The sequence below is a fragment of the Epithele typhae genome, assembly GCF_022376455.1.
Source record: "Epithele typhae strain CBS 203.58 chromosome Unknown BXZ73scaffold_17, whole genome shotgun sequence".
NCBI classification, from domain to species: Eukaryota; Fungi; Basidiomycota; class Agaricomycetes; order Polyporales; family Epitheliaceae; genus Epithele; species Epithele typhae.
This window is the reverse complement of record NW_025954208.1, coordinates 125,346-382,934: the sequence shown is the minus strand read 5'-3', so window position 1 is coordinate 382,934 and position 257,589 is coordinate 125,346. Positions and strand designations below refer to the sequence as shown.

Genomic DNA, 257,589 nt, shown 5'->3' with positions numbered 1-257,589 from the left:
AACCTCCTTCTGTCGTACACGACGAGCCTCGAGCTCGAAATCCAACAGCGTGCAGTCGAGTTTGCGAGCCTGTTCAACCTCAGCCAAGTCCGCGAGGGCGTGCTCGAGCGCATGCCGCCACCGGAGGTCAAGCAGACCGTCTACGGCTACGGTGCGCCCTATTTCTCTGTTTCTTTCTCTCCTCCCTCTGACACTCGGAATATCTCAACAGGCAGCGAGAAGAAGCCAGTTGGCTCCGTACAGTCCGGCCAGGACGCAACGATGATCGACCTCCTCGGCGAGGACACCACACCAGCAGCGAACGGCGCGCCCGCAGTCGCGAACAGCACCCAGGACCTGCTTGCCTCGCTCTTCGGCGGGGCGGACGCATCCCCTGCACCCGCCGCCGCCGGCTCGCCCGCGCCCCCAGCGCCGCCCACGCAGCGCGACATCGCGAAGGACATCCTCGGCCTCTTCGACTCCCCCAACCCGTCCGGGTCCCCTGCGCCCGCCGCCGCAGCCTCTCCTCCCCCGCCCGCCGGGATGTCAGCAATGGCAGGAATGGGCGGGATGGGCTCCGTGTTCGCGGCAGCGGCGGCGACGCCCGCCGCGCCCTCGCCCGTGCCGGTGGCCCCAGCGGGATACATCGCGTACGACCAGAACGAGCTGAAGGTGACGCTCGTGCCGCAGACGTCGCCGACGCGGCCGGGCCTCGTTCGCGTCGTCGCGAGCTTCCTAGCGACGGGGATGGCGCCGATATCGGGCCTGAACTTCCAGGCGGCGGTGACGAAGACGCAGCAGCTGCAGATGGCGCCGATCTCGAGCGCGGAGGTCGTGCCGGGCAAGATGGAGACGCAGGAGATGCGCGTGCTCGCGCCCGTTGGGGTGCGTCCCTCGTTTATTTTATTTTAGTTTCTTTCGTTTTTTGCGTGCAGGGCTGACGATGTGTATAGGCGGCGATCCGGCTCCGGCTCCGGATCGCGTTCACCGTTGGCGGGCGCACAGTGCAGGACACGGTCGATTTCAACAGCTTCCCGCCCGGACTCACCGGGGGCACGTGAGTGGGTGCGGGGGTCGAGATTTCTGGGTGTGGGAAGCGGAGGTGCATACGGGGTCCGTCGCGTTGGGATGTTATCCTCCCCACTGTCGTCGGGCGCGATGTAGCAACTCACATTCGCTTGTGTGCGCTCTCTAAGTACGTACGTGTAACCTGGCGCTGTAAAGCTTTTCGGAATGTCATGATACGGTCTTTCGCTCTTAGATCGATGACACAAGGGGGACGACCCTGTACCGATAAGAGGCAAGCCCGGAGAAGAGGGGATGCGATGCGGGAGGTATCCCCAGTGCGCGTGCGCTCGCTCTGTTCATTTCTGGAGAACCAATAAGTGACTCATGTGCAATTAGTCGCCTTCGGCCAGGCCCTGCGGCTTATTGTGTTCTCCGTGTTCACGTTCAATTATAGCAACCCTCCGCCCATCATGTTTTTCCGATCTCCGACAAGTCTGTATTAGGTAAATTCCAAATTTACATCATAAGAATTGTGTGTGCTCTCGGATTGGAGCGAGAACACGATAAACGAGGATGGGTAGGAGCCTGAGAACACCCAGGCAAATCTCCCGGCCCACGCCGGGTTCCACCCCTCCTGTACCACCGTCGCGCACCACAAATGCAGTCTCCGAGTCAGCTCCTCGCCAAGCTGCTTCTAGTCTTCGGGCTCGGGTGTGACACTTCATTCAGTCACCTATGAGGCTCCTGACAGAGGTGCTCGCTTGTTGGTTTCAGGCGTCGTGGTTCTCGTCTACAACTGCACCTTCAAATTCTTCCACCTATGATGCGTGGGTCGCACGATACACTCAGACCTCGACGCTCAGATGGAGCAGCAAGTACTGTCGTCCAAGCCGACTCAGAGGCCCGCACTCACTCGCACCTTCATTTCAATCATAGTGCATGAGAGGAAGAGACGAGCAGTCAAACGGAACCCGCCAAGCATAGAGCACGTCGACCAAATCAAGCCGAGTTGAGTAGTAAATGCCAGTACATTGTGCCAGTCCAACCCTGTTCGAACACTGACTGAATGCAAGCAGATATGCGACTCATACTCAGCTGTTATATGATACATCGGGATACATGTACATCGGAGCTTATATTTATCTAAAACACAGAACTCATCCCCAGAGGTTCAAGACCTGCGCGGGCAAATGATCCACGTAACGCCCGCCCTGAACGGGCGTGCTCGCCAGGATCTGGCCAATCTCCGTGAGCTCGGCGGCGGTCAGCGTGATATCCGCCGCGGCCAGGTTCTCGAGGTTGCGCGTCTTGACCCTGCGGGGCGAGGAGCACACCATCAGTCGCGATGCTACGTCGCAGGAGGAAGAGCGGGAAGGTACTTACGACGAGCCGGGGATGGGGACGACGTGGTCGCCGAGGGACGAGACCCAGGCGAGCGCGAGCTGCGCAGGGGTGACACCCTTGCGCGCTGCGAGCGCCTTGGCGGCGTCAACGAGCGCGGTGTTGTGCGCGAGCTCGGCCTCCTGGAAGCGGGTCAACATGCGGCGCATGTCTTTCTCTGTGCAGCATTTCGGAGCATCAGCGCACGGACGGCGGTGCAGACGGCATGTTGCGACATACCGGACAGGTCGGCTGGGCTCGTGATGGTCCCGGTGAGGAAGCCACGCCCGAGGGGACTGATGGTTGGGTGAGCGGCGACATAGAGAATGGATGTCAGTGGATACATACGAGTACGCGGCGACGACGATCCCGAGCTCCTTGGCCGTGGCGATAACCTTCTTAGTCTCTTCCTCGTAAGACCACAAGCTGACCTCGATCTCCACAATGCTGATCGGCGTGATCTGAAAAGGCGCAGTCAGCTTTCGGCCGTCTCCGGAGCATCAATCAAATATGCTCACCGCATGCGCCTTGCGCAGAGTCGCAGCACTGCACTCAGACATGCCAATGTGCTGGAAGTGACCCTCGTTCTTCAACGCGATGAGGGTGGCAAGCGCGTCCTCGAGCGGGACGTCGGGGGGAACCCGCGCACACTCGAACAGGTCCATCTTCTTCGTCCCGCCGAGCTGCACGTTGATATCCAGCACCCCAGCCCGGAGGTTCTCAGCGCTACAGAGCACGTCCATTTTAGACTAAGATAGACGAAGGATGGTGGAAGAGAGGCGCACGAGGAGTCGGGCACCATGTGCCCGGGTTTCAGGCCGCCCTTGACGGAAATGAAGGTCCTGTCCGCGTACTCGGGGTACTTGGCGTAGAAACGCGCGAGGAGTTGCAGGTTCGCAGGGCCCAGGTTCGGGCCATAGAAGTGCCCTGCGCGGACGCAGTGGCTAGGTGAGCACACGAGAGTCGCAGGAAGGGACAGAGACGAAACTGACCGCTGTTGAGGAGCATCTTCACGCCGGCGGGCATGGCGTCGACGCCGGCCTTGATCGCCTCGAACGCGTCTTCGTCAGCGAGTGGGCGGTCTTCGGCGCGCCACCTGAGTACGAAACGGCACACTGTCAGTCGTGGACGTATTACGAGTGGATGAGAACATTGGAGGCTCACGTCATCATCATGAGACCGTGCTGAACGACGAGGAATGGTTGTCAGCGTCGATGGACATAACACTCCGTGAAAAGTTGAGCACTTACCCCGATCTTGCCGATGGTAGTGGCCGAGGCGCCAGAGCCAATAGTAGCTGTCTTGGGAGACATGGTAGCGTGTTGTAAAATGCCGGAAGTGTTTCTGTGGAGAGGAGGGTTGGAGTCGAGGGTTCTGGTGGACGTTGGGCGAGCTCGAGCTCTTATGTACCACTTACCGTCGATACATCCCGGTCGGGAGATACGACTCAGCATGTGCGCATGTGCGTGCCTTGCGCTGACAGCCGGGACGTCCTGCCGAAGCGTGATGAACGAAGCTACCCAGCGCACGCTCAGATAGAATTGTGGGTAGGCCAGCCAAAACCCCAAGACTTGAAACGGTTGAATCCCGAATCCCGATCGGCATACTTCAGCATGCGTGGCACCATCGATACCATCAAATCGACAGCCGGGGAAACGTGTACACCTCCTTCAACCGGCACTGTCTTCTGCAGGAGGAGTCGTACCGTGTACGTAGCTCGGAGGAGAAGTGGGTCACTCGCCGTAACCAAGCCTATGCTGGAAGTGGACCGGAGCTTCAGTCGAGTTGTTTGTAGTGCAGAAAATGATAGCGACATACACCAATCTTGCATGTAGTGAGGGCGGGATCGCCACATCCGACTTTGACGGCACCGGAAGGCATTGCAGTATGGGAAATTCTGTTCAGCTGCGGGGATGCCGGACTCGTGGTGAAAGCTGGACCCCTGTGCACGAGTAGTGTATGTATGCCCTTACGACGCACCTACATTGGTCCTGTCGTGCATTGGTTGGATCGTCCGCATGACTTCAATTTTATATGCACGTAAATGATCCGACGAGGGCGAAGTACAGCGGCACACTGGGTTTAACTTGAACTTGTCACCGTGAAGTTGCCAGACCAGCGGGCGCCTGAAAGTGATTACGTATAAACAACGACACCGTGGCTGAAGCGCTGAACGTCGAAGGTCTCGTCCCTGGGAACGAGACCATCAAGTCGAAGCCGAACGTCGAGACCCGACCTGTAACAAAACTATGATCAAGCAACTCGATATAATTTAATCTTGACTCTGGAGATTGCTAATGGTTTGAGTTTGTTGCGAGCGTAGCGATCAATTCAGTGCTTAGGGCGTGAGTACTAGTAAACATAAGTCAACTACATCGTGGCAGTGTAGTGCGTTGCTTCTAGTACCGGTCCACCTAGATTCCGATGCCGCCGTGTTCTCTGCGCATGTGAGCGTACACGCCCCCACGCCCCCACCGCTGTCGACGTCCCCGGACGTCTTCATGCAGACCCAGCACATGTCCCTCGCGTACGTCATGTGGTTGTACCCCCAGGTCCGCCCCGCACCCGGGGCACGCCTTGATCCCGTTCTGCTCCCTTCACTCGCGGAACGCTGCGTGGCTCCCAGAGGCGTCGTCCCGGTGCTCCGCGCACGACAAGCCTGTGTGATGCTCGACGTGGCGCGCCGCGCAGACGCGTGCGGCGCACTATTGGCAGCGCACGCGCGTCGGGACCGTACGCGCGCACGGACACGCGCGGGACCGGCGCGCCCTGTGCGTCGCGTGCTGCGCGCCCGGCGCGTCGAGCTCGGCGCGGAGCGCGACGTATTGCGCGGGCGGCAGCGCGTACTTGACCGCGTGCACGGGCTCAAGGAAGACCTGGCTGTTGCGGAGGAAGGGCTGCTGCGTGCCGTGGAGGTTTGCGACGGCGCGCGCAGCCGCGGCGGGGTCCGCGAACTGCGCGAAGGCGACGAGCTTCGCCGACGGCTTCTTGTGCGCCTGCGGGGAGGGCTCGATGGGCTCGAAGGACTCGAGGGGCCCCGCGCGGGCGAGGAGGTCGTGGAGCCGCCGCTCTGCGCCCGCGCGCTCGAATCTGGGGTTGCAGGGCACGGCTGAACCGCTGGATGTGAGGTGCGTCGGCGTCGAGGTTGATCTCCACGGGGAAGTTCCTCGTCTGGTTCCGTGTCGGGGTTTGGAATGAGGCGCGAACGGGGTGCCCGTCGAACGGCTCCCCGTTGATGCGCGCGGCCTCCGTCTTGGCCCGTGCGATCGAGGAGTAGTGCGTCCAGGCGATGCGCGTGGGCGCGTACCGGCTGAGCTTGACCTTGGTGCTCTGCAGGACTGCCTTTCCGCTCTCCCGCGCGCGCAGGTCGAGCCGTGCGGTGGGGTGGCAAGGCTCAGCGATGTCGACGATCTCGGCGGCGGCGCGCGAGGCATCGAAGGCGTTGAGGTACTCGATGCGGGCCGACCCTCGAGAGTGGGTGTCACGCGCGGGAGTGAGGATGCAGGTCTTGAGGTCACCGCAGCGTTCCACCAGGGCGATGAGCCGGGAGTGTGAAGTGGAAGCGGGTAGGTTGTGGACGAGAACGACACAAGACTCAAAGCTGGTTACGATGCTCTCGATTGTTGGGCGTAGAGATGAAGGGTGCCAGAAGGGACGTGTTTCCCCTTTGTTGCATCGACCTTGCGCGTAAAACCTGCAAGACTCAAAGCCAGGAAATTGAGGCGCCGGGTTTATATCTTCAGACTTCGACACAGGGTTCTCGAGTCATCGTCAACTTCGGCTTTGTATCGACCCAGCGACTCTGGAACACTCACCTCGAATGGATCCCCCCCGTCCTACAACATTGCGAAACTCGGGGAACGGGGGAGCGAGTCGAGCTGACTTGGTCACCTGAGGGTGTGTTTGTGTATGACCATAAGGTCAGGCGTCCCCTGCCGAGCATAATCCTCGAGCAAGCAAGCAAAGACGGTGGGGCGGGCCAAGCCCGTGGCATGTGATGCTCCTCCGCCGCCCTAGTACTTACTTTCCTACGATGCCCGTGTTAACCCCCCCCCTCCTACGCCACGACCCCCCTGTATACACCGCGTTCTATTGCACGTCCTTCTCTGCTCTCCAGAAGAGACAACAACAACCAAAAAAAGATGGATCGCGGACATGGGCGAAGCGCCTAGCGCTCAGAGTACCGTCCGCGCGGCGAAACACTGACGACTTTAGGGAGGCTGGCTCAGAAAGGTCATGGACGAATCGATAAAGCTTGTCAGTGTGCATGCTAGCTGGTGGGGATACATCTCGTCGAGCGGACTGTCCAGGGTATAGCCTACACGTGCAGCGACCCCGGGTATCATGATCAGGTGCCTCCAATGTCCATAAATACGGCCCTGGACGCGCATCGTACACACCGGCCACCTGTGCGGCGCGGGCTCCAGGTACACTGAATGAGGGAGCATGCGGATCCCCAATCTCCGCATTCCCTCCACCGCCCTGCGCCCTGCGCCCGGGGCTCTGACACTCCGAGGGGCCCGGAGGCTGGGCGGAGGGCGCATAGCCCCGAGGCTAGCTAGATCGGCACCGTGCGGCGTGAGGGATGAACGCGGCTGGAAACGGAGGGTGGGGCACGGGACCCCGAGGCCCGCGCTCGGCGGACGGGCGGCCTACACCTCTGAGCCGCGCCGGCTGTCGGGCCCGTACGGCGGCGCGCCCTTGACCTCCTCCGAGGGGCGGTAGGCGTACGCTTCGGCGGCGCCGGTGGCGGACTCGAATGTCTGCAGGTGGATCGCGCGGTCGTTCGGGGTGATCTTGGGGCTGCCCGCGGAGCGGATCGTGCTCGACTGGCCGGTCTGTGCGAGGGGCGCAAGAGGAGGTGAGGGGCCGTGGGCAGGGAGCGGGTGGGGTAGGGGAGGACGCACGGAGTGGGAGCGGCCCGTCGCGGCCTGCATGGAGGAGAGCACGGTGGACAGGTTGCTCTTAAGCGCCGTGCGCGCGTTGAGGCTCGCGAGGAGCGAGTTCGCGTAGACTGCGCGGGCGGGCGTCAGCGTGGACGCGGGGCGCACGGTCGGGCGCACGCACGGTTTCCGATGACGGCGTACACGCCGATGTACGCGAACCCGACCCGGTCGATGTAGTGGTTCTGCAGGCAGGGGGTCAGCTTCGCTCGCGACATCCCGCACCGCACCGCCCCATCACAGCACAGCCCCCAGACGCAAATCCGCGCGCGAAGGCAGGGAACCGGGGGGCGGTCCGCGGAAGAAGGAAGGAAGCGGGAAGTGGGCAGTGAATCAACGCACCAAGATGATCACCGCGACATCAGCCAGGCTGCCATCAGCGCACGGGCATCAGCGGACGGGCCCCACACAAAGCAAGTAACGTCGCGAAGCGTGATGGCGTGCTCAGCACTCACACAGTGATCGCCCCCACTTGAATGGCGTAGAACATGAGCAGGTTGATTATCCGGTTTGTTCTGGCCGGCACGTGAGCGGGGGTCGAGGGTGCACGCTGAACTGAGGGCTCACCGCGAGAACCCGGTGCGGGTCCGGCTGAGGAGGAAGACGAGGCATGCGGCAATTGCGACGTCGGTTGCAATCGCGGTGGCGAGCGCGAACGGAGCGAGGACCTGTTAACAGGGAGACCACACAGATGGGTGAGTGGGCAAGAACGGCGAAGTTGTAGACCCACAGTCTGAGCCCCACCGGTGTAGTCATTGATGTTCGTCGCCTGAGCACTACAAATGCGGTGTGAGTGCTGTTCTAGGCATGGCCTGGACGCCGTGTATGAAAGGTACTGACAGATTGACGAAGGTCGCTGCGGGCGCGTTTAATACTGGAAAGATGTAGAGGAGTCATAGGGCGTACCGGTACCCATGCCGAAGTTCCAGAAGGTGAGGACGACCTGTGGCGATGAATGGAGCCAATGGTGATGGGAGCAAGTCAGAGTACTTACCACAAGGCCGGTTAGGACTGGGCGCATCCATCCCACACTGACTAAGACACGGTCAGATCGTTCGGCAGGTCTAGGACTGGATGCATACACATATAGATACGCCACGCGAAGTAGAGATGGCCAAATAGCTCGCCAATGTTCTATGCGTAACGTGCGTTCAGGATGTGGAGAGGGCACTGGGTTTGAAACCACTTACGGTGGTGATGACAATTGACTGATGTGATTGTGGGAATAAATATTAGTACCCCAGCGAAGATGGAGCGGAGGATGGGCTGACTGACACTCAAACTCCTACACAAGTGAAGAAGAGTTTTATCGATAAATGGAAGGGTGGAATTTGACAGAAGAGGCGCACCATACGATTCCTTGCAGGCCAAGGACGTTGCCCCAGTTCAGGACGAGGTAGTAATAGACGGCGTGGGCGGTAAATGTCGACCGAATAAACTCGATAGCTCTGCAGGACGCGATGAGCGGACGGCACAAGGAGGCACGGATAGATATCACGTACACAACACAGAAGACCTGAAAAATGAACGGATGGTGAGGGGAGAGGTAGCAATGGGGGCTGAGAGGAACAGACCATGAGCTTGATCCATTTGGGATCCTCCGGGAAGCTGTTGTAGTAGAACCATGCCTGAAGGACGGTAGCGCCGAGGAGGCTGAAAGAAGACGTAAAGGTGAGACAGTAAGCGGATGGAAGAGGGCGGGGACTAACCCCATGGATGCCAAGCTGCCGATGTACGCGGCACCAAACGTGTTGTGGATGTCGACGAGGGGAGTGCCGGGTGGCAAGATCGGGAAGGCATCCATGATGGAGGCGTGGTTGACGAGGTCAGGGTCGCGGGGGAGGAGACTAGCGGGCTTAGCAAGGGGGACGGGGGAAGGCCGGCGGATGACGCGGGCTTTGAGTATTACTTATAGCTGGGAGGCGTCTCAGGGATTGGCGCATCGCGATTGCCGTTAAACTTATTACGACCAGGAGCGCGTGGTGGCCGCTCTTTCTCGGCGCCCCGGACGGATGGCGGAGTCGAGGCCGGACACCTGCCAGCTGGTGGTTGCCAAGATGGGCTAGACGGACAGAATATCAGTCGGGAACGTCGCCGGTAGTGATACCTCGCTCGGCCTCGATATCGCTCATCAGAGTGTTGTGCAAGCGGCGGGCGCTGATCCGCCCCGCACTGGACGACCGCTGCCTCTTGCGGCGCCCGTTCCTTGTTCTCGAGCTCGTCCTGGCCGGGTCTTCGCGAGATCTTCCTCGTCGGACATTGATCCTCGCCACGCTGCCATCCCCGCGGAACTTTGGTCTCATATATACCTCCGTCCTCAGTCACACGAATGTCCCATGTAAGCTTCTTTCAAACATGTTCCATGTCCACCTTCAGGCACGATGACCTTTTCGCCGCCCATGGCCCACGCTGAGCTTTCCGCGCCCCGTCGCTGCCTGCTTCGGCGTGCGGACCCCCGACTTGGTCCTCTTTCCAATCTCTCCGCCGGCGGGACGCGCCTTTGAGGGTGGCAAGATCGCTCGCATCATCTTTTGCAATCACCGAAGCCCTCCAAGCGCCCACCGCTTCCCCGCCCTCCACGCTCACCACGGCATGCTCCCCAACCCTCCTCTCCTCCCGCGCGAACCCACCCCTCCGCCCCTCAAACTTAGCCGTCTCTCCCCACCGCCTTCCCCCAGCCCCTGCCCTCCCCGACCATGTCCTCCGAGCCCTACACCGAGTCCTGGCGCGACGGCCCGCTCGCCACCAAATTCTACACCCGGCTCTACCTCCCGCCCGCCGGCGTCGCCCCCGTCGCCGTCCTCACCTTCGTCCACGGCTACATCGAGCACGTCGGCCGCTACACCGCCGCGCACGCCGCGTGGGCCGCCGCCGGCGTCGCCGTGTTCGCCTACGACATGCGTGGCTTCGGCCGCACCGCGCTCGGCGACGCCCGCAGCCCGGCCAGCCAGTACGGCAAGACGGGCGGCGTGCGCGAGCGCACGATGGAGTCGACTGGGCGGTGCGCGCCGCGCGCGCCGCGGTCCCGGGCGTCCCTGCCTTCCTCATGGGCCACTCCATGGTGCGTTTCTCCCGTTGTGTGCGCGTCGCGCGGCGCAAGGGCCGGCGAACGCGTTGCTGACCGCACGCGTAGGGCGGCGGGCTCGCGCTCAGCTTCGTCACGCGCGGCGCGGACACGCCCCCGGAGCAGAAGGAGACGATTGCCGGCCTCGCGGCGTGATCGCGTCCAGCCCGCTCGTGGGGGTCGCCCGCCGCCACCAGCCGTACATCGTCCGCAAGCTCGCCGTCCTCCTTGGGAAGCTCGCTCCGAACGCGGTCATCAAGACGCCTGTGCAGGACAAGGTGCGTCGCGTCCGCGTTGCCTGTGCCATCTCTGGACTGAGCGGGAATCGTCTCCCCGCAGGACCTCTCGCATGACGAGAATGTCGGCCCCGATAGCTTGAAGGACCCGTACATCAAAGGTTACGGCAGGCTTGAGGGCCTCATTGACATGATTCACCGGGTGGGTCGTGCTGACGCTTGATTGCGTCTTCCTGATTGACATCGCTTGTGCAGGGCGAGGTTCTCATCTGGGAGGGTTACAAGTTGTGGCCTTCAGACGATTTACCGGTGAGCCATACACCCATTACAAGATACAAAACACCCGAAGCTCACTTTCCTTGCTTAGGTCCTCATCCTCCACGGTACAGCCGACCAAGTGAACGCGTTCCCGCCGACGAAGAAGTTCTTCGAGATGCTCCAGGCGCCCAACAAAGAGTTCATCGTTTACGAGGTACGGGTCGCTTCTCTCCCCGCGCGCCCGCGACCACTCTTGCTGATCCGACGTGGTACGTGTCGCAGAACATGATGCACGACCTCATGACAGAGCCCGAGATCAAGGAAAAGTACTTCCAGGACTGCCTCTCCTGGGTCCAGAAGCACCTGTCCCCTCCCGCAGCTCCCGCGGGACCCGCCTCGGATTCAACCGCGCCGGCCGTCTGAGCTGGGGCTGCAGCAGCGGCTCGTCTAGTTTCTATGATACCCTGTTGGACGGGAGGTTCGTGTGGCCTGTATTGTCAATGGTATACCAGGATTGTTTGTACTGCTGCATTTTTTCTTGTCGTTGACTTGCAGAACGCGTTCGGCCCCAGGCTGGTGATGCCGTGTGATCTGCATGCAGTTATGCTATGCTCTGCGCGGCGCCTTCGAAATTCGTGAAGATGCGTCGGGTGGTATTGGACCTGGATGAGCAAGCCCGACGAATCCTATTTTCGTATGGGACCCAGCATCAGATAGCAAACCCTGGCCGCCTTCGCGCCGCTGGCGAAACGGGGCTCGATCCCTGGTTTCACCCGTGCGACCTTGGGGCTCGTTCTGCGCCGAGAACAGAAAAGGCTTCATGTGCCTCCCACCAGAAGTTCCATCGGAACGCAGTCGTGGTCGACCAAAAGGTGGTGCCCGTGCCCTCGACATCCCCGAGACCAGACCACCTCGACCCGCTTGCCGAGTACTTCGATCACCTTCTGGGCTCGATCGTGGCGAAAAAAGCAGTGCCGCCGTCATTGGACCCAATCCAGGGGGCGGGCCGGGGCTTTCCGGCCGGCCCCCGCCTCGTCCGATCGAGTTCTCCGACAGAGATTCCAGGTTCTATCTGTCAGGCCTTCAGGACCGGCCCCCGAGGGACTGAGGAGGTTCGGAGGCCGACGGCGAGTTGCGCGACGGCGCGGGATAGCGTCGCGCGGACAGCAGATGGAGCGGCTGCGCCGCTGGTCATGAATGGGCGGATCGCAGCACTCAGGCCTCGCTGGGCCTCATGCATACTGCCAACTGGTGTCCGCGCGACAAGACAAAGACAGAGAAATCCCGTGGGGTCCGGCGTGGGAGGCCCGGGCGTAATAAGGATGCCGCGGGGCGCGTCGGAACCCGGGACCCCGTACCCTGCACCCGGCACACCGTCCTTGTGCGCAGGCTCAGGGTAGCAGTCGACGCCACCGCCGAGGCGGCTGGGCTGGTCACCCGTGAGCTGTCCCTGTTCGAGGCGTTGGTACTTCCGTGCTTCCCGCGCCGCACACCTTCCGCGCTGCATTGCGCGGAGAGGGCCACTCCGGAGTGGGAGACCGAGAAGCACGGACTGTGATTCCGGAGATGCTCCGTTCGGCGAACATGGTTCGGGCGTTCCTGGTGTCGGACGCGCGTGACGCTTTCTCGTCGGACGAAGACACCGACAACAGTAAGTGATTGGGTTCGAGGCGGTTCTGTGATATATTGGAACTGAGGAGACCCTTGGCGGCTGCGCAACTGCTGCGTACAGACAGATGTCGCAGAACGCGCGGGGATTCCAAGAACCACTCATCCTCAGAAAAAGCATCAAGGGATCCAGAGCTGTAGAAAGGCATCATGAACATTCGGTTCTCACTGAGTTGGGGACTTATTTTACTACCTCTGACCTGACGCTGACGGACGCTGTGAGCGTTGTGGCGGCCGCCCTTCGCCGCCGGGACCTGCGCGATATCGGCGTAGGCACGACGTCCGCCGCGGCGAGGCTCTCGAGCTTGCCCTTCTTGTACCTGCACATACTTCAGCTGGGTCTGGGGACGGGAACGATGTGGCTCCCAACGAGACGAACCATACGAGCGCGAGATGAGACTCTTGCGCTCGGCGATGAACTCGGCTGCGCCGACGAGCGCGAGGAAGCTGTGCTTGAAGAGGTCCCACGGCGAGAGGCGAGAGACGCCCGGGCGAGTCATCGAGGTTCTCGATGGTACCCGCGAGGAAGCCGCGCCCGAGCGGCCTAGAAGATTGGCTGCAGAGAGGTTAGAGTCTGGGGTCTACGAGTAGAGCGCACTGCAGTGGTTAAGGCTTCTCGTGACTGCAGATCCATGCAGCGACGGCTTTGGAAGCGAGTCCGTTAGCTTCGGCCTGCCACAAGCGATTTCATCAGTGAGCACCTCGCATTCAGCAGCATACGACGAAAGATACGCACTTTAAATAGAGTTTTAAAAATAGAATAACCGCGAGTAATGAGCCAGGGAGTGGTCTCTCCTCAAGTTTTCGCTCAAGTATGCCAGCTCACAGGCGCTCGTGGGCTATCGCCGTGGGCGCCTCGCTCGCGGCAACCGCTTACCAGTCTGAGTGAGTACCTGGCCAGCAATGCTCGCCTTCGCACCCTCCGATGACTCCGTGCCCCCATACGGCTACTTTGTCACATTGTGAGACGCATTTAATCCGACGGACGTGGGTGCTGACGCGGCATGAGGGTGAGAGGAAGCCCTTTCCAGTGAGCAGCTGCCGCAAGTTCGCAACCTGCTGGTTGGCAATGACAGATATGTTGTTGAGGCGCATCTTTGCAAGCATTCGCGAAGGCGACTGCGCGTTCTCGTAACTCCAAATGCGTTTGGATGAAGGCATCTACCAATGCGGCTCTGGTTAGCAAACGACATTCGCCAAGGGACAGCGGCCCATGGCCATTCAGATGCCAAGCAGGGACGTGGGGGAGATCTACAACATACAGGGTTTGAAGAGCCTTGACTGTTGTGCCATTGGTTCTGAGGGGTCAAATCGTTGACATCCTTCCAACGTGCCGTTCTGTCGCGGACATCCCAGAGTTCATGGGTACCGCGGCGTTGTAGCGGCGCGATTTCGACGGCTAAGTATGGCGACCAGATTCTCAAGCAGCCGCTTCTTTCCCCTGCAAACTCAAGTCCTTATTGAGGCCGCGGACACGGCGTCCGAAGTCGGTGACTCACGAAGTACCAGGGATGGGGATGTATTCTTCGAGAGACAGCCTGCGAGAGTAGGCTGAGAGATAGTGACACCTTTATTTTCTGCGACGCCCCGAGAAGCGTTGGGCGCGAACGCTTGGACTGGCGGCGGCTGTTGGCGGCTGGGTCAACTGAGCCCAATTGTGAACCACTCGCCGTGAGGAGGCCGAGCTGGAACTTAGTTCATAGTCTCCTCTTCGCAATGTCACCGTATAGTCACATCATTTTGTTGTGGAAGCTAGGAAGAGATACGGAAGCAGGATAAGAGTCGTGATCAAGGAGAAGGAGTACTTAAAGAAGACGCGAAGAGCGCCTCGGGTGTCAGAGGTCCTCCAGACTCGGAGTTTCCCGAGCCACGTCGGAAGAGCGCCCATAATGAGCCTCCCCTTGTCCTTGTCCAGCACAAAGACGTTCTCAGTTCTCAGCCCTTCTCTCTCGTGGCGCACACTAAACACACTTGCGGGGTTCTGGGATAAGGGGACGATTCTTGATGTATGCCACCCATCTGGCAGATAGACCGCTCGTTGGCGGATGACTGAACGTTCTTCCCTAAGCCGGCAAATCATGGCAGAGATGTGAGATCGTCAAGCTCCCGAGGGACAGCGGGCGCGTCATAATCATCCGTTCATCACGATGTGCCGCAGCATAAGAACGTCTCTCCCCCGACAGGACTTCCGACTAGCATTCAACTCCAGAGTCTCGTCGTTCACTCGATCTTCCCTGCAGTTCAGTATGTTTGGGTGGTCGACCGCGATGGACACTCTCAAGGCGTTCCTACTCTCAATCCCGGCCATCTGCTTCCTCCTCGTACTCGTCCCCCCAAAGCGCGCCAACGAGAAGACTAGCATCTACAAAGGCCAATTTTTTGAGTATGTCGTTCGCTTCTTGTCATCCGCAGGGAGCGTGAGTATTCAATGGTCCCACATCCGCCTCCTTCCTGTGCTCATCCTTCCGTAGGCCGTCGCTGTCGCTATCACTTTAGGCCACGCGATCACCATCCTGGCTCTCCACCAAGACTTCGCCCTCACACGGCCTCTCGTTCCCTACACATGCCCGGCCCCCCCTCCATCGCTCGACGTCCTCGCCGCCTACACCCCAAGTTTCGTCCTCGGCATCGTCCTATCCGCCGCGGGGACCCTCGTCCGCCTCTCCGCCATGCACCGCCTCGGCAGCCTCTTCACCTACGAGGTCGTCATCAAGCCCGACCACGCGCTCGTCGCGAGCGGGCCCTACGCACACGTCCGCCACCCGGGCTACACCGGCGTCGCGCTCCTCCTCCTCGGCACCCACCTCGTCTTCTGGGACCCGGTCGCGGGCTACGTGCCCCGGTGCGGGCTCGCGGGCGCGCCGCTGCTCGTCGTCCCGCCGCTGGCGTCCGCGTTCGCCGTGTTCTCGCTGTACCGCCGGTGCGCGGTCGAAGACGCGCAGCTGCGGGCGCGCTTCGGCGAGGGGTGGGAGCGGTACAGGGACAGGGTGCCGTATTGCATGATCCCACATGTGTACTGATCGGTCGAGGTCGCCCGGTGGCGTAGATAAGAGTGACTTAGCACGGAACGGTAGAGTGGGAAGAGGAGGAGGAGGCGGGTTATCATGTTATGTTTTGAGACATCAGTGTGGGCGTCCGCCGTCGACGTGATCCCAGTCGTGGGCTGATGAGTACGTGTGGCAAGTATTAGTCGGCGGCGGAACAGTCTGCGCCCGCAGCGCGGTATTTGTTTTTCAAATTCCTGCTCCCGAAACATACTCCTTGTCTATTTACAGTGCAACGGAACGATGAAGTTCTCGAAGCGTCTTGGCCAAGGATGCTCGGGGTGAAGCTCACGGCCACCATGAAGCTGTCTCCGCAGGACGTATGTCATCTGGAAAGTAAAATATGGTACGGGAGGGTCATCGGCGTGACCTTCTTCCGCTGTGGACGGAAATCCCTCGGGGCCATTCAAATCGGACTTGGTTTGAGGTCTGGAAGTGAACGTCGGACGTTCCATAGCCATCTGCCGTTAGTTTTAAACTCTCGCATTCCTTGGTTTACCAGATAATTACATGCTCTATGATCTCGAACTGACGACATGATTACACGATGGACAACCACATGCATACAATACAAATGACGACGGCCCCCGGCGTCGACGAGTCCAAACTCAGACAATACAATACATACGAGGAACATTGCAGTCGCGCAAGCATCGCGATCCTTGGGTCATGGGACATCTGAGCATATGACTCTCTCATGGCACAAAGTCTAACGTCCCAGACGAGACTGGTGAGCAGGCGAACTCAACAGCGGTGAGACTGTGACCTACCATCCTCGTCCAGCAGCGTATCTTCTTCGAGGCACGCCTCGATAAACTCGGCAATGACGACGTGGCGCCGCTTCGGCTTCGATGTGCGCTTGATGAGCTCCTGCCGCCGACTGTCGTCGCGCTTGTCGACCACGATGTGCGTGAGCTTGGAGTCATCGAGGCCGGAGACGCGGCCCCCGTGATCGGTGATGGACTTTGAGATCTCAGCGAGGCTGCAAAGACGAGGGGGACATGCGTGTCAGGAGAACGCCAGATGAGGAGTGGAAGGTGGAAGGGAGCCGAACGCACTGCTTCTCGATAGTCGCCTCGTGCTTGCCCTTCGTGGTCATGCCGTTCGCGCGGGCGTTCGTCGGTGAGTCGACGTAAAAGCACCTTAAGGACCCAGCAGTCAGTGTCTCGACATGCGAAGACCCCCTTCGCCAATGACTTACAGATGCTTGAAGATGAGGCCTTCGTCGTAGTGCATCGCGCCGTCGTCCACGCCCATCTTGACGTCCTCGTCCGCCTCCTCTGCCTTCACGCTCGCCTGCGATGCGCGGTCGACCTGCTCCCAGTCGTCGTCGAACGCGTCCGCGTCCCCGCGCGAGTCCTCGTTCTCCGAATCCGCATCGAGCTCGTCCACCTCCGTCTCGCTGCCGGAGTCGGACCCGTTCTCCGCCTTGTTCTTCCCCTTCCCTTTGTCCGAGGACGCAGCCGAAGAAGCGTCATCCTGCGCGCCGACGTCGAACCAGCCGCGGATGGGCGTGCTCAGCGTTCGCGGAGGCGGCGCCGACTCCGTCTCGTCCTCGTCCTCTTCGGGCTCGGTGTCGGAGTCGTCCGCCGCGGTGCCGAGGGTGACGGAGCGGTCGTCCTCGGGGTCACCGTGTGCCTCCGGTTCTTCCATGCTTTCGTCGAGCGCGGCCTGGAACTCGTCGGTCTCTTGGCGCGCAGTGGTGGCGTGGAAGAAGTAGCCGGGGTGAGGGGGAGGATCTCCTTCTTCGCGACACAGTCGATGATCCAGCTGGGGCGGATGATGTCGCAGATGTCCTTGTTCATGACGAGCTTGAGGTCATATGCTGCGTTTCGCAAGGTTGTTAGCGTGGCGGCGGACAAAGCGCGAGCGGGACTGCTTACGGGTCGTCTTGCCGCCATAGACGATGAGCAAATCCGGATCGTCGCGGGCCATCAGCTGGAACTTCCCGCCGTGGGCGTGGATCCTTCGCTGCGCGTCAATAGGGTACAAGCAGGAAAGTCGACGTTGGCCTTACATCTGCAGAAGGGCATTCTTGTCGCTCGCACCACTGCGTGACTTCGGATCCGAAGAGACCACTGTGGAGTACGGCATCAGTGCGAAGTTAATGTCATTGTGGTGACGGCACGCACTGAACTTGAAGCTCTTGAAGAGCTGCGACTCGACTTTGACATCCTTGACATTGATGCCTCGGTACTCTGGAAGAATCATGGGCTGTACCAGTGCCATCAGCGCCCTTCGGGAAATATAAAACTCCTACATAAACAATACTGACCTTTTTCGCAGCACCCTTGGTCTTCTTCTTTGGCTTTCTGTGTCGCCAAATAGAACAAGTGAATACAAACCACCCGCACAGCCGAGAGGAATACAACGCACGCCTCCCCCTCCGCGTCATCCATCTTGCGCTTCTTCTCAGACCGCATTGTCTCGATGACCGCTGAAAAGAAGGTCATCGCCGTCCCCATGGTCAACGTCCGCGATAAGAGGGAAAGGGAACGGGGCATCCAGCGTGGCACAACGTGGTGAACAAGGGCAGGAGCAGAGGAGAAAGACGCTTGCTTACCAGTAGCGGACATACAATCGGCTATGGTGAGGTCTTCGCGTACGTGCAGCGCGCGTGGGAAGCGCATGGTGAATCCGAGATGGTACTGGTCTGTGGTCGTAATTTCGGCTGCTTTGACCTTGACGATGAAGGAGCTTTGATTGAGGGTGGCGCGGGGAGGGGAGGTTAGTGATGGCCGCCAGGGAAGCGTGGAAAGTGAGGAGTGCGTACTCTTCGGGCTCGAGGTAGAGGTCGCCTTTGTCGTCGGTGCCTTTCTTGGACACTTGCAGCCACGCAGGCGGCTGGGCACCCCATTGCTTCCATGGTTTTTGGCGGATCCAAACGTAATCAGCATAGGAGAACCCAGAGCCGATGCGCACGAAAGTGCTATACCTAGTGCCACTGTGAGTGTTGGATGTAGGGATAAAGTAGGAGTACTACATACTTCAGTTCTTCGTCGGCACCAAGCCTTCGTCGATCGTCGATGACGGCACAGATGAGAGTGGAGACTCCGCCGGATCGTCGTCCGGATCCGTAGTTTCCGGCTGCAAAGGCGTCATCGACTGATACTGAAAGATGGATACAGTCTGGACATACCGACGACCAGGACGTCGACTGTCTCGCCCATATTATCCTGTCAGGGCCACAAATGAGCACTTCCAGGTCGAGCCAATGTAACCGTACCATATACTCTGGCTTGACCTTAATCCAATCTTTGTTTCTGCCGTTAAGGATGTACTGGGAGTCGGGATGTTTGAGGATCAGTCCTTCTCCCCGATTCGCCATGATCTCCTCCATACGCTTTCTGACGTCGTTCCCGGTCTGCCCTCAAACTGAGAAACAAACTCGATGCGCCCGTGGATCTCCTGCAGGCACGACTTGAGGTTCCTCTTGCGGAACTTCGTGGACCTATTGAGTAGAGACATCCCGTTGAGGTACAGAAGGTCAAAAACCTTGACTGCGAGCAGAAACATCGTGTGAATCAGCGGCTAAGCGATCTAAAATATGCGATTCGCGCGCACAGCAAGGACGGGGATTATGCTCCTTCTTTGATTTGTCTGTGAAGAGGCACATCAGTAGTGGAACACACCGTCTGTGGAATGTGCTCACCCAACGCGGCCGTCTTCAAGGTACCGAACGGGAGATTCCGTTCTGAAACAGGGTCCCAGACGAGCATCTCGCCGTCCAATATGATTTCGTCAACGCGTTCGTCGAAGGCGGCATCAATGTAAGGCGTGAGACTGCCGGTCCCGACATGTTTGCCGTATAGATATGTGTAGTCTTTGCCTTTCCTACAGTAGAAGTCCCGCACGCGATCAGAACACTTCGCCTGAGTCCTACACATTCATACCTTGAACAATAGAAGTACTCGTTGCCGCGCTTGTGCAGCTGCATGCGTTCCCCGTCGAGCTTCTCTTCGATGATGAAAGTGCCGCCTCCCATCTCTTTGACGGAGTCCTCTATCCTTTTTGTCGGACGCTTGCAGAGCATTGGGGCGAAAGACCGGAACAGCTGAACGGCTTTTTCCTACCAACAAAGAGTTAGTGGGAAGCATACATCGTAGAGCGCGGCTGGTACCTCTTCGCCTAGCCTCAGTTCTGGGTCCCACAGCCCATATGCAACCTTCTTCAGGTCTGAGCATGTGTTGAAGAGATCATGGGCGTCAGGGTGGAATATGCTGAAGACGGTGTTCTCCTTTACGGAGATGTTCATATCTGAGATGGGTCAACACAAGTACCTCTGACGCAGGAAGGCGCTACCTGCCTTTCAGAATAATTCGAGCTATCCATTTCTGCTCTTCAGGAGTGGTCGAACTGTATATATCTTGAAGAATTCGCCACTGCGCCTCGCTAGGGGTCCTATGTGTAAGCTTCTCAGAGCGATTTGAAGACAGAGGAGCTCACGATTTGCCCATGCTCTGGGATATTCTGTCAAGGTAATCGTTGATCTCTTCGATGGAGCACGAGCCTTCAATGATCGATGAACGCTTGTTGATTACCTCGTACAGAACCATGGGGAAATCTCCCGACGTTCTCTACGGTGACCATCTCGTCAGCGTGCCGGTTGGGAGAGATTATGTCAGACGTACGAACCCCGCGGTCGCTGGGCTTCTTCCAATGCGTCAATCGGATGGCATCAGGGTCATACGGGCCGAGAGGGATGAGCTTAATGTATAGCTTCGCAAGGGCCTTCTCTTTCAGCCCGTAAACGGCGCGCTCGCGATCTTTCTGTTCCAAGATGATAACATGAGCGCCGAAGTCGCAGACCGACATCTTCGCTTACTTGTGGAAGAATCAGTCTTAGCACAGGATATAGATCCATGCCCACTTCCTTGCGCCAGTGCTGTCAATGGTGAGAGGGTGGTCAGACCAGGGGACGTCACTGTGGGCGAACTCTTACGTTGAACCAAGACGCAACAAGCTTCCGCCGTTTGTCCGGTTTGCGCTCGCTCTGGAGTCTGTCAAAAAGTGCTGCGAGGACGTAAAAGGGTGCGCTGCCTTTGTTCTTGGGCGGCGCAGGGTAACTGTCTGCTTGGGCCGGTGGCGAGCCGGGTGGAGATGACGGAGCAGGGGTGGGCATCATTCTCGCGCAAATAGACAAGCACAAGATGCCCAGAGTGTATGTTCACGGAAAACGGGGTGCGATGGGCTTCTATGGCTGGAGGGAGTGAGAGCTGGAGGACAACGTCGCGGTTCGATTCCAAGGCGCGCCACGGCTCCATCTAGCGCTCAGGCTCCCAATTTCATGCATATACCGCACGGCCACAAATACTAGGACGTGGTCGTGATGCTCACCCAACTCTGGGACCGGAGAGTGGAGGCTGCATATGGGGACATTTAGAACCCAGCGGTAAGAGCCCTATTCTCCTGGCGGCTGAGTCGCAGTGGCACCAATAAACACCTCCATTTCATCGCGATCAGTGACACCACACCACCTGAGATAGGATCTCGGACATCTCTGCAACCCGTTCTTCAAACGTTCAGCGTCGATCGCACGTTCAGCCCCAAGGACAAGGTCTGATCTTACCGGTGTCGCTCGCATGCTTCCGAGGGACCCGTGAGAATTTTCTCCAACATCAGGAGGCGGATGCATTGAGCGCCGCGTGGCCGTCTCACATTTCTGCCCCCACCTCTGAATGTTCGAGTTTGAGCCGGAGTCGGGCTTTGAAGACCCCGGAAAGGAGCTTACGAAGCATAGGCCGGTCCGGCGGAAAAACTCTCAAGTATATATGATGCCATTTGGGAGTTCAACTGCGTATCCTTGCCAAATCTTTCCATTGGTTTCATCGGGCGTGAGTCTCCTGACTCCTGGGCATAAAAGAAGGTGCACGTCGATCTTCCCGGGTTACTTCGCTGTCTCCTCCCCTCATCCTCCGCCAGTCTTCTTGACCACGACTAAAAACATGGCTCCCATCAAGAACGGCCGCGTCCTCTTCAATGAGGTCCCTGAAGGTCAGTTGCCGCAATTTATGTTTGCCCGCTGTACAGGCTTATCTGACCTCCATCCCCATCAGGCCTTCCTGTGGCTGGAAAGACCACCATCTATGACGAGTCGCACACCATTGACATCGACATCATCCCGCTGAATGGCGGCTTTGTAGCGAAGCTCCTCTCCATTTCCGTTGACCCCTACCTTCGGGGTCGTATGCGTAAACCTGAGAAGAAGAGTTACAGCGTGAGCGATGCTTATCTCGGCGATAGTTGCTCCAGTCTGACAGGTCTGTCTAGAACCCTTTCACGCTGGGCGAGCCGTGAGTGTTTACCACGCCATCTCATTGGACGAGATCATGAGTTTGGGCGACAGTATCTCGAATTACGCGGTCAGCGTAGTCCTCCGCTCTGAGGATGACTCCGTGAAGCCCGGAGACCACGTTTACGGCCTCTTCCGTGAGTAATATCCAAGGGAAAGTTGCTGTGCTCACTAACATGGATCGCACGAACTTCCACAGCTTATCAAGAGTATTCCGTGCTTACCAAGGCACAAATCATGCGCACGCTTGACAACAAAGAGAACCTCCCGTGGTCGCTATTTGTTGGGATTCTAGGCATGACCGGTCAGTGACCACGTGGTTTATCCCTGTTTCCGAGGGGCTGAAAGTATACGTCAGGACAAACTGCTTACTATGCTTGGAAGGAGTATGCTCAGGCGAAGGCGGTACGCAGGGCTCCGATTCCATTTTAATTTCCTCTCAGCGTCGGGGCGCTCATAGTGCTGGATAGGGAGAGACCGCGTTTATCAGCGCCGCGGCGGGAGCGGTCGGCGCGTACGTTCTCTCACAAGTGTGCCACGCACGCGACGACTTGCTGACAGAGGGCCTCTTGATCCAGCACGGTAGTACAGTTTGCGAAAGCCGATGGCATGAAGGTTATCGCTTCCTCGGGATCGGAGGAGAAGGTCGAACTCGCGAAGTCCATGGGTGCTGATGTCTCATTCAACTACAAGACATCTGAGACCGCGGAAGTCCTGCAGAAAGAAGGCCCCATCAGCGTGTGAGTAATGCACGCGCTTTGCCAGCGATGTAACATCTTATTGTTGCTACTCTTACAGGTATTGGGACAACGTCGGTGGACCAACGCTCGAGGCCGCAATCGAGAACGCCAGCACGGGAGCTCGCTTCATTGTGAGTCCAAGTTTTTGTTCTTCCTACCACTCCCGCTTAGCGACGTCTGGCGTCCTTCAGGAATGCGGCATGATCTCCGGCTACAACGGCGAGTCGTACTTTGTCAAGAATTTGATGCAGATTGTCGGGAAGCAACTGCACATCCACGGCTTCATTGTCGGCTACCTTGGGCCCAAGTACGATGAGGAGTTCTACTCGACTGTGCCTGCACGCGTTGCCTCGGGCGAGATCAAGTACAAGGAGCACGTTTACAAAGGACTCGAGGGTGCGAGCCAGGCGATCGTCGACGTACAGAGTGGCGCCAACTTCGGGAAGGCTGTGATCGTCGTTGCCGAGCAGTAAGCGTAAGCATCGGACAAGGATCAATATATATGTAGTCCATTGACCCATTGTAACATCACTACGCGCTTTCTCCCTATGATTCGAAAGTCATGATCGTCATGAATTCTAAGAGCATATACTGCAAAAAATGATCAGGTAAAATCGCAGCACCCATTTCCACAGCGATTCGAACTTCCTCGGAAAAAAAACGCCCGCCACCAGCTTGTTCTTCTTGCACCACGGAATGTCGTAGCCTGTCCCGATGCCGAGTCTTAATCAAGCATCGATAGGCCAGAAATATCCCGACGATTAGAAATTAGAATGCCGGCCATGTAATTGCACTGTGCTCCTGTGTTGCGCGGTTTCGAGAATGTTTAATGAACGTGAACACCAAATAACATGGGAAAGCAAGGGTTTTACGAAAGTGTTAGCGGGACGGGATAGCACGGGCGAACGACGTACCAGTATAGGCGGTCGGTCCTCATAGAGCATCACAGTCTGCTTAGCTCCTTGCCAAGGCCCAAGACAGGACCCAGCCATGACGGAGGTGGAGGGCCGGGGGCGGCAGGATATAACCATGCTCCTCGAGGCAATGCCAGCAGTGATCCCTCCACCGAATCTCAAGCGTGTAGAGACCACTTGCGTCAGAAGGCCCATCATCGTTCATTCTCAAGGTATCTCTTACACCGTTTCCAGAGTTGCTCGTCTTCCATGGGTACTAACAGTGAGCTCGGTGAGAGGAGGAAGAGGCGTGAGATTTTACGTGTTTGCTTACTGGGGCTAATTGCCAGAGGCGCCGATTAGTAGTGCCGACTATACATACTGAAGAATTAACTCTAACCGCAGCCTAATTCACTGCATCCTTCTCCTCACCGTTCCGCTTCTGCTCCCTCGCCCATCCCAGCCTCTATCACCGCTGTAGATGAGGCTTGTCGGATGTCCTTCTTCGGCTTTGACAATCACCACGACCTCGAGCACGAAAGACGCAAGTTTCTTGAAGGAGGTGCCCATGACGATATAGCCGTTGTCACTTGGGGCGAAGAGAGCTACGACGGGCTCGGAGATGCGTTGCAGGAGGGCGGCGATGATTTCAACGACGAGACTTTCGGTGGTGGTGGCAGAATAGGTGCGTTCTAGCTGTCGCTGCATCCCATCGGTCTCTTCATGGCGAACCCGTAGGCAAGGATTTTGACTTCTCCGGCACGGCGCTGCCCGAAAAGCGGCATCAGCAGGAGCACGTTCCCCAACCTGGCCCGTCATTCCAACAGCAATCGCGAGCACCGCAAAAACCCCATACCCCGTCTCATCCCGAATCCCGTACGGCCATCTTTCCTCATGTCGATGCCGCGATCCTCACATCTGGTCTTCAGCTCACCCTTCGCAGTTGGATGCGATATGGGGGAACAAGTCCTCTCCCTTCTCCGTGCTCCCTCGCAGCAACGGCTCTGGTCGAGGCTTCGACCATGCGTCCAGCCCAAGGCATTCGCCCATGCCGGGCCAGCAAGGCGCGGGCTCGCACAAGCCTACCAGCCTCAACCTCGGCCCCGACATGCACAAGGGCGTGCGCACGCTGGAGGAGATCGAGAAGGAGATGAGGGCTGCCGCGCAGGCCCAGCACCGACAGCAGCAACAGCAGGCCCAGCAGCTCGAACAGCAGTTCGAGCAGCAGCTCCATCTGCAGCACCAGCATCAGCACCAGCACCAGTTGCTGCAGCAGTCGCAGCCGTCGCCCTCCCAGAGCCTCATGCAGTCCCCTCCCGCGCCCATGCCCAACGTCCACCGCCTTCTGCTGGGGTGGGGATGCCCATCCAGCAAAGCCCTGGCGTCGGCGTCGGCGTCGTTGCGGCCGCGGCCGCGACTCCCCCGCCTCGGATGCACCCCCACTCGCAGTCGCCGCGCTTCCACCAGCAGCAGCAACAGCACCAGATCCACCTCCTCCAGATGCAACAGCAACAGCAGCAACGCCAGTTGCTCGAGCTCCAGGAGCAGCGCGAGCGGTTCCAGCGGCAGCAGCTACTTGAGCTCCAGGAGCAGCTGAAGATCGAGGAGCTTGAGAGGCAGCAGCAGATCCGCCTGATTCAGATGCAAGCCGACGCGGCCAGCGAGGCGCTCCTGCACAACCAGCTCCTTCAGCAGCGTGGGATGAGCCCGGCCGTCGACGGTCGAGGACGGCAACGCGTCGGACGGCAGTCTCCTGCGATGATGGCTCCTCAGATGGACGGTCCGATGGGTCAGAACGTTGGCTACCTGCCGCAGAACATCCAGATGCAGCAGCGCCTCCTCGCAGAGATGGCTCAAGCGGAGTTTTTGAGCACGATGCAGGGGCCCGGGCTGGAGCGCGAGCTGAGGGAAGCGAGGGAGATTCAAGATATCCTGAGGGTGGAGCGATGCGCAAGATTATGGAGGCCGAACGTATGGACGAGAAACGGAAGCGTAAGCTGGACAAGATTGCTTACATGGTGAGTCAATTCCTTGAGTCTATGCGATTCGTTCCCTTGCTTATAGTTGAGGAACAGTCTCGCTATAACGATCTCATGACGCAATCCGACAAGGACTTCATCACCCGCATACAAGTTTCGCAACTCGTCACTCAGGACCCTTACGCCGATGACTTCTACGCTCAAGTATACACTGCTCTCATCCGCTCGCGTATGGGTATCCCTACATCCGAAGATCGTGTACTCCGCTTTGGATCCGGCGGAGGTGTTGGTCTAGGTGTCGGTCAAAAGATTCCCAGCGGCCGTAGGCAAAATGCGATGCAACGCATGGAGGCCCAGGTCGAGCGGATCGTGAACAACGCGCGACTGAGGGAGAAGGAGAAGACTTGTGCGTCCCCCCAGGGTTGTGCTTGTAATTTGCCCCTGATTTGTTTGCAGCGTTGAGCAACCTGCAAGGTGCACTCGGCAGAACGTCTGGTCGTAGTTATAAGGCGGCTCCCCGTCAATTGCTCCAGGTCGACGCGACGAACGCTTCAACAAGCCCAACCGCTGCGCACTCCTCCGGCGCTCACATCTCCAAGGCTGATATGACTGAAGGCGAGAATGCGGCACGAGAAGCAGCGAAGATGGGCCGCGAAGCCCTCGGGAACGCGTTCGATGGCGTTCACAGGGACCCTTTGACCCACCGAGAGTCGTTGGTCATCCTCGAGCAAATGTACGATCTTATCCTCGAAATCGACCAGAAACGGCGCGATCAACCCCCACCCGAAGAGGAGGTAGAGTTTGAAATTTGGTGAGTCCAGTCGCTGTTTACCAACGTCATCTAACCACCTTATAGGACCGAGCACTGTGCGGCCATTGCGGACAAGCTGTTTGAGAAGCTGATGCTTTCTGTACCCCTCGAAACCAGGTATGCTCGTTGTGGGAATTTTAATCCACCGACCTAAATTCGCGCTCCTCCAGCATTCCTCATCCATTTGTCTCGATCATCACTCCCATCAAGGGCAAGAGGCTACTTATGCGCCTGGCGCGATGCTTCGATACCCAGCGCATGCAGATCATGCTGACGCTCATTGTGCGTGTTTCTTGCAACTGGACGTAGTACGCCAAGCTCCCCTCCTGGACACGCTAGATGAGACGCGCGAAGTAAAGGATCTAGAGCACCAGACGCAGGCGTTCATGACCAGTGTTGTCGGCAGCATCATGAATGTCGTAGGCACGGCGCAGATGAGGCTTGTCAATGGTCTGTTCGCCATCATGATCGAAGGAGACCCCCTTGCGGTCGCTTTCACAAGAGTACGTTTTCGAAGCTCTCTGTTCTTCCTTTGCTTACAAACTGCGCACAGCCTGGTGTTTCGCTCCTCACCATGTTCTGCAGTCGTGCCGACATGCTCATCAATAGCCCTCTCAACGAGGAAGAGGCTCCCCAGCCGGAGGAGATGCACAAGTGGTAAGCCTGCCCGCCTCCACGTATTTCCACATCCACTGACGCGGCGCGGCGCACCCCCAGGAGCACGCTGTACAACCACCTCTTCGACCTCCTCCGCCCGCGCCTCCAGCTCCTCTTCCCCTCGGTGCGCATCAGCCTCAAGACGGGCGTGAACTTCACGCAGGTGCCGAACGCGGACGTGCTCGACCAGCCGGTGTGGGAGTTCCTCGCGACGTTCGCGCTCTTCGCGAGCGAGGAGCAGCAACAGGTGCTCATCGCCAGCCTCCGCGACGTCGTGCTCGAGAACGTCGCGACGGCGACCAAGGGCTGGACCGGTGCCGACTCAGACGAGACGCGCAGGCTCCGGCTCGCGAACGTGAACCTCTTCCTGCGCTCGTTCGGGCTTGACGCGTCGCAGATCCAGCTGTGAGCGGCGGATCGTGGACGCGGGACGGGGAGACGGTGGTTCGCTTTGGGACACGGTTAGGGCTCAGCCTCAGGCGGAACGCTTGCAACGTTGACGCTTCTGTAAAAATATGTGGCTGTACGCTGCGCTGTACACTGTACGAATACGCTATCGACCAAGAGGCAGTGAGTTGATGTCTCATTACGAGGGAGGAGAGAGGGGATCGGTGTCGCCAGTCGTGGTAGTTTGGGAGATAAAGGGGGCATCGCTATCGTCGTCGTTATCTAATGAGGCAGACTGGCATAGATCCACAATGTTATCGACGTCGCATACATCGCACGTACTGGTGTCCGCCTAGCGCACACAGAGGAGGTCGCGGACGCTGAACGGGTCCGTCGTTGGATCGGCGCAGCCGGTGAGCTCCGTGCGCCGTTCGCTCCCTCTCCGGACGATGGTCTCGGCGTCGACGCTCTCCCCAAGAAGGTCGAGGATCGGCAGGTCCGTCCACTCTGGCAGCGTCGCCCCAGGCATCTCGAGCAGCCCGGTGCTCGGCGTCCCGCCGCCGCCCTTCGGGAAGCCGGGAAGTGGCAGGAGCGGCACGTTGAACAGCTTCTTCTTGCGCTCGAGGGCCCTCGGCGGGACCGCGAGTGAGACGTGCGCGCCCGCCTCGAGGTGGTTCGTCGAGAGTGAGCGGGCGCCCGCATAGTTGGGGTAGAGCATGGCGTAGCCGCGGAGGTAGGCGAGCTCGATGAAGTAGCGCTTCCAGGAGCGCTTCCAGCCGTTCGAGCGCACGTCAGGCACGACGGGGACGGAGGGCGGGAAGGGGGCCGCCGGGAGGGACGAGGGAGGGGGTGGTGGGGAATCCGGGAGGTGGCCGGCGAGGCGCGCGGCGAGGTAGGTGTGGAACTCGCGCCAGTGCTCCGGGAAGTAGAGCGCGCCCCAGCTGCAAGGGATTTGGGAGAGGTAGGGGGCGTCTGGGTGGCTGAAGCCGGCGTGTTCGAGCGTGTGCCGAGCGCTGAAGGCTTTGCGGCCATCTGGGTGGAGTTCGATTGCCTTCTGTTGGTATAGGCTTATGCCGAAGAGACGTGGAGAGCGATCGGAAGCTTTGCCATATCTGTGAGAGTTGGCTTTAGGCTGTATGCGCAGTAGCAAATAGCGGAGAAGCTCACCGATAACGAAGTAGTGTCATCTTGACCCATGCATAGAAGAGGGGCGAGAGTTCAACATCGTCTTCTAGCATCAGTCCGTACGTATCGTTGTCCCTTGGGTACCAAGACTCCACGACCGCGGCCATGAGTCCTCCATGCTGGACGCGATGGTGAACGAAAACGTTCCCGTATGGCCATTGATAGTTGTTCACAATTTCTTGAGTATCGAAGTCGGCGGACTGCTCCATGTTGATACGCAGAGTAACAGAGTCGCCGAAGAATCGCCCTGTCTCTAGAGACAAAAGAAGACGACGCAGAGATTCCGGTCGACTGTCCGTGATGATGGAAAGTTCTACACGGGGAACAGACCAATCTGTTGCGAATGTCAGTGGACACGATAAGTGAAACATTCGACAAAGAGGGCGTACTCATCCACTCGTTCAAATCCAAAGTCGCCATCCAGTCACAGTACGGTAAGTCTTCATGAGGAATGTGGACATAGGTGGCATTGGAAAGATCGATATCGGAGGATATGGAGTACCAAGAAAAGTATGAAACATCAGGATCTTCGACGGCTGAAACGATAACGTTCACAGCTCCGAGGAGGCCAAGTTGGGCACTGGATGCGGAGGAGGGATTTTCTGAGCTGATGTCGATGACGGTGATGGCCGATTGACAATGACGAGGGTAGGTGTAAAACACAGAAAGAGCAGACACCTCGCTTGTCACGACAAGGACTACGTCGTGACCTCTGGAGGCCAAACTGCAAGCAATGGATTGGAGGTACTTCGCGGCTCGATTGTCGACGACAAAGACGAAGCTGCCCGTATTCTCGCTAAGTGGTTCCGATGGATCCCGAGCGTGGCCAAGCGTGGAGGTGTCCTGTGTGGTATTCTTCATAGAGGTGTAACGTTCACACCAATGAGATGAGCTGTGAGTGGATCCGACGACTAGCCCGCCTGTCGACGATTCCCCGGAGCGAGATATGTGCGTCCCAAGTGCATGCCAACTCTCCACTTTGTGTTTGTGAGAAGACTTCGTCAGCAATTCAGTGGGGATGACGAGAGGTGGCACTAGATACGAAGCGTTTTGCGGGGTTGAACTAGGCTGTATGCAGAGCTTTTCGGTATGCAAGTCCATGCCATGGGGACCATATGGGATATGCGTGAAGGGCACGTCTTGAAGAAGGAGATGTTCGCGCGTAGAGGGAGAGACTTCTGAGAGCGCGAGGTCGTCCATAAGGAGTACCCAATCTGTCGTTGCCCGCCGCCCAGCTGCGAGAACTGCTGCGTCCAGTGAGAGACCGTCCGGCCAGTGATCGATAGATAGCTCGCTTTCCAGGTGTTCGTTGTCGGACAGAACGCGATGCAAAGCGCGTCGTAAGGGGGCATTGAGACTGCGAGGTGCGAGCAAAACGACTTCGACCAGAGAATCGGATACGCCGAGGAGATCCGCCAAGGTGGAGTTGAGAGCTGAGAGAGACGAATTTGTGACCGGGACGATTGCCGATAGAGAACGATCCGGAGGGATGGGCGGGTTGACATTCGTACTGAGGAGGTGTCGCAACGAGGACGAGTTGAGCGAGTCTGGCGGAACCCGCTGTGAATCCCAGAAGCCCGAGGTCATGTTCGTAGGGACGGTAGGTGGCAGAATGTTGGGAACTATTGAAAGCCGGCAGAGCCATATAAAGACCAGCACAAAGGCGAAGAAGAAGAGCATGCGCGAGTAAAGCTCTTGCGACCGTTGGCGGGCTTTTGCTACTGGATTTAAACTTGGGACGCGTACTGAGGATTGCATTGCGGCATGTTGTGGAGCGCTGACAGTACGAAGACGGATACGAGAGCTTGGTCGACGTTCGTATGCTGGAGCAGACATGCTAGGAGGTGGAAGAGGACTTTCGAAAGCAGAACTGGTAACGGAGAGGTTCATAGGCAATACTTCTAGGCGTGCTGCAGGCCCATATATCCCGCGCTTGCCCGGCCCGGTCGGCACACCACTGCAGCGCTGGAGTTTTGTATCACTCACTTAGCATTTGCTTAGCATAAGTAGGCGGCCCCAAGCTGCCAATTGCCATCCTTTCTACCTCTGTCTACAAGTTGATCACCACAGCTCCCCTCGTCTGCTCGTCTCTGAAACCTCCCAAGCACGCGGCATTTACAAGAACCGTTTGTCTTATCGACGCCGCGTTCCAGCCGATTGCCCCCCAAAGAACAACGAGCAAGTCCATCCAACCTCCCACCTTTGCGCAAATCCGTTCGTACGCCGTCTGTGCACGATCCCACCGAAGCACTTCAATGCCTCTCCCAGCATGGATATGTCCACAGATGTGGAGCAGCGGTCGCACTCGCCACAGAGCAGCGAGCAGCGCGTTACATCCCGACCCGCGGTCGGTATGGTGTGCGGGAGGGCCGTGGGTTATGAGGATGTCGGTGTCGGGAGGAATGGCATCCCACCGTGCGTCGTGTTGTGCGCCGCGCCGATATTGGAAGGGCCAAGATCCATGGGCGGGCGTGAAAGGGCTGCCGTACACGTGTAGGGTGCGTCCGCGAACGGATAATGCGGTAGAGGACTCTTGCAGGTATGTGAGCGTCGGATATGTGGCGAGGAGGGCTGCGCGTTCAGTGTCGTCGATGCTGAGCGCGTGGTCGTGGTTCCCTGCGATGAAAAGCTTGTGGGGATGGGGATGTGAGGCGAGCCAGTCGAGGGTGTCGTGGAGTTCTTCCAGTGTGCCCGACTGGGAGAGGTCGCCCGCATGAATGAGGATGTCGCCGTCGGGGAGCAGTCCAATGTGGTGGTGATGGTTGTGTGTGTCCGCAATGCAGACGATGCGTACGGGGGGTTCGGATATGACGGGGTGTCTGCAAGTTGACCAGGAGTTCACTCGCTGAGAGAGGAACAGCAGAGGGTTGCTTCTGAGCAGCTCGAACGCAGTGGGTTCGCGACGATGGAGCAGTGCATCCAGACTCATGGTTAATGGTGCAAGGTCTAACCGAAGTGCACTTGCAGATGATGGAGAGTACACGTATGTGTATTCCACGATCTCCACGTTGTCGCTCAGGCGCCGGCAAGGTGCCCGGTCAGGCAAGGGGCGGCCAGAACTAAAGCGCCAGACACCCTCAGACATCGTCTCCTCCCACATAACCGCCCGCCGGTCGGGCCTAGTCTCCCCTAGGCAGCCCTTCTATCAAAGGTCGGGCTCGGCTACTTAGAACCATGACTCGGTGAGCGAATTCGTCTCTGAATACCCGACAACTGAATGGCCATGTTCACATCGAGGTGAGGGATCCCCGAGGAAGGCTTGTTAATCCGGCCTCAACTTGTAGCCGGTTCCGAGCGACAAGCACCAGAAACACACCGCGTCCGGGCATCTGTCGGACATGCGCTATGGTCGACGAAGCTCCGACCTTGTACGGGCGAAGCTCTGGCTTTGATACCGCGCTTTGTATATGCTGACGAAGAATTTCGGGAGCGTTGTAGTGAGTCCGTCCGGCCGGATGCATTGTGCTGGATGAACCTACTCTCTGAGGCACATCCTCCGGTCTCCGTGGCCCTCTTGCTAAGCAAACACCATCCTGCACTTCGAACCTCTAGGCCTCCAGACTCAGCGACGTCATGGCAGGCGTCGGGTTATTAGCGTTCGCCGTCTTGCAGCCAGCGCCCACGCACTACGCATATATAGGATCGATTACATCTGGTCTCGTTCAGCATCTCACCTATCCCCCGCAACCTAGCCGTCTCCTTTTCGCTGCGATCAACCATCCAGATTACCGCAAGTCATAATGAACTTCAACACCGAGCCGACCGTCGACAACAAGGAGCTTTGGACACCGGTCCCCGCTCACATCGCCCTATCGTTTCCTGAGCTCTTTGCTTTCCATACTGAGAAGAATCCCACGCACCCAATCTTCAGCTACGCCGACAAACAAGGCAATGTGCAGGAACTGCTCTATCGAGACATGCACCCCGCTATCCGCAAAGCCGCCAAGCTGATCGTTCAAGAAATAGCAGGCTTAGGCTGCACCGTTGGAGTGGAAAGGCCGATCATCGGAGTCCTTGTCGTTGCCGGTACTTGCATATTTCTCAGAATCTCAGTCGTGCGGCGCTGACAGACGACACAGATTCGATCACTTATACGACGTTTGCAGTGGGTGCTATGTATGCCGGCATTGCTCCGTTCCTGCTTTCGGTCCGCAATTCCGCCGAGGCTCTCGTCAATCTCATCCTTTCGAGCAAGATACATGTCATGTTCGTGAGTTCAGACGAGGGAATGCAGCGCCTTGCTTCCGAGGCCCGCGCCATACTCGCCAAGGACAGTTACGACGTCAACCTCTTGTCCTTCCCGAAATTCCCTCAGTTTTTCAACCTCGAACCCGTTCCCGAGGATGTCAAGTTGGCTTCGACAGACCTGGATCAGACTGCTTTGATCATCCACTCGTCTGGTATGTTAATGTGGTTGCCCTTCCTCTGACCAACAGCCTTACACTTCTCTAGGATCTACATCATTCCCGAAACCCATCTATATACCGCACAAAGCGTGCGCATCATATCCGCACATGTCCGGTGAGTTCGAAGGCTCTCGCAAGTAACATTCGAGCTCATTTCTATATGCAGCGTACTCCAAGCCGGACACCATTAACGATCGCATGAGCATGCACGTTCTGCCAGCATTCCGTCAGTTTTGCCGCTAATTAGCTCTCCCGACGATGTGAACTAAACGTAAAATCGCTGTAGACGTCATGTCATGGCTCGGTCTCGGGATGGCGGTATGTCGAAAACCTCGTTCGGATTGATATTCATATATTCATCACCGAATATGCAGCTAGGGTGTGGTGTCGTCGTGACGGTATTTCCACCTAGTTCGGTCCCAGTTGTGCCAACGCCCGAGAACGTCATGGAGGCGATGGTTGCTTCTAAGAGCACCAGGATAATGATTGTTCCATCGTTCGTTGAGGCGAGTCTGCTTCATAGCATGCTTGGTTGCTATGTTGCTAATCACTTGTTACCTCAGGCTTGGTCGAGGAATCCAGACTACTTCCTGCACTGCAGTCTCTTACTCGTGTCGTAAGTTCCCATTTCTGCTGGCCATCATACTGTTCAACAAAGCCTTCATAGATGTTTGCTGGCGCGCCTCTCAACAAGATGGTTGGTGACCAGCTGGTAAAGCAAGGCGTGAAGATTGTCGCCGGTTATGGAACGTAAGTGATTTTGCCGGTTATTGCAGATTTGTGACTGATGTCTTGAGCCAATAGTACAGAGGTCGGAGTTGTTGCGATGGGTACTCCTACGTCACAAGCCGACGGTGCGTCTTCCAACGAGGCCAATCTTGATTGGGAGTATATGCGCTTCCTCGAACCAGTCAAGGTGCACCGTGCGTACGTAGATGGAGCCTCTGGTGTGTTCGAGCTGGTTCTTGTAGTATGTACCGTGGCAGTCTGATCCTTCTTGATGATCGAGTCTAATGGTCTTTTTTTCTAGGATTCACCTGCTTCGCCCTTGGCTAAAGTCAACACTGAAGTGGACGGGGAGCCCGCATATGCCACCAGCGATCTGTGGGAGGAGCATCCTTCAGACCCTCGTCTTGCAAAGATTCTCGGTAGAGTAGACGACCAAATCATCCTTTCGACTGGAGAGAAGGTGAGTTCCTTTCTTCTGGTTGAGACCACGTGCTCACCTGAAATCCTCGGATATAGACAAACCCAGTGCCGATGGAGACCATTATGAACCAGGATCCTGCGATCCAGCTCTCAGTGATTTTTGGGCGCGGTCGAGTCCAGAACGGCGTCATCGTACAACCTACAAAACCGTTCGATCCTGCCGATGACGCGACACTCGAGACTTTCAGGAACACGATTTGGCGAGTAGTCGTCGTTCATCGGCATGCATGCGCTTCTGTCTGACATTCCTATTGCATCGCAGGCCTTCTGTCGAGCGTGCCAACACGTTCGCGCCATCTCATTCACGGTTATTCAAAGAGGTGGGTAATGCAGCTTGAACCACGCATGCTGCCAGCACTCATTCTGTGTTTACCTAGATGATCATTATGGCACGTCCCGATAAGCCTTTCCAACTGACCGCCAAGGGCACGCCACGCCGACAAGTTTGCATCGATGAATACGCAGAAGAGATCGAACAAGCTTACAAGCGGGTTGAGGAGTCATCTCAAGTAGATGTTGTACCGCCAGCGGTTTGGGCCCAAGACACGACTCTCGAGTATGTGCGGACGCTTGTCCACCGGGTCATGGACAACTCGGGCCTCAAGGACACCGATGACTTCTTCCAGAGTGGCGCAGACAGGTACGCAATCGCTCTCATGAGAGGAATCCACATCTTTGATCGCCTTTTACGTGCAGTCTTCAGGCCACTTGGATTCGTAACAGTGTTTTGCAAGCGTTGCGCACTACCACCAAGGCGAACGTCCACAGCATTCCCGCCAACTTCGTCTACCTTTACCCCACCATTATCTCTCTCTGCACGTACCTCTTGCGAGTCGTCTCGGGCGGTGTCCTCGATGCCACCGCTGAACGTACGGCTCGTCTTGACCAAATGCGCTCCATGCTGGACAAGTACTCTGCCGACTTTCCCCGTCCGCAGTGGAATGCTACTTCTACGCTCACGAAAGATCGTCGCTCACCGCTGGATACGGTGATTGTCACAGGTACTACCGGCCGCCTCGGCTCCCATATCCTCTCACTGCTCCTCGCAAGGCCCGACGTTCGCCGTGTATATGCGCTCAACCGCGGACCGGCAGAAGATCGTCAACGTCAGGCCTGGAAGGAATGGGGACTCGACGCCTCGCTGCTTGAGCGCGGAAAGGGAAGGCTGGTAATGTGTGCTTCGGATACATCCAAGGTCGACCTGGGATTGAGCGAAGAGGTCTTCCGGGAACTCCGAGAGACCGTCACAGCCATCATACACAACGGTTCGTCGCAGTCATGCTTCTCAAAAGTCCCTTCCGATCTCATGCACCCTTTGCCTGCAGCGTGGCGCGTCGATTTCAACGTGTCCCTTCCATCTTTCGAACCGCTCATCGTTGGGACGCGCAATCTGATCGATCTCGCCATCGCCTCGGAGGTTCCAGGCGGCCCCCAGCTACTCTTTGTCAGCTCCATCAGTGCTCTCTTCAGTACGTTTCTTAAATATTAGATTTTAACACCATCCTGACCAGAATCTAGACCATCCGATCTCAAACGCTGTCAAGGAAAGCCTGGAGTACGGCCCGAGCTCGCCGTCGGTCTCGGATACGGCGAGAGTAAGTGGGTCACCGAGCAACTGCTGGGCGTGCCACGAAGCGCACCGGACTACGCACGACTGTCGTGCGCGCCGGGCAGCTGGCTGGAGATCGGTCCGTCGGAGGCTGGGGCGTCAAGGAGTGGGTGCCGGCGATCGCGCGTCTGAGCCAGCTCGTGGGCAGCGCGCCGGCCAAGGAAGACGTACGTCGTCAATATTTTTCACATCTCATCACATACAGAAAGCTCATCGGACGCGGGCGGATTGCAGACGGTCGCGTGGCTCCCCATCGACACCGCGGCGGCGGCAGTCATCAATTTCCTCGACCGAGAACGCCCCAGAACGGATATGACGCGCAGGTCTTCCATCTCACCGCTCCTCACCCTGTCCCATGGAAACCGTCGCTGCGCCAATGGCCGCGCGCCTGGCGTGCCTCTGGTCCCCGGAGATGTGTGGGTGGAGAAGGTGCGGGAGTCGGCGCGCACGGCCGACGCCAGCGGCAGGCGCGAGTCGGCCCACGAGCTCGTTGACTTCTTCGCGGTCACGATGGGCTCCAAAGAAGTCTCTTCGACACAGCCCATGCGGAGCAAGCGTCGCTCATGTTGTCTACCATGGAACCTCTGGGTGAGGCAGACGTCGAGAAGTGGTGGGGTACTGGGCGGGAGTCGGCTTCCTGAAGATGTAGAACATTGGTGGCCCGATGTAACCATCACGTAGTTTTATCCGACTTTTGCATTTCCATGAAGTGTAATATCACTGTGTTCGTGTTAGGACGAGGCGTTTGGTAGGAATCGACGTCATCCTCTTCAAGTTGGGCCACGTGGTGCCGATCACGAAATTTCCCCATCGTATCAGACGCCCACGACATTTTGAGACTTCATCTGCACCCATCATCGGGCTCGGATTTGCTCGCCTGCTGTCCTGTCTCACCATGGCCCTTCTTCGAAACCACCAAAGCAGGCGGGAAGAACCCAGCAGGAAAGAAGGAAAAAGTCTTCCACCCCCAATCACGAAAAGCCGGGCAGCTCGTCCGCACACAGATCCGCAAAAGCAAGCTCGTAGAGCAGCAAAGGAGCGCTATAAGAAGCAGGGTTCTGAAGGTGTGTTCGAGCACCCCTCTTTTGGCATGCATTCGTCTGATCAGACGGCCAATGCAGTTAATATCTATGGCTTCTTCTACCATTCACTACCACCCGAGGGCGTGCTGTCGCTGGAGGAACTGCACTACGTCGTCAAGGACATTTGGCTTGCGCGGTTTGACCAGGAGCTTGAGGCGGAGAAGGTGGCGCGGAGGAAGGGGCGGCCCAAGAGCGTGAAGGAGCAGAAGTTGGAGGAGCAGAAGCTGCGGGAGGCTGAGTTGTATCGGACTGGGATGGGTGAGTACATGCGTTCCACATTTTCGGTGGCCACACAGTTCTGAAACCCTCGCAGAGGTCATCGACCTCACGGACCGTACAAATGTCGACCTCTTCCGAATGTGGGACCAGAAGGAGGTTGCGTACGTTCAGCAGCTTCGCTTCATTCGTATCTCTGGTGCGGCACCCGAGACTATCGTAGTCTCGCGCGTAGGGGAGCAACCTCTCTTGAAGCCCAAGGAAGAAGAGAAGGCCGCCGTTTCGGAAGAAAATACGGATGCCATGGATGAAGATGAAGCTCCGTTGCTATTAGACGTGCCGTCGAGGTTCGCTTCTACAATGCAGACGATGGATGGCCCATGAAAGCAGTTGTTACCCTGCTTGTAGCTCTATACCTGGTGAGCATATTCTCCTGCGATCTCAGTACTCCTTAGTGATAGACGGAACCACTCCCCAGATGTATACTATCCACATTTTCGTTCACAATGTATTAGTGGGCAAGTCTAGCAAGTCAGCCGCAGTCTATGAAGCAATCCCTATATCAATCCTCCACCACAACCTCCACGTATCGCTCTTCATCCATGCTCCTCATGCGCAACCTCCCATCGCCCACGACCGGAAGCTCATCAAGGTCCCACTCCTTCTTCATCCGCACATATAGCAACTTCAATCCGCTCGCCGCGCCTTTCTCCAGAACCAGCCGCACAAGCAGCCCGTACCCCGCCTCCGCGTGCGCCGCGCTTGGCTTCCCAATTTCCACCCGGAAGCGCACTTCCCGCGTATGTTGCTGCAGCACCTGGATGTGCTTGTGACCATACCGATGTGCCTCCTCCATCGCCTCCGCTTCCGCCTGCAAGTCCGTCTGCGCTTTCACTCCCAACACCCCTGCGGAGCTCAGCGCGCCCGACGCTGAGTCGTTCCCCGGAGGTCCCACCACGGCTCCAAGACACGTCAGAAGCTCCCGAGTGACAGCATGGGTTTCTGACGGAGAACGCGTCGAGAGGAGGCGGAAGGTGGTGGGCTGCACCCGGAACAGCGCGTTGAACCAGCGCTGCTTAGGCGTCGAAGACCGGTGGAAGACCCTGTGGAGGAGGCGAACGACGCGGGCGATGCAGGAGTGGAGATCGGCGACGCGAGCAGGCTGAATCGCTTCTTGACGCGCCCACGCTCGACAACCGTAGGGGGCGGCGCCAGCAAGAAGGGATCGTCGGTGGACACGGGGGAAGGGGAGAGCCCAGGCGTCGAGGACGCGGCATGCGCGCTGGGCGCGTTCTCCTTGTCTGCGGCCGACTTCACTCGTCGATGTACCGTCAGAGGACGGGTCTCCTTGCGTTCTGTGAAGGGGTCGTCTTCAAGCCCTTTGCTTCTTCCCTTGCCCTTGTTCACCGGAATCCCTGTAACGGGCGAGAAGAGGTCCTCGAGCGGTCCGGGCTCAGGCGCGGGTGCTCGTCCGCCGTGCGTGGCGACGACGTGCTGCGCTATCTCTTGCATGATGGTACGCGGGCTCGCTATTTCGACTTGCGGCAATTGGATTTGTGGCACCTGGACTGGACGATCAAGGGGACGCGCTTCAGGAGTGTCGTCGGCGGAGGCAAGCAGGAGCAAGTCAGAAGCGGCCTGGAGTTGAGGTTTTCGAGCCCGGCTCGGTCCTGGCGTTGGTGATGGCGACGGCGACCTGGTTGGGACGACATTCCTGGTGATCGCACGGGATGGCGTTGGAGGTCCAGCACGCGGGGGGAGTTCCGCCAGCGCTTGTTCCCTCTCCTCCCTCGCAGCCGCCTTCTTCGCTTTCCGCCTCTTAGCGCGCCGGTCGGCCTCGTGGCGCTCCTCTTCCTCGTCGTAGTCCTCGAGACGGGTCGCGCGGTACTGCAGCAGTAAATGATACACCCCCTTCTCCCACGACGGCTTCGAGTCCAGCAGGTTCCTCAGCAGCTCTTCGTCCTCCGCCCCCGGCCAGAGCGTGCGCAAGTTCGCGAAGATGTCGGGGTCGACCTCGGTCGCGCTCGCGAGCGGGCGGGCGATCGCATCGAGCCTCGGCACGTCGCACTGCGTCAGCTTGGGCTTGTGGCTGACGAAGAACGGGTGGCGGACGATCTCGGGGATGGTGATGCGCTTCTTGACGTCGCGCTCGAGCATGCGGCGGATGAGGTCGCGGGCGCGGGGGTCGACGTCGGTCGGGGTGTGGAACCGGCCGAGGCGGACCTTCTCGAGGAGGACGCCGAGGTCGTCGTCGTCGAAGGGGAGGCGGCCGGCGAGGAGCGCGAAGAGGATGACGCCGCAGGACCAGATGTCGGACGCGGTGCCGTCGTAGGCGTCGCCGACGACGACCTCGGGCGCGGCGTAGTGCGGGGAGCCGCAGGCGGTGCTGAGCATGTCGCTCGGGCCCTGCCAGACGGCCATGCCGAAGTCGGCGACCTTGATGTTGCGCTGGCCGTCGAGGAGGAGGTTCTCGGGCTTGAGGTCGCGGTGGGCGATGTGGAAGCGGTGGCAGTAGTCGACGGCGGCGATGATCTGCTGGAAGTAGGCGAGGGCCTCGGGGGCGGGGAGGCGGCCGCGGGCGCAGAGGTGGTCGAAGAGCTCGCCGCCCTCGACGTACTCGAGGATGAGGTAGAGCTCGGAGGAGGTCTCCCAGACGTCGTAGAGGCGGAGGATGTGCGGGTGGTTGATGAGCTTCATGAGCACGATCTCGCGCTCGATGCTGTGCAGGATGCGGTCCGCCTCGTCGGCGAGGCTCCCGAGCGTCATGCGCGACGAGAGCAGCGCCGTCTTCGAGACGATCTTCACCGCCGCGTACTGGCCCGTCTTCGAGTGGCGCGCGAGGCGGACGCGACCTGGCGCGGAGGTCGGCGCGCGGCGGGGGAGGAGAGGCGGGAAACGCACCTGAGCTGCCTTTGCCAATCGTCCTGCCCACCTTCCACAGCCCAATCATCTTGGGGTCTCCGTCGGCCTTGAGGCGCGGGAAGGGCTGCTTGGCCTGGGGCATGGTGTGCTGCGGGTGATGGCAAGAGGAAGAGAAGTGAGTGTCTCTCGACGCTCGAACAGGCGGGTTTTCTCCTTCCGCTGTTCGGTTCAGGTGGGGCTGACTGTCAGCTCCCTGCAGAACCACGTTTATGCTTTCGGCTTTAGCACATTTTATCGTCATTTGCCCATAGTCGCGCACCGAGAGCTAGACGACGCCGGGAAAGCCCTCGGTCAGCTTGCCCTCAACTCCATTTCGAACGTGCGTCTCTGAGTACCGTCAATGTACAGTGTTCTACCGTCTGCCATACCGTTCCGGCCTGCCGCGCCGCCCGGTGTTCACCTCTGAACCCCCACGTACCGCCGAATGGCCACGAGGGTTCGTCGAATAAGCACAAAAATCCTCCTCTCCCATATTCCGATTCCGGCTCTCAACGCGCGTACTATCCTCCTTCTCCCACGGCCGGCCGCAATGCTGCCCGTTGACCTCCGTCTGAACGCCGAGGTCCGAGTGCACATCGTGCGGCTCGCGCATCCCAGGTGGAAGAACTTGAAGGTGCAGTTGTAGACGAGGATCACGATGTCTGAAACCACCAGGCCGGCGCCAGCGCGAACCTCATAGTCTCAAGGGTCACACCCGAGCCTGAAGACTAGGGGCGGCTTGGCAAGGAGCCGACTCGGAGGCAGCATTTGGGGTGCGCGACGGCGGTACGGGAGGACTAGTGGGACCCGGTGTGGGCTGGTACTCTCTCCTACGCTCTCGGCTTCTTGTCAGCATCAACAAATCACTCACTAGTTCGCACGGGCCGGGCCCGACACTCCGGCGCTACGTGAGATAACCTCGCTCGAGTGTGGGAGGCGTTTGCGAATTTGCATTTGGTTGCTGTTGACTGCGGCAGCACCTCCGAATTGGGGGCGAGTTGGAAAATGGCTGTACATGCGACCGGAAGTCCCCCTCACTACGCCGGTAAGCATATCCTACTGTCCCCGGGAAAATGTTTGGATTATCGCAACTGTCGATAACATCATCAAGGGCCTCAACTTCCTAAGTCCGGGCGACACCGTATCCGAACACTTCAGACGAAACTCCAACACAATCCTGCTGAGACTGGGTGCTTGTCACGGAAGCAGTACATGTCCATACCTCAAACCTCACTGGTGGTGCCGAGCGGCAGTACGAGCAGCACGTACGATAGGTACACGCTGTCGCTCCTCTCCGGCATCGACTCGTTCCCAATGTGCTCGGCACCCTCGTGCGCTTCATTTCTGTAGGTCTCCAAGGACCTGGCGAGGCTGAACGCGAAGAAAGGGACGTCTTCGACCCCTTCCAGCCAGGGTGCTCCGCACTCGGTATGGCTCACCTCGCTGGTAGACGGAGCGACGCCCAGTGACATGCCCCGCATATAGGGCCGTTCTTTGTCCCAGCGGTTTCGCCCCAGCGTGGCGGAGAGGTCTGCGAGGTATTCGATGTGCCCCGACGTGAACGGGTACACGGCGGTGCTGTACTCCGCCTCGAACCACGATCCCTCCACGTACGGCGTCCAGGACGAGGCCGAATGCAGCACGACCGGGAGCTGATGCACCGTGACGCCGGGGAGGGCTTTGGCAGCCTGGGCGACGACCGAGTCGAAGGAGGAGAAGGTCGTCGTGTTGAGGCAGTACCTGCGCTCGAGCAGCAACCCGACCGGAGCGCGCAGCTGCGCCACCACCTCGGCGACCTTGCGCCGCACATCCCGCGTGCGCGCCACCTGCGCGGGGTCGACAGCGTCGGTGCGGAAGATTTTGAACGCGAGGACGGCGCGGTAGCCCTTTGAGATCTTCGCGACTTTGTGCGGGACGTCGGGGTAGAAGGCGACCCAGTGTCCGGGCAGGGCGTTCGTCGAGGTGCCGTTCACGATGAGGCCTTCGTAGTCGTAGCTCGTCGTGTCCCCTAAGCCGACGAGGAACGTGCCCACGAGGCCATTCGCCGGGGTGTCGCGATGGTTTTTGAAGTGCCCGCCTGGGCCGTAGAGATGGATTTTGTAGGGCTCGGCGCGAACGCCGTTAGACTTGCCGGTGTAGAAGTTGGCGCCCCAGAGCTCCGCGACACGCTGAACGAGCCACTCGTCTACGGTGAAGTCAGAGGACGGGATGTCGCGGGCGCGGCGGACGTCTTCGTCGACCTTCGTAACTTGCTCACGCACGTCGCCGAAGCCAGAGACGTTTCCGTGGTCGTACCACTTCTTCAATCGCTCCTCCAGGCGTTTGGGCTCCTCCAGGCGTTTGGGATCCTCAAGGCGTTTGGGATCCTCAAGGCCTTTTTCTTTGCCAATGTTGATGTCCTCTTCCTCTTCCACTGTCGACTCTCTCGAATTTGTCGACTCCCTCGAATTCGTTGACTCCCTCGAATTTGTCGAGTTGGTCGAGTGTGTCGAGTGTGTCAATTTTGTCGCCTGGGGTGCGATGGACTCCTTGAACTCACAACCTGCGCGGGTGATGTCGAGGGTGAAGCTGCGTTCAAGAACACCGAGCACGCAGTCGCGAGCGTACTCGCCATGGAGGCGTTGTAGGCTCGACATAAGATCCTATAACACAATGGTTGAGCGAGAATGGAGGTGAATCACTGGTCATCATGTCTCACTCGGTTGTGTTCGTCGTCAGGGGCCATGTCATGCTTGACTTTCTTCTGTTTTTTCTTCGAGAGCTTCATATTCTTAAGGAGCGCGTCGTCCTTGGAGGGAGAGTACCCGATCGAGGGCAGCTGCTTGAAATAATCCATGGCCCTCACCAGCTTCCAGGCTCCCGGGTCTGGAGTAGCGGTGACAGGCTACGTGGAAGAATTAGGATGCCGACAGGCTGCCCACAAATCGAGAAGCCTCGTACCTCGGGAATAACGCTGCCCTCGCGGGATCCAGGAGGATGCGTGGTCGCCATGATGGGTAGAGGATGAGCGGCGGATGATGGATGTGACAGGGAGGACATGGCGGGGGCTGCAGGGCCATATGCCCCGTGAAAGGAGGTGGCTCATGAGGTATGATGTCGTCGGTGTCGTTGGGGGGAAGGATAGGAAGGAACTTGAAGCCGTGGCGATCATTAGGATGGAGGCTTACTAATCAAATGGGTCCAGGCAGAGGCGCCAATTTGCAGCGTTGATCGTGCATTCGCCGCAACGGCCACCAGCATCGTAATCCCGGCTGCGCTTCATCTGACCCTACATCGACTGCTGCGGTAGTTCAGAGACGCCGTTGTCGAAACCTTCCTTTCATCGCGGATCTCGTATGCCTACTTGGGAAAAGGCGTGTAAACCTAATACACGCAGCAGTTCTATCGAGCACAGCGACCACGGGCGGAAGATGCAAGCCACCCAAGCTCCACGTGTTCGAACGTACCGTCCATCCAGCTATCCTAGCCAACTTCATGGTTTCCAATCCCCCAACGCCTCCCGTCCCACGTCCTCAGCCATGCATTTACCATCTTGGTGGCTACTGCTCTCGCGGACCCTCCTGTCGCTTCTCACACGACACGCCCTCCCAGGCGGCGCAACCCCCTCTCAACTCTCAAGCCCCCGCCGTGTGCGAGTTCTACAGACTTGGCGTTTGTAAGTTCGGAGCCTCTTGTCAGCTTTACCATGCTCCTCTTGCGGACCTCGCAATATCCCCAAAAGTCGGCTCCGAATCAGGGGTCAAGGCGTCAAAACCACCCAACGACATCCCAGCCACCTCCAGGGGGATGCCCTCATCTGCTTTTGGGTCGTGCAAGTTCTTTGCTCGAGGATTATGCTCGAAAGGGGACACCTGTCCTTATGGCCATCCACAATTGGCACGCCCTCAGGCCAGCTCGACTCGTTCCCCCGTTCCCAAGTTTCGAAATGGTGTAGCACGTTGGATATCCATTCGAGGTGAGTGATCCAGAGTCGCCGGGTCGACGCAAAGCCATTGACGATGACTCGAGACCCCTCTGTCGATGATATAAACCCAGCGCCGGCGCAAATCCCTGCCTTTGGGTCTTGCAAGTTTTACGCGCGAGGCCGATGCAGCAAAGGGGACACATGTCCCTTCTGGCACCCTTCATCTGTGCACCCAACAATTGATAACGCCCAGGTTACGTCAGAGCCTGTCCGGATGGAGTCGCAATCGCCAGCAGCCAAGGATCGATTTGATCAACAACCAGACAATCCGGTGCGATCGGTATCGTCTCCTCACGCTCCTGTCATCACGGTCGGCGTCCCTTCAGGATCCAGCTTGAGTGCTATTCCCAATCACATCGAACAGGACCTGGACACTCAAGTTGAAGCTGAAGATAACCGAGTGCAAACCATCACTCGAACGAAGCTCGGATGCACGGTCACGTATGGATCAGGAGTCGCAATCGAGAGCATCGTAACCAGCTTTGAGTCTTATATCGTTCTCGTCCACAACATACCTGCTTCTACTTCACACTCCCGACTCATCGCCCTGGCGGAACGCTTCGGTGACCTCAAGACCTGCCTCCTCACTCCCGCGCGTGACACCCACTCTCGAGCGTCGGCCCGCATCGAGTACCTCACCACCTCCGACGCCTCGCGCGCCGCCGACGAGATCGTTGACATCGTTGAGCTCTGCCGCCCAACCGCACGGCTCGACCTGCGCGCGGGGGAGAGCGGCAAGGCAGTCCTGCAGAGCACCAAGGTCAAGCTCAGCTGGTACGCACCCACGCGCATCGCCTGGGCACACTACTCCTCGATCGCAAAGGCCAAGACGGAGGCCGCGCGCATCAACGGGGAGCCGTTCGACGGGCACCCTGTTCGCGCCTCATTCCAACCCCCGACACGGAACCAGACGGGGAACTTCTCCGTGGAGATCAAGGGCCTCCCCCTCGACGCCGACACACCTCACATCCAGCGGTTCAGCCATGCCCAGTCCGTCACCCGCGGCAGCCCCAGCTTTGAGCGCGAGGGCGCAGAGCGGCAGCTCCACGACCTCCTCGCACGCGCGGGGCCCCTCGAGTCCTTCGAGCCCATCGAGCCCTCCCCGCAGGCGCACAAGAAGCCGTCGGCGAAGCTGGTCGCATTTGCGCAGTTCGCGGACCCCGCGGTGGCCGCGCGCGCCGTCGCAGACCTCCACGGCACGCAGCAGCCCTTCCTCCGCAACAGCCAGGTCTTCCTCGAGCCTGTGCACGCGGTCAAATACGCTCTGCCGCCCGCGCAATACGCCGCGCTCCGCGCCGAGCTCGACGCGCTGAGCGCGCAGCACGCGACGTGCCGCCTGCGCGTCCACGACCGCGACGCACAGGGCGCCCCGGCCACGCGCGTGTCCGTGCGCGCGTACGGGCCCGACGCGCGTGCGCTGGGGAGGCTCAAGGCCGCGCTCGAGCGCGCTCTCGAGGGCGATGCTGTGCTCGACCCCAAGGGGTCCCTCGCCTCTGCGGGTGCGTCGGGCACCTTGGAGCGTATCACCGCACAAACGCACGCGTTCGTCGCCCCCGATACGCGCACCCGCACGGTGAAGGTGTGTGGGAGCGAGAGCGCACGCACTGCCGCTCGGACGCTGCTTGCGGATGCGCTCACGAGGCTGGAGAGCGAGGAGCGCTGCATCCCGCTCGACCCGCGTGCGTTTCGCGCCGTGCTCCACGGCGGCCTCGCTGTCGTCCAGGCCACCGTGGCCCCGAGCAACCTGCAGCTGGACGTCGTGCGCCGGCGCATCATGGTGCAGGCCGGCGACGTGCGCGCCGTCCAGGACGCCGTTGCGCGCTTGTGCGCTGGGGAGTCTCGCAATGCGACAGTGGACGCCGAGTGCCCGGTGTGCATGTGCGAGGTGTCCGTGCCGCTCGCGCTGCCCTGCGGACACACCTACTGCCGCGCGTGTCTGCAGCACTACCTCGTCTCCCTCGCCCAGTCCGCCCCAGGCGGCGCGACGCTCGCGACGTGCCTCGCAGACGTCCCCGCTCCGGCCGCCGGCCGCGCCAAATCCAAGCCCTGCGGCCACGCCATCGCGCTCGACACGGTCCGCGCGCTGCTCTCGCCCGCCGAGGAGGAGGTGCTGCTCGCCGCCGCGTTCCTCGCGCACATCCACGCGCGCCCGCACGACTTCCGCTACTGCCCCACCGCGGACTGCCCGACGGTCTACCGCCCGGGGGCGGACGACACGGTGCTGCGCTGCCCGTCGTGCGCCGCGCGCGTCTGCGCGGCGTGCCACGTCGAGCACCACGCAGGCTTGTCGTGCGCGGAGCACCGGGACAACACGGCCGGGGGCCACGCCGCGTTCCGCGAGTGGAGGGAGCGGAACGGGATCAAGGCGTGCCCCGGGTGCGGGGCGGACCTGGAGAAGAGCGGGGGGTGCAACCACATGACGTGCGCGCGGTGCGGGACGCACATGTGCTGGGTCTGCATGAAGACGTTCGGGGCGGTGGGGGCGTGTACGCTCACATGGGCAGAGAACACGGTGGCATCGGAATTTAGGTGAACCAGTACTTTACCAGTCTTCGTGGTACACCGAGCACTCGCGCTTCAAGCACTGAATTGCTCGAGCGTTCGTTCGCAACGAAATCAATGCATTAGTAATTTCCAGAGTCAAGATTAAAGTATATCGAGTGTTCCAGGTTGCTTGATCATCGTTTTGTTACAGGCCGCGTCTCGACGTGAGGCTTGTAAAGTTGGAATTCGTTCGACTTCAGTCGACTGTGACAATCAAAGTGACGGTCACTGCCCCGTTATAATGTGACGGTGACCCGAATCCAATCTTTTGCTTACGTACATCAGCCGATGCCAGCGCTCATGCGGTCTCTTCGACTCCCTCTCGAACTGTTAGACATTGATTATTCCAAAGAGGATCGCACCCTTCGATGGCTATATCAGTGCGATTTCCACGCAATCTTCACGGCTACTTTCTCCCAATGGCAGTGTCGTACGTCTTCCTCGAAAGTGCAACACGTAGAGTCTCGAGCTGTTTCGCACTGATGCCTCCAGGACCGCTCTTGCGGCTCTGGTTCACTCTGCCACGTTCGTCTCGGTTCCACGCAGATCGGTGTCGTGAACACAAAGGGAAGCATGTTTCCAGCTGGTCGGGTCGGGTCAGGTGCCGCGCCGAGGGTATCGTCTTCAGGAATCAGCGCTCTCGAGCACTCTTCCACCTCTCCCAACCCTTTCCCGCACGCCATCAAAATCATGTATTCACACTCGGACTGCGACGTAAGTGCTCGTTCGCTCCGCTCGCTATCCTTGAACGCTTTGCTAAACCCTCGCATCCACAGGCGACCACCGAAGCTAAGCTTCAGTCCCTCATGGCCGGCCACCCGAATGTCGCCGATGTCCACGCCGTCTTCGAGGACGCCGAGCACACCTACATCGTCACCGACCTGTTTGACGCGGGCGACCTGCACACATACGTCTGGAACAAGGCTGCGCCCCTGGCGGGCCGTCAAGCGCATCTTCCTCGGTATCCTCGACGGAGTCGCCGCGTGCCACAACGCCGGCGTATTCCACCGCGACCTCAAGTTAGCCAACATCCTCGTCGACGAGGAGCGCGGCCGTGTCTGCGTCGTGGACTTTGGGTTCGCGACAACGGAGGACTGGAGCTGCGACTATAGTGCCGGGACGTCGTGCTACATGTATCCAGATCGGTGCCCATCGCTCAGACCCTGGGGAGGACGTGCGCTGACTCGACACACCCGCACAGAAGCACAAGGAGCGCGGACGGAGAAGACGAAGAGATGCGACTCCCGTACGACACTCGCGGAACACGTCTGGGCGCTCGGGACCACCCTCATCGAACTCACCTGCGGCTCCCCCCTGGGAGAGGCCTCTGCGTGCACGAGCGACCGCTTCCGCGCGTACGTCGCGGACCCCACCGCGCTGCGCACGCTCCTCCCGATTTCAACGGAGCTCGACGCGCTCCTCCCCGCATCCTCCTCGTCCGCCCGTACACCAAGCGGGCTCCGCAACAAGCGACGGTCGACGATATCAGAGAGGCCATCAAGCGCGCGGAGACGTTCTGGATCGACGAAGAACAGCTCGCGGGCGCCGGTTCCGCCGCACAGTTCACGTGGGACACGGCGGGCGCGCTGCACCGGGCGTTACCCTAGAGGAGTGCTGGGCGATGGGGTGCACCTATTTATCTCATGTGCAGAGGTCTTTTCAATTCATGGATGTTCGGTGGGTTCGGCCAAGGCTCGGTCTGGGGTAATGCGCGAGGAGCTGCAGTGGTCGAGTGAATGAGCTGACTCACTTTCACTGTGGATGTCCCGATGACAGCGTATCGGGACATGTCAGCATCCATAATCCATGAGCGGCTCGTCATCGGGACTTCCAAGTAGTGACACCACGGTGGGTATTTATAAGGCCAACGCTGTGTGGGGTCAGAAACATCTCAACATACTCGACTCCCCAATTTCACCCTTCGCATTAAATCTCCACGCCTTGAGTCAATGTCTTCTTACGTCGTTCTCGGAGCGTCCCGTGGCATAGGGGTAAGTACTCCAACTGTCCCAAGAGCCTTGCTAACGAACCACACAGCTCGAGTTCGTCAACACATTGGTATGTGTGCTTCCGCCAGCTAGGTCCTACATCGTATGAGCCCAAGATGCTCACTTCCGCTTACCTATAGAGCAAGAACGCGACAATAAGGTATTCGCTGTCGTTCGCACCCCAGAGTCTGCGGCCCAACTGCATTCGCTCGCGTCGACGCGATCGAATGTGTTCACAGTCAAGGGCGACCTCGACAGTGCGGATTCTCTCAAGGCGAGCATGACAGCCGTGGCCAACGCATCAGTCGTGTTCGCCAACTCACAAAAATGACAGGCTGCCGCAACGGAAGTTGCAGGCCATACCAGCGGAAAGCTTGACGTCCTCATACTCAACGGTGCCCGCATAACGTCCCAATACTCCGGTATGACCCTGGACAAGTTGTGAGTCGCATGTCGAGTAACGGTGCGTGGTGCCAGCACGCTCACCAGGTCCGCCAACAGCCCTGACCCCCAAAGCCTCGAAGAGGACCTCATGGCCGGCGTACGTCCGCTTTCCGCTCCCCAGTCGTCGACCGTCCGTCGAGTCCCCAGTTCCGCTGCAACACTGTCGGCGTCGCGCACGCCATCAACGCCTTCCTGCCTCTGCTCCGCGCGGGCGCGAAGAAGCACATCCTCGCGATATCCACCGCCGCCGGCGACATCGACTTCGTGCGCGAGATCGGGATGGGCGCGAACGTCGCGTACGCCGCGTCCAAGGCGGCGCTGAACATGGTCGCCACCCAGTTCTCCATCGCGCTCAAACCCGAAGGCTTCACCGTGCTCTCGATCAGCCCGGGGTACGTGAACACCTTCACCGAGGACCCCAGTACGTGCCGCTTCGCTCTTTTCGGCGGGAGATGGGGGCTGATTTAGTGCGGGTGATGCCAGACGACTTCGCGAGCATCCCTGAGCCCCTCAAGCATTCACGGCCACACTCAAAAGGTTGCCCGGACTTCGACGGGAACCCGCGGACGCCAGCGGTTGCCGTGTCGATGATGCTGGACGTGCTGAACAGAAGCGGGCCGGGCCAGAGCGGTTCTTTCGTGTCCCAGTATGGCAACAAGGAATGGGTCTGATGTAGCCGAATCGCCACGAATAATACGTGCATGTGATTCAACATTGTGTACCGTTGGAATTGGCTACAAGCGAAAGCGACGTAACTCACCGCACACGTTTGGATAGCATCTAGTCCAGTGGATGTAATAGGAGTGTCGGAGATGGCGCGACGTACGGCGCCATTCTGTGTATTAACCATTCTCAAGCACCTGTTGATCTGGCAATCGTTGTGACTTGCTTGCGGAACGGACCTGCGTGGAGATTTTGTGCAGCGAGACGCATGGAGTGCGGACTGGGGGAGCGTTAAAGCGGAGCTGGTGTTGGTGTGCAATTTGAGACATCCTCCGGCGAAGGGGGGGCTACCACAGTGCTCGACGCCGAAAGCGGAAGTGACAGCGCGGAAGGGAAAGGCCACGCCATGGTCATTGTGGTGCCACCCGTAGCCTGACTCGTCCGGGCACGCTTGTCTGTGGTAAAGACACCCGGTGCGACTGTGTCGTACGACGCGACACGTTTCCCGTGCACGTTGAAGACATCGTTGAAGACGTTGTCGGAGCCAGCTGCTGAGCAGGCCCGGGTATCTCGGGGACCGAGCTGAAGGACCACGTTTATACGCTGTCTCGCTGAAGAACAAGGGTGAAACATCACCCGAAGGAATGGTCCGCCGCAGAAGCCGCGGAGCGAGTCTGTAAATCGGATGCGACTGCAAGACGGGGGCCGGAATAGGACGGGTGAGGTTATAAAGCAGTGGCTGAGTTTTTGAGAAGGGGCCGATGCGCATGGAAGGCGGCAAGAGGAGCCGGGCAGAGGGGGAGATGCGGGGCGAAGTTCTGTCTGCTGGCGTCCTGCTCGCAGCCCCAGATGACGCCTTCACCCACTATACCGCAGCGCGCGCACATTGGAGTAAGCTGAGATGACATAGGGGTGTTTTTTCACTCACTCTTCGCCGGTCCGAGGTCTTTTATGCACTCGCACAATGCAGGGCATCGGGGAGGATGCGGAGTATGCCATGAAGCTTAGACAACCTGACTATGCCACCATGGCAATGTTCGAGCCCTTTCCACGCAGCATCCGAACAATAAAACTTATCGCAGCCCCTCACACTCCATGAAGCTATCCCTCTGCGTCCAGGAAGAGGGCGAGGATGTGTTGGATGTGTCCTGAGATGGGATAGACATGTTGGGTGCAGGGGATATGGAAAGTAGGGATGATAGACGCTGATTTGAGTGTTCCGGGGCTTCGCAGATGTCAAAGTGGCGGCGACAAAGCAGTAACAGAGGCGGAGGAGGAGAACGAGCATGCCATAGTCTGTGCGATGAGACGCGCCCGCGCGCGACGCGCCGCGCACGTGAGCGTATGCATATGGCACCGCTGGCACTGCCAGGATACGCGAGCTCGAGCCGCCAACTCCGCGGCGTAGTCTAAGCGACTCCGTTCGACTCCATTCCGGTGGCAACACTTCTTGAACCCACTGTGCCGTCGGACTACTTCGCTCTCATCTGATCATTTACGTGCATATCGATTTGAAGTCATGCGGACGATCCTACCAAAGTAGACAGGACCAATGTGGGTACGTCGTGACTCGTGAGGGCATACATATACCCGTGTACAGCCTGAGAGGTCCACTCCGACCTCGGGCCCACAGCTGAACGGAACTTCCCTTCCTCCAATGTCTCCCGGTGCCGTCAAAGTCGGATGTGGCGATTCCGCCCTCACTACTTACATGCAAGGTTGGTGTATGTCGCTACCTTTTTTCGCACTACAAACAACTCGACTGAAGCTCCCCTTCCAGCATAGGCTGATGCGGAGAGACGCGTGCTTCGCGTTTGAATAGCTGAGGATGAGGTCACAAAGAGGGTTGAAACATCTGCATTCCAAGTTCACTTCCACCTCTCCAACTTGGCAACCAGTGCCACAGCCGCGGCTAGATGGTTATGGCGAGTGACCCGCTTCTCCTCCGAGCTACGTACGACTCCACGGACCTCCTAAAAGCAGTGTCGGCAGGATTGAAGCGGGTGTGCGCGTCCCCCCGGCGGTCGATTTGATGGTATCAGTGGGGTCACGTATGCTGCAAGTATGCCGATCGGGATTCGGGATTCAAACGCTCCAAGTCTTGGGGCTTTGGCAGGGCTCGGCCGCCTACCCTCACTCCTATCTGAGCGTGCGTTGCGTGCTCCGTTCATCACGCTTCGGCAACGTAGTAACGGGTCTTATCCAGACCCCCAGCTGTCAGATGCTGAGTCGTATCTCCCGACCGGGATGTATCGACGGTAAGTGGTACATAAGAGCTCGAGCTCACCCAACATCCACCAGAACCCTCGACTCCAACCCTCCTCTCCACAGAAACACTTCCGGATTTTACAACACGCTACCATGTCTCCCAAGACAGCTACTATTGGCTCTGGCAGCTCGACCACCACCATCGGCAAGATCGGGGTAAGTGCAACTTTTCACGGAGTGTTATGTCCATCGACGCTGACAACTATCCTCGTCGTTCAGCACGGTCTCATGATGATGACGTGAGCTCCACTGTCCTCATCCTCTGTAGTACGTCCACGACTGACAGTCTGCCGTTTCGTACTCAGGTGGCGCGCCGAAGACCGCCCGCTCGCTGACGAAGATGCGTTCGAGGCGATCAAGGCGGCGTCGACGCCATGCCTGCCGGGTGAAGATGCTCCTCAACAGCGGTCAGTCTCGTCTCTGTCCCTCCTGCGACTCCCGTGTGCTCACCTAGCCACTACGTCCGCTCAGGGCACTTCTATGGCCCAAACCTGGGCCCTGCGAACCTGCAACTCCTCGCGCGCTTCTACGCCAAGTACCCCGAGTATGCGGACAAGACCTTCATCTCCGTCAAAGGCGGCCTGAAACCCGGACACATGGTGCCCGACTCCTCGTGCGCCTCTCTTCCACCATCCTTCGTCTATCTAGTCTAAAATGGACGTGTTCTATAGCGCCGAGAACCTTCGGGCTGGGGTGCTGGATATCAACGTGCAGCTCGGCGGGACGAAGAAGATGGACCTGTTCGAGTGTGCGCGCGTTCCCCCCGACGTCCCGCTCGAGGACGCGCTTGCCACCCTCGTCGCGTTGAAGAACGAGGGCACTTCCAGCACATTGGCATGTCCGAGTGCAGTGCTGCGACTCTGCGCAAGGCACATGCGGTGAGCATATTTGATTGATGCTCCGGAGACGGCCGAAAGCTGACTGCGCCTTTTCAGATCACGCCGATCAGCATTGTGGAGATCGAGGTCAGCTTGTGGTCTTACGAGGAAGAGACCAAGAAGGTTATCGCCACGGCCAAGGAGCTCGGGATCGTCGTCGCCGCGTACTCGTATGTATCCACTGACATCCACTCTCTATGTCGCCGCTCACCCAACCATCAGTCCCCTCGGACGTGGCTTCCTCACCGGGACCATCACGAGCCCGGCCGACCTGTCCGGTATGTCGCAACATGCCGTCTGCGCCGCCGTCCGTGCGCTGATGCTCCGAAATGCTGCACAGAGAAAGACATGCGCCGCATGTTGACCCGCTTCCAGGAGGCCGAGCTCGCGCACAACACCGCGCTCGTTGACGCCGCCAAGGCGCTCGCAGCGCGCAAGGGTGTCACCCCCGCGCAGCTCGCGCTCGCCTGGGTCTCGTCCCTCGGCGACCACGTCGTCCCCATCCCCGGCTCGTCGTAAGTACCTTCCTCCTGCGATGTAGCATCGCGACTGATGGCGTGCTCCTCGTTCCGCAGGGTCAAGACGCGCAACCTCGAGAACCTGGCTGCGGCGGACATCACGCTGACCGCCGCCGAGCTCGCGGAGATCGGCCAGATCCTGACGAGCACGCCCGTCCAGGGCGGGCGTTACGTGGATCACTTGCCCGCGCAGGTCTTGAACCTCTGGGGATGAGTTCTGTGTTTTAGATAAATATAAGCTCCGATGTACATGTATCCTGACATATCACAGACCCACTGAGTATCATCTATCTGCTTGCATTCACAGTCAGTGTTCGGACAGGGCTGGACTGACCTAATGCACTGGCGTCTACTATTCGACTCGGCTTGGTCCGGTCGACGCGCTCCATGTTCGACGGGTTCCGTTTTACTGCGCGTCTCTTCCTTTCATGCGCTATGATTGCTTGCTTGCGCGGGCGAGACTCATTCATCGTGGTTGGCGCCCTGTACGTGCACGCAGTACGGAGGACCGGCGTGTAAGGTGCGAGTGAGTGTGGGCAGTTTCTGAGTTGGCTCGAACGACAGTGCGCGGCGACAACATGACGATGCTCCACGGCTGTGGACCTGCGCGAGCATGGGGGAGATGCTGGGTTTATAGATGCTCTCACTGTCTCATAACAGATGTGTAATACAGAGTCTACAACAACTCAGTCTTCCTCCGTGTCTTTCGTGATATGATGCATAAACCTCCCACAGCATTTTCTACAATGACAGCGTGTCCGAGATGATGATGGTATCGAAAACTCGCAACGTGTGTGGTTCCGAGAGTGCATGCGAAGTGGCGACGAACGTGGTCCCAACCGAAGCCGCATCAGTTGCTGAGCTTGTGCACCTCCTCAAGGAAGTCCAGCAAGCAGCTGTTGCTCCACGCCTGAGTGCGGCAGGAGTCGTTGCAGTAGGCGCCATCCTTGTTGGTAAGCTCAGGCAAGCCGGCCCAAGAGTCCTTCTGGACGTGCTCGCGGGCGGGTAAGATGAGACGATGCAAGTGGTGAAGAGTCTCCTTGATGTCCTGCACGGATAGTGAGCACTGTTCTGTTGCACGTTAGGCACTCGAAAAACCCACCTCCTTGCCCTTGCCCGCCTTCAAGTCGAAGTAGAGGTACGCCCTGAGGAAATAACCGAGTGGCCAACCCCATTCCGGACCCTGTGATAATGGTCAGCCATCTCAGCAAGCGCGCTAAACAGCAAGTCTCCTTACCTGGTGGTAGTTCCACCCCTTGGCGACGGCCTTGTCAATTCCGTCGTTGGCGTTGTCGTAGTACGGTCGGTACTGCATGTCGGCAGGGTCGAGCGTCTTCATTCCCAAAGGAGCGCGCAGGACCTCGTCGGCGAGCTTCAGGGCACCCAAGGCGTGGTTGGGATCGAATAGCTCGGGCGCGACCGTCATGGCGATGGCGAAGTTGGGACGAAATTGGTAGTCAGACCACTCCCTGTCAGCCGGAGTTCCGTAGACGTCCTTGTAGATCCCGCGACGGTTGATCATCTGGGTGTTGACGTTGTACTTCGCATCCTCGCTGGGGTCTTTGCTGATGTCAGAGGCGAATGGAACGAGGATAGAGATAGCACCCACCGAGGGGAACGTAGAAGCATTTCTCAAAAGAGTCTTGAATAAGGTCATTCCACTCTTTGTACGTGATGAGACGCTTTTGGCCACCGACTGCAAATATATGTTCAGGAACGTGTGCAAGCAACGTGTCTCTGACACTCACTTTCGGCTTCCACCCCTTTGAAAGGGAACTTGCCCGCGCTAGAGAGCTCGTCCAACCACCGCAGTGTGCTCTTGAGCAACCCAATGATCTCGACCGGGGCTCCGTCACGCGGGGTGCCAGGGAGACCCTTGTTACCCGCCTTCTCGGACTCGCCCATCTTGTCCATCCACGTCCCACAGTTGAAGCGGTTGCCGCCGAAGATGAGACCGGTCTTCCAGTCGACGTGAACCTCGATGTTGAATCCTTCATCCTGCATCTGCATGTCCAAGTTCGGACCGGCGTTGTACTCGCGGAACGAGATACCGTCGGCATGGCGCTGCAGGATCTCCTGGATGATTTCGGCGATCGTGCTGGTACACTCGTATGCGCGAGCGTCGTTCCAGGCAACCCACGTGTCGTCCTTGGGAAAGCGACGCTTCACGGACTCAGACAGGATGGACAGCCCGTCGGGGGCAGAGACCGAGTAGTCTTGAATGTTCTGGAGCATCCACCATGGAGAGTCGCGAGAGTTATAGCTGAAGGAGCATGAGCGAGCATGAGCGACGAGTCGGTCATAAAACATACCGTGGGGTGCGTAGCGAATCGAGGAGGTTCGGGATGAGACCATGCTTGAGAACCGAAGCAAAGGCCAGGATGTGCGCCTTGGCGGCCTCGAAGTTTCCGGTGGTGAGGAACAGGCCACGGAGGGAGATGAAGACATCCCTGCCCCAGCAGCGCGCCCAGCCGGACGAGAAATGAGGAAGGCCAGCCGCCAACGACGGGGTCGGCTTGCCGGGGTCGAGCGAAGCCGACTTCACTTGACCATACATTTGTACCGAGGTCAAAGCGAGGTTATGTGTGAAGTCATGTCCGGTGGAGACAAAGTTCGAACACTGTTCAATTGCCGAACGACGTGCTGCCTTGTATGCCTCGGAAATAATGACCGCAAAGTACTTGGGTCGAAGGAATGGTGGAGCAGAGACTTTGACACGGTCGAGGCGATCCTTGAGCCACTTTGCGGGATGGGAAAGGTTGGGGAACGTCTCAGTTTGCCTGCATACGAATCAGCATGGCGCGTTCGACGGGAGGAAGAACAAAACGTACTTCAACAGGCGGTCAGAGATGTAGTTGAACGCCCACGTCCCCTCGCGCAGATGGCCACAGAGGGGATGTCCAAGGTCGTTGTACCGCATGATGTGTCGCAAGGGATGCATCCAGCCCTCGAGGCCGCAGTATGTCAGACCGCCCATGTTGGGTACACTGTACGTTCCAATAACGCCGTCTGTGGCGTCACGTTCTTCACCCTCGGCACGATGGAGAACAATGTTGAGATCGACCAGGTCGAGGTTGCCAAAGGCGGCGTCAGCGCCCTGAGAGCAGAAGGCGTCCAGATCGTTGTCGATGCCTTGTAGTTGCGTCTGGAAAACCATGAAGCTTCCCGGAGGGAAGTAGTCTGGAACGACGATCTCGGCGTAAGGCCCTTCTTCGTCCGAGCCTTGAGGAACGACCACTTCTGGTATGTCTACCATCTTCCCTGGAAGACCCCGCAGTGTCTCGAGATCCTCTGGCACATCGTACCCAGAGAATTCGACGTGCGCCCCGAAGACGAACTGGGCCTTCGTGCTGCGTAGTTTAATAGGGGTGACTGGCCCAAGGTAAGCACACCGAAGAGGTACTTCAGGAAGAAGCACTTACTGAAGCCGCGGTCTTTCGAGCCCTTCTGGAACGCGTTGTGGGCGACGAGGATATACCCCTTCTGTGTATGAGGCTGTACGCGGTGCATGACAATGTACTACGAGATGTCAGAATAACAGGAGGGTGGAAAATCACCACACTTACATCGTTCTCTTGGTGGACGTGTCCTTCCTCGTATCCACCCAACGCCATTTCCGTGTGCAATGAGTTGAGGAGTCGCTTCGCCCTTCCGAGACCACTGTATTCTCCAAGGCCCGTCACCTCATACTTCCGCCTCTCGCCCACGAGATTGAGCAACTTGGGATATAGATCGTCGAAGCCCTTAACAGATCCGATGGCAGACCAGGAGAAGGTCATCAAAGCACCAGTGGATAAAGCATCCTCGGCAGAGCGCTTGTGGAGGTAGGATTCATTATCATGAGTGAGGTCGTAGAAGAGCGCATGCGGGACGGAGCCATTGTGGGGGATGACGATGCAGTCCAGGGTAGCACCTTTGCCGGTTGGAGGAGGTAATTCGCCCTTGCTCGTCATGCAAGCACCATCCATGGAACCTGAAAAACACTTGTCAGCAGATGAACGGCTGGGGGAACGAGCAGATATGTACCTATGGGCTTCCCCAGACCGTGGCGGTAGAGCAACCTCGACAACTCCTTGGGATCCCATGCGTTCCCCGCTTCACGGATCAGACTGTTGATCCCAAGACGACTAACGAAGACGGTGTCCATCTCTTCGCTCCCTGTGAACAGCTCGGCGCAAACGTAGAGGTTGGGGTTTACAACTCGAGCTGCATCGAGGAGTGTAACACCGACGTGAAGAGGCGTAGAGTGACAGTTGTCGATGCGGAAGCCTTCGAACGACGTCGCTAGTGAGGTGACATAACTCTTCATGTAATCCCAGAGCCACGGGTTCGACGAGGGACCGTCCCCATAGCGGAGCTTGACGCAGTCGCCCCACACGATGACCTCTCGACGCAAATACGCCTTGGAGGGCCATAGCGCGAAGTTGGAGAGTGGGTCGGCGGCCCAAATCCACCCATTGTTGGCGACAGAGTAAATTTCAGGCTGCTCCTTTTTCAGGCGAGTGAAGTAGACCTCCACAAGAGGGTTCCTAAGGAGATGTCAGTACAGTGAAGATTATGAGTCGAATACCAACGCACTTCTCTGAGATGGCACCCAGCTTTGGCCCGTTGTCGTCTAGTCGCGTGTACTTAATACGATTTCGGATGCTGTCCAGCGCGGCCTTCGTATCTTCGGTCCACTCCTCGTACAGAGGGACGTTCAGGACGTCCACCACCCGGACCCATGCTTCCGCCAGAGCATCGCTCTCCGTCACGTTGACGAAAGCGGCCTTGACAAAGCCTGCAGCGACCGGCCCGGGAACATATGCGCAGAACTTCTTCTCTAGCCTCTTGTGTCCATTGATCTTGCCGGCATTCCGTACTATCTCAGCTAGCTCAACGACCGACTTGAGGGCCACATCGACGCCGTCCCAAGGAGCGACGTCTTGCTTGTCCAAGGCTTCCTTGACGGCGCTGCGTTCCGCTTTGACGTCTAGGACATAGTACTGCCACATGTCGCGCGCTTTCAAGAAGTTCTCGAAACCTTCCACCAGGAGAGTGATGTCCCCCTCCGAAGACACGGTAGTGGGAAGACCGAGAGACTCCAAGGCCGCCGAGAACTCAAGCATGGCGGTGTCGATCTCCAGCGCGGGGGTGAGGTGAGGAGTGTTGGCTGGGCTGAAACCTACGATGACGCAGGATGAGATCAGGCTCATGCGATGGTATGTAGTGCTTACCGGCTTCCGGATGCTCCAACAGCCATGGGCTGTCGTTGGCAGTGTGGTTGAGGACGACATCAGTCAAACTCAGCAGTCCGTATTCGTCCCTGGCGACCTTGAGAATCTCTTCAAGCTTCGCCTTGCCGCCGTCGGAGCCGATGTCCTTGGGGTCGGAGAACATGGCGGGTTCGTAGACGAGCTGGTTCCTGATCGAGTATGGGCTGTCGCTCACCCCCCGCTCTTGAAGAGGAGTCCAATGTATCATATTGTAGCCTCTGCTGCTAGCCTCCGCAAAGTGGTCTCGCCAACCAGAGGTGGAACCCATCCACTTGGACACGAGGGTCAGGATCGAGAGACCATCGAGGGGCAAATTGACGTCTTCGGACAGGACCGACGCGCCCTCAGACGCGATGGTGTTGCCGGAGAGAATGGGCTTCCGAGCCTTGACGCGTAGGATGGGGTCGATGTTGAAGTATCCGTCGCGGCCCTTGACGCGAGATCCCGACTGGGTGCCGTCATATTCGACCCAGTACACAAAAGCGCCTGCATGCGAAATGGGGAGGTCGATTTGAATGGGAGACGAGAAGTCTGTGGGTAACCTGAAGAGGATTGGTTCCTTCTCTGTGTGGGATAAAAACAATGTACTGACTTGCGCTCCACGAACGTATCCCGATCAAACGTGCCACCCTCGAGGGGAAAGTTGGTCTTGAACACTCCGTTCTTCGAGGCCGGCGTTCCAGCGTCCAGGGACACGCGTACGACGTAGGGCGTATAAGCGGGGGGAAGGCGCATATACTACGCGAGTGTCAGTACGGACTGCCGAGCACCCGTCGACGCGTCGATCCGACGTTTTCACGCCGTTCTCAACGCGTCAAACTTATCGCAGCAAGAAGAAAGGTACTCAACGGCTTGATCCTTGTTAGGCCCACCATCTGGATCCAACCTCAACTCATACACACGGATCGGTTCTCCTTTGGCGGCAACAGATTCGAAGAACTCGATACCCTCGTCCGCGGGGTCTTCGGAGTTTTGGGCTCGGTGTCTCGATCGGGTTTGGAGAAGTCCGGCTTTGGGATCTTGACAGAGGTGATGGCCTCTTTGGCCCTCTGCGCTGCCTTGGACATCGCGGAGAGGATGGGGGATGGGGAAGAAGGGAGGAAGCGAAGGAGAGGTCGACGTGGCGGACTCTTTTTAAGGACGATCAGCCCCCGTCGAGACTGGATGTGCTCATCCGTTTTCAAGAAGCCGGACAAGTACGGCGAGGCGAAGATCCAGCATGACGTCAGGGAGTCTCTCTCCCCATTTGGGTGGCGCGCTCAAGGGCGTCTGGTAGGCGTGAGAAAGCTGGCCGGGCGCTCTTTCGTTTGCTCTCGTCTCGCGCGCACTCTCCTCAGCCACACCATCATGACCCTCAAGCTCAAGCCCAGTCCCTCCCCACCCGCGTCGCCCTTCTCATGGGATCTCGCGCCCGGCACGCCTCCACCACCACACACTGAACGGCCGCCGTCGCCACCCACGTCGTGGCTGTCCGCGCGCGATATGAAGACGTTCGGCGCGGAACCACTGGTCCTCGAAATAGGCATCGTCAAGTGCAAGGACTGTCTCAAGCCTGTCTTGCGGAGCGCCATCGCAGACCATGCAGGTATGTCCTTTGAGCATTAGGCGCGGATGTATGCTTCATCGTCACCAGATAACTGCGTGAAGATCCGGAGCGGTGGAAAGAAGAATGGGACGAAGGGCAAGGCAGCCGAGGTCGAGGGTATGTCATGGTCGCCCCGCGCGTCCTCGCCTGCCTGTTTTCGCGTCGCTGACTCCGTCGTAGAGAAGAAGGGGAAGAAGCGCAAAGCAGAGGACGAGGTTCCCAACGCCGATGACCCTGCCACTGCTCCGAAGACGAAGAAGCAGGCTCGCACGCGCGTGAAGGGCCCCGTCGACTTCGACAAGCAGTGCGGTGTCATCAACGACAAGGGTCTCCCATGTTCTCGCTCTCTCACCTGCAAGTCGCATTCGATGGGCGCGAAGCGCTCCGTACAGGGTCGCTCCAAAAACTACGACGAGCTCCTCCTCGACTGGAATCGCGCGAACAACCCGAACTGGGTCGAACCCGTCAAGAAGGAGACCAAGGCAGAGAGGAAGGAGCGCAAGGAGAAGGAGAAGGCCGAGAAGAAGAGGCTCGCGATGGAGGCTGCTGCGGCCGCTGGGGTCGACAAGAAGAGTGCTGCTACTGCCGCAGGAGGGACGGTGAAGAAGGGAAAGAAGCCATCCACGACCGCCGCCGCCGCCGCTGCCGCAGTGTCCATTGCAGCTCACGTCGGTCCCACAGACGACGTGTACGAGAACCCTGACGATGTCGACTCCGAGGCGGAACTCGACTCGCTTATTCGAGCGGTTCGAGTCTCGCATGACAGGGCCATCATCGGTACCCCTTTGGCCGTACCCTGTGATACGAGTTCATGGTTCGTGGGTCGGCGGGAAAGACTACGGACTTGTAACCAGCTTCTTGCGAATGCCCTCATGCCTACTCGAAATGCGTCAGTATCTGTCGGAGGGAGGCTGGCCTGATTCGTTGCTCTAGCATTTGTCGCATGTGAGGTTGAATGTATCCTGTACATTATTAGCCATTGTACATTATTTCACCGCCTGCGCTACACCAAGGGGATCTTCGGTTCTTACCACGTATCCACGTGGACGCATACTATTGAACACTAAATCCGCTGCGCTTGTCATCCGGGTACATATTTGACTCTACGACTCATACCGCCTGACCACTCCGTCGTCTGCCGCAGTCCACACATCCCCACCGATGACCCTCACAAACCGCACCTGGTCGCAGTCTGTCCCCACCAGCTCGGCGCGGACAAGTGGTCCGTTCGGTCGCACGTCCGCGACATATGGCAGCCCGTCTTCCGTGGCCACGGCGACACCGACCCCCGTGAAGGAGGGCGCTCCTAGCGAGAAGGACGTCTCGGACAACGACGCGAAGTTGATGTCCTCAATAGGCGCACTGTTCCTACGGAACGTCGTGATCGGTCCTTCCCCCAGGGTCCGGGTGTCGTGTACGGAGACAAAGCCCGAGGCGGATCCCGTTACAAGAAGGTGGTCTTCCGGGCCATATGCGATTGACTGGAGGGCAGACCGCAAACCCGCCGCACCTGGGGGAGAACGGAACTCGGCGCGCTTCGTGCGCAGGTCGAAGAGCTCGAAGGAACCGTCCTGGAGGGCGCAGAACACCACCTTGTCGTTCGTCTCCACTTCTCGCCCGTCTGGAGCTTCTGCAGGGGTGCCGTCCGCGTCGGTGGCGTGTGCGTCTGGTTTCCACCGTTCTCCGGTGCTGAGGGCAAGGATAGGAATAAAGCGATTTGTGCCTGCGGCAAGTGTTCGGATCTGAGCACTTGTTGGGACATCCCAGAGCCGTAGGGAGCCGTCTTTGGACCCTGAAAGGACGTTTCGCCCGCGAGCGACGATGCCAGTGGAGGTTATAGCGCGAGTGTGGCCACGAAGAGTGCGAACAGGGGTCGCTCTGGTGGTTTCATATCCAGCAGGAGTGTCAGATGGCTCTGCAGAGAGAATGGAGAGTGAGAAGTCCACTCCTCCTGTCAAGAGCACTCTGGAAGAGGGGAAGAAGCGGATGGAAGTGACGGTGCTCAGGTGGGCTTTGCTGATCACCGAGGGCGTTGAGGTGGAGGACGACGAAGGCCGGACGACGACAGATCCATCTTGGTAACCGGTCGCAAACTGAGTTCCATTCGGTGCGACGTCAAAAGCGGTGATTTGTTTTCCTTGCTGAGGTTAGGTAAGTATTCGGTTACGTGCGCAAGGATCTACGACAATATCTCACCTTGCGAATGTCTTCTGGACTGGAGTAGGATGCGCTTGGGACCGCCACCCGAGTCTCCCCTAGAGCGAGGGAGGGGCATGATACACTATATGCACCCTATGTACATTTCTTGTTCTGTGCTCAATGATAGAGAACCAAGGACAGAAGTGGTACTCACCTGGCGGCATTCCTTGAATTCTACTCCATCTTGCCCTCGGAAGATGAGAAGGTCACGATTGTTTTCATCTAAAGCCACGACCGCTTTGCCATGTACTGAAGGTTCCTCTGTCTTGTAGCACGACACCCAGAACTTGTCTTCAGGAACGAGCCCGTCTAACACATCCTGAACGACTGCTTGGAAGTCGTGCTGAACTGTAGAGATGGGAAGTATGATGGGTTGCGCCATCCCTAATGCTTATTAGCGGGAAACACCATGGAGGCGAATATTATGGTCGGCGACTTACGAAGCCAAACAGCTGTTTCGTGGTAGGGTGATGTGGTAGTAGTGGCGAAGAGCCAGAGGTGGCTCAGGCTGACGCAATTCGATGTAGATAAGATTAGATTCAAAACCGGGATGGCATGACAAACTCCGAGCCCACTTCATCCCAGACTCCTACTTCGACACTTTCGACTTCGTTTGGTTGTCCTCATTGTGCACACTGTCCGTCTACGAACAGTTCTCCAGCGCGATGATTGCTCTCCAGCAGGCGACGGCGGCACCGAATCCACTCGCCGTCCCTGTAGACGCCCCAGAGCATTGTCCAGTCCGTAGAGTTCCTCTTCCTTCCCGCGCAAAGTGCTCACAATGATATAAATCCATTGCAGGGTACAGATTCTGCCCTTGCCGGTAAAGCAGATGCGTGCAGCGGGTGTGCCAACCAGGAGATCTGCGCTTCAGGCGAGACCAAAGGCCCGGACCCCGCCCTCCCCCTCGTCCGCGCGCGGATGGCGAGCGTGAAGCGGAAAATCCTCGTCCTGTCTGGCAAGGGAGGTGTCGGAAAATCTACGTTCGCCGCGCAGCTGGGGTGGGCCTTTGCTGCAGACGAGCAAGTCCAGGTACGTCGCCCGTCCCTCGTCCCGCAATGGAAAGCCCTCGGCAAAAGCGTATGGACGTTCTGGGACCGAGGGCACACGGGAGCCGTGTTTTGTGCATTACACCGGGACTCATGCACTATATCCGCAGACCGGCATCATGGATGTCGACATCTGCGGGCCGTCCATCCCCACCATCCTCGGGATCGCCTCGGAGCAGGTGCACTCGTCCTCCTCCGGCTGGTCGCCCGTGTACGTGCAGGACAACCTCGGGGTCATGTCCGTCGGCTTCATGCTGCCCTCCGCCAAGGACGCGGTGATGTGGCGCGGGCCGAAGAAGAACGGGCTCATCTCCCAGTTCCTCAAGGACGTCGACTGGGGCGAGCTCGACTACCTCATCATCGACACCCCGCCCGGCACGTCCGACGAGCACCTCTCCGTCGTCCAGTACCTCAAGGAGAGCGGCATCGACGGCGCGGTCGTCATCACCACGCCGCAGGAGGTCGCGCTGCAGGACGTCCGGCGGGAGATCGACTTCTGCCGCAAGGTCGGCATCCGTGTCCTTGGGCTCGTCGAGAACATGTCCGGCTTCGTCTGCCCGGCTGCGGGACCGAGTCGCAATCTTCAAGCCGAGCACCGGCGGTGGGCGGCGATTGGCCCAAGATATGAACGTGGAGTTCCTCGGCGCAGTGCCCCTGGACCCGCGGATAGGGAAGAGCGCCGATTATGGCGTGAGCTTCCTGGACGAATACCCCGACAGCCCCGCGAGCACGGCGTACCTAGATATTATCGAGAGTGAGTCATACCGCGTCTTCGTGAGAATGCGCCGCTGACGAACGTGCACAGAGATCAAAGGCATATTGGGAGATTCATAGCATTGCGACAGCTTGTGTATTATCATCGTAGACGTGTAGCACTTGGGACATGTACTCTCTAGATATAATGGCCATTCTATACTGGCCGGTTGGCATCGCGGTATGTATGCGTAGGTGTATATATGGGCAGAGGACAGCAAGCAGCAAGTGTATATGAACAAATACAAGACATCAGTAGCTACATGAAGATCATGGAGTCGTAGCACCGTCGTAGCGACAGCTTCCCTCGAATCGAGGAATGCCGTTAGGCGTGTATGTGGAACCGTGCCTTGTCCTTCTCGTCTCTGACCTCTTTCCGGCCTTGGCGCTCTTCGGCCTTCCCGCTCGGTGACGAACCTACGTTGGAGTTGGAGTTGGAGTTGGAGTGCGTGTGAGAGTCAAATTCGTGAGGCATCTCCGAGGGCAGCCCCTCGTCACGCTCGACGATGAACTTCCCAATGGGCGCAATGTCCGCAAGGCCGCCCGCAAGACCCTCGCCGCTCTCGTAGATCGAGACCGTCGAGAGCGTGCGGAGCATCCGTCGCGTCATCGTGTCCCCGAAAGAGGACGCTGTGCGCGAGCGTGCCGGAACCACGTATTCGCCTTGTGGCTGCGACGGAAACGCGACGCTGCTCTCGTCACCAGCGGAGGTCGGTAGCCGTTCGAAGACGGAGCGCGCATCGGGTGGGTGCGCGATTGACGAGTGGCGGCTCCGCCCGGCGTACGTGGAATACACAGAGTTCGTCCTGGAGGGCTGCATGAAACTCGACCGCCGAGTGTACACGAGACAGGATCTCCTTGCGGCCGTTCCGATGAGCGTTCGAGTTTCGATATTGACGCCGCTGGCGAATGAGGCTGAAATGGTGTTGGATCCGGAAGAGGTAGACCTGACATGGATTCTGGAGAGGCGACGTCTCGAGGCTTCATCACTTCCGGTGACTCCGTGGGCGCGGGCGCGGGCTCTTCGGGAGGTTGAATCTCGAATGGTGGAGCCAATGCTTCTGATACCTCAGCTGCTGCGTCAGTTGGCACTTCAGTGTCCGACTCTTCTTCAGGTAGAGGAGAGGGGATATCTGGGGGATGCCACCGGCTTTCCTGGCTGCGTTCGGGCGATTCCTGTGCATCGTAATAAACGGATCGGACTTCTTTGCGGTAGTCTTGGATCTCGTTCCAGATCGCTTCTCGGAAGTCGTCAAGGGTTTCAAGCTTCTCAACATCCTGCCAACGCTCGAAAGGTTCTGGACATGAAGGTTCGTCGGCCACGTCGTGATATGCTGATAGCCATGGATGTTCTAATGCTTGGTCCACTGTCAGGCGAGCTGACGGATCGAAGACCATGAGTTTTGACAGAAGATCGATCGCTATAGACAAGGTGTTAGTAGTACATACAGAGTGGGTACTATGACTGCTGTACCTTGCCGGTCCGCCATGGGTATCAGTTTCTCGAACGGAACCTTCTTCTTCCATGGTAATGAACGGAGGTATGCTTGCGCCTATTACGGAATGAGCAAATGGATCTGATGTGGAAGCAAAACTGTTTACCTTCGGGCTGGCTATTCGAGTGATCACTTCGTCGTCAGGTGTGCCTGTATCTACATTAGTATACAATCGAACAGAGCCATGGAGAGGAAAGTCTATACCAAGGACGTCAAGGATCTTGTTGAGTTGGTCAACTGAAGAGTGTGAGCACGCTGCTGACAGAGATTCATACCCACAAAAGCTAACCATAACTAAGACCAGATGAATAAGCCATGGAGTTGTAGACGAGAGAATGACTCACTCTTTCCCCTTGAACAGAGGCTTCCCTGTCATCAACTCTGCCATAATGCACCCTATAGACCAAACATCGACTGCAACAGGTTAGCAGCGACGGGCGAGAAATATCGTGGTTCGACGCACTGGCAGTGTTATACGCCCTGCACCAAACGTCAGTCTAGCGGTGGTGAGGTATTACGAATGCGACGCACTTGTAAACAAGCATGATCTCCGGAGCACGGTACCACCGAGTGGCGACATACTCCGTCATCATGGTCGGATTCTCGTCAGGCTTGGAATTGAAACCTCTGCTCAGGCCGAAGTCACAAATCTTCAGCTCGCAGTCCGCGTTGACGAGTAGGTTGCCTGGCTTGAGATCTCGGTGCACCACTGAGGCGGAGTGTATGTACTTCATCCCTAGACCGAGAGTCAGAGCCAATGAATCGAGGCTCGTGGACGGACCGCACCTCGCAGGACCTGGTACACAAAGTATTGAACATGCTCGTTCGTGAGGGCTTGTCCCGACTTGATGATCTGGTGCAAATCCGCTACAAACGTTCAGGCACAGGGGCAGCATTGAGAAATGAATCTTGCACACCTTCCATGGGCTTGACATCGTTCGTGAGACGTGAGCGCACGCGAGATGATCAGAGGAGCAACGAACCTCCATGAAGATGTATCTGAAGCAGACGTCAGCTTCCTCCTATCGACCACAACGCGAATGCAGGAAGACGTGCATTTCGCTCAGGTCGGATGAACAGTCGACGTCGATGAGGCCGGTAATGTTCTCATGCGCAAAGTGGCGGAGGATGGTGATCTCCCGGAGGACGCGTTTGGCGAGCGCAACTTTGTCCAGCGCACGGGTGACCATCTTGATTGCCACGGGCTCTCCAGAGATCTCGTCCGCCGCGGAGCTAGCATAGGAGGGAAGGGGAAGGGAAAAGGGAAGGAAGAGGAAGCTCAGAATGCGGGACAGAAATACCATAGGAAGCTCGCACACACACTACGAAGCCATACGCCCCCGACCCGAGCTCGCGGATGAGCTTCCAGCGTTTCTCGACGTGGAACACCTTGCCGAAAGATGAGACGAGCCCGTGATAGCCCCTGCGTGCGCCAGGGACGGCGTCAGTGAACTCGTAGGGCACGCAGAGGGACGCAGATCAGGACTCACTGTCGCTTCGTCTTGGACTCGACGCACGGGGCACCCTGCGCGCGCGTACGCGACCGTCCTCTCGCCCGGCCGTCGTCCGATCCAGGAGAAGGTACAGGGGAGGATGACTTGGCTGGGTCCTCCGACTGCTCGTCGCCCGAGTGCCGCCTCGCTCCGCCGTTGGCACCGGGGTCAGGGTGCGCGTCGCCGTGGCCGTTGCGCGCAGCCTGAGGCTGAGCCATCGTCGGGGGTGGAGGAAAGAGGAAAGACCAAGGGGACCGGCGGAGGGGGGCGGGAAGATAGCACGAAGGAGGGCCGGAGAGCGGAAGACGGGGGCGGAGCAGGAGGCGTGGCCGGGCGAGGGACGGTGTTTATATCGAGCAAGGCGCCTTGGGCGGGGTACGAGACGTTTACATACAAGAGGGGCAAAGGAGGGTGCTTCGCGATAGAAGATCAAGCTACTTAGCCGCAGCCTTCAGGCTCGCCGCAGGAGGGCAGCGTTGTAGGCAGGCGTGTACCCGCGAGACAAGACGCGGTGGCGGCGCTCTCCACGGCCGGGCCCGCAGGCGTGCTCGACAACGCCTGCCGGTCGCACAACCCGGCCACAGCCCCCACACGCGGCCGCGCGAGAGGTCCATAAAATGGGCAGCAGGCCTGCTTGCGGTTCTGGATAAGATGCAGCGCGGCAGCGGCAACCCAGCTGCCGACCTGAGTGCGCGTGCGTCACTGGTGCGTCACCCCCCTCAGCCAGTCTCAGCCTCGCGCATCCTCTTGGGCGCTTTAACGCGCCTCGATTCAATCGGGGCGCAAGGGGAAAGCTAGTGATACATACAGCTAACGACGAGCATTTAATACATGTGAAAACGGGTGATCGTGACGGTGGAAGCCTGCGAGGGGATGAATGATGATGGCACTGAATGTCCTCCGTAGAAATAACATGAATCCAGTGCGTGGGTGTCATTGGTTGCTCGTGGCCCGGCTGTTGGACGCAAACACAACTCTCCCGCGCCCGTCGGTGACGAACTCGGCCGCACGCGGGCAGTCGGAGCTTGATCCAACGAGGGGAAGAGATCTCTGCCGTGTGAGACGGCGGGGCGTGCTAGAAGAAGACCTATGGCTGTGACGGTCGCTCTGCATTCCCTCATCGGCGCTTTCTTCGGCTGTAGCCAGCTCCTGCGAAAGCTTCATGTGAGGAGGCAGTGTCGCTGACGAAGACGTAGCACGAGCACGACGGGTTCTGTTGGACGGCGCCGTGCTGCTCCATACAACCCGTCCGCGACCGTCTGTCATGAAAGGGGGGTCCGAGTCTTGCACAGCGTTGACCGCTTGGTCTGCCGGACGACTCGGGGTAGAAGTTGTGGGGATTGGGTGTGGCGACATGGGTGTAGGACCTGGGGGTGTCGAGCTTGATGCAACGCCCGTGTCTTGGGTATCCTCACCACCTAAACCATGTTCTGCCTCAGGCGAGAGAGATGGACCAGCAGGGATGGGACGCAACCTGTCTAGGAAAGAAGGGACAAACTCCGCTGAATACGGATTCAATGCCGGGGTGTCAGGAACCAATGGCGACGCACCAACGGAGCGTAAACATCTGGAGCGCCGTTGTCGTCCGCTGCAGGGATGTTCGCCCACGAGACACTTTCGGGGAGCTCCGCTTCCGAACGATGGATTGAGGGAGAATCGGGTATGACCACATCATCGTCCTCTTCTTCGAATGAGTCTTCGTCCGTAGAGAAAGCTGGATCTCCAAAGGAATTGACGAAAGTTGCAAGTACAGCACGCTGTTGTGATACGTTAGCGAGCTGCGGCGCGGTAATGCAGACATTACGCTACCATCTCCCTTGAGTCGTAACCAGATGGCAGTAGACTGCGTGTCAGAATCCTAAGCATTGGTTCAAATTCGTCTATGCTGGGACCCCATGCGTTGAAGGCGTGGTCTTCCCTTCGAATACGTAGCCGCTGTTCATTAGGTTAAGAGCGAAAACAACAGATACGCTCATTATAGATACCTCTTGCATGTCTTCCACGCGGTAATTGAACTTATGGGCCTTGCCGTCCAAGCCTTCGTGCAAATAGAAGCAATCGTCTCCGAATGGGCAGAACCGCTTGATGACAGGCGACTTCTCGAAATACCTGCACAACTTCAATTTAGATTTAGTCCACCGTAGATGAATGAGCAATACGTACTTGCACTTCACGCGTGACATGCTGGCCTTATACCCCTCAATGATCTCGGACTTCCTGCAGTCGCCTTCTGGAACAAAGATCGTCGAGGGCGTCACAAACCGGGAAGGCGTACGGCACATCGGACATGTCTTTGTGGTTCCAGCTTCTACGATGTCGGAGGACTTCTCTCCGGCACCGCGCCAACTCTTGATGCACTGGAACAGCATTCAGCATGGTTCCGAGCGATATGGTCTTAAGACACTTACTGAGATGCAGAATACATGGCTACATCCGACTATGAGAAGGAGTAAGCGTGCATCCTCGAGAGAAGGACAAGGGCTTTCGGGACGGTCGTCTCTTCACACAAAACATGCATACCACCAACGCTCAAAGTGAATGAACTCACGAAGTAGCCCGTATGTTACCGGCTTGTCGTAACAGATCGCACACAAGTCGTTATCCGAGGGTTCTTCTGTGCCCAAGTCTGTCTTGCTCGGATCGGCATGCTTGAACCAGCACTTCTCCCCATGCTTGCAATATCCGTTCAGGTGATACCTGCAGACCTTGTTCTTATCGTAAGGAGTTAGGCGTTCTGTGGCGCCGTGGAGGAATCTGCAGCGATCGCCGGCATAACATCCCCGAGGTGTATTACTGCCACAAGACAATCAGGTTTCGTAAAGAGCATTGGTAGCACCGTTAATCCGCCATACGCACTAGTATCTGCAGATTCCGCGGGCTTTGGACGTCACAGGCCGGAGTTGGTCTTCGGCGCCATCCGCCATGCCGTGACAAGTGTGGTTGGACAGAGGACGTAGAAAGGATCGGCGTGTGTCGCTGCGTTACCGCAGAGGCGAGTGGCCTGTTAAGTAGGCGTGCAAGGGGGGGGACCTGCGGTAATGAGTGCAGCTGCAGCCACAAGACGGTGTTAGAGTCAAGACTCGGCGACCGGCTGGGGCGCGCAGGGCCGTATCGCCGAGTATGGAACATTACGTAAGTGGCCACCATCCTCCGCCGCACTGCACGTTGTCGAACGCGTGTCCGTCTCGCCTCCATGTCGCTGTCTTCAACAGCCACCGTCAAGAATCAGATAACGACCGCACTAGGCCCTAAAGCGTCCCTTTACTTCGGCGTTCTCAAGGAGTACCTCTCGGGCCGAATCTCGAGGAACGAGTACGACGAACAGGTCAAGACTCATCTCGATAGCACCCACCTTCGTGAGTATAGTGAATATTGTATTATACGCCAATTGCCCAATAATGTCACAGTACAGCTGCACAATGCGCTGCTAGTGTCCCTCTTTGACACTTCCGCACACCTCACACCACCCACACCTCCACCAGATGTACCTAAGCCACCATCAAGGAAGCGCAAGAGGACACTGCCGTACCAAGGACCAGACCCTCACTACGATCCAGCGACACTGAGGTCCGAGCGTCTGAAGAAATGGTCTGTAGGATTAGGAAGGCGCGAGCGTGACCGCATCCGTGCATTGGAAGCCATGGCTCTGAATGAACCGCCACAAGCGAAGTCATACGTGGATGAGATCGCAGCCGAGCGCGGGGTGGAGCTTCTCAAAGAAAGAGGAGGTACGTCACACAACTCGAACCTGTGTGTATGTACTAGAAACCTGGACAGAATCCCCTGGAAGTCGACTTCCTCTCAATCTTGCGTCCATGACCCGTGGCCCAACGCTGCAGCACATCTCGGAACGCCTCAATCTGATATCCGCGCAACATAATCTTGGGACGCCATCGAAAGAAGTTGCGTCATTGCTAATGCTGGCTTTCGAGGTACGCGCGCTCGAGCTCCTGTGAAGTCCATTCTCACTCATCTCTCAACTACCGCAGGCAAAGCTGAAGCAGCTGATCACCCAAGCACTCTCTTTGACATCGACCTCCCATGCCATCACATCCATTCGTGCTGCGGAACCACACTCGCATAGCTATGTGCTTCCCACATCGTCCTTCGACAGCCTCTTCACCGTGTCTCCCGCCGTCTTGCCCAACAAGTCTGCGGCAGCCATGCGTCTTGCGCTGGGAGACAACGAGCCTTCGGAAGATGACTTTATCCTCAAAGATAGAGAGACGAAGGACCCAAGGTGGCAGCTCTTTGCGTTGCTCGGCGAACGAAGTACGGTGAAGGAGGCTCTGCGGACACTGCATTGATACCTGCTCTCCACACCGATGCCCGAACCTCGTCTTTTGTATTGATTCTTGCTTTGTGTAGCTATGTACCGACTGTTTCATACCATACCGCCCCGGGCTGTGGCGTGGCGGATGGCCGGGCCGCGCTGTCGTCATCGATAGGTGGCATCAAGACCAGCCTGACCGGTCAGCGTAACTGCCCTTCGGCAGCATTCGCGCTATATAAGACTCTCACATGCTCCCAAAGCCTATCTTTGCTTCGCACCCCCACCACTGCGTCGAGCTCCCAAGCAATGGCTGACCAAGTCTACACGTTACGTTGGGGTATCATCTCCACCGGATGGATTTCCATGAAGTTCGTCTTGGTGCGCGTTTTTGCCATTCGCATACGATGCAATGTGTTGAGAATGCCATGGGTAGGACCTGTTGGCGGACCCTAAAACGTACGCTTTCGCTCTCATTGTGTTCTCGTTCTAAATTATGACATTCCTAAATTATGACATTCTGGTGGTGAAGCCGCGGAACTACAGATGTGGCCCACAAGGTCGTCGCTGTTGGCTCGCGCAGTCTCGAGTCAGCGCAGAAATTCATCGACACGCACATGGCAGGCAACAAGAGCGTGAAACCCTACGCGACCTATACCGAGCTCTTGGCGGACCAGGTAAAATGGTTTCCTTACATTCAGACGTTCTGTTGAGTCTCATGTCAGACACCCAGGACGTCCAAGCGGTGTACATTGGTACGCATCTACCTATCATGGCACCTGAATTGTTCCGATAGGCGTTCAATCCAGGCACGCCTCATACCATCCACTATGAGAACGCATTGGAAGCCTTGAATGCGGGCAAACACGTTCTGTGTGAGAAGGCGACCACCGCGAACGCTACTGAGCTCAAAGCCCTGCTCGCTCTGGCAAAGGAAAAGAATCTTTTCTTCATGGAGGCTATGTGGACGCGCTTCCAGCCCCTCTCGCTCGAGCTGAAAAAGATCGCAGAGGAGGGTGCGCTTGGCGACCCGGTCGTTTTGCACGCAGACTTGTCTGCTGACTTCAAGACCGAGAGTGCGTGACCTGCAGACAACCTTCGGGATGGGTATTAAGACTCGCCTTCTAGCCCTTCCTCTTACACATCGTATGCTCGACCCCAAGCTGGGCGGCGGTGCTCTTCTTGACCTGTATGTCTACCTCTTCTTTCACGATATTGCTCCACACTAACCGAGCCTTCCCGTTCAGCGGCCCGTACCCTATGTTCTGGGTGCGTACGACCACCCACGCCTCCACACCACGCCTACTGACGAATGTCAATAGTGCATGCTCGGCCTGTACGAGCACCCCTCGAACAAGGGCGCACGCCCGACGAGCGTCACCGGGTCGATCCTCAAGTCCTCCATCACCGACGTCGACGCGTGCTCGAGCTGGACCGTCAACTTTACGTCCACGCTCCAGGCGCAGGCGGTGCTCACCGCGAGCATGACCGTCGACTCCGCGCCGTTCGGCGCGACGATCCGCTACAAGCGCGGCGTGATCCTCGTGAAGCCGCCGATCTACCGCCCGCCGGCGTTCACGGTCCAGTACTTCGGCGAGGGGAACAAGGTCGTGAGGGAGGAGACGCGCGCGTTCAGCTTCGACGACGGGCAGGGGTGGTGCTATGAGGCGGACGAGGTGGCGCGGTGCGTCCGGGACGGGAAGCTGGAGAGCGGGCTGTGGGGGCATGAAAAGAGCATTATCATGATGGAGACGTTCGACGAGGTACGTGTATGGCGACCGCGCGCGCGTGTGTGGGTCGGGGAACTGATTGCGTTTCGTCTCCGCTAGGTTCGCAAGCAGGGTGGGTATGTGCTGCCAGAGGGCGTTGAGAAGCTTGGTCGTGTGCAGTGAACGACGTGTTGCAGCGTGTCGGTGAAAGAGGCGGTCATGATAAGTAAATGAAGCTTCCGTCGTATAACGGTATAGCACGTGTCATCATTGTGCTTCATATTCTTGGAAATAGATGGCTACTATGGCGGCAATCCGAAGAAGCGATGGGCGGAGGGATTGTATGCACAAGTACATACGATTGCGAACCATAAATCGTCGCCTGCTCTCTGGTGTACTGTAAGATGACCACCTTGGTCAAACAGTCAGTCAACGGCCTTTCCGGCGCGACGGTCAGCCTTTCGTTGTTCCATCTGCAATTACACGTGAGCGACGCAACATACACGGGCGAGTTACACAGAATACTCACCCAGGCCTTCTTGCAGTCCCGGTAGGCCTGGAAGTAATCCAGGCACTGTTCACGGTCGTAGTCGTGAAGGTTCATACAGTTCATCGACGCCTTTGAGGCTTCCGCGCACGGGCTGCACACGCAGAGGGAAGACGGTTGAGTGAGCGGGTCTGCGCTCCCTGGAGTCCTGACCTCGACGCACTCAACGAACTTCGACGCACCCTTCCCCTGCAATACGCATGGTCAACACGCCAAATCAACTCCCTGCACACGCGCGCGGCGGGCACCAACGAGAGGTGGGCTTGGCAGGCAGCGTACCTTGAAGTGCTTTTGGTACGGCTCTGGAGCCGCGTTCGACGCGGGGACAGGCAGCGCGGGCGCGGAAGTCTTGTCCGTTCCGTCGTCTGTGATGCGCGACGTCATCGGTAACTGGCTTTTGCGCCAACTAGGTCTGGCAGAGGGTGCGCCGGCGCGACTGTGCGGCGTGAGGCGGGGGAAGGGGCGGAGGAAATAGCGGCCGGCACGGGGGCGTCGCGACTCGCGACGTCAGAGCGCCCGGCGCCTGCGTTCCGCCCCGATCCCGCGACGAGCGCCGACCGCTGCTCTGCTCCCGTGCTCCCGACTCCCGAGCCAAAGCAGCTGCTTCTTGCCGCGACGCCGCGTCTGCCCCCGATCTCTCAACTCTTGAACTTGAGCTTCCCTCCCGACCCGACTGCACTCTCCTCCCCGACCTCTACCTCCACGACGCACACGACCGAGACGATGGCCACGGACCTCCCATACGCTGCTGACGCCGAGGAGGCGCTGTCCTATGACGAGCTCGATGTGCGTGCTCGCTCTAGGGTGCACCTTCGGCCAACGGTGGCGGACTGATATGGACGTGGCCCGCAGGTTCTCAAACTCCAGTACCAGAAGGAGCTCGCGCAGGCACATGTCACCATCCAGACGAAGTTCAACTATGCGTGGGGGCTCGTGAAGAGCCCGCTGAGGGAGCACCAGGTTGAGGGTGTGAAGTTGCTGCAAGGTGAGTTGATCGCGTACTCTTCTGTCCACTTGGCTCACGACAATGCTGTAGAGATCTACCGTGCCGAGGCATCAAGGCGGAGAGAATGCCTGTACTACATCGCGCTTGGGTACTACAAGATGGGCAACTACGAGGATGCGCAGCGGTTCAACGGTATGTCATGAGTTCTCATCCCTACACGTCTCTCCCTCACAAACGTGTCTTTAACTCTATACTTGCCTCTTCACCGTCTGCAGCCCTATACTCGACAAAGAGCCCACAAACTTGCAGGCCCAGAGCTTGGCAGGACTCATCGAGAAGCGTGTTACACGAGGTACGTCTCGTGGTTGCCTAGACCGAAGCACACTTCTCCCCCCTCGCCATCCTCTGACGCACCATGCAGACGGCTACATTGGCATGGCCCTCGTCGGCGGTCTGGCTGCGGTTGGCACCATCGCCATCGCGTCCCTCATACGGCGAGCATCCCGCAAGTGAGCTGTGCTGGTACTTTGTCTGACCTCCTCTCTCACCCGTGTATCTATGGGACACTCCCCGCTCTGGAATCTATGAACACTGGCTAAACATCATTTACGAACGCCAAAACATTCCTGTCCTCTATCAACGAAACATTACGCCTTTTATGACCGACTCCGGCGCGCTACATGTCTTACTTCTATATTTTGTTATTCTTTTAGTGGCAGTCAACGTTCGTAGGGGCGATGCGGTTCATTAGTTTGTCATAGAGAATCTATCACATCTACTGAGTACTGTGGACCAGGGCCGCAAATGTACAACATATTCGATGATTCGTTAGACGACGATCACGGCACGCATGCGATCCGTTGGAGTGTATGTGTTATTCGTATGAGTACATGTGCACTCAACGAGGAAAACGTGTACACGAGCAGTCCGCGAGAATCCATTCGCCAAGTGCAGGTTGCGATGCCCATTCAATGTAGCTGGAGTACTCGTCGTCGACGCCCGTCTACAGCAAAATAACCGCGCACAGAACCCAGTAAAATGCAGAACGGGGGAGTCAGAGTCGGAGTCGGAGGTTTCGAGCAGGGAAGGATGGGGTGAATGTTGGGGGGAGGTATCGCGAGTCATGATGGCGTCGAGCAAGATGGGACTTCAACTTCTACTCATCTAAGGCGTAATACCGTGGTTGACACGACATGGGGAGGGGAGGGGTTCCGGGGACGGTCACGAGCAGCGTAAAGACGTACGTAGATCGGGCGATACACAAAAATGAAGAAGCATGCGCACGCGCAAGCAAATAACCTAGAACAAAGAGCAAGAATATGACACAGCAGGATGGATACAACGGTACATGCGATACAAACGTATTGACACAGCGATTTCGATTGAGGATACTGCTTGAGGGTTCGTGAGCTTTGTTTTGTTATGTGGGGAGAACTGCGCGGCCTCGGCGTACATCTCGTCGGGTGTGCGCTTGAACGCAACGATACCGACAAGAACGAAGCCGGTGATGACAGCGACCTCGAAGATGATCCACAGAGTGGCCCAAAGATGAGCGGCGACCCGAGGGTACATGATCGACCATTGAGTGGCATCGGAATCGTTTGCCTTGCGGAAGTACTTGTCGTCGGCGATGTCCCCTGCAATGGCAAATGAGCGAAAGGTCGCATAGCCCCAAGCGAGCGGCCACGCACAGACGACGTAAAGAGCACTAGCAGTCTGGTTAATATGGTTCGACGAAGTGCTTGAGACCGTACTCACTTCATCACGCCAATGAACAAGCAGTACCACCTCAGCGCTTGTCTGTAAGAACAATGAGCGGTGAGATGCAAAGCTCGCACTGGTGGGCAAAGTTCACGCACGCGTGGTCAATGAACCAAAATCCGATGAGAAGGGCCTCGTACACAATGGCGAATAGGATTGTGCTTCACGGAGCGAAACGGAGCGCCAGAACCGCGTGGTTTGTCGCATGAATGCGCAGGGCAAGCAAGCGCGCGAAGGATCGAGAAACGAGGACGGGGATCGATGGCGAGTCAGACAGTGTTTAGATATGATAGAAGAAGGACGTACAGCTTGTTGCGCACCAAAGCCAGAGGGGCTGCAATGCCTACGCCAATGACAAAGCTCATGATCTTCGAGACCAGAGTGTCAAACCCGGCCATGATGAAAAGACCTCCGAAGATGGTGGACCCGACGTATCCTGCGGCGAGGATGGTGGGGGGATGACCCCCGCTGACAATGGTTGCGCCGCCCATGTCAGGGTCTATGGATACTTTCATGACTGTCCCTCCCGTGAGGACGGCCTACAGGGAGAGTGGGAAGGAGAAAACAACTGCAGCCAACGGATAGCGCACCATGATAATGTGACAGAGCTCATGCCATCCTATTGTGAAAAGCTTCAGAGGGTTGATGACGACTCTTGCCCCCGGGATATTCCAAAAGGCAAAGATGACCACGGCGTAGACAACGATCTGCAGGGGAGGTAAGAGCGTGGAGGAGGGGCGGAAGACGCGATGCACGTACCACGTAGAGCACAGGGACCTAGCCAGATGGCAGGCGTGAGCACGCACAGGCAAAAGCGTGAGGACCAGGACTCGTGCGCACCTGGTCGTGTGTGGGGCTACGGGGCTCATGTGGATGTGCGGAGCCGGAGGAGCGACGGGAGGACGGGGCACGTAGGGAGGAAGGGACATGGGGTAAGTTCGTGTGCGCCGTATTAGTAGGCGGCGGCGAGGAAGAGCATGCAGGACGAAGGAAGGGCGTGTGCGTGGAGCAGAGCCCGGTGGGGGCGAGGACGCCGTCGTCTGCTCCCTCGCCCGCCGTGCCCGTCCTCCAACCAACTTCCGCCCCAGCCACTCGCCTCGAGGCTCAGGCGCTCAACGTCAACGTACGTCCGATCAGATCACAGCCCTCCGGCGTCTGCGCGCTCCTCGCCCGAGACGCGTCAGTCACGTGCTGCTACACCCATTTTGTTGACGCGACGGCGGAGTTCCAATCTCCAGACGCGCTATATAAGCCGGGGCCACCGTCGCGTCCTGTACCCCACCGTTCATCCTCTCCTCCACCACTATCCCCACCTTCACCGCTCTCAACTCACCTCCAACACGCACAAATGGTACGTATAGACTCTACCTTCTGTCGTGCACCGCACACTCATTCGAAATTGCAGTCTGGCAAGGGAAAGGCGTACGCACTTATCCACATAAGGACCTAACGTGCTCCTCACATACTCTTCCTGAACAGTGGCAAGTCCTCTTCCGGCAAGGCCGGTGGTGAATCCTCCAAGTCTCAGTCGCGTTCGGCGAAGGCCGGTCTTCAGTTCCCCGTCGGTCGTGTCCACCGTCTGTTGAAGAAGGGGAACTACGCCCAGCGTGTGGGTGCTGGTGCTCCTGGTGCGTTGGTTGTCTTAGAGGGATTGAACCTCTCTTATGCGCGCCTTCCTCTCCATCAGTCTATCTCGCTGCTGTCTTGGAGTACCTCGCCGCCGAGATTCTCGAGCTGGCGGGTAACGCGGCACGTGACAACAAGAAGCAGCGTATCGTTCCCCGTCACTTGCAGCTCGCCATCCGGAACGATGAGGAGTGAGTTCGCTTTCTGGGTCCGTAGTACGTGGTACTGATGGTTGGTCAGGTTGAACAAGCTTCTCGGCGATGTTGTCATCTCTCAGGGTGGCGTTGTGCCCTTCATCAACCCCGAGCTGCTCCCCTCAAAATCCAACAAGGGCAAGAAGGAGGGTGCCTCGCAGGAGGTGTGAGGGTCCTTCGTTTGTCGTTTTGTCGCTTGCTTTGTCTCGTTCTTGTCGGGATATGTACATGTATCATTCTGTCCTATGTGTCTCTTAATGACTACTATCGCATGCCATGTATTATGATCCCCAGTGTGTGGTCCCAGGCTTCCAGTTGCACCTCTCGTTCAATGCTTTGGACGTACTGTGTGCTGAATGGTATCGCAACCTTGCAGCGTCAGGTCCAGTGTGGGATCCCCAGGGCTTAACCGTCTAATCGTTTCTCTCACTTCACCCTATGCTCTTCGCCGTCCTCATTCTTTGTCCTTGGGCGAGTACCAGCAATCCTCACGAACTCAAGCCCGAGCTGTGCGTGCCAACAGTAGCGCTCGACGGACAAGACCAGCCTGTTCCCTGAGCGCGCTGCTTTATCATCGCGTGCTGCAGCGTCCAATACATCTCTCCCCTCTCTCTTCGGTGCGCCTGCGTGCATAGAGCGATAAAAAGTCGGCACCAGAATGTTGCTCCCGGGATGCACGAAGCGGAGAGTCAGAAGAGCGAGCGATCTAGGGTGTCCGGGCAGGGGCGGATGGATGCCCCATGTGGGTGCGTCGAAGACAGATGTGAAGACATTTTGATCCCAATACGAGGAAGATCGATGTGCGGAGGAACGGCGGTACTTATATGGTGCGTGTGAGTCAGGGGAAGGAAGCAGGGGCAGAGAAAGCATTTCACGGATGGTTGAAACCCGGGCGTGGAGAGACATACGGAAGGCGGTTTGGTGAACGTAGGCCGAGCGGACGCAGTCGATAAGGTGAGTAGCAGGGGGCGGGGTCAACGGCACGGCGTTCTTGACAAGGGTATGCAGGTGCAGGAGAATAACGGCGGTAGCAGCAAGAGAGCAAAGAAAACAGCAGCGAGGACTGAAGTACTGAAGAAAGCAATGACAGTGGTGGCGATGTCCTGAGTCGCGCCCGGACAGAATCCATGCCAGCGCCGGTTGGCAAGTTGGCGCTTAAGTTCCGGCTTGGAGACTCTTGCCACCAGACCGTCACTGTCCTCGCTGTGCTATATAGCACAAGCCATCCCGCTTGTCCTCGCCGTCGCCGAAAGCCGCCTTCATCGCCACCGCTGCTCTGATAGCCTTGTTGTGACCGCCCTCACTCGTCCTTGCCGCTTCACCGGTTCACCTCTCCCTCGTACTTCTGCACACTGGAGCGTTACTGAGGTAGGCATTTCTGCGACCTATTCAAATCATCACGATGCGAGTGGATTAACGTCCGGAATCCCACCATCACCACCACCACACGGTGCACATACTGTGTATTTAGTTGGCTGCATATATAGTGGTGTAAGTCTTGGAATTGGCTCTTCCGTGGATCATGTTCAATAGGATTTTTCACTGCCTAGTCTCAAGTCGGGCATTGCCTCTGTCTATGGCCATCGTCACGAAGAAGCTGACCGCTCAAGGGAGTATAGGCGACTCTTTTGAGCTCAGCAGCGATGACGATACCGATGTGCTTAGCGACCACGATGTCGGAATTCTCAACATGCACGATATTGAGGCCCTGGACGACGAGATCAAGGTTCACAGAAAAATCCTTTCAGCACTCGTGGCCCGCCGGCGGAGTTTGAGGGCGAAGAGTCTCGACGTCATCGAGCTCACTGATTCCGACCCCGACGACGTGCCCATTCTTTCTGGTCCTCGTAAGCGCAAACGTGGCAAGACAGGTAAGTGCATAGACAGTCTTCTACGAAAGCGCATGTATGCCTCTAATACATTTTACCTTTCATGAATCCGTTGCACGTCTCGGAAGTCGAACCAGATGAGCCGGGACGTAATCACGTCAAGAAGTCATCGACACTTGACGCAATGAACCACAAGGAATCCATGGTAATTGAAGCTGCTAACGTGACACCAGTTGCGCAGCACAAGGCCACGGACGAGCACAAGGACGCCGACGACATTCAACGGCCTCCGAAGCACGAGGAAATTGAAGACGTTGAGCCCACGCAAGGGGAAACTGATCGCGTTAGGTATAAGCACGAGGAAACTGGAATTGTCAGGCCTTTGAAGCATGAGGACACCGACGACAACAATTATCCGGATTCCAAAGTCGACAGCGACGTCGACGTCAACAGCGACATCAAACCTCCGAAGCCCGACATCGGCACCGATGTCAAGGCTAAGCCTGACCCTGATCTTCTGGCGCCATGTGAAGCAGAAGTCATTCATGTTTGTGCACATCTCTCGCTCCCGATGGGTTGCAATTAACCCCGGCACGTACAGCATAAAGTCAAATTCGAACCCCTCCTCCAAGAGGGGACATCCTTGAGGTTCTTGCTCCCAACGCACCCGCGCCGTACCCCGTCGACATTCCGGACGGGTTACGCGACGTCACCGTCACCCGCAACCAGCTGTCGGGCCGCTTTGGAGGCAGTCCTATGGAAATGTTCCCCAAACCCAAGGCCGAAGACCTGGCCCGACACGGTCGCGACAACTTTTTGTGCATCAACCCCGTGTGGAACCCGCACGCACCTCTACGACCTGGACATACCGGCCTTCTCTTCGTGATGAGAGAAATACATCCCATCAAGCAGGCGCTGTTCGTTCGGCTACAGTTGAACAAATGGCAGTACATGGGTGACTACGAGCTCCCGTCCTTCACCCCGCTTTCAGCGGAGCGCTGGCTGGCTCTACCCCAGGATGTGCGTCTCTCTCACTCTCTCACTGGAGGAACTTTGCATTGGCGGGAGCTCACACATCACTAGTCGAAAAAAACGTGGGTCAAATCGGTCATGAAGAAGGAATGGGCCAAGCCCATTCGCGCCCGCATCAGCCTACGCATCTCTCTTGGGCGGGAGCCGATGCAAGATGAGGTTGACGGAGCAATGGAACGCTCTGTCAAGATCACCGACAAGGACGTCGCTGCCGCCTTGAATGACGGCTCTGAGGTGAAAACTGTTCATGTTCACGTGGACGGGCCTTCTCTGACACAATCTCCACAGCGCATCCGAGTTTGGACGCTGAAATGTGTCGGTTACGACGAAGAGCTGGGGCGAATCTGTGCCGAAATCTCCGGCACCCGGCCTCAGAGTACGTCGCGTCCGCAGCGTCGTAGATCTCGTCAAGGATAAAACGCATGACTACTTGTGCTTGGATTGTGGAAAACAATACTTAGATAACGGATTAATCGACAACGAGCGGATCGAGCACAAGCCACTTTCGGCATCGCGCAGATATCAACATAATAAGACCTCAAGGGTAATGGCATTAGAACATAGTGATCGTCATCAGTATATGCAATCATAGATCATAACGAGACTACAGCCTCGGACACTACAATATCCCGAGACCCAGCGAGAATGTAGAACCCTCGGTCAAAGGACAGTAGACCAGACTCAATAGAATATCAGCAAACCGCATTCCGACACATCCCCATTTTCCCACTGTGCGTTTCCCCCAGGTAACATGCAAGCAACATCCCAGATGTCGACCCGTACCGGTGCCCGCCGACTCGTGGTTCCTTCACTGAACGATCTCGTCCTCGGCGTCGCTCGCCATCGTGCGGCGCGACAGCTCCGACACGCGGCTGATGCTGCTCCGCTTCGTCATCGTGCGCGACCCTTGCCGCTTGAGCCCGCTCGCGCCGTTGCCCATGCCCTCGGGCAGCGCCCCAGGGCTCGCCGGGCGTCCGACGAGCGACTGGCGGTTGAGCGAGCTCGCGGGGCGTGGGCCGCGCGAGATGCGGGGCCCGCGCAGGGGCGGCGTGCTCGTCGACGTCGGCGTCACGCTCTTCGAGGGCGACGGGCTGCGCGAGTCCGACGGCGTGGTGACGACGCTCGGCGACGCGGAGCGCCGGAAGCCCGCGGGCACAGGCTTCGGCGCGGCCGGGTAGGGGCGCTCGACGTCGTCGAACGAGGGCTCGGCGAAGTGCGCGGGGCGCGTGGGGGTCGCGGGCTCGGGCGGGGGCTCCTTGAACTGCGGGCGGGGCGGAAGGCCGTCCGTTTCGGGCGGAGGTTCCTTAAAAACCGGGTGCGCAGGGGGAGGGGGCGTAATGGCCGGGGGCGGAGGGATGTTGGCTGGGAGAGGGGGAGGGGGAGGGATGGTGCTGAAGTCGACCGTGCGGCTGTCGTTCAAAGCGATGTCGCCAGGGAGGGGAGGAGGAGGGTGGATGATGGTAGGCAGTTCTTCGGGCTCCTCTGAGAACGATGCAGGCTCGTCGTGGACCATGCCTTGCGGCTCGTCAGTGAACTGACGGGGGCTTTCAGGAACCTGAGGAAGTACGGCGCCGCGACTGCCGTTGACGGCCGTAGTCGCGGCAGCGAAACCGCCGGGAATGGCGGGAACCGGGGGAGGCGACTTGCTGCCAACCTTGATACCTCGCTGCGCCAATTGCTGGGCCTGGAGCTCCTTCAGATCCATGCCGGCGGAAATGCGGGAACGTGACATGCGCATGTCCACGGGACGAGTGCGACGCCGCACGGGAACTTTCCGCTCCGACTCCCGCTTCTTTTTGATGATAGCAGGAGGAAGAATCTCGTCATACTTGCCGAGAAGGTCAATGAACAGCACTGAATACGAGGTAAGCTTTGAATGAGAGAAAAGCACGGAGTTGACGTACGAGTGGGATGACGGTCCTGAAGAGACAAATGGTTCTCGGTCTTCGGCCTGAGAATGGCTATACACGAATCGTGAGATGTTGTCGGGCAAAAGTTATCAAAAAGACGCACAACGTCCAAGGCTGAGCGCCAGCTTCGCAATGTAGACCTCATTATTCTCGGTCTCAGACTCCTTCGTGGACTTGATGAGACTGCCCGACCGTCAGCCACCGACAAGCAAAATCACAAGCAAAACCTACTCCTTAAGGTGCTTGACGATAACATCGAGGACCATAAGTGCACCTTCGGCAGCTTCTGTAGAGCCGCCTGTACGTCCAGGATATGTTGCTCAGTAGTGGGCTTGAGTACAGGATTCGCACTGCTTCCGACGGTGGGATACAGCTTCCGGAACTCGTCCCAGCCCTCATACATGCACAGGGGCGGGTCCAGCTCGAGCGCCCAGAGCCTGACGCCACTGGCAAGCACCGGCGCATCGTACTTCTCCAGCATGTCATGCGGGATGTCCTCCTCGGGCGGTACGGCGCTGAGCGTCTCGCGGAGATGATGCACAGCCGGAAGAGGGACCTCGTAAACCCAAGTCTTGCGCTTCTCCGCGTCAGAGGGGAGCTTCGGGTATGCTTCGACGAGCGCGGCGAGGAGCGCGGAGAGCATCGGGGGCACCTCCTCCTTCTTCTCCCCGGGAGCAGTGACGTTCCAGTACGCACTGTCGGCCCACTTGCGCAGGTCGATGCCAAACACGACGTCGGACTCATCGTGGGCGATCGACTCGTAAACCTGGGCAACAGGGCGGAACGGACCGGTGCGGGAGCGCTCGATGAGCACCTTGATGTCGCTCTCAGGCTGGAACGATGTCATCAACGTCTCGACGTGCACAGTCGAACTGCTGTAACTCGTCGACAGCTTGCCCAATTCCGTGTGATACTGCGCGAGCACTGCACAACGGACCGAGGGGTCAGTGGAGGCAGCTCTATCCAAGGAGAATGGACGCACCCGTCTTGATCGCACGAAGCCGCTCGAGCTCCCACTTCTGAAGTAGCTTCAGGGTCTCCTCGATGCGTTCCTCGAGCCCCAGTCGTCGCTTGTCGAGCTTGCGTACAGCCGTCCGGTAATCTTGATCAGCAGTCTCTGCCTCGCGGCGGGCACGGACATGTGCGGGCTCCCCGTTCGCGTTAAATGCTTTGGAAACGAGACTGGCCAAGCCTCCGGTCCGACCTGCGACATTCTGAGCCAGAGGGGAGAGTCGCTGCTCGATAGGAGTGAGGACGGCTGCCGCAGTCGTCAGGCCCTTGCCAGGAGTCGGTGCGGGTACATCGAGGTTGAAGGCACGGGCGCGGAACTGGTAGAACGCGTCGTCCGCGTTCTCAAAGTCATTGCCAAGGTCGCCAATGCGGCGGAGTAAGTTGAACTTCTCAGTGAGAATACGACCGGCGACCTCCGCATGATCGAGGTTCCCGTTGAATTCCTTCACGTTCTCCTTGAGCCAAGTGGCGAACTCCTCTCCGGAGAAAGCGTCCTGATACTCGCCCAGTAGAGGGAAGCGAATAGGGCGAAGATCAAGGCTCTCCTTCGCCTTCTTGAGCATGGTTGTAACCTCGGTAGGACTCATCATGACGCCTGCAACATCCATGGGAGGCGGCGGAGGCGGCGGCACTGGATCTGTCGTGAGCCTAGGTGGGTTGATCCTGGCCGGAGGCATCGGTGGATCCAACGGCGGGGGCGACATCATGCGCTTGGGCGTGCTGCCGCCAGAACCGACGTCGGACGCGCGACCCTTGCCTTTGTCTGCCTTAGGAGTTACTTTCTCTTCCTCATCAGCGTCGAAGTGCACCTCCGGCTTTGTGGGGAGGGGGGGCGGTGCAGCACCTGCATTCAGCCTGAACTCCTTGAGGCGCGCCGTGATGCGCTCAGACATAGTTGCCTGGCGTTGTGGGGGACGCCTCGCTTCCGTGCTCGCATTCAGGGGTTTTATCTTTGGCGATGTGTACTGATCCCCGACAGGGTGCGTGATGGGCGCAAAGCGAGCACTGCCAAGCCGTGTCAGGCTGCAGAAGTACTCGAGTCAAGTGAGACTCACTCGTCGTCTGCCTCGTCTGCCTTGCGGGTCTTGGTCAGGTAGTCATTCTTGAGCCTGGTAACCTGGATACGTCCGTTTAGGATGACTGTGCGACAAAGACAAAGGTCACACCATACCTCGGCCGAATCATGCTCGTATGAGTACACCCAACCCTCGAGAGTGTTGGCCTTGCTGTCTAAGAGACGATTCTACGCGCAAGGTCCGAGTTTGCACACAAAGTATGAAGCGTGAACCGCGGAGACAGACCTTGTGATTCTCCGCCCACTTCTCAAAGGGTTCCGCGACGTCGACGATCAGCTCTTTCGCCACGGTTTCGTGTAGGAGGCCCTGAGCGATCGTGGCCTCGCGCAGGCCTTTCATGGCCATGTGCAGTGATGCCCCATCATCTTTTTCGAAAGTCGAGTCTGCGAGCATGTCTGTCAATGCGTGGGGCAGGGGATAAACGCATAGACGCACTAGCGGGAGACTCCGCCTTGAGCGTCGCACCGATCGCGAGCTCGGCTGCGGCACGCGCCTACGCAGATGCATTGGATCAGTGCGCGTTTCCTCGAGTTGGCCTGTGACACTCACCCGGACGAACTGCGCGGCCTCAGCGTTCTCTGCATTCCCTGGGTGAAAGAGGTCACGACCACTGTCCTAATTGCCACGGAGACGCGTCGCGCGTACCTGTTCCAGTTGGCCATACAAGACTTCCAGCCCTTTCCGGTAGTCCTCAGTCCAGAACGAGTTGGAGAAAGTGAGCGGGAGCGACAGGACGGCCATGGCGGGGTATTGAACGCCCGTAGTTGCGAAGGGGTATGGGCGCGCGGTAATATTTAGATGGAAGATCCGGGGTGCGGTGACTGAGGGGAGTTGGCGAGGAGCGTCCAAGCGCGAGACGACGTCAGTGCCTAAGCGAAAGGGCTATAAGGGAGAAGGGGGCCTGCAATCGCACGTCGCAGCGCAAGGCTAGCAGGCAAAGGGCGGGTACCGGAAAGAGCGAGCGGCAGGGTGGTGGTCAGGTGAAAAGCGTGCGGGAGGTGCGGTGCAAGTGCACTGGCCTCGCCGACGCGGGTCCACAAAGGCGCCCACTCGAGTGGGGATTGGCAGCGCCCGTACTGCCTCGGAGCCGGCCAGCGCAGGCCTTCCCCGCCAAGCATCTGCGCTCAAACAGGGCGGGTCGGCCTCACTCCAACTCGTGGTCCGCGTCCGCGTCGTGCGCCTTCAGGAAACGCCATCCTTGTCTAGCACCATGCTTAACTCGCACCGCAGTGTCCGATCTGTCACTTCTCGCATTGGCCGTTCCGCACATTGGAGCGGGTCCAGAAAGATTAAGCATAGCTGCATTACTACATGTACTCTACGTTGTCCGCCCCCACCGCGAACGAGCGCGCACCCGGTACGCGCGTCCCCGCCCGCCCCGCACTGCCATACAACACCTCCGAATCCCCGAGTGCAACAGGGGCGTAGGCACCCTCAGCGCCCACCGCATCAAAAACGTTCCCTGGTGAGTCCGGGAATGTTGATGTCGGCAGCTGTAATAGATGGGGTGGCTGCCGCGTGAGGTAAAGTCGTAGAAGCGAGTCCTCTGCCGCCTGGATAGGAGCCATCAACCAAAACGGAGATTCCTTCGAAGTGAATTGACTTACACGGTACTCCGCCATTTTCAACGAGCTGCCAAACCCTTCTCCAAGCTTATCCGCGCCGGTAAAGATACCCACGACGAATACAGGCGAACCTGAGAATCGACCCGTCTCCTTGAGCAGCCTGTCGAGAATGTGTAAGTACCTCATATAAGAGCACGAGTACAGGGCAGGAAGGGCACAACAAGACGTCGTGTGATGTGCACCACAGATCACCAGAGGAATCTGGTCGGCCGTCTGTGCCATACATATAATTACGCTGACTGCAAGATAGGATGAAGTGCAATCGCGTGGGGAGGGGAGACATGCCGACGTGGCCGGATAGCATCAGCTCTCCTGACGCGAAATGCACTGTCCATCACTTCAATAGGTATGCATGGCATGCTCCGCAATCGACCAGATTCGAGTTGACCCAACACGCTCTCACAGACCGCGCAGACCGGTGGAAAATCGCAGCAAAAGTACAGTAACGCACCTGGAGATAGGTCGTTCCCTCCCAAACTTCGCAACTGTGTTCAGCAATGACTGCTTCGGATCCTTGAACTTGATCATAGCCTTCATATCAACCTCCCGACTGAAGAAGAACTTCTCCGCAAACCGTCTTGCAGCGTGAAGCGACCGGTACTGGTACACCAGCGCTGTAAGCGCTCTCGGCACGGATGCCAGCGCGTCGTCGTGCAGGACAGGGTCACTCGCCGACGTAGCAGACTATGCACAAGGGATCAGCACTGAATAAGGCAATGATCGCGAAGGATTATACACGTACGGTGCGATGCCAGCGCAGAATAGGGCTTACGCCCATTTCACGCGCGAGACTCGCGCATGTCGTCGGACCGACGTGCGCGGTAATGGCGGCTTTCACGACGCGGGTGGGGAGGTGCGGGTAGGAAGAGTTCACGAATTCTGTCGCGAAGAGACCAAGGAGGAGTTGCCAAGGGTCGCCATGGATGCATTCGTGGCAGGGAGCGGCTGGTCCGGGTGGTCCTGCGTATACTGGGGGACGAAGGAAGGGTGCGTGCATGCCTGCTGAATGACCTCCATGGAAGGCACGACATTCCCGAAGCCTATTCGATGCGTGAACGCGGCGAGTGTCGAGCGTGGCGGAGGCTGAGCAGAGGCCCATTTGGGGGCGTCGAAGTCGACGGATGCGCCAGGCAGAGCAGCAGGAAGGAGGATTTAGGAGGGAGAGATTTTATGTGTTGTGCAGAGACATGGGCGAGCTTGTGAGCCGTGATCGCGACCTTGCGTTGCGCATAGCCCATTGGTGAGTGTCTCCGCCAGCACGCGTTCGGTGCAGGACGCGGTCCAAATTTCGGCCCAAGGGCGACCCCACGGACCCCTGGCACTCTTGCGCGTGACCGTCGCGTCTTTCATGGCGCCTATTTCCAATATTCGCTTCAACGCTGCTAGTGCTTCGCGAATCGCGAGCTCGTGTCCCACCCCCAGCGCCGACTCCAGCGCCGTGTTTTGGCCCAAGAAAGCACCTCCCATCCTCTGAACACCTGTCCGCGTATTCCTCGCTCGTCATCAGGCTATTTGGTTGATATCGCGGGAAAAGAGAGGTGGAGGCAGTCAGATAGGCCCTATGTATTCCCCGTGTACCTGATAGCGCTCTAAATATTGCGCTGCGTTGCGTACGTCGCTTCTTGCCCTTGTACCTCCACCATGTCCTCGAAGACCGACTTTACGAAGGAGTCTCTGCTCCCCTCGACGGCCGTCGAGCCCGCTCCGGTGCAGAAGAGGTGCAGCGTTGGCCTCCGTGTTGTCAAGGCTCTTCTCCTCGGTGCCGCTGTCTGGATTTCTCTCAGGGCTCTGGGTGTTGCACCTTCCTGCCACTCGCTGTCGGACGCGCTTCTTGACAGGACGTACGATGCGCAGGAGCAGTGCCCTCAGGTAATCCCCGTCACACCGGACACCAACGCGAAGGTCTGGGCCGAGCTCGGTGAAACGTATGGCTCCAATGCGTTTAAGCTGCGCGCGGTGGAATGGCTTGGAGGTGCAGTTCGTGTCCCGTGAGTGCCACTGCTATCTTTGAAGATTATGCTCGGCGTAACAAATAACGTGTTCGTGCACAGCACCCAGTCTTACGATAAGATGCTGCCGTCGGCGAAGATCCTCGCTGGGACGCATTTGGTCCATTCCACGACTACCTAGCGAAGGCATTCCCGCTCACCCATTCGACTCTTTCTCTCGCCAAAGTGAACACTTACGGTTTGGTGTATGAGTGGAAGGGCTCCGACGCTTCCCTGAAACCTCTTCTTCTTGCCGCTCACCAAGGTGATCATCTAGCTTTCATCTATCTCGGGCCCACGCCCGTGGTGCTTATTCGTCTGGTCCTCAGCGCAATTACTGATTACAATTATTTTCTCTAGATGTCGTTCCCGTCAACCCGGACACTGTGAATGAATGGATCCATCCTCCGTTCTCCGGTTACTTCGATGGTATGCACAGTCATCATTCTTTCACGGGCCATTGGCTCAAAGCGGGCAGGTGAACGCATCTGGGGTCGCGGCAGCTCTGACGACAAGAGCGGGCTAATCGGTATCATGTTTGTATTCACGACTTGACTTTCCCTGGATGGCACTCATATTATTCTACAGGTCTACTATCGAATCCCTTCTTGAGAAACAGTTCCAGCCCACTCGTGGCGTTGTACTCACTTTCGGATTCGACGAAGAGGCGAGTGGCATCTACGGCGCCTCATCATTGGCGAAGTATCTTCTCTCCACCTACGGCGAGAATGCCTTCTTCATGCTCGTCGACGAGGGCGGTGCGTTGTCCCTGACATCTCACCCACATATTTCAACATACCCATATCACGTCCAGGTGGCTTCGCTCAAGAGTACGGCGGTGTTGTGGCTACCCCCGCTGTCGCTGAAAAAGGATACATTGACGTTCGTGTTGAAGTCACCTCGCCTGGCGGGCATTCAAGCGTGCCTCCTTCGCACACTGTAGGTTCTTCATGACCCGATTTCGCTAGTATTTTCATGACCTTTCTCATTCACCTATCAGACTATTGGCATCCTCTCCCAACTTCTCGTTCATTACGAGGAAAACCCCTACGAACCCCGTCTTCACCGTGGCACTCCCATGTACTGGAAGTCTCAGTGCCTTGCGGCTCATATCCCTGACATGCCTCACAAGCTGCGCAAGGCTCTGAAGAAGGCCGTCAAGTCGGACAAGGCGCTCAAGGAGGCCGGGGATATACTTATCCAGACCAAGCAGCTTCGTGCGCTCATTGGCACCACCCAAGCGATCGACCTGATCAACGGCGGAGTGAAGACGAACGCCCTCCCTGAACAAGCCTGGGCAGTGGTCAATCACCGCATTGCTACGGACAGGTGTGTTGCGTGTCCATACATGTTCCGCGACCGAGTATGCGCTTAACCTGTCTGGGTAGCTCCGTTGACGAAGTGAAGGCGCATGACACAAAACTCTTGAAGTCTTTGGCGCACAAGTTCAACCTGACCTACACCGCGTTCGGGTCTCAGGTCACCGAAGAAGGAAGCCCGGCGTATGGAACGCTTACCATCACCGATGCTTGGGGCGTGGCGCTCGAACCTGCCCCCATCAGCCCTATCGACGCTCCGGAGTACGCTTTACTGTCAGGTACTATCAAGGCCGCGTACAACGCCCACCGTAACCTCCAAGGCGACAATGAAATTGTCGTCGCTCCAGGAATCATGTCCGGCAACACGGGTATGTGCCGACTAATGTGCAGCTAGTGGCGCGCAAATCTTGCACAAACATTCACTGACGACGGCGATCTGGGACATGCGCAGACACTCGGTACTACTGGGCGCTGACGCCGCACATCTACCGCTACAACCATCATAACTCCGGAAACACTACGTCGCTCAGTAACGGCGTCCACACCGTCAATGAATGTACGTTTGTGTCGTGTTATCCTGATACCCAAAATACTGACTGAGGCTCGCCCAGTCCTGGAGGCGGATGCCTTCCTGGAGCAGATCAGGTTCTTTACGACCTTGATTCTCAATGCGGACGAGTACTCGGCGTGAGAGTGGGCGAACCTACCTGTGACAGGAGTATATCGCAGTGTACACGTATCCGGATCGTATGCGTATGAATGTAGTGCTCGGCGTGATGCTGGTTGACTGCCTGCTGGCGTGGATGAGGGGCGGGCTGATCTGGATTGAATCATGAGGCAGTGAAGTGGAGAGTGTGACACAGACCACGTGGGAGGTGTCACGCAGGAGCTGTACGCGAAATTGGTGTCCCGAATGCATGAGCGAGATTGAGCTGGTCCCCGCTATACCTGTTGGCTACCCCGTCCCCCTCATCCTCCTCTCCTACTGCCCGCCCATCGTTAGCCGTGCGCCGCGGCTCTGACGCTGCCATGAGCGGGCCCGATTACCCCAACAAGCAGTCTCTCGACTCCGAGTCCTCCAACTCGGACTCCGCAACCCTCGCCTACATGGCCATGGATTCGGACCATGATCTCCAGCCTCCCCGTTCGGCCCTCGCAAACGGCTCTCACACCCCTCGAACCGGTCTGACTTCCCGCCGACGGATCGCAACGGTCCCCCCACCAGAGCGGTGACCCTCGACTCCCCCCACGACCGCGATCAGCGACCGCCCCGACCAGGGGACGACCGCCCCCATGCCCGGAGCGAGGACCTCAACCACTCGTCGTCTTGGAACGGGCACGATCCCCAGTCCATGAACCGCGCCATGTCGCAGTCGCCCGCCCCTCCTTTCCGCGGCGGGAGCCGTCCAGGGACCCCGGGCAACTCCCAACCGCACCCGCCCTCCTCCTCTGATCATGGCGAGCCCAGCCGCCCTCGCAGCCGGAGCGCAAACTCGGACTCTTCGGTGGCCTCGGATCCACCCACGCCCGGAGGGAGCCAGAGGGGAGCGTCGACGACAACGCACACAAGCTCGAGCGTTGCCTCAACGTGAGTCGTTTCTTTCATTTGATGCATATCCCCTACACCCCTCCATCATCACTTGGGGGTGCCACGGGGGTAGGGCTGGTTGTGAACATCGTCATTGACCACGCATATGTAGGCCATGCGCGGCGTGCGGCAAGGCAATGCAGGGAGCTTTCGTGCGGGCATTGGGTGCTGTATACCATCTCCAGTGTTTCAAGTGTATGGTGAGTGGTTACGCGCGCTCTGAGTGCGATTGGCCGCGGTTGTAACTGTCCTGCAGGATTGTGGTACCGTCGTTGCGTCCAAGTTTTTCCCTATCGACGGCCAAGACGGAAAGCAGCACCCCCTTTGCGAGCGGGACTACTTCCGGCGCTTGAATCTGATCTGCGCGAAATGTGGAATGGCGTTGCGCGGGAGTTATATCACGGCATGCAGTGAGTGCTTCGGACCCTTGAAAGCTGTATATGAGCGATTCAAGCCCGATTTTCAGACAAGAAGTTCCACGTTGAGCACTTCACTTGCTCCATCTGCCCCACACTGTTTGGTCCGCAAGACTCCTATTACGAGCATGAGGGCGACGTGTACTGCCATTTCCATTACTCAACGCGATACGCGACGAAGTGTGCCGGTTGCAACAGCGCTATCCTGAAGCAGTTCGTGGAGATCAATCGTAATATGCGGGATGAATGTTGGCATCCGGAATGCTACATGATCAACAAGGTGTGTATTGGGGATGGCGAGGTATGGTAGGACGCGTGCTGACTTTTGTTCTAGTTCTGGAATGTCAAAGTCTCCTCACGTCGACCGAACAGCTTGCCACCACCAGGAGAGGATGGAGAGCCAGTCGAACAACTGGAGCCTACCTATGTAGAGGAGGAACGCCAGGAGAACGCTCAATCCTTGAGGGAGAAGCAGATTCGGATGGAGCAGCAGGTATATCGGATATGGACGTGAGTATCAGAGCCCATCCCACCCGACCGTTCACTGACGCTGCGCAGTGTCCTTTCTGCCTTCGAAGAATCCAGTGCAGCGTGCATATCCGATATGCTACGACAAGTCAGCAACGGGCAGTATCTTGAGGCCATTCGGATGGCCGAAAAGTTCATCCTGCATGTCGAGGTCCTATTTGCGACTATCGACGACTTGGAGTTCCATTTCGCTAGGATGAGGCTTAAAGGTAATTTCCAGACTTGCTTTGTGGGCTCCGATGGCTCACGTATGACATGCATGAAGGAATGTCCCACGTGCGGGAAGCGAGGATGCTTTGCCGAAAGACAGTCGATCTTTTTACTCTCTTGTCCCATACGCAGGAGACCGGTGCACGGCGCATGGGCATGACACAAGAGCTTCTCGCTCTCGTCACGGGTTTGGCGCATTACCTCAAGATCCTCATTCGTATCGCATTGACCGGTGCGCTGAAGCTCGAGCGGGAGCAGGAGGTCCACGATGCCATCACAAACTTCCTAGACAAGCTTCACATGCTCGCCATCCAGGGCAGTAACGCTTCTGCTCGTCGAATCATGAAGCGCGCAAATGGCGATCTCATCACGCCCAACGAGAATGGCAACGTCGGCACCCAAGGCGTCATGTACGGTTTCAAGAGTCTCGCCCCCGAGAATGCTGGCGAGAGCCCCTTCAGTGCGTCACCAAAGGATCCTGCTCTTTCGAAGGTCCCCGTCGTCAACCCCCCATCCGACCTTTGCGTTAAGTGCAACCAGACGGTAGAAGAGGACTGTGTGCGGTTGGGTACCTACCAGAGATGGCATTCGCACTGTCTTGCTTGTCAGACGTGTGGCAAGCCCGCGGCGATGCCGGCCATTAAGGAGCCCAAGCAGGAGGAACCCAGAGATCCGCAGGACAAGGATTCGAAGCCAAAACTCTCGACCGCTCGACGGCCTCCGGCGAATGTCAACGCGTTTGTATACGAGGCTGACACGATGAAGGAGACTTCATCGTTCGGCACCGTACCAACCGTTGTCTTCTGCACGGATCACGCACACCAGGGATGCCGCGGTGGCTTCCAGGCTGTCTCGCGCTTGGAGCAGTATGCCTTCCTCCTGAACGTAGCTCTCCGACGGTTGTATGTGCTGCTTAAGAAGCGCGGTGTGGTGCCCCTCTCACCTGGTACGTTGGTCGCTTTTCGTTCCATTTGCTGTATGTCTCAATCTAGGGTCAGCTGCAATACCGTCGTCTGGCCAAGATCTCGACCGGGATCCGTACAGGAACTCCGGCGATATCAATCGTCTTCGTTCTGTCCACTTGGACCGCCAGCTGTCGTCGGCCGCTAGAGTACCAAAGCGATCCACAATCGTCGAGAGTCCGACAGGCAAGATTGCACATTCATCAGATGCTGCACCCTCGCACCGTACCCCACACGAGGTCGTTCCGAGCACTCGTCAGCCTGTCCCTCAAGCCGCACAACAAGGTATGGCCAAGCCGGCGAAGGGGCCGGGCCAGATTCAAACCCAGCAGCCTGTGCAGCAACGATCCTTGCCTTCTCCAGGGGCTATCGACACGAATGTCCAGTCACAGGTTATCCGGCCGGCGTTTGCTCGAGGAAATACGGCCGTCAAGATCGTCGAGGAGTACGGCCCGAACTCGCCTGCAGGGATGGGACCGGAAGACGATATGGTTGGCGGTATCGAGGACGGAATCACTCTCGCGGACATCCCCCAGCTCGTTGAGGCCGCTCAAGCACGTGAGCAGCGACGGTCGCTGCCGAGTCAGAACTCGATCCCATACATCGCAGAGCTCAACCCGGTTCAGCTTGCTGTGCTCAAGCACTGTGCGGTTTTGGTGCTGCAGCGGTCCCCGTTGCGAGACCAGTTTGACCTGGACGAGATTCTGGAGCTCATCGAGGTCAAGAAGAGCTCTTTCTGGAAACAGCTCTTCAAACCTGGTAACGACAAGAAGAACGTGAAGAAGAAGGGTGCGTACCATCGTGGTTCGTGCTGACAAGGCTCTGGGTTGACCAGGTGTTTTATAGGTGTTTTTGGCGTCCCCCTGGAACTTCTGGTAGAACGCGAGGGCTCTGACTCGCTTCTCGGCGCTTCTCGCGCAACTCTTCGCATTCCAAGTTTCGTCGATGATGTCATTTCGGCTATGCGACAGATGGGTATGTCCCCAACTCTCTGAGGACCATGGTGTTTACTGATGAATGTTTAGATATGTCTGTTGAGGGTATCTTCCGGAAGAACGGAAACATCGGTCGATTAAGGAAGCTCACTGACGCGATTGACCGCGATGCTTCTTCCGTCGACCTTACACAAGACAATCCCTTGCAGCTGGCCGCGCTGCTGAAGAAGTTCTTCCGAGAACTTCCTGACCCGCTGATGACCTATAAGCTTCACCGGCTGTTTATTGCCAGTCAATGTATGCGCTCTACTTCATTGAGATGCCTACCATGACTCATCCTTCTTGACAGCACTTTCCAACGACACGGATCGACTACGGATGTTGCACATGGTGTCGATCATCCTGCCGAAGTCTCACCGGGATACGATTGAAGTACTCTTCGTCTTCCTCAAATGGGTTGCGTCGTTTGCGCATCTAGACGAGGAGACTGGTAGCAAGATGGACCTCCCGAACCTTGCTACTGTCATTTGCCCGAGCATTCTGTACTCGCGTGGCCAGAACGCGATGAGGGACGAGAGTTTCGGCGCAATCAGGGTGGTCACAATGTTCTTGGAGCATCAAGACGAGCTCTACTGCGTTCCCGAGGAGTTCCTTCCCGCCATTCAGGACGAAGAGTACTTTTCGACCTGTATGGAGCTCCCTAGTCGGGAGTTCCTGAAGCGCGTCGACAACTACATGCGCGTTAAGACGGGGGGCAGAACCCCAGGCCTCACTTCGCCGGTCGTAGGCAACACGCCGTTCAACTTCAACCCCGGAACGCCTGTTGGTAATGAGGCTCGCATTATGCCTCCGAGGTAATTCAAATTCTCCCGTCATTGCCGCGTAATTCTAAAGATATCTGTAGGTCGACGCAGTCGAATCCGCAGTTCCTTGACCGGCCACCGTTGGCAGCCCTGTCACCGTCAGACGGACTTCTCAGGAACGGCCTCCCACAAGCCGGACGCCCTCAGGGTAGTCAACTGCAGCATCAGCCGTTCTCGTACCCGGGAACACCTCAGTCGTCGTCTCAGCCTGCACTTGGGGCAATCCTGTCCCCACAGCCGAGGATGCCTGCAACATGCAGAACATGGCCAGCCCGAACGGCGAGTGGGGTCTGGATCGTCCTCCGGTGCTACAGGATCCTTCCTCCCGCTCGCGGTCGAACTCGGCGTCGCGTACGAGTAGTGAGAGCCCTCGGCCGTTCGCCAACGGCCAGCAGCACCTTCCCCCGTAGCAACAATAGCACGACGATCCTGACCTCTTCCGTCCTTCCCTCACGCTCCCGCTTACCCCGCTGTACTCTGACCGTGCCTGCTCCTCCTCACTCTCGCCACCCCTACCTGACCATCCAATCAAACCGTCTGTATCAATTCGCGCCCCACTCATGTCTGCCACGATCCACGCCCACATCGCACAGCAATGAGCTCGCGAATCATCCACGTATGGCCCTTCCCTCCTTCTCGTCCGTCACGTTGGACTTTTTGCACGCCGCCCAATGCCCTCCGCCCATCGTCACGGTAGTCGTACCTGCACTCATCCGCATATAGCCAGCACCGCACTCTGCACCACCCTCTCGTCCGATGATCGTCCTGTTTTTCCCGCTCCCCCCTTACTCTTTAAATTTGCCGCGTATCTGTACTTCACCTTACGTCATTTAACCTATAGCATGGACGAACATCTATACCCTCTTGAGCTCGGCCGCTGTGGCAATGACTTCTCGACATCGGATGTTGTGGACGAGGTCGTTGGCTGTTGCAGAATCGGCCCTGTTTATTCAGACGGACCCTTGATTGTCAGTGGTACTGAGTAATTCATGATGAGCTTGGATGGCTGCACTAATCTGATCCTTCTCGAGCGACATGGGCGATTGGCAGCCCGAGAATGTCGGGTTCGATCATGTGACTCACGTCATGCCGCAGTCGCGTCGCGTTGGGCGTCGACTGAAGTCTTCGTCCTTTACCACCATCTCTCCCGAACATACCCACCGGTTCTCCCTGTTTGCCCCACTACCCGCCGGTCATGAATGGTGCTCCAGCCTCGGCAACGCATCCACCGCCGCCCCTTCCTCCCCCACAGGACCCCTCCCCTCTCGGCGAGCAGATTCATCAACAGCCTTCTCCTCCCATGCCCTCGAGAGCTCTCCACGAAGGAGCGCAGGAGATAATGGCGTTCTTCGCCGACAAGATCGCGGGCATGGTGGCTGCATATAACGCGAGGATCCACGATCTCACGTTGGAGCGCGACGCTGCCTTGGCCCAGCACGCTGCTACCCAGAGTAGACTCGAGGTGGCGCGGGCCCAGATGGAGAACACTCTGCGGGATGCGAGCGAGCTCATGTCGCTGCGGGAACTGCAACTACAGTGGTCCAGGGATTACAATCAGCTCATGCTCGAGAGGGCACAACTGGAACAAGATAAGGGTGCTCTCCAGGAGCAGCTCAACCAGCAAAAGGCAAGGCTGCAGGAAATGCAGGGTCAGATCGATACCCTACAGGCCACCCAACAACATCCGCCACCCATGTATCCATTTCAGGGAGTCGACGTGAGTCCTCCTTGATATCTTCTGCCACTTTCATACCTATATTCCTGGTAGATTGACAGCCAAGCTGACGTTCTACAAGCCGGCTTTGGCGATGGGTCACTCGACGAGACCGCAATGACCATCTCGCCCGCATTTCTCTCGACGGAGCTCTTCTCGGAAGGTTCTGTCTCGCCAACCTCTCATTTTGATATCTCAACGCGGTTTTCCTCACCTGGCACCAGTAGTGTCGCATTCCCCTTTGATCAACTTGAACCCATCAACACTTTCTCACCCCAGCGGCCACTCGACTTCTTCCGTCCCTCCCCCCTACCTCCAGGCTTAAACATTCACGAAGGGACACATCCGAACGACGATGACACCCCTTCCCCTTCCCCGCACTCGTCCTCTCCAGACACCCCAGACACCCCCCTCTTATCCCCCGGCTCTCTCGGATCATCGTCGAAGACGACGGACAAGGGAGACGTCTGGGCCGTCTTCGACGAGCTTTCAGACCTCTCTCGCTTCGACTCCAGGCCGTCCGACAGCAGCCCCTTGACGTCCGCGTCGAGCGACTCCGAATGCCAAGATGACGTGCGCAAGGCCCTGGAGCTGAAGATCACGGTGCCCGAGTCGATGCGCGTTCGGTCCCTCAAGATGCTCGCGCCCCTGCCGGGGTACTCGCACCCTGGAACGAGCTACAAGCAGGAGCTGATCATACTTTCGGACGCGTCCGCCGGCTCCACGGACGAGCGGAGGCGGGGCGTGATGGCTCGCCGAGCGCGGCCTCGGGCTCGAGCTCCGCGCCGCGAGGTGAGTCGTGCGAGCCCTCGACATCGTCTGCGTCGCGTTCGTCGCCGATGTCGTGTTCGTCGGCCATTTTCTCAGCATGAGGGCAGGTCCCAGGGGATGACGAGGGGCGATGGAGAGAAAACGAAGGGAGTTCGTAGTAGAGATGGACCACGGACTTTGGCCAGAGACTTGATACCCTTCTATGTCGATACCGTTTTGCAAGTGTAGCGTGGAGCAGCAGACTTTTCCGTACCTTGTACATCATAATCCCACTCATGTCCATTACAAACAGCGTAGGCCGACGTTGACGCCGTGTACAGCGTCGACTTCCCTTAGTTTGTGCTCAAATGCGTCAACCTACGAGGCACAACTGAAAGGCGGGGATCTGGTGGGATTAAGGTGCCACGGACCAATGGAGCGATCCCAGGGATGATGTAACTAGACACAGATGGCTGCACAAAATGCATCCAGACGTGGTGCTTAGCTCCCTCTCAACATTGAAGTGATGCATAGCGTGCCGATCTGTGACAACATGGACTTATCACACGCACGATCTACACACAGCGTTGAAATAGTACAATGCAAACAGATATGCGTTTCCGGTGCGCATAGAATGCATGGATTACTTTTTGAGACTACTGCACATGGAGAAGAGCACATAAAGATCGTAAATCCCGGACCTCTACTTGAGAGGAATGCTGCGGAGGAATCAGGATGTTGTCGACGGCAATAGAAGTTGGATGGACGCACAAACGCGACGAATGGGTAGCACCAATACCGGGGCGACCGTGCTTGACAGGCTTGTACGAGCACGAGAATTCGGCAAGGTAGTGGCCGACCATTTCAGGCTTGATCTCAACCGAGTTGAAGACCTGCGAGCGCACGCCATGAACATCCCTCTTGGGCCAACCCACCCGATATGATGTACGCACCTTGCCGTTGTAGATACCGACGACAGAGCCGATCATCTCTGGAACGACAATCATGTCACGGAGGTGGGTCTTGACGACCGCGGGCTTTTCGTTGGGGGGCGCCTCCTTCTTAGCCTTGCGGAGCTTCTTGATGAGACCCATAGGCTTGCGCTTGAGACCGCGCTGGAACCGCCTGCGAGCACGGGCATGGACGACCTATACGCACAAAGCGAATAGGCGTGTGAGGGAAGAGTCCTGCTAGGGGTGTCTTGATCATGAGCGTACCTCAACGAACTACATTCGCCCAACCGTCAGCGAAAGGTCAGATCCATAGTCATATGGAAGGCGTACCTCTTCGTTGCTCAGATCCAGGAGCTTATCGAGCTCAATGCCACGGTAGGAGAAGGTGCGGAACGTCCGCTTCTTCTTGAGGTCAGCGGCGACTTGGGGGTCAGTGACGGAGGAATCAGCCTGTAAGTTCGTAGAAAACGGCACCGTCAGCACTTCCGCTCTCATCGCCAGACGCAATAATGGCAGCACTCACCATCTTGAGGGTCGGAGGCGGTCTTGCGGTGGGGGCTGAAGGCGTTGGTCGGTCGGTCGGCGTCTTTGGAACGGAGTCTGAAACGAGCGGGGTGGCTGGGCGCTTCGTTTTGATCGTGGGAGTGTAGCTATACAGCTCTCAGCCACCGTCGCGCTCCCGAAGGACTCTGAGTCGATCGCGCGTCGGAGTTAAAGTACTCAACTCTCGGATAGAATCCACAGGTCTTCCCTCGCGGATTAAAAGGTACGTTCCCCGCCATCGTTCTGTGCGTCGAGGGCCGGGTGTCGCTGACGCGCGAGGTTTTCACAGCGATTTGTGGCTACCGATTCCCTCATTACACATCAAAATCTACCGCCGTGCGTGTCCTCGCGCTCTTGTCGCCTGGCGAGGCATGTGTTGACCGACCTTTGGGCTAGATGCGTCACATTGCTGCGTACCTCCTCCTCCAGATTGGCGGCAAGGCCTCCCCCTCCGCCGCGGACATCAAGAAGGTCCTCAGCGCTGTCGGCATTGAGGCGGACGAGGACCGCCTCTCGAGCCTGATCGCTGAGCTTAACGGCAAGGACGTCAACACTCTCATTGCCGAGGGCTCTTCCAAGCTCGCCTCCGTGAGCGACCATCCCCCTTGTTTTATGCGTGACTTGTGACTTACGAATCGCGTAGGTTCCCTCTGGCGGTGCGGTCGCTGCCTCCGGCGGAGCCCCCACCTCTGGCGGTGCTGCGGCCCCCGAGGCCAAGGAGGAGGAGAAGAAGGAGGAAGAGAAGGTACGTCCACCCGGTCCATCGTACCTCACAGTGCCTTATTCCTATCCCCCATCTACAGGAGGAGTCCGACGACGACATGGGTTTCGGTCTGTTCGACTAAGACATGTATCGTTAGCAAAACAAGTACCGTTACCGTTCTACTTCGCGCCTTGCGGGCACCCCCATCGCCTTAATGATGACATACTTGTACGATCCTCATACGTCCGATGTTTCTGCGCCATGGTTTGAAGGGCTCCCCCGCGATCAATATTGCATTCGCGCAATCAGCGGCATTATATGAAGTGAGTTATTCATGGCGTGTCTATCCGCCAGCACCACGCCAAGACATTACTCGGCCGCTCTTGTCGAACTAGAAACGGGCGAGGAGGTAGCATGGCAGGTCAGTATTGCTATGAGCTGCACGCGGGGGTGTGATGGAGCGACGGCCCCAAGACTTGATACCGGTAGGAGGAGGAGGAGGAGGCGGGTGATTATGTCACTCACTGGCCGGATGGTGCTCGCGGAGGAAAAGGGGGTTCCCTGAGGCCAGTGAGCAGACTGTGGTTAACGTGCGTGCAACAGGGGCTGGGGTGTCGTGAATAGGCGTGAAAAGCCAGCAATTTCGTATGGAGACGATCGACGTCGCTGCCACGTCCGCGAGGTGGTATACGATCTAACAGGCTTGTACTCGATCTTGTGAATATGCCACCGAGGTGGTTCGGGGGTAGATACGGCGAAGCGACGACGGAGCCTTGTTCAGGCATAGGCAGCCCAGAGGAGAAGAGCTGCGAGTCCCGCGGCCTCCCGCCGGCGGGAACGAGGCGCAAAACGAGGCACCCGAGTACCGCCACCCTCGACGCAGTCTGGGGAGACCGCCGGGAAGGACGCCGAGCCGGCGGCGGGTTGCGGGCGTGGTCAGATCACAACCCTCTCCCCCTCCCAACATCTCCTGTCCCACACGCTGGCCCCTGCAGCACCCAGCCGTCCGCGATGGCCCCGTTCTCTTGTGCCCCCGACCGCGGCGGGTCGGCCGGCGTGCTGGAGGTTGTCCAAGGGGCACCGCCGGAGAGGCCCGAGAGCGTCCACGGGGGAGGGGCGGAGCCGCATAAACCTTGCCCGACAGATGCCGCGGCAGATTCGGGTCCGGGACGCTGGCTCACTCGTCGTCGAGCAGCCGCCCAAAGCCGCCCAACCGCGTTCGTCTCCCGAGCCTGCAATTATATAGCCCATGATATAGTCGGTGCCTTGTGCAACATACGCACTCTTTCCACGCTCCCCTCCCTCTCCCCATCTCTCCCCCCTCCTTCCTCTCCCCCCATCCCTGCTGCTTCCCGCCCTCTCCTCGCCATCAGTCGCTTTGGGCTTCCTCGACCCCCACACCTCCGATGCCTTCTCCCACGGAGCCTCAGACCTCGTTCGATGGATCCCGACAGGCCACCCACCCCGTGGTATTTGCGCCTCAGTCGGACTTGGGCGTGATGCACGATGGCGACCAAATGCCCGTCCCCTTCGTCAAAGGTGGCAAACGCAAGCGTCTGACTAAGGTGTGCATCTTATTCCCTTGCCCGCGAGCCCACCGCCCATTGCGACATTCCAGGCCTGCGATGCGTGTCACAAGAGCAAGCGGCGCTGTGATGGCACAGGTGAGCCCAGTCCTATACGCAACTGCGCGCGGTAGTTAACCCTTTGCAGCCCCCTGCAGCAACTGGTACGCCCTGCCCACGAGACCCTCTCCTTATCTCATCGCATTCCCTCCGCCCGCCCTCCGGCGCCCACAGCTACTATGCTTCGAAGAGTTGCACCTATACCGACGCTGCGGGCCGACCTGTACCCGCCCCAAGGAACACCCAGCCAGAGCGCTCTGTGGTCGCCGCTGCGCCGACGGTAGCTATCTCTGGCCCTCTTACGCCCCGTGCCCTCATCATGCGTTTTGGTAGACCTGTCCGATCAGCAACGAGCCACCTCCCTGGGCCGCTCAGGCCACATTGGCAAGTCCACCCGTTGGCAGGGGACAGGGGGCAGTAGAACGCGATCCCACTTCGAAGCGCTCCCGCCAGGGCCCAAGTTCCCCAGAAACCAGCCCACCGTTGAGGCACAGGGGTGATGTCGCTGCTGCGGAGTCCCTGGCAAGCCCTCTCGATCCAGTTGTGACCCATGAGCTTGTAAACAGTGCGTATCGCCGCCGGCCTCATAAGATTCGTGCTGACACCCATCGATCGTTCCAGTCTTCTTCGCCCACTGCAACCCGCAGCGGATGATTATCCACAAACCCACCTTCTCGGCCGACCTCGGCATGAACAAATTGCCGGCATACCTGCTGCTCGCTGTATGCGCCGTCGCAGCGCCGCTGTCCAAGAGCAAATGCGTGCTCAGCAAGGCGTCGCACGCCCGCCTCGCAGGCGTGCCTTTCTTCAAGGAGGCGCTCGCCCTCATGTTTGATAACTCAGGGCGGCTTCTCTGTGAGCCCTCCGTGAGCACCGCACAGGCGCTCTGCCTCCTGGAGATGCACGAGATTGCGGCGAGCCACTCGTGGACGAACCATCTTAGGTACTTCGGTGAGTCGCGCACCCTGGCCACTAAGATGTTCCACGCGCTCATTTGATCTGTGTTTCCCAGAGTTGGCCTTCCAGGTGCTGGAAGGCAGTCTCCAGGTTGACAAGGCGGACAATTCAGTCCCCCCTGCGCCAAACGACCAGGAGGGCATCCTGCGTTTCATCGACCGCGAGTGCACTCGGCGATGCTTCTGGCTCATCTTGACTATAACCTGGATCAGCAATATCTATACCCGTCGGGGGGTGCGGCCGAGGATGAGCGAACTCGCGGATGTAGTGCGGTTACCTATCGATGAGGCCATCTTTGAGCTAACTTCCCTCACGAGCGCCGCTAGTGAGTGCTTCCATCTGTTGCTGATTCGTATAAGCTGACACATCATTAGCGGTTGAATACCTTCGGCGACCGGCCCCCAGGACGAGGTACGCGTCTCAGTTCGGGCATATGCTCCGCATCCTTGAAATCTACGACACTGCCCAAAGTGTACTTGGTATGTGCTAAACACCCACATTTACGTGCAATCGTTAACACGTAGGCTCTCAGCGGACAAGGAGGGGCTGAAAGGGTAGAAGCTATGCACGTAGTCCGCACGAACATGCAGGTACGTACATCCTTCGTCAGGGTCGATGGACTCTTCTCATCCGCCGGGTAGGAATGGGTCGATTCACTGCCCGCCCATCTCCGATTCAACGAAGAGAACTTGGAGACGCAAATATCCATGTTCGAGACCTCGTCTAATTCTGGCGCGTGGTGTTTCTGCTTCATGCACGCGATGCACCCGTGCTGTTATCTCGCAGTGCAGGAGGTGGGTAATCTAATACTTTGCACGTATGTCGATTCTGAGGAATATTTCGGACACAGGGCGAGGGTACTCTGGGCGACCCGGTGCCCTGGATCCGGAGTCAATTGAACCACATCTTCAATGCCGCAGGCACGAGGGCGAAGACATCAATTCTCTGTACGTACACTAGCTCGCCCTCCCGCCGGCATGAGGCTGATAGGCGTGCGTCCCGTCTTGCCGCCCCCTGGGGTAATGATATCATCAGCCGCGTGTGCTCTGTGGGTGAGTATTCTAGGTTGTGTATGTGTGAAGGTGTACTTACCAGCGGCACGCTGCTAGTCGTATTCCAAGTACAGTGCGGACGATCCCCAGATACATGTCTGGGATCGCGACTTTGAGAAAATCTGGGGGTTCAGGGTGGTGCTCGTCGCGATCAGTGGCGGCAGAGCCAAATCAAAGAAAAGCAGGCAGCCCAACAGGCCACAGCCCAAGCGCAACAGAACCAAGCCCAGATGTACAAACCCCGTGGCTCCCCACACTCCTCGAAGTCGAGCTCCAACTCGCCGACGTCTTCTAATTCATCTCCGCCCGCCGTCCAACTCCATGCACAGCCTTACGAGGGTCGACAAGGCAACCCTCGCGCCCTCCTCCGTACGAATGTCGCGGTGACCCTCGACGGTGCCGCACATGTGCAAGCGGAGCAGATGAACTTGCCCTCTCTGAAGGCGAGCGGGCTTCTGGATTCATGGAAGCCGCCATCGGAGGCGTTCGCTTCGTCTCTCTCCCTTGGTTCACAGAGCTCGTCCACGCGCGACTCGCCAAGGCGTCACCCCCCCAGTCAAAACTCCGTCGCACCTGCCGCAGCGGCTCCCGCGGGCCTCACATGGCTCGCCAATTCAGGTGCGGCCCACGCTACCTGAAGCCGGCCTTTCGCAGCACCCTTGTGCAATATGCCCGCTCTCATCCATACCAACATCCCCTGCCTCCCACGACCCTGCTCTCTACCGGCTCTTCTCGTTCTGGATTCCACCCTTGCCTCAGACAGCGCTACAGCGTTCGGTGTACGATGTCACTGTACCCCTGTGGTCCATATCCAGTTTGCTTTGCTGCCATGCTGCTGTTCTCGTTTTGGCGCCGGCTGCCATTCCCTCACTCTGCCTTTCGTTCACTAATGTCATCCGTGCGATCTTGTCTTGATTAGTTACGCCGCCGTGCTCTGTCCTTCGTTAGCCAGCCATGCAATCACCGTTTCGTAGCCATCTTGGCGTATAGTTGGGTATAAGTGCCTTGTAATTATACATTATGTGTAACGACTCTGTGATGTCGTATAATGATAGTCCGATGGATGGGCGCGGCAACGTCGTGGTGACCACGGCTCGCACGCGGAAGCAGGGGCGAAGAGTATGTATACGTGAGGAATCGTAGCGAATCTACTCTGGCTTCTTGAGGTTGCGGTGAAGCTCGGGCTTAACTAGGACGACGCGGTCTAGCAGCTTCTGGACGACCTTGGACTTGGTAGCATCGTATTGAGAACGGATCTCGGCCTGTTTGGCCTCGGTGTCCTTGTCGACAGATGCCTGTGCGGCCTGAGTGGTCCCGACGTGCTGTTGCAGATGGGGCCAGGAGGGACGGGATGAGCACCGAAACGCGATGAGGTCATGGTAACGGGCGCACCGAGCTCTCGAACGCCTTGAATTCGGCTTCCTTCGACTTCTTGTACTCCTCGATCTCCTTCGCCGCCTCCGAGCGCGCGTCCTTCAGTCTCTGCACGCGGTCTGCGAAATGAAGCGTGTCAGCAGACCGTGCCAGACCGGTCACAGTAACGGGAGCACGAACACTGGCGGGCTTGCTGGACGACCTTGGCGGCCTCCTTCTCGGCCTCGAGGAGAGTCTGGATGCTCTGGGATTGCTGCGCAGCCTGCGTTTCGAGGTCCTTAGCGTACCGCACGAATCGAAGAGGTGGTATGGGGAGGACGGACCATGGTGCGGGATCGTCGGGTGCAGGAAGCAAGAGCAGTGGAGGACGTATTCAGACTCCGCCGCCGATGTCCTCTGACGCGCCGGGAACGCGGGCGCTTGAGTACTTGGGGCACCTGCGCAGGCGCTCAGCGTTCCCCTCCGACCCAAGTTCTGCTCTCCGAGGACGCTGCCGTCCGTCCGTTCATCTTTGCGCTCGTCTGTTCTTCCTGCCGCCTCCTCTACGCACCCACGAAGCGCCTCTGGCCTGAACACAGAAGAAAACACACGACATGGCCGCGGCGGTGGACCCGCTGGCGCAAATGAGCGCGGTGTACGATGCGCCGCCGAACTCGCAGGAGCAGGGGAGGTGCTCGCGGCGTGGCGCGCGTCGCTCGAGAACCACCCCGGGCTCGGGATGGTGTGCACGACGTTCGCGCTGAACGTCCTGCCCGGGCCGGACTCGCTCGTGAAGCGGTGGGCCCTCGACCTGGTGCAGTTCGCGATCTGCCGGTCGGCCTGAGCCTCGACGCGCGGACGAAGAGTGCGTGCTCGTTCACTTGTTTTCCGGCGCGGGGCGGCGAGGCGAGGGGACGCGGGGCTGATGGAGCGCGTTTTGTTTTGCTTTCTTGCGTTGCAGTGGCGGAGCAGCTGCTCGAGGCTCTGGCGGCGCAGTTGAACGACCCCAACGTCAGCATGGTCAAGGTCGCGGTGCAATGCTTCGCGACGGTATACGTGCTGCTCTTTAGGTCATGGTGAGTGGTCTGCCCCGTATGTGCCGCTGGGCAGTCGGCTGAGCGGTTGCGTGAAGTTGTATGAACCCTTCCAATCGCAAGCCTTGGGACATTATCATGAACGTGAAGGCGAGGATTCTGGAGATGGTCTGGGCGCCACACATCAACCAAGGCTTGCGCATTTCTGCGGTCAAGTTCATGCAGAAGGTCGTGCTCGTGCAAACCCGTGGGGTGAATGATCCACGAGTACGTCCCAAGCTCTTGTGCGGCTGTTCGTACGACTCAATGTTGGTATTGTTGCGTACAGTTGCACAACAAGGATGACCCCAACTTGAACATTATCCCTCCGGACATCCATTCATCAATGGCCAAATGCTTGAAGACGAAGGCATCAAGCTTCTTCAACATGTAATCACGACGTTGTACACCAGCAGGTGGGTGGTTGCCTGCTTGCATCTGCCATGCTTTCTCATCCGCGTGTTTCAGTGACCCCGATATGATCACGTCTATTCTCAATAGTTGGTCAACCTTGGTCAAAAAGCGACCTGCACTCGTCGAACTTGTGGTGCATACACTCATTCAATGGGGACCCGGGAAGCTCGAAGGCCAGTCTGCTTCTGCGGTTCGGAGTGTGGAAAAGGGTGTTCGCATTTTCCTTACCCATATCCTACGGTACGTTCAAATTTCTATCACCCGCACGCGTCGAGGCTTCAATGTTGTTACAGGAGCCCCCAGGGACAGCCTTTCCAGAATAAGATACAGGTCGCGCTCTCGGCTCAATCATCTCGCATGGAACAGGCCGCCGCAGCCGAGAAGGCCCGAAAAGCTGCCCTCGCCGAGGCTTCGCGCAAACGCTCCCCCTCCGGCACGCCAGCGGCGGCGACTCCGGAGCCAAAGCGACCGAAACTGGAGCACGACGTAGCATTGACATCCCTAGTCGGCTTCGACTACACCTCTCTTCCCGCAAATCTCGTCACAGAGTTGATTGTGGCCAATCTGCAGGCATACACCGAGAATGCCCTCATCGGTCTCGTTCAGTCCTACCGACACACCAAACACCTCGGTTCCATTCCAGGTCTGTCGTCAACGCCGCCGCCCGCCGGACCCTCACGAGGGCCGGAGCAAGCCACTGCAACTCCGCCGCCAATGGGCTCCCGGATGCCCCCATCAGAACCCCGCGCGGACCGGGACCGCAAGGTGAAGTCTGCCACGCCTCCGCCGCTCGCATCTGTAGTTGTCAAGCAGGAGGAGCCGGTCGATCCGCTCAAAATGGACATCGATGACGAAGAGATGGAGTATGAGCCGGACAAGCTGAATCTGGAAGTACGGAACTCGTCGCTTTTACGTGTGTTGGCGGCTCATTTGACCCTGCGTAGATGGCCGGGGACGACGAGCCCGTCGACGAAGCGGAGGCAGCGCTTGATCATGACATGGATGAAGCGGAGCTGCCTCTGACGGATTTCAAGCTCCCTCCAGCCATGGAGCTCGACGCCGATGACCGAGAGGTTCTCATGACGAAAGCGATTAAACGTATACGAGAAGGTGCTGGGGAGCTCTTCACTCATGATATGGAGCCAGCAGATGCTTCGAAGACATCGCCAGCCGACATGTGGATGCTTATCCTTGTGCGTATGGTCACGCGCGTGAGCCAGCCCCCATCTATGGATATGCAAGAGGATGAGGACGCAAAGGAGGAAGAGGGCGTCGTCGCCAATCGGTCGGAGCTCCAAGAGCGACAAGAACGGTTACGGCATAGGCTAGTTGAGTACATCACGGCTGACTTCCCTGGGAGGTAAGTGACGCTGTCATGCCACTTCATGGTTGACTGAGATCTGCCAGGGTACGGCTCGCAACCGCTTGGATGAACGAAGAGTGGTACAATGACCGGATACGAAGGTTACAGGATCGTGATTGGGTCAGTTGTGCGAACATTCTTCCAAGGCGATCGTTTCTCATGCGGGACTCTCAGCAACCTAACTACGACACCTGGCTCAATCAAATTGTCGCGGCATATCAAACACACGCCGACCACAAAGATCGGACATTCTCACGGTTTCTTCTCGATCTACCCCAAGTCCCACAAGATGTGTTGAACCTCTTGCGGGAATCATGCGTTGAGGCAGAGCGGTCGGTCTCCTTGTTACGCCGGTCGTAATCTATGCTGATGCCGATTGGGGCGTTCATAGACGGCAGATGGGCTTCGCTGCTCTCCGCGAGTTCGTATCGCAACGACCCTCATTACGCGCCGAAGCCATGACCATGCTCCTCGAGCTCACTACTCACCCGGATAAAATCACACGCGGCGCCGCGATCAACACTGTCAAACGATGGATCCCTGACGCCCAACCAATGTCAGACATGATTCGAGACTTTGCCCTCCAGCTCCTTCGACGGCTCCAATCGCGTCCGAAATCCCTGGTTGATGGTAGTGAGGCAGAAGGAGAAGCCAAAGATCACAAGGATGACAACGAGGACGAGGACGTCATAGAAGACAGGGAAGTCGAGGAAGTCAAGCAAGTCAAAGAAGTCACCGATGTCGAGGATGACAAGACTCCGCAGGCCAACGGCACCGACGAGAACATGGAAGATGGTCAGCTCCCACAAGAAGACATCATTCAGACGCCTTACCTGCCGAAGCAACTCGAGCTTCCCGCGGTCGACGCACAGATCCTGCAGCATGTGGAACTGCTGTTCGCACTGTCAACCAAGGTTCCGGAGTTCCTGGAGGAGTACGTGATTTTGAACGTAGTCGGGCGCGTTTTGCTCACCGCCGGTGTTCGGGGTTTGCAGGATCTTTGCTGCGTACGGCGGCATGGAACAGTCAGTGCAAGAGACGATTCAGACGCTGATCACGCCGCTTGTGCGGGCTCTAGGGCCGTCCCACGGGAAGTTGCTTACGATTTTGCGGACGTTCCCTCGAGGAGCCGAGTCACTAGCTCTCCGTGTGCTCAACATCTTTACGGAGTCTGGACGACCCAGCGCGCAGCTGGTCGCTCTCGTCAAGAGTCTCGTCAACGAGCGCGAAAACCGCGAGCTAGATGCGCGGTTCCTCATCCCCATCATTGCGGAGATGGACAAGGTAAGTTCATCGCTTGTTCGCGACCGCCTCCTGTCATCTCATGGACTGCTTGTAGGCGGACATCATGCGGTACTTGCCGCGCATTGTCTCGATCCTGAACAGCACCCCGGAGGCGAAGAACCTCGTGCGCTCGGTTTTCAGTTCAGTGGTTGCAACGCCACCGGAAACATTTGGTAAAATCACGTCTAACCTGCCGCGCGTGCGGCAGAGTGAGCTGCTCACCCCTGCTGAGCTCATGGTGCTACTGCATGAATCTGAGCGGGAAACTGGCCTGAGAAGTGCGATCGAAGGTATACCCGCTTGCGAGCCCATCCTCTGACCAGTGATGCTAATGAGCTGGCCATCCTGCAGCTATCACGATCTGTTTCTCAATGACCGATATCTTCCGGTTTGAGATCCTTGCAGCCGTGATGAACCAGCTCGTTGACGAACCCAACCTGCCAACATTGTTCCTTCGCACGGTACGTTCCACCAGCTAGCTACCTGAGCATCGCACTCATTCTACGCAGGTCATCCAAGCCGTGGGGACCTACCGCTCCCTCCGCGCCTTCGTTTCCACCACGCTCTTCTCCCGGCTCATCACGAAGAAGATCTGGACGAACCCGCCGCTCTGGGAGGGCTTCATCCGCTGCGCGAAGCTCCTCGCGCCGCAGTCGTTCGGCGCGCTCCTGCAGCTCCCGAAGGAGCAGCTCCGCGAGGTCGTCGAGAAGCAGCCGAGCCTCAAGTCGGAGCTGCGCGAGTTCGTGATGAAGAAGGGGACGAACAAGGCGCGCGTCGCCGGCTTCCTCGACATCTTCGGGGACGACGACGCCGCCGCCCCAGGCGCGAACGCCAACGGGAGCGCTGCGGCAGAGAAGGCGCAGTCGCCTGCGCCGTCGCAGACGGACGCCGCGGCCGCGGACTCGCCGAAGCCTGAGGAAGTGGCAGCGTAGTAAATTTTTGGCTCTGGCTCGAGGCGGACGCTGGGCATTGATTGAGCCGCTGGGTTGGGAGTGTAATAGTGTACATATTGTGATCTGTGAATATCGTCCGCGTCCGCATCTTTTTCCTCGCCTCCCAGTAGTTATGCTCGTCGTTTCGCTGTTTCTGTAGCACAGTACGGTCGCGCATGTAGATCGTAGATGTATTGCGGGTGCCTTAGGCATGGAGGAGTAGATAGCATCAAGTTGACATTCCGGAGCCAGGGGGGTACGACCTATTCCTGCAGACGACTGACGACAGGAGCTCATCGACAGGGATATTATGTACAGTAGACACCAACTAGCTCTCCATGGTGAGGAGGCCGTCCCCAAGGTCAAACGCGGATGCGGCGTCCGCGGCGTCCATCGCATTTAGAAGGGTGTCCAGATCTGGCGTCGCAACGAATCTCCGGTTGACTTCCCCGAGGACGCACAATCGTTTGGTGGTCGGGTCCAGGTAAACGGCGTGTTGGAGGAAGGAGGGCCGTGTCGCGGCGGTGATCTGTGTGCGTAGACAGCTTCTGTGAGTAGCTAGACAGAAAAACATGCTCGGTTTGAAACGCGCTTACGTCCATGAGGATGCCGTTCTTGAGACGCATTTTGACGGCGCCGCTCTCGTAGATTTCGAGCTGGCCTACGACACCATCTAGTTTAGTGTCTTCTGCCGCCTTTTCCGACGCGTCCGGTCCTGATCCACCGTGTGCTGGAGGTTTTGTGTCTTCAGCGAAGGTGACTTTCTTGGTGGATTCTTCTCCGTTACCAGGGTCCGCCCTGCCTTTGCCCTTCGCATCGGCAGTGGGTGGTGCAGGGCGGGGCTCAAAGACTGGGAAAGGCTCTGGGAACTGGAAGAAGTATAGAAGTTCTTGTCCAAATGAAGGCTCCTGTTTAAAATAGATTAGGACCCGACCAACAGCACAAAGAGGGATATGCGTACGTCGATTTGCTCTTGCTTTTGGGCAAAATCGTCGATAATGTCCTCCAGTTCCTCTTCATCCTCGCTTTCGCTCAGATCGACGGCGTTGGCCATATTCACAGCCTCCTCTGGAGGGGTCTCCCGGTCAACATCCATCGCCGAGGCTGGAATGTGTAGAAAAGCGATTAACCCAAGCACCCCGCACGCCTCAAAGCATATACGCACCTCTCGTCGCTCCTTCCTCGGTCTTCACCCTCACCCCTTCCTCGCGCTTGACCGTGCTCCTCTTCTTTCGCCCCGCCTCGCGCTCCCTATGCAAGCTCTCCGGCGCCATCCAGTCCATCTGCCGCACGTTTTCCATGTCCACGATGTCCACGCCCTCGTCCGGGTCGGAGTAGACCTCCTCCTCGCCGACCTTCCCCGCAGGCCCCCGGTCCTCCTGCGCCCCCTTCTCGCGCTTGAGCGACGGCGCGGTCGTCTGGGTGAGCCCCGCGCCGAGCGCAGCGGCGCCCCCGTACGGCGTCGGCGCGGCGGGCGCGAAGGTGGAGCGCGCCGCGGGACGGCGGGGACCTGACATCCCTGCGAGCGCGGGGCCCATCGCGAACGGCCCGCTCGCGGTCATCTCCACCTGCGGGGGCCGTGGGGGCCCGCCGCCGCGCCCTTCCCCCGCGCCGCCGCGGCCACGGCCCCTGCCGCGAGCACGGTCGGCGCCGCGGCCGCGGCCGCGGTCGGACGAGGCGGATGCGGCAGCGGGCTCTTCCTGCGGATGCGGAGACGGGGAGAAGGGATGAGCGAGGTGGGGTGAGGAGCGGGTGGCGGGGGCGATCACGCACTTTCTTGGGCTCCCTGGAGAAAGGTCAGAGCGGGACGGGGGGCAGGAGGCGTACCATGGGGCTCACTCTTTCACGCGTCGCGGGGGGAGGGTCGGGACGAACTTGATCTTCTGGGTGCCGAGGCGGGTGACGTCGCTCTGCTTCTTGGCGAGGCTGGCGATGGCCTTGCCCTGGGGGGGAGGAGCACCTGAGCCCGAGCCGGAAGGTTGCTGGTCGGCCATGGCGAGTCCAGCTGAGATAGGTCGGACGGAGAAGGTGTGGGGCGTGGGGAACGCGATCTAGGCGCCGGGAGATAAAAGTTTTGGGACGGAGATGATCTTATCCGCGTCCGTCTCGTCGTCTCGACGATCTGCCGGGCCGCAGCTACTTGCCCTTGATCCTCTTCTTGCCCTCTCCCAGCCTATCCGAACCACGCGCAAGCCATGAGCGAGCCCGAGCACCTCCGCGTCACGTACAATGACGTCCACAACCTCATCCGCAAGAGCGCGGAGAAGATCGCGGAGTTCAAGCCGGACATGCTCATTGCCATTGGTGCGCCCTCCTGACCCCGCGCACCGCCCGCGATGCGCTGACCGCTTCGTGCGCGCAGGTGGAGGGCAAGTATATCCCTCTCCTTCGTTCTCCGTGTGACTTGACGTTTCCGAGCAGAGGTTTCTTTCCCGCCCGTGTCATGGTGCGTCCGCTCGGCTTCGCCTTCACTCTAATCTTCCGCCATCTGAGATCGACGCCGGGGCCTGTAGCGCACTTTCTTGAAGCATCCTCAGAGCAAGAAAAACATTCCGATCCATGCTATCGGGCTCTCGCTCTACGAGTCCCTCCCAGACACGACCGAGGAGCAGATTGGCGCGGAGGTCATCCGCACCCAATGGCTGTACGTCTGTCGCTGAGGACGCGGCGACGGACAGATGCTCATAGCCCTGGCGTCGCAGCGGTCCGGAGTCGGGCAAAGTCCTCCTTGGGCGCCGTGCGCTCATTGTGGCAAGTGTTCCTCCAGAGAAGCGCGCGGTGTCCGTGACTGAGTCGAGCGTTTGCAGGATGAGATCGACGATTCGCGCAAGACTTTGCAGTGAGTGGCAGCCGCGCTACGCCGGGCTCTGAGTTCACCTGCTCTCGGCCCAGATACGCGGTCACCGAACTGCAGAAGGACGTCGAGCGCGAGCTCTTGCTGCTGCCGGAAGCCGAGCGCGACGCGAAGCGGACCAAGTTTGCGGTGTTCGTCGTGCACAACAAACTGAAGCCGAAACTCGGGTCGCTTCCTGCGGAAATACCGTGAGTGCGGCCATTGACTCGTGCGAACCGCGCATTGAGCTTGCGACGCAGCTACTACGCGGGCGATGAGATTGAAGACCTCTGGTGAGAATCGTCGCCCTGTCTATTCTTGTCCGCTGTCTCATCGATGCGCGCAGGCTGGACTATCCTTGGGAAGCGCAGTGAGTTCCGGTAGTCTCTTTCGCGCGGACCAGGGATGCTGAACGCGCCTGCTGTACAGGGACATCGAGGAGCACGACCGGCTCGCGAGCCTCGCGAAGCAGAAGACGACTTGATGCCTGACGCCGGGGCTGCTTCGCGGCGTCCCGGCAGCGCAGGCGAGCGGGAGGGCAGACGGAGGAGCCAAGCTTGTGCCAGTGTAGTGTACCTAGATCTCTTGTATGATGAGTCTTCCGGCGGTGGATCTGATTGGGTGGCGGTGGGAGAGAGAGCGCGGGTTCCCATTCGCCGAGCACACGCCCGCGACCAGCACCCTCACGGTCACCCCGCGCTACCCAGCTGGTGCCAGTGCCCTAGTGTGACACCCGTGGACCGCTATAAAGCCCAGCGCACGCGCGTCGCCGCCGCCGCTCCTCCACCCGCCCCTCGCCTTCCCGCCCGTGCACCGTCCTCCGCACCCCCGCCGCCATCTCGCGCGCCGCCATCGTCGGCTTCACTGCGCCGACCTCCACCCTCTCCTTCGTTGCAGTACGCGCGCACGGACACGGACACGTAGTTTTGGCATCCTCTCTCTTCGGTCTCTCTCTCTAGAGTCCTTGGTTTCGCAATGGAGGTCATTGAGGAGATTGAGTACGAGGGTCTGGCGGCTAGCGCGGGTCTTGGGGTGGGTCTCGCAAGCTTTTTGCAACAGCAACCGCGAACTGACACGATGCTGTGAACAGGTCAGCATGGCCGCAGGTGCTCTGGTGAGTTTCGCTAAGGACGGGAGCGGCCGGCGTGCACGGATTTTCGAGCTGACCGAATTTTTGTCCAGGCTGGCATCACAGAGCACGCTGTCATGTTCCCAGTAGACAGCATCAAAGTGAGCTCTTGCGTCGTGCTGCTGTGTTGTGCTCAGCTGAGCGCACTTTTCAGACCCGCATGCAGGTGTTCGCGACGTCACCAGCGGCGGTGTACACCGGGATGGGCAACGCTTTCACGCGGATATCGTCCACGGAGGGCATGCGCGCGCTCTGGCGAGGCGTGTCGTCGGTCATTATGGGTGCAGGACCGGCGCATGCCGTCCATTTCGGCACGTATGAGATGGTGAAGGAGTTTGCGGGCGGGAACGTGAATGGTGCGTCGAACCAGTGGATAGCGACCTGTACGTGGATCCGTTTTCTCGCTGTGTCACCCTCTCTGATTCGCCCCCGCTCAAATTTACGCCCCTGCGCTCGACGGTGGTCTCTGAACGCTCGTAAATCCGATGTCGCCAACGACAGCATTAGCAGGCGCCTCCGCAACCATCGCGTCGGACGCGCTCATGAACCCCTTCGACGGTGAGATGCCCGCTTCGACTCCTGCGTAACTCGGCATCCGAGCATTTCCCCTCCTCCGCCGTGGCCGCGTTTCATCGCGCACGTCTACAGTCATCAAGCAACGGATGCAGGTGCACAAATCGGAGTTCCGCTCGGCCGTGACGTGCGCGCGCACCGTGTACCGCGCGGAGGGCCTGAGCGCGTTCTACGTCTCGTACCCGACGACGCTCACGATGACGGTGCCGTTCACCGCGGTGCAGTTCACGGTCTACGAGCAGATGAAGACGTTCCTCAACCCGAACGAAGTGTACTCGCCTTCAACACACATCGTCGCCGGTGGTCTCGCGGGCGCGGTCGCTGGTGCGGTGACGACTCCTCTGGACGTCGCAAAGACTCTCCTCCAGACCCGCGGCACGTCGGCCGACCCAGAGATCCGCCATTGCCGCGGTCTCACGGACGCCTTCCGGATCATCTGGACGCGCGACGGGCTCAAGGGCTTCGCGCGAGGGCTGTCGCCCCGCGTGCTCACGTTCATGCCCTCCAATGCGCTGTGCTGGCTTTCGTACGAGTTCTTCAGTGCGTATCCTCCCTTGCTCGAGCCATCGTCGCCCGCCCAAACCCCTTTCCCCCATCTCTTTGATTATCTGATAACGGACCCCGCTGACGCGTCGATCACGATCCAGAGGCCGCAATACGAGACTGATCGGAGCGCTGGCCCTTGGACCGCTCAATTGAACCTGGCCTTGCCTGTCCTGCGCTCAACTCGCTCGTACGCGGCCGGGCTCCCTTGCAGCCGTTGGGAAAAAGAGGCCCCGGCTCTCACGCATCCCGCGCCCTGCGACACCCGGAGATGGTGTCCCCGCGATTACGCCCAGGGCGGCCGTCTCCCCCGCACACGTACACCCTCGCAGTCCCGATGTCCCAGTCATTCGCTCTTACGTCCATCGCCTCGCTTTCCCCGGCCCGCGTGCCGCTCTGCCCGCCCGTTCGTCCCACGCACAAGAGATATGTTATCCACCCCCGCATTGGTTGTAATCGCTCCGCTTCATCACATGCTCCAGCTCCGACCGCCTTATGTTTCGTATGCATTTCGACAGATCGCACCCAGGACGTTCAGGCGTTAAGCCGTCAAAACAAAACGAGATGGGAATAGAGCAGCCTCGTCTTCCAGACCGCAGCTTCGCCTCGACGTTTTTGTACGACCACGTCAGAGCGCAATGAGTGGGACTAACGGCACTTCGATGTCGTGTGGGGCATGTAGGCAGCGGCTCATCCGAGGATGATGGTGTTTGGATTCGCGCCCTGTTTTCGGATTCTCCGTCAGCCCATTCTTCACTCACCTGAGACCCCTCTCGCCCTCACCCCTGTCGACCCTACTCTGGATCCGGAGTTGCCGTCACATCAGCATGTAACATCGTCACGACTGTTCCGTGCGCGATGCTAGCGAGATCGAGAGATGGAACCGTTGGTTGGCTCTAAGACCCTCTGCCGCGCGGCGTTGCCCTCGGGCTTATGGCAAGGCCGCCCCGAGCTACCGTCAGTGGGAAAGTGGACGACTACCCAACCAAGACGTGTTCGTACCCAACGAGCCGCCGTTCCACATATGTATTTAGTCGTGGCCCACGACTCCCCTCCCTCGTTCTTGCACCCATGACGCACTACCAGCTGGGCCTGTATGTGTGTAGTTGGTGTGATATATACCGCCACTGGCGTATATTTCGTGATGTCTTCAACATACATAAACGGAGTGCGAGCAAACCAATACTGGATTAGCCAAGGGACACATTACTGTTCACGACGTATCCCAAAGGACATCAGGAGGGCCAACACTCTTCCTACGGTCCCGCCAATATAAACTACGATACGCAAGGCGGTCAAAATGTGCCTCGTCCGTTCTGCGGATGGTCTGCAACGGCGCACTGCTGACTGACAGCCGGCCTCCTCGCCCTCCAACCACCGGAAGTATTGCCTCACGAGCCACGGGCTCTTCGTCATATTTCCACAAATGGTCTGCAAAGCAACACTCGTTCACAGCTTGCCCAGGCCATTAATTGCAATACCATCCGTTGGCATTGGAATCCCCGGGATGGCGCCCGTGCATCCGAATCCGGCACTACGTCTAAGCGAATAGCAGGCAATTCTAATCGCATTCCAACATCCCGGGACTTCCTATGCCTGGGATCCTTACCTGGCCGAACGCACTTTTGCTGATGTCGGTGCGAGTTTCAAGCGAGAGCGCTGGAAGCGCTGGCGGGCGGTTCCGGAAGCCGTGAGAACGCGCTGGGGCTCAGGACAGGATTCAATTAATAGCCTTCTCCGATCGCACTGTGTACGGATCTCCTTAGCTCTCGTATGTATTGGTTTCTGAGCCACCAGCTGCGAGCGCGTTTTACGCTCCGTGGTGGCTCAGGAGAGTATCCAGACGTGGCACAATTAAGGTCCGTACCTCGCACTCCCTCAGAGCCGACTCCCCGATGCTCATTCCCTCCCCTCCTAGGACATGCTTGTCTTCGTTCGAAACTCGGTCCTTGAGAGTACGAGGACTTCCGATGCTTCTTGCCTGTCGCCCATCACTATGCGCACTCTTGTCGTTCCACACAGTCCGAGACAAGGGGCTACCAGCGCGCCTCCTTCAGCAGCCAAGTCTCGTGCCTCCAATTCGATCGCCGCCACTGCCGCGAGCTGGTCCACAAGCTCCCTTTGAGACGATCGGCACTCCGTGGCGGGCTCTGCGCGAGCGTCGGTTAGCCAACTTTCCCCCTGCCTGAGGCATCAGCGATCGCGCCGCCCACGCTCGTGCTCGTATTCATATCCATGGCAGCGATATTCGTGGCGGTCGCTGACGACAATTTCAGTTTCAGCATCATGCCCGCATCGGCATCCGACTCGCACTTCCGGATTCCACGGCTCGTCTTGCCCGTCGGCCAAGCACGACGATGATATAAAGGCGAGCAGCGATGGCCTTTGCACCTCATCTCCTCTCCGGTTCCCATTCCCTTTCGTTCTCTGCCCTCTCTATACCCCACACTCTCTTACCAACGACACTCCTTTGTTGAGGGAACACAGTCCGTTCCAACATGCACTCCTTTACCTCCATCCTCACCTACGCTACCCTCTGCTTCGCCGCAGCTTCCGCCGTACTTGCCGGGCCTGTCCTCACTCAGAGTGATATCGTTCGCCGCTGCGGCTGCGAGGAGTCGTCCATCCCTGGCGTCTTCACCGGCCTTCAAATCGAGCTCGAGGGCTTCCTCCACCCAATCAGTGCGTCTCATATTTCCTTTCCGTCTTAGGCATCGTTGACATGATTACCCGCAGTCTGGGGGACCACCTCCAACGTAACTGTCGATGTCGTCACCAGTGCATTCGGCTCGGTGACGTCCAGCCTACACACTGCTATCTCGTCGTGCCAAAAGCTTTCTGGCGAAAGCACCGAGATCATCCTCGGCGGCCTCGAGGTCACCACCGTCGCGTCGCTCATTGCGGGTTCTGTCAACGTACGTCTCACCGGTGTTTTCATGGGCACTCGGCTTACCCGTTGAAAATGCAGCTGGTCTTCTCCGCCTGCTCCGCTGTCATTACCCTCGGTCTTGGTGGTTCTTGCTGGGCTATCCTTATTGCCTGCTGGTATGCATCTTTATAATCTGACACATGAAGTCCCCCTAACCCTCGGCTTTGTCCATTTTTCGCAGCACGGTTGTAGGCTCCCTCGTCTACACATGCACCGGCCTCGCATCCCATCTCTCGGCCCATATTTCTGGAAGCCTTTCGTCGACGTGTACGGACCTCATCTTGCAATTCGGCCTCACCGCCCACTTCAGCGAGATTATCAGCACCTCCGTTTCCGTTTCCGTCTCCTCCATGCACGACATCTTCGCTAACCTCCATGCCGAGCTCATTGCCTGTCTCCACCCCATCAGTGAGCCCTTACCTTGTGCATATAGCCATTGTTTCTTATATTCTGGTTTACAGTCTACGGGACTTCCTCCAACGTGACCGTTGGCGTCGTTACTACCATCTTTGGAGAGGTCACCACGAAATTGAACGGCGCCATCTCGTCCTGCCAGTCTCTCTCTGGCGATGCCGGCGTCATCCTCGGCGGTGCCACTTCAACTGAGGTTGCGGTCGTAATCGGCGCCTGCGTCAACGTCGTCTTCTCCGCGTGCTCCGCCGTCATCAACCTCGGCCTCAGCGGCAGTACCCTCACCGCCCTCACGGCATGCGCGTACGTCCTTCGTTGCCTCGTTAGTCCTCGCTCACTCATCATATCGCCCCGGTAGCACCCTCTGCGGCAGTGTGATCAGCACTTGCATTGGCCTCGTGTCTGACCTCTCCGCCGGCATTCAGGTCAACCTCTCTTCGACCTGCATTGGCCTCATCTCCCAGTTCGGCATCTCCTCGAGCTTCAGCGGCGTCGTCAGCATCGCCGCTTCTGTGTCCACATCGTACTCCGGCATGCACGCCATCTTCGTCAACCTCCAGTCCGAGCTCGAGACTTGCCTCCACCCTATCAGTGAGTCGTGCTTGCTGTGACTGCCTTGCCCAGGAGTCTAACCATGTGTCTGCAGTCTACGGCACCTCGTCCAACGTCACTGCGCACCTCATCACTAGTGTGTTTGGCGAGGTCACGACCAAGCTCCATGGCGCCATCTCGTCGTGCCAGTCACTCTCCGGTGACTCGACCACCATCCTCGGCACTTCCACCATCACCACGGTCGCCGCCAACATTGCCGGCTGTGTCAATGTACGTCTCTCTTACCTCGCTGCGCCGAGTTGATGCTCATGTGCGACATTCAGGTCATCTTCTCTGCCTGCTCCGCTGTCTTCTCCCTCGGCCTCTCAGCCAAGTGCCTCGTCACTCTGGTCTCGTGCGGGTACGTCTCACCGCACCCGTTTTATCTTGCTCATCCACCCACTCACTTTTGCCTTTGCGTCTACAGCAAGCTCACCGGCTCCATGATGAGCACCTGCACCGGCCTCGTCGGCAACCTCTCTGCCCATATCAAAAGCGGGCTGTCCCCCAAATGCGTATCCCTCATCGGCAAGCTCGGCATCACCAAACACTTCGGCGCCGTCCTCAGCATCTCGTCCTGGCTCACCACCGCGCTCACTGGTGTCCTCGGCGTCAAGGTTGGCGCGTCCATCCACTTCTAAACTCCGAGTCCCCGAGGTTATCTGTCGTTCACTTCCACCCATACGGCGCTCTTCCTTCATTTCGTTCATGGACATTAACGAACACTCACGTTACATTGTTGTATACCCCTTGGACAAGTCAACCTTCATGAACCACATAACACAACTGTACTACTTCACTTCGAAAACTTGCTCCGGACCATGCTGTACTGCCGTCGCTTTTGCTTTCATCCCATTGCTACATACGATTTGGGACGCCTCCTACTATACCCTTGAGTTTCCGACATTGTGACCACCGGCCTACTACATCTACCGCCGCCATTACCACCCTAGCTAGGATACACGGACCTGGAGCCAGTCATCACTCCACCTGTACCGTGAATATATCCTGCCGCACCCGCCTATGCCGCTGTATTCCATTCCCTACCCCGCTTCTCAGCGCAGACAAACACTCGTCGACCTTGGTAGTATGGGCGTACTTCCGAAGTCGAAGTCGGATGCGCTTTCTGCTGTGGTCTCCTCGACGCCTCACCCATGGGCTGACCGAGGCGTACGTCGAAGTGAAGTTGCCACACGAGTCCTGCGGGCGAGTGGCCGGCCGTGGACACTCTGTCGGCGCGACACCCCAAGAATCGCGACACCTTACTCGGGAAAGAAGATACATCTCTGGAGCCGGTGGGCTGCCTTGGTGGAACCGATTCAGTGTCACTACATGCATCCGAAGTCTCGAAGACGATGCACGACCGCACAATGGGCCGGAAGCCGAGCGGCAAGGGGGCACGGGCAGCCTGTTGGCACATGGGCCGGCGTGCAAACGGGGATAGCATTACGATGATAATGTACACGTGAAGCAAAAGAAAGATACCAAGGTGCGGATATGAGGACCAAGGGGCAGTCTACATGTAGAACTCGGGCTTGCGCGAGTTGATGCCGTACTCCGCGAGCGCGGCCCCGAGGTCGTCCATCGTGAGCGTCGTCTTTGTCTTTTCCTGCACGGCGAGAGCACCTCTCAGGGCTCCGTGGCGATAAGGCATAAACAGGGGAAAGGACGCACTCGTGCCGACGCCGCTCCCATCGGCTGGTTCGCCCTCGACCGGCCCCCGCGGCGTTCGCGCGTATGCGCGCGTGCTGGTACGCGTCCGCCGCGATGTCCGACACGAACTTCTGCGCGGCGAGAGACAGGAGGCGTTTCCTGGCGACGCGCCGCCGTGAGCCGCGACGCACGGTCCCGAGAGGCGACGCACACTCACAGCCTGACGTCCTCGCACTCGAACCCGACCCGCTGGAGGTAGTACTCCGTGACCTCGTTCGGGATCTGCGGGGGCGGCGTGAGCGGGGCTCGGGGCAGCGCGGAGGGCGCGCGGCGGAGGCGGGCGCACCAGCGGTTCGTAGTCGTCGAGCATCAGCAGGAACTCGGCGAGCGTTTTGTCCTTGCGCGCCTCCTCTGCGGTGTGGGCGGGGGCTGGCTTCTGGGCCTGAGCGGCGGACGAGCTCGGTCCTGGTTGCGTGAAATCGGGGGTGGACTGGGCGCGAGGCGAAGGTGCGGAGGGGGTGGGCGTGGCCGCGTAGTAAGGGGTGCCCTGGGATGCGTCTTGGTATGGGGTCGCCATGTTACAGTCGTCAGAGAGGGTATTGGGAGCGAGAAGAGGACAAGTGGGGATGGTGGTGGTGGTGCGGCAGCAGCGAAGCGGCGTGCAGTGGTGAGTGACGGACCGGATAGACGCTAGAGTTCCCTATTAGCGAACGCTTGGCACGCATAAATTCCCGGCTGGCCGGTCTGCGCCTCTTGTCCTCCTCCTTCTCACTCGCTCCTCTCACTTTCTACTGTGTGCCTGTAACTTGTGAGTATTTCTTCATCTTCAAGCTTCGTTTCACTTCGAAGACGTTGTTATGATGTTTGAGGCATTTGGCTTTAGCAGGGCCTCCTGCGGTGCAGAAACTTAACTCAGCTACCTTCGGGCCCTTGCTTTGGCGAGCCAGCCCGCTTTTTTCTGAACTTCATTCCCGTGGTCGCTGCCGTATGACTTTATGCTGACGACTCTCTAGGTACTGTCGCGGTTCCGCCCAGTGCATCAAGGTTGTCGAACACTGTCGGAAGTTTTCTCTCACTATTTTAGACGCCCTTGATGTGATGTTTGTCCGTTGCCAATGTCATATCTGCCCCGAGTAGCTCCTCGGCCTGCTCTGGCTTGCTTGTCACCCACGAAACCTCAACCCCGTCACATGAAGCGCGTTCCCTGCACAACGACGACTATATTGACCATGCCGTGAATAGTACATGCAGACCAAGTGCTCAAAGACCGCCCGACGCCGTCCCTACCAGAGGAACGGAACGGGGGGTCTGCACGGGATGAACATTATACGATGTTTTGGGTTCGTACTACGTGTCCGCACAAAGCACACGGAGCCGATTTTGCGTATTCTTCAAAAGGAGACGGGGGTCAGCGTGCGGAGAAATTCGTGCGGTGTCACGTACTTTTCGAGCGCGGGTGGAAGCCTGGGTATCATGCGCAATGGAAGCTTGGGTATTATGCGCGATGGAAGTCGGGGTATCATGCGCGAGAACTTGAGAAGTAGACGAGTAGAGCCAGCGACAATGCGAAGAGATAAAAGGGTGGCCTGATCGGTGTCGATGTATGCTAACGGGGGACGCCCTATGCCAGCCGCCGCACGGCCACCAGAGCTCTTGGTGGTCGGCCACGATGGCACGTTCACTGACGGGGAACTCAGGATCAGACTCGAGAAAAGATACGTCGAGAACAAGGGCGGCACGTACAAGACGACTCTCCCGCCGCGCTGAGGCCTATGACCGGCGATGGTCTGCCTCATGTATCGACACTCTGCGACCTATGAAAGGGGAGAGAATAGAGATGAACCGAGGCAGGAACGACTCCTGTCTCGGTCGTCGAAGCTAGACGGGTCGCTCCATTAGCACCACAGCCGACGACATCGCTAGCACGTCCAAGATGCTCACCGTTGACGACGGACGCCCTATACCAGCTGATGCACGAGTCCGGGAGGGCTTGGGTGTTGAAACCCAAGAGCTTCGGATAGTCGGCTCAGGTGGTACGTTCACTGCGGCGCCGGTGTGGGTCAGAGCGCGACGACGGACGGAAGCAAATACGGGACACGTACTAGACGTCACTGCCGTCGCACCGAGGCCTGTGACTCGCAATGGTCTGCCTCATGTGTCGACACTCCAAAGGGGGCATGCAGAAAGGTAGGCGCGGCCTGACCGCGTATGTCGTGCTGAATGCATCGGATGGTCAGTGCCCGCCCGGCCGACGCCCTGAAGATACACACCTAACGAGGTACGCCCTGTGGGCGCCGTCTGTGGCTAGACCACAAGAGCCTGGGATTGAGTCTCGGATGGAGAACCGGCCTCCTTTCGTGCACGAAGCATGTCCGAGACCTCAGAGCTCCGAGAGTGGCTAGCTCAGATGGCACGTTCACTGGAAGGGGCGGGGGTGAGCGAGCGACGATGGATGGGAGGGAGGAGAAGGACGCACAAGACGTGGCCCTCGCCGTGTTCGACATCCTTCGGCCGTTGGCCGGCATCGTCAAGACTGATCGAGTCCAACCGAGCGCGAACCCGTCAGCGGCCATGGTTCGAATAGGAGGCGAGCAATGACGTACTCGTACTGGCTCGTCCCGCGTCGGGGTGTGTACTCAATGGTCTACCTTATTCACGAGTACGAGCGTCATCGTACTTGGCTGTGCAGGTGCTGTCAGTGACGGGACACGGACCGGCGACGAGGAAACATACCCGGCGCCGCGCAGAAAGGTCGATGGTTGGTCCAGCCAACCAGCGAGCAATACATTGCCGAGCAGTGTGACGAAGAAGGGGTCGCTGGGCTGAGTCGTGAAGCAGGAGAGGTTCGACCAGCGAGGGTCTGTGACAACACCGCGTGAGCACACAGCGTGGACGAGCATAGTGACGGCGTACTGACATATGTACGTCGTCCACCACACGTCGGCACGTCGAGTGACGGCGGCGGTGAAGGAAGAAGCGAGCAGGCGGGACTAGACGGGCGCGGGCCATATGGCTCCGACGGTATCGACTAGTAGGCAGTGTCCACAGCCAGTGGGGATGAGAGGAGAGAAGATGGGAGTCGGGTGGTGAGGAGGGAGGGCGGATTGGAGGGGTATTTTATAGGCTGAGAGAGAGGCTGGCTGGAGAGGCTGGCGGGGGTGTTCGCCTCCAGTGGTCTCGGGCTCGGCGAATCAGCCGAGAGAGGGGATTCTGGCCTTGTCGCTGTATCCGGTGGGGAAAGAGTGGGTTCTGTGATGCCCGCCATGTAGCGTTGCTCTCTGCGGATCCGTCGAGCCCGACAAGTGCGTGATTCGGGCGATGGGTCCGAGTGCTGTGTGTCCTGCGGACGAGGGCGGGGCTGTCAACAGCCGTTCGGATGTCGAGCGAGGTTTCCTAAAATGGAAAGCAGAGGCGACATTCGCGTCGGGCTTCCGGTGTTTGGGCCAGGATCGACGTCGAGGACGTCCAAATTTCACATCAAGGAGACCTACCAAAAGCAGCGACGCCTCGCTCGTCAGGACGAATCAGTATGTGGTGGTAATTGTGCTGGTTGAATAAACAACTTGTTTGCGTGAAGCAAATATTGGACGGCCCGTACGCTCTCAGATGATGCTAGTACGTACATATATTCGGGTCAGCTTCCGGCATTATTCACAAACACTTAGGAACTTACGAGAGGCGAGTCCCAATCGCCACGTCGGTCTATGTGACGCCCGGCGCAGATCCGGACACCAAATTGCGAGAAGCAGGCCTTGCATCCACTGTCACAGTCTCGATCGGTCCACAGTCCAATGGGGGCAGAAACCGACTGTTGTAGTCGGCCACTGCAACTACATTAAATGAGCGGTGCTTCTGTCTGTGAACCCCCAGACTTCGCATAGATAGAGGGAGCGGCTACTTTGACAGATGAAAGCGGTGTGGACCGTAGCAGTTGCTCGACGAGTGAAGGAAAAAGACAAGAAACGCAGCACCGTCGCCGTGTTCGGCGCCTAGATATGATGTTCAGTGTCCGAGAGTCGCGGAATAGTTCTCTTGACTCGCTCCCAGCAGCCTCCAAGGGCAGCCACACGATGATACCGCTTCTTGTCTCGTCGCTCACGCGCCTTCGGCCGCTCCCACCTGGCCTGTCCCTCTTGTCGTCGTAGGACGCTCCTCGCACTGGTCATGGCAGACAGCAAAGGCATCACGCATCTCTTCTCGTACTCGTCCAACGGTTTCCGCGATGTCGCTCCGACTCAAGAGAAGGATATCGCGTCCCGAGGAACGATTCGACGCGTAGGACGACTCGTCATGGCGGTATCCGGCCTTTGTGCACTCTGGTACGCAGCTCGGTTCATCTCGTTGGAACATACATCCGTTGGCGGAGGTCCCCCGTATGCACGGTTTGGGCTCGCCGCGCCCACATCTGCAAGTGCGGCCGAGGGTCTTTGTCCCCAAGTCGATGCCACGTACCCCTTAAAGCACGCGGACCTCGATGGAACATTGATGGCCTTGTACGCCGATGAGACGTTCCAAGCACGAGCATTCGAGGCTCTCGCAGGCGCGATCCAGATTCCGTACGTGTTCTTTGGGCTACCGGACCACTCTACTGGTGTTGATAGAGTGGGACCTTTACCGAAAGAACTGAGTCGTACGACGACCTCAAACCAGTCGGAAAAGACCCTCGGTGGGAGACATTCGGCGTTCTGCAAGAATACCTACAGATCACCTTCCCGAAAGTGTGAGTTCTCAATGTTCTGCCATGTATCTTGTACTAGCAAATTCATGCCGGTTCAAGGTTCCAAACTCTCTCTTTCACGACCGTCAACACATATGGGATTGTGCTCCACTGGCAGGGCTCCGATACCTCAACCCGTCCAGTGCTCATGGCTGGTCATCAAGGTATGACCGCTCACTACGTCGAGGGTTGATGCGCGCAACATAATACACACACGTACAGACGTTGTTCCGGTGGAACCCACTACTGTGAATGACTGGAAGCATCCGCCCTACTCTGGCCTTTTTGACGGTGAATGGATTTGGGGTCGCGGCACGTGCGACGACAAGTCGGATGTTATTGCATCACTGTAAGTGCATTTCATTCTTGCACATACAAAAATTGTCTCACGAGAACCACAGGCACGCCATCGACGCTCTCATCGAGCAGGGTTTCCAACCTCGTCGCACTTTTGTGTGGGCATACGGATTCGACGAAGAGGCTTCGGGCATGGAGGTCAGCATGTCTTATCCTTGGCTCCCGTACCTCTCATTGATACAATGTCTCCAGGGGGCGGGCAAATTGGCAGAGTACCTTGAGGAAACTTATGGCACTCATGGGTTTGAGATGCTCCTGGATGAAGGTGGTTCGTACGGCACTCCGTACGGGGAGGGCGTGATATTCGCGACACCAGCCCTCTCAGAGAAGGGGTACCTCGACGTCCGAGTGGAGGTGACGACGAAGGGTGGACATTCCAGCGTCCCGCCTGCGCATACCGTAAGCATCAAGCATCCATTCCCGGTTTCCGTCATCATTGACGACTACACAGGGCATCGGCATGCTCTCTGCCATGATCGTCGAGCTGGAAGCCAACCCCCTCGAGACGTCCCTCATTCGCGGCGGCAGCCCCTACAACTACACCATGTGCGCCGCCGCCCACGGCCCCGCCTACCCACCCACCGTGCGCCGGCTCGCGCTGCACGCCGCCGAGACCGGCTCCGACGCGGACCTCGCGGACCTCGAGGACGCGCTGCTCGCCGCCTTCCCCTTCTACTCCGCCGTCCTCCGCACGACCCAGGCGGTCGACCTCGTCGCCGGGGGCGTCAAGGTGAACGCGCTCCCCGAGCGCGTCTCCGCGGTCGTGAACCACCGCATCGCGGAGCACGCGTCCGTCGCGGCGCTGCAGGCGCACTACGTCGCCACCCTCGCGGCGGTCGCGGAGGCGTTCGACCTGACCCTCGACGCGTTCGGGACGAACGTCTCGGCCGGGACGGGGCGGGGCGGGCACGTTGCGCTGTCGGATGCGTGGGGGACGGCGCTGGAGCCGTCGCCGGTCACGCCTATGGGCAAGGGCGCGCCGTATGAGGTCTTTGCGGGGACGGTGAAGGCGACGATCGAGAGCTCGGACCGATATGAGGGGAGCAGCGTCGTGGTTGCTCCGTTGCTTACCATCGGCAACACAGGTGAGTTGACGAGGTCAAGGAAGGGTGGAGCGTTACTGATATCAAGCCAGACACACGCTACTACTGGAACCTCACCAAGCACATTGTTCGGTACAAGCACTTGCATAACCAGGACGCTTACAACGGAGCGCACACCGTCAACGAGGCCGTCCGTGCGAAGGGATGGATCGAGACGATCAGGTTCTACACCAAGTTTGTTCTCAACTGGGACGAGCATCAGTGATCCCTGGGGTGCGCGGGAGATGCGGACCGGCAAAAGTTCACATCACGCTATGAAAGTACGGATGCTCAGATGTATCTCTACTCGTCCGTCTATCACCCAATGTCAATCCTCCGTCCACCCAAGCCTCCTCAAATCCTTCTTGCACTCTTCCGTGTCTCTCTTCACACGTGCCATGTCCCTCACAATCTGCCTGAACCCACCATCCGGCCCGTCCACCAGACTCAGCGCCGCCTCATATTTCTCAATGTGCCCGTCGAGCGCCCTCGCCTCCGTCTCTTGCGCCCGTCGCTTCTCCCTAAGCTTCTCGTACATGCCCCCGACGGCGCGGGCGACCGTCGCGTCCGGTCTGTCTTTGGCGGCGGCATGACCGTAGAGCGCGCGGTGGGCGCGCAGGCGCACGACGGAGAGCTTGAGCAGCGCGATTTCGATCGTCGCGGCGGTGACGTCCGCCTCTGCCGCCCGCTGGGCGCGCAGGCGTGGTGGGACGGACCCGAGCGCGTCGAGGAGCCTGGCCTCGAGTGCGTGGTGAGCCTAGCGAGAAGTGAGGTGAGCCGGAAGAGCGCGAGCTCTGGATGCGGGGTTGGGCGTGCCTCGTTTACGCGCTCGACGAGCTCGAGCACGCGGGCGCGGGCATCCGCCAGGGATGCTTCATGCCGAGAATTGGCCTCGCGCCGCCCGCGGATGAGTTCAGGCAGCCCGAGTGCAGCTTCTATTCTTTCTTCTTCGTCAGCCCCCGACGGTCCGTCTGGCCGCGACAACTTGTTCAGGACCAGAAATGTAGCACCCGCTCAGTTGTGCTCGCTCACCGTCTTCGGCACAGAAATAGTCGTGAATCGACAATAACGTCCTCCGCAGCTCGGACTCAAGCCGATCAGCCATGCGGTCTGTGAGTCTCTGCCAGGCTCTCGTCAGGCGGAACACGCAACAGCCGACTCAGGCACGCACGGGAGGAATGGACACGGGCGCTAGATTTCTCACGTCATCCTCGCTCAAACCACCCCCGCTCGATCGGGATACGGGACTGTCCGCGTGACCATCGGCCTGTGGTGGGTGGAGGGTGTGGGCGAGGGCGATGCCTCGGCCAAGGTGTTCCTACGTAAAGCGTGAGGGTCAGTGCGGGCTGCACGATGAATGGTCCGTAGTACCCTGGTACTGTTAGGTGCGCCTCGGAGTGCGCGTTGAAGATGGTCGTGGATGGTCTTGGCACGGGCGTAGCCACTGGCGCTCGAAGTGGGTGGGTCTGCACGATCGTGAGAGGCGTGCATGATGGTCGTGCCGGACGTCCTGCGCAAGTCGGAGGCCGCAGTCAAAGTGTGGTCGTAGTGACAGTTGTGGGAATATCCATGTGCGAAAATCGGCGCTGACACAGCTGGACTATCTAGGCTCGATGATTGGGATTGAATATTTGAATATTGAACCAGACGCGACACCCTCGCAGCCGGGTGGTGGGGGGAAGAGAGGCGGGACCGGGGACACTGACGCGCGTCGCGTGCGCCGGGACCGTGGTGTGACGCGGCATCGGCCCTCTGTGACGTGTGACTGGTCGGCGCTGGGCCTCGTCAGCAGCGGCAAGGCGCGACGCCGCGGCGATGTGCTCTCGTCCTGCCCAAATATGCCTCAGCCTGCGCCTCCCTCGGCATCGAGCCACCCTCCGCGGTTGACGCATCCTTCCGGCGCACCTGCTCTCGCCATCTTCCCCGCCAGGCCGCGCCCCGGCCTCGTCAGCATAGGCCGTGGCCCGCGCAACGCCTCGGCTTACCCTGGGCACCACACTTTCTCCCTCCCTTCCGACCAGCCGCGCACACTTTCTTCCATCCCCCGACGGGTGACGACGCCGCACGGCGCGGCCTACCATCGTGTATTATAAACCTGCCCGCGCGCCCTCAGTGAGTCCCATCAGCCCACCTTCACTCCTACATCCCACGGGCTCATCTAATCTACTCAACTCTCCTCAACCTCACTTCACCCCCCAACCCACACTTCGCCCACCCGCACCCAGATCAATATGTACCACGGCGCGCACATCCACCGCTGCTATCGCGCCTCTTCGCGCTTCCTCTGGTTCTTCTTCGGCGCCGGCACCGCGACCTGGTGGCACTACCACAAGGACGGCCATCGCCACTACAACGAGTGGCTCGCCGCCCGCCAGTGCGGCCGCGACCTCATCCCCCAGCAGGCCTACCCCCTCCCCGGTGCCCCGGGCACGCAGACCGAGGCCGCCGCGAACCCCAACCAGCCCACGACCCCGGGCACGATCGACAAGAGGGACCGATGGGGATGGAACTGGTCTTGGTCCACCGGCCCTCATGGCCCATCCGGTAGCGGCAGCGCCGAGTGGCACAGAGGCCACCCGTGGGGCCGCCCCGAGTGGTCGCAACAGCAGCAGCAACAGCAACAGCAAGGCCAGGACAGCTGGAACGGCGAGAGGCACTGGGGTCGGTGGGGCCGCGCGCCACCGCCCGCGGCGACGCCGGTTCGCCCTGAGGGCGCGTGGGGGCCGCCGTCCCCGATGCCGACCGCGCCCGATGCGGAGAAGGACGTCGTGCAGCAGGCGACGGACACGGTACGTACTGTTCACGCGGTGTGCGATGGAGCGGGCACTGACTGGACGCGCATGGTGCAGATCACCGACTTCTCGGAGACGACGCTCAACAACCTACTCGTTACTGTGGAGAGCCTCAAGTCGGTTAGTACCGGTCCCACGCATTTGAGTCTGAGCCCTGTTGTTTAACGCATACTTTCCTTCGCAGAAGCTCGCCGAGCACCGCGCGCAGCGCGAGCAGCAGGAGCGCGAGATTCAAGCGCTGCGTGAAGCCAAGTTTAAGCAGTTCGAAGAATGGCAGAGGCAGCAGGAGGCGAAGAAGGACGACCCTCCTCGCCGTCTCGTCTAAGTTATCTTTCAGAAGATGCCTCCACTCGTCTCTTCTTGCATGCTCCCCTCAGCCCCACTACTGTTGAAGTATAATCAACCTCTTGTACTACCACTAGTGCCCACTCAGACCAGGTTTCGTCACTGTCGACATTATCCACCTACACTCTCTATCCCTCCCATTCCTCGGACTTGCTTAGCACTTAACTGTCAATCGTGTATGGAGCGCATAGGCGTTTCGTAAACATCAGAGTGATACACGTTATGGTTGGCACGGTGCGAACATATCCAACCTCCACCTCAGCAAACATCAACTACCTCTTTCTGCCCCACCATGCCATTATACTTTTCTTCTCGTGTCGTGAGGTCATGAGATGCAGAGCGAAGGCCACGCAGGACTACACCTGCCCGGCGATGACGTTCGGGCCTTCGCGCTGGTGGACGTAAGCTGGTGCGCGAGGGTCGATCTTGCCCTGCTCTTCCGCTGAACGGCGCGCGCGACAGTGACGTCAGAACTCGGGGCAAGTGCTGGGAGTCGAGAAGACCATACGTACGGGTCGCATGCCAGAAGTAGATGACAAGGCCGGAGATGACGATCACGAAGGCCGGGAAGTAGAGCCAGTACACCTTGTAGTGCTATATGGAGACAACGTCAATGTTGTCAGCAGTGATCTCACATGCTTTTCATCTCCGGGGCTCGTGCCTCGAACTCGGTGAAGAGGAGCGGGGAAAGGCACGCACGTAAAGGAACAGGCCGAACAGAAGCCCATAGAAGTCCGACGAAAGCAGACTGAGATTGTAGTACGCCGAGGACGCCATCCGGTACAGCACGGGTGCGACGGTGTAGAGGATGAGCATCGCCGCGGTATACGCGACGAGGAGCCCGACTGTCAAAGAAAGTGGCCGCCGCCAGCGGAGATGAGCGGTGGGAGTAGAGGCAGTCGGCATCGCTCACTCGTCGCGCCATTCCAGCTGGCGGTGGTCATGTCCTTGTGCTCGAGCGCAGCGGCTTGGATGCCGTTGATGAGGACGCCCCACATTCCGAGCTGGCCGACGACTTCGTACAGCGGCGACCGACGCACGAAGAACTCCTCGGTCGCGTTTGCTGTGAAGCCGATGATGTCAGAGGCTTGTTGGTGCACGGGAAAGAGGAAGGTGGAGCGCACTGAAACCGTATAGCGACGCGCCAACAAGCATGAAGATGTCGCCCTTCGCACGACTGAGCGCGGGCCAGTCTTTGTCGGTGATCTCGTCGGAAGCAACAAGCAAGCCCAGACCGGCGACGCAAACGAAGACACCCTGAAAGATAGAACGTTAACATTGTGCCCCTCAGAATCACGAGAGACGCACCAGGAGCTGAGTCCAATGGTACTTGGGACGCATATAGATCCAGCTGAACAAGAGGCAGACGGGGATTGCCCATGCGTCAAGAAGCATACATGAGAGCAGCGTCGTGTATTCATATGCCTTCACAACAAGGAAGTTCCCCTCGACGTCGGCCGCGGCCAGAATGAAATCTGATATGATTGTTGAATGCACAGATTGATATGACGGAAGGACGAGGATCAAAACACTCACATTTCCAGCCATCCTTGTAAATCATTTTGAGCCATCCCACGAAGCCGTCTGTCGCTGCTCAATATGCGCCGATCGCAGGATTGATAAGAAGCACGTACATCTGTATATCGTGTACGGGGTGTATATGACGAACAGAGCGAAGTACCTGACAAATGCTTGGTTCAATCATGGACATCATTGGTGAAATCAAGGCAGGGGTTGCTCACAAGAAGAACGTTTGTGTAGTGGGCAGAGACCAGTTTCGTGCAACAAGCTCCGTGGTCGTGACATTCGTGCAGGTGATGCAAAGAGAGACAACCTGGCCCGCGATCAAGGAATACACGAACCGCCTGGTCCAGATGCTAGAGAAGCGAGCCCACAAACTCCCCAGGTACGCCCTCACAGACGAATGGTCCAGCGGAGGTCGTGCAGAGACTCCTGCGTCGAAAGATAGGTCGGGTACATTGGACGCGGAGACTGCATCGTCGTAGGGGATGTCGGTCTTCTGATCTTGGGGGTGGTCGACATGGCTGCTGCCGGAGGACTGCGAGGACTCGTGGGCTTTTATTTGGAGCAGGAAGCCGTGGCAATTGGAGCCTAGCGCAGGGTGGCGAAGGCCAGTCCTATGGGAGGAACTCGGGGCCGGTGGAGGACGTCGGGCAAGCCCAGGGCGGCGGCAAGATTTGTGAAGTTCATCAGAGTCGCCTTTCAACGTCAACTCTGATCGACAGTTCTGCTGTTATCGCCCAGCATTTTGCTAGTTACGCCCAATTTTGGCATGGTGAATGTGGCCCGCGTGCGGATGACAGGTGCCGGTTTTGATGATAACCCCCTCTTATCGTCCAGATATCCCACGCGCTGGCGTGTCAACATCAGGCGCAAACCTCGACGTTCAGTCCTCCCACCTTGCTCTCTGCCGCATCCATCCGCTGACAACATGGCCACCACAGGCGAGAATATGGGTGAGTAAAAGAACCTTTTTCGCTTCTTTTCGTCCTTCCCATTCCCTTCTGGAGGCAGGGATGGGCGCGGTCGAGTCGACGAGAATCACAGGTGACACAAGCCTCGCCCGAGGCCACCTCATCCACCTTTCTAGCGCAGCAGATATATCACGGATTCTAGTTCGCAGCGCGCGCACATCCAAAGGATTCCTTTACAGCTTTTACAGCTAGCCTGCGTCTGTCTCTGTCCGGTCCTCAGACAGCTCTCCCTAGTGGTTTTGTGCTGCAGGTTTCCGCAGGCGTTGGCGTTTTGCATCCATCCCACTGGCCTCCTACTGACCAGACCCAGAAGCAACCGCGCACGATACTCACAAAGCCTTTGCAGACCAGTACGGCGAACGCCACCACTCCCACCACGACCGCGACCGCGACCGTGACCGCAGACACCGCGACAGAGACCACCGCGACCGTGACCGCTACGACTCTCGTCGGCACTCTGACCGCGATGGCCACCGCGACCGCGGCAACAGGGACCGCGGCGACCGTGACCGCTACGGTGGCGGGCCCGTCGGAGGGCGCGAAGACTACGAAGAATTTGCGCGGCGTCATCGTGGCGAAGATGACCGTCGTCGGGATCACCGCCGGGATGACGACCACGCTGGCCAACGCCGGCCACGGGATGAGGGTGACAGAGGAGGAGGAGGAGGAGGAGGGGGACGGGGACGGGGACGGCAGAGAGATGGGCTGGGCACACCCGAGAGGAGGTCTCCGACCCCGACGGACGTCGTCCCACTGGCGCAGAGGAAGAGGAAGGCCAGCGGTTGGGACGTTCACGCTCCAGGCTACGAGCAGTACACCGCTATGCAGGCCAAACAAACCGGTGAGCACCAGAGTCCTCTTCTCGCACGTACAGTTTTTGCGAAGGCTTTCCTCCTTCCACTCAGACATCGGCCCCTACACCGTTTCGCGTGATTGGCCTACATTGGCGGTGGAAGTTGGTCCAATCGATCCTTCGTTGCTTTGCGATCGCTCCACATGTGCATCCAAAATACTGATAAACCCCGGCAGGTCTGTTCAACCTTCCCGGCGCAAACCGGACCCAAATCCCAGCTATTCTTGCAATCCCCGGTCTCCCTCCGCCTATGCCTGTGTCCACATTCGGTATGGGCACTGGCGTCAACCCTAACCTGTCCAGACAGTCTCGTCGCCTCTACATTGGTAGCATTACGCCAGACATCAACGAACAAAATTTGACCGACTTCTTCAACTCAAAGATGAAGGAAATGAGCCTCGGCACTGGTGCACCTGGCAACCCTGTGTTGGCTGTTCAGTGCAACTACGAGAAGAATTACGCATTTGTCGAGGTACGCAGTCCTTCCATTCAACGATACCCACATTACTCATCCGATTCCTGGACGCTTTAGTTCCGCAGCGCTGAAGACGCGACCGCGGCTATGGCGTTTGACGGAATCATCTTCCTCAATGGGCCTCTCAAGATTCGCCGTCCCAAGGATTACGGTGGCCCGGACATCATTGCGCCTAACATGCATGTCCCCGGTGTTGTATCCACCAACGTACCCGACTCGGCGAACAAGATCTTCGTCGGTGGCCTGCCCATGTATCTGAATGAGGAGCAGGTCATGGAGCTGCTTAGCAGCTTTGGTGAGCTCAAGGCTTTCAACCTTGTGAGAGAAAACGGAAACGGCGCGTCCAAGGTACGTCTCTGCAATCTCACATCTCTCAGGTACTAAATTCGTCATTGCATCCTCATTTAGGGCTTCGCGTTCTTCGAATATGTCGACCCCAGTGTCACTGACGTCGCCATACAGTCGCTCAGCGGCATGGAGCTAGGTGACAAGTACCTTGTCGTTCAGCGGGCGTCTGTTGGCGCCAAACCTGGCCAACCACCAATCCCTGGCCTCTACGACGAGAACCCGGAAATTCCGAAACCTATTCTACCCGTCGGCGATCTTTCCGGTTCGCAGGACCGGATCCTGCTCATGCTCAACATGGTCGTTCCCGAGGAGCTCAACGACGACAAGAATACGCCGACATCTTGGAGGATATCAAAGAGGAGTGCAGTAACTACGGTCCAGTCGAGGACCTCCGCATCCCGCGGCCGGTCAAGAAGGATAAGGCCAAATGGGGAGAGGGCGGGCGAGACGCAGCGATCGCAGCTCAGCGCGCGGACGAAGCAGCAGGCGTCGGCCGGGTCTATGTGAAATTCGCGGACCCGGACGGGGCAGCGGCTGCGCTCCGTGCGCTCGCGGGGAGGAGTTTTGCGGGACGGAGCATCATTGCGACTTTGCTCAGCGATGAGGCGAACACGACACCGCCGCTCAACCTCGTCTTCGCGCCGCAGCCGGATGCGCCGCCGCCCCTCCCCGAGGACTAAGAGGACTGGAAGCTAGGCACTCTTCTCGATGGACGCTCACTGGTCATCGGCTTCTCGTCCTGTGTACTGTCGTCATCGATCCAAGGCTGCACGCTGCTTGAGTGGGGACTTGGTCTGTCGTTCGTGAGGCTCCTGTCCGTCTGTCGAATCCTTCGAGTACTGAATATGATTGTGTCCTCATGGATGTATGTTGTTACCAGCTACTATCCTACGATGTTGAGCTATGAGCTTTTGTCTGCTCTCGCACCCCAGGTTCCGCGATGCTTCGACAGACCATTTTCGTTCCTCATGGCAGCCGTCCAATCTTCGCCAACGCCCAGTGTCATCTGCTGGTCGCTGGGAGATTGCCATCGCGGTGCCTCGCTTAACTCTGCCCTTCTTCAGACATTTCACTCTCCGAGGGTACGAGGACGTCATACGCCAGTCTTGGAGCAGCGGGTGGATCGTTCACGCCGCACCCACACTCCGCATGGGAGCCTCTCTGCGCGCAATTTCACTGGCCCGAGGCCACAACGGCTTCTCGCCGCCGTGCGTCCTCTGGCGAAGTACCATAGCCAAGGCTGCTGCTAGAAGGCCGAAGACGCCCGCGTGGCTTCCCCGCCCAACCACCGCTCCCTTCTCGCCGGCGGCTGCCGTAACTCGCGATTGGTGGATGCGTTCATGCGACGAGGAGCTCGACCAATACCAATTCGCAATATCCTCGGGCTCGGGGTCGACGGCTCGAGGGACTCTAATTTCCAAGCCTCTCCCGCGAGCGCCGAGGTGGCGGAGGCGGAGGACTTCGGAGGACGTGCGTGTGCGTCGAGCGCACGCTGACACTCGATGATCCTGCTCTCGGATCTGCAGGACGGGCGAGCAGTCCCACGTACCACCGTACGGGCCTGCAGCGCTTGCAGCCCTGGTCAATTTCGCCGCGCCTCCCCTGCGCACACACTGCTAGCGACCGGGGGCTCCACAGGCACCGCCCGCGACGTTGACGGGTCACAGCGGCAACAGATCTCAGGAGGTGAGCCGTCGACGGGGCCTCGCGACGGACACAGCGGGACACGCTTGGAATTCGCCAGACGGGAGCATGGCGGTGGATCGCGATGGGCGAGGACGCGCACCACCAATAGAAGCCCGGACGGGCGACCGAGACCCGCGCGCCCGGGCCCGTCCATAGAGGGCGTGCGGAGCCCACGCGGGCGGCAGCGAGTCCGCGCGAAGGCGAAGGACGAGTGGGAACTTGGCGCGGTCAGAGGCCTGACGTCATGGTCGGCAATGTGCGCGGCTCCCCCGGCCCGCCCGGTTTGGACGCCGTCCTGCTCTGCGGGCTTGCCGCAGCGCGTGAGGCGGCGCTCGACGCTCGTTGTCCGTCGGCTTCAGGGGCGCCTGATCCTGCTCAAGGGGGCCCCTAGCTTACCGCTTGCAGTCCGCACAAACTCTGGCTTGTGCCGTTAGCTCATGCTCAAACTCGTTAGTTCGACCACGACCCACCCTGGCTAGGACAAAGTTGCGATTCAGCGCGACCGGACGCGAAGAGAATTCGGCACGGACGCACGGTGCCGCCACACGCAGACGCGTGGCTAACGCGTGTAAGGACGCTCCCGGGCGTCGACAGGAAGCCGTTCAGGGCGAGTGCAGAGTCGGCGACCCTCGGGCGCGCGGGGCCTGCATGTCGCGGCGCGGGACCCCAAGCCAACTTGGCTCCCGTATGGACAGGCCCCAACGTCAATAGTAATGCCGATGGCCAACAGTGGCGCAGGCAGCTTCGCCGCCATGTCCGCCCGCGACGGATCCGCCAGCCACAAGCGCGCGCAGCGAACCTCACGCGCGGGGCGAGCGCGGCCCTCGTCCGCTCTTGTCGATCCGCTCGCTCGATGCATGGCCTCGCCGCTGCCAGTGGAGGAAGCCGCCGTGCGAGCGAATGACGGAACGAGCTCGCGGAACGGGCAATGGACAGTGCTCTCGTGCGTACGCTGGCGCACTTACGGCGCCGCACAGTTCGCTGCCCACTGGCAGCCACGGCGCGCGCGGGGGTGTCATAAGCGCGCGTCTGCCCCGCTCGCTCCGCGGACATCTCGATCCGCGCGAGAGATCTCGCGTCGCCTGTCCCGCTCCCCAAACCTGTCCGTCCGCGCGCGCGAGCGAGCGATGGACACCGCAAATGCCTTCCTCGCGCGGCATATAAAAGCCCTCTGCCCGTCCTCGCCCCGTCGATCGCGGTCCGCTGCAGCTTCCTGCCCCCCTCCCCTCCGACTTCTCCGCTCGCCCGCCCGCACCTGCCGCACATCTGCTTGAACGTTCCTACTTCTCGACATGTGGCCCTTCTCCACCCCGGCCCACATCCAGGTCGCCCGCCGGAAGCAGGCCGCCCGCGCAGACGCCCTCCGCGACACCACCCCCGCCGACCCGTTCTCACCCAAACTCGTCCACGAACGGTATCTCTACGCGACAGGTGCGTCACCCGTTCCCAGCCACGCCCCCACCGCACCCCGCGAGCCTTGGCCGCGTTCCACGCAGAACCCGCTTCGTCCATTTCTCGCGGTCGTCACATAGCCTGGCGGGCGGGCGCCTCTGGCCACTGGGTTCGATACTCACGCCCGTCTTCTCCATCTGCTTCGCGCGAACACTCGACGGGACTGCGACATATTGCGCCGGGTATGCAGCGTCCGAGATCGTGCGCCAGATCGCGAAGCGGGAGTGGACCGCGTCCGAGGTCCTCGAGGCCTACATCGCCCGCGCCGCGCTCGCCCAGGAGCTCACCAACTGTCTCACCGAAGGTGCGTCCCTCCGTCCTCGCCAGACCGGACGGCGTCGCGCGCGCACACACGCGCGCGCTTCTAGCTCCCTCTCGGCTGTGGTCGACCCGTCTGCTGACGTCCCGCTCTGGTCCCGCGCGCGTTCTAGCGATGTTCGGCGCCGCGCGAAAACATGCGAAGGCCCTCGACGCCGAGTTCGCGAGCACGGGCAGGCTCCGCGGCCCGCTTCACGGCGTCCCCGTCAGCTTCAAGGACACCTGTGAGTGACGCGCGCTGCACGACTGCGCATTCCGCCTCTCACAGGGCTCACCCGCCCTCTGCCCGCAGACGACGTCAAAGGGCAGGACACCACGATGGGCTATTCATCCCGGGCGGGCAAACCCTCGGCCGAGGAGTCGATGGTGCGTTTCGTGTGGCCTTTTTTTGGCATTTGCGTTCCACCGAGGCCGGTGTGGCCGCCCGGGTAGTTCATCTACGTCTACGGACCACGAGGGATGGTCGATCGAGTGCTCGGGGGACGAATATGGCTAGAGGCGACGAAGATGGCTAGAGGCTGCCGCTGGGTTCTGGTGCCTGTCGCGGGCCGTGCAGGCGCGCATATTAATTTCGGACGCCCTCGCTCGGCTTCGTCCGACGCACCCAGGGTGGCCCGCCGCGCTCCCCCCGCACTCGGTGCCCCCGTTCCTCTGCTCCTCCTCATCCGAGTTGTACAAACAATCCGTGCTGATATCGCCGCGCAGGTGGTCGCGCTCGTCCGCAAGGCGGGCGGGATCCCGCTCACGAAGACGAACGTGCCCCAGTGCATCTTCTTCTTCGAGTGCTCGAACCCGGTCTGGGGTCGCTCCCTCAACCCCTACTCACGCTCGTACACCTGTGGGGGCACGAGCGGCGGCGAGGCCGCGCTGCTCGCCCTCGACGGTGCCGCCCTCGGCTGGGGCAGCGACATCGGCGGCTCTCTCCGGTGCGTCCCCTGCGTCCGTCTCCGGTACTCAGTACTCAGCAGCGCCGCTGACTGTGCGCCTACTGCAGCATCCCGGCCGCGTTCTGTGGGGTGTACTCGCTCAAGCCCGGCTTCGGCCGCGTGAGCATGGCGGGCGCGGAAGGTGCGTCCACCCGGCGCCAGTGTGGCTCTGTCCTGCCCACCCTTGCGCACCCGCAGAGAGGCTAACCGTCCTTTGCCTCGCTCAGGGAACTGGTCGGGCTTCGAGGGCATCCGCACTGTCAATGGGCCGATGGGAAGGTCTGTCGCGCTCCACCCCGCTCGACCGCATTCATCCAGGACGCTGACGACCACCATTGCCTTGTTCTCCTTTCGTCCCCGCGCGCCATTCCGTGACGCCTGCCCTTGACGCCACTGCGCCGATCCATCGACACCGACCCAATGCCCCCGATGCGCCCTGCCCGATGCCCGATGCCGCCCCCCCGCCTTCGCGAACCCCCGCACCCGCCTCGGCCGGCACCGCCCCGCGCGCAGATCCGTCGACGACCTCGAGCTCGCCTCCCGCCTCGTCTTCGGGCAGGCCGCCCCCGGCGAGTCCTACCCCGCCCCGCTCCCGTTCCGGGACGTCGACCTGGCGCCACGCCTGCGCTTCGGCTTCTATACCTCCGGTGCGTCGTCTCTCTGTTTCTGTTTCCGCCCAACGCGCCCCGAGGCTCCCTGTCGCCGCGCTGCACGACGGACGAGAAGGCCGCAGAAGCCCCCCCACTGCCGCGCCCGGGCTCCGTGTCGCCGCGCGGTAGCTTCGCGGGCGCCGCGCGCGTCCACGGGATGCGATAGCGCGCCTGGGCTGCTATCTCGATTCTCGGTCGTCGACGATAGCGGTGTCCGCGCCGCGCCGCGCTCGGTAATGCCACCGAGCGAGCACACGACCGGCTTCCCGAGGAGGCGCTCGTTGGCCGCGCGAGATGATGGGAGGAACGGGCTCGCTAACCACACTTTGCTCCCCAGACGGGTTCGTGAGGCCGTCGCCGGCGAACCAGCGCGCGGTGCGGGAGGCGGTCGACGCGCTCCGGCGGGCGGGCCACGAGTGCGTGGAGGTGCGGGTGCCAGACAGTGAGTGCTCTCGCTTCCTGGTGAGCTGCGATGATACTTACTGGGTTTGGGACGCAGTTAAAGGGGTCATGGAGATCTTTATGGGCATCACCGCCGCGGACGGGTACAAGACGATCTCAGCGGACCTGGGGCGGGACCCGATTGTGAGTGCCTTTGCTCGCCGTCCAACTGGCCGATTGGGTCTCATCGAGCGTCCCCGTGTGTAGGACAACGGGGTCTCGTCGCTGCTGCTGGGCCCGTCGTTGTTCGGTGAGTCCACCACGCTCGTCTACGGTGAGAACGCGGGCCAACGATACGCTTTCATTTGTCTTGTTAGGGTGGCTTCGCACCTCGATTGCGTTCGTCCTCGAGCGATGCATGGGAGACCCGATGCTCGCGAGCGTGGTGCGTGAGACGCGCTCGCGGCCAGTGCACGAGTTCCACAAGTGCGTGAAGCAACGAGACGAGTACACGGCGAGGTTCTATCGCGAGGTGAGCGTCCCATCCTATCGGCTGCCACGCTGGTGTGTTCTGTGGTCTATGTTCGACTGTTCGCTCGACGCCGAACACCCGACCGTCGGCCCTTGCTGCCTTCGCTTGGGCTAAAGGCCGGCATTTCGTCGCCTTCGCTTCTCTGCCCGCGCTAGGCGCGGATCTCTCCGTCCGGCTCTGCACTCTGCCTGCGCCCAAAACTGCAGAGACGTCCCGTTCTCATGCTCAACGCCGCGCACGACAGGTCTGGGACAAGCACCAGCTCGATGGCATCATAGCGCCCACGCTCGCCCTCCCCGCCCTCCCCCACAAGTACGTGGACCCGCATCGCGCGCCGCACCTCACTCGCTGACGCATCACACTCTATCCCCGCCCCCCGCGCCCTCCACCGCACCAAACCACGCCCTTCCCCGCCCCCCGCCCCCGCAGCTCCTGCCAGTACCTCGCGACGATCGCCACCGCATGCCTCCTCTACAACGTCGTCGACAGCCCCGTCGGCACGCTCCCCGTCTCGCGCGTCGACCCCGCCGTCGACCGCGCGCCCGCCGGCTACGACCCGGCGCACGCCGCGCCGGGCGGCTCGCCGCTCGTCGACAAGCTGCTCTACGGCCCGGGCGGCTTCTACGACGCGGACGCGATGGCGGGCATCCCCGTCGGCGTGCAGCTCGTCGGGCGCCGGTGGGAGGAGGAGCGCGTGCTCGGGATGATGCGCGTGCTCGACGCCGCGCTCGGCCCGCGCGACGTCGGCCGGCCGGGGTCGTGGACGGGGCAGGGCGCGTGAACGGCGGCGGCGGCGGCGGCGGAGGAGGAGGAGGATGCGAGAGGACGACGCGCCTCGTGGCGCACGCGTGGAGGGGGTGCGCAGCTAACGGCTGTCGATGACGTCGTCTGCGGATGCGGGTTCTGTCGGACTCGCTGGTGGTGTCCCTGTTTTTGGGCGTGGACTGAGCGTGCTTTACGTTACACTGTTTTGAGTTAATCCCGGGTCGTTCCCCTCACACACGCACACACATGTACGGACTGTATCATACTTGCATGTATCATATTTCGAGCCTCGGTCTTGTGTACCAATGGATCAGGACCCATAATTAATCCACAGCGAACCCAGTGATTTGATCTCCTTGTGCCATTAGACTTGTGTGCGAAGCGTCGATAGTTCCACAAATGAGCGATCAACGAGTCTCCTGCTGTTTCCTGAGCTCCAGGCAACTAGAGCATGGAGTGTTGAAACGTGAATCCTATGGCCCCAACACGGAGTGCTTTGACTCCTCTATATATCAGGTATCATGGGGGGATCGATGCAAAAGTCAGTGACTCAGTAAGTAAGCGAGCAAGAGAACCAGAGCTCGAGGCCTGGGACGAAGCGCCCGTGGTCGAGGTGCAACCATAAAGACCGTGAGAAGCTGCGACTCGGGTCGCTGGCATGCTTGTCCGACGAGTCACAACAGGCTCAGCGCTCAGCGCGCATGGCTCATCCCCAGTCTTTCTCCACAGAACCCGGCTCACCTTGTGCGAGTACTGGTAAATTTCTCCCCCCGCATCCTCCATCATGTGTGTTGAGCTTTGGAACAGCTCCGACTGAAGTTGCTCGACTGCGTCCAGTGCACGGCCCTGTGGCCCTCCCCGTACTCTTGGTCAAGTGATCTGCAGTTCGTTTCTTCTGGCTGCTCTCCTGGGTCTTTTTTAAACGAAACACAGAAGAAGGTCTGGTTGCCTTCCGGTCTCTTGCGAACGGTTGGGCCTACTGTAAATACTCGTGCGTCCACAGTAGGCTTGCCGGCTCCTTCACCGGTGGTACCTGAACCTTTCGCCGGCTTCTCCGACTGGTAAGAGCTTGCTCTCCTCCGGCTCCCTCCGCATCGTCGAGAAGCTCGGCATCGGGCATTCTTTGTGGCGCGCTCAACGGTATTCTTGATGCGGAGAAGATCGCCACCAAGATCGGCGCTGTCTAGTAAGTACTTCTGACCACCTCGACGCCGCCTCCTCTAATCCCACAACCCGCAGCACCTGGTTTTGTGCTCTGTTCCCCTCTTGCACGAACATCGTTCACGATCACTTTTAGTACACGCCTCACTAGCTCTGCGCCGTGCGGCCCAATGCTGGATCGATAATCCCCTGCCCCCCTGGTCTTCGCTTCCAACACTTGGCCAAACTGATACTGTGCTACAATCGCCATACCCCGTTGCGCTTTCTTTTTACTTTGGCCTTGGCTTGGGTACACGGATGACCACCCAATCGTCGTCGTACTTGTACGACCGATCGTATCCAGCTGCACCGTTCGGTCACGCCGCTTTGCTCTGTTGAACAATTCGGTTCCATGGGATGAACGTCATGATCGCCTTGAACCGCACACAAGACTGACTCCATGGCCTCTTGAACTCGAATGTCTAGAGGGGTCTGGACTTCAACCATCCTTTGGTCAACGCTATTTTTGGTCGATATGAAATCCGAACGTCTCCGACGTCGATCCTGGCCCAAACACCGGAAGCCCGACGTGGATGTCACCTCTGCTTTCCACTTTAGGAAACCTCGCTCAACATCCGAACGGCCGTCGACAGCCCCGCCCTCGTCCGCAGGACACACAGCACTCGGACCCATCGCCTGAATCACGCACTTGTTGGGCTCGACGGATCCGCAGAGAGCAACCCTACATGGCGGGCATCACAGAACAGTGTCTTTCCCCACGGGATACATCGACAAGGCCAGAATCCCCACTCTCGGCTGAGTCGGCGAGCCCTCGGCCACTGGAGGCGAACACCCCCGCCAGCCTCTCCAGCCAGCCTCCCTCTGAGCCTATAAAACCCCCATCCAATCCGCCCTCCCTCCTCACCACCCGACTCCATCTCCTCTCCTCTTATCCCCACTGGCTGTGGACACTGCCACTAGTCGATACCGTCGGAGCCATATGGCCCGCGCCCGTCTAGTCCCGCTTGCTCGCTTCTTGCTTCGCCGCCGCCGCAGCCGTCACTCGACGTGCCGACGTGTGGTGGACGACATATGTCAGTACGCCGTCACTATGACGCTGTGTACTCACGCGATGGTGTTGTCACAGACCCTCGCTGGCCGAACCGCTCCTGCTTCACGACTCAGCCCAGCGACCCCTTCTTCGCACACCGCTCTGCAGTGTCTTGCTCGCTGGTTGGCTGGACCAACCATCGATCTTTCTGCGCGGCGCCGGGTATGACTCTTCGTCGCCGGTCCGTGTCCCGTCACTGACAGCACCTGCACAGCCAAGTACGATGACGCTCGTGCTCGTGATTGAGGTAGACCATTGAGTACACACCCCGACGCGGGACGAGCCAGTACGAGTACGTCCTTGCTCGCCTCCGAATCGAACCACGGCCGCTGACGGGTTCCCGCTCGGTTCGACTGGATCAGTCTTGACGATGCCGGCCAACGCCGAAGGACGTCGAACACGGCGAGGGCCACGTCTTGTGCGTCCTTCTCCTCCCCCCACCCATCGTCGCTCGCTCATCCCCGCCCCCTTCCAGTGAACGTGCCATCTGAGCTAGCCACTCTCGGAGCTCTGAGGTCTCGGACATGCTTCGTGCAGACAAGGAGGCCGGTTCTCCATCCGAGACTCAATTCCAGGCTCTTGTGATCTAGCCACAGACGGCGCCCACAGGGCGTAACTCGTCAGGTGTGTATCTTCCGGGCGTAGCCGGGCGGGCACTGACCATCCATGCTTCAGCCACGACATCCGAGGTCAGGCCGCGCCTACCTTTCTGCATGCCCCCTTTGGAGTGTCGACACATGAGGCAGACCATTGCGAGTCACAGGCCTCGGCGCGACGGCAGCGACGTCTAGTACGTGTCGGTACTTGCTTCGTCCGTCGCTGCCTCTGACCCACACCGGCGCCGCAGTGAACGTACCACCTGAGCCGACCATCCGAAGCTCTTGGGTTTCAACACCCAAGCCCTCCCGGACTCGTGCATCAGCTGGTATAGGGCGTCCGTCGTCAATGGTGAGCATCTTGGACGTGCTAGCGATGTCGTCGGCTGTGGTGCTAATGGAACGACCGTCCAGCTTCGACGACCGAGACAGGAGCCGTTCCTGCCTCGGTTCATCTCTATCCTCTCCCCTTTCATAGGTCGCAGAGTGTCGATACATGAGGCAGACCATTGTAGGTCATAGGCCTCAGCGCGGCGGGAGAGTCGTCTTGTACGTGCCGCCCTTGTTCTCGACGTATTTTTCTCGAGTCTGATCCTGAGTCCCTGTCAGTGAACGTGCCATCGTGGCCGACCACCAAGAGCTCTGGTGGCCGTGCGGCGACTGGCATAGGGCGTCCCCCGTTAGCATACATCGACACCGATCAGGCCACCCTTTTATCTCTTCGCATGTCGCTGGCTCTATTGTCTACTTCTCAAGTTCTCGCGCATGATACCCCGACTTCCATCGCGCATAATACCCAAGCTTCCATCGCCATGATACCCCGGCTTCCACCCGCGCTCAAAAAGTACGTGACACCGCACCTGAATTTCTCCGCACGCTGACCCCGTCTCCTTTTGAAGAATACGCAAAATCGGCTCCGTGTGCTTTGTGCGGACACGTAGTACGAACCCAAAACATCGTATAATGTTCATCCCGTGCAGACCCCCCGTTCCGTTCCTCTGGTAGGGACGGCGTCGGGCGTCTTTGAGCACTTGGTCCGCATGTACTACTCGCGGCTTGGTCAATATAGTCGTTGTTGTGCAGGGAGCGTACTTTGTGTGATGAGTAACGAGGTTGAGATTTCGTGGGTAATGGGCTGGGCCACCTGTGAAGATTAGCATGCAACGTTGGACACGAACATCGCAGTACGTCTACCATGGCGAGCGAAACTGTTCGGTGCGATATCAGATCTGGTTCCATTTCGCACAGTATACGAGTACGTGCTCTACAGTCTACTACGCTGACATGCCTCCCCGCTAGAGTACAAGTCGCCCAGATCCATGTCAGGATGTATGCGCCGGTCGACACAATGTCACTATCGCCTATCCTGGGCAGGTCGCTCGTACATGTCTCTCCCGGGCATGGCTGGTCTGTAGTGGCAGAACGAGGAGATTTCTCTTGAGTCGCGGGTTCGCATGTACGGTCCGCGGCGTCGTCAATATAGTCGTGGTTCTGCAGGGAACACCATTGGCCGAGGAATCACGTGTGATCGAGAACGGTACAGCAGGGGAGGCGATGCGCCCGGCGGGATCAGCCAGATGGTCCCCGCCCGGCCAGGCACCTGTAGTCTCTCGCAGGATGATGCACGTTGTCACAGCGGGCTATGAGAAGTCAAGGCGGCGCGCGACGGGGCGCGAGAGGTCGTCGCTGGAGTGTTTGCGTTTGAGCTTGTTGGGGTTCCCGGCGCGTACGTCGAGGCCGCCGCCGTCGGCGTTGCCGTCGAGCTCCTCGAGTGAAACGGCGGCTTCTTTCTTGACGGGCTTGGGTAGCTTGGAAGGGTGAGAGGGGTACGGAAGGGCGCTGAAGTAGGGGTGGTCGAGAGCCTGCGCGAGCAAAAGGGAACGGAGAGTGTCAGAAATCGGGTGGAGAGTGTGGACGATGACCCGGGAAGAACTTGGGGAGGAGAAGAGTTGAGTGCTCACAGCGCGGGCGGAGATACGCCTCCGTGGGTCATACACGAGACATTTGCTGAGCAGGTTGAGGCAATCGGAGCTCGCGGCGGTGAAGAGATCGCGAAGCGGTGTCTTGGGGAACTGCCCGACTGGTACGTAATCAGGTAGCTTCGAGTGTCCCTGTTGCAACCGAGCACGCCGTTAGTCGAATGCACGGAAGCAGCTGAGAGCCATCCGCGTGAGATGGGTGGCAAGAACGGCATGAACTCACCGGCCAGTCGTCTTCTGACGGAGTCCCTAGTGCACGGAAGATAGTCTTCAGTTGGTCCATGTCGGTTTCGCCGGGCAGATATGGCGTCCGGAGCATTAACTCAGCAAAGATGCAGCCCACGGACCAGATGTCGACGGCGCTGCTGTAGTATCTGCAACCCCACAACAGTTCTGGCGGACGGTACCACCTGTTCGACCACAAGAAGATCAGCGACGAACGCGAGATCGTGCGCGCCGCAGGAGCGCCGGGGCATGGGCGCGCACCGAGTGATGACCTGACATGTCATCTTGTAACCTGGGTCCGCGAAGTCGCGGGCGAGACCGAAATCGGCTATTTTGAGGTGACCGTCGGCCGCGATGAGCAAATTGTTGGACTTAAGATCCCGATGGAGAATGAAGTTGCGATGACAGAACTCGAGGCCGCGGAAAGTCATCGCCATCCAACTTTTGATATCAGCGGGCAGAAAGACAAGCGAGCGGTCCTTGATAACAAGTTCCAGGTCGGTTTCAAGGAACTCAAGAACAAGGTTCAAATTCTTTTTAGACGAGAACACGTCCAGTAGCTGCATAGTCACATGCTGTCAGCTAAGTCGAGAACATGCTTCAATGAATGGTTAGCACCTCGATGACGTTTTGGTGCTTGAGCTCGCGCAGGAACTTGACCTCGCGAACGGCCGACATGTCGAGACCATCTTTGAATTGGCCGACCTTAATCTTCTTGATAGCAACCTTCCGGCCGGTTGCAACTTCTCTCCCTGTAAGTCGGAAACGGGTTAGGCGTTGGAACAGGGAGAGTTTGTATGGGGGAGATACCTCTGTACACTACGGCATAGGCACCTTCACCAATCTTCTGGTCCTTGGCCCTGAGGGAAGTAAATGAGAGGGAGAAGATCAGGGAGAACAGCACATGCAGACCATTGCCGCTGCCTATCGGCATTCGCTTTTTCCACTGCGTCCATCTGAAGCCCAGACGACAGCCGTCGAATGCTGCGTCGAGCACAGCGCGGTTAGATAGGGAAGGACGAGAGGATGGAGACGCCCGGAGTGCTGGCGGGTGGCGTCCTGTGGCGTCGAGCGCGTTGATGGTCGCATGGCACGTCGCTGAAGCTGAGTCTGAGACAGTCGGTGACCGCGCCCAGAGGAGCGGTGTCCCCAGTGGCCCCCATCGTTGATTGTCCCTCTGCCAAGTTGCGCCGGCGCCGCGCCCCATGTCTGCGCCTGCCGATAATTCGGACGGTGGCTCTCCCTCCTGCCACCACTGCCCACCGCGACCCCTTCCCCCGCCTGCTTTTTCTTCGTTCTTCGCCGCAGGCGGCCCTCGTTTTCTTTATCTGCTGTATAAATTTCACCCTTGTGCTCTATTCTTACGACCAGCCCCTCGTTGACCGACCCAACGCCCGCCTCCAGCCGAGGAACGCTTCATGGCCGCAACATACGGAAACCATTCCACTACGGACGATGTTCTCGCTCTCCTCCCAAATAGCCAGGAGTTCCTTCTCAGCCGCCCATACACCGATGTCGAGTCCCGGGGTGTTCTGGTGCGTCAAATTCGGTCGTGTGAGTCTTGTCGATGCCTTCTGACCTTCATATCATGCCCGTGCTTGCAGGTTCTCGTGATTGTATCATCCCTCTCTGCGACCGCAGTCGCCGGCCTACTGGCAGCCATAGCAGTGAGCATGAGATTCGGTTCCTCGGGGAGCGCATATACTCAGCAAGCCTTCCCCGCGCACGTAGATTTCTGCATGGAACACTCGCAAGTCCTCCTCCTCTCACCTGTTCGTGAGAAGTCACGTCGCTGCGTACTTCATCTCTCTTCTCCTCTGCGAAGTTGCACAGAGTCTGTCTGTTTGCCTCTACCATGACTTCACGAGCTGAATTGTATGTGATCTAGCCGTGGGCTCGATCATGAGCATCCGTTGGGTCACGCTCCATGCAGTGTCATATGAGCCCTACTGCACCGTGCAAGGTTAGGATACTGTTTTGCGATACATACGAGGGACGAGCTCATATGCGACCGGGCTCAGGCGTCGTGAAACACATTGCCGACGTTGGAACGGCATTCTGGTACGTTATCGCATTCTCTGCTGCCCACCTTGACAATCAATCTTAGTCCCATCGCTTAGGTCATTCATCATCGCGTTGAACACGTTCTGGATCCTGTTTTTGCAGTGGAAGCTCAAACGTCACGTTCTCATCGTAGCCATGCTTGGTACATGGGCTGCTATTGGCGCTATTGTTACAACAGGCCCAGGCGCACTCCAGAGGTCTGAGACAGGTCCCTTTTGTAAGTGCTTCACATACCAGGTATCCCCCTCGAGCTGATGCTGTGGGTGACAGATGCCATCTCAGGCTATTGGTGCTGGATAGCAGACGGGTATCCCACTTCACGTATCACGTATGTGGTTCATAGGCAACGTCACCGATGTCTTCATGATTTGCTAATTCAATACAACAGGCTTGACTACATGTTTGTACGTGCGTCTCCTTCGTACCTGCAGCCGGATAATTGACGGGAGCGTTACAATAGATGTTCCTATCCTCGGTACTCTGCTTCATCATGTACATCCTTGTCTTCCTGAAGCTTCGCGGCAACGTAGTTGTGAATGGCTGGCGCATCAGGGTCAGGCTTCAATCTCGTGATGAGGCCGACAGTATCAAGTACACGGACACCCACGTTATCAACATAGCCAAAGGGATGCTCATGTGAGTTGTGAAGAACAGTCCACTGGGCGTTTTACTAATTCGCTGTCATGATCCTAGGTACCCAGTGCGTGCTTTCTCAGTGATGCATTGACTCCTCATGTTTGATAATTGTGCCAGGTCGCATACACGATCCTGCTGCTCCCGATCGCCGTCTGTCGGTTTGCGGAATGGAGCGGTCACGAAGTACCTTTCTCTGCAACGATCGCCAGGTATGTCTTCCGGTAACATATAGCTCGAGACGCCAATTAAGCGTCAATCCAGCGATGCTATCTTCTTGCTGTCTGGATTTGTCAACGTTATCCTGTTCATCACCACCCGTCGCGTTCTGCCCATTCACAGCGTGGTTCCACGTCGCTTCAGTCGAATTTTCCGTGGGTCCCTCATGGTCAAACCCCGGTCAAGCACATACGCCACTAGCTCGGGCACCTATCCTGCTTCAGTCACTTCAGACATGGACCCTGAGAAATCGGCCGGCACGATCATTTCGTACAACGACGCAGTAACGCGCCCTGACGCGCCCTTGGCTGCTCTCGCAAGCGCAGCACCCACGCCCTACACCTATTCTTATCCCTCCGCGAATGTTGTACACCCCTACTCTGCGACAAGTCCATCATTCACAGTCGGTTCTGCGCGATCGGAGAAGTACGACGATGTCTCGCTCAATAGCGCGCCTGCGCGTCCTGGAGCTGTTCCGGCGCCATACCGCGGAGCTCGCGAAGACCTCGACCATGCCCCTCTGGATCACGGGTTCGCCGCCGAGGACAACTCCGACGCTGAATCTTTCACTACCACCCGAGAGCGCTCCGCCTACCGAGCCTCCGCACAGACTCTCGGCACACAGCTGGACAGCATTCACTCCGAAATCGACTCGACGATAGACATGTATGTCTCGTCGGAGTTGGGGTCTCCAACGGCTGATGCGTACCTACCATCTCGCGCGAAGACTCCATTGTCTATCGCACCTTCGGCCGTACCCTCGGAGGTACCTTCAATGCCACCACCTCACATGGGCAGGGAAACGTCTGGTTAGGGTGATGCGGTATCCTGCAGAGTTCTTGATATTTCCGGGATAGAGTTTGGGTGTCGACTGGCTGTGCCAGCTGTTGTATTGTATTTGCTACGAGGGCATGCGCCCCTCTGCTCGGATTCACATTCGCTCATGTTGTACTGCTCGCTGTACTTTATTTATTGTGTATTTGAAGCCGTCGCTGGTCATCTTCCCTTTCTCCGTGACTTGTGAGCCTTCCTCGCACGGCATCTGCAACCAACGATGTACAGCCCCTCCTCCGCGGGGCAGCTCGGCCATAGTTCCGAGAATGACTTCAAGCGAGGGGCTGGGATCCACGTGGCCATGACACTCTCCCACCGCCCGATGGTGCTGAGGACGGATGAGGCAGGTGCGATATAAGCGATTAGTGAGCAACATGTGAGCGTTCGGTAATGCTATGACGGCCCTCTCTCAGCCCTCACACTCCCTCGCGCGCACGACGCTCTCCTTCCCCAGGTCCGCCCTGTCTTCTCGCATAGCCCTCCCGTTTGCAGCGCACGTCAAAAGGCGTGTCGCGACAAGACGAGCACTCACGCTTGCTACCCCCAGTCTGTCTACCTGCCCCGCCTTCCTGAACATCTCCGCAACCCCCGCGCCCTCTGCACGTCGTTCCCTTCACACCTCCGCCCCAGCCATGTCTGACCCCAGCAAGAGCAAGTCCGAGAGCGAGTGGCGCGCGGTGCTCACTCCCCAGCAGGTGAGCCTCCCGCGCCCTCACGGCGTGGCGATCCGCGGCGCTGATCACGCCGTCCCGTCTCCCCGCTGCCGCCTGTCTCCGCGCCCCCGCGCATGCGCGCGCGAGCAGTTCCGCATCCTGCGCGAGAAGGGAACCGAGCCCGCGGGGACGGGCGAGTACGACAAGCACTACGAGGAGGGCGTGTACGCGTGCGCGGGCTGCAACGCGCCGCTCTACAAGAGCGCGACCAAGTTCAAGAGCGGCTGCGGCTGGCCGGCGTTCTTCGATGGTGCGTGCGTCCGCGCGGGCTCCCTCCGGGACTGCGGCCTGAGAGGGGCTGGAGCTGACGGCGCGACGGTGCAGCCATTCCGGGCGCGGTGAACCGCCACGAGGACCAGTCGTTGTTCGTGACGCGCACGGAGATCACCTGCGCGGCGTGCGGAGGGCACTTGGGGCACGTCTTCAAGGGAGAGGGTTTCAAGACCCCAGTGAGTACTTGTTTGCGTGATACATATTACATGGCGATGGCGCTGACGGTCGTTGACCATCACAGCCGACGAGAGGCACTGCGTGAACTCCATCTCACTCAACTTCGTGGAAGAGAATAACTGAAGGAACTATGACGTCGAACATGTACTCGCATACTTGCGTGGTGGTTATGGACCGACTGAAGGCTTCATTGTAGAAAGAGGTTAACTCATGTCGGCTGCAATACTTTCGGGCCACCTGTGAGGACTAGTTGCTTTAATTGCGCTCACCATGCAGGTGTCGTAACAAATCATCGTGTAGAGTAAAGTATAGAGAGGGGGTGAATGCCATTGCGAAGTGCGAAGGGCATCGCCGCACAGGGTCAACTTGTCCAGGGGACCTCGCCAGACCTTCGTGCAGCCGATGTATGATACACTGCCAGTTCCACAGAAAGTGGGGGTATTTAGAGACCCTCCATAGTCGCGACGAGCTCGTCGAGCTCGCGCTTGGAGTCCTGGTACTTCGCCTGTGCTTCCTAAATGCGGCAATAGGGTCAGTTGAGAATGCTTGCCCGAAACACCACACTCGCTCCGAGTGCACCACGGAGACACGTACCTCGTACTTCTTCTCCCATGCATCACGCTCGCCCTCAAGACGCGTAACCTGCCGCTCGTAGTGCTCCGCCTTGACGTCCACTTGCCGCAGCCTACGCGCCCGCACCCCAACGCGTTCAGGATTAGCCGATCGAAGCGAACGGAGGCCACGTACTTGTCCATTGCCTCCTTCAAGTTCTTGTCTGCGGCATCGAGCTCCTCCTCCAGAAGCTGGATCTTCCTCTGAAGACCTTCGTTAGCGGTCTTGCTCGTCTCGCCGTCCTCTTGAGCGTGTTTGAGATCGGCGAGCTTGGACTCTGCCTTCTCGAGATCGGTTTCGGCAACAGATACCTTGTGTTGGAGAGAGGTAATATCCTGGTCCTTCTCCAGGAGCATCTGCTCGAGCCGCTTGTTCTTCGCCTCAGCCTCCTCGGCGCGCGCGACCGCGTTGTCGACTTCGGTGCGGAGGGTTTGGAGGCGCTATCGAGGCGATCCTGTGAGCCCCACGGATCTCAAAGGGTGCACGACGACGGGCACTGACCTCCTTGATCTTCTCCATTGCTGATGCTGGCGATATGCGGGGGGACGAGGTGGATGAAGCGAAGGGCGGACGCGGCGAGGTGCGAGCACAGAGCGCTGAGCGTGTTGCTTTGGACAGCACTGATAAAGTATCAGCCGTGGAAAGCACCTGCCATATCCGCCACGCTCACGTGCGCGACCCCTACTCCGGACTCGGGACTCGGAGCGCATCTTGCCTTGCTCTTGAGAGGAACCACCTCGCCCTCGCCTCTCGCCCACCCCTCGCGCCCCCACCGGCCCCAGTGGCACGTCACCCGATTTTCTGCCCGCACGCCTCACGCACCCCTCGCGATGTCGGCGCCGGTCGCTCAAGAAGGTAGGCACGAGTCCGCCGGCGTGCTCGCCACCCGCTCCGAAGCTGATCTCCTCATGTTTCGGCATCGGTCAGAGCTGCCTATCCTAGAATCCGTGATCAAGTACGGCCTTTCCATTCCGCCTGTTCCGCAGCGCGCGCCGGCACTGATGTCATTGGCCCCGCCCTCAGCATCCGCAACCGCCTAACCGCCCTCAAGAAGGACAGAGGCGAGTTCATCAAGCCGTCGGACGTAAACCAGCTCTACCAGGCGATCGTGAAGCAAGGTTCGTCTCACATCTCCTTGCGCTTAGACCACTCGCTCAATCTCCCTCGTCCTCCGCACTCTACCCTGCTGCGCGACGCAAAAAACCCGCATTCCGTCGACCAACGCACCTGCTCACCCGTTCTCAGTGACTCGACTGAACGAAGTCCGAGATGACCACACCCCTTACAACAACCGTCTGGACACGACGCTCGCGGACGTCTTCAATCTTTTGTCCCTCTTCTTCCTGACCATTGGCAAGACGCGCGAGGGCCCGGCGACGTACAGTCAGATTGCCTGTCTGAGGGTGAGTTCTGCTTTATCCGCTCTTTTCTCCAGATTTTCCCGGCGGCTATGGGCCCATTCCGCCAAGCGATGTCGTACACACGCTGCCGTACAGTCATGGCGCTGGGCTTCTCCGTCCCGGTCCCGGGGATGCCCTTTTCACGCAGCCTCCTAAGCCCCGGGCAAGCTTGTCTCGTTCCGAGCCCGCCGCTCTCTGCGCGCGAAGAACAGCGCGTCGTCATATTGGCGGCCGTGTGCGGGCTCCATCTTCCTATTCACGGCTGCGCGCCCCATTCATCTCGGCGTATCCCACACACGCGGCCCAGTCTGGGCGCAATCGCTTTCCGTTTTTCGAGGATCTGCGTCGCGCGAATCCTACCGCGTGTGCGCTATGTCTGTTCGCCCTGGTGCGCCCCGGCTCTGTGGCTGGGGTGTCTTCGGATGTGCGGGTGAGGAGCCGGGTCGGTGGTCTGTGCAGAACCTGCGGCCTCCCGTGTCCTACACTCCGGGACGCACGCGCATATAAAGGGCGTCGTGTGCGGCGGCTCTGTCATTCATGACAGTCTCACCATGCATCTCTCGCTACCTATCACTCTTCCCGGCTCTCTGTCTGCTTGGTTGTCGCACGGGTGGCGAAAGAAGAAGCGCGCTGCGTCGTCGCGTAGACTGACGATGCTGACTGCCTGTTCCCAGCAAATCCTGGACCACATGGACGAGTCGGGCGTATACAACGAGTCTGACCTACTTCCTTTTCACCGACGGCTGGCCGAGCTTCGGTAAGTCACCTGCCCTCCTCCCCGCCAATCATTCTACTACCCCGCGTCGCTTGCGTCGGTAGCCGCCGCTACTAGCTCATGTGACCCGCGCGGCGTAATGACTACGTACCTTCTTCGCGGGGAAAAGACTAACAACTTACCCACAGGAATATTGTTAGCGGCGACGTGGAGAGCGGAAAACACCCAGCTGCCATGACGAAGCTCTTGGAGCGTCAGCTGAATGACTGTGGTGAGTGTCTTGTCTTGCTTCTCCTCGCGTTCGAGACTCCTTTCCATCACCCCTGCGACGACTCGTTTACGGGTCTCGTACGTCTCATCGAGTCCCGGAGCTCTGATCATACGCGCGCAACCGAACATTTCGTACTATAGTTTGATGTTCCCAACGGTAATAAAACATCACATCCTCTCCAGGTCCTCCGCCGTTTGCCCCCACATCCCGACGCACTCATGCTGATCTTGCCTCGCCTTCTAGACAACCTCCTTCGCAAACTCCAGGACTCGCTATCCGTCCTGTCACCCGAGCTCATCCCTATACATGAACGTCTTGTCACTCTCCGGCGGCAGCTCGTCGCGCTGGCGGCGAAGGAGGTTGCGCTTTCGGACAAACACGAGGACGTGAAGGGCAAGGCAGTCGCATCCTCCCAGGATCTGATTGAGCGTGAGGCTGACACCAAAACACCCACTCGCGAGAGCACACCGAAACCGACGAACTCGGAGTTCAAGGACAAGGAGGTCCTGCGGGTGAAGGCAGAACTGAAGCCGATCCAAGAAGAGCTCCGGAAGATCGACTCGTGAGTCGCCTCGCATCTGTTCGTTGTAGACGCGATATACTAACGTCTACCTGCAGGAAACGTGTCGATGGCAAGTTCTTGGGACCAGGGGGCACGGTGCCAGCATCACAAGCGGTTTGCTCGTCGCTTCTGGAGGAGTGCTTTGACATAGTGCAAGAGATCCGAGCCAAGGACGAGTCCAAGAACGTCGCGACATCTCTGCGGCCAATATATGACCGCCTCAGTGAGATTCGGCAGGAGCTTGAGCAACTGGTAAGCCAGTCTGACTCGTGGTTTTAGGTCTGTATACTAATCGCATTCCGATTAGGTCCTCACGCACCGATGGAGTCTCCGCGAGACAGACCTGTGGAACTACAGCCTCAGTCTCCAGGAGATCGACAAGATGCGCGTAGACGGCAAGTTCATGGATGCCGAAGGCAACCGACCAGAGGGGCAATACGTATGTTCTATACGCGTCTCTCTAGGGCGTATCATTGATCTCTGCATATCGCAGGTGCTGCTATATCTTCTGCGCCGATGTTACGGCCTGATTTACCGGTTGCTTTCGTCGTCCGAGCCGGTTTCCGAGGAGCTGATCCCGATAGTCAGTTGCTCTGATTGCATCATACGTGTTCAATCCACTTACCCGGGTGTCTAGGCGAACAAGCTCTCCACGGTCAAGAAGTGCCTCAACGAGGTGCTGAAGTATGGTGGCCCATTCAGTCCTCGCGATCTGTACCCAGTATGCCCGTTGCTCCGATTAACAGTCTTCAACGTCTCATGTCCTGTCTAGTATCAGCTCGCCTTGCATCAGATCGACTCAATGCGGAAGGAGGGCAAGTTCGTGGGCATTGATGGCTCCATACCCGAAGGCCAGGGTATTGTCATGGCACACTTGAACGAGTGCCACGAGCTTCTTGAGATGGTAAGCGACCACCTTTACCAGACTCCAGACTTGCCTCTCATCTTCATGGTCTAGCTCAAGGAGTCTATGGACGACGGTGACGACGACACCGATTACGTCGATGATGACGATGACTACAACTACAACAGCGGGTCTGGTGACGACGACTATGAGAATCTGCAGAAGGACAGGGAATAGGGACAGGCCGGACGAGAGCGCATAGACGGACCTCCGGAGGACAGTGGAAAACGGCCAATAAATGAGCCCGGACATTGCCTCCATGAGTGTCGACGAGTGAAGTTGTCTCGTTATGTATATGTATATTACACTAGAGGAATCCATGCAGAGGCTCGCGCCACAGGAGCTCAGGACGGAGGATTACGCGCGTCAGTGGAAACTGGTCTGTATGATCGTGGGCGGGGTCTCCGCTACCTCGAACGTTGGGTACTGAAAAGGCCCGGTGGCGCCCCCAGCGGGAAACGAGGCAAGATTTGCATCACGCGACCATGCTTCCCTGCTCAATCCACAACTGTATTGACCTCGTCGCGGAAAGTACATGCAGACTGAATGCTCGAAGACAGCCCGACGCCGTCCCTACCAGAGGAACGGGATGGGGGGTCTGCACGGGATGAACATTATACGATGTTTTGGGTTCGTGCTACGTGTCCGCACAAAGCACACGGAGCCGATTTTGCATATTCTTCAAAAGGAGACGGGAGTCAGCGTGCGGAGAAAGTCGGGTGCGGTGTCACGTACTTTTCGAGCGCGGGTGGAAGCCGGGGTATCATGCGCGATGGAAGTCGGGGTATCATGAGCGATGGAAGCTGGGGTATCATGGGAGAGAGCTTGAGAAGTAGACGAGTACCAGAGCCAGCGACAGTGCGAAGATAAAAGGGTGGCCTGATCGGTGTCGATGTACGCTAACGGGGGACGCCCTGTGCCAGCCGCCGCACAACCACCAGAGCTCTTGGTGGTCGGCCACGATGGCACGTTCACTGACAGGGAGCTCAGGATCAGACTCGAGCAAAGATACGTCGAGAAAGAAGAACAGCACGTACTAGACGACTCTCCCGCCGTGCCGAGGCCTACGACCGGCGATGGTCTGCCTCATGTATCGACACTCTGCGACCTGTGAAAGGGGAGAGGATAGAGATGAACCGAGGCAGGAACGGCTCCTGTCTCGGTCGTCGAAGCTGGACAGATCGCTCCATTAGCACCAGAGCCGACGACATCGCTAGCATGTCGAAGATGCGACTCACCGTTGACGACGGACGCCCTATACCAGCTGATGTACGAGTCCGGGAGGGCTTGGGTGTTGGACGAAGAGCTGCCTCCTTTCTGTGCGTGCTCTCCTGCGCGAAGCATGTCCAACTAAACCTCAAGAGCTTCGGATGGTCGACTCAGGTGGTACGTTCACTGCGGCGCCGGTGTGGGTCAGAGGGCGACGACGGACGGAAGCAAAGCCCGACACGTACTAGACGTCGCTGCCGTCGCGCCGAGGCCTGTGACCCGCAATGGTCTGCCTCATGTGTCGACACTCCAAAGAGGGCATGCAGAAAGGTAGGCGCGGCCTGACCGCGGATGTCGTGCTGAATGCATCGGATGGTCAGTGCCCGCCCGGGCAACGCCCGGAAGATACACACCTAACGAGGTACGCCCTGTGGGCGCCATCTGTGGCTACTAGACCACAAGAGCCTGGAATTGAGTCTCGGATGGAGAACCGGCCTCCTTTCCTGCACGAAGCATGTCCGAGACCTCAGAGCTCCGAGAGTGGCTAGCTCAGATGGCACGTTCACTGGAAGGGGGCGGGGGGTGAGCGAGCGACGATGGGTGGAAGGGAGGAGAAGGACGCACAAGACGTGGCCCTCGCCGTGTTCGACGTCCTTCGGCCGTTGGCCGGCATCGTCAAGACTGATCCAGTCGAACCGAGCGGTCGGAACCCGTCAGCGGTCGTGGTTCGATTCGGAGGCGAGCAAGGACGTACTCGTACTGGCTCGTCTCGCGTCGGGGTGTGTACTCAATGGTCTACCTCAATCACGAGCACGAGCGTCATCGTACTTGGCTGTGCAGGTGCTGTCAGTGACGGGACACGGACCGGCGACGAAGAGACATACCCGGCGCCGCGCAGAAAGATCGATGGTTGGTCCAGCCAACGATCGAACAAGACACCGCCGAGCGGAGTCACGAATAAGGGGTCGCTGGGCTGAGTCGTGAAGCAGGAGAGGTTCGACCAGCGAGGGTCTGTGACAACACCGCGTGAGCACACAGCGTGGACGAGCATAGTGACGGCGTAGTCGTCCACCACACGTCGGCACGTCGAGTGACGGCGGCGGTGAAGGATGAAGCGAGCAGGCAGGACTAGACGGGCGTGGGCCATATGGCTCCGACGGGGTCGACTAGTAGGCAGTGTCCACAGCCAGTGGGGATGAGAGGAGAGAAGATGGGAGTCGGGTGGTGAGGAGGGAGGGCGGATTGGATGGGGGTTTTATAGGTTTAGAGGGAGGCTGGCTGGAGAGGCTGGCGGGGGTGTTCGCCTCCAGTGGTCTCGGGCTCGCCGACTCAGCCGAGAGTGGGGATTCTGGCCTTGTCGATGTATCCCGTGGGGAAAGACACTGTTCTGTGATGCCCGCCATGTAGGGTTGCTCTCTGCGGATCCGTCGAGCCCAACAAGTGCGTGATTCAGGCGATGGGTTCGAGTGCTGTGTGTCCTGCGGACGAGGGCGGGGCTGTCAACGGCCGTTCGGATGTCGAGCGAGGTTTCCTAAAATGGAAAGCAGACGCGACATTCGCGTCGGGCTTCCGGTGTTTGGGCCAGGATCGGCGTCGAGGACGACGCGGGTGAGCTGTGCCGGCGTCGAGGACGTTCGGATTTCACATCGACCAAAAATAGCGTCGACCAAAGGATGGCTGAAGTCCAGCCTCAGCTTGACATCTGGAGGCTTGTACCTCGGCGATGCCTCATTAGTTCATGAAGTTGGCAGCGATGGTGAGTCCATTGTGCGCGTCCTGGACGCAAGCTCTGGTCAGTTCCTGTCACCATATCATGAGAGCAACGCACGATAACAGAAACATGTGCCCCACGAGTCGAAATCCCCACGAAACACAATCCGTTGCACTCGAACACACGTGAAAGATGTCGATGAGAGCGACCCCTGCGCCCGCCGAGGCGGGCACAGAGTAAAGCAGGGCGTGAGCGGATGCAAATGCATGAACCCGTACACGCCCCAATCTTGTTCAGCAACAGACACCAGAACGGCAACGGCGGCGTCGGGAACCTACAGGTCCGAGTGAGCCGGCGCGCAGTACAACTAGGTAGTTACCGGAGGCAAATGTAAACTAATGAACCGCGATTTAGGCGAACTCGAGGAATGGTGACAGAACACAACGGGCAGAGAATATAGACACAAATACAGGGGGGATATGAGACCACGAATCTTGTTCGGACGACAAAAGCTGAGGCCGTGTAGCCGACACGAAGAGCAAGGAGATAGGTAGAGCCAACGCATCAATCACGATCACCGTGGCGTCTCGCACACACCGCACTGCGTGGAGGACGACGTGTTCTGTAACATGCATGTCCCACACGTCCACTGTGACCCTGCAGGAGGAGGAGGTTTCATGCCCGCCGCAGCCCAGTTGAAGCCTCCAGACGCGGCGACAGGCTTCGGCTTGTCCGGACGCGGCGACTCGCACGCGATGCACTTCTCCGCGGTCGCGGGGCTGCGCAACATGCACACATTGCACGCCCACTCGTCGGCAGCAGGCTTGGGCGGAGGCGTCATGCCTGCAGCGGCCCAGTCGAATCCGCTAGAGACTGATGCCGTGGTCTTGATGGCAGGCGCGGCGGGGGTCGGCATGGGCTCGGAGAAGTCGAAGATGGGGAGGGACGAGAGTGGAGCGGTAAACGCGGCCTGACGGGCTTTCAGCGTGCTGGGGCCAGCACCTGAGGAAGATGTGGGAACTGGGAAGGCGTACTTCGGAAGCTCGTCTTCGCGCAGCGCCGCAACAAAGGAACGCGCATCCACCGGCTTGGCTGAGGCGGGCTTGGGGACAGGAGTAAAGGCCGTCGGGGTGAACGCGGCCGGAGCGGGGGCAGGCGCAGACACAGCAGGGGGCATCTCTTCATCCTTGTCCTCCTTCGGGGGCTGAATGCTGAAGCGCAGCTTGGAGGGTGCTTTGGGAGCCGAGGACCTGGTTTGCGGGAAGCCATTTCGGAGACTTGGCGCCGAAGACGTGGGCGATGTGGCGCGCTTCTTCTCCAACTTGTCTTCACCAGGCTCGATGATCTCGGATGGCAAGGTATAGGTAGGGGTGGGGGTAGGCTTCGTGGGCACACTCGACGACATCTCCACATCCTCGACCTCTTCCACAGTAACAGTGGAACGCTTGGCAACCGCGGGAGGCGACTTGACTGTGCGCGCCCTCTTGGGTGGAGAGGGCGACTCTTCGTCTGAAACCTCCTCCACAGTGACAGGCTTCGGCTCGACGGTCCTCTTCGGGGCACCATTCACCCCGTTGATGGGAGCAGTGGTGGACGAGAGTCGGGTACTTCTCCGTGGCGCACCCAGCTCCTGTGCAGGGGAAGTTACGCCCTTTTCAGGAGACTTCACGCCGACAAGTTCGGGTGGCGGTCGAGAACGCTTGCTGCCCTGTAGAGCCATGAGAAGTGCAGACACATGCGATGGGATGAGGTTACACACCTTGGGTACGGTAGCCTCAATGATAGCTTGAGGTGTGAGCTCCTGCTCTTTCTTCGGCCCCTCAACCGGCTTTGCGACACGAGGCTTACGCACAACCGACTTCTTGGCAGCAGGTTTGACCATCGGATTCGCTGCTTCGTATGGATTTGCGAACGCCGGCTTCTGAGGTGGCGTGACCTCCTTGATGAGTTTGGTCATGTAGCTGGCGGCACGAGTCGGCTTGCCCGCGGGTGGCGACGGGGCCGTCTGCGGCGGAGAGTCGGCTTGACTCCAAGTCTGGCGCAAGGGTGAAGGGTTGGCGGGAACCGTGGGTCGAACACCGTTCGTTCGAATGCGAGGGGTGGACGGAGGGGGTGCGCCACTGGCACGGCCGTTGGTAGTAGGCGTGCTGTTGAGGGCGGCAGGGGCAGACATCGAAGTCGAGAGGGAAGGTGCGGCTGCACCATTCGGCCTCCCGTTCGCATTGCCAGTGCGTTGTTGCGTCGAGGTGGTGGCGTCCTCGCCCACGCGGCGGCGCTTGGTGTCGACCTTCGGCTTGTCGGTTATTATCTTGAGAGTTGGCGCTCTCTGTTGCATCGACCCGAAGCTGGGTGATTGGAAGCGATTGCGGGGACGGGAGCTGCCACCCCCTTGCCAACGATAATCGCCCATCGGGTTCTTGGACAGCATCTTACGGGGAGGCTGGCCGTTAGTGGAAGCACTAGCATCTGCAGGATCAAGACCAAACGCCGGGGTGTTGCCGCGGGCGGGAGTGAGACTAGGGCTCTTGGAGAATCGGAAAGGCTCGGGGTGCTCGTCGTTGTCTTGATCTAGAGCACAATGAGATACACGAAGAGGGAACCATGACGGACAATGGACGAACCTTCAACACTGTTTTGAAGGAGGTGTACTAGCCCGGCCAACTCAACGTGGTTAAGGGGACGACCACCCTTCTCGTTCAGGAACTCCTGGACCCTCATGAGGTTGGCTGATGAAGACGATTGCGAGTCGTCGCTGCGGGGGGAGGTGCGGTGGGCACCGTTCATGGATGAGGAGGGAGGGGAGTGTGAGGTGGGCTGCACGGGTGGTTGAGGCGCAGGCCGCGGGCGTGATTGCTGCGACGGCCTCGACTCGGGTGTTACGGCGCCGGCAGGGCTGTTCGCCGCGTGCAGCTGGTGAGGTGAGAAGGCGGCTGTCAGTAAGTCGTACGGCCCGGCGAGAACTACGACGCGCACATCATGACCCCTGGCGGCCAGTCGTTTCGCGGACGCCGACTCGGTGGGAGGCTCGTTCTCCGTTGGCGTGGTAGATCGCAAGGGATTGAGGAAGCTGAGAAAACCGCCGAGACTCCAGCCCTAAGATAGTTGGGGGATGAGACCAAGCTCAGAAAGCAAGTGAATGAACTTACGGTTGTGGCTTTCTTCGTAGCAAGGCGCGCGTAGGGAGACGCGTTATTGTTTCGAACTTGACGGCGCGTGTTGGACCGGAGGGCACCGTTGCTCATGGTCGTAGTCACGGGTAAATCCTAGACCTTCCCGGAAATGCGCACAAGCGCGACGGAGAGGAGGGACAGAAGTTGGCGGGCAGGGGAGGGGATGAAGAAGGAGAAGAGAACAATCGGGGTGGCCTCGCCCTCGCTGTCTCTTCCCACGAGCCGGCCCTAAAGCGTTCCGGTCACGTCCTTCTCCCATACTGGCTCCCAGCACTCATCCTCCTCATCGCTGCCCACAATGCCGGACAAGACGGTCGAAACACCGTTCCCGCTCATCGACGCGGACCCCCATGCTGGCCGTGTTATTCGCTACATGCGCCCATCTGACTACGCGACATGGGCGGGGATGACCGCCGCCTTCCCGGGCCTACTGTATGCTTGGGGTGCGTTACACGCATGGTTCACCTTGTTATCGTCACTGAACTGGCTGTTATAGACAAGTGGGAGCCCAGCGGGCATAAATTGAAGGGTGCTCTCCGCCTTGGTGGGGTATTTGGCTTCGTAGGCGGGTTCCTCATGGCTTACCAACGTTCAAGTTGTGAGTAGTCAGTCGTGGCGCGTGTTGCCTATTATGCTCACCAGATACTGCGCGGCAAGTGCGTTTCTGGGGCTGGACTGAGAACAAGCGCGAGCAAGAGAAGGACTTCGAGGAATTGTCCGACCGTGCCAAGCGTGGCCTCCCTCTGTACGGCCACTCCGACCAGCCGGAATGGGTGCAGGGCGTTGCGTACCGCAACTCTGTCTTCTCTGCGCTCAAGTTCTGTACGTGACGATGTCCCCTTCTCTGTTGTCATCACAATGCTGAGACGATGCCTCCAGCCGCCTTCCCCATGTAAGTATCATCACCTCCATACAAATTGTCTCGCTTACATTCCACAGGATCAACTTGGTCCAGCATCAGCACCATGGTACAGACGAGGCGAAGTACAAGCCGACGGAAGAGTCTTCGTAGATAGTGACTGGTAATGCTAGTCTTTTGCTCTCGCGCCAGAATGCCCATACGTAGAGGCTCTACGTGCGATTCCTTTTTCTCCGACGACCTTCCTGTCCATTATTCGTAGTCATCGCGACGTCTTCATCTGCACCATTCGACTGGTCTTTGCTCTCAGCAACCAAGCGCTGCACCACGGACTCCCACATCACGTCGTTAATCCCCTTGGCCTTTCCAAGTTGCTCCTTCAAACGAGCGACTTCTCCTTCCAATTCAGTGACCCTCGACTGCAGAGCAACCCCAGGGGTTGCGTCGGCAGTGGATGGTGGCTGCACGAAGAACGCATGGTCGTTGATAAGCTCAGCACTGGAGTATGAGAAGAATGCGTTTGGAGTGGTCTACAGTCGAGTCAGTTCCCGAGGTGGGCACTTCGAAGGACAGGGCGTACCTTGGTCTGGGGTAGCATCATCGTTACTTCGTGAGCTTCGCGCGCTTTCGCGTCACGTATGCGTTGGAAGGGTGCGACGGGCCGGACTGGAATGCTTTCCTTGCTGCCGTTACCAGCGGGACCCAGTGATAGACTAATGTGCCCAATGAGGTCCGGAGGGCGTAGCATGGTCGTCAAATATGTGATCGCCATCCCTTTGTGTGTCGACAACGTCCGGAGAAGCTGGTGCGACGCCACGTCGTACATGTGAATGAGCCCAGTGGTCGTACCAACGAGGAGGATAGATGACGTGAGTGACAACGTCATGGCTGATACGGGCTCCCTGCGAAGCCACTACGTCAGATTCACTTAGGTCTAAGGGACTGGGAGGGAAGCGTACCCAACAGAAATCAGCCTACGCTTCGTAGAGGCAGAGCCAGGTTCGTTGACGCGGATTACGTCGCTGATACCTGCGCCTCCAACTGCTTCTATTGCTACCCGGCTGAACTTGTCTTCCCGTTGGCGGAAGAGGTTGACCTGGTGAATGGAACCATCTGACGAGGCGGCGAAGAACATCCGTTCCGTGGGATCCAGAACAACGTGAGCGATTGGTTGGGGGAAATAGAACGTTGTGAGTAGAGTCTTTGAGGCCGGGTCCCACATCTAGAGAATTCTTAAGTTGCCGATGGATGGTATTCATGGCGTACTAGGACTTGCCTTCACTGTGTTATCCGTGGAAGCCGTAAGGATACGGCATTTTGGGAAAGACCCGACGCCGCAGACGATGTGGGTGACGGGCAGGGTGTGGTCGGTGAAAGCGCAATATGGTGTTGGCAACTCATCCTGCAGCACGTTGTCGACAAGCCTGAAAATCTCGTTACTGTCATGGTGCTGTGCATTGAGAGAGCCACGAACGACTGACCTGGCAATTGACCACACGCTGACCCCAGAATCCTCACTACCGGCGATGAGAGCAGCTGCGTCTTGCGAGAAGCACATAACAGTTATAGAGCGGTAGTGCGCATCCCATGAGTTGAACATGATCCCTGAGGCAACCTACTATATTGATAAACGATGTTACTACACGACATGAGATGACTACCGAGCATACGCGCCTCCCAGAGAAATATTCGGCCTTGAGTTGTCGCACCTGCACAATACTTCCCGCTCGGATCTGCAGCGAGCGCCGCCAGTTTCTCTGGAAGGACGATTTTCAACGCAAGCTGATCCTACAGCGGCAATCGTTGGCACAACTTCTAAGAGCGAACCAGAAAAGACCACGCACCTTTTGGAAGTGGTACACGTGCAAAATAGATTTGTCTCGTTGTGCCGCGAGCATGAAGCCCCCTTGTCCATCCCGAGATTGCACCGTTGTTGTGCAGTGCACGTTTGAAGAGGTTTGCTTCCATGAAGCGAGAGATGTGCCATTCTGAATGTCGTGGAGAGACAAGGTGCCTGCACCTGACCCTGAAGCAACCGGAGCGGTGGCGCAAAGGACAGACTCGTGGAGCCGCATGGTGGATGTTGCTTCGGAAAAAAGCTACCTCTTATGAGATGTGTCTGCGTTAGTTACGTGGCGCAGAGTGAAGAAGGAGCAGGAGCAAGAGCAGGAGCAGCGCAGCCAGGGCTGGCCACGGACGCATCAGCAAAGGGCGTATCTTCTTGCCACGCATCGGGGCGTCTGACCGCGCTTGGCGCTTCCTGATAAGGACTTGCCGTCTTTTGTCTGCTGGACGGCTGATGGTAATACATGACAATCAATTATCTGCTCTACTATTGCTTGCAGATCATGGCATATGGGAGATAGACCAACGCCTGCAAGACGAGGGTTTGACATGTATGGTAACGTATGGTGGGGTGGGAATACTGGTAGGCACATTATATATATTGCACATCCCTGAGGCACGGTGTTGTACATTCCGTGCACATCCTCGACACGGGGCTCGAGCATGCGCACAGGCGGGCGTGGGGGCGATAGGCGAGTGCGCGGCGCGGGGTGGAGACCCAGACGTCGACGAAGGCGAGGTTCGGGTGGGGCGGGAGGTGGTCCGCGTCCGAGAGTCGAGACGTCGTTCTCGCGGCCCTCGAAAACGAGGTGGCGGACACGGGGGAGGCGGAGCCGGACGCGCCGTCCTCGTGCTCGTCGTCGCGGGGGCCCATCTCCGTGTGGTCGCGGAACTCGAGGTAGGTGAGCGCGGCACGGTGCGCGCGGAGCACGCCCGGCTGGACGCGCGTGACGAGCAGGAGGACGAGCGCGGTGAGGCGCGGGAGCGCCCAGCGGTCGAAGCGCGGCGGGGGCGGGGGCGGGGCGTGCCGTCGGTGTGCGCGGAGGCGGCGGTCGAGTCGGGGCGGGGGCGGTCGGAAACGGAGAATAGTCCGAGTCCAAGACTTACCATGATCTGATTGCACTCATGATAGATGGAAGTGGGGGCCATTGCGCGCGATCAGCGCCCGCGCAGACAATAGGGCAAACAAGACGCTTCGGCGCGAGCTGCGCGTCTACTGAACGTCTCCCGCAACCGCCATCGTCGCTCCCGATGCCACTCGCCTCACAGTCAGGTATATGAAGAGCACATACCTGGTGCGATATCTCCCTCTCCCTCTCCTCCTCTCATCTGATCATGGTCAAGTTCCCCAGCCTCTCACAGACTGCACGTGTATGCAACGCCTGGGGCGAGTCGGACACGGCGACCGGGTTCCACCACACCCAGTCCCCGGGTGGCAGGTGGTTCAGAGAATGGGATCAGGCGCACATCGGTACGTAGCCCATTCATTCAAATGTGTCTAGCTGAGGTCCAATCGTGCGATCAGGCTGCCCTTGGTGCCTCCAGTCGGACTCACGGCAAGCACCCTGCTCCGGTCGAGCCTCTCGAAGGAGAGCCACATCCCGCCCCTGCCGCTCAGCCAATGCACCAGGTCCTCGTGCCGATGGTCCTCGTCGCCTCCTCGTCGTGCATTCTCTGAATGTAGAACAGCGAGAGTTTGAGTGAGGTCGACCCGACCAAGCCACGAGCTCGTAAAGGGCTCCTCAACGGCGCCCGCCCGCCTGCCCCGGGCCAGTTGATACTCAAGGTAAGCGTCGGTTTTTTACCATACATCTTAATTGACAGTTGCATATTGTTAGCAGGCTTACAAGGCCTTGCACGGCAACCCGGCGGCTGCGATCTGCGGCGATGCGGGTGGGTTACTCACTCGGAACTTGGAAGCAGCCGGGCCGGAAGTCCGTTGCGGAAGGGACGGCCATGGACGCCAACAGCTTCAGGCTGTACTCCGTCGTCGCTACTGCTGCTTTGGTGAGCTCCTCGGTCACGTCTTCGGGCGTCTTCTGACGTATTTTGCAGGTTCGCTTCCGATGCAGACTGTCCCCCGACCACAGGCGATCAGATGCTCGAAGAGAGTGACAGCAAAGAGGAGACCTGGGACACCGAGGAGCCTGTCGGCGACGCGTCAGGCGACGATTGACAGGTATGTATGGTATGCACTTGTCTACGGCAGCACTCGCTCACCGTCTCATTTTACAGATGTAATCATGTATGTTCAAAGTGCGGAAAGCTCGTGATTCACTTTCGTTCTTGTGTCTCCACATCTCCAGTAGTCTCGTATTATATTTTCCATGATCCGATAGCTTCTTCTGAATGATTAATGCGTGTTTTAATCGACCACTATCCAACCAGCGGCAACCTGTGTGTGCTACAAAATGCGGTCTTACATCCCAACATATGACAAGGGTCTAAAATCATTGTGTCAGATTACCATGTCGCCCCTTGTGTATGGTCGGACAACTACAATGCGTGCAGCCAGGTATTGCCATTGTCTCCCTCGTGTATTGCCATCGGCCCCCTCATGTATTACATTGTGCGGCGGGAGAAGACAATTGTCCGACCAACCGGCGTCTAGCAGGCGGTAGATTGCCATGCCAGACGACCGATGGCCGTCTACGGCTACCACCCTGTCATACGTGATCTGTCTTGCGATTACTTACCATGCAATACGGCCGTTGATCACGCACTGCGATGCATTATCTTCGAATCCCCCGTTTTGCTGATGCGGAGCGGGTTCCTTGCCAAAGCGAGCGCTCGTAAGAAATCTGCACCCGGGCCGTGTACCCGGACGCCAATGGAGCCAGACATGCGTCATCATCGTGTCGGAAAGCCGCTGGGGATGGGTTCGAGCGTTTTCTCGCGCACAAGCTTCGATCGCCACCATCAGCTGCTTCTGTGTGCAGACATCCTTGTGTCCCTCTTAGCTATCCGTGTGTGCCTCCGACCAACGCCACTTCCTGTGAGCTGCCTCTTTCTCTCTACGCACTTCGAAAGGCCACCATGGCGTCCAATCTCTATGAGATTCTCGGCATCAAGCAGGACGCAACGTCGGAAGAGGGTCAGTCCACTCACTCATACATGCATACACTGTGCCACTCGCTAACTCCTTTACCGTTTTCAGTGAGGAAGGCCTATCGTAAAATGGCTCTTCAAACGCATCCCGATCGTCTCCCGCAATCCGTGACTGCCGAGGAGAAGAAGGCGGCGGAGGAGCGATTCAGGCTGGTGAACAACGCGTACGAGGTCCTGAACGACACTGAGAATAGGAAGGTACGCATGCCTCCCCTCTCCTTCCCTCTTGTATATCGTCTCAACCCCCGGCATAGTTGTACGACAAGCACGGTGTGTGGCCACCTCCCGTAGAACAAACCTCTCGCAGCAGTGACCCGTTCACGAACACCCCGTTCGCGAACAATCCATTCTTTTCTCGCCCCTCCTTCGCCAACCCTCGTGGACGTGGTGCATTCACGGACCCATTCGAGCTCTTCAACGCCCTCTTCGGTGACTTCGAAGCTGCTTTCGTGCGCGAATTTGGTGGGACCCCGTTCATGCAGTCACCTTTCGATGATCCCTTCTTCCGGAGCCAGTTTGGCGCCTCCGCTTTTCACACTTCTCCCTTCGGACATGCCAGAGATCCGTTCGGAGGCCCCATGTTCGGCGGTTCGCCGTTCAACGCGCTTATTGGCGCACCAATGCTGGCGGGACGCCAGAGCGTGCACCCGGGAATCTCCACACGCATATACAGTTCAAATATTAGCTCGGGAGGCAATGGACATTGGGTTTCGACGAGCACAAGTATGCGCTCGATCAACGGACGTACTGAGACGATCACGAGGAGATTCGACCCGCAGGTATAGTTTTCGCCGCACCATAGTGTCTTCAGATGTTGACTGCTCTGAAAGGGTAACGAGCATGTCACATACTCTTCTCCAGAAGGAGATAAGTATACGGTCAATGGAGTCGAGCAGCGAAGCGGCTCTCCAGAGGATACCCGTCACTCAAATGGCGTACCTCGCCAGCCTCCTGCCCCTGCGGACGCCTCGCGTTCACCCGCCGCCGTTGAAGCTCCCAAATCCTTCTCTGTCCCAATAGCTGGTTGTAGGTATCTTTGTATCATAGGGGCGTTTCTCTTGCTTACGACAGTCTCCAGGGTCGTCCCACAGACACGCTCACAACCAGAGCCAGAGCCAGGTTCAAGTCCCACCTTTACCAGCAATACCTCCAAACCCGCCTTATGAATCTCATCTTTCTCGTCACCACTCCAACCGCTCTCATGGCCGTCACGGCCATGAGCCAGTCGTCCCCACTGACGGCCCCCGGCGGAGTCACACCCTCCCTACCTGTGCGCTTCATTCTTGCAACTCTGCGCTGTTTGGATCCACTGACCGTTCCTTCATTACCACTCACAGACGGCCCGACCTCGACTTCCGACCAAAACGGCGCCACGTTCACCCCCGTCGTCCCGAACGACCATCACCGCCGCCACCACCACTCGATCCACTCCCACTCCCCCGCGGAGCCGGTCGACCCTCGCGCGCCGAAGCACCGGGACTTCGCGTATGAGCAGCCGCGCGTCCGTACGTCGTCGCAACGAGCCAGCGGGAGTGGGAACGGGGCGCAAGGGCAGGAGCAGCCCCAGCACAAGGGCTGGCGCGGATGGTGAGCGCGGAGCGAAGCGGCGGATGCGTCGCGGGGGTCGCGAGACGCGGCGGAGCTCTGACCGACTATCTTCGTGTTCTTCTACCCAGGCTCAGCAGACTAAGTGCGGTGCGTCCGTTTCGTCGGCATCCTGCCACGGAGATGTAGTAAGGCAGGTCGCTAGTGATGGGAGGCGGGTGCTGTGGAACGGGCTTTGCCCGCACCGAACAGCACCGCACTCCGGCCGATCGAAGTGCTGCTGCGATCCACGTTCTCTCAAACGCGTTTCTTGTACCATGGCTCTCACATGTTGATCCTGCCCGCCAATTTATGAGCTGTCGAGTTGTCGTAAGTACTGTGCCCTGCTTTACACTAGCTTTTCCCCTCACACATGCGTTACGGTTTCCTTCCTGATGTATCCAATATTTCAACCGTCTAGTCACTTTGGAGCCTTCCACATATACGAATAAGACGTTCGCGTTCGATATAGGGTGCGACCGGCCAATCAGGAGCTGTAAATATATATACTACTGGTACAGTACTAGGAAGCCATAACGTGCGATGAATGCTATGCCCACAGCAGCAAACAAGGGGGAGAAGGGAGAGAGTGGAAGGGGACAGTACTCTGGGAAGAGCGATTGTAAATCCCACGGGATACTAGATGCAACGGACGAGATGCGTTCCAGGGAGCGGCTGCGACACGAGGATAATCTGTGTGCCATGTAAATGAAGTAGAGGATACAATCGACGCGAGGGTCACTCGATGAATGCAGACAGTCGTCGTGGGAAGTGGACATTAGCAGGCCATTTCAGTGGTGAGGAGAGAGGAGGTAGAGAAAGCGAATACGTCAAGGAGCGGCGTTGAGTAGACGGAGGTCGTCGGAAGGGGGATGCGAGGATGCAAAATGGGATGAGATGAGCAGCCGACGCGGGCGAAACGAGATAGGAGCGATGATGCAGGTCGTGAGAGGTCGTGAGAGGATCGATGTGGAAGAGAAACCCATCTGAGAGTGCAAAACAGCGAGACTAGACTACTGTCGTTACTCGTGACTGTATGGGAGGGAATGCTGACGACATCGGCGATACTTGCGCTTGCTGGCCGGTGAGGTCACGGTACGAAGCATCTGCGTCGCCCACGGTGAGGTTGGGGGCGGTACTGGCATTCGGCGTCGCCGGCGTGCCTCCAGACGAAGGAACCTTGCCAATGAACCACGATGGTACCCATCCACGATCGCCAGTGTCCTCCTTAACAGCCTGTTGATCAAGTAAAAATGAGTGCGAGTCACGGAGACATCGCGGTAGGACACTCACATATGACCAGTGGTTATAACGCTTGAATACACGTAGACAGTCATCCTTCTGGAGATCCAGCTCCTCTTCTCCTTTCCTCTTATAATCCATCAATGCGATGCCAGGGAAACTTGTCGAGAGAATGCTCAAAGGCAAAATAGGAGTTGTGCCTGCCGGCGACAAGGGCGGCGAAGAACCTGCGCCACCGCGCGCAGTCGCTTCTGCAATCGCAACAGAGACGGGGACCTTGGTTTCTAGTAGGCAGCCTGCGGGCACCCAACCTTGCTTGGATGGATCTTGCTCGACTTGTCCCGCGCCGGCTGGGTCGCGCTGTACCACCCACCACCCTCTCGCTCTTGATACGATGATGAACGTATCACCACTGCTGTGTATTAGTGCCGATATGTGACTGAATAACGATAATACTCACACGACGACATCGAACTCGTCCTCTTGCTCCGCCATGTAAGGATAGATGGCTACGGCATAAGACACCTCCGTTGCTGGCGGCATTTCCCGTAGTACCGGCGGTGTAGCTGCCTCCGAGCCTTCTGCGCCATTGACACCGTCGTTCTGAGTCTTGTTCCCATCGGGTCCGGACTCGTGCTTGCTTTCCACAAGAGGCGACATGAGCTCCGGCCACCCTGACTGCCCATTCGGAACCCCAGTGAGAAGTCCGGGTGTCTGATGTGGCAGCTGGCTGTTGACTTGCAACTTCGGTGGTCGGCCGCGATCCTGACCGGGGGACGAGACAAGTCCATGTGAAGGGGTAGGGGTTGACTTCGCTGATCCACCGTCTGTCGTAGCCGACGCCTTTCGAGCAGCTTGTTTCTGTTGAGCAACAGCAATAGGAGAACGAATATCTTTGATATGTTTCAACATGAAGACGGGGTTCTTCTTGGCATCCTTGAGTTTCTGGAAGAGCAATAGCGGTTTCTCGTCATAGCTCAAGCACCGTTCAATGCGATTCCCTATAGATTGTGTCAGTTGTGGTGACATGACCTTGGCTTCCTCGATTACCTGGTGCTCCATAGCAGATGAACATGGCGTAATTCTGCCAGTCGTCATTGTTGATCTTGTACTTCTTCAAAGCCGCAGGCAAGACCTTCCATGCCGGATCATCGAGACTGACTTTGAAGCTCTTCAGGTTGTCCGAACTGTCTTGGCGTTGCGGCCGGGAGGGTAGTGGGTTTGGCAATAAGGTGTTCGAACTTGAGTAGGATGCGTGCTGACTCGTGGAGGCTTCGCTACCAAGAAGGGTCGCACCAGTATTTCTCGATTTGTCCGAGTACACAGTGGACGTTTGTCGTGAACTTTGAATATCATGTTCCATGCGCTGTGGCGAAGGTTGAGGAGATTCAACCTCGGCGGTGGCCTTGGTGGGAGATTTGGAAGAAGGCTTCACGAATGAAGCCCATTTAAAGGAATGTGAGCGCACGGGACTTTCGGCTTCGACCTGCTACCAATATTATGCCACATGACTGGAGTAACGAAACAAGACGTACTGGCTGGGACCTAGTCGGTACATTGCGAAGTTGGTGGAGATCCTCCAGGCAGCTGTTGAGCGCATCGCTCAATCTCCTGTTGTCCTCTTCCACGACACGGATGCGATCGCCTGCCAGCCACGTCAGTACGAAGGCTCAAGTCGGCGGAGGAAACGCGTACTCTGATCTTTGACTATACTGTACAACTTCTCGACACTGATATTCTCTTGCCGCTCCTCCGCCTCAGCTAAAGAGATGTGCCACTACATTTTCAGCCAAAGAGGAAGGACGAGCAAAAAGGCGAAGGGGCGCACATGGAGGAACGTAGTGGTCGGGCTCAATACGGATGTTCTGGGCGAGCTTGACATTGTATACCGCCTTCAAGATGGCCAGTCGCTGGCCGATGGTTGCAATGCCAATCTCCTTGAGACTTTCTGGGTCCAGAAGGCAGAGGACCTCGCCATTGATGTTGTGCTCTGGCGCTCGGTCGGAAGTAGGTCGGTATCGCAAAGAAGAAATGTACCTTTGACCTGCTGCTCGTACTGCGGGAAACCAATCTTGGTGAGCCAGAGGTGGACATCGGTAAGGTCCCAGTCAGAGATAATTGTTCGATGCTCGATGGACGGGATGTCCATGGCGGGAGGAAGGGGGGAAGAGAGGCCGGATAGTGGCCGACGGAGGCGGGGACGAGCTGAGGGAGTCTGAATCCCAGAGGCGACAGCAACATCGCCCGAAATCCGCTCCCCTGTCTCCTCGCCCGTGTCCGGGGTCTCCTTTCGCCACGCGCCCGGCTGGGGACCCCGCGAATCAGCCATGTCGAGCAGACGCCCGTGCGCGCTCCGGCTGCTAGGATCCGAGCCTGTCGGGCTCGCTGCCCCCAGGTCTCGCCACAACGCCCTTCCCCGCTCTCAGACGACCCCGCTGCGCTCTCGACTCCGTCGCGAGCCTCATGACCCACGACCGTTACGCCTATGGACGACCTCTATCAGAATGCCTGGAGTGATCCCGCAGAGACCGGTTCCGCCTCGCTCAAATCCGACGCCGTCTCATGGTCTCCGACTAAAGTCACAAGTACCTATGGCGAGGAAGCCGATTTGTCTATGCCATCGTGGTCTACGGGCGTAGGTGTTACGTGGGACGAGCCTTCTCATAGTCCAGGTCTCTCTTGGTCACAAGCAGACCATGACGCCGGATGGGGGTCAAGCACCTACGAGGGCATCGCAATCGGCAAGTCCTCGCTCTCTGCGGAAGTCCCCGCCGAGATCGACAGCTTGTCGGAAGGCGATCCTCGAGAGCCTAAAGATGACGCGGAGCCGGTCGAGGAGGAAGAGCCTACCGCTTCCCGTACGCCTTCTCCCACATTTCAACCTCTTCCGTCGTCCCCGCCTCCGAATATCTCGTCCCCTCCACTACCAGAGCCCTTCGCAGAGTCGCTCCCGCACTTGGATCCGGAGTCAACACCTGTTCACAGCTATGACCGCAAAGTGATACCTATTCCTGTCGACGTTATCCCGGCGACGGAGGATGCCTTCGGAGGGTTCGAGTCGGGCCTGACAACAGGAGATTCGCCTTCTCCGGGCTTCGCGGCAACTACTGAAGACTCGGATCCGTGGGGCTCTGCCTGGGCGGACTCGAGAGATGCGGAGGAGGAAATCGAAGAGCCCGTGGATGAGTGGGAACGCGCCGTGCGGGAAAAGGCAAAGCAGGACCGTATTGTGGTATGGATGCTCTGTATACGTTATCGACTTGCGGTTAAACTTCGCATTGCCAGCCTCCGGAATTACTGGCCAAACTCGTCCGCGAGAGCGAAGAGTTTGCCAAGGAAGTATTTTCAGAACCCAAAGTTGATGAAAAGTCCTCTGAGAAAGACGCGTGGCTCAACGATCGGCGTAGTGGTTTGGAAGGCGTTCCGGGCTTGTAAGTGTGCTATACATCCAAAAATGTGCGAGGCTGAGCGTAATGTATCGGTATCTTTGTTACCATTAGGACCGCTCTCTCGGAATCTTATCGGCCTGCGCTCGAATTGCGGCCATCCGCGAAATTCTCCCAGACATTGGTTGCGAAACGAATGGCATCCTCCGTCAAGCTGACGAAGAATCTGCCCATTACAAGACGAAGTCCGATGTCGCATTACCTACTGGCAAAGGGTTCTGTTGCTTGGGAGGTCTCAGTGAAGGAACGCAAGGAGGTCGTGGAAGACGATGTCCCCGTCGGATGGCGAATCGTTGAGAAGGCTCCAGTGATATCCACAGACGCGACGAAGGACAAGAAGTCCAGTGGTTTGTTCTCATTCTGGAACCGCCGCCAGACCCCTACTCCCGTCAATGCCAATACCACTGCAGCTAGCGCAGGCAGCCGATCCTCGTCGATAGACAAGCCACGGAGCCCAGTCGTAGCTGAGCTGAAAGCCGAATCCACTCGTCCCAGCCAGGATAGCGCACGGCCATCCGCCGCTGGCAGTCGTACCTCTCCTACCAGCGAAGCTCCTCAGCCAACACTGCCTGCTCCCACCGCACCTCCGCCCACCACATCATATACCACGGCGTCGGACCCGCTGGCTCTTCCTGGGGAAACCCAAGCTCCGTCTGCGGTCTCACGATTCCTCAACCGCTTCTCTCGCAGAAGTAGCCTCGGCGGAAACCCCCGAAGCATGGCGCTCTCCTCCGACGACCTCGAGTTCCTATCCGACATTCCGAGCGCGAGCGACGACGTTGATGAAGACACGAGCGCCGATGCTCTTGAACAGTTTTTCAACGCTCGTGCACCGGCGATCCCTGTTCTCCCACCTCCATTGGCTCCTCCGCCATTAGTACCGCCGCTTCGGCCTGCCAGCACCGCTAGCCTGCCATCAACCCTTGCGGCAAAGTCGATATCTCCCACAGCGGCTATAAACGACCTTGATATCCTCTTTGGTGCGGCGACTGTGGAGCCGGCGATCGCACAGCCAAACATACCAACCCTTGCTCCGCCAATTTCCCCATCACGACCTATGACACCCTCAAATGGCCTTGCTCCCAGGCCATCATCTGTTGCAAGTGGGTCCGCGCTCCCAAACCCCCGCCCCGCATCACGCGCACAGTCTCCTCCAGTTTCTGTACCTTCCGGCTTCGCTCTGCCCCCTCCACCCTCGTTCCAGCCCATTATCTCATCCGCCACCGTGATCAAAGTCGCCAAGCCGAAACTTCCCTCCCCTCTTCCGTTGAACACAATTTCGACAGAACCAGGCCCGATGTCTGCATCATCAACGTCCTCTACGTCGTACGAGACGGCCGGTGAGGTCTCACCATCATCACCTACGTCCGCCTTACCCCTGGGCCAGTTATACCCGCACCTAGTACAACAGGCCCCCAGTCCATTACCGCCCGGTTCTTCGCAAGCGTTAATGCCAGATGGCGATAAGCCAGCAACTTTCGGGCTAGAGACGCCTCTGGCCTCGAAGTTCTCCTCAGGACCTCACACACCTTCACGCCGCCCACTGGCTCAGCCTAACACCAACCTGTTCGACGACGACGACTTTTCTGACTTCCAGTCGCCAGTGGACGCGTCGAAGCCTTCGCCCGCCGCCCCACCGCCCATAGCAAAGTCCCCGCCCGCCCGTGCGAATCGTCTTGTGCACGGCGCGTCATCGTTTGGCTTGCCCCCACCGCCGGCGCCCTCCGTAGGGTCCAAGGACTCCTTGAACAATCGAGCGGCGTTCGGTCTCGACGACGACGACTTCGCCGACTTCCAGGATTCGCCCATGTCCACTTCGGTCACGAATACGTCGACGAATTCTTCCCTGTTCACGAACAGCGCGTCGGACACAATGCTCCTAACGCCGACGAACGCCTCGTCCACGTTCAGCGGCTTTGACGATTTCTTCGGTAGCTCGGTCACCAAGTCGGACCCTCCGCGTGTCCCCTTGAAGCCATCGGCGTCGCTGTACGCCAACATGCAGCCTCCCCCGTTACAGCCGCCGCCGCCGCCGCCGCCGCCGGGACCGCCTTCCTCGAGCTCCGCGCCGCACCTTCCACCGCCCCTACCCGGGCCAAGGCTGGCAGCCCCGGCGAAACGGTCGCCGCCACCGTCGTCAACGTCGTCGTCAAGTTCGATGCCGTCAATCTCCTCCGCGTCCTCGAGCTCGTCCCTGCTCGCGCGGCGAAAGTCCCACGCGGCCGAACACCTCCACACCCTCGACCTCATGAACCGCGCGGCGGCGAGCTCAGGCAAGCGCTGGCCTGCGCCCGCATCGCCGCTACCCGCTGCGATACCTGGGCCCGCAGGCGGTCTGCGGGGCCCGGGCAAGGCGCCGTGGAACTTTCTCGAGGAGGAGGAGGAGGAGGGGACTCGCCCGCGACATCCGCGGCGCCGCTTGCGGCGTCATTCTCATCCCAGGTGCTGCCTCCCCCACCCGTGCCGAACGGAGCATCCTTCGGGATGGGCGGTGCAGGCCAGGGCAAGCGTGGCGGAGGAGAGTACCCAACACTGATGAGTGGGACGCCGCTGCTGACCGGGAGCCCCAGCGTGGACTCGCCCGCACAGCACTCACTGCTGCATGGGTGGGGTTCAACGGCGGCGCCATCAGCCTTCGGCACAACAAAGCCTGCAGCAATTCCAAACGGAGCGAAACCGAACGAAAGCGGGCTGTCGGCACAGGATTTGTCGTTCTTCGAGGGGTTGTAGGGTGGCCAGTTCCTCTGTCTTTAGCATCTAGGGCAAGTAATTTATTTGTGGCCGAGGAAAGAGTTGGACTACATTTCAGGAGAACGTGTCCACAGATGACGACCTACAGCTCGTAACAAAACAATAGAGACCTCAGCTTTCCACACATGCACAGTTGGTTTCAGTGGGGCTCAAAAAATGCAGTCACACACAGGTGCAGCCAAGCAGGGGCAAACCTGGCTGCTTCATGCAAGTTCCACTGCAACCAACTGTGCATGTGCAGAAAGCTGAGGTCTCTATCAATTTGTTACCGGCTGTAAGATATTGGACAAACCAAGTCAGGTCCGCTTTCTGGAAGATTTGCGGTACCGATCGCCCAGGGCCACGTAATCCGCCTTGAGCTTGGCGATGCCACTCGACAACGTCTCCCACTCACGCAAAACATCCGGCGCGTTCTCCACCAGCGCACTACGGCGCTCCCAGGTATCAGCCTCAGGGCCCCACCCCACCCAGCGGATGCGATACAGTCGGTCCCTGCTCTTCTGCCCCTTCTTCTCTGCGACAATGTGTGACACCTCGTAAACGTCCCGTCCGTCCAGAGGATCCGGTTTGTTGTAGTCGAACACTTGCGCGGGGTCAAACCAGTGCGAGGGGATGGTCGCGGTGAGAGCCACCTGTCGGTAACGTCCAGAGTACCTGCGGCCTCCGTTCTTGTCACTGGGCTGTGGGCGGGCGTGGCGCGAATACTTGCCACACTCGCAAAGGGCGTGCTCGATATCGACCATGGTGAGCTTAAATTTGCGGTCATTGCGATCGTCGAAAAGGCATGGAATGTTCTCGGGAGCGGTGTGTCGCCGTATAAATTGATCCGCTTGCATGTCATGGAGGGCACGTATGGCTTCAACTTCGTGGCCGCGCACGCCTTCACCGAACATTCTCTTCAGGCAATCGGACGAGCCCGGGCCGAGAGCGACCCATTCATCTTCAAAGAAGTTGAAGTGGGTCGTCATGTTGAGATCGAGAAGCACTCTAAGAGTGATGGTCAGAGAGGATATGTGAAAGCGAAGAGAATGACGTACTGCATAGCCATGAATTCTCCCATCCCAGGGTAGAGGCTGATGATACCGTGCGCATCTTGCATGTGCTCCACCCGCTTGAGACGACCCGGAAGGTCCATGTTCATCATAAGCTCCAGAATACGTAGGTGCCTAGAAAAGTTCTCCTTCCCTCCAATGAGTTTCTTGGGGATGGTGTTTAGGTACGCGGGAGTATAGAGCGTGTTGCCTGCATCCTGGTACTCTATCAACGCCTTCTCGTAGGCCTCCAAGTCGAAGTTGCGCCAGGTGAGGTCGAACCGCTCCTCTAGGAACTCCCAGGTTTCGATTTTGCTAAAGAAGCGGAATAAGAGGACCCTAAAGCACTGTTCCTGAATGCTCTGATCGCCAACTTGGATGACATTGAGGAGGGAATATTGTGTGGCGCGGTCGAGAACGCGGAAGACGTTGGTAAAGGAATACTTGGCTAGGATTTCGTCCTCCGTCCACGGGCTAACACCTCCTTCAAACCTCCTCCGGAACATGGCGTGGCGCTCTGTGACGAAGTACCAGAACATTTCGAACGTCCCCGTGGGGTGGAACTTCATGTCGCCGATGCGCACGACTTTTGGGGGATTGCTCCGGACTTTCCAGGGAGCGAAACCTGGTGGAGGAGGGGACGCGTTCGATGAGGGGGTAGGCCTTCGAGTACGTGCCATTTCGAGAGCTGAACGAGGCGGGGTAGGAGCGCGACTGGGAGGGATTGTGGGGTGGAGGGGCGAAGGGGCAAAGGGGCGACGCGCGACCGCGTCCAGCCGGGGGGTTACATACGTTGGGGCGTGGGCCTCGGCTGGTTGAGTCTTGCCTGTCAGGGTCGGATGTGTCTTCTTATTGCGCTAGCCCGCCCTTCTCCCGTTGCCTACGATCAACGTATCCCATCTCTGCGTGACTTTGTCGAATGACACTCGCAGCTATCCGAAGACTTCACTGGCTCTCAAACGGACCATGAAAGCACGAGCAATGAGTACGTTGGCACACTACACGAACATAAACATAGTCAGCCCAGGCCTATACTATCGGACCAGAACTCACGGACCTGGGCGGCGAGGTGGTACGACAGGAAGAGCCGACATGACAAGGAGACTCGGATGGCCAATGGACGGCGTTATGGCAGGTAGTACTTATACCCTGTACGAAACTCTCACGCGTTGACAGGGTTTCCCCAATCTCGACCTCACGCATGTCCGTCTATCAGGGCCCTTTTGTCTGTCCTAATTAGGCTTGATTTGGTATCAGTACCTTTTTGCCCTCCTTCTTGTATTATAAGTAGATACGGCCCGAAGGAATGTTGATGCCTGAGAGGTTCTCGGGGGGCATTTGTTGGAACTTCCGTAGTGACATGCTGTGGGAAGGAGAAGCACAGAAGACTTCGAAGAGATACAACCAGTAACTTCAGTCTTTCTCAATCGTCTGTAAGTATCCCCAGAGGTCATAACCCACTGGATTGTCTCATCTACACCCATAGCTCCTTGAGGTCTCGTGAATACAGCTTGCATATTTCAATGTGCGCAGCCATCTCGTCTCCCAAGTGAGTCCGTGATCCGCATCGCGTGTGAGCGCCGAAGCGCGTCGGAACGCGGTCACGTGGCGGTCGCGAAAAACGAACATAGACTTGGTGCCCGCGCGCTAACTGCCTCTGCTCGCTGCCCTTGCGCACCTCCCACCCCTGCCCCTACGTTTCTTTCAGTCTGGATTGCTCATAGCAATACCACAGGCCATATGGCCACAACACGAAACCTGTATGATATCTTGAGCGTTCCCCAGGGAGCTTCATCCGACGATGGTACGTGCTCTCCGCAGTGACTTGTTCGGATCCCATGAATGACGAAGACGTTCGCGAACAGTACGGAAAGCTTACAAGTTCAAGGTCCTCGAAACCCATCCAGGTGTGTTTAATGACCCTGTATCTCAGAATGGTGCGCTAACGGTAAAATGGCAGACAAGCTGCCTCCTGGTTCAGACGAGGCGACCATAGCTGCCGCGGAGGCGGAATTCAGAGACGTGAGTGCCATTTTCCTGATTCCAGTGCGCGATCAAGCCACCAAGCCGCTTTACGTCGCGCCTTCAGATCCGTACGGCGTTTGACGTCCTGAGCGACCCTGCGAAGCGCAAGGCTTACGACAACGGCCTCAACTTCGTCAAACGCCGCGTCAACGTCAACCCGGAAGACGTGCAAGTTCGCCTTGCGCGCGAACGTGCGGAATGGCACAAACAAGCGGAAGCTCGGCACCAGGAGCGCATGAAGGTGCTGCATGAGGAAATCGGCGCCAGCCAGAAGCGGTACCAGGAATCGCTGGCACAGACGGAGCTCCGGTACCAGGAGAAGATGAGGACCATCGAGGAACAGCTCACTTTGCACCGGGAGGTCGCGCGGGCGGTTGCTGCGGGGGAGCCGGAAGGCACATACACCTTGGTGGATGAGATGCTCAGTGACTTGAGGAGACGGTGCCCGGAGTGGGAGATTCGGAGGCAGAAGGTACTCAAGGTGAGTCTCGAAACCCAGCTCCGAAGAAGTAAAGGGCTCATGTCCTTCACGCAGCAACGGGTCGAACGAGTGAAGGAGGAAGCTCAAGCAGTTCAGATTTTGGCCGAGTGAACACGGACGCACGTCTTTCCCCATGTGAAATATCTTAACATGTTGTGTGTCTTCTAGGCTTATGGATATTTAACACGCTATTCTGTTCATGTCCAACTTTGGCGGGTACCGTCAGCCCATCACATTGCATAGTCGTTCATACCCTTTACACACTGCTACATGCGCACTCATCGCTGAGTATTTTCGGCTTTGTCCATGCTACACCTCAATGATACAATCCTCCGGTTCAACATCGTGCGTTACGCACCCTGTGCCTCTTCCGCCTCCCCCAAGGCTCTCAGCCGAGCCTTGGCAATCTTCCCGACATCCACCACCGCCCTCCGCAACTCGCCTGTCCACCTCTCAGTCGCTTCCTCCACGCTTGCCAAACTGTTCGACGACGGTTCGTCCGGGCTCGTCGAGTGCTCGATTCCAAGCTTGTCCTCCATCTCGTCCTTGATCTCCTCGCGCGAGCGGCCGTTCACGAACGTGATGTACACCAACCCAGGGTAGACGCTCTCGTACAGCCGGTTCAGGTGCGCGAGGCGCGCGAGGACCTCGGGCGGCGTCGCCCGCGCCGCCTGCTCCTGCGCGCTGAGCGCGGAGAGCCCCGCGATCTCGCCGATGCGCGGGTGGGCGGCAACGAAAGCGGCCTGCTGCGCATCGGGCCAGGCGGCGATCGTGGTGATCGCGGTGTCGATGAGGTGCGTGTACGAGAGGATGGGGGGTGTGGAGGTGGAGCGGATGGACGCGGCGAGGGCGGGGACGAGGGCGTCGTAGAGGATGGGGGAGGGCTCGAAGAGGAGCGCGAGCGCGCGAGCCAGGGGGCCGGACTTGTCCCCAGAGGAGTCGGAGAAGGTCTCGAGCGGAGTGGGGAGGGTGGGGGCGGAGTCGGATGGAGGGTGAGCGTCGCCGCGCGCGGCGGATGGGAAGTCGCCGAGGGGTTTGACGGAGTGCACCCAGCTGCGTATCTTGGGCGCCATGGTCGAGGCTCAGGTGAGTGTTCCGAGTGAGAGATCGCGCGACGACGGAGGCCATTGTGGCGCTATGTATCTGATTAGATTGGCAGCCTGACGTCGGTGACAATATTGGTGCCGTACCCCCCAGTATTACGATACATATTGCATTGGCAAGTTACATCGAAGAATACAAGGGGCTATGAGAGGGAATCGTCTGGATAGCGTCGAGTCACGGCGGCAGATAAGGATGGAACTTGTAACCCAAGTTGGAATCCATTCAGCACGAGGCACGCCCCATCATGACGAGGCCAGGCTTTCCCTGGTAGTACTGTAGCCCAAAAGCTTGTTTGCAGGCGGTACTCGTTACTTCCTCCGGACCCGTGAGCACGCGCTCATAAGCCTCGGCCGCTTGTGACGCTCCCCTGACCCCAAGCCTTTCCGTGCACTCGCTCGACTTCCCCGATCGACGTGCTGCCTACCTATCACCACGCCTGAGCCCAGCACGACTTCGCGCACGTAGACTTCGGCATCCACAAGCTTGGCACTCACCGTCCACCATGCGCCGGTCGCTCGACGCACTCTCCGTCCTCTCCACAGACGACCTCGCGGACTACGACGTCATCTCGGATGGCCCACGCTCGATGGAGTCCAGCATCGCAGACCTCGGTGCCCCACTGCCCTTTGCAGGGGCGGAGCCCGCTCCATTGCCGTCCGCGCGCGAGAAATTCGCCACGGTGGAACTCACCGCGGAGGAAATCCAGACGTACGTGCAGCGGTCGCTCAACGCATCATTAGCAGGGGGTAGGGGAGACGATGCCAGGACATGGAGGGTATATGTGGATGGGATGTTTGGGCCGCTGATGCCAAGGTACGTGCGATGTGAGCCTTGTGTCGGGCGATAGACCACTCACCTCTCCCCCAAGGGACGTGCTGCAGCTGCGGCAGGCGAAGCTGTCCTTCCCGTCTGTGCATCTCATCGTGGGCGTATTTTCGGACGAAGCATGCGAGCAGCACGGCCTGGACCCGTGCCTACCGCACGAAGACAGATGCGAGGTGTTGCGGCACTGCAGGTGGGTGGACGAGGTGATTCCGGACGCACCGTGGACAGTGTACGACAAGTTCCTGCGGACGCGGATGATTGACTTCGTGGCCATCGACGAGGGCGTGTCGATCGACCCGGACTGCGATAGGGACAGGTTGAAAGGGTACGATCTGGTCAAGAGCCTCAGTACGTGTGTCCGTGCTTGAACGAGGAGTGCATTTCCGACCTTATGCTGCAGGGAAATCGATTGCGACACGGAAGACGAATGTTTCGACTCCGATCCCGAGACATCACAATCCGTTCCAAGGCAAGGTGGAAGAAGATAAGAAAGAATCGAGCCCCCCAGAAGGCGGCGGGACGTTGAAAAACATACCGGCGTCCTTGAGGCAGGCGCAGGAGGCGATGAGAATGACAGAAGATCCGACGACAGCGGATACGCCGCCGGAGACTGGACGTGAGGTCGGGGAGGATACACCATTCGAAGAGCCGCGGGTGGACGAGTTTGGGACAGGACAGGGGATTTGACGTTAGTGAGCAGGCTGCTGCGGCAGTTGGGAACATGTAGAATGTTGACAGTGACATATGCAAGCAGAGACCACTGAGTGCGGGCGTTGTTCATCGAGTCTTGAGCGCTTGAGCCAGCGTTGACGGGTTCATGTCCTGAGGTCGCTGAAACATTACGAGATGAAACAGCCATCGTTGCATGCGAGGCGTCCGACCGGCCCGGAGCGCTCACTATCTATGCTAGCCTTGGACCTCGGTTGACCTCGCCCTGGCCACTCACTGTTGTGATCTCGTGCCCTGGCCTTGTTCATCCACATCCCTAACATCATCCTCATGGATTCAGCCTCCCTCGCACTCCCGTATCCGTCGGGAGGGAAATGGGGGCTGTCGATCCGACAGCGGCATCCGAGCCACATCCGCCACCGACCTCGCGGCTGGAACGATAAAGGGGCGCTTTGGCCGCGCCCTCAGGAACATTTGTACGTCCGATAAAACGCTCCTCACCCGTTCACACGACCACCCCAAACCCCCATGCAATCTCTACCCCCCTTGACTCCCTCAGCGCCGTGGCTTCCGCCCGAACTCATCGTGACCATTCTCGAGGATGTATGGGCATCCCCTCTCACCACGGCAGAGCGTACAGCGACGTTTCGCAGCGCGTCGCTCGTCAATCGCATGTGGCTCGGCCTCTTTCTCCGCATCGCCCTTAGGCATGCCTACCTTCCCCCCCTCGATGTCTCCACTTATCTGTCACTGCTTCCCGAACGCACAAACGCCGATGCCCATGCGAATCCCTTCACCACGGAAGCGTCGTTCCTGGCCAACAAGATATGTCAATCCCTTACATTCGACGTCGACGGACGCGCGCCAGGAGATGAGCCTATAGGCACCCCGGGCGAGATCAAAATGAACTTCGAGGTGGACACGAGCTCGATATCGACGGTGCTGAACATGGTGTCCACGCTCAACCACCTCCCGAACCTGCGCCACATCTCGCTCCGATATACGAACTGGGGGTACGAAGACGCGTTCGAGCAACTCTCCATCTCCGTCTTCCCTCCCCAAGTGACGTCGCTCTCGATCGAGTACGATGCATGCAGCGCGCACGCGCGCGAGACGTACCCCAAGTCGTTCTACACGCGCCGCCCGCAGCCGTGGGTGACGCTGCCGAGGGTGCGACGACTCGCGATCGCGGGAGCGCCGACGGGGTTCGCGGCGGACATGGTGCAGGTGTGCCCCGAGGTGGAGACGGTCGAGCTGCTGCGTCCAACCCGGGTGGACGAGCTCGCGCCGCTGCCGCCGAGCGTGCGCACGCTCGTGATCCGCCACCCGCACTTCCTCCTCCAGTCGGAGCAGATGCTGTGGTGGAAGTTGGAGGACGCGGTGGCGGACGGGCTGTTTGCGGCGAGAGGCGGACGGGTCATCATACGGGCAGGCACGCCGGATCCACACCTGTTCTGGGATATGCAACGACTATGCAGGAAGCACCACGTCGAGTTGGTTTATGTACGAGAGGACGTTGCGCATGTACGCTTATGATCGAGGGCTGTACTCATTGCCTTCTTGTGTATACACTGCTCCTGACTTTGCGCACGTCTGAGTGGCGACATGAGCGCACGAGACTGAGATGACTCGAAATCATCATATGGAGGGCCCAGACGGAGTGGTTCGACGGTCTGTCGGACGCGGAGGCCGACGGGTTTCGGGAAGCTGTGCGGTGTGGCCAATAGGAGGTCATAACGGGCCGTGTGCTTACATCATCCTGCAGAGACCGGGGCGACTGGGGAGGTACTCAGCCTGAGCGTATCCTATTCAGATGAGAGATGGCGACGATGCCCGCTCCCAGCCCGAGTCCTGCCGCCTCAACTCTCTCCTCGGCCTCCAAACTCGTCCCGACCCCTCGCGCCTTGCGCCTCTCGTCCTCGTCGTCCCCATCCTCCACTGCGATCGCGCCCTACGAACACCTTTCCGCCATACGGAGCACACACTACGCGCCCCACGCGGGATCGTCCAAGGCCATGCATCCGCCACAAAATGTCTGCGACGACAAAGAAGCATGTGGCTTTGCCACCGCCGAGGGCCTTCAAGGATGCCATGAGTGTGCTCAGAAATGCGAAGACGCTTGCACCATATCCTCCGAGCTCACCTCCCAATGCACCGACCAGTGTGTCGTCATCGCCTGCAACGACGCGCATCACAGCAAGTACGTGTGTGAGGATGCATGCGACCAGTTTATCGAAGACTTGCCGTGCGGGAAGGAGTGCTCCGGAGACCTCGAGTGCGCCGCTATCATTGACAGCTTCGTGAGTACCTCCCCGTTTCTTCCATCCGCCCCGTGGGCTTGGCGACTCTCCACACGCGTCCATGCCAATTCTAATTCAATCGTTGTCAGTTAAATAGCCAGTGCTGCACAGACTACTCGTGCCACCCCGCCGACTGCTGCCCCGACCCCTCCGAGATCGGGCGATCGGATTTCCTCTTGCCTGGCTCCAACTTCAACTCTTACTTCGCTGGCGCCTTACATCCGCAAATGCAGCGGGTTCAGCATTTCCCCAACGTCTCCACTTTCCCGCCGTTGGACTCGACCTCATCAACACCACAGTTGGTTCCGACCCAGGTCGTTGATCCTTCTCCCTCCCAATTTACCCAACCTCACCTGTCGCAGGGTATATCCTCCCCCAATTTTACGGGCTTGCCGCCTCCCGTCAGCCTTGACACCCCCCCTCACCAGGAAGCGTGCAAATGGGCGGGATGTAACGCCGTCTTTCGCTCGATGTCGGAGCTCGTCGGGCATGTCAACCTCGAACACTTGCGAAGCGCCCCATCAGCGCCGTTGTCCTCACAGACATCGAGCACCTCGCCAGCGAATGGGGAATCGGTGTTCGGCTCCTGCTTAGACGGCCACCAAGGATGTAATCACCCATTCTTCGATGGCCCGTCGTGCATGTGGGGCGATTGTAATCTTTTCCCCAACGGTCAGCCTGCGCCGGGCCCGTCGAACGGCGACGAGCTTGCTCTGGTCGAGGCGCTTTCCAATCACCTCATGCGCGACCACCTCGGCATCTCGAAGCGGCAGCTCTGTCCCATCGAAGACTTGTTCACGCACGGGGTACTGGAGCCGAGCGCAACCCCCTCTCCCATCTCCGCGCACAGTCCGTCGTCGAGCACGCTGAAGTCGACCCTCGGCACCGCGCCTCTGTCGCCTTCCCCCGAGCACGACTGTGCGTCGTCGGCGTCACATCCATGCCGGTGGAAGGACTGTGGGCAAAACTTCGTGACGTGCGAGGACCTCACGGACCATATCGCTGCGGTGCACGTTGGTGGCGGCCGGGCCCATTACGACTGCCATTGGGAAGGCTGTTCGCGCAATGGCGACCACGGGTTTGCGAGCAAGCAGAAAATATCGAGGCATATGCAGGTGCGTATTCTTTGGTTGTGTTGTGTCGCGCTTACCGGATGCCAATCTCGTCTCCTTCAGAGTCATACCGGCCATCGACCGTTCCAATGCAACGTCTGCCAGCAAAACTTCTCAGAGGCGGCGACTCTGGCCCAGCATATGCGCCGGCATACGCAAGAGAGTGGGTGCCTCTGAGCTCCCCTGATCCTCTCCAAAACTCATTGTCTGCCCCAGAGCCGTATTCATGCGATTTTCCAGGTTGCGGCAAGGCGTTCGCAATTGCCGGCGCACTGACCATCCACAAGAGGACTCACAACGGCAGCAAGCCGTTCAAGTGTTCTTACTGTGACCGGTGCGGCGCTTCTGCGTAGTCGCACATCTGATCATGGCTAATTTTGCGTCGATATCAGCGCCTTCTCCGAGTCATCCAACCTGTCGAAGCATGTAAGCTCTTCGTCAGCCCTCGCTTCTCTCGAGTCATTCCTCACGTCTTGTTGCGATAGCTTCGAACCCACACAGGCGCGAAGCCGTATACGTGCGCGGATCCTAGCTGTAACAAGTCTTTCGCACGACCCGATCAGCTCGCGCGACATAGCAACATTCACAAGCGAAAGCCTGCAGCGGATAGGGCTGCCTCGGCTGAGCTGGTTCCGAGCTAGCTTCGAGTCCTTCGATATTTATTCGGTCGTCGCGTTGCTCATACACGTCCTGCGATGCTTAGTAGATTATACGTCACTATCATGTAGCAACATACTATCGCCTCAAAGCATATCTGCCTCCTCTCCACACATACTGCGTATGGTTGTAAACGAAGGTCGTTTGCCACCATCTTCGTGTACGACTGTCAGTGCATTGGCTCTTCCTGTTGGATGAACACAATCTGGGTCCAACGTCTCTTCAAGATTCAAGGAAGCGAATGGCTGTCCACATAACATCGTAGATTCGTAAAGCCAGCGCCCATTGACGCTGATAGTATTATAATACTCTATTGGTTCTGTGGTACTTATCGTGCACGGTCCTGAGGCTCGTCTAGCTGAGCTCAACGCTGCGGGTGTAGTAGTCTCGATGCCTCCCGCATTTCGAGGCGAGGATACAGGCATGTATGTACAAGCGATGGTCTCGGAGGTTCGACAACCAGCGTACCATGTAATGCTCAGTGCTCACTGAGAGCGCTTTGCAATGGATCCGGATGGCTTATCTGCGACCCGACTTTTGTCGACAACGAGCCGCCCCCGGTATTTGGCCGCAAGCGTAGTACATATACACAACTTGTATTGATCGGAGTTAAACCATGTTCGCATCGTGTGTGCACTTCGAAGGACCGGGTTAACACTCCGATGAGGTCGGGCTTGAGGTCGGGAACCGATTTGGAATTGTAGCTTAGTGTGTCGTTCAAAGGACTTGAACCCCCCGTCGGGGTTGCGTGGCATATCGGCTTCGGCCGTTAAACGGCTGGCCCGAGTCCTCGGAGTATCAAGTGGGCCTAGTGTTTTCGCCAATTCGGAGTCAGTCTTCGTTGTGAGCGGGCTCGGTTAAGCCGTGATGCGACCTAGATCATGTAAATGCAGTGAGTTTGGAGGAGATGCAGATTCAAACGTTCGAGAACACTGCAACAAGTGTAAAAGTGAGATTCATAAGCCGTCTCCGAGTCGGGCCGCCTATGACGTTTGTAATCCGGTCGCTTGTTTTGATACTTCCTATTAGTCACCGTTAAAGGAAGACCGCCCGAAGAAAAGCCTCATAGTAAAGCGACGGTGCGCCATCCGTCGTCCGTCTGTCGCCATCCTCTCCCACTCCCGCCCCCATGGCCCATCTCCGCTGCAACAGCGGATCTGAGGGCTGGGGCCCCGTCTCCGCCTTCCGACCATTCGACCTCACGCTCTGCTTCGAGGAGGGCGCCATCTTCACGTCCCTTCACGCCGTCTTTGTCGTTTGCGCTCTCGCAGCATGTGTGGTTCAGATGCGCGCAGAGGCGCATAAACGGTCAAGAAAAAGCGTGTGGGCTGCACGCGCGAAGCTGGTGAGTTCATAGTCTATTGTTCAATTCCACGCTGTGATGCGGAACGTCCCCGAGGAGACCCAGTCCTGACTTCTTTTGGTCTCGGTCGTGTCAAGCTGCTTCTGTTCCTTGCGTTCGCGGTCGGCTGTGCGAACCTCACCCTCCGTTTCGTCACCAAGTCGCCTGTCACGTTCCTTCCGTCATACGTCCTCGAAATCGCGACACTCCTCATCGCGCCGGTGCTCGCGTATCTCAACCACTACCGCGCGCGGACGTCCTCCTCCATTCTCTTGCTCTTCTGGCCGACATACGCTCTCGCTTTCGCGGTTTGGACACGCACTGCGCTCACCGTCTCTTATGACGCCAATATCCATCTCGTGGCCGCGCGCGGAGCCATCACTGGGCTGGGACTCGTCGCGTGGATTGTTGAATGCTTCGGTCCCGAATTCACGCCAGAGGATGGCCCGGAAGAGCTCATTCACGGTCATGTCGAAAGCCCGCTTCTCACGGCCAACATCTTCAGCAAGTGGGGTTTCGGCTGGATGAATGCTCTCATGCAGAAAGGTGCGAAGGACTACATCACGGAGAAGGACCTGCCCGCCTTGGTGCCTCAGGATGAATCGGCGGTTCTGGGGGAGAAGCTCACGAAGGCCATGCACAAGCAGTACGTAGTTCGCGCTCACCCATTCATTTTGTGGCTGTTCTCATCTGCGCTTCAGCTCGTCTCTGACGATCGCGCTGTTTACGTCGTACGGTGGACCGTATGCCTTCGCATTGTTCCTCAAACTCTTCCAGGACGCACTTGCGTTCCTGCAGCCCCAGCTCCTACGTTGGCTTTTGGCGTATATCGCGGAATACCAGTCGACAAGGTACACTGGCGGAGGACCCACCGCCATCGAAGGCTTCGCGGTCGCGGCTATCATGTTCGTGGCCTCGATGATCCAGACTGTCATTCTGCACCAGGTATGTGCAGTCCGGTCCTGGAAACACGCATGAATGCTCAATTTGGTTGCAGTACTTCCAACACTGTTTCGAGACCGGCATGCGGGTGCGCTCTGGGCTGATCACGGCCATCTACAAGAAGGCTCTGGTGCTGTCCAACGACGGCCGCAGCAGCGCATCTGGGGACATTGTCAACCTCATGTCAGTGGATGCTGCGCGTCTGCAGGATTTCTGCACGTACGGGCTCATCGCGATCTCCGGACCGTTCCAGATCACGCTCGCTTTCATCTCCTTGTACAACATCATGGGGCTTCCGGCATTCGTCGGAGTCGTTGTCATGATCGTGTCGATCCCTTTGAACACGTTCATAGCTCGTATCCTCAAGAATCTCCAAGAGAAGCAGATGAAGAACCGCGACAAGCGGACTCGACTCATGTCGGAGCTGTTGAACAATATCCGCAGGTTCGTGGAGTTTGCGAGGAACTTCTTAACGGCAAACTGACTTTCCATCCAGTATCAAGCTGTATGCGTGGGAGAACGCCTTCATGCGGTGGATCTCCAACGTTCGTAACGACCAAGAGCTCAAGATGTTACGCAAGATCGGTATCTACAATGTGGGCGCTCTGAATGGATAAACGCGAGCGTGACTGACACGTAATCTAGTCGGTGAACATGTCGATGTGGATCGGAGTTCCTCGTACGTCAATGGTGGAACTGTGGGTGCTTGTCAACGATGCTAACCTTGACCGCAGTTGTCGTCGCCTTCAGCTCCTTTGTTGTAGCCGCGTACACTTCGGATGAGCCTTTGACGTCGGACAAGATTTTCCCAGCCATCTCGTTGTACATGCTCCTGCAGTTCCCGCTTGTCATGGTGAGTTCCCCTGGATCGTTCGAGCATTCAATTGCTGACAGTTCTGGTTTAGTTCAGCACGGTCACCAGCAACATGATCGAGGCTGTGGTTTCGATCAAGCGTCTATCGGACTTCTTCGCTGCAGATGAACTGCAAGAGGACGTACGCGCTGTGAAGGCGCAGACCGCTCCGCTTGAGTTTGGTGACGTCGTTGTCTCTGTCAACAAGGGCGAGTTCTCGTGGAACAAGAACGCTGTGACCCCAACTCTGGAGGATATCAACCTTACCGTAAAGAAAGGCGAGCTCGTTGGCGTTCTTGGACGTGTCGGTGCCGGCAAGGTAAGCTTCTCGCAGTTCGCTATACACAGGAGCTGATCACCTTCCAGACGAGCTTGCTGTCGGCTATCATCGGAGAGATGCGTCGCTCCGAGGGAGATGTTCAACTGTTCGGGACGATCTCATATGCCCCTCAAAACCCTTGGTGAGCATTAGTTCCTTGCACTTCTGTCAACAGTGTTCATGGTATTGCATTTAGGATCATGAGCGCAACCATTAAAGAGAATATCTTATTCTCCCACAAATATGATGAAGTATTCTACAATTTAGTATTAGACGGTATGCTTTCTTCCAGACGCTTTTCCTACCACGTCCCGCTTACTCTCAGATTTCAGCATGCGCACTGCGACCTGATTTGGCACTCATGGCCAATGGAGACATGACCGAAGTCGGGGGAAAAGGTGTGTTGTCATCAGACTGCGGGTCTGCGGCTGAGTAAATCTGACCGATCCCCGAACACAGGCATCACGGTGAGCATCAAATGACCCCTTGCACCAGAACACCACTAAGCGTACAATTCGGAACGTAGCTCAGCGGTGGTCAGCGGGCCCGCGTTGCGCTCGCGCGTGCTGTGTATGCTCGAGCTGATCTGTGAGTTTGCATCAATTGGCAGTCTTGTCGAGACTCTCATGGCGACTTTCTCTATCGTGCAGTGTGATCCTCGACGATGTACTTGCAGCCCTCGATTCGCACGTTGCCAAGCATGTCTTTGGTGAGTAGCCGAGGCTTCGAGGTGAAAATTTGTCATAATTCGGATTGTAGAGAACGTCGTCGGGCCGAACGGTCTCCTTGGAACCAAGGCGCGGATTGTGGTCACGAACAGCATCCACTTCTTGAAGCATTTCGATCAAGTCCTCTACATCCGCCGTGGTATCATTCTCGAGAGCGGTACTTACAGCCAGCTTATGTCTGACAAGGGCACTGAAATCCACAAGCTCATGTGCGTATCATGGGGATCTAGATTTGCCGTGTTACTGACGATCCGTCTTCAGCAAGGGACATGGAGGCCCCTCCACCTCATTGTCTGCTTCTGGTGTATCAACTCCTTTCACCACTGACCGTGCGGAGTCACCCGGTTCCTCGAACGGCGACAGTAGCAACAACACTGCTGTCGGTGACGGCCAAGAAGACGTTGAAGAGAAGCTTGACACTGTTAGCAAAGCCCTAGTTCGTCGCAAGTCCTACGGTCGCTCTACCCTTCAGACCGTGGAAGACTCAACGTCTTCGTCCGACGGCGCGAACAAGGAGCACACGGAGCAAGGTCGCGTGAAGCGTGAAGTGTATGTCAAGTACATCGAGGCCGCATCGCGTGCCGGGTTCATGCTCTTCATCGTGTCTGCGATTCTGCAGCAGATCTTCGGCCTCTTGGGTAACAACGCGCTCAGGCAATGGGGTAATCACAATAACGACGCCGGCGACAACGACGGCGCGGGTGTCTATCTTTGGGGCTACGGGGTGTTCTCTCTCATTTCGACGCTGATGAGTGCGCTGTCTGGCATCTTGATTTGGGTCCTTTGCTCCGTGAGGAGCTCAAAGCGTTTGCATGATTCGGTGAGTGTACTCGTCCATATTGATGCCGGCAGCTCTGACTGGGTTTCGTAGATGCTGAGTTCGGTCATGCACGCACCTCTGTCGTTCTTCGAGACCACGCCAACTGGACGGTACGTTTGTGGATTCGTGTTATACATCGCCGCTGTGGACTAATTGTATCCGTAGCATTCTCAACTTGTTCTCTCGCGACACTTATGTCATCGACATGGTCCTCGCGCGGGTCGTTCAGAACACTGTCCGCACTCTCGCTGTGACCGGAACTATCGTCATCGTCATTGGCTACAGCTTCCCTCTCTTCGTACGTTACATCATACTTTCGTGTGTGCTCTCGCTGATCTTCTCCTCATTAGCTGATCTCCGTTCCTGCGCTAACGTGGTTCTACATGCGCGTTATGGTGTACTACCTCTCCACGTCGCGCGAACTCAAGCGTCTCGATGCCGTATCTCGTTCACCCATATTCGCCTGGTTCTCCGAATCCCTGAGCGGTCTGTCGACGATTCGCGCCTTCAACCAACAGCAGCTCTTCGTCGCGAATAACGAGCGCCGCGTCGACCGCAACCAGATTTGCTATCTTCCCTCTATTGCCGTCAATCGGTGGCTGGCGGTGCGACTCGAGTTCGTGGGCGCGACGATCATCTTCATTACCGCCCTGCTCTCGATCGTGGCGTTGGTGACGACTGGGGTGGACGCAGGGTTGGTGGGCTTCGTGCTCTCGTACGCGTTAAGCACAACCGGATCTTTGGTGAGTGCATTATCATCAGGAGTCGCTGTATGAGGTCGCTGACGGGGGTTGATGTGGCGTAGAACTGGCTGGTGCGGTCTGCCAGCGAGGTTGAGCAGAACATCGTCAGTGTGGAGCGTATCCTGCACTACATTGAGCTCGAGCCAGAAGCGCCCTGGGAAGTCGCCGATGTCGTTCCGGAGCAGTGGCCGGCTGAGGGCAAGGTTGAGTTCCGGTACGTTCGTCCGAATGATCGTCGTGTAGTGTGGCGAGACTAAGACTTATCGCAGTAACTACTCCACTCGTTACCGACCCGAGCTCGACTTGGTACTCAAGAACCTAGACATCACTGTTGTACGTCTTCATTGCGTGGCATGCCGAGAGAGGTTTTGCTCACGCTCAATACAGAACCCGCACGAAAAAATCGGTATCGTTGGCCGGACAGGGTCTGGCAAATCAACGACGCTCCTTTCGTTGTTCCGCATTCTGGAACCGTCAGAGGGGACCATCTGTATAGACGGTGTGGACATCACCAACGTCGGATTACATGACCGTGAGTACCATTATATCCTGTCTTGTGTCTTCGGCTCTGAGCTATGTACAGTTCGCTCTGCGATATCAATCGTACCCCAAAGCCCTGATCTGTTCGAAGGAACGATCCGTGACAACATCGACCCCATGGGTGCCTCCACAGACCACGACATCTGGGTGGCCTTGGAGCAGGTATGACAGCTTGTGTGAACTCCGCACCACGAGGTTGATTTAATTGTGCTATTTAGACCCACTTGAAGGCCTTTGTGGAGACTCTCGACGGCGGCCTCGACGCGCCTGTCAGGGAAGGCGGCTCTTCGCTTTCTTCGGGCCAGAGGCAGCTGCTCTGCTTTGCGCGGGCGCTCCTACGCAAGTCGAGGATCCTGGTTCTCGATGAGGGTGAGTGGCCTCGGCCCCGGTGGTGCTTGCGGTTGAACTGAGCTTGCCACAGCGACGTCTGCGGTGGATCTCGACACGGACATGGCCATTCAAGAGATCATCCGGGGCCCGCAGTTCGCCAAAGTCACCATGCTCACCATTGCGTATGTGGCGAGTTTATCTGGCGGTGGGAATGTTTTTAACAGGAAGTGCGTCTTTGCGTGCAGGCACCGGGTGAACACGATCTTGGAGTCAGACCGTGTGCTCGTGCTCGATGCAGGGAAGGTGAGTGGAGTGTGCCTTTTCGTCCTCTGGGCGCGACGACTGAAGCGCCTGCGTAGGTGATCGAGTTCGACACGCCAAAGGCGCTGTTGGCGAACAAGGACAGCGCATTCTATTCGCTGGCTGCGGAGGCGGGTCTTGCGTGAGGTGCGGTGTGCTGGGAAGAGTCTTGGGTCGCTGCTTTAGACGAGTAAATAGATGTAGAGCCCTCATAATTCTCGATGCAGTCAACTGTGCTGCGGAGCAAAATGGCCGCGGCGGGACCCGGAACAAGCGAGGGCCCGAAAGGCGGTGGGGCGGTGACATCACCAGGGTCGAGCACTTGAGCGGATCTTGATCTGATCTCGCGCAGATTCTCTTGTCTGGTGTCTCGCCGCGCGAGCTGAGACGCGTCTGTCGCAGACAAGCATGAAGTAAGTCTATTCTTACAGGGGCGGATGCAGCGGCAGCTGCGGGGTTCCAGCCACCCACACACAAAAGAAAACGGGGGCGCCGTTTGAGCAGCGGTTGCCGCGAATGGTCGCGAATCCGTCTGTCGGGATCAAATTCACCTCGCGTCCCACCGACCGCCGGTCCCCCCGTTTGCTCTCTTGCTTCAATCCTCGGCCCTGCCTTCTCTGCCACGTCCACGCCCCCCTCCCCCTCACGCTCTTTAACCCTCACGCCCCCACGCCCCGACCCCACGTCCCGCTGCACCCACGAGCTTCGCGCTCGCTAATATTCCACTATGGCCCCAACGCGGTCTGACCAAGAAATTGGGCTCTCCATTATTGACCAAAAGGACCCTCGCCCGTTCAACGACCGCATCGTCCCCGACATCGTCCATCACCCCAAGGCCGACGTTGACCGTGACCAGATCGCCAAGCCCGTCGACGGCACCTCCTCCGACTCGGACTCCACCGTCACCGACCTCTCCGACCAGTTCGACTGGGATGCGGAGGAGGACGCGAAGTCGGCACACATCGCCGCCTCCATCAAGGCGAAGCGCGGCCGCCGAGTCTACCAGGCCTTCCTCAAGCTCCCCCGCCTCTTCCGTGTCCTCCTTGTCGGCATCCTCGGTGCAGGCGTGCTCATTACCCCCCTCATCGTCGTCACCTTCCGCTTCTCGGACAGCCCGGTCAAAAGCCATGCATACGTGTGGTCGCTTTGGCTCACCATAGCCTGGGCGGCTGGTATCGCAACCTACATCATCGTCGATGCCATTCCACACCTCGTCCTCGTTATCCTTCGCGTTGCCGGCTACAAGATTGAACGTATGCGCGTGACCATCGAGGTGAGTTTCTTCATACCCCGGTCTTCCGGTCCTCGCTCGTCCTACCTCCATCCCTCTGCTGCTTCGGCGGCGGTTCGCGCGAAGTCGCAGTCGAATGTTTTGGCTTAACACCCTGCGCGGTGGAAATCGACCATGTTGTATCTTGCGTATATGAACAATCACTGAACGGGTGCACATTTGCAGCTCATTGCGGCCATTCGTGGCTGGCTCAAGCTCGCTCTCGATGTCGCATGGCTATGGATATCGCTCTCGGTCATTCGCGCCCTCCTCAACCCGCCCGGGTCTTACTGGACTATTGTCAATCGGGTTGTACAGGTGTGTTCCATGACCTTGATGCTTTCTTGCCCCGCTAAGTGCATGTTCCTCCGCAATTCTAGGCCTTATTTGCGCTTGCCATGCTCGTTCTTGTCGAGAAGATCTTCCTGCGTTATGTCGCGATCAACTTCCACCGGAAGGCGCTCGCGGACCGCATCGCGGAGAACCAGCTCGGCCTCCGCGCTCTTGACCGGCTCTCGAATGCGCAGCCGACGCCTAAGAAACAACCATACAACGGCAAGAAGGGCCACCGCTCGCGCGGGTCTAGCCTCGACATGCTCGGCATGGCCAACGGCAACGGCGAAAAGGGGACGGGTTCCGCCTCCGGCTCGCGCGCGGTGTCTCCGACGGAAGCGAAGGAACAGCAGAAGCGCCGCAGCAAGAAGGCAAGGCGGAATATGGTCGCGGCGGTCATCGTCGACCAGCTCGGAGGTGCGCTCGAGCAGGTCACTCAGGACCAGTTCGGATCGCTCGCGAGTGCGGGGAAGTTGGCAAGGAAGCTGTTCAGCACGCTGAGCGATGTACACCCGGCGAGGAAGTACCTCATCGTCGACGGTGAGTGACAACATGTGCTGCGTGTTCTGCGTTGACTGACTGCGGGTGTTTAGACTTTTACCCTTACTTCCCGACTACTGCGGATGCCGTAAGTCTTCTATAAGAATATAGTCAAGCTGCCTGGCTGATGTTGTTTTGGTCGTGTCACAGCACGCCGCCTTTGCTCTTTTTGACAAGGATGGTAACGGTGACATTTCTAAGAAGGAAATGCGCGAGGCTGTTCGCCGTATCTATCGCGAACGCAAGGCTCTCACCGCCAGTCTGAAGGATGTCGGTTCGGCGGTTGCAAAACTTGATGCGGTCATGCTGGGGGCCGTGTTCCTCATCTTCATCTTCATCGCCTTGCTCATCTTCAACCGAACCAACTCGATTGCATCGCTCGTCCCGCTTGCCACCATCATCGTCGGTTTCTCGTTCATATTCGGAAATTCTGCCGCTCAGCTGTTCCAGTCGGTCAGTACAGACCCTCTTTGAACTGTTCGCAATGGCTGACCTCTTCAACCCTCTAGCTCATCTTCATCTTCTCCACTCACGTGTTCGACGTTGGAGACCTGGTTGTGATTGACGACCAACCTCTCGTCGTCCGCGAGTTCGGCCTCTTTGCAACCACCTTCCGCCGTGTGGATGGAATGGAAATTGTTGCACCCAACTCTCTCCTCTCTAGCTCGAAGCTCGTGCACAACCTCCGTCGCTCCAACTCGATGTGGGAGTCAACGGAGCTCATGATCGCCTACGACACCCCTCTCGAGCTGATCGAGCAACTTCGGACGAAGCTCCAGGCCTACGTCGCTGCCAACAACCGCGAGTGGTCTAACTGCGCGGTCAACATCGACAAAATGGAGTACCAAAACGCAATTTTCGTCATCGTCGCGATGGAGCACCGCCCGAACTGGCAGGACTGGGGAGGACGTTGGGTGCGCCGCAACGGCTTTATGCGCAACCTCAAGACCTGTCTCGAGGAGCTCGATATCCGGTACACCAATCCCCTCCAACCCTACATTGTTCCTCGTGGCGGATCCGGGAGCGTACCTTTCCTCGACGTCCCGCCCAGCCCGCGCTCGGGAAGCGGGGGTCGCAGGGGGTCCCCTCAGATGAGCCGCGAGACGCTCGGCAATGCAGGTTTCTTCGAGGCGGGCCCAATGGGCCGCTCACCGTCGCGCAGCTTGCGTCCAAGTGGTGATATGTTCTGAGCGTTCAATCCCGGACGCTCGTATCGGCCTATGCGCCTCGGGCAGGCGGAGGCAGAGGTGGTGTGGTTGTATATATATTGGTGGTGGAGTTCACTTCTTTCATGGTCCTGTTCATCTCTTCTCGTCTCCCACACATGCTCCGCTGTGGCATGTGTCTGCACGGCGTGCCCACGCGTCTGTCGCACTGTACTGCAAATCGCTACACCCAAATGCTCCCCTTATTCCGTCAATATCGGCTGGTGGCAGCTCCCTGCTGCGCACGCCGTCTGCGCCCTGCTCACACGTACTAGTAGAATACGATTGTTACTCTGGCATATCGCCATACGCATATTTTAGATGCCCCTCGTCACGACCACGCTTTTACGTCCAGTTTGCCGTGCATATCTCCGCACGCGCGGTTGTATACGTCACCAATGAAGGACGTTGCTGTTGCTTTGAACCCCATGCCGGCTTCGTTGGATTCAGCCTGTGCTCGGTGCGTCGCCTGCAACTACGAGCCGGCCTACTAACCTGGTTTTTTGTAGATCCATTCGAACATTTTCGTTCGAACTGAGGACCAAACCACAAGGAAGCCGTCCTCATTCACTCACGCCAATCATTCCATCAAGCTAATGTCGCTAGATATATCTAGGTCATAACGACAGCACCCACGAGCCGGGGGCTTGGTGGGTGGAGTGAAAACGTCCGATAGCTGCGCTCTGTGTTCACTCACCGGGTATTCGCCGACTGAAGCTAGCTGGCGAGGGTCCTCAGATGACGCAGGACACAAGAAGTCCGCGTCTATGTCAACAAAGTGAGCATGAAATGTGCGCCGCTTCTTCCCAGGCTGACCACGTTCGCCAGTCCTACGTCGGGGTGATTGGCTCGCCTACTATCCCATCTCTCGCGGGCAGTAATCGGGTCTTGGTGAGTCGCTCCGCTCCAGTCCCATCGTTACTCACGCTCTTCAGAGTAATCAGGGCGTTGAGGGCGTGAGGGATTGCGAGTCTTGGTGGGTCGTCGCGTCGGCAGACCCGGTCCCTCGTCGGTCTCTCGCTGCCCGGGAACACCTCGGTGGCTGTTGCAAGAGTACGTTGGCACGTCCTACAATGTACTCACCTGCTTGGAACAACAGTGCACCGTCATTGTTGGGCTTGTCATCTGGGCGCAGAGCTCACACCCGCCGCCGTCGCGATCCACGTTAATAACCGGGTATTTTCCGCCAAGAGAGTATACATGCTGCCCCGTAGCTCCCCACAGCGACATCGGTTCTCCAGTCGCCCTCTCAGACGCCATACACCATGTTCCCTACCACCGCCCTCATTTCGCTATCCTTCCTCGCCATCGCCTTCGGGCAGCAAGTCGGCAAGCTCACCACAGAGTCGCACCCGGCGCTGACCGTGCAGGAGTGCTCGGCTGGCGGCTCGTGCACCACCCTCCGGCGGTCGATCACGCTCGACTCGAACTGGCGCTGGCTCCACGATATCGACAGCAGCACGAACTGCTACACCGGCAACGAGTGGGACACGGCGCTCTGTCCAGACGGCACGACGTGCGTGGCCAACTGCGCGCTCGATGGCGCCGACTACTCCGGTCTGTGTCTGCACCTTCTCAGTGCGGTTCGAATTGTTGCTCACGCTGGCTGGTCGCAGGCACGTACGGGATCACCGCGGGCTCGAACTCGCTCACGCTCAAGTTCGTGACCCACGGCCCGTACTCGACCAACATCGGCTCACGCGTGTACCTGCTCGACGGGGACGACTCGACGTACCAGCTGTTCAAGCTGAAGAGCCAGGAGTTCACGTTCGACGTCGACATGTCGAACCTCCCGTGCGGCCTCAACGGCGGGCTCTACTTCGTCGAGATGGACAAGGACGGCGGGCTCTCGCGCTTCTCTGGGAACAAGGCCGGGGCCGCGTACGGCACCGGCTACTGCGACACGCAATGCCCGCACGACATCAGGTTCATCAACGGCGAGGTGCGTGTGTGCTCCCGCTCCAAGGCGTTGGGGTCGTCCGCTGACGCTGCTCTCGTGCGCAGGCCAACGTCGAGGGCTGGGTCCCGTCGGACAACGACTCGAACGCGGGCGCGGGCACGTACGGCGCGTGCTGCAACGAGATGGACATCTGGGAGGCCAACTCGCAGGCCGCGGCGCTCACGCCGCACGTGTGCACGGTCTCGGAGCAGACGCGGTGCTCGGGCACGGCGTGCGGCGACGGCGACCAGCGCCACGAAGGCGTGTGCGACAAGGACGGCTGCGACTTCAACTCGTGGCGGATGGGCGACCAGACGTTCCTCGGGCCCGGGCTCGCGGTCGACACCCGCTCCAAGTTCACGGTCGTGACGCAGTTCGTCACCGCGGACAACACGACGAGCGGGGCATTGACGGAGATCCGCCGGCTGTACGTCCAGGACGGGGCGTACGACTCGATCACGGACGACTTCTGCGTCGCGCAGAAGACCACGTTCCGGGACACGAACACGTTCTCGCAGATGGGCGGGCTCAAGACGATGGGCGACGCGTTCGCGGACGGGATGGTGCTCGTGATGAGCATCTGGGACGACCACGCCGCGCACATGCTCTGGCTTGACAGCGACTACCCCACGGACGCGGATCCGAGCACGCCGGGGGTCTCGCGCGGGCCGTGTGCGACGACGTCGGGCGTTCCGACCGGCGTCGAGGCCAACAGCCCTGGCGCGAGCGTGACGTTCTCCAACATCAAGTTTGGCCCCATTGGCTCGACCTTTGCATCCTAGGTGGGTCGGTCAGTTCTTTCCGCCACCTCGCATACTGACTTGCCAATTCAGGGCAAGAGAACGGAATTGGACAGGATGTGACCGTTTCTGATCGCAAAAGGCTGGTAATGTTGTAAGGCGCTTCGGAAATGTACGAATTGCACCGATAGCCAACGTTGTCGTCCATGTATGCACTGTATATGTCTGATTCCATGACATGAAACCGATGTCGAGTGGGTATAAGGATAATCTACAGGAAGAAAGTCCGCCTTGTGGTCTCGAGCTCTGGCTGCGATACAGGTTGACATGTAAGAAGAGGGCGTTTGATAGTCGCAGTGGACGACGACATACCTTCCACATCCAGAGATACTCGTCCTCCGTAGGCGGAAGTACTTCCTTCCGTTCGACAGGTCTTAAGTCGTCGCCCTCCTTCATCTCAGCATCTGTAGGCTCCGGCTCGTCGTCGTCTACGTCAAACTCGAGTGGTTTTGCCGGGGCGCCCAGGGCTTTCACCGCTGGGAGGCCCTTTTTCATATAGCGAAGCTTCAAAGTAAAGCGCGGTCCAATCTCCTGAAGTGCTACTTTCTCCGGCGAACGGAAAGCATAGCTGTGGTCGAGAGCAACAGTCGGCATATGAAAAAAAAAAAAAAAGCAGAACTATAGGTCATACCGATGACGCCTGAAGAACAAGAAATCTCGCTGGTTGTGCAGAGTGACTACTTGACGGCCTTGGAATTCGGGCATTGGTGGGAAGAGTGTTTGGAAGAGACGGCCGACGGTGTGCCCTAACCGGGTCACAAAGCCGTTCAAGACCAGTTCCGGAAAATGTGCGGAAGACCGTGCATGTCCCTACGGGGTCTGCGTGAGAACAAGTTCGATAGCGTGAAGTCGACTAGACGTACTGATATCCTTTGCGAAAGCTGAATGGATGTGAGCTTGAAGTAGGCGGTAGGGCCATCGGGCAGGTGGACCATGGTGATCGCATCTGCACGCAAGGTCAATACTTTACGCGTGACGACAGAGCGGAGGCAAGTTACTGGGCTTCTTCATGTCCTCGTTGACCACTATGAGATGGCTGTATCCACGATTCGCCGCCCAACCCGCGATGCGGCCCATCTCAAAGCCCTTGCCCTTCTTTCGCCTAATAAATTCTGCCCCAGGAAACACGCCCACAATCTCGTCACAAAAGTCATATGTCGTCCGAGTCGATTTCGGCGAGGTCGTGATGAGGACCTTCGGGGGAATGCTGGGGTCCAGGACACCCGAGAAGTAGGCGGCGAAGGGATCTGCAGCCAAGTCGGCGGCAGTTTCATCTTCTGGCTGCACACCTGATTCTGCAGCAGCATTTGGAGCTTCAGCGCTCTCAGATGGCGCATTGGATGGACCGGCTTCGGGCTCGGTAGGTGCAGTAGGGTTGGCGGTGAGGAAGGAAGGGTCATATTCGCGAGAGTTATCTAGCGTGCGAGGAACATTTTGAGCTAGGCGTTTCTGCAGATACACCTCAGCTGCATGTTCACGGCAGACGTATCCGCACTCATGGGCGCACCTTTTTGAGGAGTGGGTCGTCTACCTCAAGCTTCGCCTGCGCGAGCCTCCGCTTGAGTTTGTCTTGCCGTTTTTCCTTCTTGCGCTTGTTCGCGATTTCCTCGCGCTTGATTTTATTTTTGATCAACGACGGCTCAAACCGACTGGCGGGCATTTTGGGCGAACGCGCGGACGAAGAGGAGGGAAGATTTGGGACAGAGTGGAGAATGCGCGAGGGACGGAGACGCAGTGCGCGCGTCCCAAAATCTGGAGAGAGAGTGGGCGGCAAGCAGTTCTCACGCTACCCACTCTCCCTCGCCACGACCGCCGACGACCACGACACGTCCCCCCATGGCCTTTCCTCGGAGACCGCAGGTGCTTTCCCTCTGCCTCCTCCTTCTCTTCGCCGCCACCGCCGCAAACGCCCTTCACTTCTACCTCGACACGAACGAGAAGCGATGTTTCATTGAAGAGCTCCCGACCGACACCGTAGTCGAAGGTGCGTGCTATGTGGCATCAGTACACCTGACACGGAGCTGACCTGCGTTCGCCGCGAGATAGGGCACTACACGGCCCTGGAGTGGTCAGAGTCAGAGCAGAAGTATGTGGACAACGCCAATCTCGGAATCCTCGTTGAGGTCGACGTGAGTCGCATAACCGCATCCGTCCATCCGTCCTAGTCTGCATACTCATCTCTCTCTGTCGCGTATCGTCGTATATAGGAGATCGAGACGGGGCACAATGTCGTGAAGACCCGCGGGCCGTCCGACAGCCGCTTCACGTTTACCTCGCACGACTCGGGCGACCACTCCATATGCCTTTCGTCCAACTACGGTACCTCCTGGTTCACGAACTCGCACATCCGCCTCCACCTCGACATCGTCATCGGCACCACCAAGACAAACGAGGAGCACGACCGCTCGCACGTCTCGGAGCTCTCCCAGAAGCTTCGCGACCTGAACATGAAGCTCGAGGACATCCGTCGTGAGCAGCAGTACCAGCGCGAGCGCGAGTCCGCGTTCCGCGACCTCTCCGAGGTCACCAACTCACGCACGGTGTGGTACACGGTCGCACAGATCGGCGTGCTAATCGCGACGTGCATATGGCAGATGAGGCATCTCAAGGTGTGTTCATGAACCGTTCTGTGACCACATCATGCTCAGGCGACTCCCCTTCATAGAAATTCTTCGAGGAGAGGAAAATGCACTAGTACACTCTCGTCGGTGTTCGTATGATTATATATTATTGGGTTGGAATCTGCATCTGCTGTGTGTCCATGCGAGGAAGGAGGCGCAGACAAGGGTGCAGACAGTGCGCAAAATAACAGACGTCCTGTGTTCTCATTCTCGAATACGCCTCTCGAAGGCCCGTGCTATCGCCACTCCCAGCTCAGTCTGTCCGCCAGAGATAGTGGTTGCGGGACCTAGACGCAAATATGCTTTGACACTACTCCTCCTCGGGCAAAGACCGTCCTCCTAGGGGCGTGGCGCCGGCGCCTAGACCGCCCGGCTCTGAGCCGCGTACTATTGGCATTCTAGACCCATTTATCGGACGTGGAGGGTGTATGATATCGAACTCTCTCGGCTGGCGCTGGCTCTTATCACTCCGGGTGTTTAAGAGAGTTCGACACACCCTCCACGTCCGATAAATGGGTCTAGAATGAGAGCACACGGCTCAGAGTGCGGGTCGCAGCTCCACTTATTCTCGGGTCATGCTATCCTTGGCCCACATAGACTTGCCGGAGGTCTTGAACTGCTGCTCAGACCACCATACAATTTTAGCCAAATGCGTTGAAGGGAAACACGATTTGTGTTCGGCAACGCAAATTCCAGGACCCTGGAAACTTGTCTGGGCGGGGGGGTTTGAGGGGTGGTGTACTCTGGCACTTGAGTTCCCGCCGCAACTCTGGGTCACATCCGGACGGTCTGAGAGCGTTTCACCAGATACATAAATGCACTCGGGAGCGGCCCAACTTTAGCTAGAACTTTCCCCTCTTCTCTTCAGTACTTCACTGCTCGTACAACACCATGTACGTGCACAATGTGTGCATGGTACAGTCCGACCCCGTTAATTCACATTTCTCCGTTAGGTGTCGCACAGTCACTTCGTATGGCACTCACTACCAAGGATGCGGATGCTGGGTCAACAGAGGCGAGACTTATACGGTGGAGTGCGAAGCCAAAGGCACTAATGAATGCAAGAGTGAGTGTCCTCACACTGCTGAGCTCATCAGGATAGTAGCGACTGACAATCATCCTTTCTGCAGTTACGACCGAAAAGATTTCCCGTCTTGAGTCGCCCTACGGCTGTGGAGGAGGCACCAGCGGCTGCGACAGCAAGGGGGATTAACTATGCTCATGCCAGTATTACAATCATCCCCGATCAATCGAAGCGAGACTGCTGTACGCGCATTGCATTCACATGCCCGGTATGAACAACTAGTTTTACGCTGCCCCGTTGGCATCTGTTGCGCGTACCCAACATCGATCCAAGCGACATATGGATTAGATGAGACTCAAAAGCTGTGATGCACGTGCAGTGCTGGAGCATCGAATATTGCGCGACACGAGCAACTTACAGCACTCCTTGTTCCTGTGGAACGCTTCTCGCACAACCAAGTGTACAGGCATTTGTGGAGGATCCAGTCAACGGTGCTGGAGGGAGGAAAGGGAGCGCACCTCAACTTTGACGCCAGCACGCAAAAGCGTCTTTCCCCCGCGCGCGGCGTCGTCAGCGCCCGTTTCTTGAGGCGGTTCATGACCTCCCGCTGCTCCCGATCTGCAGTTGTCGTGTGGAAGCCGACGAATAGCCGGCGGGATCAAGCTTAAAATATTGAGGACCGAACTCGGGAAATGCGAATCATGGCTGCGCGAATATGTAGGTGAGCTCGGCACGGTCGAGTAAAGTGCGAGTGCGGCCTACCGGATCGAGCAGGCGTATGGCCACGCGTTGAGTGTAGACTTGGTTGGTGTTGCTCATCCGTGCCGTCGGTGTGATCTCGTAGCCACACTGGTAGCAGAAGCCTGCGGCTTCAGAGCGTGCGCGCATCACTTGCACTCGAGCGTCGGCTGGGATGAGAGAGAGAAAGCGCAGGGATCAAGTATCAATGAGACCCGGTCATGACGCAGTCAATGTCTGGTGTAATACTGCAGGGATGCGTGACGGTGGGTGCATCAAGGATGGACGCACCGGCGGGACTTCCTTTTGAGTGATGACAACCCTTTTCGCGTACAAAAACCCTGCTGTTCCCTTACCCAGAGATGGCCTTGAACGTGGACGATCCGTGAAACTGTGGAGTACATGTGGTTCACCACCCCTTGTTACAACCGACCCTCGGGTGAAAAGGTGAGGTATCTGAACAAAGCTTCCGTTAATAAGTAAGTTACAGTGGGGTGCTGTGGAGAATTTAGTACTAGTCTGGGGTTAGGGCTTTTCTGATCACGTGTGCAAGGTCTGCTCCTTGAGTCTGACTGCCCCATGCATGGAACATACTACGTCCTGTCTCTGCTGCTTCGTCTGTCAACTCCCTCGTATATCGTGTCATCACAAAATACCACTCAGTCAAGCCACGCATCGAATGAGGAACACGTCTGGACAAGTGGAGGCATTGGCAGCATGAAGGAGTCCGTGTCGCACAAGGCGCCCAAAGTCATGTACGCATTACCCTGAACCGTTATGCACGAAAACCTCTGACATACCTCACAGAAAAAAGCTTCAGTTCAGTCTACTGGATAACCAGGACGCTGTGAAGATATCTGAGTTTGAGGTTACGCATCGTGACCTCTACACTGCAGTAGATCGCCTTCCGGTGAAGAACGGTGTTCTGGATCGTCGTCTCGTAAGCCATGCTCCATTCACGACGCGGATAGTGTTCCAATAGACGTACAGGGAACCACGGAGAAAAGTGCATTCTGCGAGACATGCGGCCTGTCGTCTGTGGATTGTGTCGGACATTACGCGTACATCAAACTCGTAGTCCCAGTCTTTCACATAGGCTATTTCAAGCACACCATTGGGATCTTGCAGTGCATATGCAAGGTATGTCGCCATCCGCTCCATGCATGAAGGAGAGTCCCAACGTCGCCCCAGACCTGTGCCAGGGTGCTTCTCGAGGAGTCGGATCGTCGAACATTTCTCAAGCGTTTTCGAAGGTCGAACCTAGAAAATTTGCAGAGGCAAACCTTCATCAAGGCTGTTCTTACGCTGGCCAAAAAAACAGTCTACTGTCCCTACTGTTCAGCCACCAACGGGACAGTGAAGAAGGCAGGGGCTCTCAAGATCATCCATGACCGTTTCCGCGCGAAGAAAACCGCAGAAGAGATGGAAAAGTGGAAACAGACTTTCGGCCCAGCTGTCGAGGCGCAGAAGGAGCTTGCCGCGTATGTCAGCAAGGCCATCTATGAGGATTTGAACCCTCTGAAGGTTCTCGACCTGTTCAAACGGATCTCCAACGAGGTATATCGTTCATGTGCGATTTTGACGTCGTCATTGACGTTGTATATAGGACTGTGAACTGCTGGGACTGCGGCCAGAGTTTGGGCGACCTGAACAGTTCATCTGGCAGTATATTTCTGTCCCTCCAGTTGCAATCCGTCCATCAGTCGCGCAGGACGGCGCTTCAAATGAGGATGATCTCACTGTTAAGCTAACCGAGATTGTGCTGAGCAACGCACTTATCAAACGCGATCTGCTCAAGGGTGCTCCTACCCCGCGATTCATGGTGAGAATGCTCTTCCGTTTCATGACTGTAGTTCTCATGGGTGATCGAATAGGAAGAGTGGGAGTTCCTGCAGCTTTCGGTAGCGATGTATATCAACTCTGAGCTCCCAGGAGTCCCTTCGCAAATGGGCCAAAAGCCTATACGTGGGTTCTGCCAGCGACTCAAGGGAAAGCAGGGTCGCTTCCGAGGCAATCTCTCAGGCAAGCGGGTCGACTTTTCGGGTCGCACGGTCATTTCACCGGACCCCAATCTACGCATCGATGAAGTTGCCGTTCCGGAGCGCGTCGCGAAGATCCTCACATACCCCGAGCGAGTCACCTCTCACAATATTGACAAGCTGAAGAAGGCTGTGCGGAATGGATGCGACGTCCATCCTGGAGCCAACTACGTGACCGCCGGCAGCAATGGGTTCAAGAAGTACCTCAAGTTTGGGAATAAGGCTGCCATTGCGGATGGCTTGCGCCTAGGTGACACTGTCGAGCGCCATGTTGTTGATGGTGATATCGCCCTGTTCAACCGGCAACCAAGCCTACACAAGGTATGCTCGCTATGGTTATTGGGGAAGTATACTGACTGGTTTGATCTGTTTCGCAGCTTTCAATCATGTGCCACCGCGTAAGTCACGTCATATCTTATATGTGCTCGTATGACTCATCGTCGTTTTAGATAAAAGTACGCCCGTGGCGATCTTTTCGACTGAACGAATGTGTTTGTGGACCGTACAACGCCGACTTTGATGGAGACGAGATGAACCTTCGTAAATTGCTCATTTGCCATCCCTGCATATCGATTGACCCCTGTTGACAGACGTCCCTCAGACAGAGGAAGCACGAACAGAGGCCCTGGAGCTCATGAACGTGAAACACAACCTCGTGACGCCTCGCAATGGCGAACCAGTCATTGCTGCCATCCAGGACTTCATCACGGCCTCCTTCCTGCTCTCACGACGAGACACATTCTTCGATCGCCGTCAATTTACTCAGATCTGCTCCTACTTCTGTGACGCCCATTTGCAGATCGACATCCCACCTCCCACAGTCTGGAAACCGGTCAGGTTATGGACAGGCAAACAGGTTTTCAATGTCCTGATGCGACCCAACAAGCAGTCCAAGATCTTCGTCAACGTAGAGGCGAAGTGCCAAACACGCGATATTCCCGAGCGCCAGTGCTATCCTCGCATCAGTGAACCCATCCCTTCCGATCTTTCCCCCAACGATGGGTGGCTCGTCATTGTGAACAGCGAGATCATGTGCGGTGTGATGGACAAGGCCACCGTTGGAAGCGGAAAGAAGAAGTCTGTTTTTGGAGTCATCATGCGGGATTACGGACCGCACGAAGCCGCCGCTGCTATGAACAGGGTAGCGAAACTCTGTGCACGGTACCTTGGCGAGTCCTTACGATATCACTGTCGGCATATCACTCATGAATTAACTGGCTATATTGCAGCCAACTGCGGGTTTTCGCTTGGTATCAACGACGTAATACCAGGGCCCATCTTGTCAACAAAGAAGGATTCCATGGTCGAGGCTGCCTACGCCGCGTGTGAACAGTTGATCATCAAGGCGAAGAAGGGACTTCTCGAAAACAGGCCGGGTTGCGACCAGGAGCAGACATTAGAGGCCGAGATCGTGGGCGTACTGTCCAGGGTTCGAGATGATGTTGGAACGATATGCATGCAGGAGCTCAGTCGGCACAACGCTCCGTTAATCATGGCAACCTGCGGATCAAAAGGTGCGTATTTTACTGGTCAAGCGAACTTGCGACGTACTGACGAGCCACAGGTTCGGTCATCAATGTATCCCAAATGGTGGCTTGTGTAGGGCAACAAGTCATTTCAGGCCAACGCGTACCGGACGGGTTTCAAGACCGATCTCTTCCTCACTTCCCGAAGAAGTCCAGGGAGCCTCCCGCCAAGGGTTTCGTCCGCAACAGTTTCTACTCCGGTCTAACTCCGACAGAATTCCTCTTCCATGCCATATCTGGTCGTGTGGGCTTGGTAGATACTGCCGTGAAGACAGCAGAAACTGGCTACATGCAACGTCGGCTCATGAAGGCTTTGGAGGATCTCGTCACGCACTACGACTCGTCGGTCCGCAACGCCGCCGGAGGCGTCGTCCAATTTCGTTATGGGGACGACGGTTTGGACCCAGCATGCCTTGAAGGTGACGCGCAGCCTGTCGATTATGACCGGGCATGGCGGCACGCTTGCGTATGTATCTCGAATTTTTTTGCAGAGTGATATCATCCAATGACGCTCATGCAGTCAGCTGGCGCTAGATCCGCGCGCGGGCTTTTGCCCTTCGAAATCATCGAGTTCGTTGACCGCGCATTGGCGACACCCAAGTTCACCTCAGAATGCACGGCGGCATATCTAGCTACGATCCGCAAGTTCCTTTCCGAGAACATCGCTCAAAAGCTCGCGGACATACGCAAGCGACGCGGCATGTTCGATGCCTTGGAGCGTGATGATGAGTGGGATGCGGATACCGACCTTTCCATGGGAGCTTCGAGTATGTTATGAGTCTGCTCCTTCGAATTCTACTCACTCGAATGCAGGGGCGAACGTGGTCGCTGTGGACAATATCATCAAGGTCACTGAAGATCAGCTCAAAATGTTCTTGGATATCTGTTGGACCAAGTATGTCAAGGCGAAGATCGAGCCCGGTTGGTCCTTTCGCTTGATTGACGTGAGGTGTATGCTAATAATATCTCGGGATAGGCTCCACTGTTGGTGCCGTCGGCGCACAATCGATTGGCGAACCCGGTACGCAGATGACGTTGAAGACTTTCCATTTTGCCGGTGTGGCCTCCATGAACGTTACACTCGGAGTGCCTCGCATCAAGGAGATCATCAACGCAGCCAAATCGATTAGTACACCTATCATCAGTTGCAAACTTGTCAACGTGAACAGCGAAGCGTCCGCTCGTATCGTCAAGGGTCGATTAGAGCGCACATGTATCGGCGATGTGCGTCACTCATGCCATTCATACCTAGGGTATCTAACCTGATCTGAGGACGTTCTAGATCGCGTCGATCCTCGAGGAGGCGTGGGCTCCGGAGTACACTTACATCGGAATCATTGTCGACATGAAGACTATCCAGGATCTCCAGGCACGTCTGAAGTGGCTTGACCGATGAGGCGCACATCTAACTTGATCGCTAGCTTGAACTCACTCTTGATGACATCAAGTGGGGTATTGTAGCAGCGAAAAAGTTGAAGATCAAGCAAGAGGTACACAATCCACTTATCTCCCCAACCACTATCGCTGATTGTACAACAGGCTATCACCGTCATGCCTCGCAAGAACAGGCTCCGTGTTTACGTCGAAGGCGCAGACAAGTACTACCGGCTTCGGGAGCTCAAGCGAGCGCTTCCAGGTGTAGTGGTGAAGGGTGTTCCAACAATCCGTCGTGCTATCATCAACATCATAGACAAGGACAACACTAGGGGAAAGAAAGGCGAGAATGAGTTGCTTGTCGAAGGTTATGGTCTACAGAAGGTCATGACGGCCCAAGGTGAGGTTTTTGCACGTGAAGAAAGGGCACCAGGTTATGACACCATTTCCAGGTATCATTGGGGAAGAAACAGTCTCGAATCATGTCCTTGAGGTAGCGCAAGTGCTTGGCATCGAAGCCGCGAGGAAAACCATTCTCAACGAGATCCACCTGATCATGGAGAAACACAGTATGAGCATCGATCCGCGACATGTAATGCTGCTCGGGGATGTGATGTCGTACAAGGTATGAGCTGCCTCTTCTGCTCGGGAGTCGCTCAGGTGTTAACGCGGTTGTGTACAGGGCGAGATTCTAGGCATCACTCGCTTTGGCGTGGCCAAGATGAAGGACAGCGTGCTCATGCTGGCCTCGTTCGAAAAGACGACGGACCACCTGTTCGACGCGTCTGCATATGGCAAGACTGACGCTATCGCTGGTGTGTCCGAGAGCATCATCATGGGCAATCCCGCTGCAATGACTGGTACCTCCATGTGTGTGTTTTTCATGCTTTCTCTGCGCCGCTCATTGACGTCGGCGACAGGCCTGCCCTTGTGTCTCCCGCGCCTTCCATCGGCAAGCCAAGAAAACTGCTTTTCGAAGGAGCTTTGTGAACTGCATGAGCATTTGTTGTACCATATCATTATCATTATGATCGCAATGTATCCATACAAGTGGCGGGGAGATAGAAGAGACTCGACAAGCGTGATACAGAACTTCACGGGGGCGTAGAGTACGACGCTGAGCATATCAAAGCCACCGCCCTGCCCGGATGCACCACGACCACGACCACCGCTATCGTCTCTTGACTGCACGGATGGCATGGCCCCCAATCTCGGTGCCTTCGTCGCAGCCCCTAGGTCTGTGAACTCGACGTAGCCGAAACCGTGCGAGCAGCCGGTGTTGCAGTCTGTCTTACATAACGCGCGGAGAGACAACCTCGCCGCACTCGCCTGCGCGAGCCAGGAGCGGTCGTTCCAGGAGCGACCGACGAAAGGCGTCTGGGTCCCGCTGGCGTCTCCCTCGCCGGTGGCATCGCTGCCTTCTTCGCGGGCGCGGCAGAGTCGTCCTCAGGCTCCTAAGCCGCACCTCCGCGTTAACGATATATTAGGTATATCTCCACAAAACATGTCATCAGCGGGTCTGGCATGATGTCCGCCTTTCTAGCGCCTGACTTCGCTTTCTCAAACCCGCGTGTCGGTTCTCACAACTCTCTCCCCTCGTATTGGGAACGGGAACCTGTAGGTTAGGCTGGACAGGAGCCTGCGATCGCTGGTGACTTTGGCGTCACAGACGCAATAGTATTTTCCTCCCGTATGGCCGCTCCATCCGGTCGAGGGCATGACGTAGCTTCTGGGTTGCCAAGCCGTCGTTGTCTTCGTCTGACAGGTCCAGTATTTCGTGTTCTGGTTCCTTCAACTGAAAGCCACGTCACCGTCAGCTACATTCCATCCAGTTGCCTCTGGCACCTACCTGAAGCGCAGTAAGGACATCCATGAGGTCCTCACGATCCTGGCGGCTATGCTCTTTATACCACCGGCTCTGCCAGTGGCCGTGGGCTTGGAGGTTCTTGAAGATGAATGCCGAGGTCGGCAGGGCGAGTGGCTGCTTAGACATAGCGCCGTACGAAACCAAGTGCGCGTTCTCGCCGAGGTAACGAGTCATGGCCAGAGTAGTTGGTCCGCCTACGCAGTTCAGCATCAGGCGAATTGGCTGTCGACCCGATGAGTAAGTGCTTATCGGGTCGGTGCAAGAATTCAAGTACGTACGTTGCCCGCTGTCCACTGCTTGATGTTCTTGCCGAGCGTACGGTCTTCGAGGGACTCGTAGGTGAAGACATGGTTGGCGCCGAGACTCGTGAGAGAGGCGATGAGGTTGTCGATGTCTTGCCTGTATGTGAACAGTTAAGGATCAACTTGCTGGGCACCGTTCGCAATTACATGCCTTGTCCGCACAAAGTTAATGGTCTTGATGCCCTTGCGAGCAGCGATCTGAATCACGGCTTGGCCGACCTTCCAGGAAGAAGCCATTCAGCAATGTTGCCAACAGATTGGATAGTGAGACCAACCGCGCTATTGGCACCTGAAGGAGAGCGATTAGCGAGGACAGTTGCAAGGGAGAGGGACTAGTCGGTCACCGTTCTGGAGCACCCAATCTCCCTCCTTGAGATCTAGGAACTCATGAAGCATACAAAATGCTGTCGCGGGGTTCACCTACAACATTGAAGTCACCACCGGCCGCAATCGTAGGGGAGACAACTCACAGCAATAGTAGCAGCGTTGACTTCGCTGAGGCCCTGCGCAGGGAGCTTGATTGTGTCGTCTGCCCGAAGGGTACGAGTGGTTGACCATGTTCCCGCTTGCTGCTTCCCACTGATGACCCAGTCGCCGACCTCAAAGCCTTGCACGCCGTCGCCGACCTCGACGACTTCGGCGAGCCCTTCATTACCGCCAACGGAAAGCTCCTTCCCAGAAATTGTGACGCGCGTGGGTTTCGCGGGGTACACGCCTTGCACGATGTTGATATCGGAGGGGTTGATGGGGGACAACCTGAAGCGCACATTTAAGGCACCAGGAGGAGGGGGCGGTAGCGGCTCGTAGGACTTGACGGAGAGGACTTGGGTGGGATTGCCGTTCTCAGAGAAGACGACGGCACGGTTGAGCGCAGGAGCTGAGGAAGACAGTCGCGCAGCGCACAGACGGACGGCGCGCAGCGTGTGTGGGCGCGCGAGGCGGGTTGCAGCCTGGTGAAGGAGAGAAAGGAGGGGAGCCATGCCAGAGTGCGGGGATAGGCGGTATCGTCCGACCGCTCACGCTCATCCAATCCGTGTGGCGACGTAATGGGCTTCCACGCCGCACGTGACGCTACCACCGGCGCCTGTGCCCACATCTTTGCCAGCCGGATAAGACTCGGAGTCCCCGTCACTGCTCGTCTCTGGCCTCCGCCCACCCGCCCACCGCCGCCATGCTCCCCCGCCACCTCCGTCGTGCGCTCCTCACCCCCGCCGCCCCCGCGCAGATTCGTGCTATGTTTCTCGCGCGGCAGGGCCTACGCCCTGTCCCGCTCGCGCTTCGCCCATCCCTGTCCGCCGGCCTCCCCGTCGCGTCCTTCCACTCGTCCGCGCGTCGGCAGAACAACGAGCCGCCCAAGTCGCCGTTCTCGATATTCGTTGAGGTGCTCAGGGAGGAGCTCAAGAAGAACCGCGAGCTACAGGACAACGTGAAGCAGCTCCAGGGAGACGTCGAGAAGTTCCAGGACTCGGAGGCCATGAAGCGGGCGAGGGATGCGTATGAGCGTGCTCGCGTGCGTAGCGTGTTGAGCGTTGCGTCTCGTGCCTGAAGTTGACCCGGTGCTCGTGTGCAGTTGACGTCTAGCATCAAGGAGAATCCTCGTTTGCGGGCGGCCGCTGAGGAACTCAAGAAGGCTGGGATCAAGGTCGGTGACGCGGTAGGAGAGGCCCTCAAGACCATGGAGGAGAGTGAGCTTGCGCGAGCGGTACGTGCCCATGAAATCTCCCCTAGCTTATGCTCACCCTCTACCTGTCTCCAGATCTCTCGTGCTTCTGCTGCCGTGTCGTCCACGATCGAGAAGACTACGGAGCCAATACGGAATACGGCTGCTTACAAGTCCCTCTCCGACACCATAGCGGATGCTCTCGACGACAGCGGCAGCGCAAAACACGCTGGATTCGAAGAGAAGGAGGCGCGGCGTGCACGGCGCAAGCTCCGTCTCGAGAAGGCTGGCCGGAACAGCATCTCTCGCACCAAGGCGAACCCTGAGTATATATCTCGTACATATTACCAGACACCATCACCATACTGACTCCATCCTCAGAGCTGGTCAGGCCATGATTCTCCACAAGAATTCACCCAAACAGGAGCGGTGGAGCCAGCTGAAGGGGTCGAACCCGCTCCTCCGCCAGTTCTTGGAGCTCAAGGAGCGGTACGACGAGAGCGAGAACCCGGTTGTGTCTTCCCTCCGATCAGTTACCCAGACGATCGGCGGCTGGTTCGACGAGAACGAGAGCGCGCAAGTACAGCGACTCATGAAGGCCATGGACTCGACGTTCAACCTGGAGAGCTTCGAGCGCGAATTGCGCGAGTACATCGTGCCCGAGGTCGTCGACGCGTACCTCAGCGCAGACCGGGAAGCCCTCGAGGCGTGGTGCGGCGAAGCGGTGCGTGTTCCGTGGCGCACGCGATGCACATGGTGGCTGATAGACGTGGATTGCAGACGTACAACGTCCTGTGGGCGACCATGGAACAGTATCTCAAGCAAGGACTCATCAGCGACAGCAAGGTTCTCGACATCCGGCAGGTCGATATCTCTTCAGGGAAGATTCTCGAGAACAACGTCCCCGTGTTCGTGATCACCTTCGCGACCCAGGAGATGCTCATCTTCCGGAATGCGAAGACGGGCGAGATCATGGTTGGGGCTGAGAATAGGGTAGAGCAGTGTCACTACGCCGCCGTCATCACGCGAATGGAGGAGGAGCTCGACAACGAGCTTACTGGCGGCTGGAAGATCGTGGAGGTGTGTACGGCGAACGTCTACGCAAATTTTGCATGCTAACTCTTCCGCAGATGGGCCGGAGATCTGCGCGCCAGTACATCTAGGACTTCATCCATCCCTACACATACAAAAGTAATCCCTATCACTATTCTCGTCGTCCTTCATGCCGTCGCACGCCACCCACCAGCACTTACGCACTCACTCACACTCCCCGCTCACACCTAGACTACTTACTCGTGCTTCTCTAGACCATGTAATGTTGGACGATATGCGGCAGCCATCATGGGATAGGGAACTACATTAATGCATTATAGACAATCCATTACATGACATAGTAGCAACTTTTGCATCGTGAATAGCGTGGTGGGTGGGTGAGGGGAGGGGTGTGGCAACGGACGAGAGCGTAAGTGATCTAGGAGTGTCCCGGCGACGAAGTCTAGCAGAGGTCGAGGAAGCGAATGAGGGCAACGAGCTGGAAAGCTCAGTGTGGGCGCGTCTGCGGGTCGTTCTCGCGCAGCGCCGCCCACACGTCCTCGGTCGCGGCGAAAATGCGCTGCTTGATGCTCCCGGCGCTGTCGAGCGCGGGACGGACGTCGAGCGAGAACACGGGCGAGCCGTCGGGCTCGTCCGGCGCGGAGTAGTAGTCGATCACGTAGCGGACCTCCTCCCCGTGCGGGCGGCGGACGACCCAGTCGTGTCGGTCGAAGGGCGGCTCAGAGCTGGGGTGGGACGAGCGGGTCAGCTCGGCAGGTCAGCGGGCGGGAGGCGGGGAGACGCACTTGAAGCGAGAGGGGAGCAGCCAGCCAGCGAAGAGCCAGAAGCGGGCTTTGGGCGAGAGCTCACCAGGGCGGCCCTTGAAGCGCGACAGCTGGGGCACGGCCGTGCTGTTTGTCGGGACAGGACCACCCCCGTCAGCCCGAGGCGGACGCGGAACGGAGGAAGGAGAAAGACACGCACGGGTCCTCCCTGCGCTCCCACTTGACGATCTCCTGCCAGGCCTCCTCGTTGAGGAAGTTGTGGATGTGGACCATCGTCTCGACGTGCTCCTCCGGGGTCTCCCAGCCCTTGCGGACGAGCGCGTTGTAGAACTGCTGCGGGGACGGGTACTCCCACCGCTCGCCGGACGCGTCCCCGCGCGGGATCGTCGACGTCTCGCGCTCCGTCGGCAGCGCGGCCGCCTGCGCGGCCGCCATCGCCTGCGAGAGCGTCGGCATCTGGTTCAGCGGGTTCAGCTCGGGGGCAGAGGGCGCGTCGTGCTGGATCGGGCATTGCGCGGGCTTGTCGTGTTGGATGGGGCACTTCGCGGGAGCTTGCGCCTGCGCCTGCGCTTGCGCCTTGTGGTCTATTGGGCACTTCGCAGGCGCGGATGGGATGGCGGAGGAGGAGGCAGTGGCGGAGGAGGAGGCGGCCTGACCCATGGGTGCAAATTTCGTCGGGCGCGTAAGGTGGGAGGAAGAGGGAGGGAGGAGGCTTGGGATGGTGTCGGTCAGAACAAGGTGGCAGAGGTGATTTCAAGCCTTGCCACCGCCAGATCACCGCAAAGGCCCCGGCCCGCCGGAGCCGGGCACGAATTTCAACGGACACGGAAAACCGGATTCCGAAGCCGTCCGAACGGCTGGCTGTTGTTGACCAGTGCGGGCGGACTCAATTCACACAGCAAGCACAAGGCTCAGCAGCAGAGAGTAGGGTGGCAGAAGACGTGTACCCGGAGGTCAAATTATGATACAACATGCACATGCAAGGACGAAGAGCGAAGAATGTAAACGAGGGTGAGCGTGATGACGAGGCAAATGCGGAGAGTACAACATGGCATGCACAGCCAGAGAGGGTGATAGATAGAGCAAAAGGCGGAAACAGACTTTATACAGGCGAATTCTCGAGACCTCCATAGAGTGGTTGTGTCGGAAAGCGCGACGCCGCTCGTAATGGGTTGAACATGCTCGAGTAACCGTCAAATGCCGGCGATACCTGCGATGTTGGCGGCGGCTGGAAAACCCCCGTTGGGGGTGGGGAAGCCGCGAATGGATCTCGCTCTGGCTGGACGACGGGCGACTGCGACGACCCTCCCAGAGCGAGCGCTGAAAGCGTCGCGTCGATGGACCCCGTGGCCTCAGTCCGCCTGCCGAAACGTGAGGCTCCGGATCTGGAAGAGCTGCCACTGCTGCCGCTATTGCTGCGGCTGGGGGCGGCACCGTCGCGCTCCTTCTTTTTGAACATGTTGGAGAACATCTTCTTGATGTTGCCGGACGAGGTCGGGAACCGCGGCTTTTCGCCCTTGTCGAACGTTGAGAGGCGCGGGGAGGTGTGTGGGGAGGATGAGGTGGTAGCGAAGGAGGAACGGGGGAGCGCGGAGAAGAGGGAGGAGACGGAGGACGCGGAAGAGTGGCCGTGGCCGGAGCTGGAGCGGGGCGAGAGCGGGTCGTTGAGTTCGAGTGATGGTGGGCGTCCGCGAGCGAACGAGCGGGGCGTGTTGCCGAACGTAACGGGTGACGAGAGCGGGCGGGGTATCGCGCTCTGACCGGAACCTGGGCGAGGTCGCGCAGCCTGGGGAGAAACCTTCGATGGAATGAGCGCTCGTTCTGGCGCAAGCACGACCCTGCTCACCTGGCGGAGGTTGCCGTTGTCGTCAAACGGCAGCTGGTCGTCACGGAAGTTGACGATGCTCTTTGCTGACCAGTTGTCTTCTGCCGGGGACTGCTGTGAGGGGGTCAGCACAAGGACACTGAACGAGAGGGCATTATTCACATCTCCATAGATGACATATGTCCGGTTTTTCCGCAAGACTGACGGGCTGACATCCTTGTCGTCCTGGTGGACTGATAGGGTATCTAGATTGGTATTATGCTCCTGGAACCTCCCCAGCGCACCCACGCTCTGATTCCGTAGCCGTGGTTGCGGCATCCGTGCCTGGAGCAGCACAGTGTCGTTGGTGGAAAGCCTCAGCGATGGCGGGCGCTCGCGGGTTCTCCACTGGTCTGGTGGAGGGACGGAGGCTTCGAGCTTCGCCATCTCACGCACGACCTGGTCGTGGGGGATGTTCGCGGCGGAGGCGAGGACCTCCTTCATGTCCTGCTCGGAGAAGGACGCGCGGGGAAGGGCGCGGACGGGCAGCGCGCGCTCGTGTTCGGTGATGAGCAGTGCCTCGACGAACTCACCGAACTGGATGAGGTCGGCGGCGACGTCGGCGCAGTCGCTGGTGAACATGTTGAGCGCCTCGACGAACCAGAATGCGACGTCCTCGTCCATGTCCGGGAGCGGGTCTTCGGGGCCGACGCGCCTGAGCATGAGCTCGAGCGCGGCGAACTGCGAGGCGGCGGCGGAGAGCTGGTCGATGACCTCGACCATGGTGAGGACCTCTTGCTCGAGGGGGGAGTACTCGGCGTATTCGATCCCGGCGCTGAACGTCGAGGTGTTGATGACGGGAAGGTCCCCGTTGACGTAGTCGAACATGTCCGATGGGTCGTCTTCCATTGCAACGGACGGGTCGAGGTATAGTGGGGGTTCAGCCATGTCTAATGCTGGGGGTCGGTGGGGCTGGCGATGTGGGGGCTCGCGGATGAGAGGAGCGTTATTTGGAGGGACAAAGTTGGATGTTGACACGGGTAGACTGATTGTGCGGTTATGGTTCGGGGTGGATGGGGAGCGTGGGTAGGGTGAGGTTGGGTCTTGGGCGTAACAGTCGTATATCCATAGGTCGTCCATCGTCACTTGTCGCGGGCTGCCCATCGTGTCCTGCACGTAGGTGGGGTTCTTTACGCCGACTGCGGGAACGGGACGATGATGAGGCGGGGGCTCTGGGGGCGGGGCATGGACAGAGGACTCACCTGGCGACCGCTGGCCAGTATGGCGGGGGAGCCCAAAGCGGGCCCTATAGGGACTTTCCTCCGACTCCTTAATGGGAGAAAGCATGGCCAGCCCGGGCATGGCGATCTACAGGAAAGAAAAGGCCAAGAAATATTGACAAAGTCCCTGGCAATGTCGTGCCGCCGGGTGAACACAAGCTGACATGTGACTGGAGAGCGCTTACCAGTGAGCAGTCGCCGGGAGAGAAGGGAGAGGTCAAGAGAAGAGAGCGAAAGCCTGGACGAGCAGAGGGAGTGCACCGCCGTCGTCGCGTCGCCCCGTGGCTGAGCGGGCCCGGGCGTTATAAGGAGATGACGGCGGGCGATTGGCGCGTGGGCCATCAAGGCCTTGATGGAATCATCCGAAGGGAATGTCGCACGTCATCCGTGCCCCCTGCAAGTCGACAGCGACCTTCCCAGCCCCCGTGTAGTATGCCGACGCCGACAAATGGTCTACAAACCGCTGCCCAGGCTCGTGAGTCAGGCTCGTTGTACGTCAGGCCGGTCCAAACGAAGAAGGAAACATGACAGTTTGTCGGCTCTGCGGAGGTCCAACGCACGACTAATTCCTGTTCGGCGCCAACCTCCATCCCAACTACGCTTCGGACACGCTTCTCGTTGCTACCAGCCGGGTGCGCTGGAACATTGACAAAGCGGCGATGGAACGAGGAATCGGAGAACGCCCATGTATGGCTCTCCTTTCCCGCAAAGTACCACAGAGCGCTTCTCCATCACATCAGAGCTCACTTCGCTGGAGACTCGCGTGAGGAAGACTCCATGAGCCGGGTAACGAACCCATCTGCTCGCAAGCATCTGAAGCTCGTCCCTCAGATTGTCCAACAATGGGAGAGTCAGAGACTAAGACACCAGTCCAATTAGTCCAGTCAAACAGTCCCAAGAAGCACATACAACAAAGCCGACAGAGTGGATAAGCCACCGCAGGACTACCAACCGAAGATAAGATCCGAGACCTGGCCCAGCATGCCCTTCGACGGCGACATCTGCGCGCCGCCAGGAGGAACTGCAGGAAGGAGCGCCGTCGGGGCTGGGATGGCAGCCGGAGCGCCCGCGCCTGGGCGACGGAACGCGGACGTGGACGGCGCGAGCTTGATCGGCGTCCCAACGGTCGGCGTCGACGGCGCGGAGTGCATGTCGAAGTCGTCGACGCTCATCCGCGAGTTCGACGGTGCGAACGAGACCGACGGTCCTGGCGAAGGCGTCCCGTGTTCGGGGCTCGACGCGCCGAAGTCGGGCGAGCTCAGCGAGCCGCGCACGAGCTGCGAGCCGATGAGCGCCTCCGCTTGCGCTGCATCCTGTATGAGCGGACAGGAACGGCGGCAGTCAGCGAGACGCGATGGGCAGGGCGGCAGGAGCGGGCAGGCAGGGACGATGGAGACGTACAGCCCACTTGGCGCCGACCATCCACGAGCCGCCGAGGATCTCGCCGTTCTTGCGGATCGCGCGCAGGGCGGACGCTGCGTTGTAGTATCCGATGCGGAAGCAGTTGAGAACCTCTGCGCTCTGCTCGACGTCGGTGCACTCGCCGAGAGAGCGGAAGTACTCGACCGTGACGCTGTATTTGTCTTGAGGGTATCCAAAAACTACGATTTGCAGAGGGGTGGTATTGTGCTGGGTGCTGGGCGCGGGTTTTGGGGTCGTTGGTTGTGCAGAGCGGAAAAGAGATGTTCGGCTCTGAGAAGCAGCGACAGAACTCTAGAGTATTCGTGATTATGACATGCGGAGCAAGGGGGTGGAATGGTGAACTCACCCTCTTGGAGAACCTCGACGGCTCGGGAACTTCGTTCACAATGTCATTAACGGAGACCATGGGTGGCGCATCCTCGTCGTCCATGTTTTGTCGTGTCCTTTGTCTGCCATCGGTATTACATGAGGTGTGTATTCGCCAGAAAGTCATGCATACCTCGAGCTCTCGAACATAGAATCCATCCCGAAGTCAGACCCTGGTCTTCCCGTAAACGAGTGGTTCATTTTGGCTTTCGTAGCTACCAACGGAGGGTCGTCACGCAGCCCTGGAGGCGAAGACTGAGGAGAATTAGACGGCTGCGGGAGCGGTCCGTAGGACACAAAACGTCTCACACTGCTCTGGTTCACAGACTGCAGGAACACGTCAATTCATATACAGAAGCCTCAGAAGGCGTGGCGGCGTACCATGAGGTAACCCGATTGATAGTGGCTCCTTGACTGGGAAAGACTGTCGCCCAGTTGGGAGCCCATGCCGAGCGAAGAGCCCATGTTCATGCCCATGGATCCGCCGCGGACGTTAGGCGAGGTCGTAGACTGATTGAGGTTCGTCATGGTGTTCATGCCCGCGACGGAGAAGGGCGAGCCATTGTATTGAACAGAATGTGAGTGCGAGTGCTGGAACTGGTTGCGCTGCTCCTGAGGGCCTCCATTCGGCGCGGGTTGCTGAAACGAGTTCGTGCTCTGGAACATGGTGGGTGAGGGGGTGGAGAGGAGGAGAATGGGGGCTGGAGAAGGGGTGGGTGGCAAATACGACGCGACGCGACGAGCCGAGCGCGAGGCGCGGGTGGGTTGAACCGCACACGTGATACAATCTCCTCGATCGCGCGGAGATCTGAGCTTTTCAGCCACCGTGCGGCTTGAAAACTCTCGCAAGGCTGGGACTGGGCTTGACTCAGCCGTCTTGCTGTATATATTCTCTCGTCTGCGCGTCCGTATCTTTATCTGCTTTCTTGTCCCGCTGCTACTTTACGACCACATCCATATCTGTGGTACTACGACTTCACGCCCGTAATGTCGATCGATCCCACCCTTTTTCCCTCCATCGGCTCCGTCGCGGACCAGACCGAAAGGCTCCCCGTCGAGGCGCAGGCGGTTGATGTTACGCTGGACGAGGAGCGACCAGTGCAGGAGATTGAGTCGCTCTGTATGCGATGCGAAAACCAGGTGCGCAACGCCTCGCGTCTGGCTGCAGAGCATATATGCTGAGCTTCAGCCCAGGGAATGACTCGTCTCTTATTGACGACGATCCCATACTTCCGCGAGGTCATCGTCATGTCCTTCCGGTGCGAGCACTGCGGCTTCGCGAACAACGAAGTGCAGTCCGCCGGCGCCATCCGACGTGAGTCGATGCCCTCAATCTTCCCCGCTGCGTCCCTGCGTCCTGAACCCCGTGGACAGCCGACGGTGCCGTCTACACGGTCCGCGTCCTCGGGCGCGACGACCTCGACCGCCAGATCGTCAAGTCGAACTCCTGCACGGTCATCATCCCCGAGTGGGAGCTCACGATCCCGCCCGGGCGCGGGCAGCTCACGACGATCGAGGGCCTCATCCGCGACATCATCACGGACCTCTCCGCGGACCAGACGCTGCGCCGCGTGCAGAACCCGGTGGCGTACGAGAAGATCGAGAGCATCCTCGACCGCGCGCGCGAGGCCGTGCCAGGGGGCGACGACGGAGAGGAGGACGAGGCGAGCAAGGACGAGGTCGGGCCGCTGAGTACGCCGAAGAAGGCGAGCCAGATCGACGTCCCGCTCACGCCGTTCACGGTCAAACTCGACGACCCGGCGGGCAACTCATTCGCGGAGTTCGCGGGGAGCATGGCGGATCCGAAGTGGAACATGCGCACGTACCACCGCACGAAGCAGCACAACATCGAGCTTGGACTCGTCGCGTCAGACGAGCCTGGTCCTGAGGCCGTGGCCGCGACGGAAGATGAGGAAAGGATTGGAGGGGGGTTGGAGGGTGAGAACGAGGAGATCTACATCTTCCCGGGGACGTGCTCGAGCTGCGGTCACCCGTCGGACACGCTGGTCAAGAAGGTCAACATCCCGTATTTCAAGGTAGGCAATGCAAAGAGGTTGTGCCAATCCGAGTTGGGATCTAACCTACGCTGCGCGGAATATAGGACATCCTGATCATGTCAACAAGCTGCGACAAGTGTGGATACCGGGACAACGAAGTCAAGTCGGGTGCTGCGATCTCAGAACAAGGCAAACGCATCACGCTCGAAGTAGAAGACCGGGAGGACCTGAGCCGTGATATTTTGAAGGTGGGTGCAACGTTGTGTTTGTCAGCACTGCGCTTAGACTGAGATTGATTGAGCGCGCAGAGCGAGACGTGCGGTCTCAGCATACCCGATATTGAACTTGTGCTTCAAGCTGGAACACTGGGTGGCCGATTCACGACGCTTGAGGGTATCCTTGACCAAGTGTACGAGGAACTGTCCGAGAAGGTGTTTGCCTCTGGGGACGCCGTGGACGACGGGCATGCGTTTGAGAACTTCCTCAAGAAGCTCAAAGCGGTACGTACCCTCGAAATCTCCCCGACCACAATCCATTGATCGTCAATGTTGGATGATTGTCATGCAAACAGGTCAAGAACGCAGAGCACCCGTTCACGCTCATCCTCGACGACCCGCTCGCGAACTCGCACCTCCAAAACCTGTACGCGCCAGACCCCGACCCGAACATGACGATCGAGATGTACGATCGTACATGGGACCAGAACGAAGAGCTCGGGCTGAACGACATGAAAGTGGAGAACTACGAGGAAGACGCAGAGCCGCCCAAGGAGGGGGCTCAGGCCGCGACAGCATGATGATGTTGCTGGGGGTTGCGCCGTGTTCTGCTTTGCCCAGTATATTTAAATAGAAGTGCCCTTACTTGTACTGTTCAGCGACGTACATGTTGTATCATACATTCACTACCTCGTGGACCCATGGCCGGAGACGCCCATGGACGCGTGATGACTTCATCGGCTGCGTCGAGTCGCAGGTTGACTCAATCCATCGACCACTTGGGCGAGTCTGCCCCCGTTCCTGCACAGAAACACCGAGATCCTACATGTCTGCTCTCGGAGGTATGTCCCGCTGGATTCCCCTCGAAAGCAACCCTGAGGTCTGTCCTCGCCGACTTCGATGAGCCTCGCGGGTCAGCTCACCGCTCCGCCGCAACAGGTCCTCACGCAGGCTAGCCATCCTCCCCCCGCGCTCCCATCACTCTCTCACCGTCTTGTGCGCCTTCACTAGTGGGCCGTGCGCGCGGGTCTCGTCAAGAGCCAGGCACACTTCGAGGACATCTACGGTCTCGACGATGAGGTGAGTGGCTCTTCGTCACTCAATCGAAGCTCATGTCCTCAGTATCGTCCTGGACCCCAAAGCTGCTTGCGATGGTCACACAACCGGTGAAAGCCGCCATTCTCCTGTTCCCGATCACAGAACAGTATGAGAATGAGAGGAAGGCACAAGATGAGCGGATCGCCGCTGAAGGTCAGCATCCAGTGGACCCGACCGTGTTCTGGATGAAGCAGACGGTGAGTGTTGCAAGCCGTTTCGTCTCAGAAGTGCGCCAAATGAGGTTTACTTGATAGATTTCGAATGCTTGCGGGACGATGGCTCTTCTGCACGCAATGATCAACGTGCGTGTGTCGGATGCCTCTGTTTGCCTGTGTGCTGCTTACTGTCAACGTAGTCGGACGTAGTGTTCGCCCCCGAGAGTGCCATCCAAAAATTCATCGACATCTGCAAAGGTACCAGCCATCCGATCGGCTCTGCGCTCACGCTTCCTGACTTGGAAACTGACAGAACAAACGCCTCTGGAACGCGCAAAGATACTGGAGACCACCCCGTTGTTCGCCAACATCCACGCGGATGCCGCGGCGGGTGGGCAGTCCGCGATACCCCCGAATCTAGACACGGACCTGCATTTCACGTGCTTCGTGCAAGCTCCGAGCCCACCGCGGGATGGCGTGGCGGTTGACAAGACGGAAATGCGCCTACTTGAACTCGACGGCCGCCGCAACGGGCCCATCGACCGAGGGGTATGCCTCGACTTTCTGAAGGTGCGTCGCAGAACGGTGCATGCAGCGTCTGTCTCACTTGTGTTCGCCTGCAGGATGTAGGGAAGGTGGTGAAGGACGTGTACATTGCGCAGACGGCGAACGTGAACTTCAGCCTCATCTCGCTCTCGGGGGGCCCTTTGCCGGAGTAGGCGGCGTGCGATGAAAGGGCGATGTGGAAAACATGTACGTTATCGCAGCCCATGCCAGGGCTGGGTGTAGCGAGTAAGAGCTGCAATGTGATATTTCGGAGCGGTTTCAGCTCTCCAGTTTGACGTCCCCTTTGCTTCGACCTGCCCGCCCGTCTCCGTTCGGCGGCCCCTCCTTGCGCTCGTGCCCGCTCTTCTCGACACCCGACACCCATCACTTGCGACACCTCTCTTGACCCTACCATGACCCGGCACTCTGTGGACATCGACGGCGGCCCTCAGCAAGTTAGCCTTGACGGTGACACTCCCTCCAAGCAGCTCCTCGTTGTCGACGCTATCTTTTGCCTCTTTCTCGTCGAGCTCGCTGGCTTCGTCGTCATCACTCGTGGCCTCCTGCTGCTCTTCCAAGTAGCCCACATCCGTTGGATCCAGGTCATCAAGGGTGGACACCTCGTCGTCTGCACCTTCTTTCGTCTCTGCGGCTACCTTGTGGGCATTCCGGCTGCCGTCGCACTTCTTCACGGACCTGCAAGCATGGCACCCACCATGGACGTCCTCTTCGAGATCTCCGGTCTTGTCTCCTCTTTTGGAACACACCCTCTGAACACAGTCCTGGGCTTGTTTGTGGCGACTTTCCGTCTTTTGGACCTCTCGTTGGTCATCAACCCCGCTGCCCTCTCCGATGAGTGGACAACCCTCTCCTCCCCACAATATCCTCCTGGCACTGTGTTGCACCACATCGTGCGCCCTTTCTTTGTCCGACACAATTCCACGTCCAGCGCCAGCACCAGTTCCGCCGGCTCCTCCTCGTCCCTCCACACGCTCGTGTCCGCTTCCAGCGATCATCAGCTCGCCAAGTCCATCGACGCATCTTCCACCGCTCTCCCCCCGCCTCCCCTCCTTAACGCCGCGTCGGCGTTCACCGGGCTGGTCGCCGCCAATGCCTCGCCCGTTACGAACGGGCTCCCGGCATCCGCATGCGCTCTCCCTGGCTCTGCAGGAGTCGCAAGCACCGAGGAGGCCACCGCCAGGACGTTGGCCGAAATGACCGAGGATGAGCACTGGACGACGCCCCCGCTGCCAGCATCCGAGCAGGACGAAAGAGGCAACGCATCCAACGACTCTCAATGTCAAGGCGGAGGCTGGCCCCACCTCAGCGGCGGGGGCGGCGGCAGCGGCGACAACTCGCTCCGCGCCGCCTGGCGCGACTTCGCCCTCCAGCCGATCGCGGAGGAGCCGGAGCTGCAGTCCCTCCCGTCGTGCGCGTCGACCGCGGCGGCGACGGCGGCCGCGTCCGAGGGCTTCGCGCCGCTCGTCTCCGCCCCGTCCCTCTTCAGCCTCGCCGCGTCCGAGAGCGGGCACCGGGACGGGGACGGGGACGCGCTCGGAGCTGGCCCGGCGGAGGACGAGGCGTCCTGGCCCGGCGAGACGGAGGTGCCGATGTGCAGGGCGTGCTTCGTCGCGCGCGCGACGGAGGGCTGCTATGCGCGTCCTGCCCGCCCCGGGCCCGGCTCTTTCCCTGCCAGAGAGTGGTCGACGCCGACGAGGTCGCCCATCGTCGTCCGCGCGGACGGGGCGGGCTCCGCGACCATCAACTTACAGATACACCTCGTCTTGGAGCAGAAACCGCCCGGCTTCGCCCGTTCTGGAGGTGACCGTCCATTTGGTGGACGAGACCAGTTTGACTCCCCAGGCATGGCGTCTTTTGCGTCGTCTTCGTCTTCAGTCTTCTGAGCAACCATATGACCTCCCTCTGCCCTGTATGTAGACTTCACGCGCACTATACTCCCACATACCCTTCTGGCATCCTACATATCTTCTGAGTTTCCATGCGTGCAACTCGAATGATGAGAAGAATCACCCCAAAGAAATGCAGTCAACTCAATGCCATTGCTGGGAACAGTCCAAGCCGCAGTGAAGGCCCACAGTCATGTCGCTATTACGCAACCATATCAACGTCCTCATTGAGAGATCTGCATGATGGTAGTAGGTAGGATAGGGAGCAAACTAGCAACATTTTGTCGTAGGTCTACCGTCAATGCTTACGAGGAGAACGAAGAAACATGCTCCTCTACGACCTTCTTGATCTTCGCCTCAATGTCAGGAGTGATATTACCCTTGGCGATCTCGGTGAGGAGAGCACCCTCGGTGGCAGTGAGGTGAGCACGGAATTCGGCCTCCCAGCGAGTGATCTGGTCGACGGGGATAGGGTCAAGCTGGCAAGGGCGTCGTTAATGCATGTCGACAACAATGCGCGAATTCAACTTACAAGACCGTTGACACCAGCGTAGATGATGGGGACCTGGATCTCCATGGAGAGCGGCTGGTACTGGCCTTGTTTGAGAAGCTCGGTCAAACGAGCACCACGGGAGAGCAGGAAGCGCGTCGAGGCATCGAGGTCGGAGCCGAACTGGGCGAAGGCAGCGACTTCACGGTACTGCGCAAGGTAGAGCTTGAGCGAACCGGCGAACTTCTTCATGATCTTACTGTGTATGAGAGGAATGAGCCGCGAGCTATGGTGAGATAGAGAAGGCACTCACGTCTGGGCCGCGGAGCCGACACGGGACACAGAGAGACCAACGTTGATGGCGGGACGAACACCACGGAAGAAGAGCTCAGCCTCCAAGAAGATCTGACCGTCGGTGATGGAAATGACCTGCGGGCAAAATTTGAATACGAAGAACTAATGCAGAGAGAGTAGAGAAACTCACGTTGGTCGGGATGTAAGCCGACACATCACCACCCTGGGTCTCGATGATGGGGAGGGCGGTGAGGGAGCCTCCACCGAACTTGTCGTTCATCTTCGCAGCACGCTCGAGAAGACGAGAGTGGAGGTAGAAACGTCACCGGGGTAGGCCTCACGACCGGGGGGACGACGGAGAAGGAGCGACATCTGACGGTAGGCGACGGCCTGCTTTGAAAGGTCATCGTAGATGATGAGCGCTAAAGGAAGCGTGAACGACTAGGGATCCATAAACGCTCAGAAAGTCCGTACCATGCTTGCCGTTGTCACGGAACCACTCGCCCATAGCACAGCCAGAGAAGGGTGCGAGGTACTGCAGGGGAGCCGCCTCAGAAGCGGTGGCCGCGACGACGATGGAGTACTTCATGGCGTCGTTCTCTTCCAGGGTCTGGACGAGCTGAGCAACGGTGGAACGCTTCTGGCCGACGGCCACATAGACACAGTAGAGCTTCTTGTCCTCCTCGGTGCCGTCGTTCCAGCGCTTCTGGTTGAGGATGGTGTCAATGGCGACAGCGGTCTTGCCCGTCTGACGGTCACCAATGATGAGCTCACGCTGACCACGGCCAATGGGCACCATGGCGTCGATAGGCTTAATGCCAGTCATCATGGGCTGGTTAACCGAGCGACGGGGAAGAATGCCAGGGGCCTTGAGCTGAGCACGACGACGCTCAGCGAACTTGATGGGGCCTTTGCCGTCGATGGGGTTGCCGAGGGCGTCAACGACACGGCCAAGGAGGTCAGGGCCGACGGGGACGTCTACAATCTGGCCGGTACGCTTGACCGTGTCGCCCTCCTTGATGGCACGGTCGTTACCGAAGATGGAGATACCGACATTGTCGGCCTCCAAGTTCAAGCACATGCCGCGAATGCCAGAGGAAAACTCAACCATCTCTTCGGCTGTACGGATGGGACATATAAATTCGCTGGCAGAGTCGGTGGACGTAACGCGACGCACCCTGCACGTTCTTGAGACCCCAGACACGTGCGATACCGTCACCGACGCCTGAGAGCGACACGTCATTGAGCGAGTGGACGGTGGAAAAGAAAGACGCGTAGAACTCACTCAGAACGCGTCCGGTTTCCTCAACGTTTGCGCCCACAGAAGTGCCAGCTATGCGGGACTCGAGAATCGAAGAGACCTCAGACGCAGCTGCATGTGACGTGTCACGAGTGCCCCAGCGGAAACATCATGCCGCGACGATGATGGAGGAGGGACGAGTAGAGATCAGGCTTAGACGTGTCGAATGAGGAACGCGGACACGTACCGGCCTTAGCTGTCGCATATGAGCGAGAGGCAGCCGGGGTGCTGCGAACAGCGCTCTGCAATGGGCATTGTTGAGCACGGCACAAGGGGAGAAACGGGGACCGGACGACGGTGGACGCACTTTGGAAGCGGCCAGCGCGGCGGCGCGGACGGAGTTTCGGAGGGCGACTCTGTGCATGGTGCGAGGAGAGGGAAGGAAAGTGGGAGGGTGAGATGTCGAGCGTCCGTAGGGAGGTCCCGGGTCACCAAACTTTGCCTTACATAACCCCATTTCGAGCGCCGCCGCAATTCCGTGTTCCCGCCCTCCCGACTCCTCCGACCCCCAGCGCGGATACCCGCACGGTCCTCGCCGTCGTCGGCAACAAATGGCCTCTTTCCTCCGCTGTGAGTCCCCGCACGCTGTCCGACGCGCAGCCCCCATGCTCATCCCTCCCCTCCTTCAGCCACCCTGCGCACCGCCGCGTCGCGCGCCCTCCACACACAACCCGCCGCGTCGCCAGCAAGCACACCCAATGCGCTCGAGCTCATTCGCTCTCAGCCCTCCCAGTACATCGTCGCCAGCGTTGCAGGTCAGAAGTACATCCTCTCGCCACGCGACCTCCTCACCGTGCCGCGTCTCAACGACGTAAAAGTCGGCGACGTTCTCAAACTCTCAAACATACACGAGATTGGCTCGCGTGAGTACACCGTCCGCGGCAGTCCCATCATCCCCTTGGAGCATGTCAACGTGGAAGCAACGGTGGTGGAGCACACCAAGGGACCCATGCAGTTCATTGTCAAAATGAAGAGGAGAAAAGGCTACAAGAGGACGGTGCAGCACAAACAGACGTACACCCGCTTGCGCATTGGGCCCATCCACATTCCGTATTCCTCGACAGCGTCATCGTCATAGTACCTGCAGACCGGAGCATAGCATACATGGCATAGCATCTAATTGGACCAGACAACGCATGACCTCTAGATCTCGCCCTCCTCGGGTGTCTCAGCGCGTGCAGAGGCAGCAGGCGCGGGTGTGTCCTCGGCAGCGACAACATCAGGGGGGAGGCTATAGCGTGTCCTCTACGTGTTAACCGCAGGTCAGAATACGTCTGAAGGACATAGACGTGATAGATGACATACCTTCGCGTCCCGCTCCTCAGGAATGCGGTCCTCATTAGAGCCACGGTCACGTTTCTCTCGAGTATCCGACTCCCCACGATCGCGCTCCCTGTACGGAGGTACGCTGTCCGTCGCACTGTACCCATCGTCCCAGTCCCGCCCACTCCTATGCTCGCGACGCCTGTCGTCTCTGTCATGTTCGCGATGCCTTGAGGACCGGTAGTGGTCGCGGTCGCGTTCCCTGTCCCGATCCCGGTCGCGTTCTCGGTCCTTGTAAGATTTGTCCTTGGAGTAATCACGATCCTTTCCGTCCCTCCCGTGATCCCGTTCGGAGTGACGCGAGTACCCGTCCTTGTCGCCTCTACGGTCGCTTCTGCCATCACGATCACGGCCCCGCTCCTTGTCGTGTTCACGGTCGCGGTCGCGGTAGTCGCGTTCCCGGTCGCGTTCCCGGTCGCCGTCGCGGTCCTTCACCACCTCCTTCCGGCGGCGACTCGTCGTCGATCCGCCATCTTCAGAAATCTCCCGTTCGCGCTCTCGGAGGCGTTCCTGTGAATGCACGAAAGGCGTGGATGAGCCAGGAACTCACAAGAACGGCGCGGCATCAGACCTGCCTTCTGCCTTTTGGCGAACTTGGCAAATGCCACCTTCCTGCTGTCCTCATCCTCGATCGCCAGGTATTCAGGGAGCTCTTGCATATACTGAACAGCCTGGAAACGAGTTGCATGAGGGCCACGTTCGAGAGGAGTATATCGTCTCACTTACGTCTTGGTAGGAGAGGCTGGCGTCGTGGAGCTCTGGGACCTTTTTCAGAGCATAGCGCAGGTCATCCTGCAGATGCCGTTGCTTGCGCTCTGCCCGGCGCTTTTCATCCGCTTGCTTTTTCACAGAAACGTCGTGCAGCTAGCACGAGGTCGTTAGTACAGCACTTCAAATTCCACGGATGAGTAGAAGCATGTACCGAATGGTAGATTTCCTTGAGATCCACTTCGGACAGAGAAGTTCCACCATCGAGATTATCCTTGACGATGCGCAAGAACTCTTGCTCCGTGGACTCGGGACTGACTTCGAATGCCTTGAGGCCATCAGTGACTGCCGTGCCGTCATCCTCTTTCATCTTGCTGTCAAGAGCCTGATTGTGTTTCTTGATCGCAGCTTCCGCAACAGCAATCTTCTCGTCCAGTTTCTGGTCCAAAACATCGATCACATCCCAAAACAGCTCGATGGGGTTGGAGCCAGGGTTTCCCAGCATGTCGAGATAGCGAGGATCGCTGGAGAAACTCGGGTACACTTGCTTCCACTTCGTACGAGCCTTGATCTCACCCGAAGTCACTAAACCGTTCAACAATTCCTACGGGAAGATGTCAGAATGTGGCAACCAGCCATAGCAGCACATTTGACTAACCCTGAACGCCTCCCTCGCCTTCCGCTCTCGTCGCGTCTTCTCCACTTGGCGACGTCGCATCTGCTCTTCGAACTCACGCTCTCGGACGCGACTGTAATCTTCAAACGCAAGCAGGATATCGAGAGTTGGTAGGTTTTGCAGCTCTGTGTCTCCCTTCCACTCTTCCGAGTCCACGACTTGGTGGTAAGCTGACCGCCACCGAGTGAGAACATCGACATCCAAGCGCTTGAAAAGAGCGACGATCTTCCCAATGCTTCGGGAACGAGCAGCACGGCTTTCTTGCTGTAGAGATTCGCTCTTTGAACGCAGCAACACGATTGGGATAATGGACTACGCACCACCTCCCGTTGCTTGAGCTCGTCGACGTACTCCTCGAAGATAAGCTTCCTCTCCGCCTCGACCTTGGCTTGTTGCCAGATAGGATGCTGAGAGAACAGCTTATCCGCGGTGGCGAAGGTCGTGTAGTGGAAGACGTTGGGGTTGCCTTTCAGCATATTACGGAGTGAAGGACGTAGCTTGGACAGGCGAACATCTCGTTCCTCTTGCTCCTTCGCTCTGAGACCGTCCACATACTACACCAAATCAGCACAGATATGGAAGTGAGCAAGATGTGGACCCACCTTTTGCCATGCCGCTTTTTTCTCCGCTAACGTGTTTAGAGCCTTGTAAAGGGGATCCGTGATGATAGCCCTCATGGTCTGATCCCAAGTCCAATTCGCGTCGACGCCGGCCTTCTTGAGGAGGTGCACAAAAGCTTTTTCGCCTTCCTCCACGGTTGCAAATCCATTGTGAGGAATGACTGGGTCATCTGGCAAGTTGGGCCGAGCAGGCAATACGCTGGAAGGGGCGAATGGAAGTCCACCTGTGTGCATACCAACTGCACCATTTTGGCCGTTCAATTGAGATTGCGGCTGAGAACCGGGTGGGAATGAGGATGGGTCAGGGCCTCCAAGAGTGTTGGGGGCACCTTGTGACACGCCAGCTCCAGCCGGACTAGTAACACGACGTTAGTGGGTAAACGGGGTGGAAATATGATGAATCATACACTAATGCAGTGTTGGAAGGTGCGTTCTTGCCATCCTTCTCGACCTGTTCCAGAAGTAAAAGCAACTCATCTGGCATGTCCCATTTCGACTCTTTTGTTTCAGTCTACAGCGTAATGTGAGTATCACTTCTGGAGGGGAGAATAGACACGCACATTATAGTAATACTTCCTCCCGCCGCTGAAGTACTCTTTCCACTTCGTCTGATTGAGAGCTTTCTGTGTTCACGAAGATTCTGTGTGAGAGACGTTGGAATACGGATAAAAGGGTGGTGCATGCCTCGAAAGGAGTCTTGAGATCTGCTCAGTGTCAATACAGAATTTTGAGACCTAGCGGAGATGCAGCACGCACCATCTGGTTTCTCCCAAACACTCTCACGAGTGTTTGTGTTGAACCAATAAGTACGGCCCTCGGGGTTCCGGTGCTCTGTCTAGGAGGAATTCAAGAAAGGCGCAAGACCCAGTAGCGTACGCACTCACCCAAATACTGATGGCACTCATCTCGCCCTCCAGTCGCGGAGTACAAGGCCGTGGGTGATAGGGTGCAAGTGAGGACCGAAGTGGAGGATGGGAGCAGGTCAGAGACCTGTAGCCGCTTGTTGAGAGACGTTATTGGCTCGTGGTCACCTGACATGGACACCAGCGCTTGTAGAGTACACAGCTGCAGCTTTGCCGCAGCTCAAGTTTCTCTTTCCGCAACTCCCTTCGGGCGCGGCCCCGTTACATTACACATGTAGTCAAACGAACGCGGGATAGGTTCATAGCTGTGTAGTTACACGCGCATATGTGACACATAGGGATTGAAAGGATGTAATAATAAAATAATAATAAGCAGCTCGAGTTTCTCAAATCTGTACAAAATACCGCCCCGCTCTCTCCAACTGTACAGGGAAAGGCGTCACGCTGTTATTGGAGCATGTCTAACTGAGCGTTTGGCGTTCAAGATTCTCGCGCTTTAAACGACCTGATGCTGCGCGCCGGCCGGGTCGGTGACGGGACCTCGAGGTCAGTGACCCGGTCGCCGGTCACCGAAGTTTCTCACCAGCCTTACACCGACCTGAGACTCGGAGCTTAATGCATCCTTCTCGTTCTCCATCCCCTCTCATGTATCGTTTCTCACGTTCTACTTCTCTCTCAACTTTCCTCCGGTGACATCAACATGGCTGTAGCCTCCCATTCCGCTTCCAAGGGGTCCAAGAAGCGTCGCAACGGCGCCACCGTATCCCATACGCGGCCTAATGACAAGGCAGTGGCCCCTTCAGCAGCTCAAGCTCCCGCTTCAGCGAACGGAAAAAATGGCTGGAAAGAATTGCAGAAGGCTCTAGCGGCTTCATTAGTGGATTACACCTTCGTTCTCGGGCTGGTTTTCGGAGGATGTTGCTCGTAAGTGCCCTGCTTTCTCGGGCGTCCCCGGTATGAACATGCTTCCTACAGCAATGTATGGTCCTACGAACAATTGTTGAAAATGGACGCGCATATAGGTGAGATCCATATCGAACTGTGTACATTGAACGACATGGCTCAGACTGTTGACCAGGCACCACGCTCACATTCTCTCAAATGCTCTTCATCACTGTCCAATCACTACCGTCATTCCTTGATTTTGCCCAGGGCGTCCCCCGTTTGAAACCACGGCATGTGCCTCTGAGAAATTGGGCTATGCAAGTTCTTGTCCTCACCTCTGGGTCTTTGATGAACAACTGGGTCTACGCTTTCTCGGTGCCGCTCACCGTTCAGATAGTATTCCGTTCTGCTGGTCAGTCAGTGACAGTGACTCCCACATTATCATCTTCCGCTCACTTGAATGGGGTTCGCACAGGTCTGGCAGTATCTATGCTCTTCGGGTACGTGATCATGAACAAACGATATTCCCTGGCACAGATGGTAATCAATCTCAGTCGCACATTTGAGGCGATTTGGCTCATGGCCTGCACTTCCAGCTTGCGGTGGCAGTGGTCTCTGCCGGTGTCGTTCTTGCGACATTGTTCCGGCCGTCGACACCCAAGACGTCTGATGTCTCTGCAGATGTTAGCAAATACACCACTGGAGTTGTTATGCTCGTGCTGTCGCTATTCACGACTGCCATCCTGGGCATTCTTCAAGAACGTACGTACACGAAATATGGGCCTCATTGGAAAGAAGGCGTGTTCTACACGGTATGTAACTTGAGTTTCGCCATGTGAGCACTGAGTCCTCATATCGCTACTCAGCACTTGTTGTCACTCCCAATTTTCCTATTCTTCATTTCCGACTTGAAGCGAGGGTTCCAAGGCTTGGCACAACCTGTCTCCATCGCTCCTTTCCCCAAGGAATCATTGGGCTCGTTTACGCCGTGGATCCCGTATGCCGTCCTCGGGGCCAATATGTTCACTCAACTGGCATGCGTATCGGGCGTCAACCAGCTCAGCGCAGTAAGCACGTTACCTTCCAGTAGTATGTGGTTCACTAACCGTAGGCTTCAGCGGGTCTCATCCGTGTCAACAAGCCTCGTCCTCACAACTCGCAAGGCCATCAGTCTATGCTTTAGCGTGTGGTGGTTCGGCAACGGGTGGAATGCACAGTTGGGCGTTGGCGCGGGCATGGTCTTCCTGGGGTCGCTCCTGTACACCGTTGTCACCGCACGCAGCGCACCAGTCTCCGCTGGTGCGGTGCGGCGCTCAGTGTCTAAATCGAAGGAGGAATGATCGCGGATATTTGTGGAGTCGAAACTCTGCGTTCCTGTCTCGGTCTAGAACTCTCACCCAGGCACGTTACTGCACGTTTAAGCCATGCGCCTCTCTTCCTCCCGCGTGCGTGCTGTCGGACATAGATTATACAAGACAACGGTGATCGACGATCAGGAGGTGAAACCCGGACAAGCGAAGCGGGATGGACTCAAATTTGCAAGTCCAGACGAGAATAACCGAAAAGAGGGGTATATTTTACGACTTCTTTTGCTCACTACCAGATACGCAAACTGCTTCCAGGGCGTGTAGAGATGCGAATGAAGGCGGGAAGGCGTTACAAAGATGTACAACCGAGCCTCCGAGAGAACCGTGGAATCGAAAGCCATACAAAAATCGCGACCCATACCCCTCGTTCCCCTCCAGGTCTGCCGCCGTCGAGTACATAGAGAAAGGAGTGACTCGGTGAATAGAAAGAAAGTCAATGCTAAGATATGGTAGCAAAGAGGATGGGGGCTGATGAACGGTGGGTAAACGCATATGGGCAAACGTGCCTCCGAGGAGATGCATTGGAGATTGCCCAAGGAACTACAGCAGAGAAAAGATAGAAACGTGCACGGAGGCACTATTAACCACAGTAAGGTACTACGACGCATAAGAGATAGGTGGAGGGGCGACCCGGAATAGAGGGGGTGTGCAAGTGTATGGCGAGACGTCAGCGAACATGAAGGCTGTCACGTGATAGGTCGTAGGGATTGAATCCAACGGGCGTAAGAGGGGCGAGGACTGTCCTTGTGGGGAGGAACAGGTATGTGAGAAGGGCAGGCAGGATGCGGAGTAGAAGGGAGTCGCCGCGGGAGGAAGGGCGATAATAGGACGTATAAATGAAGCGCGAACTCCAGGAAGGGTGGACGGGAGACCGGCACAGGCAGGGTACAAAGCAGTAACACAGGACAGAATCCATAAGGAACAAGCTGCTGCCCAACGTCGCATGAGTATAAGGAGACTTATTGTCCCTTTTCGCTCATGTCGGCCATCTCAACGACCGGAGCGTCCGAGATGCGTTGGCCGTTCTCGTCGAGCATCTGTTTCTGATTGAAAGGGTAATCTTGTGCCCCGTCATTGGCGATGGTCATGGGGGTCACAGGCCGCGAAGACGCAGGTCCAGTCGACGATGTGGCCGTGACGGTAGAAATGATCTGTGTTTGGGGATAATACGACCGTCGTTGCATGTTCTTGAAGTCATACGGCGTGAATCTATTTTAAGGAGGGTAAACACCGGAATGAGGCACAGTGATAGAGTATGGAGACGCCAGGAAGTGCCATGACGTACTGCTCTTCCATCTGCCGCATCTCAGCGCTCAGACTGGTAATGTCACGCTCTTTGCGCTGCCTAGCACGAAGGGGATTGTCTTCCAAGAGCAGCTCCTCCAGCTCATGGGAGGCGTCGAAGTTCGCCTTCTTGGACTAGAAGTGCTATGAGAACGGCGTCTAGGAGAACATGGAACCGCATGACGTACGTCAGGGATGAACGGAGCGGTCTGCTCCTTCGTGTCAAGAGTATCCCAGTCAATAGTCGAAAACCACGGGTGACTCTTGAGCTCCAGGAAGCCCTCGCCGTTGGGTTTGCAAGCCAGTCGTCTTGTTGGGTCACGGTCCAAAAACTAGGGAAAGGAACATGTGAGCAATCGTACAAGGTGGGATTATAAGACTAAGAATAGCAACCAGCGCCCCCACTGTTGCGACCGTCTTCGCATCATTGGCCTAGGTAGCCGTGCAATGGCGGAGGGAAAAATTCTGACAGTATCACACTCACCCCTTTCAACGCCTGAATACCGGCCCTACTACACTTGGACTCCGCGTCCTCAGGGAACCGGAGGGCGTCCTTGGAGATACTGTGTGTCAGGTCGCTGTTGGTCCTTCCGCGGAATGGCGTCGACCGAAGATGAGCTCGTATGCGCATACACCAAGGGACCACCAATCAATGGTGTAGGTATAACCACGCTTGGCGAGGATCTCCGGAGCCATGTACGCCATTGAGCCCGCAACGCCCGTCAGTAGACGCCTCTCCGAATAGTGAACGGCGATGTTGAAATCGGTGATATGTGCATGTCCACGTTCGTCAAGCAGGATGTTGTCTGGTTTCAAATCACTGTGAGGTGTGTCAGGACTGACCGTTCGACGTCGAAGTCGAGGGGTACTCACCGATGGATGATCCGGTGCTCGTGGAGGAACGAGAGAGCAGACCCAATCTCCGCGATGTAGAAGCGAACGACGTCTTCAGGTAGAGAACCTAACCTTTCCAAATGGACTGAAGGAAAAACATTGGCAAATGCATGCAGGGGGTCATCAAATGGGAGCCTACATCTCAAGTCCCCTCCGAGCATGAGATCCAACACAAAGAAGCAGTTCTCATCGTCTTGGAAGGCATATCGCATGTTTACAACGAAGGGATGATCAATCTGCATCACGAGGGTGAAAGGTTTTCAGAGCACGAAACAGTGAAGGGACAGGTGGCCGCACCTCCTCCAACAGCCTCCGCTCCTGAATGATATTCGCAACCGCCTTCATCTTGACACATTTCGCTTTGTTGATGTACTTGAGCGCATACAAGTCCCGGGTCTGTTTGTGCTGGACGACTCGGACCTAATCGCGTGGGCGCGAGCATGAACGCGACGGGAGATGCAGAATATTGGGAGAAGATCTCACCTTGCCGAAGGCGCCTTTCCCTACGCATCGCAGAAGGATGAAATGGAACAGGTTGACGTCGCCATCAAAATCAATGGGCTGGACAGCGAAATGTGAGAAATTTGCAGAGAAAACAGAGGACAGGCGGACCTGAGGCCGACAGCAGACAGCGCCCATGGTGTGAAAAGATAAGGGAGAAGGAGAGCTCCCAGGGAGGGGAGAAGGAGAGCGAAGGAAGGAGGGCTATGAAAGGATGCGGAGGGAACTGCGGCGGGGGAGGGACGGGCAGCCCTGGCGGCGGCGGGGGAGGGAGGACGAAGGGCGAGGCAAAGGAGGGCGACCACTAGAACGCCGCCGCCATCTGTCGCTCACTCCGGGCGCTTGTCCGCCTTAGTGCCTCTTACCTAATAATGCGGCTGAGGAATTATTGTCTATTAATTTTATCGGTCGATCGAAACGCATCCCGCCTCTGGCTCCGAAGCCCTTAGCCTGAGTTTCCTTGTTCTCCATCCATGTCTCCTGCCACCGACTTTTTACGCCCCCTTGTCATCTCAGGCCCTTCTGGCGTCGGCAAAAGCACCCTCCTCAAACGCCTCTTCGCCGACTACCCGGAAAAGTTCGGTTTCAGCGTTTCTCGTGAGCTCATTCTTATGCCGTCCATTCCCTCTTGACTAATCTTCATTCCAACAGACACTACCCGCTCTCCCCGAACAGGCGAAGTCGATGGCAAAGACTACCACTTTGTGACACACGACAAGTTCAAGGACCTCCTTACACAAGGGGCATTCATTGAACACGCACAATTCTCCGGAAACTTCTACGGTACCAGCTTCATGACGGTCCGGGAGATTCAGGAGAGTGGGAGAAGGTGTCTCTTGGATATTGAGGCGCAGGTATGTTTCGTGGGCGTCCTACATTCTATCGTCCAACCCATTGTTGTAGGGTGTTCGCCAAATAAAGGCTACGGACCTGAATCCAGTATATCTATTCGTCTCTCCGCCTACCCTCTCTGAGCTCCGTCAGCGGCTGCAAGGTCGTGGTACTGAGACAGAAGCAGCCGTCGCCAAACGCCTTGCTACCGCGCTGAAGGAGATCGAGTACGCGAAGGAGGGAGCTCATGATCTCGTCATCGTGAACGATGATCTTGACAGGGCCTACGAGAAGTTCAAGAGCGTTGGGCTGGGAGAATATATTGCTAGTGACTCTTTGCCTTCGCTAGACGATTAAACGACGGTCGAGCCATTACGCGCGCGCGGGGCTTTGAGATAACAATAAATGTACAGCTATCAAATACATAGATCTGCGAGCATCGGCATCAGGCATTCACCTCGACGATGGAGTCGGACCTCATAGGCATTATACTGTCACAGGATCCGAGGCTGTGCGATATTATCCATATTGTTGTTCCTCCGAAGCGTGAATGGTCGTATAGAAGAAGTGCATGCACACCGGCAGCTCTAAACTCGGAAGCGCATATATGCCATGAGAAGAGCAGAGCAACCAGTGACTGCAATGAACACGTGTCAATGCTAGGATCACGAAACCCCGCTTGAAATCCACATACCGAAACCAACAAGGTATTGAAGAGTCGTTGCCTGTAAGATGCATCATGATGTATCGGCATGAGGGATCAACGGTTGCCACGATCATAGGCACGCACCTTCGAAACCTGGATAGAGGTACGCAAGGCGGCAATCTCCTGCTCAATGCGGGTGTCTACTTCCTTGATCTTGAGTTCTTGTTTACTGGTTTCTTCGCGCATGCGACCTTTCTCCAGGTTGAGGTCGAGACGGACACCAGCTTGTGTTCGTGTGATCTCTTCACGCAGACGTTGCTTAAGCTTCTCGATATCGGTGACTAGCCGATCATTCTCCGCCTTGATCATCGCGAGCTCGTTCTTCTCCATGAGTTGCAGCTCAGACTTCAGCTGCGCGAAGTCGACCTGCTGCGTATAATGATGCTATAGCGACGCGTACGCATGGGGCCAAAGTCATTATCGACCTCAAGCCTATCATGAATTCAACCAATAACAGACAGACCTTCTCCTGGTCGGCCTTTGTGACCATATTGCTTGTCATATTCCGGATACTCTCGTCAATGACTTCAGCCATGGCTGACATGATGCCCTCGGCTTGGGCGCGGTTAAGTCCTTCGCGCTCGAGCCGTTGAACGAAGTGATGGGTGTCGAAGTGGAACTCCATTCGGCTGGGAGAGGAGTGAAACTGCTTTGCGCGGAGTAACACGATTCGTGAGGGCCCAGCAGCACGAGCATGCGAGGTGAAGGTGGAGAATGAACGAAGCATAGCCAAATGTCCAGAACAAAGGAGAGTAGGTGTCTTATAGAGCTAGAAGACAGGTAAAGGAGACGACGGCAGGAGGCTGTAGTTGGATGGCAGTATGATGGAGACTATACGTCGGACGCGCTAAGCTGAGGGCCTGAGGCAGTCGAGCGCTCCAGTGCAATGCGCGTCTGTCCGATCACAGGCGCTTCTCCAGAATTTTGGGCCGCAGGCGGTCGGCACCCTACCACTCCCTCCATACCGCTCCCACAACCGCCTGCACCTCTCCGATGCAGAGTGATGACGTTATTTGGTCCGTGATCAACACGCAGTTCTGCTCTTACAAAGTCAAGTGCGTGCGTTCTCTAGTTGTCAAGACTTGCCCCGTTCATATGCCTCGGCTTTTCTTTGCAGAACTACCACACAAAACTTTTGCCGCAATGAGTACAATGTCACAGGCTTCTGCAATGGGCAGAGCTGTCCTTTGGCAAACTCGCGTTATGCGACTGTGAGGGAGAAAGAGGGTGAGTGAATAGCTATTCATGGTGCGCGACCGTACCGAAGACCTCATCCCGCTCTTCCATGCATGGCATTTAGGTGTACTATACCTCTACGTGAAGACCATTGAGCGTGCTCACTCGCCTGCGCACATGTGGGAGCAAATAAGGCTTTCGAACAATTATTCCAAGGCTCTGGAGCAGGTATGTTCTCCGCGCAACGTTCCTGTTTTGGCTGAGTCGATGAACGTTTGGTATATAGATTGACAAAGAGCTCATACATTGGCCGAATTTCACGATACACAAGTGCAAGCAACGTGTAACCAAAATTACCCAGTATCTCATCAAAATGCGGCGACTTGCTCTGCGGCAACAGTACGTTGCCCTAATCACCTTGGTGTTGTCTCCAGCTCATCCTCGTCCACCTTTTCAGACCGAAACTCGTAGGGGTGAAAAAGAAACTGGATCGCAGAGAAGCCGTACGAGAGCGAAAAGCACTGTCGGCTGCGAAGCTCGAACGTTCCATCGAGGCGGAACTCATTGAGCGACTAAAGTCGAAGGCATACGGTGACGCTCCGCTCAATGTGAATGAGGCCGTCTGGCAGGCCGTACTGGACCGCGAGCGTGGCGAGAAGGCCGGCGACAAGGGCAAGGGCAAGGAGATGGACATGGAGGACGACGAGACAGACGAGGATGAAGAAGAGCTGGAGGATGAAGATGAAGGGTGGGGAGAGCGGGAGTTCGTGAGTGATTTGAGCGGAGAGGAAGATGGACTGAGTGACTTGGAGGATGTTGTGGTGAGTCTGTTCAGCACATGTGGTATATGCTTGAACTTCACCTCGAAGACTAGTCGGACGAAGAAGACGACGATGAGGATGAGGAGAGCGATGAGGAGGACGAGAAGTCCCGGAAAATGGTCCTCGGAAAGCGCAAAGCACCTTCCAAACCCCAGAAGCCTCCACGCAAAGGGCCCGAGAAGAAGTCGAGGCGTAAGTGCTATGGCCTAACACATGCCAGTGTGAGATCTAATTCACCATTTGTGCTGCAGGTGGCCCGCGGGTCGAGGTGGAATACGAACACGAGATGGAGAGCGTACCGCTTACCAAGGAGGTCCTGGCGAACTGGTAGCATCCTACTCGCATTCCATGTGTATTCCCTTCCATTTTCATTCTCGCATTACACCGTTCTACACGTATCGTAACCTGCGGAATCGTGGGTAGGCAGGGAGACTAGAGAGCATGTACAATAGACGATAACCAAGGTATGACACAGACCGAACTAGATCCGACGACTCTACTGCATCTTGGCCTTCTGCTTCGCGCGACGCTCTTCGATATCTTTCCGGGTCATCCGTGTGCCCAGGATAGCATCCCAGTGGATGAAGAACGGCTGCGAAAAGTTGCTCTTGATACCAATAACCTGTAGGAAGCGTGTCAGAGATGTTCAATGAAGCCACGGATCAGTCGTGTGGACAGCGCGCGCGAGACACAACAGAGTCGAGCGGGCGGTCATCTCAGGAAGACGCGAAAAATGAACCAACCTGATGATGGATGTCATGATAGTCGGCGTTATTGGGGCTGGCGAACTGGAGAGGGTCCCACGGGAGCTTGTAGCCACAGTGGTCATCTACCGTCTTGAGAGTAGATACACCAAAGAGCAGCATGGCTTCCCGCATGGAAAGCCCTGCGATGGTCTCAGCAAGCATCGCACCGCATGTGTCCAGTAGGAAGCCTTCAAGGGGATGGTTGTAGAGCGCGCCGTACGCGTACGGGACGTAAAGACGGTGGTGGTAGGAGTGAAACTTCTTGTACAGATAGGTGTTCATGTGCATGGCGCGGTGGAGGAAGTATTGCCATGTGTCGATGATGAACCTAGTGGTGCACGATGTGGAGCATTAGTATGCTAGACAGGGGATCAAGGTGCAGAACATACATTCCGAATAGGAACTTGGCGAGAGGAATCGCCCACCAATACAGGGTGTACAGTCCATCCACACCGTTGTTGGTCAGCCACTGTCTTACGGTGTCCTCGCCGAACCAAAGTGCTGCAACCTGCACGAGCTTGAGCATGGCCGCCACATGGTCCACCTGTTCCCCAGCCGCAGTCTCCTCTATCCACCAGAGACCAAGCGCGGTCTGCACCAGTTGTTGCAGGATGACTGCTTGCACGACCTGCGATTTGGAAACCAGATTGCGGGACTTGACCTCCGCACTCTCGTGGAGGCGGTATTTGTCAAGCCACTCCCATCCCGACACGTCGAAGATGTGGAAGACGAGACTCAAGGCCCAGTAGGCGATGATGGGGAGCGCGAGGGTGAGATGCTTGTCAGGAAGCCATGACAAGAGCGCGGGTGCTGGGGAGTAGTAGAAGGGAGTGCGGTTGGCGAGGTACTGGAGCTGGCTGGCGTCGAAAAAGCTGGTCGTTGCGTTCATCATCGTGGGCGTGTGGAAGGAGGATAGACAGGGAAGCGGGGCGAGAGGCGGGGCGCGCCCGGGAATAAATGGGGCAGAGGGAAAGAGGCCGAGAGCCTGGCAGGTGCGTTGGAACCCGGCCTGGTCCCACTCGAGATTCATTATCGCTCCGCGGCTCGTACCGTAAGCCAGATTTCTCTCTCTTGATCGCCGCCCGCACGTGCCGGGCCTCGCATCGGCCGACAAGGACCGTCGCGGACACACCTTGTCTGAACACCACCATGCAGGCCCAATCGACAAACGCAACTCAGGCCAAGGACCGGCACTACATGCAGCTCGGACACTCTCTTGCTCGTCTTTCACGCGCCATGGGCCAAACCGCTGATCTGTGTGAGATGATGAAAGTCAACCTTGACGCTATGCGTGTACTGTCCGCATCGCACGCCGCGCAGTGAGTCTTCAAATACGTTCACGAGGACCCATGATCAGCTGTTTGTGTCATAGATTCATGACGGTAGCGATGGAGCTGAATGCTGACGAAGAGGAAGAGACACAAACACCAAGGTAGTGTTTGGTGATTGAAGCGTTGAAGACGCAAGTGCAGATACCGCTGGAACTTGGTTGGTTGACAACTTGCGTCTTCTGATGGACCAGCAGTAACGCCCCCCCCTCTCGTCACCTGTGTCTAGGTTGATGAGCAGAAGTGCGCGCCGCAACGCCGTTCAGGTGCTCGTTGTTGTCGGTACGTTCAACTGCCCTGGTGCATGTAGAAAAGTTTTGTAACATAACCGTATATGATGCGACTAGCATATACCGAGTTTTTCCAACCATGGCGTAGCGCGAGAGGAGGTGGAAAATCCCAACATCTACTTATGTAGAGTAAATACACATACATCTTCGGGCGCTTGTTGCTCACTTGCACACTGCCGCGCGTTGTTGTATGTTTTCTTCACCATCGCCTGCTAGCTTCTCGCTGTCCACTCTTTAGCGTCCCTCGTTGATCCGAAGTCCCATCTCTCTGTGCTTTACACCCCACACTCTGCGATACAACCTGGGGTCTTCGCCAGCCACCCACACGTTGTTCCCAGTCACCTCCGGACACTTCACCAGCGTACTCCGTGTTCAAGGATTTCAAGCTCAACAAGGAGAGAATATGGCGAATTTATCTAAGGACCGGGACGTGGTAGAGATGAAAAAGGCTGTGGCAACCGGAGCGGTTGGCTCGAACCATGCTCCTACATCTGCTGGTGCGTGATGGCGATATATGTTCCGAGAACAGGGCTCATTGTCTCGCAACAGTTGCGCCGATTGTTTGTTACTGCATGGCATCCATTCTCATGACAGTCATGAACAAGGTACGTCATAACATTTCCCGTTTCACTGCGTGTTCTCCCTCAATTCAGTCCATCTTCGCAGTTCGTCGTGTCCGGACGACAGTTCAACATGAACTTCTTGCTGCTGTGCATACAGTCCTTTGTATGCGTGTCGTGCGTCTACAGCTCGAAGAGGCTGGGGATGATCTCATTCCGGGATTTCGATTCGAAAGACGCAAAGACATGGTTTCCCATCAGCGTCATGCTGGTGGGTGTCATCTACACGGGGTCTAAGAGCCTGGTGCGTACTTGGGAGATTACATGGAGCGTCTGGATGACGAATTTCGGTTCGCGTGATGCTTTCTCCGACAGCAATTCCTCAGTATCCCAGTTTACACGATATTCAAGAACCTAACCATCATCCTGATCGTCAGTTATCCTCTCTCCCTCGTTGGTCAATAATCTGACGTCGTTGGTAGGCTTACGGGGAGGTCATATGGTTTGGTGGACGCGTGACTGGGCTCACACTGGGATCCTTCATCCTCATGGTTGGTCCCGTGCAACGGCCTCGAATGTCAGATCCCTTCACAGCCCTCCACAGGTCCTCTCCTCAATCATCGCGGCATGGGCTGATATCAGCGAGGCTCTTGTCGTTGGTGACCCTGCTGTAGTGGAAGCGGAAGCACTGGGCACGTTTGCTACCGTGACCGGGGCCGTCACGAAGCTGAACATCGGCTACTTCTGGATGTTCCTGAATTGCGTCACCAGCGCTGCCTATGTACGTTTGTGGACACTATTCCATGGAACATCAGTACTGACCATGTCAATTAGGTTCTGACGATGAGAAAGAGGATCAAGCTAACTGGATTTTCCGACTGGGATACGATGTTCTACAACAACATGCTCTCGATACCCGTCTTGGCAGTGGCTTCCATCATCGCGGAGGACTGGGGATTCGAAAACCTGAATCGTAACTTGTCGGTTATTTGCGTCAATGCAGTAAGACTGGCGCTGATGAGACATGCAGTCCCCCAGAAACGCGGAACTTGTTGCTCTTCGCGATCGCCTTCTCCGGTGGTGCTGCCGTCGGTATCTCGTACACAACCGCATGGTGTATCCGGGCAACAAGCAGCACGACATACAGGCGAGCGGCGTCTTCTCTCGGATTGGCTGTATATTGACACCACGATGCAGTATGGTTGGTGCGCTGAACAAGCTGCCCGTAGCGGCGTCGGGGATGATCTTCTTCGGCGACCCTGCCACATTTGGGTCCGTGACGGCGGTAGCAGTCGGCTTCTTCGCAGGATTGGTGTATGCGGTGGCGAAGAACAACCAGAAGAAGGCGGAACAGGCCGCCCAGCAGACGATCATCCCACTGGCGAATCGGACGTCGTGATTAGGCGTGTGTCTCGCATGTGTGTGTACAAAGCGGAGGAATACAGAGCGACTGCGTTCTTGGGATGGCAACAGGGAGGAGGACACGTCCTTGGAAGTGGAAACCGGGAGGGGACCGAGGGCTCGGCAGCGTCCGCTCGTCCGCGCCGGAACGTGCGGACGGCGACGAACGTACGATTGGCCTGATACGCCGTGGGGTGGCTCCGATGGAAGAGCACTCGGCGGCTCTCGCCCAGCTCTGGTTGGCTGCCCGCGACAGCGCATGAGCATTCGGTCGACAGCACTCAGGAGGCCCGCCGTAAGGCCGGCGGAGGTTAAGATCGTGTGCAGCGCGGACACACGGCGTGCGGACATACCGCGTTTGCAACCTCTGCTCTGCGCAGCCCGATTTCCAAACGTGCGTTCCGCGAGCTCAGCCTGGCGCGGGAGGCAGGCCGGGTCGGAAGCGCAGACAGCCGCCGGACGACGAGCCCTCGATCTGAGCTATGAGATCATTCGCGATCACTTGATATCTGCCATGCTATCTCGCGGCTCTCGCCTTTATTACCCGTCCCCGCACTTTCCCCCCTCGCCCTCTCTCCCCTCGCCCCCGCTGCCCCCCCTCCCACTCGTCGTCCATAGCCATGTCATCGGCCGCTGCGCCCTCGGACACCCTCCACCCCCCGCGGCTCGCCGCGATGTTTGCGGGGACGCCCAGTGCCCCAGGCACTCCCGTTCACTCCATCCAGACCATGCGCCGCAAGGCTGCAGGGCACTCGGGCCCTTTGACCAAGATTCTAGTCGCCAACCGTGGTGTACGTCCTCGCATGCTCTGCGCCCCATCTCGCTCTCAACGATCGCCCCCTTTCACAGGAGATCGCAATCCGTGTATTCCGTACGGCCCACGAACTCGCGATGCATACTGTCGCCATCTTCTCTTTCGAGGACCGTCTCTCTGCTCATCGCCAGAAGGTACGTCACTGCCCGCCTTCTTGATTGCCATTGCGCGCTCATCTGTGCGCCTGCGTTATGCGCGCATATAGGCCGATGAAGCATATCAAGTGGGCAAGGGCCTCACTCCCGTCGGCGCGTACCTCGCGCAGGACGACATCATCAGGATCGCCCTCGAGCATGGAGTGGACATGATCCATCCCGGGTATGGGCTCTCTCACACTCGCTCTGAGACATGACGATCCTCAAACTCGGACGATCCGCGCACTGCTTCTTCGCAGATATGGCTTCCTGTCCGAAAACGCCGAGTTCGCGCGCAAGGTCGAGATGGCCGGCCTCGCATTCGTAGGTCCATCCCCCGAGGTCATTGACTCTCTCGGAGACAAGACCAAGGCCCGTACGATTGGTGAGTATGTGCGATATGCACGCTCGTGCCACCCACTAATGACATATTACAGCCATGAAGATTGGCGTTCCAGTTGTTCCCGGAACGCCTGGGCCCGTTGCGACTTGGACGGAAGCTGATGCGTTCATCAAGGAGTATGGCTTCCCCGGTAGGTCATTGACTGAGCTGCGTATATGCGGTCACCTGACCGACGCGTCCAGTTATCATCAAGGCCGCGATGGGTGGTGGTGGTCGCGGTATGCGCGTCGTTCGCGAGCAGTCTGACTTCAAGGACTTCTTCGAGCGCGCCGTGTCGGAGGCCAAGTCTGCATTCGGTGATGGTACCGTTTTCATCGAGCGCTTCCTTGAGCGCCCCCGCCATATTGAAGTCCAGCTTCTCGCTGACGCCGCTGGCAACACCGTCCACCTCTTCGAGCGTGACTGCTCGGTTCAACGTCGCCACCAGAAAGTCGTCGAGGTTGCGCCTGCAACCCATCTTCCCGAGGAGGTCCGGAAGGCCATCCTCGCAGATGCCATCAAGCTCGCGAAGAGCGTTGGCTATAGGAACGCGGGTACTGCCGAGTTCCTGGTTGACCAGATGGGAAGGCATTACTTCATTGAAATCAATCCTCGTATTCAAGTTGAACACACCATCACTGGTAGATTTTCCGCACAATAATTTCCGTCTCAGTTCTGCTAACTTCTCAATAGAGGAGATCACTGGTATCGACATCGTTGCGGCGCAAATCCAGATTGCTGCGGGTGCTACTCTTCCTCAGCTTGGCCTCACGCAGGAAGCCATCACTAAGCGGGGTTTCGCCATCCAATGCCGTGTCACCACTGAGGATGCCGCGACTGGATTCCAGCCTGACACCGGGAAGATTGAGGTGTATCGTAGTGCCGGTGGCAACGGTGTGCGTCTCGATGCAAGCTCAGGTTTTGCAGGTGCCCAGATCACGGTTCGTCCCACAACGAGGCCGCAAGCTGTGTTTGTACTGAAATATTGTTCTATAGCCCCACTATGACTCTTTGCTGGTCAAGGTTACAGTCAGTGGTACAACGTATGAGGTTGCTCGTCGTAAGATGCTCCGTGCACTCGTTGAGTTCCGTATCCGTGGTGTCAAGGTAAGTACCCCTTTGAAAATATCATTCACTGCCTCACATGAATGTGCTCTTTAGACCAACATCCCGTTCTTGTTCCGCCTTCTCACCCACGATGTCTTCATTGGCGGTAAAACATGGACTACGGTGCGTGTAGTGGCTTATGAACGCAACTGTTTACTCAAATTCAACTGTTTTAGTTCATCGATGACACTCAAGACCTGTTCAAGCTCGTGCAGAGCCAAAACCGTGCCCAGAAGCTCCTGGCATATCTTGGCGACCTTGCCGTCAATGGTTCTTCTATCAAGGGGCAGTCTGGCGAGCCCGGACTCAGGGATGAGATCGACGTCCCCACCTTTGCCAACCGTACAGACCCCGAAGGGCCTCCACTGGATGCTTCCTTCCCTTGCGAGCAAGGTTGGCGCAATATCATCGTTGAAAGGGGGCCCGAGGCGTTCGCCAAGGCGGTTCGCGAGTACCCTGGTGTTCTCATCATGGACACTACTTGGCGTGACGCTCACCAGTCACTCCTCGCGACGCGTCTCCGTACGATCGACATGGTCAACATCGCGAAGGAGACCAGCTTTGCCCTTGCGAATGCCTATAGTGTCGAGTGTTGGGGTGGAGCTACCTTTGATGTGGCCATGCGGTTCCTGTACGAGGACCCTTGGGAGCGCCTCGTACGTGTGCATTTCACTGAAAGGCATTATCCAATGCTCATGTTCTTCCAGCGCACCCTGCGCAAGCTTGTCCCCAACATCCCGTTGCAAGCTCTCGTCCGTGGTGCCAACGGCGTTGGCTACACGAGCTACCCGTTAGTGGCTGATTACTATCGTCAGAAAGTTGCTCATCCCTTCCAGTGATAATGCCATCTATGATTTCTCGAAGAAGGCTGTTGAGAACGGCCTCGACATCTTCCGTGTCTTCGACTCTTTGAACTACATGGAGAACGTGAGGCACTCGTTCAACTAGTACACAGTCTCCAACTGATATGCTTTACTCGAACAGATGAGGCTGGGTATTGACGCCGCGAAGAAAGCAGGCGGTGTTGTCGAGGCGGTCGTCTGCTACACCGGTGATGTTGCGAACCCCAAGAAGACTAAGTACACCCTCCAGTACTACCTTGACTTCGTCGACGAGCTCGTCGCTGAGGGCATCCATGTTCTCGGTATCAAGGATATGGCCGGTGTGCTGAAGCCTGAGGCGGCAAAAATGTGGGCAACTCACTCGTATCCTCCCAATTTGTGATCTTAATGTGCTCGCCCCTTGATAGGCTCGTCGGCGCCATTCGCCAAAAGTACCCTGACCTGCCTATCCACGTTCACTCTCACGACACCGCTGGGATCTCTACTGCTAGCATGCTTGCCGCGGCCGCGGCAGGTGCTGATGTAGTCGATGTCGCGATCGACAGTAAGCATTCCACTCTTCATCATAGCACGATGATGCTAATATGGCTCGGCCTTAGGCATGTCCGGTCTCACCTCGCAGCCGCCCATGGGTGCCGTCTGCAGTGCATTGGAGCAGAGTGGCTTGGGCACTGGCATTCGCTACGAGGATATCCAGGCCCTCAACACGTACTGGACTCAGGTCCGCACGCTTTACAGCTGCTTCGAGGCCAACGTTCGCGCGTCCGACTCTAGTGTCTTCGACCATGAGATGCCTGGTGGACAGTACACGAACTTGATGGTGGGCCTCAAAATGACACCTATCCTCTGAATGCATTATGACATCTCCCTTCCAGTTCCAAGCCGCACAGTTGGGTCTTGGCACTCAATGGACTCGTAAGCCACCATCTTTGTTTACTTGCTCGTTTGCTTGACCCACCTTCTATAGAGGTCAAGAAGAAGTACATTGAGGCCAACGAGCTCGTAAGTGCCTTGCATACGTGCGATCTGCCCATACCATTTCTCATCAATACGGCTCTAGTGCGGAGACATCATCAAGGTCACGCCATCATCCAAGGTTGTCGGTGATTTCGCGCAGTGGATGGTCCAAAACGGCGTGTCGAAGAAGGATATCCTCGAGCGCGCCGATCAGCTCGATTTCCCCTCGTCTGTCGTCGAGTTCTTCCAGGGATACCTTGGCCAGCCCGTGGGTGGCTTCCCCGAGCCTCTCCGCAGCAAGATCATTCGCAATAAGCCCAAAATCGAGGGTCGCCCTGGGACTGGTCTTGCACCCATTGAATTCAAGAAAGTCAAGGCGGAGCTTCGTAGCAAATTCGGCAAGCACATCACGGACTCTGACGTTACGTCGTATGTCATGTACCCGAAGGTACGTCACATGAACCTCCAGTTTTTCGACCTGAATGCTGATATGGTCTGCTCCAGGTCTTCGAAGAGTATCAGAGCTTCATCGAGCGCTACGGTGACCTCAGGTACGTAGGAATATTAGCTGAAGCTTATAGCATGTTCTCAATTACGCCTGCAGCGTCATTCCGACTCGCTACTTCTTGGCGCGGCCGGATATTGGCAAGGAGATGATGATCGAGATTGAGAAGGGCAAGACCCTCATCATCCGCCTCATGGCAGTCGGTCCCGTCATCGAAGGCCGTGGACAGCGTGACGTCTGGTTCGAGGTCAACGGCGAGGTGTGTACAATAGAAACAAGATGCGGGCGATCGCTCATGCGTCTCTCCAGGTCCGCGCCGTGTCCGTGGAGGACAAGAACTCGGCGGTGGAGACTCTGTCGCGCGAGAAGGCTTCGAATGAACCCGGCTCCGTCGGTGCGCCGATGTCTGGTGTCGTCATCGAGGTGCGCGTGAAGGAGGGCTCCGAGATCAAGAAGGGGGACCCAATATGCGGTATGTTGTAGTGTGTTTCTCAACCGCACTCTCACTCACAAAGTATCCGTACAATCAGTGATGAGCGCGATGAAGGTGCGAATTACCTATCCCTCGACGGGCATGTTCTGATCTTGAAATTTCTCCCAGATGGAGTCGTCGGTCACTGCGCCTGTGTCTGGTCACATCAAGCGCGTCGTCGTGCACGAGGGTATGGACCTCTTATGCGGGCAGACACAAACACTGACGTTAGTACTTGACAGGGGACTCGATCAACCAAGGCGACTTGGTTGTCGAGATTGTACACTAAATGAACGGTTCTACTTGGCATGCATTACGATAACGATGGACTGTTGTATGATACTAGACGAATTGCTATCTGTCCCGCTCCCGCGATCCGAGGTCATGTGTCTCGAGAGTGAATTTACTTCCGGTATCGTCGCCCGAAACCCGGCGTTTCTGGTCAACGGCTGCGCCCCGTTGGGCCTGTGTTCTTCCCATCGGCGACGGCTGCGAAGAAAGTGCCAGAGAGGGGCGGAGATGGGAGCTGGCCGTTGGTCAGATCACTCGTTATCCGGCCTGCGGCACCGTTGGCCCTTGCACCCCGCCTGCTGTGGACAGTCGCGAAGGCCGCCGTCGCCAAAGTCGTCGTAGGCCACCCGGAGTCTCCGATGGCACCGCGGCGGGTCGGGCCCGGGGTCCTGCGCGTGCAAGAGATGGCGCGGAGAGCCACCGCGGCCTGTTGCCGCCACCGTCGAATGGGTGGGTGCTTCAGAGGGACGGTGTGTTGAGTAGCTCCGTGGCGTGCAGCGCGGCCGCAGAGGCGCGCCTGGTCAGCTGAGCGGTGTGCTCTGATCGCTGCGTCCGGCGCGGGGGGACGCGCCAAGGGTGGAGACGTAAGGGGAGGGTCCTGCCGTGGGTCCCGGCGGCAGAAGCGTCGGACGTGAGCAGGTACCGCACGCCCGGGACCCCGCGGACGGCAGAGGTGCGGGCGAGAGGGGGAGGGAGAAGGTTGGGAGGAGGGTGGAATGAAGGCGAGCGGGCGGTGCGCCGAGCGACGCGGTCCTGGCGCACGGAGGGCGTGACAGAAGGGAGTGTGGGCGGCGGGAGGAGTCGCGGGTGGATCGGGGCCAGGAAGGGTGCGATAAGGCGGCGAGAGGGAGGGAAAGTGGTGGGCCGGTGGGAGCGTTCGGCGAGGCTGCGTTGGGGCAGGGGGGCCCGGCGGAGGGGGAGGGGGGTCGCTGGAGTGACTCGTCGAGGGGTCGCAGCGGCCGCGTGTAAACGGCCATGACGTGCTGGCGGGGGCGAAGCCGCGTCAATCAGGGCTTCACAACAAGAGGCGTGATGCACAACGCACCGACAAGGGCAGCCAATACGAAGAAGCGTCTTCGATATTTCTTCTTCGCTCGCTACCTTGGTTTCGTCAAAGCTGGAATGGCGTGCTTGGCTTGCTGCAGAACGGCGGTGCGTGATTCGCGTCGTCCGCTTGTGCTGCGACTATCTTCTGCGTGCAGGTTTGCTGGCCGCATTGTTCTCCCGCCCTTCGCCCGAAGAAGGGGTCAGGCGCGCCCACCACGCAGCCGGGAGGCCGAACATCGAGCGCACGATGAAGCATGTCGGACCGGACGAGCGCGCGGGACGTCGCGCCGAGCGGAGTTTCTCTTCTTGGGCATGCGAGGGCGGGCTCTTGGGACGCGATACGGTGGCGCGGGTCAGAAGCACACCCTGCGCCCTTGAGCGGTCGGGTCGAGGGTAAATCGAGGGGCACCGACTCATGGAAGCTGGCACTGGAGTGCTGCGAGCGGCGACCTAGGGTGTGACGGTGGCTGCTGCGAGCCTTGAGTTTGAGGAGGGCGCTGTGCGAAGCAGGGACCCTCGTGACCGCTTACCTCATTGCCCGAACGGTTCGACGGCGACGATTCGCGAGCGGAGTTGAGGCGGTGTGTTGAGGGCCACGGTGGGCTCCCCTATCCGGCAATCGCCCGAGAAGAGCCGGGACTGCGTTCGACATGCCCGCTCGTCAGCCAAGCAGATGTGGAGAGCGGCGGCCTTCAAGAAGACGAGCGGGACATGGTCCGTCCGTGCGAGGTTGCGGGTGCGACGCGGGGCTACTGGATTGGGACGGAGGACGTGTCGCAGGAAAGTCTGATACTTTGTGCTTCCAGCCTTGCATCACGAGAACTTTCCCTTCCCCGGCCACGGTTGCGTCCGTTTGCTTTCGTCGGCTGGCTCGGAGCGTTGCCATCCGGACTGATGCGGTCGGCGGAGAGGTGCCTTCCCGCACAGATACAGAGACCAAATACGGCACTCTGGATTTGGAGTCACACCTGGGATTTCACGAGTGAGAAACCTCCCGTTCGGATGGGTTCGTCCTGGAGGGGCATGATGAGCGGCCAGAGGGAGTGACACATTTTACGTACGAGCCTATTGAGAAGCCATGGGAAGCTGCGGTTGCCAGCGTCGCATATAGTGTGGGCACGAGTTTGTATTGGCATTCGTGAGGAGTGTTGAGTTATATGTGGTGTACGTGAGTAAAGCGATTTTACGAAGGACCCTTTTTCCGGTGCTCCAAGCTTAGGCTTTGCACCGCAAATTCAGATTCGCAGGCCAGCAGGCATGAATCCGACGCCGGCGGGGCGGGTATAGGGGAATGTTGTGACGAACTACTTTTGGTACACAAGACTCACGAACAATTCGGTCGTTCTATTACTTCTGGCCGCGGTTCCTCCCCCTTTGCAGTGTCAGGGCAGCGCTGGGAGTAGAGATCGGTACTTCAGTATCCGTGCGAGGGATCGAGTGAGCGTGCTCACCTTAGCCGTTCGAAGCAACGACTGACTTGATAACCGATTTTTTTACAGCGCGCCTCGAGGCTCCTATTTGGGCTGCGCACGGCAGTAGTCGCGCGCAAGCTGTTAATTATGTGGTGAAGAAGTAGAGCAAGAGCGGCAGGGTCCAGGCGGAGTATCGTTTATGCCCTCCGATTCTAGCATGAATTTGTATGACCCATCCTCGAAGGGTACAGCACAGAGTGAGCTGCCTGATACACGACATCGAGAGTGTCCTTGTATATCTCCTTCGTCACGTTCTGTGAAGTCGTTAAGAATGGCACCCGAGGGTGTAAAGCGATGAGTAGACACTGACGGGGTTGGGATAGCTCTTGAAAGAGATGATCGATATTTATGAATTGCTGGTTCAAGGCCGTCCGGCGACAGACTCCAAAACTAAGTGGTGGCGACCATGAATCTATGCAACCTGCACACACGGAATTTCCCCGCGTGTACGAGCAGCCTACAACGCTCGGTGCGAAGTACCTAACAGTGAGATCCTTGATACCCATCGGACCACCGTGCGAGAAGTCCGAAGAATCGAGGGCCTAGGCTCTAATCAGAGAAATTTTGTATCAACGGCGCGGATTGGAACAGTCACATATAAGGAAGAGCTGACCAAATGTATGACAAAAAACTTCAACGTGTTGCCAAAATGCCAATGGGAAGGCGCATCTAGTGGATTGATGATTAGAGAATGAGCGGACGGTGAATGTGGAGTGGAAGTGGAAGACGCCCAGACCACGCGTCGAGTCTGTTTGTCTTTGTTTGTTCGGCGGTCCTCAGCCTCGCGCTCACGTCTGCACGCTCGCCCACACCGTCCTCCTCGTCCTCCAAAACTTCTGCCCATCATGGTCTGTCCATAGCATCGCATCCTCCATTTGATATTTTGCTGACGAAGACGCATTCTCCTTTGCCCTCTTGCAGCCTCCGCCCAAGTCCAAGGGCGGCAAAATGCTCGGCCTCATCAACTGGAGGCTGAAAGTGACGATCAACGACGGGCGCGCGTTCGTCGGCCAGATGCTCGCCTTCGACCGACACATGAACCTCGTGCTCGCCGAGTGCGAAGAGTTCCGGCGCGTGCGGCCGAAGAAGAAGGCTGGCGAGACGGAGGCGGGTCCGATGCAGGAGATGAAGCGCACCCTCGGCCTCGTCATCCTCCGCGGCGAGACGGTGGTCAGTTTGAGCGTCGAGGGCCCGCCGCCTGCGGGCGACGACGACAAGAAAAACGCGGTGCGTGCGCGTCCCGCTTTGAGTTTGCGTCTGGGGGGTGGTGGCTGGACATCTGCCCTGGCTGCTTGGTTGCGCGCGCGTGCTGATCGCGTCCGTGTCTCCCTTCTCTTGTGTAGATGCCGCTCGGGCCTGGAAGGGGTGCGCCCGCGGGCCGTGGGATGGGCATGATGCCGCCAGGTGAGTGCTGTAGTGTATTTGCGTCCGTCTGGATGGTGTACCGACGGCCTTCTCTCGTGTCCTTGCCGCAGGCGGCCCCGGCGGGATTGCAAGACCTCCCATGCCATTCGCGCCCCCTGGCATGCCTGGAGGTGGGCCCCCGCCAGGGTTCCGTCCGCCCGGGTTCCCCGGAGGCCCTCCTGGTATGCCCTTCCCCCCACCTCCTGGATTTGGGGGCCCTCCTCCCGGGTGAGTCTTATCGCGCTGGTTCATTGAGGGTACGTGCTGACGCGTCGTGCTTGGGATCGCCAGGTTCCAGCCTCCTCAGTAAAACTTGTATACATCGGAGCCCATCGCAGGCGTTGTACTTTTTGTTGTCTTTCTCCGTCGATGCTATCTCTTGTGCTGCTGAATGGCAGCTGTGCACACGAGGCCGCCAGCCACCTGAGGTCCACGCGACCTCGTCACGTGGGTACCAACTTTCATTGGGACTGCGAACTCGTGCGGGCTTAGCGACCATTCGTCGGTACGGTAGTTGATCCTTTCGAAGGTTTGTATGTTCTTTGGCTCCGAGTATCATGTGTCACTCTGCAAACCAATCTGTTGTGCCATCCTCAATGCTACTTGAGTAATCCTATAGTTATCGTCAGGACGTGATGTTCGAGAAAAGCACAGTACTTGTCAAAGACATCATTCTCGCCAGCTCTTGAGGGCTCGGCACACGAAGTGGGGAAGCGTACCATGCTGACGCATTTTATCCCAATGCTTGGATTGCCCTCTATGTACCACGGGGAAAATGCTACATGAACTCAAGGCCTACGGTTGCGGAGTGTGCGAATCTATGGCATACAAGGTAGGCTAGCATCCGATACCGAGGAGCGCTGTCGCCCGCACCGCTTCGTCAGTCAAACACTGCGGGCCTGATACTGAGTCCCATGAAAAACGCGTTGGGCATGGAGGTGCAGTCGTCGGAGTGATGCATGGTTCTATCACTGCATTCTGGAGCCACCTGGCTGCAAGGATGAGAACATACTGGGTGGGGGCACGGGGGATGTTGCTGCTACCCTGACACCATGCACACGGTAGATCGACCGAGCAGTGGAGTCACGACGCTTGTCTCACGGCGATGCGTGGCGCCTTGGATCCCTTGCGCCGAGCCATGCAGCGGCCGGCCAATCCGTCTTTGCCGTCGTTTGGATCTCCCAAGGCTCAGATTAGGTGGGGCGGCCAGCATGTGCTTACGCAGTTGGAGTACGATCGCGCGCGCCTGGAGCCGCGGACAGGCCATTTTAAGCGAACAGTGTGTGTGCGGCGGCGTCGGCTGGCGAGCGTGCGTGGGCTCCGCAAGTCGGGTGGTCCTGTCTGTCGTGCACCCGTTGGGGGGAGGGTCAGGGCGTGGTTGAGAGCGAGGCTAGAACCAGGGGCAGGACGACGACGGGGGCCGCTGGCGACAGAACGAACGGGGATCGGTGACACTCCGTGCGACGTGCACGTAGATGCGCACCGGTGACGCTGCGAGATGCGCCAGGCTGGCGGGGCGAGGCGGGGGCTTTCGAGGAGGAGTCTAACTAACACCGGCGCTGATGGCTGTGGCTCGTTGAGGGCGATAGGCACGAGGAGGCACCGGGGTCCGTTTCGCGTGCCCTGCGTCCTCCCGCCCCCGCCCCCCGATCGCGAGCATCGTCCACGCGTCAGTCGGCGGCGGGTCGGGCTGGAGCGCACTAAGCACGTACGGCACGAGCGCGTGCTTCTCGTCGGCAGGGCGGGGAAGGGCAGGTGATGTGGGGAGGAGGGGGCGAGCGAGGAACGCGGGAGGACGGACGGTGCCTGTGTGCGTCGGGGGCGAGAGGGAATGACGTCGGGCGGGACGCGGGGAGGGACACGGGGCTCGGGGCGCGAGAGGGGCGGAAGGAGGCTTATCGCGGGGCACGGCCCTCGAGACGCGCTAGAAGCGTCGGCGGCGGGGCGGGCTGGAAGGTCCGGGGCCGCGCTGGGGGCGTGACGGCGACGGATGCGGCTTAGGGCGCGGGGGGTGAGAGAAGGAGGAACGGGTCCGGGGGCAGAGGAGGGCTTGGCTGGCCAGCTGTGCGGGGGCGAGTGCGCGCGCCGTGGATTGGGCACGGGCGGGCGGGCGGGCGAGGCGGGGTTGTCGAGCCTGGCCCGCTCCGCTTGGCGGGCTTCGAGCGAGGTCGTTCCGTGGCCAGTGGGAGTGTGGGGACGGAGGACGATCCCGAAGGTCTGTTTGGCTCGGATGGCGTGGTGGGTACGTAAGGAAGTGAAGGGGAATGCATTGCTTGCGGCAGCGGTGGGCGTACCTGTGGCTGAATAGAGGAGTACATATCAGAAACAAAAAGGAAGGTGCGGACGGCCAAGGACAGCTGGCTGTCGAGAGGAGGGCTGGGCGCGGACTAGGACGGGGAGAAAGAGAAGGATGGCGTACCTGGGCCACGGAGCGGGAGGAGCGAAGGGCGGGGCGGTCGGGAGCGGGTGACAGCAACTGTCAGCGGGCGAGGGAGCCTTCGCGAGCGTGACTGCCTCCTTGGGCGGGGACGATGGCAGAGTCAAAACGGACTTCTAGCTCGCGGCGAGATTTCGGGGGACTCGAGCGTGGCAGCGTCCGCCAGCGTCCGACGGACGGTGTCGCTCGCCAGAGGGAGCATCTCTCGCCTGCAGTGGCGTCGCTGCGCGCGCGGGCTTCCCTGCCTGTTTGTCGAGCTTGGGATGAGAGCTTTCGATGGCGACGTCCCGAGGCCGATCCATCCTCCTTCCCCGCCCTGTCCGTTTCTTTCGATGGCACGTCAGCATCAGCGCCAGCCGTCCCAGCTCGAAGCTCCCCGCGCTCACCGTGCTCGCAGTCGGTCTGGGCTGGGTGACGCAGCCGTTCCCGCAGATCTTCCCAAGCGGCCCTGTGCCGCATGCGGGCAACGTTGTCGACCACGCAGAGCTAGCTCTGTCTTCGAGCTGCGTGGTGGCCCGCGATGGCCGTCCAGCGGGGGGACTGAATGGCGGACAGGCCTGCCAGCGGACGGGTGATCGTTGGAGGATGCCGAGCGAGCGGAGACTTTCCGCCCCGAATCCCTGCGCTCCCAATGGTCTCATCGCTCCTCGAAGCAGTGATTGGCCATCGAGACAAGTGGCCAGGTCATCACCGAAGCTCGGTGGCGCCGACGTCAGTACCTGCGCCGCGACGGGGAGATGGAAGGGTGGGCGAGAGCTGGAAGACGGCGTCGTTCTGACGAAGAACGGGTGTCCTCAGCCTCCACCGTCACGACTCAGACTGCTCCCCTCCCGGCCCCAGCAGTTGCAGATGTCCAGATACGGTGGTGTGCGGTACGTGCCTACTCACCTCTCGTCAGTGGCCGCGTTCGGCGGGGGCGGGGAGCGTGACGGCCCCGCGCACGCCGTGCGCTCGGGGCGGGGGCTGGGAGATCGGGCGCGCCAGATGCGGCCAGGCGAGATAAATTGCGGTTTGGGGCCTGGCGGGCGCGGCTCGTCCTCTGCGCGGACATGGTACGCTTCTCGGTCTGACCGCGCGCGTGGTCGCTGGGATTTCGAACGATGGCGGGACGGGACGCGTCGCTGGGTCGGCGTCGTCGTCGTCTGCGCGAGGCCGGCGTCGTACCCTGTTCTCTGAACCTCTCCGTCACCGTCGCCGTCAAGTCGATGTGGCGGGTGGCAGGCACACCATTCGCCCGCGAGGCGGAAACAAATGCGCAAAGACGTTTGCGAGGTCTACGCGAGCGAGGCGACGAGGAAAAGCAGGACGGCCGGGGAACGGAAGCAAATCGACCCCTGCCCAGCCCAGCGCTCGATTGCACGACGCGCTAAAAGCCTCGAGGCGCAGCAGATTCGGATCCCG

General features: G+C 58.2%; 93 protein-coding genes across 93 annotated transcripts in view; 55 read left to right on the top strand and 38 right to left on the bottom strand.

Moving 5' to 3' along the window:
* BXZ73DRAFT_76771 (Adaptor protein complex AP-1 gamma subunit) overlaps positions 1–1,040 on the top strand; it is a gene marked incomplete at both ends in the record, with an annotated part of 3,113 nt that extends 2,073 nt beyond the window's left edge. The window contains 3 exons of the mRNA XM_048022503.1: positions 1–151; positions 212–864; positions 933–1,040. The exon at positions 1–151 is cut by the window's left edge and continues 147 nt beyond it. Of these exons, the coding sequence (XP_047878972.1) occupies positions 1–151; positions 212–864; positions 933–1,040 (912 nt within the window). The remainder of the gene's footprint in view (positions 152–211; positions 865–932) is intronic.
* Positions 1,041–2,144: 1,104 nt separating this feature from the next.
* On the bottom strand, positions 2,145–3,680 carry BXZ73DRAFT_45213 (aldo/keto reductase; the record flags this gene model as incomplete). Its single annotated transcript, XM_048019467.1, has 9 exons — positions 2,145–2,301; positions 2,371–2,545; positions 2,608–2,663; positions 2,716–2,828; positions 2,886–3,093; positions 3,153–3,294; positions 3,360–3,463; positions 3,532–3,551; positions 3,618–3,680. The coding sequence occupies 9 exons, from the start codon at positions 3,678–3,680 to the stop codon at positions 2,145–2,147; spliced, it is 1,038 nt and encodes a 345-aa protein (XP_047878971.1).
* A 1,392-nt stretch (positions 3,681–5,072) lies between these two features.
* BXZ73DRAFT_100434 (uncharacterized protein) lies at positions 5,073–9,114 on the bottom strand (the record flags this gene model as incomplete). The annotated part of the gene is made up of 19 exons (XM_048014573.1): positions 5,073–5,437; positions 5,475–6,126; positions 7,026–7,205; positions 7,275–7,381; positions 7,435–7,495; positions 7,653–7,680; positions 7,766–7,825; positions 7,878–7,978; positions 8,041–8,086; positions 8,151–8,166; positions 8,217–8,253; positions 8,305–8,345; positions 8,393–8,444; positions 8,501–8,518; positions 8,586–8,595; positions 8,660–8,758; positions 8,813–8,826; positions 8,885–8,963; positions 9,020–9,114. The coding sequence occupies 19 exons, from the start codon at positions 9,112–9,114 to the stop codon at positions 5,073–5,075; spliced, it is 2,061 nt and encodes a 686-aa protein (XP_047878970.1).
* An 892-nt stretch (positions 9,115–10,006) lies between these two features.
* On the top strand, positions 10,007–11,291 carry BXZ73DRAFT_100433 (lysophospholipase; the record flags this gene model as incomplete). Its single annotated transcript, XM_048014572.1, has 6 exons — positions 10,007–10,311; positions 10,541–10,652; positions 10,714–10,812; positions 10,866–10,919; positions 10,978–11,082; positions 11,151–11,291. 6 exons carry the CDS (start codon positions 10,007–10,009, stop codon positions 11,289–11,291), a joined length of 816 nt encoding a protein of 271 aa, XP_047878969.1.
* Positions 11,292–14,803: 3,512 nt separating this feature from the next.
* BXZ73DRAFT_76767 (uncharacterized protein) lies at positions 14,804–15,556 on the top strand (the record flags this gene model as incomplete). The annotated part of the gene is made up of 2 exons (XM_048022502.1): positions 14,804–14,953; positions 15,008–15,556. The coding sequence occupies 2 exons, from the start codon at positions 14,804–14,806 to the stop codon at positions 15,554–15,556; spliced, it is 699 nt and encodes a 232-aa protein (XP_047878968.1).
* A 719-nt stretch (positions 15,557–16,275) lies between these two features.
* Positions 16,276–20,702, bottom strand: BXZ73DRAFT_89447 (DNA ligase 4; the record flags this gene model as incomplete). Its single annotated transcript, XM_048025279.1, has 23 exons — positions 16,276–16,289; positions 16,351–16,562; positions 16,639–16,722; positions 16,782–17,266; positions 17,335–17,405; positions 17,464–17,546; positions 17,598–17,658; positions 17,713–17,816; positions 17,957–18,017; positions 18,144–18,277; positions 18,354–18,524; positions 18,568–18,737; positions 18,807–18,944; positions 18,965–19,080; positions 19,145–19,180; positions 19,233–19,414; positions 19,474–19,649; positions 19,701–19,837; positions 19,887–19,972; positions 20,027–20,157; positions 20,216–20,350; positions 20,406–20,465; positions 20,523–20,702. 23 exons carry the CDS (start codon positions 20,700–20,702, stop codon positions 16,276–16,278), a joined length of 3,027 nt encoding a protein of 1,008 aa, XP_047878967.1.
* An 823-nt stretch (positions 20,703–21,525) lies between these two features.
* Positions 21,526–23,085, top strand: BXZ73DRAFT_100429 (NAD(P)-binding protein; the record flags this gene model as incomplete). The annotated part of the gene is made up of 10 exons (XM_048014571.1): positions 21,526–21,574; positions 21,637–21,797; positions 21,851–21,873; positions 21,927–22,009; positions 22,072–22,176; positions 22,231–22,277; positions 22,343–22,386; positions 22,451–22,612; positions 22,671–22,743; positions 22,804–23,085. The coding sequence occupies 10 exons, from the start codon at positions 21,526–21,528 to the stop codon at positions 23,083–23,085; spliced, it is 1,029 nt and encodes a 342-aa protein (XP_047878966.1).
* A 915-nt stretch (positions 23,086–24,000) lies between these two features.
* Positions 24,001–27,361, top strand: BXZ73DRAFT_89445 (topoisomerase II-associated protein PAT1; the record flags this gene model as incomplete). Its single annotated transcript, XM_048025278.1, has 11 exons — positions 24,001–24,190; positions 24,244–24,381; positions 24,435–24,838; positions 24,877–25,443; positions 25,542–25,890; positions 25,941–26,295; positions 26,341–26,412; positions 26,466–26,581; positions 26,605–26,798; positions 26,849–26,952; positions 27,013–27,361. The coding sequence occupies 11 exons, from the start codon at positions 24,001–24,003 to the stop codon at positions 27,359–27,361; spliced, it is 2,838 nt and encodes a 945-aa protein (XP_047878965.1).
* Positions 27,362–27,691: 330 nt separating this feature from the next.
* BXZ73DRAFT_45178 (uncharacterized protein) lies at positions 27,692–30,111 on the bottom strand (the record flags this gene model as incomplete). Its single annotated transcript, XM_048019464.1, has 3 exons — positions 27,692–28,451; positions 28,507–28,858; positions 28,914–30,111. 3 exons carry the CDS (start codon positions 30,109–30,111, stop codon positions 27,692–27,694), a joined length of 2,310 nt encoding a protein of 769 aa, XP_047878964.1.
* A 463-nt stretch (positions 30,112–30,574) lies between these two features.
* Positions 30,575–31,453, bottom strand: BXZ73DRAFT_45195 (metallophosphoesterase domain-containing protein 1; the record flags this gene model as incomplete). Its single annotated transcript, XM_048019466.1, has 1 exon — positions 30,575–31,453. The coding sequence occupies one exon, from the start codon at positions 31,451–31,453 to the stop codon at positions 30,575–30,577; it is 879 nt and encodes a 292-aa protein (XP_047878963.1).
* An 811-nt stretch (positions 31,454–32,264) lies between these two features.
* Positions 32,265–36,389, top strand: BXZ73DRAFT_89442 (acetyl-CoA synthetase-like protein; the record flags this gene model as incomplete). Its single annotated transcript, XM_048025277.1, has 19 exons — positions 32,265–32,550; positions 32,604–32,924; positions 32,977–33,045; positions 33,097–33,156; positions 33,217–33,248; positions 33,305–33,436; positions 33,532–33,546; positions 33,598–33,680; positions 33,735–33,900; positions 33,961–34,119; positions 34,176–34,339; positions 34,402–34,459; positions 34,517–34,779; positions 34,836–35,608; positions 35,658–35,677; positions 35,707–35,742; positions 35,775–35,915; positions 35,983–36,273; positions 36,300–36,389. 19 exons carry the CDS (start codon positions 32,265–32,267, stop codon positions 36,387–36,389), a joined length of 3,159 nt encoding a protein of 1,052 aa, XP_047878962.1.
* A 1,219-nt stretch (positions 36,390–37,608) lies between these two features.
* On the bottom strand, positions 37,609–40,050 carry BXZ73DRAFT_89441 (Pkinase-domain-containing protein; the record flags this gene model as incomplete). The annotated part of the gene is made up of 3 exons (XM_048025276.1): positions 37,609–38,149; positions 38,170–39,898; positions 39,948–40,050. The coding sequence occupies 3 exons, from the start codon at positions 40,048–40,050 to the stop codon at positions 37,609–37,611; spliced, it is 2,373 nt and encodes a 790-aa protein (XP_047878961.1).
* A 1,120-nt stretch (positions 40,051–41,170) lies between these two features.
* BXZ73DRAFT_45301 (uncharacterized protein) lies at positions 41,171–42,583 on the bottom strand (the record flags this gene model as incomplete). Its single annotated transcript, XM_048019488.1, has 2 exons — positions 41,171–41,381; positions 41,418–42,583. 2 exons carry the CDS (start codon positions 42,581–42,583, stop codon positions 41,171–41,173), a joined length of 1,377 nt encoding a protein of 458 aa, XP_047878960.1.
* An 838-nt stretch (positions 42,584–43,421) lies between these two features.
* BXZ73DRAFT_89439 (uncharacterized protein) lies at positions 43,422–46,499 on the top strand (the record flags this gene model as incomplete). The annotated part of the gene is made up of 4 exons (XM_048025275.1): positions 43,422–43,875; positions 43,983–44,054; positions 44,313–46,387; positions 46,461–46,499. The coding sequence occupies 4 exons, from the start codon at positions 43,422–43,424 to the stop codon at positions 46,497–46,499; spliced, it is 2,640 nt and encodes an 879-aa protein (XP_047878959.1).
* A 646-nt stretch (positions 46,500–47,145) lies between these two features.
* Positions 47,146–48,062, top strand: BXZ73DRAFT_76759 (kinase-like domain-containing protein; the record flags this gene model as incomplete). Its single annotated transcript, XM_048022501.1, has 4 exons — positions 47,146–47,169; positions 47,232–47,338; positions 47,379–47,899; positions 47,926–48,062. 4 exons carry the CDS (start codon positions 47,146–47,148, stop codon positions 48,060–48,062), a joined length of 789 nt encoding a protein of 262 aa, XP_047878958.1.
* Positions 48,063–48,404: 342 nt separating this feature from the next.
* BXZ73DRAFT_89438 (NAD(P)-binding protein) lies at positions 48,405–49,558 on the top strand (the record flags this gene model as incomplete). The annotated part of the gene is made up of 6 exons (XM_048025274.1): positions 48,405–48,450; positions 48,584–48,732; positions 48,778–48,884; positions 48,945–48,984; positions 49,035–49,308; positions 49,425–49,558. The coding sequence occupies 6 exons, from the start codon at positions 48,405–48,407 to the stop codon at positions 49,556–49,558; spliced, it is 750 nt and encodes a 249-aa protein (XP_047878957.1).
* A 2,353-nt stretch (positions 49,559–51,911) lies between these two features.
* BXZ73DRAFT_89437 (aldo/keto reductase) lies at positions 51,912–53,428 on the top strand (the record flags this gene model as incomplete). The annotated part of the gene is made up of 10 exons (XM_048025273.1): positions 51,912–51,974; positions 52,038–52,057; positions 52,124–52,225; positions 52,273–52,431; positions 52,490–52,616; positions 52,646–52,696; positions 52,754–52,866; positions 52,919–52,974; positions 53,037–53,211; positions 53,272–53,428. 10 exons carry the CDS (start codon positions 51,912–51,914, stop codon positions 53,426–53,428), a joined length of 1,023 nt encoding a protein of 340 aa, XP_047878956.1.
* A 636-nt stretch (positions 53,429–54,064) lies between these two features.
* BXZ73DRAFT_45288 (glycoside hydrolase family 13 protein) lies at positions 54,065–59,204 on the bottom strand (the record flags this gene model as incomplete). The annotated part of the gene is made up of 13 exons (XM_048019484.1): positions 54,065–54,262; positions 54,317–54,397; positions 54,452–54,774; positions 54,824–54,910; positions 54,963–55,477; positions 55,527–55,994; positions 56,046–56,586; positions 56,637–56,733; positions 56,781–57,187; positions 57,241–57,743; positions 57,793–58,378; positions 58,431–59,011; positions 59,062–59,204. The coding sequence occupies 13 exons, from the start codon at positions 59,202–59,204 to the stop codon at positions 54,065–54,067; spliced, it is 4,530 nt and encodes a 1,509-aa protein (XP_047878955.1).
* Positions 59,205–59,816: 612 nt separating this feature from the next.
* BXZ73DRAFT_45322 (SCA7-domain-containing protein) lies at positions 59,817–60,974 on the top strand (the record flags this gene model as incomplete). The annotated part of the gene is made up of 3 exons (XM_048019493.1): positions 59,817–60,054; positions 60,103–60,171; positions 60,235–60,974. The coding sequence occupies 3 exons, from the start codon at positions 59,817–59,819 to the stop codon at positions 60,972–60,974; spliced, it is 1,047 nt and encodes a 348-aa protein (XP_047878954.1).
* A 183-nt stretch (positions 60,975–61,157) lies between these two features.
* On the bottom strand, positions 61,158–62,635 carry BXZ73DRAFT_89434 (WD40 repeat-like protein; the record flags this gene model as incomplete). The annotated part of the gene is made up of 3 exons (XM_048025272.1): positions 61,158–62,195; positions 62,251–62,346; positions 62,408–62,635. The coding sequence occupies 3 exons, from the start codon at positions 62,633–62,635 to the stop codon at positions 61,158–61,160; spliced, it is 1,362 nt and encodes a 453-aa protein (XP_047878953.1).
* Positions 62,636–62,918: 283 nt separating this feature from the next.
* BXZ73DRAFT_100416 (P-loop containing nucleoside triphosphate hydrolase protein) lies at positions 62,919–64,136 on the top strand (the record flags this gene model as incomplete). Its single annotated transcript, XM_048014570.1, has 5 exons — positions 62,919–62,993; positions 63,055–63,285; positions 63,413–63,853; positions 63,891–64,056; positions 64,108–64,136. The coding sequence occupies 5 exons, from the start codon at positions 62,919–62,921 to the stop codon at positions 64,134–64,136; spliced, it is 942 nt and encodes a 313-aa protein (XP_047878952.1).
* Positions 64,137–64,380: 244 nt separating this feature from the next.
* BXZ73DRAFT_100415 (kinase-like protein) lies at positions 64,381–67,262 on the bottom strand (the record flags this gene model as incomplete). Its single annotated transcript, XM_048014569.1, has 13 exons — positions 64,381–64,957; positions 65,008–65,476; positions 65,530–65,608; positions 65,658–65,701; positions 65,756–65,835; positions 65,896–65,965; positions 66,015–66,031; positions 66,083–66,287; positions 66,338–66,418; positions 66,535–66,550; positions 66,604–66,784; positions 66,873–66,974; positions 67,042–67,262. 13 exons carry the CDS (start codon positions 67,260–67,262, stop codon positions 64,381–64,383), a joined length of 2,142 nt encoding a protein of 713 aa, XP_047878951.1.
* A 1,662-nt stretch (positions 67,263–68,924) lies between these two features.
* BXZ73DRAFT_45332 (uncharacterized protein) lies at positions 68,925–69,968 on the bottom strand (the record flags this gene model as incomplete). Its single annotated transcript, XM_048019496.1, has 5 exons — positions 68,925–69,153; positions 69,208–69,401; positions 69,453–69,481; positions 69,593–69,837; positions 69,901–69,968. The coding sequence occupies 5 exons, from the start codon at positions 69,966–69,968 to the stop codon at positions 68,925–68,927; spliced, it is 765 nt and encodes a 254-aa protein (XP_047878950.1).
* Positions 69,969–70,237: 269 nt separating this feature from the next.
* On the top strand, positions 70,238–71,351 carry BXZ73DRAFT_45409 (transcriptional regulator of RNA polII, SAGA, subunit-domain-containing protein; the record flags this gene model as incomplete). Its single annotated transcript, XM_048019510.1, has 4 exons — positions 70,238–70,400; positions 70,452–70,772; positions 70,822–70,976; positions 71,034–71,351. The coding sequence occupies 4 exons, from the start codon at positions 70,238–70,240 to the stop codon at positions 71,349–71,351; spliced, it is 957 nt and encodes a 318-aa protein (XP_047878949.1).
* A 272-nt stretch (positions 71,352–71,623) lies between these two features.
* Positions 71,624–73,206, top strand: BXZ73DRAFT_100412 (NAD(P)-binding protein; the record flags this gene model as incomplete). The annotated part of the gene is made up of 9 exons (XM_048014568.1): positions 71,624–71,695; positions 71,751–71,773; positions 71,847–71,991; positions 72,048–72,069; positions 72,124–72,390; positions 72,443–72,503; positions 72,562–72,583; positions 72,637–73,077; positions 73,144–73,206. 9 exons carry the CDS (start codon positions 71,624–71,626, stop codon positions 73,204–73,206), a joined length of 1,116 nt encoding a protein of 371 aa, XP_047878948.1.
* Positions 73,207–73,448: 242 nt separating this feature from the next.
* Positions 73,449–73,954, bottom strand: BXZ73DRAFT_100411 (uncharacterized protein; the record flags this gene model as incomplete). The annotated part of the gene is made up of 4 exons (XM_048014567.1): positions 73,449–73,496; positions 73,553–73,664; positions 73,734–73,759; positions 73,850–73,954. The coding sequence occupies 4 exons, from the start codon at positions 73,952–73,954 to the stop codon at positions 73,449–73,451; spliced, it is 291 nt and encodes a 96-aa protein (XP_047878947.1).
* A 339-nt stretch (positions 73,955–74,293) lies between these two features.
* BXZ73DRAFT_45177 (mitochondrial fission 1 protein) lies at positions 74,294–75,029 on the top strand (the record flags this gene model as incomplete). The annotated part of the gene is made up of 5 exons (XM_048019463.1): positions 74,294–74,356; positions 74,423–74,555; positions 74,607–74,712; positions 74,792–74,868; positions 74,938–75,029. 5 exons carry the CDS (start codon positions 74,294–74,296, stop codon positions 75,027–75,029), a joined length of 471 nt encoding a protein of 156 aa, XP_047878946.1.
* A 786-nt stretch (positions 75,030–75,815) lies between these two features.
* Positions 75,816–77,206, bottom strand: BXZ73DRAFT_100409 (peptidase M50B-like-domain-containing protein; the record flags this gene model as incomplete). Its single annotated transcript, XM_048014566.1, has 8 exons — positions 75,816–76,153; positions 76,208–76,224; positions 76,275–76,316; positions 76,376–76,438; positions 76,584–76,816; positions 76,868–76,984; positions 77,037–77,054; positions 77,138–77,206. 8 exons carry the CDS (start codon positions 77,204–77,206, stop codon positions 75,816–75,818), a joined length of 897 nt encoding a protein of 298 aa, XP_047878945.1.
* A 48-nt stretch (positions 77,207–77,254) lies between these two features.
* Positions 77,255–78,267, top strand: BXZ73DRAFT_100408 (histone H2A; the record flags this gene model as incomplete). The annotated part of the gene is made up of 6 exons (XM_048014565.1): positions 77,255–77,276; positions 77,366–77,400; positions 77,683–77,699; positions 77,757–77,905; positions 77,965–78,094; positions 78,144–78,267. 6 exons carry the CDS (start codon positions 77,255–77,257, stop codon positions 78,265–78,267), a joined length of 477 nt encoding a protein of 158 aa, XP_047878944.1.
* A 2,331-nt stretch (positions 78,268–80,598) lies between these two features.
* Positions 80,599–81,375, top strand: BXZ73DRAFT_45411 (uncharacterized protein; the record flags this gene model as incomplete). Its single annotated transcript, XM_048019511.1, has 3 exons — positions 80,599–80,946; positions 81,010–81,192; positions 81,247–81,375. Coding segments are annotated over 3 exons (660 nt in total), but the record flags the coding sequence as incomplete, so codon positions are not given.
* A 391-nt stretch (positions 81,376–81,766) lies between these two features.
* Positions 81,767–85,696, bottom strand: BXZ73DRAFT_89427 (uncharacterized protein; the record flags this gene model as incomplete). The annotated part of the gene is made up of 11 exons (XM_048025271.1): positions 81,767–82,812; positions 82,863–82,919; positions 82,972–83,051; positions 83,132–83,792; positions 83,851–84,884; positions 84,935–84,996; positions 85,051–85,122; positions 85,181–85,338; positions 85,391–85,448; positions 85,505–85,570; positions 85,601–85,696. The coding sequence occupies 11 exons, from the start codon at positions 85,694–85,696 to the stop codon at positions 81,767–81,769; spliced, it is 3,390 nt and encodes a 1,129-aa protein (XP_047878942.1).
* A 566-nt stretch (positions 85,697–86,262) lies between these two features.
* BXZ73DRAFT_89426 (ribonuclease III) lies at positions 86,263–87,818 on the bottom strand (the record flags this gene model as incomplete). Its single annotated transcript, XM_048025270.1, has 5 exons — positions 86,263–86,508; positions 86,563–86,680; positions 87,032–87,264; positions 87,475–87,663; positions 87,768–87,818. 5 exons carry the CDS (start codon positions 87,816–87,818, stop codon positions 86,263–86,265), a joined length of 837 nt encoding a protein of 278 aa, XP_047878941.1.
* A 403-nt stretch (positions 87,819–88,221) lies between these two features.
* BXZ73DRAFT_89425 (carboxypeptidase S) lies at positions 88,222–90,578 on the top strand (the record flags this gene model as incomplete). The annotated part of the gene is made up of 11 exons (XM_048025269.1): positions 88,222–88,298; positions 88,419–88,552; positions 88,651–88,833; positions 88,929–88,997; positions 89,047–89,104; positions 89,157–89,326; positions 89,383–89,507; positions 89,569–89,897; positions 89,957–90,255; positions 90,339–90,443; positions 90,499–90,578. 11 exons carry the CDS (start codon positions 88,222–88,224, stop codon positions 90,576–90,578), a joined length of 1,629 nt encoding a protein of 542 aa, XP_047878940.1.
* A 226-nt stretch (positions 90,579–90,804) lies between these two features.
* Positions 90,805–97,121, top strand: BXZ73DRAFT_89424 (RhoGAP-domain-containing protein; the record flags this gene model as incomplete). Its single annotated transcript, XM_048025268.1, has 14 exons — positions 90,805–90,892; positions 91,025–91,475; positions 91,588–91,675; positions 91,732–91,885; positions 91,942–92,171; positions 92,226–92,401; positions 92,450–92,628; positions 92,685–93,575; positions 93,652–94,380; positions 94,438–94,566; positions 94,617–94,823; positions 94,876–95,380; positions 95,431–95,795; positions 96,601–97,121. The coding sequence occupies 14 exons, from the start codon at positions 90,805–90,807 to the stop codon at positions 97,119–97,121; spliced, it is 4,713 nt and encodes a 1,570-aa protein (XP_047878939.1).
* Positions 97,122–98,623: 1,502 nt separating this feature from the next.
* BXZ73DRAFT_26441 (uncharacterized protein) lies at positions 98,624–99,259 on the bottom strand (the record flags this gene model as incomplete). Its single annotated transcript, XM_048017734.1, has 4 exons — positions 98,624–98,746; positions 98,807–99,001; positions 99,071–99,079; positions 99,137–99,259. Coding segments are annotated over 4 exons (450 nt in total), but the record flags the coding sequence as incomplete, so codon positions are not given.
* A 486-nt stretch (positions 99,260–99,745) lies between these two features.
* On the top strand, positions 99,746–100,194 carry BXZ73DRAFT_3130 (uncharacterized protein; the record flags this gene model as incomplete). The annotated part of the gene is made up of 3 exons (XM_048017806.1): positions 99,746–99,937; positions 99,993–100,094; positions 100,153–100,194. 3 exons carry the CDS (start codon positions 99,746–99,748, stop codon positions 100,192–100,194), a joined length of 336 nt encoding a protein of 111 aa, XP_047879013.1.
* Positions 100,195–101,551: 1,357 nt separating this feature from the next.
* Positions 101,552–104,324, top strand: BXZ73DRAFT_89421 (uncharacterized protein; the record flags this gene model as incomplete). The annotated part of the gene is made up of 12 exons (XM_048025267.1): positions 101,552–101,617; positions 101,671–101,716; positions 101,800–101,957; positions 102,011–102,242; positions 102,299–102,628; positions 102,690–102,959; positions 103,009–103,106; positions 103,159–103,224; positions 103,276–103,428; positions 103,485–103,585; positions 103,761–103,840; positions 103,891–104,324. The coding sequence occupies 12 exons, from the start codon at positions 101,552–101,554 to the stop codon at positions 104,322–104,324; spliced, it is 2,034 nt and encodes a 677-aa protein (XP_047878938.1).
* Positions 104,325–104,834: 510 nt separating this feature from the next.
* Positions 104,835–105,386, bottom strand: BXZ73DRAFT_89420 (H+-ATPase G subunit-domain-containing protein; the record flags this gene model as incomplete). Its single annotated transcript, XM_048025266.1, has 4 exons — positions 104,835–105,008; positions 105,079–105,179; positions 105,241–105,322; positions 105,384–105,386. The coding sequence occupies 4 exons, from the start codon at positions 105,384–105,386 to the stop codon at positions 104,835–104,837; spliced, it is 360 nt and encodes a 119-aa protein (XP_047878937.1).
* Positions 105,387–105,653: 267 nt separating this feature from the next.
* On the top strand, positions 105,654–110,328 carry BXZ73DRAFT_89419 (Symplekin tight junction protein C terminal-domain-containing protein; the record flags this gene model as incomplete). The annotated part of the gene is made up of 16 exons (XM_048025265.1): positions 105,654–105,692; positions 105,731–105,853; positions 106,012–106,115; positions 106,172–106,395; positions 106,477–106,528; positions 106,581–106,766; positions 106,820–107,417; positions 107,471–107,886; positions 107,934–108,009; positions 108,064–108,221; positions 108,281–108,823; positions 108,885–109,173; positions 109,229–109,463; positions 109,525–109,634; positions 109,683–110,035; positions 110,295–110,328. The coding sequence occupies 16 exons, from the start codon at positions 105,654–105,656 to the stop codon at positions 110,326–110,328; spliced, it is 3,540 nt and encodes a 1,179-aa protein (XP_047878936.1).
* Positions 110,329–110,433: 105 nt separating this feature from the next.
* BXZ73DRAFT_100396 (RNA polymerase III RPC4-domain-containing protein) lies at positions 110,434–112,099 on the bottom strand (the record flags this gene model as incomplete). The annotated part of the gene is made up of 6 exons (XM_048014564.1): positions 110,434–110,634; positions 110,702–111,013; positions 111,067–111,209; positions 111,271–111,805; positions 111,879–111,891; positions 111,945–112,099. The coding sequence occupies 6 exons, from the start codon at positions 112,097–112,099 to the stop codon at positions 110,434–110,436; spliced, it is 1,359 nt and encodes a 452-aa protein (XP_047878935.1).
* Positions 112,100–112,300: 201 nt separating this feature from the next.
* Positions 112,301–113,422, top strand: BXZ73DRAFT_89418 (PRTase-like protein; the record flags this gene model as incomplete). Its single annotated transcript, XM_048025264.1, has 9 exons — positions 112,301–112,409; positions 112,529–112,551; positions 112,619–112,749; positions 112,808–112,856; positions 112,913–112,944; positions 112,998–113,147; positions 113,199–113,231; positions 113,285–113,308; positions 113,368–113,422. The coding sequence occupies 9 exons, from the start codon at positions 112,301–112,303 to the stop codon at positions 113,420–113,422; spliced, it is 606 nt and encodes a 201-aa protein (XP_047878934.1).
* A 491-nt stretch (positions 113,423–113,913) lies between these two features.
* BXZ73DRAFT_89417 (mitochondrial carrier) lies at positions 113,914–115,307 on the top strand (the record flags this gene model as incomplete). The annotated part of the gene is made up of 7 exons (XM_048025263.1): positions 113,914–113,970; positions 114,029–114,052; positions 114,121–114,168; positions 114,222–114,450; positions 114,569–114,625; positions 114,716–115,180; positions 115,288–115,307. The coding sequence occupies 7 exons, from the start codon at positions 113,914–113,916 to the stop codon at positions 115,305–115,307; spliced, it is 900 nt and encodes a 299-aa protein (XP_047878933.1).
* Positions 115,308–117,681: 2,374 nt separating this feature from the next.
* Positions 117,682–119,755, top strand: BXZ73DRAFT_100393 (uncharacterized protein; the record flags this gene model as incomplete). The annotated part of the gene is made up of 9 exons (XM_048014563.1): positions 117,682–117,865; positions 117,920–118,098; positions 118,152–118,228; positions 118,294–118,520; positions 118,574–118,826; positions 118,882–119,114; positions 119,170–119,345; positions 119,399–119,475; positions 119,542–119,755. 9 exons carry the CDS (start codon positions 117,682–117,684, stop codon positions 119,753–119,755), a joined length of 1,620 nt encoding a protein of 539 aa, XP_047878932.1.
* An 875-nt stretch (positions 119,756–120,630) lies between these two features.
* On the bottom strand, positions 120,631–121,344 carry BXZ73DRAFT_76737 (transcription initiation factor IID TAF10 subunit; the record flags this gene model as incomplete). The annotated part of the gene is made up of 4 exons (XM_048022500.1): positions 120,631–120,742; positions 120,789–120,926; positions 120,985–121,049; positions 121,114–121,344. 4 exons carry the CDS (start codon positions 121,342–121,344, stop codon positions 120,631–120,633), a joined length of 546 nt encoding a protein of 181 aa, XP_047878931.1.
* A 3,713-nt stretch (positions 121,345–125,057) lies between these two features.
* BXZ73DRAFT_45283 (carboxypeptidase S) lies at positions 125,058–127,149 on the top strand (the record flags this gene model as incomplete). Its single annotated transcript, XM_048019483.1, has 8 exons — positions 125,058–125,323; positions 125,389–125,487; positions 125,545–125,648; positions 125,707–125,833; positions 125,886–125,979; positions 126,034–126,240; positions 126,293–126,926; positions 126,977–127,149. The coding sequence occupies 8 exons, from the start codon at positions 125,058–125,060 to the stop codon at positions 127,147–127,149; spliced, it is 1,704 nt and encodes a 567-aa protein (XP_047878930.1).
* Positions 127,150–127,251: 102 nt separating this feature from the next.
* Positions 127,252–128,028, bottom strand: BXZ73DRAFT_89414 (uncharacterized protein; the record flags this gene model as incomplete). Its single annotated transcript, XM_048025262.1, has 3 exons — positions 127,252–127,680; positions 127,740–127,855; positions 127,956–128,028. 3 exons carry the CDS (start codon positions 128,026–128,028, stop codon positions 127,252–127,254), a joined length of 618 nt encoding a protein of 205 aa, XP_047878929.1.
* A 1,126-nt stretch (positions 128,029–129,154) lies between these two features.
* Positions 129,155–130,040, top strand: BXZ73DRAFT_76735 (uncharacterized protein; the record flags this gene model as incomplete). The annotated part of the gene is made up of 3 exons (XM_048022499.1): positions 129,155–129,712; positions 129,773–129,835; positions 129,900–130,040. The coding sequence occupies 3 exons, from the start codon at positions 129,155–129,157 to the stop codon at positions 130,038–130,040; spliced, it is 762 nt and encodes a 253-aa protein (XP_047878928.1).
* Positions 130,041–130,416: 376 nt separating this feature from the next.
* On the bottom strand, positions 130,417–132,103 carry BXZ73DRAFT_89412 (solute carrier family 35 member SLC35F1/F2/F6; the record flags this gene model as incomplete). Its single annotated transcript, XM_048025261.1, has 10 exons — positions 130,417–130,502; positions 130,573–130,654; positions 130,760–130,905; positions 130,974–131,123; positions 131,185–131,317; positions 131,369–131,535; positions 131,597–131,644; positions 131,695–131,741; positions 131,803–132,013; positions 132,046–132,103. The coding sequence occupies 10 exons, from the start codon at positions 132,101–132,103 to the stop codon at positions 130,417–130,419; spliced, it is 1,128 nt and encodes a 375-aa protein (XP_047878927.1).
* A 409-nt stretch (positions 132,104–132,512) lies between these two features.
* On the top strand, positions 132,513–134,911 carry BXZ73DRAFT_100387 (uncharacterized protein; the record flags this gene model as incomplete). The annotated part of the gene is made up of 7 exons (XM_048014562.1): positions 132,513–132,537; positions 132,816–133,280; positions 133,358–133,396; positions 133,585–133,880; positions 133,941–134,231; positions 134,292–134,493; positions 134,559–134,911. 7 exons carry the CDS (start codon positions 132,513–132,515, stop codon positions 134,909–134,911), a joined length of 1,671 nt encoding a protein of 556 aa, XP_047878926.1.
* Positions 134,912–137,209: 2,298 nt separating this feature from the next.
* On the top strand, positions 137,210–140,957 carry BXZ73DRAFT_89410 (amidase signature enzyme; the record flags this gene model as incomplete). The annotated part of the gene is made up of 14 exons (XM_048025260.1): positions 137,210–137,348; positions 137,560–137,673; positions 137,801–137,911; positions 137,980–138,053; positions 138,393–138,613; positions 138,682–138,755; positions 138,841–138,892; positions 139,127–139,260; positions 139,601–139,705; positions 139,763–139,848; positions 139,912–139,954; positions 140,022–140,176; positions 140,421–140,488; positions 140,606–140,957. The coding sequence occupies 14 exons, from the start codon at positions 137,210–137,212 to the stop codon at positions 140,955–140,957; spliced, it is 1,728 nt and encodes a 575-aa protein (XP_047878925.1).
* Positions 140,958–145,428: 4,471 nt separating this feature from the next.
* BXZ73DRAFT_45324 (CMGC/CDK/CDK7 protein kinase) lies at positions 145,429–146,948 on the bottom strand (the record flags this gene model as incomplete). The annotated part of the gene is made up of 7 exons (XM_048019495.1): positions 145,429–145,650; positions 145,750–145,899; positions 145,991–146,177; positions 146,254–146,552; positions 146,611–146,744; positions 146,803–146,852; positions 146,905–146,948. 7 exons carry the CDS (start codon positions 146,946–146,948, stop codon positions 145,429–145,431), a joined length of 1,086 nt encoding a protein of 361 aa, XP_047878924.1.
* A 462-nt stretch (positions 146,949–147,410) lies between these two features.
* Positions 147,411–151,028, top strand: BXZ73DRAFT_100384 (SelR domain-containing protein; the record flags this gene model as incomplete). The annotated part of the gene is made up of 15 exons (XM_048014561.1): positions 147,411–147,527; positions 147,597–147,659; positions 147,724–147,826; positions 147,881–147,955; positions 148,014–148,053; positions 148,113–148,273; positions 148,327–148,384; positions 148,445–148,460; positions 148,517–148,692; positions 148,750–148,756; positions 148,810–148,901; positions 148,954–149,574; positions 150,290–150,705; positions 150,780–150,908; positions 150,970–151,028. The coding sequence occupies 15 exons, from the start codon at positions 147,411–147,413 to the stop codon at positions 151,026–151,028; spliced, it is 2,133 nt and encodes a 710-aa protein (XP_047878923.1).
* Positions 151,029–151,347: 319 nt separating this feature from the next.
* On the bottom strand, positions 151,348–152,036 carry BXZ73DRAFT_89407 (tropomyosin; the record flags this gene model as incomplete). The annotated part of the gene is made up of 4 exons (XM_048025259.1): positions 151,348–151,419; positions 151,500–151,590; positions 151,653–151,957; positions 152,019–152,036. The coding sequence occupies 4 exons, from the start codon at positions 152,034–152,036 to the stop codon at positions 151,348–151,350; spliced, it is 486 nt and encodes a 161-aa protein (XP_047878922.1).
* Positions 152,037–152,347: 311 nt separating this feature from the next.
* On the top strand, positions 152,348–155,546 carry BXZ73DRAFT_45394 (uncharacterized protein; the record flags this gene model as incomplete). The annotated part of the gene is made up of 13 exons (XM_048019505.1): positions 152,348–152,372; positions 152,445–152,472; positions 152,541–152,635; positions 152,763–152,920; positions 153,592–153,674; positions 153,821–153,903; positions 154,147–154,465; positions 154,522–154,717; positions 154,773–154,904; positions 154,959–155,048; positions 155,103–155,186; positions 155,238–155,369; positions 155,424–155,546. 13 exons carry the CDS (start codon positions 152,348–152,350, stop codon positions 155,544–155,546), a joined length of 1,548 nt encoding a protein of 515 aa, XP_047878921.1.
* A 6,211-nt stretch (positions 155,547–161,757) lies between these two features.
* On the top strand, positions 161,758–162,471 carry BXZ73DRAFT_45230 (NADH-ubiquinone oxidoreductase complex I, 21 kDa subunit-domain-containing protein; the record flags this gene model as incomplete). The annotated part of the gene is made up of 5 exons (XM_048019470.1): positions 161,758–161,902; positions 161,956–162,057; positions 162,117–162,281; positions 162,339–162,351; positions 162,399–162,471. The coding sequence occupies 5 exons, from the start codon at positions 161,758–161,760 to the stop codon at positions 162,469–162,471; spliced, it is 498 nt and encodes a 165-aa protein (XP_047878920.1).
* Positions 162,472–162,530: 59 nt separating this feature from the next.
* Positions 162,531–164,393, bottom strand: BXZ73DRAFT_89403 (WD40 repeat-like protein; the record flags this gene model as incomplete). Its single annotated transcript, XM_048025258.1, has 7 exons — positions 162,531–162,848; positions 162,899–163,220; positions 163,278–163,540; positions 163,595–163,742; positions 163,800–163,933; positions 163,993–164,106; positions 164,163–164,393. The coding sequence occupies 7 exons, from the start codon at positions 164,391–164,393 to the stop codon at positions 162,531–162,533; spliced, it is 1,530 nt and encodes a 509-aa protein (XP_047878919.1).
* A 1,105-nt stretch (positions 164,394–165,498) lies between these two features.
* BXZ73DRAFT_76726 (uncharacterized protein) lies at positions 165,499–166,339 on the top strand (the record flags this gene model as incomplete). The annotated part of the gene is made up of 6 exons (XM_048022498.1): positions 165,499–165,634; positions 165,666–165,808; positions 165,848–165,949; positions 166,005–166,056; positions 166,140–166,170; positions 166,219–166,339. 6 exons carry the CDS (start codon positions 165,499–165,501, stop codon positions 166,337–166,339), a joined length of 585 nt encoding a protein of 194 aa, XP_047878918.1.
* An 860-nt stretch (positions 166,340–167,199) lies between these two features.
* Positions 167,200–168,862, top strand: BXZ73DRAFT_76725 (uncharacterized protein; the record flags this gene model as incomplete). The annotated part of the gene is made up of 6 exons (XM_048022497.1): positions 167,200–167,257; positions 167,321–167,469; positions 167,526–167,541; positions 167,563–168,050; positions 168,102–168,297; positions 168,609–168,862. The coding sequence occupies 6 exons, from the start codon at positions 167,200–167,202 to the stop codon at positions 168,860–168,862; spliced, it is 1,161 nt and encodes a 386-aa protein (XP_047878917.1).
* Positions 168,863–169,863: 1,001 nt separating this feature from the next.
* BXZ73DRAFT_45294 (uncharacterized protein) lies at positions 169,864–172,246 on the bottom strand (the record flags this gene model as incomplete). Its single annotated transcript, XM_048019485.1, has 8 exons — positions 169,864–170,091; positions 170,149–170,509; positions 170,558–171,098; positions 171,148–171,583; positions 171,633–171,742; positions 171,793–171,858; positions 171,926–172,087; positions 172,135–172,246. The coding sequence occupies 8 exons, from the start codon at positions 172,244–172,246 to the stop codon at positions 169,864–169,866; spliced, it is 2,016 nt and encodes a 671-aa protein (XP_047878916.1).
* A 336-nt stretch (positions 172,247–172,582) lies between these two features.
* BXZ73DRAFT_100376 (uncharacterized protein) lies at positions 172,583–176,079 on the top strand (the record flags this gene model as incomplete). Its single annotated transcript, XM_048014560.1, has 3 exons — positions 172,583–173,329; positions 173,383–173,528; positions 173,598–176,079. 3 exons carry the CDS (start codon positions 172,583–172,585, stop codon positions 176,077–176,079), a joined length of 3,375 nt encoding a protein of 1,124 aa, XP_047878915.1.
* A 511-nt stretch (positions 176,080–176,590) lies between these two features.
* BXZ73DRAFT_45319 (uncharacterized protein) lies at positions 176,591–178,005 on the bottom strand (the record flags this gene model as incomplete). The annotated part of the gene is made up of 2 exons (XM_048019492.1): positions 176,591–177,281; positions 177,332–178,005. 2 exons carry the CDS (start codon positions 178,003–178,005, stop codon positions 176,591–176,593), a joined length of 1,365 nt encoding a protein of 454 aa, XP_047878914.1.
* Positions 178,006–179,065: 1,060 nt separating this feature from the next.
* On the top strand, positions 179,066–179,942 carry BXZ73DRAFT_45248 (DnaJ-domain-containing protein; the record flags this gene model as incomplete). Its single annotated transcript, XM_048019474.1, has 4 exons — positions 179,066–179,129; positions 179,191–179,232; positions 179,286–179,347; positions 179,415–179,942. 4 exons carry the CDS (start codon positions 179,066–179,068, stop codon positions 179,940–179,942), a joined length of 696 nt encoding a protein of 231 aa, XP_047878913.1.
* A 239-nt stretch (positions 179,943–180,181) lies between these two features.
* On the bottom strand, positions 180,182–180,904 carry BXZ73DRAFT_100373 (OHCU decarboxylase-domain-containing protein; the record flags this gene model as incomplete). The annotated part of the gene is made up of 1 exon (XM_048014559.1): positions 180,182–180,904. One exon carries the CDS (start codon positions 180,902–180,904, stop codon positions 180,182–180,184), a length of 723 nt encoding a protein of 240 aa, XP_047878912.1.
* Positions 180,905–181,437: 533 nt separating this feature from the next.
* On the top strand, positions 181,438–182,447 carry BXZ73DRAFT_89397 (uncharacterized protein; the record flags this gene model as incomplete). Its single annotated transcript, XM_048025257.1, has 3 exons — positions 181,438–181,748; positions 181,804–182,108; positions 182,161–182,447. The coding sequence occupies 3 exons, from the start codon at positions 181,438–181,440 to the stop codon at positions 182,445–182,447; spliced, it is 903 nt and encodes a 300-aa protein (XP_047878911.1).
* Positions 182,448–182,957: 510 nt separating this feature from the next.
* Positions 182,958–183,965, top strand: BXZ73DRAFT_89396 (uncharacterized protein; the record flags this gene model as incomplete). The annotated part of the gene is made up of 1 exon (XM_048025256.1): positions 182,958–183,965. The coding sequence occupies one exon, from the start codon at positions 182,958–182,960 to the stop codon at positions 183,963–183,965; it is 1,008 nt and encodes a 335-aa protein (XP_047878910.1).
* Positions 183,966–184,444: 479 nt separating this feature from the next.
* Positions 184,445–186,482, top strand: BXZ73DRAFT_45159 (uncharacterized protein; the record flags this gene model as incomplete). Its single annotated transcript, XM_048019461.1, has 6 exons — positions 184,445–184,729; positions 184,819–185,844; positions 185,905–186,004; positions 186,058–186,175; positions 186,234–186,267; positions 186,327–186,482. 6 exons carry the CDS (start codon positions 184,445–184,447, stop codon positions 186,480–186,482), a joined length of 1,719 nt encoding a protein of 572 aa, XP_047878909.1.
* A 1,145-nt stretch (positions 186,483–187,627) lies between these two features.
* Positions 187,628–193,561, top strand: BXZ73DRAFT_100371 (metal resistance protein YCF1; the record flags this gene model as incomplete). Its single annotated transcript, XM_048014558.1, has 27 exons — positions 187,628–187,843; positions 187,939–188,486; positions 188,542–188,785; positions 188,838–189,226; positions 189,279–189,378; positions 189,428–189,461; positions 189,517–189,635; positions 189,688–189,954; positions 190,002–190,096; positions 190,151–190,230; positions 190,287–190,352; positions 190,414–190,421; positions 190,481–190,542; positions 190,605–190,663; positions 190,714–190,891; positions 190,944–191,502; positions 191,554–191,612; positions 191,668–191,800; positions 191,853–192,245; positions 192,308–192,459; positions 192,515–192,578; positions 192,633–192,777; positions 192,829–192,947; positions 193,004–193,154; positions 193,207–193,297; positions 193,361–193,418; positions 193,475–193,561. 27 exons carry the CDS (start codon positions 187,628–187,630, stop codon positions 193,559–193,561), a joined length of 4,476 nt encoding a protein of 1,491 aa, XP_047878908.1.
* Positions 193,562–194,142: 581 nt separating this feature from the next.
* On the top strand, positions 194,143–196,748 carry BXZ73DRAFT_45244 (Mechanosensitive ion channel-domain-containing protein; the record flags this gene model as incomplete). The annotated part of the gene is made up of 6 exons (XM_048019473.1): positions 194,143–194,688; positions 194,872–195,003; positions 195,066–195,558; positions 195,612–195,646; positions 195,709–196,011; positions 196,068–196,748. The coding sequence occupies 6 exons, from the start codon at positions 194,143–194,145 to the stop codon at positions 196,746–196,748; spliced, it is 2,190 nt and encodes a 729-aa protein (XP_047878907.1).
* Positions 196,749–198,028: 1,280 nt separating this feature from the next.
* Positions 198,029–199,484, top strand: BXZ73DRAFT_45243 (cellobiohydrolaseI; the record flags this gene model as incomplete). The annotated part of the gene is made up of 3 exons (XM_048019472.1): positions 198,029–198,320; positions 198,380–198,705; positions 198,768–199,484. 3 exons carry the CDS (start codon positions 198,029–198,031, stop codon positions 199,482–199,484), a joined length of 1,335 nt encoding a protein of 444 aa, XP_047878906.1.
* A 229-nt stretch (positions 199,485–199,713) lies between these two features.
* Positions 199,714–201,162, bottom strand: BXZ73DRAFT_45222 (Brix-domain-containing protein; the record flags this gene model as incomplete). The annotated part of the gene is made up of 6 exons (XM_048019469.1): positions 199,714–199,752; positions 199,815–200,070; positions 200,134–200,312; positions 200,366–200,448; positions 200,501–200,951; positions 201,010–201,162. The coding sequence occupies 6 exons, from the start codon at positions 201,160–201,162 to the stop codon at positions 199,714–199,716; spliced, it is 1,161 nt and encodes a 386-aa protein (XP_047878905.1).
* Positions 201,163–201,338: 176 nt separating this feature from the next.
* BXZ73DRAFT_45343 (emp24/gp25L/p24 family/GOLD-domain-containing protein) lies at positions 201,339–202,197 on the top strand (the record flags this gene model as incomplete). Its single annotated transcript, XM_048019498.1, has 4 exons — positions 201,339–201,486; positions 201,549–201,631; positions 201,710–202,111; positions 202,168–202,197. The coding sequence occupies 4 exons, from the start codon at positions 201,339–201,341 to the stop codon at positions 202,195–202,197; spliced, it is 663 nt and encodes a 220-aa protein (XP_047878904.1).
* A 1,649-nt stretch (positions 202,198–203,846) lies between these two features.
* BXZ73DRAFT_45364 (uncharacterized protein) lies at positions 203,847–204,056 on the bottom strand (the record flags this gene model as incomplete). Its single annotated transcript, XM_048019503.1, has 1 exon — positions 203,847–204,056. A coding segment is annotated over one exon (210 nt), but the record flags the coding sequence as incomplete, so codon positions are not given.
* Positions 204,057–204,602: 546 nt separating this feature from the next.
* BXZ73DRAFT_89389 (beta and beta-prime subunits of DNA dependent RNA-polymerase) lies at positions 204,603–209,814 on the top strand (the record flags this gene model as incomplete). Its single annotated transcript, XM_048025255.1, has 19 exons — positions 204,603–204,640; positions 204,693–204,825; positions 204,876–205,025; positions 205,077–205,442; positions 205,492–205,707; positions 205,760–206,245; positions 206,374–206,464; positions 206,515–207,093; positions 207,154–207,438; positions 207,489–207,916; positions 207,971–208,217; positions 208,264–208,371; positions 208,427–208,674; positions 208,733–208,819; positions 208,872–208,940; positions 208,990–209,224; positions 209,277–209,449; positions 209,507–209,694; positions 209,745–209,814. 19 exons carry the CDS (start codon positions 204,603–204,605, stop codon positions 209,812–209,814), a joined length of 4,197 nt encoding a protein of 1,398 aa, XP_047878902.1.
* A 673-nt stretch (positions 209,815–210,487) lies between these two features.
* Positions 210,488–211,973, bottom strand: BXZ73DRAFT_45323 (NAD(P)-binding protein; the record flags this gene model as incomplete). The annotated part of the gene is made up of 6 exons (XM_048019494.1): positions 210,488–210,619; positions 210,674–210,913; positions 210,970–211,085; positions 211,128–211,212; positions 211,327–211,413; positions 211,464–211,973. The coding sequence occupies 6 exons, from the start codon at positions 211,971–211,973 to the stop codon at positions 210,488–210,490; spliced, it is 1,170 nt and encodes a 389-aa protein (XP_047878901.1).
* A 191-nt stretch (positions 211,974–212,164) lies between these two features.
* On the top strand, positions 212,165–213,816 carry BXZ73DRAFT_89387 (mitochondria import inner membrane translocase TIM44 subunit; the record flags this gene model as incomplete). Its single annotated transcript, XM_048025254.1, has 6 exons — positions 212,165–212,503; positions 212,564–212,695; positions 212,750–212,979; positions 213,035–213,377; positions 213,434–213,733; positions 213,784–213,816. 6 exons carry the CDS (start codon positions 212,165–212,167, stop codon positions 213,814–213,816), a joined length of 1,377 nt encoding a protein of 458 aa, XP_047878900.1.
* Positions 213,817–214,193: 377 nt separating this feature from the next.
* On the bottom strand, positions 214,194–215,130 carry BXZ73DRAFT_45339 (cytochrome c and c1 heme-lyase; the record flags this gene model as incomplete). Its single annotated transcript, XM_048019497.1, has 3 exons — positions 214,194–214,431; positions 214,492–214,596; positions 214,664–215,130. 3 exons carry the CDS (start codon positions 215,128–215,130, stop codon positions 214,194–214,196), a joined length of 810 nt encoding a protein of 269 aa, XP_047878899.1.
* A 442-nt stretch (positions 215,131–215,572) lies between these two features.
* BXZ73DRAFT_45405 (uncharacterized protein) lies at positions 215,573–217,636 on the bottom strand (the record flags this gene model as incomplete). Its single annotated transcript, XM_048019508.1, has 3 exons — positions 215,573–216,409; positions 216,458–217,473; positions 217,537–217,636. 3 exons carry the CDS (start codon positions 217,634–217,636, stop codon positions 215,573–215,575), a joined length of 1,953 nt encoding a protein of 650 aa, XP_047878898.1.
* Positions 217,637–218,498: 862 nt separating this feature from the next.
* On the bottom strand, positions 218,499–220,008 carry BXZ73DRAFT_89385 (uncharacterized protein; the record flags this gene model as incomplete). Its single annotated transcript, XM_048025253.1, has 5 exons — positions 218,499–218,867; positions 218,956–219,267; positions 219,323–219,425; positions 219,476–219,597; positions 219,724–220,008. The coding sequence occupies 5 exons, from the start codon at positions 220,006–220,008 to the stop codon at positions 218,499–218,501; spliced, it is 1,191 nt and encodes a 396-aa protein (XP_047878897.1).
* Positions 220,009–220,329: 321 nt separating this feature from the next.
* Positions 220,330–222,135, top strand: BXZ73DRAFT_100361 (zf-ZPR1-domain-containing protein; the record flags this gene model as incomplete). Its single annotated transcript, XM_048014556.1, has 6 exons — positions 220,330–220,482; positions 220,537–220,657; positions 220,717–221,378; positions 221,444–221,587; positions 221,648–221,839; positions 221,911–222,135. The coding sequence occupies 6 exons, from the start codon at positions 220,330–220,332 to the stop codon at positions 222,133–222,135; spliced, it is 1,497 nt and encodes a 498-aa protein (XP_047878896.1).
* A 263-nt stretch (positions 222,136–222,398) lies between these two features.
* BXZ73DRAFT_45260 (cysteine proteinase) lies at positions 222,399–223,526 on the top strand (the record flags this gene model as incomplete). Its single annotated transcript, XM_048019477.1, has 7 exons — positions 222,399–222,434; positions 222,566–222,634; positions 222,697–222,849; positions 222,907–222,954; positions 223,008–223,065; positions 223,121–223,377; positions 223,431–223,526. 7 exons carry the CDS (start codon positions 222,399–222,401, stop codon positions 223,524–223,526), a joined length of 717 nt encoding a protein of 238 aa, XP_047878895.1.
* A 240-nt stretch (positions 223,527–223,766) lies between these two features.
* Positions 223,767–225,257, top strand: BXZ73DRAFT_100359 (uncharacterized protein; the record flags this gene model as incomplete). The annotated part of the gene is made up of 1 exon (XM_048014555.1): positions 223,767–225,257. One exon carries the CDS (start codon positions 223,767–223,769, stop codon positions 225,255–225,257), a length of 1,491 nt encoding a protein of 496 aa, XP_047878894.1.
* A 308-nt stretch (positions 225,258–225,565) lies between these two features.
* Positions 225,566–227,708, bottom strand: BXZ73DRAFT_89382 (ATP synthase F1 alpha subunit; the record flags this gene model as incomplete). The annotated part of the gene is made up of 10 exons (XM_048025252.1): positions 225,566–225,739; positions 225,793–226,009; positions 226,064–226,179; positions 226,235–226,336; positions 226,366–226,466; positions 226,519–227,163; positions 227,222–227,269; positions 227,330–227,416; positions 227,532–227,586; positions 227,652–227,708. The coding sequence occupies 10 exons, from the start codon at positions 227,706–227,708 to the stop codon at positions 225,566–225,568; spliced, it is 1,602 nt and encodes a 533-aa protein (XP_047878893.1).
* A 187-nt stretch (positions 227,709–227,895) lies between these two features.
* Positions 227,896–228,422, top strand: BXZ73DRAFT_100357 (ribosomal protein L21-like protein; the record flags this gene model as incomplete). The annotated part of the gene is made up of 2 exons (XM_048014554.1): positions 227,896–227,914; positions 227,974–228,422. The coding sequence occupies 2 exons, from the start codon at positions 227,896–227,898 to the stop codon at positions 228,420–228,422; spliced, it is 468 nt and encodes a 155-aa protein (XP_047878892.1).
* Positions 228,423–228,487: 65 nt separating this feature from the next.
* Positions 228,488–231,576, bottom strand: BXZ73DRAFT_89380 (uncharacterized protein; the record flags this gene model as incomplete). The annotated part of the gene is made up of 14 exons (XM_048025251.1): positions 228,488–228,575; positions 228,602–228,618; positions 228,650–229,177; positions 229,243–229,338; positions 229,394–229,531; positions 229,590–229,979; positions 230,034–230,315; positions 230,372–230,605; positions 230,654–231,026; positions 231,079–231,182; positions 231,232–231,294; positions 231,356–231,375; positions 231,428–231,506; positions 231,556–231,576. The coding sequence occupies 14 exons, from the start codon at positions 231,574–231,576 to the stop codon at positions 228,488–228,490; spliced, it is 2,433 nt and encodes an 810-aa protein (XP_047878891.1).
* A 658-nt stretch (positions 231,577–232,234) lies between these two features.
* Positions 232,235–233,759, top strand: BXZ73DRAFT_45249 (UAA-domain-containing protein; the record flags this gene model as incomplete). Its single annotated transcript, XM_048019475.1, has 6 exons — positions 232,235–232,458; positions 232,510–232,556; positions 232,613–232,959; positions 233,016–233,231; positions 233,286–233,486; positions 233,538–233,759. The coding sequence occupies 6 exons, from the start codon at positions 232,235–232,237 to the stop codon at positions 233,757–233,759; spliced, it is 1,257 nt and encodes a 418-aa protein (XP_047878890.1).
* A 986-nt stretch (positions 233,760–234,745) lies between these two features.
* BXZ73DRAFT_89378 (kinase-like protein) lies at positions 234,746–236,603 on the bottom strand (the record flags this gene model as incomplete). The annotated part of the gene is made up of 10 exons (XM_048025250.1): positions 234,746–234,995; positions 235,072–235,205; positions 235,259–235,402; positions 235,555–235,657; positions 235,714–235,890; positions 235,944–236,049; positions 236,104–236,200; positions 236,262–236,384; positions 236,448–236,525; positions 236,577–236,603. The coding sequence occupies 10 exons, from the start codon at positions 236,601–236,603 to the stop codon at positions 234,746–234,748; spliced, it is 1,239 nt and encodes a 412-aa protein (XP_047878889.1).
* A 335-nt stretch (positions 236,604–236,938) lies between these two features.
* BXZ73DRAFT_45280 (guanylate kinase) lies at positions 236,939–237,653 on the top strand (the record flags this gene model as incomplete). The annotated part of the gene is made up of 3 exons (XM_048019482.1): positions 236,939–237,062; positions 237,117–237,319; positions 237,369–237,653. 3 exons carry the CDS (start codon positions 236,939–236,941, stop codon positions 237,651–237,653), a joined length of 612 nt encoding a protein of 203 aa, XP_047878888.1.
* A 230-nt stretch (positions 237,654–237,883) lies between these two features.
* Positions 237,884–238,729, bottom strand: BXZ73DRAFT_45350 (DUF1640-domain-containing protein; the record flags this gene model as incomplete). Its single annotated transcript, XM_048019500.1, has 4 exons — positions 237,884–237,933; positions 237,991–238,021; positions 238,087–238,386; positions 238,466–238,729. The coding sequence occupies 4 exons, from the start codon at positions 238,727–238,729 to the stop codon at positions 237,884–237,886; spliced, it is 645 nt and encodes a 214-aa protein (XP_047878887.1).
* A 266-nt stretch (positions 238,730–238,995) lies between these two features.
* On the top strand, positions 238,996–240,330 carry BXZ73DRAFT_45153 (Mak16 protein; the record flags this gene model as incomplete). The annotated part of the gene is made up of 7 exons (XM_048019460.1): positions 238,996–239,057; positions 239,120–239,229; positions 239,303–239,406; positions 239,465–239,577; positions 239,636–239,999; positions 240,053–240,191; positions 240,251–240,330. 7 exons carry the CDS (start codon positions 238,996–238,998, stop codon positions 240,328–240,330), a joined length of 972 nt encoding a protein of 323 aa, XP_047878886.1.
* Positions 240,331–240,495: 165 nt separating this feature from the next.
* BXZ73DRAFT_45397 (sphingosine hydroxylase) lies at positions 240,496–241,634 on the bottom strand (the record flags this gene model as incomplete). The annotated part of the gene is made up of 3 exons (XM_048019506.1): positions 240,496–240,621; positions 240,743–241,073; positions 241,135–241,634. 3 exons carry the CDS (start codon positions 241,632–241,634, stop codon positions 240,496–240,498), a joined length of 957 nt encoding a protein of 318 aa, XP_047878885.1.
* A 1,132-nt stretch (positions 241,635–242,766) lies between these two features.
* Positions 242,767–244,322, top strand: BXZ73DRAFT_89373 (UDP-galactose transporter; the record flags this gene model as incomplete). The annotated part of the gene is made up of 9 exons (XM_048025249.1): positions 242,767–242,860; positions 242,913–242,968; positions 243,030–243,227; positions 243,299–243,355; positions 243,406–243,474; positions 243,528–243,704; positions 243,758–243,903; positions 243,954–244,070; positions 244,121–244,322. The coding sequence occupies 9 exons, from the start codon at positions 242,767–242,769 to the stop codon at positions 244,320–244,322; spliced, it is 1,116 nt and encodes a 371-aa protein (XP_047878884.1).
* A 622-nt stretch (positions 244,323–244,944) lies between these two features.
* On the top strand, positions 244,945–249,826 carry BXZ73DRAFT_100348 (pyruvate carboxylase; the record flags this gene model as incomplete). The annotated part of the gene is made up of 24 exons (XM_048014553.1): positions 244,945–245,115; positions 245,174–245,272; positions 245,344–245,456; positions 245,533–245,657; positions 245,710–245,805; positions 245,858–246,295; positions 246,348–246,595; positions 246,651–246,761; positions 246,816–246,884; positions 246,938–247,417; positions 247,469–247,551; positions 247,598–247,688; positions 247,746–247,951; positions 248,011–248,147; positions 248,203–248,423; positions 248,479–248,518; positions 248,571–248,605; positions 248,664–249,008; positions 249,065–249,111; positions 249,165–249,324; positions 249,375–249,537; positions 249,596–249,612; positions 249,667–249,727; positions 249,780–249,826. The coding sequence occupies 24 exons, from the start codon at positions 244,945–244,947 to the stop codon at positions 249,824–249,826; spliced, it is 3,603 nt and encodes a 1,200-aa protein (XP_047878883.1).
* Positions 249,827–253,192: 3,366 nt separating this feature from the next.
* Positions 253,193–253,983, top strand: BXZ73DRAFT_76697 (uncharacterized protein; the record flags this gene model as incomplete). Its single annotated transcript, XM_048022496.1, has 4 exons — positions 253,193–253,195; positions 253,269–253,574; positions 253,691–253,751; positions 253,823–253,983. 4 exons carry the CDS (start codon positions 253,193–253,195, stop codon positions 253,981–253,983), a joined length of 531 nt encoding a protein of 176 aa, XP_047878882.1.
* Between the last annotated feature and the right edge of the window lie 3,606 nt (positions 253,984–257,589).